Here is a 288,358-nt window from a genome sequence, read left to right as displayed (position 1 = left end):
AACCCATCATGGCTCCCTCCCATATTAGTGTTCCTAGCATGATAACCTTCTCATTTATGGTACCAAGCATTCCGGTTTCCATCATGGCTCCTTCTCACATTACTGATTCCTAGCATGGTTCCACGTTCATTCCCAGCTCTCAGCATGACTCCTCCTCTCGTTTCTGGTTTCCAATCATTACCCTTTTAAAAAGCTAACCAATTTAAACTTCTTTTTTACATGTTGCTATACATCATGGAACTTGCACAGAACCTCCACCAGGAGGTTTTTACTGATTTTTTGTAGAGGTGGTTCATAGAGTCTTCCTTTACTTCAGCATGTATATACTGCCCTTGTGGTACTTAAAAAGGTCTAATCACATCACAGATATCCAGTGCAAATGTACTTTTTTGTTATCTGGACAGGTACATGTTTTCTTTCTCATTACCTTGAAAGCTTATTCTCACAGCGGGAGTACAAACACCTGTGAATTGGTTTCAGAGCTAATATTTGTTCATTATGCATATAAGCTTTATACATCAGGAAGATTTCCAAAGGATGCTTCAAATTTAAAGGGATTCTACCATTAAACTACTTTTTTTTCTAATTACCACGTCGGAATAGCCTTAAGAAAGGCTATTCGTCTCCTACCTTTAGACGTGGTCTCCGCCGCGCCGTTCCGTAGAAATACCGGTTTTAACTGGTATGCAAATGAGCTCCTCGCAGCAATGAGGGCGGGCCCCAGCCCTGAAAGGCCAATGAGCACATCCCCATTGCTGCCCGAGAGCTCTTTCCTGCGCCGCCTCCTTCTTCTGCAGCAACTCCGCCTCTTCTGGCTTCTCTTGCTCTTGTAGTTCGAAACAGGAGCATAGAGAGGCCACCCCAAAATGGCCGCCGGTCGGCTCCTGTATTGAACTGCAAGAGCGGCTACCCAAAAATGGCCGCCGGCAGATGGAGGGGGAGAACGGCATGGCACTGGGACAGATAGAGGGGGAGAGACCAGCATGACACTGGGGCAGATGGAGGGGGGAGAACGGCATGACACTGGGGCAGATGAAGGGGGGAGAATGGCATGACACTGGGGCAGATGGAGGGGGGAGAACGGCATGACACTGGGGCAGATGGAGGGGGGAGAACGGCATGACACTGGGGCAGATGAAGGGGGGAGAATGGCATGACACTGGGGCAGATGAAGGGGGGAGAATGGCATGACACTGGGGCAGATGAAGGGGAGAACGGCATGACACTGGGGCAGATGGAGGGGGGGAGAACGGCATGACACTGGGGCAGATGGAGGGGGAGAACGGCATGGCACTGGGACAGATAGAGGGGGAGAACGGCATGGCACTGGGACAGATAGAGGGAGAGAGAACAGCATGACACTGGGGCAGATGGAGGGGGACATGAAACTAGGGGTAGATGAAGGGTGTATATGAAAATGGGGGGAGATATAATTTACGGGTGACTGTAGGAGGATTATACTTTGTGGAATCACATGAAAATTGAATGAGAATGGGTGGAGTCAACATAAAAGTGGGCGGGGCCTAATTTGCCGCACGTTTTGTTCCCTCTTTCTAGTCTTCAACAGTTGGGAAGTACAGGTTAGAAGTGCAAGACCCCCAGTAAGTAGGGCCCCACCAAAGTCAATTGCCCAGGGCCCCGTAAACCCTGGATCCGCCACTGGACTGGGATTTCTAAGGCCTACCAGTGGCTTTGTTTCTAGAGTCCACCACTACGGCCTGTGCAGATCAGCTGTACTAACACAGTGTGGCAGGTAATAACAATGCCATGCTTCTCACCTGCCATAAGATATGTACCACTACACTACCTAAACCCACCTCTACATGGCTCCTGGAATTGGTAACGTTAACATGGCCCATACAACTATAATACCTCAACTGTGGTTATCAAAGAATATGGTAAGTGAGCAAAGTAGTGCCCAGTGTGTAAACAATACTGGGAGCTGTGTGTTATACTACACAGCTGATCTGGGGGGAGGGGGGGTGTCCTAATACTGTAAGAAATCTAATAAATCAGTTGAGCTCTAGCACCCAGGTCCCCTGCTGATCAATTCTTTGAAGGGACTGTGGTGCTTTTACAGGTGAATAGGGATGCAGTGATAGCTCCAATGCTATTTGAATGTAGTGTCCCAACCTGTCTTTCTCAGTATAATGATGGACTTCACAAATGATCACTTGAAATTAAAGGGGTATTCCCATAACTCTTGTTCTCTTCACTTCCTGGATTTCTCGGAACATTGGTGAGCGGGGTTTCACTTGCTCTGCTATTTGCTATGTTTGCAGTCAGTAATGAGGGATTGGTTGTAAATGCATTACCACAGTATGAAGCTGATGTGGAAACTGATGTATCAGAGCTGGATTTGAGTCAGCTTGCATTACATACAGAGGTAACAGACTCCTTATCTCAGCTCTTATCAGCCGAATTCAATTAAACCAGCTGATAAGTGGTAAAGCTGAAGATAGACAGTAATCCTGGAGCTTTCACCTACCCCTCCCCTATCTGAGGGGCTTGTCAGCCCCTCCCTCCCCCCCTGAAAGCAGGCAGCTATGTCACTTGGGAAATGCACAGATAAGCCCCGTGGCCATAGAAGCTGAGTGTAAACAATGAAATGAATAAATTAAGATAGCGGCCAAACAAAACAGTTTTGATAAAGCAATGTATTTAGGAAAAGTCTTAAATCCACATAAACTAGCAGTATAGATAGGATGTTTTTCATGGGACAACCCCTTTAAGTTTCCCAATTATTGATCACAATAATACAGTACTCCACTATATGCACAATTGTGATTAATAAATGGAAAACTTAATTTCACGTGACTGTGTGTGAAGTCCATCATTATACAGTGGTGCTTTTGCAAGCACCTGAACCTTTCGCTATTTCACTACATTGTACAGATCTGTGTTATAGTGACCGTGCAATGTTATTACAACCACAATAACAACCACATGTTATAAAATGCTCCACAGTGGCCCCCATACACTGTATAACAGTGGCCCCCACACAGTATAATATGCTCCACAGTGGCCCCAACACAGTACAATATTCTCTTCAGTGGCCCCCACACAGTGTAATATGTTGTACAAGGGCCCCCACACAGTGTAATATGATACACAGTGACCTCCACATAGTATAAAATGCTGCACAGTGCCCCACACACAGTACAATATATATCACAATGGCCCCCACACAGTATAATGTGCTTCACAGTGGTCCCAACACAGTATGTTGTGCTCCATAGTGGACTCTATACAGTATAACATGCTCCACAGTGGCCCTTAATAGTATAAAATGCTCCCAAGTTGATTCCCTTAAGCCACTTCAGGACACCGCCACGAAATTCAATTAATATTCATGAGGTTTGGCAACCCGATTAGTTTTAGCGCTATTATTATACACTGCGGTCGCCTCAAAATCCAGAGTATTCTAATCGGTGGCCCAAGGAAGGTGATGGAAAATAACAAACACTTATACTCACCTCTCCTTATACTCACCCTCCTGGGCATCCTCGCTTCAACTGGCTGTCTTCGCTGTTCCAGCCTGTGACTGAGGTCACATGCCCCAAGCATCACTGTTGGAGCCTGTGATTGAGCCTCAGCAGTCATGTGTGGTGTGCTGACGGGTGACCTCAATCACTGGCTGGAAGAGCCGTTATAAAGATGCTGGGAGCTGTCAGAGTCCCAGGAGAGATGAGTATAAGTATTTGTTATATTTAATTAACTCCGCTAGGCTGGCTACTATTGCAAAGGTACCCAGCACGTACAGACATCACAATGCCCAGCCCCTTTTCATTAATAATATCTATAGCGGTCAGAGAACCAGGCTTTCCCCAATCATTATCATGGTGCTGTGCGGCTATGGCCATCTTCAGTGAGCCCTGTACCACTCTGGTCACGGTTGTTCCCCCTGTGACCGCAATCATTACACCACCCATTACCAGTCATCCACTGTTTATTAAAAATCAGTGGGGGTCTGGTAGGGCACAGTGGAAGACCACTGTATTTTTTTGTATGCACCCAGATGTTACTTTGAAGTAGTGCTAGGCAATTAATCACATTAATTTTATTCATTCAACATTTCGAAAAAGATCAATTCTGATTTTCATCAAAATTATGCAATCAAGTCTAAAATATTTCATGCAGACTCTCTCCTTCTGCCACAAATTATAGTCAACAGTTTCTTCACTGTAGGAAAACAAAGCCTAAATTAGATATTCTAACTCTTTCCCAATGTGCCAGGCCACTGAATGTTTTTTTGTTTCTTTAATCAAAAACATAAAAATTGAGATTAACCTTCCTCCCCCTGTGATCCTTCTTTGTTCCCTAACAGCCGGACGGAACGGGGACCCAAACGACGGAGCGCCCATCCACTAAAACTGCAGTTAACTGCAGACCGTATACAATATAATGGGGTCTGCTTGGTGTCTGTCGGGTTTTGGCCATTTTTAAACTGAAACGCCGATTTAGCTCGGGTTCCGACAGGATGTAAACGCCGCGATTTGCCCGCAGCGGAGACGCTGTGGGAAAAATCGTGGCGTTGTACAGTGCAGGCAAAGTGGATGGGATTCATGCGAATCCCTTCCCCACTTTGCGGAAAAGATCGCAGCGCAGACACACTACGATTTGCAAAGCCGTTGCGGCTTTGCAAATCGCAGCTTGTCAATTATTTCTACAGAAACACCGGCGGCTTTCCCGTAGATATAATGTTAAGAGAAAGTCCGCAGAGGAAAACTCTGCCTAATACTGGATTCCACGGCAAAGACTCAGCCTAAAGCTGTTAGCAGAAAGTTGCGGGGAAAGGCACACTGCCACCGAAGTGTATGAGTCTATGGTGCAGGTTGTATGCCCCTGCCTCATCTTCTCGTACTTCTTTCAGAAATCTCACAACGTCTCCTAGTATCTATTATCCCCCTTCACTAGCTTACTGACTGATACAGTGAAGGAAATAAGTATTTGATCCCTTGCTGATTTTGTAAGTTTGCCCACTGATAAAGACATGAACAGTCTATAATTTTAAGGGTAGGTTAATTTTAACAGTGATAGATAGAATATCAAAAATAAAATCCAGAAAATCACATTGAATAAATTTTATAAATGTATTTGCATAGATAAATAAGTATTTGATCCTTCTGGCAAACAAGACTAAATACTTGTTGGCGAAATCCTTGTTGGCGCGCACACCAGTCAGACGTTTTATGTAGTTGATGATGAGGTTTGCGCATGTCAGGAGGAATTTTGGTCCACTCCTCTTTGCAGGTCATCCCTAAATCATTAAGATTTTGAGGTTGTCGCTTGGGAACTTGGAGCTCCTTCTATAAGTTTTCTATGGTATTAAAGTCTGGAGACTGGCTAGGCCACTCCATGATCTTAATGTGCTTCTTTTTGAGCCACTCTTTTGTTGCCTTGGCTGTATGTTTTGGGTCATTGTCCTGCTGAAAGACCAGCCACAACCCATTTTTAATGTCCTCGCAGAGGGAAGGAGGTTATCACTCAGGATTTTACGGGACATTGCTCCATCCATTTTCCGATTGATGCAGTGAAGTAGTCCTGTGCCCTTAGCAGAGAAACACCCCCTAAACATAATGTTTCCACCTCCATGCTTGACAGTGGGTCAGTGTTCTTTGGGTCATAGGCAGAATTTCTCTTCTTCCAAACATGGCGAGTTGAGATAATGCCAAAGTGCTCAATTTTTGTCTTATCTGACCAATCTGGATTATTCTGAGAGTGATTGGGAGAAGGTGCTGTAGTCAGATGAGAAAAAAATTGAGCTCTTAGGCATTAACTCAAATAGCTGTGTTTGTCATCTAGCTATCTAACATTATCTTTTGGATTGTAGCTGATGTCAAGTGTTCCAGTCGTCACTACTGAGCCCTTTGATTGGGCCTCAGTGGTTACGTTGGGCATGCTAATATCATAACGTCTGTGTGACCCATGTGACCAATGAGGCCCAATCACAGGCCTCACCATTGATGTCCAGAAAGTGTGACTTCAGTCACAGACCCGAAGAAGAAGCCGGTGGAGACAGCGGAGCAAAATTAGCATGCCCAGGAGAAGTAAGGCAAGGTGAGAATAACAGTTTGTTATTTTCGCCCACCTTCCCTGGGCCTCCAATTGTTATACTCTGGGGTCTGAAGAGGCCCAAGAGTATAATAATAGCACTGAAACGAATGGGAAACCTCATGAATAGTTGCCTGAAGCGGCTTGAGTCTCTGCGGAGTATATGATACTGTGTGGGGCCTCTGTTGGAGCATTATACTCAGGGGGGCCACTGTGGAGAGCATATTATATTGTGTGGACCCCCTTTGGAGCATTATACTAGGGGGGCCCCTCTGGGTTGTATATGACACTGTGTGGGGCCACTGTGGAGTATATTATGTTGCGGGGGGCATATTATATTGTGTGGGACCACTGTCAAGCATTTTCCTTGGGGGACTTCTGGGGAGCATATTATACTGTGTGGAGCCACTGTGGGGAGCATATTATACTAAGGAAGGGCCTCTGGGTAGCATATTATAATGTGTGGGACCTCTGAGGAGCATAATATATTGTTTGGAGCCATTGTGGAGCATATATTGAGGGGAGAATTTTGGAACATTATACTAGAAGGCCCCTCTGCGGAGTATATTATAATGTGTGGAGTATATTATACCTTAGGGAGCATATTATATTGTGTGGGTTCCCTGTGGAGTGTTATACTAGGAGGGCCCTTTGGGTAGTATATTACACTGTGCGGGGACACTGTGGAGCATATTATACTGTGGACAGCATTTTATATTGTGTGGGGCCACTGTGAAGTACTATACTGGGGGGACCTCTGGCTGGAGAGCATATTATACTGTGCAAGGCCACTGTTGATCATAGTGGGTTAGCAGATGTTAATTTACTGGGTGCTACTTCCCTACAATCTACAGAACAAGCATGTGGATGAGAGTTAGTCTATATCATCTACATGTTGCACCCACAAAGTAACCAACAAAGTAACCTGCACTGTGGGTTGTAAACTAGCAGTTAAATAATTGCTGCAGATTTTACTTTGTGCCATATAGAATAATGGTACATTTATGTGCCAGAAGAACCTTTTTGGGCCCCCTATGGGTCCAAGGTCTGGTAGTGACTACGACAGCTGCATCCCCTATAACTACAGCACTCCAATCCACAATCCTGACCATGCGCTTGAGAAAGTGGAAGTCCCCCAAAACATTGCTGGTTGTGCTCATTCACAAAGACATTCTGCCACACGTAACATCTGTTCAGCATTGCTGCTGCACTGCTCTGGGAATTATTTAAATAGACTATACATGACGTCTACTACATAACTTCACAGGTTCTTATGGCTACACGAGAATGTTTTGTAATACAAGTTATAAATATGTGTTAGGGTTAGTTCACACGTAAATAACATGTGGCTTATTTTGGCACCGGAAAAAAAAAGCTTCCTAATTAGGAAGCTTTTTTTTTTACCTTGCCAAGCCTCTTTTGGAGATTTTTTTTTTGTAAAAACAGAAAAAAGCCAGGCTGTTTACCCCTCCTGTAAAGTGAATAGGCTGAAAAAACAACTAGTGTTTTTTTTCCGTGCGTTTTTTTTTGCCTCCCATTCACTTATGAAATGTTCTTGGAGATCAAGGATGATGCTTTTTTTCTGCTAGGTGAAAAAATCTGCTAGAGGAGAAATCAGCTAGAGGAAAAATCAGCAGATTGAAATGAATGCAGGCTGGTTTCAGGTGGAATTTGGAGCTGATTTTGAAGCAAAGCCAATCTCGAATTTAGCGCCAAATTCCTCCATGTGAACATAAACCTTTATGGTTAGTTCACACGAATAACGTGTGGCTTATTTTGGCACCGGAAAAAAAAGAAAAAAAGTTTCCTAATTAGGACTTCCATTGACGAGCAATCATAGATCGGGCTGCCAGCACTATTTGTCCCAACACTACCTGCGTGCCCGAAGGAAAAAGGCCACTGTCTAGAAAACAAAGAGCTAGGCTTGGGAAAGGATGTATGGCAAGGCCAACAATGGAGGACATGAAGCGAAACACCACCACCCAAAATGCTAAGATCGGAGGACAGTCCCACCATAAATGCATAAACAAACCCACGCCACAACATCCTCTCAGCAGAACCTCGAAAAAGAAGGGTGTACATGCGCCAGTTGACTAGGAGTCCTGTACCAGCGCAGCATTATCTTTAGGGCCGTCTCCCAATGCAACGCCCCACGGGAGACACGTTTGACAAACCCACTAGCCTCATACCATTCTGTCAAGGTGATGGGTCTGGCAAGATCCGTTTCCCAGCGGAGCAGGTGAAAGGGCTTGACCTGCTCAGTGGGGACAGAGAGAAAATTATAGAATGCGGAGGTCCCACCTTTTACAGGTGAAGTCCGATTCCACAGTCTCAAGGCTAGTCTAGAAAAAATAAGTGTTGAGGGTGCGTGGGTCTAAAGAAGGTGTCGCAATTGCAAATATTTGAAAAAGTCGGTTTTAGGGAGGTGGAATTCATCCTGTAACATGGAAAAGGATTTAATACCCTCTTCAGAGTACAAGTGGGCGATTTTACGAATGCCCTTAGAATCCCAACCACGGAGTCTCAGCTGGGGGAGAAAAGCGGTCGCGTAGAGTAGCAGTAACTTGCCAGGTCTTCCCTAGAAGTATGGGACAGAAAATAGCGCCATGCCACCATGGAGGCCTTAATACTAAGCAGGGGGGTTGTACGGGTGAGGGACCAAGGTCCGTAGGACGCAGAATACTTAGGAGTGGGGCATCTAACAAACATTGTTCTAATTCAGCCCAGCGCCATTTGGAAGTCTCATCCCAACCCACCTTAAGCTGTTCCAAGACCGACGCCAAAAAATATTTCTTAACATCCGGGATGCCCGCACCCCCGCTAGCCCATGGCCTAGACACAGCGTTGAAGCGGACCCTAGATCTCTTACCTTCCCATATAAAATTAGAAAGAACGCACTGGAGCTTAGACAAGTACGAATCAGGGAGGGGAATAGCAACTGTGCAAAACAAATACAGAAACAAGGGCAAAGCCATCATTTTAACGATTGAAATTCTGCTCGCCCAGGACAACATAGGCTTAGAAAAAGCAGTTAGGAGTTTGGATATTGGTCAGAAGAGGGATATAATTAGCAAAAAACAGATCAGAACTCGGGGCCGTCAAGGAGATGCCAAGGTAAGTGATACTGGATTCAGTCCATTGATAAGGAAATCTAAGGCTAAGATCACGCCGCAGAGAAGGCGCGATAATTATGGGCAAAATTTGGGACTTGGAAGGATTAACTCTATATATAGTAGGAGACCCTACCAAAGTTCTCAAGAGCGGCAGTAGCCGCACTTAGGGAGGAGCTAGGGGAAGACAGGGCCAAAATAACGTTGTCTGCATACAGACCAATTTTGTGTTGCTGAAGGCCCACAACAATACCCTCGATATCAAAGTCCACTTGAATGGACTCCGCCAGGGGCTCCATCACCAAGGTAAATATAATGGGGGACAGGGGGCAGCCCTGACAGTTCCCATTCGAGATCAGGAAGGGATCGGATAGGAAACCTGAGGAGAGCACACGGGCCGAAAAACAGGAGTAAAGAGCAAGGATAGCAGACTTAAAGACAGGGTCCACACCGAATCAAGATAGCTCTAGTTTTTAGGCCTTAACTGCCGGATCAATAATATTAGATATAACCTGTGTACCGTATATCTCCCTAATCGCTCACAGGCGCAATATTGGAAGTCCGTGTTAGCTAAAATTAAGACTTTTGCCACTGGGATACTAATCATTGGTGGAGATTTTAATTGTTTATTTGATAACTCTTTAGATTCTTCCAACCCCCAGAGACGCTCTCCAATTTTAACCCCCTCCTTGCTAGATCAGGGCTTGTATGATATCTGGCGTTGTCAACATGGCAGTGAGAGGGATTATAGTTTTTTTTCCTCTTCTTCCTCTTCTTACTCCAGAATAGATTATTTTCTTATCGACAAAGTTGGTCTGATGCAGGAAGAGTCGTCCACTATTGGGCTGATCACTTGGACGGACCACACTCCGGTATCCTTGGCCTTGCATGAAAAGTTCTCTGCCGCCCTGCCTTCTCACTGGTGATTGAATGAATATATATTAGACCACCCCTCTTATAGCAAGCGCCTTCGTGAAGCTTTGGTGGAATACTTTTCCCTTAATGCCCCCTCTATGTCAGATACTCATGTCCTTTGGAACGCCCATAAGGCTTACATTCGTGGCGTCCTCATTCAAGTCTGTGCGAGGGCCAAAAAGGAGCGCTCTAGAGATATTGACTTGGTGCTTAATTCTTTATCCTCCCTCTCTGCACTTAATAAACTTAACCCCAGCCCTGTTGTTTCTACGGAGATTAGGCAGTGTCAGCTCCGCCTGTAGGGACTTCTGGCCTGCCAACAAGACCTGGCTTTCAAATTTTTCCAATGCCAGGCATAGGTCCATAACAACAAGGCTAGCGCCTTCTTAGCTAGAAATATTAAACAATCCCAGCCCAAATCCCGTATCACTTAGTTGTAGTATAGTAGATACCAACAGTATTAGGTAGAGTTGTAGTATAGTAAATTGTGTATGCAAGTGTCTGCAAATATACAAAAGGCCTCACTGTAATAATGATGGAATAATGACCAAACACACCATTATAAGTTATAAACTATTAAAGTGCAAGAAAAATATAAAATGTACATGGAGCTTGCTCTGCAATAGTAAGGTTTAGTCACAAGGTGTACAACACGTCATATACATATTGAAAGGTAAAGCTTACCCATCATAAAAGCAGCGTGAGAATAAATTATAGGGCATTAAGAGGACACGCCGGCTCTCACCCGATGCGCGCATTTCGGCACACCTGCCTTTGACACACAGAAGGCTCAACTAGCAGGGATATACCACGGGGAAAGAATCCAAATGGGAGTCAGGTGAGGAACCCCTTTTGGTGGTAGCGCAGGGGCTCAACCCTCCTTTGTCTCCCCACCACTGACTGCCAGGAAGGGTTGCCAGAGGGACACAGGGGAGTCTGTAGAATCAGTCCCAGTTGCTAGATACAGAGGCCAGGAGAGGCATACAGTCACTTACACATAAGATAAGATAAGATATTCCCATTTAATAGTCCCACAATGGGGAAATTTCAGTGATACAGTTTCATAGATGGTACAGTAGTATATAACAGGAGAGAAACACATACAAGCTCATGGCAGAGAAATCCTAGGAATCAGAGCAACTAAAAAAGAAAGAAACACAGACACACTGCAGGATCATTTAGTTCTCTGTGCGGATTGATGTTAATAATAATAATAATAATAATAATAATACAGCCGACCTGGTTGTAGGACACGAGGAGGGGGGTCACAGCATGTAGATATAACAAGCAGAAATTTTTGCAGAGGTGGGGGACATAGTCAGCTATCATGATAACATGTGGTAGTTCTTGGTAGGTAGTGAGATCTCCTGCTCACAGCTGATAGTTTGGTATCTTGTATCAGCACTATTTCCTTTTAACCACAAAAAAATGCCCCAAATGTCCTTCATCACAAGCCCTCCTCCTTCCTCCTTACCACTGTGTTCTACTTCCCCAAAGAAGTCTGAAGCCATCCAGGTATACATGGTGCTGTTCTCTTGCCATGCTTCCATAACTCCTGGGGTAGGTGGATGATGGTAGGTTTCCAGGCTGTAGCAGAGTCCCACGTGTCCACAGTAATAGAAAGAAATACCAGTCAGCTGTAGGCATCTTCACACATCAGCAATAGACGCCAAAAAATCATCTCCTTGAAGAAGAAGTCCACACTTCCATGTAGGTTTTCCTCCATGCCGCATGGTGAGCCATGCTGTCCTAGCTGGGGGGATGGTAACAGGCACATGTGGAAACCAGCTGAACCAGGTCTTGTCATTGTCCATGCTTTACAATGGAAACAAAAGGAACAAAATACTCCACAGGGTCTTCCATTCGATTTATAGTTGCTAATTCATAGTGCTAGATTGCTTGGTTACAGGATTCTTGAAGATACAGAGAAAAAAGAGTGAAAAAGGAAAGAAAAGTTTGCTCCCAGCTTGGAGCACTGCATCAAGGCAGCCAAGCCTCTCAGGGGGGCGGCGCCAAAAACCACAGGGATGGAGAGCAGGGGCCCCAGGCATTAGGGAGGTACACAGCAGATCACAGAAGAAGGTGATGAATCCTCCACCGGTGGATATGATGCAAAGTCCCTGGGCAGAGATGGCAGGCTGCAGAGGTCCAGACAGCACACTGAGAAGCCGGGCAGAGAGAAGTAGCAGGGCCCATGTTTCCCAAGATGGCCGCTGCCCTTGTGTAGCACTAGGCCTCAGGCCTCTGTCCAGGTGTCCGGGCGGCAAGGAGGCCAGAGCATCGCTCCACAGGCGATACATGGGGCCGGGAAAGCAGCACTCACCGCCCGGGGAGCTAGATGCAGCCGGAGAAGAGAGTACAGCTCCCGAACTCCGCAGGTCCCAGAGGCAGGGAAGGCCCGGCAGACAAGATGGCGGAGCGCCGCACAGAAGAAGGCCGCAGCTATCCAAGGGGCCGGTGACCAGGTAAGTGTGGAGGATAACACCTCAAAGTTGTCCACCAGGGTCCGGAGAAGACCACTGGGCGACTTCAGTAGGTGGTCGGTCCAAGATAACGCAGATGCCAAGGAGATTTGGAATACAGTGCGAAGAGCTCTGGAGAGCACGTCCTATCTCCTCGCAGATCTCCACGCCCCCTCAATTTGATGCAGATTTTGAGGCAGAATTTCAAGTGGAATTTGGACAAGCAGAAAAATTCCTGAAGCTAAATTTTTTAGCTGGGAAAATTTCCTCTGTCTGAACTGTCTCCAAGAGCAAGTTGATAAATATTTTGTCCTTGTGAATTGGAAGTATGAGTATAGGATAAGAAAGCCCTAGAAGTGGCTTATGGAGAGAGCAGAGCACAATCTTGGTCATTCTTTTTTATTGTCTTGAGCTACGAAAAAAATAGATAAAGGACTTGGACACTTTTTTTTTAATTGATGGCCTATCTTTAAGATCCAACCGTTAGAGTCCAACTATTGGGAACACCTACTGATCAGCTGTTTTCACAAGGCACCATCTCCAAACATTATATGCTGGGAGCTGCAGCGCTCACAACACTGTCTTTTTTGTAGTTTTTCTTTCTAGTGAGAGCCACAGTCCTGTGAAAACAGATGACTAGTGGGAGTCTTATTGACATTCCTCCACCATAAGGGTTCCTGTACATGGTGTACTGCTGATTTCCAAACATACTTAACATTGTTTCAAACAGCTAGCACAAGTTGTGCACGTGTTAACCGCAGCTCAGGTGCACCATGTACAAGCACCCCAACACTGACCAATTATCATTACACCTGCTCAGAAAAGAGGGGATCTTGGTCATTTTTGAGCCAAGGTCAGGAGTGGCTTCAACAGGAATGAAAAATATAAAGGAAGCTCTTAGACGTTTCCCTTATGTTAAATCTACTCCTGACTTTCAATGAAAAAAACAAACACAGCAAAATCTGCAACAAAAAATGCTGTGCTTCTGCAACGTGGGGCAGTAGCCTTAACATGACAGTTTTGTTGGTATGATATGGATCACACTTTAAGTTTTGCTCATGGTCACATTTTGCCTAAAACTGGCCCTGCCTTGGCCTCTTATGTCTAGTGAAGACAAATCTTTTAATGTTTCAGCATACTAAGACATTTTTGACTATTTCATGCTTCTCATTTTGTGGGTACAGTTTGAGGAAGTCCCTTTGGGTGAGTTTGGTGTGGAAAAACTTGGCTGGCCTGGCCGGCACAGAACTCTAACTCAACCATCTAGAACAACTTTGTCCAACATAGTTTTCTAATCTCAGAAGTGCTCTTCTGGATAAATGGGTAGATATTGCCATAGACATATACTGTACAGTACATAATTTTGCAGAAAGTCTTCCCAGAGGAGTGGGAGCTGTTTGAGCTGCAAATGTAGAACCAACTACATATTTATGCCCATGGATTGTGAATGGGATGTCAAAAAAACTCCTGTAGATGGAATGTGTGGGTGCCCCAATTATTTTGTCTATATAGAGTGTATATACAATACTAATTCTCTATACTAGTAATATAGAGAATAAGAATAAAAGGGAGAGTAAAGGATAAGAGAAAAGAAAAGGGAGAGTAAGCATGAGTTGTTGTTTTTTTAAAAAAAAAAAAGGGGGGGAGGAGAAATAATCTACAAATATAAAAATAGTACATATTAACTCATCGGTTACTCAGTTTTTATATTTATAAATTCCTATCTATGTTTGCAGAGCATCAAGGCCACAAACATACTAAGATCCAAACTGAACTTTGTGCCTTTAAACAAATTTGATTCAATTCAGTTACGTTGAACATCCATTGTTGTCACTGAATAACTTTGAGAAAATAAATCAGTAACCACCTGACTTGTAATATCAGATGATGATTATTAGAATTATTTTTTTTTGTACTTTATTATGTAACATTAGCCCAGGATCACCATACCCTCTCATTCTGTCTGCTAAACAAAGACATCATAAAATCATTATAAGGCTCCGTTCCCACAGAATAACGCGCCGCGCATTTAGACACATATACACGTGTCAGAGTGTGAGCGCTCAAAACAGATCCCATTCACTTCAATGTGTGCTGGCTTACGGGCGCTACACATTGAAATGAATGGGAGGCTTTTTAACCCATTGATTTCAATGTGTAGGGCACGGAAGCCGGCACACATTGAAGTGAATGGGATCTGTTTTGAGTGCTCACACTCTGACATGTGTATATGTGTCTGAATGCGCGGCGCGTTACTCCGTGGGAGTCTTAAATCATAAACTAGATGTTTCTTGCCAGGCAGAGAGCACTCCACATCTGATCCCTCCTCTTTGTACACCTACATACCACTGAGGTAGATTGATAACAAACATAAACAAAATAGGCACTAAAGACATATATATAATCAAGTAACAATACGTACACAGTACTACATAGCTTCTTCTCTAATATCTAAACTAAAGGGGTCTGACTACCAAACATTATGACATCCCACATTGTAACCAACAGGACCAACATGACATTCTCTTGTGAAGACCTCTTAAAGGGATTATCTGGTTTCTAACATTGATGAACTATCCTATCCTATCCCGAGACAGTTCAGCTCGCAGTATAATTTACATACCACGAGCAGCATGGTGTAGGTACCAGTGATCTGCAGGGGTCCAGGGTGTCCTGGCTATCATGACATCTGAGACTAAGGCAGGACTCTTTGTTAAGAGGATAAACCACCAATTGCAGTCTTGTTGTGTACCATGATATGCTTTGAGAGTGGTGGTATGAGGTCAATGGAACACTGGACATCTGGCTCGTAGCCCATTGTGGTGCAAACACCTTCTAATGGTTTCTATAGACAATAATGCTACCCATCCAATTTCACTTGCAGTACAGAATGGATCACTATGTATCAGTCTTCCAATCAGATGATCCATCAATGCAGAAGATTGCACTTTCTCATCATTGTTCTCCCAACCACCAGAACATGCAACGTTGAACAGTGCTGAAATCTCGGCCTAGGCACAAAATGATCTTCTGGAGTGATAAACCAAGGTGTCTCAGTTCAAGGTTTGTTCCCCTCTCAGTTTGCTACCAGAACCAATAACTACCACTTCAACGAACATGATGAATCGCACAATCATCCTACAACACTTGTTCTGATTTTTGAAGTTTCTTGTGGCTCCCACATATAACAGATTGAAGCTTGAAAATTAGTTCATTTGCAGATCTTAGCAATTCCTGCTACTTCCTAGATTTGCATAACCTTTACGGCCTGTTCTTTGTGTTACAATTTCAATGATGAGGAGTATATAATCTATAGTAGCTAAGCACTGCAGAGACAGAATGGAAAATGGAATGTAAAGGTCATTGTGTATAAGAGCCTGTTCTGAAATCTGGATAAGCACTGAGGAATGTACACTGTGTCATGGAAACTTTGGATTTAGAATTGTAAGTAATGTCTTAGCATAAACAAATTAGGTTAGTATAAGAAACATTCCAGTTGGGAGTTTCATATATCATAAAATCATGCAATACTTGATACTTTTGTGTCAAAAAGATAACATTATTGTAGGTATGATACCTTTATTGGCTATCCAGAAAAATTACATTTCCAAGCTATCAAAGCAAAAAGGCTCCTTCTTCAGGCTTTCCAAATGAACGACTGAGAACACCGCAAACATTAACAAGATGCTACATAAAGGCAATTAGTTCATGAGGTAACCTTAGAGAGATAAGGTAGGGCCATAAAATTGAGGCTATGGAGGTAAAGAATTGGGGGTGGTTTGGAGTCATTGGGAGTCAGTCTGATGTTGAATTGTGTCCATGTAAGGGCTCATAAATCCAAGTGTCAGATTTAGTCCTTTTGTTAATTATCTGTATTTTATCATGAGACTGATTTTCCAATTTTATTTCTCTCTCTTTCATTCTTGAAGAGAACTTTTAGAATCAAGAATTTTAAGTTTGAAAAGCTGCGGTCTGACCCAGAGAAGTGTTTTCTCACTGAGGTATCCAGTTGAAACTTTATTATGTGTATCTGCACTTTTCGGTTTTTTTCGCCCATGTAAATTCCTTCATTTGGGGCACTTTGTGCTCAGCATTATGTACACATTGGAGGATGTACCTGAAAATGTTCCAGAAATATTATATGTACATGGCACTTTCCCCGCACACTCTTGACTATTATGGTCCTTGTGAAAGGGTTCTGCAACCCACTGAGCTCTTGTAAAGAATCACAGCACACACCTTTATATGGAAGTGTTGCTTTTTATTATTGAAGTATAAGTAGTAGAAAGATGGCTACATCACAATGCCATATACCATATTACACTACAATTCTGAAAAGGCAAATAACAGGTAAATTGCGTATTAGTGGTGACATTTCAGTCTGGTATCGAGCTTCCTCCGGCCTGATCTGTTCAAGGAAACATGATATGCATAAGACAATAAATAAACTTTTGATGTATATCCAATACTAACAAAACATGATGAACTTACATGATAAATGATATGTACAAACATCATAAATAAAATACCAACATAATATAAGGAGAGATACAAATCATTCTGATTTTGGAGGTCGAGAGAGAAAAAAGGAAGGAGAGGTGAAGAAGGTAAAAGAACATAATTGGGAGAATGTGTGCATGTATCCAGGCCATGACAGAACAGCACCGATGTGCCTTCAGTGTCCTATTCACTGATCTCAGTGAACCCAAGCCGCAAAAAAGACAGGTATAGAATCTGTACACCGGACTCATTGCATCACTCTATTTGATATATTTGGTGAAGTTGAACCTTATTATATATATATATATATATATATATATATATATATATATATATATATACACACATATATATACCCTGGTCATTTAAAATTCCTGAAAACAGCACCAGTATTTCACATCTTTCATGTTTTTAGTTATTGATTTATTTGGGTCAAATCATAAGACAGGGCCTAACACGACAATTGTGAATAGGAGCAGGTTCCGGTCGGGGGCACAGTAGTTTAGGGCTGTACGGCTAAGGTAAGGTCACTAGGGCATAAACGTTTATGTAGTGCAGGGATAGTTAGTACATCCCAATTGCCACAACTCATGTTTTTGGTTTTAGGCGTGTTTGACCATCCACGGAAGATACCCCAGCGGACATTTGACAAACATTTGGAAAGATCATTCCTTTACAGTTATGATTATATGGTTGTGGTTAGAGATGAACGAGTAGTGAAATATTCGATATTCGTTTCAAGTAGACCCTCAATATTCGACTATTCGACCGAATATCGAATCCCATTATAGTCTATGGGGAAAAAATGCTTGTTTCATGGGAAACCACAATTTGACTAAAGTCACCAAATCCACAATGACACCCCAGGAAATGATGCCAACACTTCTGGAATGCAACTGGGACAGCAAGGGAAGCATGCCTGGGTGCATCTAACATGCCCAAGTCCCAGTATTACCCCACTATCACAGCCTATCAACTAGACACTTTCCACACTCAATAGAACCTCTATGAAAGTGGAAAAATACTTGGAAACCTCCTTTCCTCTGCAATAGTATGGACAGAAACACAAATTTTAAGCTATAGTAACATTAGCACAGATGGCATAGGCAATGGGAAATCCATCAGCCTCCACCCTTAACTGTCACTGTTTATGTGTGTGTGATGTGGTGAGACGTCCAAAAATTACTTTTCTGGCCCTTCATGTGAGCCTTTCCAAATTAAGTTAGAGGCCCTTCAGCTGAGCCATACATAAATTTACTTTTCAGGCCCTTGGGGTGAGCCCTCCCAAACTTAGCTTCAGGCCCTTGGGGTAAGTTGAGCCTTGTACCAGCAGAGTATTAGGCCCTTGAAGTCAGTTGAGCCTTGCACCAGCAGAGTTTTAGGCCCTTGAGATGAGTTCAGCCTTTAACCAGCTGTGTTTTAGTTTTTGGCCCTTGTGGTGAGTTGAGCCTTTAACCAGAAGTGTTTTTGGCCCATGAGGTGAATTGAGCCTTTAACCAGCAGTGTTTTTGGCCCTTGAGGTGAATTGAGCCTTTAACCAGCAGTGTTTTTGGTCATTGAGGTGAGTTGAGCCTTGCACCAGCAGTGTTTTTGGCCCATGAGGTGAATTGAGCCTTTAACCAGCAGTGTTTTTGGCCCTTGAGGTGAATTGAGCCTTTAACCAGCAGTGTTTTTGGCCATTGAGGTGAGTTGAGCCTTGCACCAGCAGTGTTTTAGCTTTTGGCCCTTGGGTTGAGTTGAGCCTTGTACCAGCAGCGTTTTTGGGCCTTGGGGTGAGTTCAGCCTTTAACCAGCAGTGTTTTGGGCCCTTGGGGTGAATTGAGCCTCGTACCAGCAGCGTTTTAGTTTTTGGCCCTTGGGGTGAATTGAGACTTTAACCAGCAGTGTTTTTGGCCCTTGGGGTGAGTTCAGCCTTTAACCAGCAGTGTTTTTGGCCCTTGGGGTGAATTGAGCCTTGTACCAGCAGTGTTTTCGTTTTTGGGCCTTGGGGTGAGTTCAGCCTTTAACCAGCAGTGTTTTGGGCCCTTGGGGTGAATTGAGCCTTGTACCAGCAGCGTTTTAGTTTTTGGCCCTTGGGGTGAGTTGAGCCTTTAACTAGCAGTGTTTTTGGCCCTTGGGGTGAATTGAGCCTTTAACCAGCAGTGTTTTAGTTTTTGTCCCTTGGGGTGAGTTGAGCCTTTAACCATCACAGTTTCAGTTTTTGGCCTTTGGGGCGAGCCATAAAAATAAATATTTTTCAGGCCCTTGGGGTGAGAAATAAAAAATTATTTTTAAGGCCCTTGAGGTGAGCCTTAATGGGGTGGTTTTAAATGTTTTTCGATGGTGGTGGTGAAGGAGGAGGAGGAGGAACGTGTGAGCTGGAACAGAAACACAGAACTGTGTCTCGTCATTAGCTCTGAGGACGGGACATGCTGGTTGCAAGTCCACAACCACTAAATTGCCAGGAGAGGCAGACTCTTGTGTAGTAACACGCCTGGAGGTAGCGGCTGACTAGCTGATGGAAATGCCGCTGGAAGCAATATCCGCTATCCATTGTAACACCAGTTCCTGGTGCTCGGGCCTCGTCAGCATTGTACCCTGCACCCTGCTTGATGTTGTGGATGAGCGCACTGCTGGCTGCCCCTCTACAGTAGCCATTGGATCCGCAGTAGCTTGACCGTGGCCTGGATCCCCAGCTGGATTTCCACGCCTCTGTCCCCATCCATTTGTGCTACCCTGACGCATTTTCAGATGTATACAAGTGTTTTTCCTTAAAGTATACACTTGGAGGGTAGATATATTGAGCGTGTATCCACTACCTTATATACCGGATGACAGTATACAGGTTTCTTCTCACCCCCTATGGGACAGGTATATAGTGTATACAAGTGGTAGGGAATTTGAGCCCTAAAAAGGGCTTTTGTGAAATTTTGGCAGGTTGAGTCTAATTACTGGAGGTGTATATATCCTCTTCCTGCAGTGTAGCTCTGAAAAGAGCTGTTGATTTTCAGTTTTCCTGCCTAGCAGAAGCTAAAATCTCTCTCTGACCCTGATCACGATGTCTCTCCCTATCTCACCAAACCGCATCTGACACGAATATGGCTGACACTATTCTTATAAATCCGAGGTCACCTGATTTATCTGACTTTTTGCAATTTTTTTTCCATGCCTAGGTTTTCTTTCGATGTGCCAGGGAAGGTGGGAGGGGATACGAATTTTTACTGCATTTACTGCGTGGTATTCGATCGGAATTGAATATGTCGAATACTGTAATATTCAATGAAATACCTACTCGATCGAACGGTATTTGCTCATCTCTAGTTGTGGTCCTTCTGTTGACATATGAAGTATTTTGATGTTAGTGGTGCTGGTGCACTTTTCTGCTTATTATCAAGCTTCAAGAATATGGGTAGTATCACACTTGCTCACTATTTGTTGTGTCTTTGGAGCAGTGTGCACATACTTTTTACTCATTTTATATGTAATTATTAAGTCATGCTTTAGCATTTTTTTGTGGATTTTCTTTATTTTGCTTGATTTGTTTAGCAAAGACGAATGACACTTTTCAACTCTGAATCATTTAAAAATCCCAGGAACTGAGCCTATTGAAATTCATTAAATTAGACAAACCTATGTAAATTTTAATTTAGGGTAAAGGTACTGAACAAGCAAAGTCACAACTTTAGTATTTTAGTCCATATGAATTTCACAGCCATCTAGCCATTTCACTCTCTGTAATGAATAGCTTGTCTGGGTAATTCACTGGAAAGTTACACTAGAACTTAGAAGATGTACTTACATTCACTCTGTCAGCAAAACATGAGCCAAGACACGCTGTAACATCAATGCTTGCTTCTGTCGCAATCTATGACACCAACAAACATTCACTCCAGTGGAGAGAGATACTTGTGCAAATGTATCTGTATGCTCTTATTTACAAGCCAAAGTAACAAATGGGGAGATCCATATAAATCATTTTGAAAAAAAAAAAAAAAATAGCAGTAATACTATCTTTAGAAAGTTTTTAGCCAAAATAATTTTACCTTCTTGCCCATTGTAGGTCTGACAATAGCTGGTTTCTAAAGATATACCTATAAGTTTCTGTCACCAACCCGACTTGTCTATTTTACTAAATAGTTGTACTCTTAATGAATAGTTTTGGAACATCTTTTCCTAGAATGGTACATTGTGTTGTTCTTCTGCTATATCTTCTAGAAATATATGAATAAGCTCCATGCTGGAGAACAACTCTCATCCCATGTAGGAGATCGTGACAGCACTGGGCAGAACTGTCAGTGACCGAATGCTTCACCCCAAGTGTGAGAAGAAGTGCTATCGCAGGTCCTTCCTCCCAACCGCGGTCAGGCTGTATAATCAACATCAGGCTAAGTGGAGATCACTCTGCACAGAGAACTAAATTATCCTGAGTCTTTCTTTTTCTTCTTATTTGCTATGACTCCTAGTATCTTTTCTATCTGCTAAGAGTTTGTATGTGTTCTTTCTTGAATATGTTACGGTCTCATCCATGCTGTAACACAATGAATTTTCCCATAGTGGGACTATTAAAGGATTATATTATCTTATAAACTGACAGCAGGGTGTTACCAGCTAGGGTTACGCAGTCTGAACAGACAAGGGTCATTCAGAAATATTTAGGAGTAACCTGGAACATCACAATTCAGAGTTATAAAAAAAATACTACAAAAATATTATTTTCAGAAAACTATAAGTATTTACTAAAAAGTACTAGAAATGGGCAAACCTCTCAAGATTTGCTTTGTTCTGGGCTCAGGTGGTTTGGTCCAAAGATTTATTTTAGGTTAAATGAATTCTGTACAAACTACTGTTTAAATTGGCATATAACATGGAGTATGACACTGCCAGGGCTCCTAGGAACCTATCTATCCAATTTCTAGCTCTCGAAGATAAACACAGTTGAAGTTAAGTCAAAGTGTCTATGGAAATAAAAAGGTAAGCAATGGACGCAAACTCAATGGTTATATATAAAGTTTAGCCTGTTTTGATGACTTATTACTTCGGAGACAAATTTGTGACTGTGTGTCTAGTTGGAAAGTGATGAAGAATTAACTTTTCATAAATAAAAGCAACCCAAAATAATGGGAACAAAATGCTGCATCAATATTGCAGTGATTTTGGAAGTAACAGTGGGGTTGTTTTATTTTCTTGTTATAATGCCACAAGTTTGGCAGTGGCAACTACAGAATAGTGTGGAACACTGTCAGCATGCCTGCCAAAATGCAGTAGAATCCACTAAGTGGCATAGCAGAGACCGGACTGCCAATAACTAGGCCAGGTGCGAGTTAAACTTGCAGACCAGCTAGATGACTGGCTTCAGATTTCAGTTTACTGGACACGTATTCCTTTATGGCTAATGACTGATGTTGGCATGGAGGAGAAGAACAAGCAGATGGAGATGATAATGTGCTAGGTGTGGATGTGGCCTGCCGGCAAAGAATATAATGGGGAGAAGGAATAGAACAGTCTTGGTAAGTATGTGCCACTGCCAATTCTATTTTGCCAAATGAGCTGGTGATGCCATTTCATGTGAGTACAGAAAAAAATAGTGTCTATATGTGTGCCTGCCCACGGGACTAATATAATGCTTGCAGATTTTGCCATGCATGTGTCATTTGTTAATGTACAAAAAAAATTCCATATGAGAGATAACCAAACATAGCTACTGCAGCCAATACCAGCAGCAGTGGAAATGTGTCTACCAGGGCTACCACTACCTGAGTTTGCTTTAGACCTACCCCAGGTCGGTGTTTTGGATGTTGAGAGGCTGCACATCAAATAGAATTCTTACTATTGCAGTTGCTACGACCCTCTTCCTGTGATGTCACTCTGACCCTGGTGCCAAGTCTTATCTGCAATAGAATCATCATCTGATTCAGTTATTTCATCATCTTCCCCACTTTTTTGTGACATCGTGGCAATGGGATTCCTCTATGCCCTCACAGCAGTAACACCTTTGTCACTACTACCTCCACCAACACTCATGTCTTCCACCTCTATCTCCTCTACATCTAAAAAACACTGTCTGTTCTCATGCAACTCATCAATAAGAGGAAGAAGAGGAAGTCTTGGGGCCCCTTCACACGGCGTAAGCGCGCCGCTCATTTACACACGTAGACACGTGTTCGAGCGTGGCGCTTGAAAACAGAGCCCACTGATTTCAATAGAAAGCGCGCGTATATGCAGATATACGCACGCTTCCCATTGAAATCAATGGGCTCTGTTTTGAAGCGCCACGCTCGGACACGTGTATACGTGTGTAAATGAGCTGCGCACTTACGCCGTGTGAAGGGGCCCTCAGGTTATAAGAAATATCTCTTTCAGCAGATGCCACATGACTAAAGAAAGGAATCTCTGCTAGTATAGATAAAGAAGACAACATGGTTAAAAGTACAGAGGGACAGCATGGTAAATTACCTATTACAACAGAGGAGGAGGAACACACATAACCCTGACTTAAAGGGGTTTTCCCGTCTCCCTGCATCAGCATCTTTGCCTGCTTCTGCTTCATATCAGTTCCTGTATTCTTCAACAAACTGGGGGGAGGGCTTTGACTGTTTGATGAACAGGACACTATGAAGTATCAAAATAGAGACTTTACTTTTACAATGAGAGATTATTTATTATGATTACTAGAAATCTAATAGAAATGCGGGTCAAATAATATGCACAGCAAATGTATATTACATCACACAGGGATGTGTAGAACACCTACCATGCTTTTATAGAAAATGGACTCAGTGTTATCTTTGTGTTTATATAGAGATAAAAGGCACATTCCCGCAGCTTTTATCTGCAAATTACAAGTAACCTCAGTATAACACAAAAATGTGTGTTATAACCACACAGCAAAAGGCATTATAACCAATAGCAGAGAGGGAGGAAAGCAACTGGGGGGGAAGGGAGAGAAAAAGAAACTTAAAGGGGGTGTCTAGGTAAAAATGGACAACCCTTTTAATGTTTAAATCAGCAAAGGGCAATGAATAAAATAAAATAAAAAATGCATACCCACTTGTCCTTGATCCTCTGGTGTCCAATCAGCTGCTTCAGTGTAACTTCAGAAGAAACCTGCTGGAGCAAAAGAACCAGGATGCACGGAAGGAAACTGGCACAGGTGAGTATGCATATTTTTTTTTATTTTATTCAACCCCTTTAAGTAGAAAAAAAAGAAAACATGAGGGGGCTGCAAATGTCCCTCATACTGTAGATGGACAATGGTCCCAGAGATGGATAGAAATTCTCACTTTAATTCAATATCCGAATTACTATACTATATCGGCACTCAGTGTCTCTCCCCTTTTTTGTATTCTAGTGGGAGGTATGTCCTGGCTTCAACTTATTTGCTTCCAGAGGATACAGATGAATTTCATCCAATGGTGCCCCTGTGAGCTCTGGCCCCAGGAGCTGTAGGAGCGATGTGATGATATCATTCACTTTGCACCTGAAGCCTCCAGGAGCAGAGACTGCTGACAGAGCAGCAAGGGAACGAGGAGAGCTGAGTATCAGTGTTTTTTTATGTAAAACTTTGGGGGGAAATGTAGGGGGGACATTAAAATCGGTGGCAGATGGAGAGGAACATTAAACTGGGGGGCAGATGGATGTAGGGACATTAAACAGGGGGCAGATGAAGAGGTAGATTAAACTGGGAGCAGATGGAAGGAGGACATTAAACTAGGGGGGCAGATGAGTGACATTAAACTGGGGAGCAGATGGAGAGGGACATTAAACTGGGAATAACTTGAGAGGGCATTAAACTGGAGGTTTAGGGTTAAGCTGGGGCAACTGGAGTGGGACAATAAACTGGGGGAAGCTGGAGGAGGACATTAAACTGAGGGCAACTGTAAGGGGACATTAAAGGGGTTGTCGCATCACAAGGATCCTATCTATACTGCTAGTTTATGTGGATTTATGTGCTTTTCCTAAATGCATTGCTTTATCAAAACTGCTTTGTTTGGCCACTATCTTAATTTATTCACTTCATTGTTGACACCCTGTTTCTATGGCCCCTTATCTGCTCACTTGTCAAGTGATGTAGCTGCCTGCTCTCAGGGGGGAGGGAGGGGCTGGGAGCAGCTCTGAGCTGTTTGAGAAGCTCTGCTACTTAAATGACCCAGATAGGGGACGTGAGAGCTAAGGGATTTCCGAGCTCTTATCAGTTGGTTTAATTGAATTTGGCTGATAAGGGCTGAGATAGGGAGTCTGTTACCTCTGTATGTAATGTACACGGACTCAAATCCAGCTCTGCTACATCAGCTTCACACTGTGGTAATTTATTTACAACCAATCCCGTGCAAGTGAAACCCCGCCCACCTATGTGCCGAGAAAAGCAGGAAGTGAAGAGAGCACAACAGCCTGCAGGTTAGTGTTAGGATTGGGTCCCACAGGGTTCTCTCTCAGCACACAGTGCCACCTCCGGGTCAATCTAACTCTGCCCCTCGGCCTCGGGTAGTGAGGTGTCTGGAGTGCAAGTCCAGCTTGCGGCCTACTAAGCATGCTCAGACTTTTTGGAGCCACTCACAAGCTAAGTGCCATTTCTTCCCTATTGAGCATGATCGGTGAGGTCATGGCCACCGCCCCTATTGGGCGGGGACTTCCCTTTAAATAGTGTGAGCCGAAGCCCGCCCGGCGCTCACACTTTAACTGAAGTTTGCTAATGACAGTAGTTCAGGGCTAGGCTCCAGTATCCAGGCAGGTGTTCAGAATAGGCCTCTGTGTGGGGTTTCTTTAGCCTCTATCTGCTCTGTAGTTAGTACCTATAAATCCTGAACTGTCAACCCTACACTAGGCTAGGAGCAGTGGTCTCTGTTTCAGCCTGAGGCGTTGACAGCAGGTGTGGTCTCTGAGTTAGCCTCTTTATACTGTCAAACTTCCTTTGTACTCCTAGCTGTTGCAGGAGCATGTTTTGTTGCTGACCAGGGGTGACGGTTAACCCTTGGCAGCCTTGCTGTTTCAGCTGTACTGTGCACCTGTCCAGTGAGGTTATCTGGCAGGGTGTTGTTGCAGCTTGTTCACATTTTGTATCACGCCACATGACTGCCAGTGCAGTTTAACTGGTAGCACGCTGTTCAGACTTACAGCCACCCATCTGGGCCTGTGGACCTCGCTGCAGTGTCTGCAGACTAGCGGTTCTGTAGTTAGTTTATTATTTTTTTATATATATATACACAGAACCGAAACAGTTAGTGAACAAGCGTCATGGGAATACCCCTTTAACCGGTTAAGGACCGCCGTACGTAAATTTACGGCCTGCGGTCCAGGTACCTAAAGACCGGACTATTGTTAAAATACGTCCTGTCTTTAGGTACCTATTTCGCGGGGGATAGGGTGCGGGGAGGACGGGGGTTAGGTGTTACTAACACCTAACCCCTTCCTCAATAACGTCCAGTCGGAACTGAGTCCGACTGGACGTTTTAACCCTTTCGATCGCGCCGTGAAACATCACGGCGCGATCGAAAGGCATCCGCCGACAATTGAAGCTGATCGGCACCCCCCGCGGCGAGATCGGAGGGTGCCGATAGCAGTAAAAGGTAGTCTGGGGTCTGGCCAGTGACCCCAGACTGCCCGGAGCCCCCACATACCTGATGATCCTGCCAGGACCTTCTGATGTCAGGCTGTGCGTCTACACAGCCTGATATCCTGCTACGGAATGCCATGTGGGACACCTGCATGCTGTGTCTCACATGGCATTCTATATCAGCAAAGTATTGCTGATTGAAGTGTCCTAAATGGACACATGAAAAAGTAAAAAAAATGAAAAAATAAAATAAAATGAAGTGTATGAAAAAAATTAATAAAGCTATAAAGCCCAAAAATCCCTTTTTCTCTATAGAAAATGAATTATATAAAAAAAGAACTAAAAAGTAATAAAAACAATGCATATTTGGTATTGTCGCGTCCATAACAATCTGTACAATAAAACTGAAATAATATTTAATGTACACGGCGAAGGCCGGAAAAAAAAAACGGAAAAAACTCGCCGGAAGTAATGATTTTTCGCCATCTCACCATACAAAATATGCTATAAAAAGTGATCAAAAAGTCATATGCATCCGACAGCAGTACCAATAAAAAGCGCAGGTTGTTCCGCAAAAAATAAGCCCTCAACCAACACTGTCAACCGAAAAATAAAAATGTTACGCCTCTTAGAAGATGCGATGCAAAAAACATTGATTTATGTCCCCAAATGTGTTTTTCCTCTGCAGAACTAGTAACACATAAAAAAATAATATAAATGAGGTATCTCCGTAACCGTACCGACCCGCAGAATAAAGGGAACATGTTACTTATACTGTACGCTGCATGGTGTAAAATTAAAAAAATAAAACTCAATGCCAGGATTGATTTTTTTTTTTCTAAATCCAGCAAAAAAGGGTTAATAAAATGTATTCAATAAGATGTAGACACCCAAAAACGGTGTCATTACAAAATGCATCTTATCCCGCAAACAACAAGCCCTTATATGGCCGCGTCACCAGAAAAATAAAGAAAATATAGCATCTAGCAATGTGAAGACAAAAACCCGCAAAAATCGCCAAATTATTTGAACACAACTGGCTGCGTCAGGAAGGGAATATATAAGCTGTGCGAGCGAATATCAGCAGACACCCCAGATTTACAGCTTATGAGGGAACAGACACCAGAAGTGACCCCTAAAGTGACCCCCAGAGTGACTCCCCCAATCATAGGAGCTACGGGGACATAGTAGGGAATTTGGTGTCTGCAATGTCCTCCGCACTGCTTATATATTCCCTCTTTTCGCCATCCGCTGTGCAGTCACGTCCGGGATACTAATACTCACTACACCCCCTGATAAATTCTTTGAGGGGTGCAGTTTTCAAAATGGGGTCACTCCTTTGGGGAATCCACTTTTCTGGTACCTTACAGGCTCTACAAACATGACATGGCGCCCAGATACCAAACATCTGAATCTGTACTCCAAAAGCCGCATAGCGCTCCTTCCCTTCTGCGCCCTGCTGTACGTCCAAACTGCAGTTTATGACACATGTATGACACATGTATGACACTGGTGTACCCTGGATAATGCACGTAATGTCATATGTGGGTATAAACTGATATTAGGGCACAGCCGGACACAGAAGGGGAGAAGGGTCATTTGGTTTTTGGAGCACAGACGGTTTGGTTTTTGGATGTCATGACACTTTTGCAGAGCTGAAACGCCAGTAAAGTGGAATCCCCAGATATGAGACGTTATTTTGGAAACTACACCCCTGAAGGATTTATCCAGGGGTACAGAGAGCATTTTTAACCCCCAAGTGTTGCTATAACTTATTATCCATAAATGAATACGCAGCTGATTGTGAGAGGTGAAAATGACCATTTTTCCAGGAATATGTCATTTCAGTGCGTAATATGTTGTGCCCGACTTGTATCCGAGATGAACGCTCTAAAAGCTGTTGTGCCCAGGATACCCATTTCACAGTTTTTGGAGTGTCTCTGCTGACATAAGTCGGGCACAACATGTTGCACACTGAAATGGCAAACCTGTAAAATTTTCATTTTTAACTTCTCTATCAGTTGCGATTTCATTTCTGGAAACTAAATAAATGCAACACTCAAGGGTTAAAAATGCTCGCTACACCACTTGATAAATCCCATCAGTGGGGTAGTGTCCAAAATAGGGTGACATGTCTGCGGATTCCACTTTATTGGCAATTCAGGGGATTTGCAAAAGTGGCATGACGTCCAAAAACCAAACTGTGCTCCAAAAACCAAAATAGCGCTCCTTCCCTTCTGTGCCCGGCTGTGCCCAAACAGCCATTTCTACCCACATATGGTATTAAGTCCGTTATCCGGGGTACACCAGTGTCATACATGTGGGCATACACTGCTATTTGGGTACCCAGCAGGGTGCAGATGTGAAGGAGCAATATGTGCTTTTGGAGTGCAGATTTAGATTCTTCGTTTTTGGACACCATGTCACATTTGCAGAGACCCTAAAATTGCCCCTACAAAATGGGGTCACTTCTTGGTGAATTCCAGTTTACTGGCACCTCCAGGGCTCTGCAAAAACAACATGGTGCCCAGAAAGTCCCTCTAAATCTGTACCCTAAAAGCTAAAACGCACAGTGGTCCTTCCCTTCTGAGCCCTGCTGTGTGCCCAAGCAGCAGTTTACACCCACATATATAATTTTTTGACCCCCGGGATGGCCCACTTAATAGTTTTAGGAGTGCAGGTCTCTGACAACACAAAGTGGGTGCAACGTATTGGGCACCGAAATGGCATATTTTAAAAAATTTTAATTTTCATTTTGTACATTAATTTTTGGGAAGCATTTTAGGCTCAAAATGATAATACCCCTTGATACATTCCTTGACAGGTGTAGTTTCTAAAATGGGGTCACTTTTGAGGGGTTTCCATTGTATTGATACTTTAGGGGCTCTGCAAATGCGACATGGCCCCTGAAAACTATTCCAGCAACATATGCCCTCCAAAATCCAAATAGCGCTCTTTCCATTCTGAGCCCCACCATGTACCCATACAGCAGATTTTGGCCACATATGGGGTATTGCCGTGTTCAGAAGAAATTGTGTAACAAACTGTGGGGGGCTTTTAATTCTTAAACTATTTGCAAAATTAAAACTATGGCGCTAAATGGACGATTTATTGGGAAAAAAAGTAATTTTTCATTTTCACGTCCCAATGTTAATAAAATCTGTGAAACACCTGTGAGGCCAAAATACTCACTCTACCCCTAGATAAATTCTATGAGGGGTGTAGTTTCCAAAATGGGGTCACTTATAGGGGGTTTCCACTGTATTGGTACTTTAGGGGCTCTGCAAATGCGACATGGGACCTGAAAAATATTCCAGCAAAATCTGCCCTTCAAAAGCCAAATAGCGATCTTTCCATTCTGAGCCCCGCCATGTTCCCATACAGCAGATTATGACCACATATGGGGCATTTCTGTTTTCAGGAGAAATTGTGTAATGAACTTTAGGGAGCTTTTTCTCCTTTATCCTCTTGTGAAAATCTTGTAAATTGACAGTTTGTTGGAAAAAAAGTAATTTTTCATTTTCATGGCCCAATGTTAATAAAATCTGTGAAACGGCTGTAGGGTCAAAATGCTCACTCTACCCTTTAATATGTTCTGTGGGGGGTGTAGTTTCCCAAATGGGGTCACTTTTAGGGGGTTTCCACTGTATTGGTTCTCTAGGGGCTCTGCTAATGCGACATGGCACCTAAAAATAATTCCAGCAAAATCTGCCATCCAAAAGCAAAATAGCGCTCCTTCCATTCTGAGCCCCGCCATGTTCCCATACAGCAGATTATAGCCACATATGGGGTATTGCCGTGTTCAGGAGAAATTGTTTAACAAACTGTGGGGGGCTTTTACTCCTTTAACCCCTTGTGAAAATGAAAACTTTGGGGATAAAGTGACATTTTAGTAATTTTTCATTTACACATCCCAATGTTAGTAAAATCTGTGAAACAACTGTAGGGTCTAAATGCTGACTATACCACTTGATGAATTCTGTGAGGGGTGTGGATTCTAAAATGGGGTCACTTTTGGGGGGTTTCCATTGTTTTGGTACTCTAGGGTCTCTGCAAATAAGGCATGGCGCTGAAAATTATTCCAGCAAAATCTGCTGTTCAAACACCCAGTGTCGCTCCTTCCCTTCCATGCACTGCTGTGTGCCCAAAAATCAGTTTACACCCAAATGTGGGGTATTTCTGTGCACGGGAGAAATTGCACAATAAACTGTCAGATGCATTTTCTCCTTTAACCCTTTGTGAATGTGTTAATTTTAGGTCTAAATGAATGTATTAGTGAAAAAAAATGAAATGTCTAAATTTCACTGCCATATTATTTTTATTCTTATGAAATGCTTAAAGGGTTAACAAACATCCCAAATGCTGTTTTGAATAATTTGAGGGGTGCAGTTTTGAAAATGGGGTAATTTATGGGGGTTTCTATTATACAGGCCTTTATAATTACTTTCAGAACTGAAATGGTCCCTAAAAAATTGGTTTGGAGAATTTTCTTGTAAATCTGGAAAATTGCTGTTACACTTGTAAGCCTTGTGACGTCCAAAATAAATTAAAAGACAATCAAAATATGATGCCAATATAAAGCAGAGATATGGGAGATAATATTTATTCATGTATTTGGATGGTATGACTATCTGCCTGAAAAGCAGAGAATTTCACATTTTGAAAATTGCAATTTTTTATCATCAAATTTCCTAGTTTTTTTATAAATAAATGCAAAAATATTGATTAGTGTTTACCACCAACATGAAGTATAATGTATTACGAAAAAAACAATCTCAAAATCATTTGTGTAAGTTAAAGCGTCTCAAAGTTATTGCCATTTAAAGTGACACATGTCAGTTTTGAAAAAAGAGGCCTGGTCTTTAACATACTTTTGGGCCTGGTCCTTAACCGGTTAAATTGGGGGCAACTGGAAGGGGACATTAAAATGGGGGCAGCTGAGGAAGACATTAAACTGGGGGCAACAGTTTAAACTAGGGCACCAGGAGATGGACTTCTCTCAGCACTCCCTGTCCCCTTGTTAGGAGTAGGGCGGGAGCCTCAGCAACACTGTAAGGAGGTTGCCAGCCCTCTCCTTTCTGCGCTCCTGAGACTCGGAAGCAGGCCAGAACCGCTATCGCGATGTACGGGGATTGCTGGTCTCCTCTTGAGCCGGACAGAGGACTTCCATTTTTTTAGGCACAGTGGCGGGCTGGAGCCTATTTAAGGATGGGCTCTTGCTCTGGACCGCCACTGTCTGTTCAGTGTACATCCTAGCTCCTGATAGTAAACGTTTCTCCTGTTATCAGTTTACCTGTGTTTCTGACCCCTTGCCATGACCTCCGACTTTGCCTCCTAATTTGTGTACTGTGCCTGCTCCTGTTGATGACCCTGACTTGCCTTTAGACCTCTACTTACTGAGCCAGTTTTTGTACTGTTCTGCTTTTCCTGTTACCAACCCTGCCTGTCTGACCTGCCCTTTCGATTACCCTCTATATTGCACTGCCCCCTTTTTGGCGACTTGGAATGTACGACTATGCTTTGACTCTCTGCTGCCACCTGCTAAGCACCACCTGCCAATGCCTTCTGGTTTCTTGAACCTGCGCCACACCCTGAAGATCTACTGGTAAGAGTTCCCAATTTCTGGTTGTGCTGTTATTTGTGGTGCGTTGTGTGCGCTGTTTGTCTGGCGTTTCTCGACCGATGCTGTTCTGCCTAGCAGTGCCGCCAAGTCCATCCCCGCAATCTGGGGCTCTGATGAACACCACTATGGGATTGGAGTTAGTGTGGCCCGGTGTCGACATTCAGCACTGTATTTACCATTTTGATCAGTGTTTCTAGTACTGGTTCTCACTATTGGCTCAGAAATGCATCTGCTATCCTAACAATTACGCTGCAGAAAGTCATGTTAAACAGCGCTACAGCGGTACACCCACTAGATGGCAGAATGCTCTCACACATTATTTGAATATTGTACATTTCTTTACAGAAGACATGTCATGTTTATAGAGCTACTGAATAAAACCTTCACTCAATACTGCTAGCTCATTCCTCACTAGACAAGCAGCTATCACTCAGATCAATTACAGTATATCTTTACTATTGTCCATTTCTACCTTCTGAAAGATAATTCTTATGTTATAGTTGCTTACAAGCCTCACCCTTTGTTCACATCTGCGTTGGTATTCTGTCCAGGAGAGTCCGCATGCGGACCCCCCTAACAGAATACAAAACACAATTACAAACGCTGTGCAATAAAAGCACACGGACCCCATAGACTATAATGGGGTCCGTGTGCATGCCGCACGCTGCCCGCACGAATCATGCGGACAGGAAAGTAGATTTTGAACTACTTTCCTGTCCACATGTTGTGTGCGGAGATCTGGCGGCAAGCACATGGACCCCATTATAGTCTATGGGGATGCATGGGCTTTTACTGTACACTGGTTGTAATTGCGTTTGGTATTCCGTTTGGGGGGGGGGGGGGGGCATGCGGACTTCCCAGGTTGGAATACCAGCACAGATGTGAGACAACTCTTACTGGCAGATCCTGCACTAGGTGCTGACTTCCACAGGGAACAGTCCCTGTCCTCAGATACAGTGAAGGAGTGCGCCCAAGTAATATATCACTGCAGTATCCACATGTATGTGAACCACACGGTGAAAGCAAAGGAGGGCAGAAAAAGTTGCAGCGTAAAGGTTTTGCAACTTTTGAACTTATTTTCCCAAACGTTTTGAAACCCTATTCATTTTTCCTTCACTCACTACATTTTTGAGAAGTAGGAGGGAAAACTAGGATCTCCATAGGAGACTTCACCACAGATTCCGGTGAAAATAGGCGGAGAGAAAAGTCCTGCACAAAGAACTTCTCTCTGCCAGTTTCAGTATAAAAATGGCGTATTCCAGGACTCCATTATAGTCTATGCATTCCACAGGTTTCTGCAGGTAACCACTGTTTTAGTGGACGGGCTCTCTGTCGTTCGGGAACCTAGCCTCAGCCTGTTTAGCTGTCTGTACGCCACATTTATCAAATGAGACTTTTTAAAAATGAGCAAAACTTGTTTCAATCTCCATCCAGTGGAGGGAGCGCAGAGAAAGTGGAGTAACAGCTCAGGAATTAGACTTACAGATGGGCCTGATTTATGAAACTATGTGCAACATTTGATAAATTTGGTGCAAAATACATGAACACAGACTACAGAAAAACTGAATTTTAACATTGTAATAAATCTCCTTCAATACGTTTATTTAAAATGTATAGAACATTTTGTTTTGTGCAACACAGTGCATGTCTGCATAGTCACATTTCGTAGAAGAGATAATCTTCTGAGGTCCAATGTATATATTTTCCACTGTACAATATTACATTATATATTATATATCAATGAAAAGAGGAGACATTTATCTTATGTTAGGTGAACAATTGATTCACAGCAGGATGACGGCTTAAATGATATATGGTAGAGGTGTAAGATACAACCTCCACTCATACACATCTAAAATCCATGAGGGTAGGAGTGGATGTTTTAGCAGTATTTCACACCTCTGTAGCAGCCATCATATTCCATTTGGGCCTGTCTGAATCCTAAGAACCGTTGCGTTATCCAACATCAGGTTAATGCGGCCTCTTTTCAGTGATATGATCTATAATGATGTCCTTTTCAGTGAATTGTGTTTGCTTTAATCATAGGGGCTCGCGAGACATGGGGACCTTTGATGTGGGTTGTGAGCTTGCTTATTTTGGGTCTGGTCTCGGTCTCCATTTGCAGCAGAGATGTGAGCTCACCTTCCATTAGGGTCCATGCGCCCAAACATGATTGCATTCTACTGTGAGTCAATGATAAGGATGGAGGTGTATCCGACAACACCTGTAAGTACACTAGATAAGTCGTAGTCACAGATCACAGCTACGAAGATAAATCCAGGAACTCCTTGTTTTTGCAAAGGTGAAAAATATCTTACATGCAATTAAGCCATAGTAAATCTGCAGCATCCCAGAGTGACACTACTTTAATGTTTTGTATTTTATGTTGTGTTATTTTATGGTGCCTTTGGTTATGTGTATATTATTTTGTTTTATAAATATTTGCAGCTTTCCCTAGTGTGCTTTCTCCATGATTTACCTTTCTGTTGGTCACCCATTCACTTGGTTCAGCCCTGGTCAATCACAGGTCATTGTGCAGGATTATGGAGATGAAAGTCTTGGCAGAACCCTTAGAGAAGGGGTGCCCAATACGTCGATCGCGATCTACCGGTCGATTGCAAAGGACGTATGGGTGGATCGCGGGATGCAGCCAGGGATCCCCGGTGTCTGCTTGTTCACAGTGCAGGCGGAGAGTCGACTCTCAGCCTGTGCTGTGAACAAGCACTCCGGACACTTGCAGGCCGGGCAGCAGCAGCTCCGGGGGATGACGCGCTCCCGGCTCTTAGGGATGGAGGGAGCCGGGGTGCTGCTTGTTCACAGCGCAGGCTGAGAGTCATTTCCGGACACTGGCAGGCAGGGCTGCCGCAGCCCCAGCCTGCCAGTGTCCAGAGATAACTCTCAGCCTGCGCTGTGAACAAGCAGACACCGGGGATCCCTGGGCGGCCACAGAACGCCGCTGTCTCCTGCTCTCATGCTCCGCCTGACCCCGCCCACATGCCCATCCCCGCCCACAAGAAGTGGGTAGTAGATCTTTTGCCTTGGTCAGTTTATAAAGTAGCTCACATGCTGTAATTGTGAGCACCCCTGCCTTAGAGCCTCAGTTAATGGTTAGTGTGCAGTGAGTGTTGGTACTGTTACTATGCATCGCTACTATGTTCTAGTCAGCCCCTGAGAGAGAAGATTTCAGCCCAAATCTATGCCAGAGACAGCTCTGAAACAAGGATCATCACCCTGTCTGCTTTACAGATCGTGTGCCAGGAAGAGGAAAGGAGTCCCATTTTCCAGGATCTGTATTACATACCTCCCAACTTTTGAAGAACCGAAAGAGGGACAAAATGTGCGGCGCAAATTTAGCCCCACCCACTTTTGTGTTGACTCCGCCCACTCGTTAATTTTTCATGTGCCCGCACACAGTATAATCCTCCTACAGTCACCCGTAAATTATATGTCCCCCCTCTATCTCTCCCCCAGTTTCATATACACCCTTCATCTGCCCCCAGTTTCATGTCCCTCTTCCATCTCTGCCCCCAGATTCATGTCCCTCCATCTCTGCCCCCAGATTCATGTCCCCTCCATCTCTGCCCCCAGATTCATGTTCCTCCATCTCTGCCCCCAGATTCATGTCCCCTCCATCTCTGCCCCCAGATTCATGTCCCTCTTCCATCTCTGCCCCCAGATTCATGTCCCCTCCATCTCTGCCCCCAGATTCATGTCCCTCCATCTCTGCCCCCAGATTCATGTCCCCTCCATCTCTGCCCCCAGATTCATGTCCCACATCTCTGCCCCCAGATTCATGTCCCTCCATCTCTGCCCCCAGATTCATGTCCCCTCCATCTCTGCCCCCAGATTCATGTCCTCTCCATCTCTGCCCCCAGATTCATGTCCCCCCATCTATGCCCCCAGATTCATGTCCCCTCCATTTCTGCCCCCAGATTCATGTCCCCTCCATTTCTGCCCCCAGATTCATGTCCCACATCTCTGCCCCCAGATTCATGTCCCTCCATCTCTGCCCCCAGATTCATGTCCCTCCATCTCTGCCCCCAGATTCATATCCTCTCCATCTCTGCCCCCAGATTCATGTCCCCCCATCTATGCCCTCAGATTCATGTCCCCCCATCTCCGCCCCAGATTCATGTCCCACATCTCTGCCCCCAGATTCCTGTCCCTCCATCTCTGCCCCCAGATTCATGTCCCCCATCTCTGCCCCCAGATTCATGTCCCTCCATCTCTGCCCCCAGATTCATGTCCCCACATCTCTGCCCCCAGATTCATGTCCCACATCTCTGCCCCCAGATTCCTGTCCCTCCATCTCTGCCCCCAGATTCATGTCCCCCATCTCTGCCCCCAGATTCATGTCCCTCCATCTCTGCCCCCAGATTCATGTCCTCTCCATCTCTGCCCCCAGATTCATGTCCCCACATCTCTGCCCCCAGATTCATGTCCCTCCATCTCTGCCCCCAGATTCATGTCCCCTCCATCTCTGCCCCCAGATTCATGTCCTCTCCATCTCTGCCCCCAGATTCATGTCCCCCCATCTATGCCCTCAGATTCATGTCCCCCCATCTCTGCCCCCAGATTCATGTCCCACATCTCTGCCCCCAGATTCCTGTCCCTCCATCTCTGCCCCCAGATTCATGTCCCCCATCTCTGCCCCCAGATTCATGTCCCTCCATCTCTGCCCCCAGATTCATGTCCCCACATCTCTGCCCCCAGATTCATGTCCCTCCATCTCTGCCCCCAGATTCATGTCCCCTCCATCTCTGCCCCCAGATTCATGTCCCACATCTCTGCCCCCAGATTCATGTCCCTCCATCTCTGCCCCCAGATTCATGTCCCTCCATCTCTGCCCCCAAATTCATGTCCTCTCCATCTCTGCCCCCAGATTCATGTCCCCCATCTCTGCCCCCAGATTCATGTCCCCCATCTCTGCCCCAATGTCATGCCGTCCTCTCCTTCATCTGCCCCCAGATTCACGTTCCACCTCCACATTAAACTTACCTTCTCCTCCGCTCCCTCGCCGCCTCTCTCGCTGACACATGCGGCTGAAGGAAGGAGCTGACACAGGTCAGCTCCTCGCTTCGCCGCTGCCCGCCTCTCTCCCTGACACACGCGGCTGAAGCTGCTCGCGTGCTCACTTCGCCGCTGCGTCTCTCTCTCTCGCTGACACATGCGGCTGAAGCGAGGAGCTGACCTGTGTCAGCTCCTCACTTGCTGCTGCCGCCGGCTCCTGGCGTGTACATCGCGTCTACAAGCCACAAGACACAGGTCAGCTCCTCGCTTCAGCCGCATGTGTCAGCGAGAGAGAGAGACGCAGCGGCGAAGCGAGCACGCGAGCAGCTTCAGCCGCGTGTGTCAGGGAGAGAGGCGGGCAGCGGCGAAGCGAGGAGCTGACCTGTGTCAGCTCCTTCCTTCAGCCGCATGTGTGTTCAACTCAGATCTGCGTCCTCTGGATGCAGATCTGAGTTGAAATCGGGACATACCTCCTTCCAACCGGGACCGCGGGACATGTCACCCAAATCGGGACTGTCCCGCGGAAATCGGGACGGTTGGGAGGTATGGTATTAGAAGACCTTTTGACCATAATCATAGTTCAGAACCATCTACTGGCTGTTAGAGTTTTTAGAGTTACAGAGTGTAGTATAAGGAACTTTTCTACCATTTGGTCTGAGCATCCCTCATCCCCAATCTTGGGTGAACCCAACAGTTGGGAGACTACTACCCCATTTGGGAATTTGCACCTATTTGCAGTTATACAGTTTGCCCCAGATAATTTTGATCTGTTTCAGCTGTGTCACTGTCTCTGGAGTCATTCCTGCATTCACCAACTGGGCCCTTCCAAACACCATCACACAGCTCAGGGTAAAGAGAGGACCCTTTTCCAAATGGAAGCACCCCAGGGGAATTACTATCACCAACATCCAGTAACATGCATGCCGCAGTAGTCAGTGTCTGGCCTAGGAGGGCAGTTTGGTTGAGGGCACTCGGCCTACCGACTGACACCGCTACCACCACTACTACTCCCTTTCTGTGGTTCCCTCAATTCTTAATATTACAACCGGCCAAATACTTACCTTTCGTGCCTACTTGATCCACATAAAATTTACTCTATTGTCTATTACTTGCAGTGACTGAACTGAGATTCACTTTATACAGTATTTCCTGCCAGATCCGGTTGTGCCTGAAAGCACTGCTAGCCTCAACCAGTGCTAATTATACAGAAGTGCTGCTGCAATGGATATGTAATCCATATCTAGCCATGAGTATGATAGTCATAGCTTTTTATATCCGCAAAGTGATATCATCGAGAAAGCATTATCCATTACACTTAAGACACCTGCTATTCCATTTCTAAGTCAACCACTTCATATGTACTGTAATATAACTAGGAGATGACCAAGCTTTATACTGCTTCAGAAAATAATTTATCTCCACAGATCAGTTATCATATAACATAGGTATTGTACAGGGACGTATATTTATCTCTAGTAGTAGTAGGTTTGGAGTTTTATTTCTACTTACACATAAAGGGAGGTTATCAGGAAAGCGGTTCCCTTTCTATTGTTGCTCCTCTGTAATCTTTCTGTTGCAGAAAAGTGAAGTTATAAATATGTGAAAGCATAAAATTCATATGCACATTAACCTATGTAGTCATGGTGGGCGGGGGGCATCTTCAGCCTAGTCATGCTGTCTGCTGACATGACAGACATCTACCTCATGACAACAGGGATATAGGGGACTGTGAGGGAAAGATCAGTCATAAATGTCAGGAAAAATGTTAAGCAAGCAGACAACAGGACTAGGATGAAGTTGCCCCCCACCCTCCATGACTACTTAGAGTAATTTACATATCACTTTTTATTCTTTCATACACTCATAACGTCACCTTCCTGTGACTGAAGGAGTACTTCATCCTAGACATGATGGGGCCAGTTTATGGTGGAAAAACCACCTTAAAGGATCTGATCCTTTTAAAATAAATGTATTCGCTGCTGCATTTGTGCCTTACTGTGTAGCTTCAATCTAAGCAATTATAGAACAGTCCAGACTACAAGAAAGCTGTGTGACAAAAACTCAACATAAACAAAAGAAATGATTCGGGTGATGTGTTGGTCAAAACATGCTGACCCCCAATGGGGCAAATTTATTAAGAATGGCAAATAGCGCAACAGTCTTTAAAGGGGTTGTCCCATCACAAGGATCCTATCTATACTGCTTGTTAATGTGGATGTAAGACTTTTCCTAAATACACTGCTTCAGCAAAACTGCTTTGTTTGTCCACTATCTTACTTTATTCAATTCATTGTTGACACAGCCCTTGACTTATCTGCTCAAAAGTCAAGTGATGTATCTGCCTGCTCTCAGGGGGGAGGGAGGAGGGGCTAAGTGCAGGGAGCGAGCCTGTGTTTCTAGCTATTCCTGTTTCTACACCACGTGACCTACCTCCCTGCTCTCAGATAGGGAAGAAGAGCTGCTTTCATTTCTTCTGTTATCCCAGTTATCAGGCTAGCTAATTCAATTGTGTTCATTATGGCAGAGACAGGCAGTCTCTGTATGTAACACAGAATTGAGTTGCTCCTGCCTGTACTTCATAGTCCAATATTGTGCATATAGTGTTTTTTGAGGACCTTTGATGACATCACAGGCCCTTCAGCTGCCCCATAGGATCACGCTATGTGGTGGGCGGAGCTAAATGCTAATTTAGGGGTGGAGCTAAATGGCAGGTTGCATATGAAACCCCGCCCACCAAATGACGCAAGAAACTAGGAAGAAAGAAGATTTTACAGCAGTGAAGACTGGTGAGTATGCGACGTGGGAATACCCCTTTAAATAAACACCTGACTGGTGCAGGGGCCAGGCGGAGACTTCCATTGTAACTCATGCCAGAAAACTGATTGAGACTAAGTCACAGGTGTTATGTCAGTCCAGGTAGCTGCAACGGGGCTAAGGAATAGCAGTAGGAAATCTCGCCCTGCACTACTCCCACTAGCTATCCCGGTCCCTGACTCACGGGTGTGGGTCGGCTGTACTCAGGCTAAGCCTGACCCCGACGGCTCCTCTCTCACTGATACCGTAGGCCTAGAGGGAAGTGGGAGAAGGAATGCCCTATAAGACCTCTAGGGACTGGAGACTAAAGGGGGTCACCCCTAACGAACAAGTGAAGCTGCTACTGACAGGGACTGACAAGGGTGTGCACTGACTAACAACACAAGCAGCACACAGGAAAAATGTGGGAAAGGATTCCCCCAAACCAATATGGGAAGGAACCATACACTAGGAAACAAACACAGGGAAACTGAGTAGAAATCAAAGGATAAGGCAATTCACTCACACAGTCAATTATACACAAAGGTAGGATTGGTGAACACAGAAGGGAAAACTCACACACCAACTAGTTCACCCAAACCTCCAAAAAACCAACCACGGAACTTCCTCTATCCCAGATCACCACCTACTCCTCCTGCTAAGGCCTAGCACTGTAAAAGCGACACTCAGCACAGAACCATGGGAGGCATGGGTTTAAATACAGAGTAGAGACCACTCCTCCCAGGTGCAAATGGGAGGACAGACTAATCAACCAGGAAATAAAGCTGCCTACCAACAGTGCGCACGTGCAAGTCAGAAGGTGTGCACCAATACCCACGACAGGACAACCCCGCAGCGCCAGGATGCCACCCCAGACACTGCGCAGCCAAAAACTCCCCAGGTAAGAAAAATAGAAAGCAATGAACCAAAATACTCCTAACAACAGGTGCTTTTGCCCTCCCCAGTGCCCACTCTGGGGGGCCCCTTATCATTCGCATAATATGGTGGAAAAGGCAGAGATCTGGGCTTGAAGTGCACGTTTAGGGCAAGAAAGAGCCTTGCGCCTCAATATCATCCCTCAACTCCAGCTCTCTGGCATACAAGGAGTAATGAATTTTCCCCAATGTGTTTTATATCCATCACTGTCATATATTCTCCAGGAAATACAGCATTTTACCTATAGACTATTCTAGATATCTAAGCAAGCAGAAGTAATAAAATACAAGAACAGAAATAGCCACACTCACCAAAGTTCCATTATACCTTTATCTTTATCCCGTAGAAGGCAGTAACACAATAAGAATAAAAATAAAGTCAATGGCAATTTGTGTGTATTTGTGCTTTCTCATGATCATGGGGTCTCCCAGGGGCTTTGCCTATCTGTCATTTTATATGTGGTCAGAAATATACATTTTTGCTCCCAGAACGGTAATGATATTTTGACCTAAAGAAACACTTGACAGAAGTATTGCAGATTTCAATCAGGAATATATTATCTTATATATAGGGAGTGCAGGAGTGCAGGGGGGGGATGGTTGGTCGGGGTCTTTGTCGGTTGGGGGGGCCCTCATGTCAAAAGTTCACCACTGGGCCCCGCCGTTCCTAGTTATGCCACTGAGGAGAATGATGCATTTTACCTAAAATCTCTATGTTGGTCTCATCTGTCCACAAGTCCACAGGTTTTCCCAGAAGGATTTTGGCTTACTCACGTACATTTTTTGCAAATGGTCAAATGTAAATGGATAGTTTCTGCTGCCACTGATGCACTCTGAACCTGCAGGACAGGTTGGAATTCTTTGGAACTTGACTGGGGCTGCTTATCCACTATCCGGCCTATCCTGCATTTTGACCTTTCATCAATTTTTCTGTTATGTCAACATCCAGGGAGATTATCTAAAGTGCCATGGGTTGTAAACTTCTTCATTGTGTTGCGCACTGTGGACAAAGCAGCATCAAGATCTATGGAGATGAGTGAGATTGCTGACAATTTTGGTTCTCAAGTCCTCAGACAGTTCTCTTCTCTTTCTGTTCTCCTTGTGTGGCACACACAGGCACACAATACCTGTGAAGAATGAGTCAACTTCTCTTCTTTTTATCTGTTTTCAGGTGTGATTTTTATATTGCCCACACCTGTTACTTGCCACAGATGCGTTTGACAAGGATCACATGCTTGACACAAAGTTCTTTACCCACAATTTTGTCCGGCCCATTTTTGGATTTTTGTGTGAAATTATGTCCAATTTGCCTTTTTATGGTTAGATGCAGATGCAAGGCCATAATAAAAGCAATATCCGGAGATTATTTGATAACTGCAAGCAGTAGACACAGATATTTAATACTTGCATAGTTCTACAAGCCAATCCCAATCCCCAGACACCTTCACCAGAGCTCATCGCAAGCCAAGATGGACTTGTGCTTAATATGGGAATCTGAATTGTCACTAGCCATAGAGATATGTACCAGTAATAAATGCACCGCCGCAGAAACCATAACAAATTCCAAACTAACCTGGTAGCATGAAGAAAAGAGAAGTCATATCAGCAAAGTCAAAGCCAGAAGAGAATGTAATATACAGAATCGGGAAACGAAAGCAGTATCTAGGAAAACAAGCCAAGGGTCACAAATCCAACCAGGAACATAAAAAGCAGAATCAGGGGGCAAATGGGAATCAAGGGAGCAAACCAAAGGTCAGTAATCAAACAAGTATTCCCAGGATAAAGGGAGAGCCAAACTAGGAGGCAAACTAATTAGTTGCCACTAGTGTCAGGAAGGCAGGGTTTTATACAGGCCTCCTCAGCTGCTAATTGGACCAAGACAGGAAACCTCTGCAACTGTAAAAGCTTCCCAAGTTGGCATGGTGATATTAAAGGTGCAGCAGCTTGACAGAGAATTCTGAAGGAACTAAACATTTGTATGACAAAACATGCATTTGCAATAATTTTCTAGGCAAACTACTTAATTTTCTGGAAAAATTTCAGCAGTGCCAGCACTTACAGCTATGTCTGTATATGTATGGTTAGTAATATATCTTTTCATTTGTCTGAACCCAGTGGGTAGATACATTACCTTACTGTGTTCTATGACATTAAGAATACTGGCCAGCTTTAGCAATTTTTTTTTTCTATTTCTGTGACCCCCCCTTAATCACTCTTATGGTTTTATCTCATAGTATTTTAACATATATTGGTATAATAAAGTTGCAATAAAAATTGTACTTGAAGTTTTATGTGGATATTTGGCGTTGACTTTGAGGTTCTCTTTACACACACACACACACACACACACACACACACATATATATATATATATATATATATATATATATATATATATATATATATAGATATATATATATATATATATATATATATATATAGTACAGACCAAATTTTGGACACACCTTCTCATTCAAAGAGTTTTCTGTATTTTCATGACTATGAAAATTGTAGATTCACACTGAAGGCGTCAAAACTATGAATTAACACATGTGGAATTATATACTTAACAAAAAAGTGCGGAACAACTCAAAATATGTCTTATATTCTAGGTTCTTCAAAGTAGCCACCTTTTGCTTTGATTACTGCTTTGCACACTCTTGGTATTCTCTTGATGAGCTACAAGAGGTAGTCACCTGAAATGGTCTTCCAACAGTCTTGAAGGAGTTCCCAGAGATGCTTAGCACTTGTTGGCCCTTTTGCCTTCACTCAAATGTCCAGCTCACCCCAAACCATCTCGATTGGGTTCAGGTCTAGTGACTGTGGAGGCCAGGTCATTTGGCGTAGCACTCCATCACTCTCCTTCTTGGTCAAATAGCCCTTACACAACCTGGAGGTGTGTTTGGGGTCATTGCCTTGTTGAAAAATAAATGATGATACAACCAATCGCAAATCGGATGGAGTAGCATGCCGCTGCAAGATGCTGTGGTAGCCATGCTGGTTCAGTATGCCTTCGATTTTGAATAAATCCCCAACAGTGTCACCAGCAAAGCACCCCCACGCCATCACACCTCCTCCTCCATGCTTCACGGTGGGAAACAGACATGTAGAGTCCATCTATTCACCTTTTCTGCATCGTACAAAGACACAGTACTTGGAACTAAAGATCTCAAATTTGGACGTCAGACCAAAGCACAGATTTCCACTGGTCAAATGTCCATTCCTTGTGTTCTTTAGCCTAAACAAGTCTCTTCTGCTTGTTGTCTGTCCTTAGCAGTGGTTTTCTAGCAGCTATTTTAGCATGAAGGCCTGCTGAACAGTCTCATATTAACAGTTGTAGAGATGTGTCTGCTGCTAGAACTCTGTGTGGCAGTGACCTGGTCTCTAATCTGAGCTGCTGTTAACCTGCGATTTCTGAGGCTGGTGACTCGGATGAACTTATCCTCCGCAGCAGAGGTGACTCTCGGTCTTCCTTTCCTGGGGCGGTCCTCATGTGAGCCAGTTTCTTTGTAGCGCTTGAAGGTTTTTGCAACTGCACTTGGGGACACTTTCAAAGTTTTCCCAGTTTTTTGGATTGACTGACCTTCATTTCTTAAAGTAATGATGGCCATTCGTTTTTCTTTACTTAGCTGCTTTTTAATGCAAATTCTAACAGTCTATTCAGTAGGACTATCAGCTGTGTATCCACTTGACGTCTGCACAACACAACTGATGGTCCCAACCCCATTTATAAGGCAAGAAATTCCACTTATTAAACCTGACAGGGCACACCTATGAAGTGAAAACCATTTCCAGTGACTACTTCTTGAAGCTCATCAAGAGAATGCCAAGAGTGTGCAAAGCAGGAATCAAAGCAAAAGGTGGCTACTTTGAAGAACTGAGAATATAAGACATATTTTCAGTTGTTTCACACTTTTTTGTTAAGTATATAATTCCACATGTGTTAATTCATAGTTTTCATGCCTTCAGTGTGAATCTACAATTTTCATAGTCATGAAAATACAGAAATGTCTTTGAATGAGAAGGTGTGTCCAAACTTTTGGTCTCTACTGTATATAAATATATATTGGCATGCCACTGTTTTTAGCAGAACGTTCCATTTGGCCAGTTTCGCCGGATCAGGAGAAATTGCACTAGAAATACTGATTATGAAATACAGAGTTTGGTTTTAAAGCTGAGATTATGAAAGATAATCTGTTTTCCCTTAGTCATAACAGCAGCACAAGTGGGGTATTCTGCCCCTGTGCGCTGGTAGGACAGATGGAATTTTTAATTCATTAACCAGCCACAACCTGGCCCTATAAGAGGGCACAAGGACCTCCCACCTGCGTGTTAATACAAGAGTACATAATCTATACAACACACATAACAATAATTTACAAAAAGTAATAGGGAGGGAGCCTTGTGTTGCTGTTATGACTAAGGGAAAACAGATTAGCCTTTATAATCTAAGCTTCCCTGTCGTCAAACAGCAGCACAAGTGGGGAGTTAGCAAGTAATCCCCCCACTCAGGGAGGGTTTCCACGGCCCATAGAGGTCAGGATTGACTGCCCAAAGCCGTCGCGACAGACGCCCGGGAGTTTAGGCGGTAATGCCTTACAAAGGTTAGGGGAGAGGACCAAGAGGCGGCCGCACAGATGTGCTCTAATGGAACTGCCGACCTCTCCACCCAGGATGAAGAAACCGCCCGGGTCGAATGCGCCGTTAGGCACTCAGGAGGGGACAAACTCCGAGTTGATAAGGCCATCTTGATGGCCCCCCTCACCCAACAGAAAATAGAGGCCTTTGAGGCCTTCTGACCTCTAAACCTCCCGGCTAGATTGATCAGGAGGTGTTCTGACCTCCTAAAAGGCAGGGTCCGGTCGAGGTAGATCCGGAGACATCTGCCCAGGTCTAAGGATTGCAGCCTAACTTCCTCCGGGGAGGAAGGCTCCAGTACAACCACAGTAATAGATATTAGTGCAAGCTGCACTAAAACAAAAGGAAAAGCTGAAAGAGGATTTAGCTTACCTTACTGCTGGCAATGAATCAAACTGCTGCACTGAAAATATAACTGCAATATAATCCTCAATCTTTCTCTGAAAGAAAGAAAAAAGGAAAGGAAGAGGTTTGCAAACACCTTCTTTCCAAACCTTACAGGAGACCACACAGGCCTCCTCCACCTGTCCCACCATCACAGGACAGAAAAAAACACGTAGGTGGGAGGTCCTTGTGCCCTCTTATAGGGCCAGGTTGTGCTGATTAATGAATTAAAAATTCCATCTGTCCTACCAGCACACAGGGGCAGAATACCCCACTTGTGCTGCTGTTTGACGACAGGGAAGAAAAGATTTCGGGACAAAGGATACCCGAAGGAGATAATTCAAGATGCATGTCAAAAAGCCAGGGTTCTTAACCAAACTAACTGCCTTATTCCCCGAAAAAAAGCACAACCAAAAAATTTCGACTTTAATTTTGTAACGACATACAGCTCTTTTTGCCATTATATACGAAAGATTATATCGAAACACTGGTCAATATTACAAAACGATCCCTTTTTAGGAAAGATTATTCCCGATAAACCTAGTTTTACTTTCCGAAGATCAAGGACCTTGAAAAGAATGGTGGCCCCTAGTAATCTACGAGCCCCCAAAAAAGAAAAGTCCAGTAATATTGTAAAAAATAAAGGTAGTTTTTCCTGTAAACATAGTAGGTGCAAATGCTGTAAAACAATAAGAAATAAAACTGAAGTGATAACCAGTTTTTCCACTGGGGAATCCTTCAGATTACAACACCATTTAGATTGCACTTCCACTTATATTATTTATGTACTGGAGTGCCCATGTGTCCTTCAGTATGTGGGGAGGACCATTAGGCAGCTCAATGAGTGGCTAAACAAGCACCGATCCAATGTTGTCAACGGTTTTGAAAGACACAATGTGTTGCGTCATACGGCACAATATCGCAATAAAGATTTTAGTGGTTTCCGAGTGACACCCATAGACTGGGTACCATCTGACACGACTGATAGGATCTCTACCATGAATAAAAGGGAGATGTTCTGGATGTACAAATTAAATACATTACACCCAGCAGGTTTAAATCTAGCGTCAGAAGATGTTAATAAGTAGCTTTTTATTGTACGATCCATCGGAGGTTTTTTTTGTCGTTCATGGTATTCCTTTGCCCCCATCCCCTCTGTTCCTTTATATATATATAGGAGGGGGGGAGGTTATCAATTTATTTGTAAATGTGGTATTGTTTCAACATGATGATTTTTAAATGATAATTTAATAATTTATTTAAATATTAGGGATTGCATGCATATTTATTATCATATGTACATATACGTGCTTGAGGTTTGTCTAAACTACCATTTCTAGTTACATGGCAAATATGTGAAACATTTAACAAAATGCACTAGTCCATTTGTACTATTTATAAGAGTATGGGGTCCATTTCTCTCGCATTTCCCCCTTCCCCTTTTCTTCATTTTGCTATATTTTACTTTTACTTTAGCTTTGTTTTAAAGCCTAGTACACAGAGACTGCTGTTTATAGCTCCTTACATACGAGTCCGCATGCACGGGGCGCTTTTGTGCTCCACGGTGGAACGCAGCCGGAAACAGACAAGTGTGGTTTGGCTTGCGTTCCACGTTGGAGCACAGAGTGGGGAGCGCTCTGCAGGAAGGAGGAAGCGGAAGCTCCTTCCAGTGGGCTTGTTACTTCTGAGCAGCACCTTTAAAAAAGATTGATTATCTACGCATTCCTATCATATGTATGCCGATATTTCCTGGCAAAAAGCTAAGATTCGGATCTCTGTTCTAATTATGTACACCTCTCTCCGTTTTTTTCCCTATATATATATATCCCTATATTATAAAAATGAATTTCTGTCTGTCTGTCTGTCTGTCTGTCCGTGCTCTAATGCGAACCAAACGACTGGCCCGATCTTCACCAAATTTGGTACAGAGATACTTCAGGTATCTGGGAAGGTTTAAGACGAGACTCCAACTCGCTCGGACGTACCGTTGCTGAGATACAGCATTCCAAACACAGTGCCCCCCCCCCCAGCCAATACAAACCTGCAAGACTTTCACTCATATTCCAACTGCAATACACACGGTCACTCCACATGCACAATACAACACTGATATCCAAACTGAGATACACGCATCAGAGGATTAGATACACAGATCAGCACACAGTATCAAACTCCAGAGGATTAGATACACGGGTCTGCACACAGTCCCACAAACCAGAGAATTAAATACGCGCTTCTGCACACAGTTCCACACACTGAAGGATTTGATACGTACGTCTGCACACGGTTCCACATACCGAAGGATTAGATACAGGCGTCTACACACAGTTCCACACTCCAGAGGATTAAATACGCGCGTCTGCACACATTTGTACACGCCATAGGATTAGATACACGCGTCTTCACACAGTACCACATGCAGTAGGATTAGATACGTGCGTCTACACACAGTTCCACACGCCGAAGGATTAGATACGCGCCTCTTCACACAATACCACACAGGGGAAGATTAGATACGTGTGTGTGCACACAGTACCACACTTTGGAGGATTAGATACATGCCTCTGCACACAGTACCACAAGCCAGAGAATTAGATACGCGTCTCAGCACACAGTACCACATGGGGGAGGATTAGATACGCGCGTCTACACACAGTACCACATGCGATAGGATTATATATGCGCGTCTGCACACAGTACCACATGCTGGAGGATTGGATACATGCGTCTACACACAGTTCCACACACTGTAGGATTAGATACGCACCTCTTCACACAATACCACACAGGGGAGGATTAGATACACGTGTCTTCACACAGTTGTACACGCCATAGGATTAGATACATGCGTCTTCACACAGCACCACATGCAGTAGGATTAGATACGCGCATCTACACACAGTTCCACACGCCGAAGGATTAGATACGCGTCTCTTCACACAATACCACACAGGGGAGGATTAGATGTGTGTGTGTGCACACAGTTGTACACGCCATAGAATTAGATACGCGCGTCTACACACAGTACCACATGGGGGAGGATTAGATACGCGCGTCTGCACACAGTTGTACACGCCATAGAATTAGATACACGCGTCTGCACACAGTACCACATGCAGTAGGATTAGATACGCGCCTCTTCACACAGTACCACACGGGGAGGATTAGATACGTGTGTGAACACAGTATCACACTTTGGAGGATTAGATACATGCCTCTGCACACAGTACCACAAGCCAGAGAATTAGATACGCGTCTCAGCACACAGTATCACACGGGGGAGGATTAGATACGCGCGTCTGCACACAGTACTACACGGGGGAGGATTAGATATGCGCGTCTTCACACAGTACCACATGCCGGGGGATTGGACACGCGCGTCTACACACAGTTCCACACGCCGTAGGATTAGATACGCGCCTCTTCACACAATACCACACAGGGGAGGATTAGATACGTGCATCTGAACACAGTACCACACAGGGGAGGATTAGATACAGGCCTCTGCATACAGTACCACATGCCAGAGAATTAGATACGCGTCTCAGCACACAGTTCCACATGGGGGAGGATTAGATATGCGCATCTGCACACAGTACCACACGCCAGAGTCATTAGATACGCGCGTCTGCACACAGTTTCACTTACTGGAGGATTAGATACGCGCCTCTTCACACAATATCACATGGGGAGGATTAGATATGTGCATCTGCACAAAGTACCACACCAACAAGGATTAGACACGTGCATCTAAACACAGTACTACACGGGGAAGGATTAGATACAGCTTTACTCCAGGTATCCATAACAACTGATCACAGGTTTTTCACTGACATCCAAAATGAGATACACATAATCACATTACGCTTATGGACATACACAGAAACAACACACAAAATACACCAGTGCAAAATTGGACAATTCTTATGGGGTCAGTACACAAACATAAATTGTAATATACCCATGCGAAGCCACGTCCTCCCTCTAGTATATATATATTTACAATGTGGCCCTCTTTTCTCCCTCTCTTTTTTAAGGGGATACATACAAAAAAATAAAAGATCTTTCAGATTTTAAGGGGGTTGTATCATAAATTCTGTGATATTTCACAGTTTTATCTTTCAAACAAAATCATGCATGTTAATGTTATGTGGACCACATAGAGATTTGTAGAAATATACAAGGCATGTGGAATATGTGGTTAGATATTTATCATTATTGCTAATGTGACTGTTTTTTATTCTTTGTTTTTAAAAATTGCCTTTTTGTTTGGTTATTAGTTGAGGCACTTGAGAAAGGGCAAAGCGGAGCCCGAAACGCAGTGGTTTTATTAGCGCTGTGCCTATCATTCTTTAATAAATTCACCTTACCCTGACCAGAGAGCGCCGTCATTATTTGCTTCGTCTTCCTCAATTTTGTTCCCAGATTTTTCGTATTGGATAACCGGTGTAGGCAAGACGCACTGCTCCCTCCACCTGTTTACCTTGTTAAAGCTTTATACACGGTCGTGGACGGTTTTCGCAACCATAGCAGGTGAGAGGCCACCTGGTCTACTAAACCTACCCTACATGCTAATTTGGTTTGTAAACTATTACACTATTATTGGTTTTGCTCGGTGTCTCCTGTGTTCTCTTTGACTGTTTTTAGATCGGTTCTCTTCTACAAAAGAATAAAGTACAAGACTGAAATAAAATCAAATACATTTTATTTCAAACAAAAATACAAAATAAACGCAATATATTTATATCAATAACAGTCATCTAGATGGCGGAGAATAGATACAGATGTTTACATTTGTAAATTATAAAAACAAAGGCTTATCTTAGATTTATGTAAAGGTAGAAAACAATCAGTGAATCCTAAATTTTGTAAAACTAGTATGGAGAAATCGAAAGTATCTGTGGGACTATTAACTTTTATTAAATGAAGAACATACATAAAGTATGTCTATCCTCAGATACCTTGTGGAGATGTCAGACAAATATATTACAAAACTCCCCTCCCCTATCTGTAAGGAACGAATACCAGAACAACATGGGAATTTACAAGTAAAAAGAGACATCATGCTATACATAGCCAGCCGATGCAGTGTATGATACAGCTTAAATAAGAACGCCTGCAATGTAAAATCTCCGACATGGCTTATAGATAACTAAAGAGTTTTCAACTCAACCAGGAAAAAAGCATTGTTTTGAATGGACTATGTCCAGATTTAAAGAGAAGGCAAGGCACATTCCTGTTTTCCTACAGACTGTTAATCTACCAGGGTTAACAATAGGCCAAATTTGTAATCCCAACTATGAGTATGGATCTCACCTGATCTGAAATGCACAAGATGTTTTGTTTGGAGGAGTGAACATCCTGTTTTTATCTATGACTTACTGAAGATTATGTTTTTACTTAAGGCTAGAGCAACTTTTCACCTTGGATTCTTACATGCCTGGACACCGAACCAGTACTTGGATTCTGCCCTTCAGATGTTACCCTACATGTGAACCACCAGGGAGCAGTGAGCTGATATCCACTGTTTGTTTTCTGCTCAATCTTGTTGCAATTTCTAATACCATATCTAGCACTGAAAATAGGACATTCCGAACCAATCACAAGTCATCCAACTAATATATCTGGAAGTGTCTGGTCCCACTTTAGTACTTTGCTGAAAAAAAACTATGGTTGTCTGTAGGAAAATTGTTCTAGCTAAAGCCCGGTTCACATCTGCGTTCGGTATTCCGTTCGGGGAGTCCGCATGGGGACCACCTGAATGGAATACCGAACGCATTGACAACCGGTGAGCAATGAAAGCACACGGACCCCATAGACTATAAAGGAGTCCGTGTGTTTTCTGTGCGGTGTTCGCACGAGTCATACAGAGAGGAAAGTAGTTCATGAAGCACTTTTCTCTCCACATGACTTGTGCGGAAAACACACAAACCCCATTATAGTCTATAGGGTCCGTGTGCTTTCATTGCTCACCACTTGTCAATGCGTTTGGTATTCTGTTCAGGGTGTCCCCATGCGGACTCTCTGAACGGAACAACGAACACAGATGTGAACCAGGAATAAACTCATTTAAATTTATATTAACACTGCAAATTTTCACTAGGAACATGGACAGTGGTAACAAAGACTGTGCCTTACGACCTATGACCTTACAACCTACTGTATACTCTAAATCTGGCTCATTTGCAACTTAAAATAAAAAACCACTAAAGAAATGGTTCAAAGACAAACTACACCCAAAAATGAATACACTGGAAAGTACAAACTACAGTAAAGTATCTACGGTATGAATTAGAAAAATTATTTTCAACAGACTTTAAAAATGACATGTTTAATACATTTTAGTGTCTAAACAAGACAATTTATTGTAAAAAATTAAATAGTATTAATTTATTACTAAATATTCAGGCGATAACAGTGCATTAACTTTAACTTCTTTACATTGTAATACATATCATTCGTATTAAATTATATATAACCATATATACAATGACGGCTGAGACAATTGCTTCTTATGTGTCCCTACTATGAACTACAGAACTAGCTATATAAGTTTATGTTGTGACCATTATAGACATCAAGCATCTTGGAAGGTAGATAGAAAATGCAGTATGACCCTTATTATTTATGGAGGATAGACACATTTAATACAACAATGTGCGCAAAAAAAATAATTGTAAGCCTTGTCAACCAATAGACTACAAGGTGAAAAATAAAGACTTGCAGCACAATCTTGCTCAAATAAACAATGTGCTATAACATAATGCCCAATAAATATGTTTATGGAATATAAAACCTGCAAATAATCATCAAAGTACTGAATCATATGGGAAATTGCCTGTTCTTCAGCATGAAATGTGTCGCCCATCAACACAGAGTTGGCAAGTTTATTACCATACTTTACTGGAAATAACATAGTGGCAGCTGTTATAAAAACGTACATAACAAATTGGTACACACATTTGTCACATCACCAGGAATGTTCTGAAACCCACATGACCTGCAATAGCACAATATTGCCACTACACACTGTGTGGCGCCACCTGCTTCTGGTTTGATACACTGTGCAGAGAATAGCTGACTGATGTTGAGGCGACCCCTACGGGTCTCAAATCAATAACCTATCCTAAGAACTTAACTAGAGATGACCTGTAATAACTTCGATGGAAATGTACGAATAAATATTTACCTGGAGACTGTTTATATTGGTTCTAGGAACAGATACTTTTAGTTTGTTTCTTTGCATAATGTTCTGAAAGCCTTTATAGGATACTTATTTTGGCCCAGTCAGTAATGCAAATAAATACCCTGGCATTTTAGATAACAATTTCATAATTTTTTGCTGACAGGAGAGAAAAGTGTAATGAAGAAGATACCAATACTTCCAAGTATTACAAGACAATGCTCATTATGTTTGCTGGAATTGTAAAGCAAAATAAATGAGTAACCCCTGGGGTGTCATAGATTCTAGTTCCCAGCAGGCTGACATTGATGATGTACAATATACTAGAGCAAGGAAACACATCAACAGATCAGAGTCTGAATGTCTGCCATAGCTAAAAGATTGGAATTGTGGATGTATTAGCAGGTAAGGCCAGGAAAGAGAGAACTGTTAGGCCGGACAATATTCTCTGACTATTGAATAACATTGATGTAGAAAAATCTAAGAAGAATGAAGCAGCAGTAACTTCACATAGCAGTTATTTTGTAATACAAAGGTAGCATTAGTAATATTTCCAGAAATAGTGAACAGAATGGGGCCGATTTATCGTACCTTGTATGACAGTTTTCTGGTGAACAGGGTATAAAAAAGTTGCAATTTTTGATGTGTATGTGCTTGGTTGTTGGATTAAAATTGCAACTTTTTCCATTTTGCACCACACTTGCTGCTTTTCAAAAAACTAGGTGGAATGAGACAAGGATAAAGGTGGCCTGATCCTTTATTATAACTTATGCAAGTTATGGCTGAAAGCTATGCAAGAATCACAATAATGTCATTTTAATTCTGGTGCATGAGGCATCACGCTTTGCACCTGAATTATTAAAAGAGGACCTTTCACCACTTCAATCAATTCTAGTCCTTAGCATCTATTAATAGCTGATGCTCCACTGCTTCCAGCACAGTTGGAATTTTTTTCTCCAGCCCCCACCATTCCAGAGTAACAACCACAGCCTGATGTGCTATTTATATCAGAAGATCAATGTCATGCAGGGGGTGTGACTCAGAGCTCCAATCAGAGGTAGCCAGTGTTAGGGCTCAGAATCACACCCCTTGCCTGCTCTTGCCTGACACCGCCCTCCCTCCTGGCAGTACAGAGCCTACATAGCTTATCAGGCACCAAAACTAACAGCATTGATTGCTCCTGAAAGACAGGGGCTAGAGAGAGAATTCCAACTGTGCCAGAATCAGTGGAGCAGCAGCTATTAATTGATGTATTGAGCTGGACTTGTTGGAGGTGGTGAAAGGGCCTCTTTAAGAGGTCACAACCTCCTCAGTGCTAGTCTTAATAAATCGGGCCCAATGTGTTTCCATTTCAGAGTCCTCTTTTAAATCCTTGACATTAGTCAGGTTGATCTCGCCATATGAGAGGCAGCAATTACAACTGTTTGAAAAAAATATGTACACTATAATACAGTGCTTCACTACAAAACTTCTGTCAAGATTTGGTCAGTAATATATACTTCTTTTTTGGCAGGTAAGTTTAAAACTAGACAAAAAATATTTACATAAATATATGTACTTGCCAGCTATACAAAGAAAAAAGCTGACAATGGGGTCCAGTTCTTATGACATCGATACTATGTTTTGCATAAATTAATAGTACCTTAGCCACATGTAATGTGAAAGTAATGTTGTGAGGATACAGTTAGCACAATGCATGCAGATCCAAGCTGATACACATTTGCTGTATTATATAAAAACATAAGACACCTGAGAAGCATTTCAATGTTGTACATAATAGGGAAATTTGATGCTTAGCATAAATTAAATGAAATCCTAGTCATCAGTAATGCATGAATTTTTACATTTCCAATATGGAAAATATAATGAAAAACACTTATCCATGCAGAAGCTTCCTAATAGGGGCTGAATCCGAGTGCTGGTCTCAAAGGCTGTGGTTGCAGTCATTACAATGTAACTATCCCCAGCAAAACCAAACCTTGCGATAGAATCCACAAGATCAATGCTTGAAGAACAACTTTGAGTGATGTAAATTTAAAGAAATATAGCTGCTCTGGCGAATGGAAGAACAATATAACGTATTCTATAAGCTGCAATGACCAAAAGAAAGTGACAATAGATGAGCAGTGGCATTCATAAGGCTGGAAGCATTTACAACAACCTCAAATCAAAACAGACAAAACTATCGATATTTTGTGCAAAATAACAGAAACAATAGATTTTGCTAAACAATTTTACACTTTTCTACTTTTCTGCACTTTAGCTCTGCAAGTAAAGCTACTGTGGTCATTCAAACACAATATACAATAGATCAAATCTAATTGTTCTGATCCAGCATAAGATCAGAGCAATAGACTAAAAAGCTTAAGTGTAAAAAATTAAGGTAAGTTGGCGTTAACACTAGGGACTCGATCTCAGTGTGTTGTACGTCATGCAGTGTTACCGTCTGAGATAAAAAGACAGAAATCCTTGGAGGACCTTTTAAAAGTGAAACTTTAAGACTTTTTTTTTTTGGTGGAAAGATGATTGCGTTCAGTCAACTGTCAACATCTGACACCCATCTTTGAGTTATCTGCTCTCTTCAGCATATATAAAACTACCACTACAAGAAGATGATAATGCAGACAGAAATGGCTATAGGTGAACTTGTCATTACTTTTATGCATAAACGGAAAACGCCAGCATTTCCGTAGGTAAAATTGCCATTTTCCTATTTTCAAAAACATGGCCGTTTTTGAAATTGCGACTTTTTCTGCTGTAGATTTTTTTCTGCAATGTGTGGATGGGATTAGCCAGAATCCCATTCACTTTGCAGGTACTATAAGACGCAGCATTTTCGCAACATGGGGCTTCTGCCTAATAGGGTTTATATAATTGGGATGGCTGACAGGATTTGGATAACCGTGCCTCATGACATGGGGACTTATGGGAGTCTTCAGCAGATGCAGGTCACAAGAGGATTTCATACATTCTAAAAGTGATGTGAATTGGTCACTACAATATGGAACACAAAGAAACTTTTCAGAACACGGTCTCCATGTCCATTCATAATTCAAAGGATAACTTCAAGTTCTATTGGTTCCTGCCTTCTGGCTACCCATTAGGTCTGTGCCAGCTTACAAAATCACTTATAATAACTTTATTGTGGTCGTCCCACTTCTCTCATTCTCTTTGAATACAGCCTATTGACTGGACAGCAAACAGCTAATATGCTGACGGGACATTTGGTTTTTGGAATGGCTGAGATAAAAGGACAGCAATCCTTAGAGAAAAATGAAAAATCTTTTCATATTTAAAAATGAATAAAGAATTATTTATTTATTTTTGGGTGGAAAGATGATTGCGTGCAGACAACTGCCAACATCTGACACCCATCTTTGAGTTATCTGCTATCTTCGGAAGATGATAATACAGACAGAAATGGATATAGGGAATAGAAGTGTCAGCAGGTACAAAAATTTCACAATGGAAATCTGCAAAGCATGTAGTCAGTTTCATCTACTGACATTCGTTCAATCATTGTAATCTACTTTAACATGGGGGAGGGGAGTTACTAAGTAGACTTTGCTTTTTTTTTTGTCTATATAAACTTTGAAAGTAAAAGGGACCCGCTGTATTGCTGTAAATGTTAAGCAGCTATTTACAGTACTATACCTCCATTCTTCAGGAGCAAAGAAACTCTTGTCACTAGTGATTGCCAATACTGATGGATACTCACAATCCGTAATATGTAAAGTGCAGCCTAAAGCCGTGAGCTAACATTTCATGGCATTCATAGTAAGTTATCATGGGGTCTGCAAACTTTGGCTCTCCAGTTGTTGTAAAATTACAATTCCCAGCATGGGAGATTATGCAAATCTGTCTCCCAAGATGTAAACAGGGAGACAGTGCCTCTGTTTGCTGACCTCTATAGCAAGCAACCCTGAACAACATGCCCGACTTCCCAGAAGCCTTTGCTGCATGATGCGAGGTTATAACCAAATCAGTTTCTCAGCTGCAGACGGCACTGTTTCTGTCTCTTTGGACGTCATCAGCGCAGCACAGAGAGAACTGATTTGGTTTAAGTGAGAGGCTGTGAGACCAGATTGTGGGGATAACGTCACTCCTTAGGGAGAGACCACCTTCTCAGGTGTGTGGAGACTTATGCAGCAAAGGCTTCTGGGAAGTCGGGCATGTTGTTCAGGGTTGCTTGCTATAGAGGGAAGCAAACAGAGGCACTGTCTCACTGTTTACATGTTGGGACACAGATTTGCATATTCTCCCATGTTCCTTTGCAGTGGAGCAACTATGGCTATAAGTCTCCACACACCTGAGAAGGTGGTCTCTCCCTAAGGAGTGACGTTATCCCCACAATCCAATTCCCAGCATGCATACTTGCTCTGCTGTTCTTGGAACTCCCATGGAAGTGAATAGAGTATGTTGGGAGTTGTAGTTTCACACCAGCTGGAGTGCCAAAGATTACCGACCCCTGATCTAGACTATGGTACTAAGAGTATGTGGCTTGTAGGATATGCTCTGCTGACATGTAACAATCACCATCCAGTTACAGACCTATATAAATATCCAGAGCTTTTTCCATGTAACATAGATGAAGAGATCTTCAATAACCTATAAGAATAGTTGATGAATAGCAAAAGTAATTCACCAGAGGGAAAACAATTTCATCAAGCATTTTGTACAGCAGCATCACATAAATGTTGGGAGAAAACCAAAGCACATAACATACAAATGCAAATATAATAATAAATCAAAGACCAAAACTGATCAATTTTAGAGCCACTTTGGTACTAAGGGAGTGCATGTGTGGCCTTAGTGAAGAGATAGTGCCTATTACAACAACAAGCTGCGGTAATGCCCTAGAGACATATCCAGCCCACCGAGAAAATGACCTCTAAATACTTGAGGCTCAGGGAAATAAAGGCTTTGTTATACACATGGTGATTATCATTCCAAATATCAGGAAGATGTCTTCCTAGGAATGCTGATTCCCAATACCTAGACTGGTGTAAATGTGCTGCCGATCAGCTGACACTTGAGCAAATGTGTCTTTCATGCAGCATTATACGGTTATCTGGTCTTTAGTACTTATATCTTATCCTTAGAAAAGAACATCAATATTAGATCTGCGAGGGTCTAACACCTGGGATCCCCCTGAACCAAGACAGCGCTCCTCAGTATTATTTACAATCCGGGAGCCGTGCTGCTCACTTGCTGAACAAACTGTAATGCTACCCCCTTGAAGTCTATGGGATAATGCTACAGTACTCTACATCTGCCTCTAATGTTTGTATGACAAGTGAGCAGTGAGGCTCCCAGAATGAAAACAATACCAAGAGCCGTACTGTCTCAGGACCCCGCCGATCTAATATTAACAGTGTTTCCTAAGAATAGGCCATCAATACTAGAATCCGAATCACTCCTTTAAGGATTTAAGACTGGAAGAAGAAACTTGTTTTGTGCAGGTCAGGTTCATTGAGTGACATAAGATTGCAAGAAGATTAAATATAGCTAAAACTAAGATTACAAACATTAATGGTACAGTCCACAACCTATATTAATGTGTCTTAAAACTGAAGTTAAACGTACAAATAAAGTTTGGCACACAAAATAAAAATATACCTTTCTGATCATGTCCTTTTTACAATGAGACTGTACTTATAGTTTTTCTATAAATAATGCAAACCAAATGTCAATATAATCCTATTGAATCAAAGGGGCAATTCACATCGAGGAAATTTTCCTAGCTGAAAATTCAGTTTCAGTAATTTGTAGTTGATTTTTTCACTTGGCCAAATTCCACTTTAAAGGGATCCTATCATTCACACACTATTTTTTCTAAGTACCACGTCAGAAAAGCCTTAAGAAAGGCTATTTGTCTCCTACCTATTGTTGTCTTCTCCGTGCCGCCATTTGCCTTCAATTCCGGTTCTTGTCGGTATGCAAATTAGCTCTCTCGCAGCATTTGGGGGTGAGCCCCAGCATTCAAACAGCACCAGGGGCGTCCCCAATGCTGCAAGAAAACGCTCTCCAGCGCTGCCTCCATCTTCGCCAGGAGCGTCCTCTTCATCCTCTTCTTCCGGCGGTGGCTTGGAACTTCTAAGGCCTTGAGCAGAGCAGACTGCGCATGCCCACAGGCCACAAGAATATTGCCGCTTACAATACTGTGCAAGTGGCCATTTTCTCGTGGCCTGTGGGCATGCGCAGTCTGCTCTGCCCAAGGCCGAGGCCTAGAAGTTACAAGCCACCGCTGGAAGAAGAGGCTGGAGGACGCTCCTGACGAAGATGGAGGCGGCGTTGGAGTGAGTTCTCCTGCAGCATTGGGGACGCCCCCAGTGCTGCTTGAGCGCTGGGGCCCGCCCTCAGTGCTGCAAGAGAGCTAATTTGCATACAGACAAGAATCGGGATTGTAGGTGAACGGCGGCATGGAGAAGACAACGAAAGGTAGAAGAAGAATAGCCTTCCTTAAGGCTATTCCAACGTGTTACCTAGAAAAAATAGTGTGTGAATGATAGGATCCCTTTAAAAATCTGCATCAAATTCTGCAGCATGTGGTATTTTCTGTTACCCATTCACTTCAGTGAAAGTTATCAGGTGGATTCTTCCTGAAGATCAAGCATGAACTTTATTTTTCCACTAACTTAAAAAAATTTGATAGAGGAAAAATCTGCATCTGATTCCCATTGAAATGAATGGAGGTTGATTTCAGGTGGAATTTGGAGCTGATTTTGAGGTGGAATTTCCCTTAGATTCAGTGCCAAATTCCTCCATGTGAACATACCAAAGGTTCACATGGCATGAAGGAGAATTAATAAACTACACCTATACAGCCGTGTAACATCAGTGCATTTCCCATTCTGTTGTTTAGAAACAGGTTTCGAAATACATGTGCTATACACATACTGATCACATTTATGTAACATGTATCCTATAGGTTACCCAAGAAGTCTAACTACCTCAAAATAAGCTAAATAAATATGAAACATAAATATGTGTAGAAGTTTCCAACCACAGATGGGTGGAATCCAAAGACCCAAGATCTCAGTGTTGTGCCTTGGCAGGACTTACTGAATGACTGGCTGTAGGACACCAGTGAAGACATTGATATCTAAACAATGAATGATGCATTTGTGCTAGTGAAATGATAATCGTCAGCTGTATCATCGATCTTCGGTGTTGAATCAAGATGTACAGTAGCCATGATGTATTTTCATCAAGGCAAACTAATGAATTAAATATTATCCATCATCTCCACAGGTATCGATGGACATCTAAAGCTATATTGAAAGGCCCATATACATGTGAAAATTATCAGACTGATTCGCATACTGACTGAAATGATGATAAGCAATGCTAAAACCTTTTAATGGGTTTTTCTGACCACAAATCAGTTATTCCTACTGATGACCTACCCTCGGGATAGGTCATCAGTATGTGATCTGTGAGGGTCCGACACCTATACCACACACAGCACTGGAAACTGTAGCAGTAGACAATGAGCACATGAAGGCTACTCTAGTAATAAGAGTGGCACAGAAGCCCTGTCCACTATATAGCAGTGGTTCTGGGGAAGTGCAGCACCTTTCATGCCCAGATGATGCAGAAACAGCTGATCTATGTGCGGGGTATGGTTGTTGGAATCCCACACATCATATGCTGATGACCTATCCTGTAGATAGTGCTGAAGGGAACTTAACTTATTGTTTGTCTATGTATCACTATGTTCGGTTTTGGAAGAATAGGTAGTCCTTTTTTTCAGTGATGACTGTGACATGCCTTAGGTATATAATTGCTGTTGTGAAAACACACAAACATACATAAAATAGACAGTTTGATAAAAATCCATGTGATGGTTGAATTGTCACTTTATGTATAGGACCATCTGTAAAACCTGGATAGTTCCTGTTAAGTGCTCTTCTGCAAAGTGCCTCATACATGAGATATAAACTAACATGACAGATTAAAGAACTCCCACTCATTTGATTTCTATTTTCACTGAAGCCTTGTTCATGTTAGGTCAATTGAATTTTAGGAAGCAGGACAAGACCAGAATAAATGTTAACCACTACTTTTCCAGCATTATGTAAGTAAACTTTGACAACTGTCAAGTGAAATCTTATGCGACATTCTAAAGTACCTTGTGTTTGTTACAATGCATCAGTCAAGACAATACTCTATGATCTAAACATAATAGCAGCTGCATTCTCTCCTGTCTCAGAGTGTAGGCAAAATGTTCATAGACATAACACTTTCTAGTATTTTCAGGTTCCCATTAATCTTTGATGGCCATAATAGTGCAGCATGCTGCACTATTTGTGCTATTTTTTCATGATGGCAGTTTTAGCTAAACTGATACATTGTATCAATCTGCATCTCTGAGACAGCAGGGTAAGATCGATAGCAGTGACTGAAACCCAAAGTACAGGAAAGTTGCATAACTTCATTATAAAATTAAAGATTTATTTATACACTCATTGACAAAAAAAAATAATGCTCCCAGACCGAAATGTCAGATTGCTATATAACATGGGCACGCAGTTATATCTTAGGCCCAATTCACAGATATGTTTGGTCTTCCGTTTGGGGAATCTACTTGGGAGACAAAAGTAGTTCAAGCAGTACTTTTGTCTCCTCATGATTCGTGCGGATACTGTGTGGAAAACACATAGACCCCATTATAGTCTATGGGGTCCGTGTGATTTCTTTGCTATCCACTTTTTAATGCATATATTTTTCCATTTGGGAGGTGCCCAAGGTACCTGAACAGAATACCGAATAAAGATGTGAACCGGGTCTTAGGAAGACATGTAAACATATGTGGTCTGATTAGACACAGTACACAATGAGCAGTCTTGTCTTCTCACAAGAGGATGTGAAAGTGATTCTCCCACATTAAAAGATTCTCAGAGGCTATTTTTTGGTAATGTACTTCTTGTGAGAAATCATGACTATTAGACATGCCTCTACAATGCACTCAAAGACATTCTATCCAGTTGACACACTTTCATAAGGGGCACATCACTAGACTAAGAGAAGCAGGATGGACATTTCAATGAATTGCATGCCAACTAGACTGTCCAGATCTAGCTATGAAGAAGTGATGGGAGCAGTTGTTACATGAAGGAATGCACACATGACAACCAGGCTCCAGACAGGCCAAAAGTAGTGAAGTTCATTTGATCAACTGACAAGGACAAAAGTTCCCAAACTTGTCTTGTGTACCATGAAATGGCACCTTTATTAGACTTCCCTGTCAATACCTGGACCACTTCCAGGCACTTAGCAGCCAGCCATCATTGCCTGTGTTTGAAGTGGTGTTGTGAACAAGAAATCTGGACTGATACAGACTGGAACCATATCGTCCTTAGCAACTAATCCAGGTTCTGTTTGGAATATGGCAATGGTCAAGTTTGAGTATGGAGGCTTTGTGTTGAGCGTTTCACTCCTGCCTTTGCTATGGTGTGAGAAACTGCCCCACTGCTGGTGTGATAATCCATCGCATACAACAGTCAGTCAATCCTAGCAGTGATACGAGGGGCAATAACAGCTCAGTGATATGTGCAGGTCATCCAATGGCCACAAGTCTTGTCTCTCATGGCAAAGCCTCCAACTAACATTTTCAGTAGGATAACGCTTGTCCACACACAGTAAAGATTTCCAAGGAATGTCTCTACCACATTTGCAACACTTCCTTGGCTTGTACGGCTGCTTGTCACAAATCAAACATCTACGGTACTTTTTTACCTCCATGGACAAATGTATTTTATCTTGTAATCATCCTGGAGGTGGCCCAACAGGGCGATAGAGCCTCCTGGCCATTGTACAGTTTTCCCCAATGAACTTATCCTTCCACTTTAATATTGTAATCATTTACAACTGTCATATAAAGTGTTATTTAATTCTAACAACTTCTTTTTGCATTTTTTTTTTATCAATGAGTTTATAAAACTGGAATCTACTTTTAAGTGGAAAGCCACATATTGCGGAAAAAGCTGTGTTTTTTGGTTGTTGATTTTGCGGTTTTTGAGCTAAAACCAGGGGTGGCTTCAAAAGGAAAGGTAAATATAAAGGAAGCTCTTATACTTTTTACTTCTGCTAAGTCCACACCTGGCTTTGACTCACAGTGAAATCTGGAATCATTTATTAATACCTTATATAAGCATTAGAGTGATTCCACACGGTGAAGCACAAGATTGGGCGGCATTGTCTTCAATTACACTTATTGATTACTGCTTGTTCTGTTATTGGACGACAGTTTTTCAAAATTACCTACAAAACCAAGCAGGTAGTAACAAGTTAACAAGCAATAATCAATAAATGTAACTGAAAAGGCAGGCTGCATGGCCCGCTGCTGGGTTGCGTGGCAGAAAAACTTTCAGTAAACATTAACAAACTAAGGGAATTTCTTCTTTAGGCTATGGCCCCACGTTGCAGAAACACAACTTTTTTGTTGCAGATTTTGCTACAGTTTTTTGAGTCAAAGCCAAGAATAGCTACAAAAGGAATGGGAAATATGTAGGAAGTTCTTATACTTCTACCTTCTGTTCCTGGCTTTGGCTCAAAAAAAAAAACCACTACAAAATCTGCAACAAAAAAAAGCAGCGTTTCGGCAACATGGGGTCTCAGCCTTACAGAAGATTGTGACTGTGTTGCCACTTTTCCCATGCCTAAATGATACCTTAATTCTAGTGAATTAAAATTGTTACCATGCATTGGTCATCCAAATATGTAGGTTGTTTGTACACTTGGCAGGTATCAACATACTCATGCATCTGTTGGCGTATCCAGTCTTCTATGTATATGGAGAAAAAAAAAGCAGAATAAAAAACAAACTATAATATGTTGAAAAAAACTGAACTGCAGAACTTCGCTACATCCTGCAACAGCAGTTTAACTCTTTGGATGATGCACTGGAAAGACGTCTGGCCATCAAATGTTGAAATATCACAAGAGTGAATGAAGAGCTGGCAAAGCTGAGGTTCAGGTCTACATTATGTATGACTATGTTAAAGGTTGACTTGACTTGTACAGATAAATTGTACTACAGTTTAATGTACTCCAGCCACTCCTGAGTTGGATCTTGCATTTATATCATCTTTCCTGATGCAGGCTCATTGATATTTATTTTTTTATAATTCTGTTAATTAAAAAAAATAAAAGCAAGATAGGAAACTTGGAACAGCAAAAGTTCCTGTTCTTGACATCCATATGCAAAACTGCAATGTTCTGTGAACAGAACACAGTGCTTAAAAGGTGCATTTGTGTTTTGTTTTGTCTAGATTTTACATATACAAAACTATACACAGCTAGAAAGCTTGCGTTTTTGTTTTTTGTTTTTTTCTTTTTTTACACAACATAAAAGTTCAATTCGGCAGCCTGATAAAAACACTTTCACACAGATACGGTATGGAAAAGCTGCACAACAAATATATCCTTAAGAAAAAAAAACAACAAAAGGACATCCCATCAAGATAAGTGCTGGCGTGAGGTCACATTTTCTCACCAGTGTGACTGCAACAACTAACAGAAGAAGGAGTAAGAAGATCGTGAATGATGGACATTCTCCAAACTCTTCCTGAAGGTTCAAGACAAGGTGCACTTTTGTACTTCTTAACAGCATACAAAAGCATCCCAAGATTAAAGTATTCCTGTTCATCCAATTGGTGCATCTGCTATGGGTTGTCTTCTTACAGCTCACTTCCCTAGTACCTGTGAGGCTGGTGGTATTGTGAACTCTGTTGAGATGTTGTAGAATAACCCAATGTGTTCTGGGGCTGAGAACTTCCCTGAACATTGCTTTGGTAACCCAGACGTGAAGATGAGTGCTTTGGGAAATAAAGAAAAAGAAAAATATTACTAAGCAATACTGTCAATATTGATACAGTAAAGTTATGTTAACAATAATAGTAACCAATTAGATTATCCTTATCAAGGGATAAACAGCATTAACACCAAAATTATATGGTACCAATTAATCCATACAAATCACTGAATCTTAAGGCTCCAGTTTTGCTTGGAAAAAAGTTCCCACTGGTCAATATGTCAGTCCTCGATAAACTCATAAAATATGGAAATAAAATATATCTTAACAGAGCCCACTAACTTAAGGGATCACTAAGGTTACGTTCACAATACCGTTATTAATGTCCGTTGTTATCATCCTTAATAGGATGAAAGCAACAGACATTAACTGTAACAGCGTAACAGAGACAGATGGAGCCCCCTCCATCCATGTCCATTCCCATTGACTCTAATGTAAACAACAGGATGGAATGCTTTTTTAAACTCCCCCTACCTCCTTCTTAACCTCTTCACTCACTCTGCTATCTCTGCAAATTTATTCTCGGTCTCCCAAAATGTACTGCCAGCTCACTCAAGTACCAAATATCTGATTCCTGTGGAATTCTAAGGAGGACAGAAGATAAAGGAGGTGACTAGTGAAATACAAGCATAAGGCTGGTACTTCTCTATAATGTCCTGTACGGTACTGCTGCTTTTTAATGAATGACAAAGTCATGGAGGAGAATTTCCTATTTTCTCCATGTGCTGTCTATGGGAGACATCATAGCATCTAGTCTCCACAAAATGTCTAAAAAAAATTGGAAATGGATTCTACAGAGGGGAAAAAAATGCTAGAAAATCTAGAATTCAAGTCATATAATGCCATAAATTCCTTTTCATCTCATGTACACACCCACATGGAAGTTTATCCTGAAAAATAAGCTTTAGGCAGCATTCACACTGAGTAACGCTGGTGTTTTTTGTGCTTATTTTGGCACGTAGCGTCGCGTAAACGCCGCGTAGATGCCGTGTTTGCGCCACGCTATTTTGCGGTCGCGTTTACGCGGCACTACGTGCCAAAATAAGCACAAAAAACGCCAGCGTTACTCAGTGTGAATGCTGCCTTAAATGGGGCTTTTTTGCCAGTTTTAAACTGGGTATAATAGTGTCGGTGTAAACAGAATATAGTTTCAAACTGTAACAATGCATTCTTTTGATGTATGTTTTCTATACAGATAAATAAAATTAAGCATCGTATGTCCATTTTACATAACGATAATTCTAGGTAACTCACTGAGCACTCAATGTCTTCAACATATGACAGCCTTCACGCACAGCAACTAAATATCTCAAGTGACATCCCCACTATGACATGGGGCTTGATGAAATTTCAGCAATGGCTATTTATTGCTCCAGGTAAGAGAGGTTTAGTGTTACATGGAAAACATGTTGCAGTGCTCTGCCAAGACTCCTTATCTGACAATGAAGAATGGAAAGACTCTATCATAGAACAACTTATGAGGACTGGTAACAAAGAGTCAGCTTTGAAAAGTGCACTGACTAGTATATCCTGCAGCTTCTGTCGCCTTTCCATTCACAGCTGTGCAAAGTGAACTGTGTGCACGGCATACAAACATGCAACTATATGCTACTGTATTCTTGCAATTACTATGAAATAATATACTCTGATATACCAGCTTAAAAGTAAATTTATAACCACATGATCCATTGCTGCAGACAAAGGATAACCATACAATGCTGTTATATCTCTACAAAAACTATATCTCATCCAAGAATCCCTGAACGATCAAACTGAATAGAGCTTTATTTTCCAATTGCAGAAATTCATGCACATAGCAGATATTAGTCTGCATCGTTCACATCACATTTCCTGGTCTATGCTGAGTGTAACAAACAAAATGTATTCAACATATTGCTTTTATCCCGGCATGCATAATAATGTAGACTTCTATGATATTGTGCCCTGCAAAATAGACAGTATGAGGAAAGCAAATATTTTACAGCAATGTCTCTGAAATCTTAAAATGGTCACCAGAGGTTGATATTTTCTGCAAACCTGCGTTATGCAAAAGGTAAAATCCACAGAAAACAAGTATGGTATATATGTGAAAATCTATAGCACGTCTTAGATTACATGCAGATTTTACCAATTACATGTGGATGGCGTTTAAAGAAAAATTTCATCCACATATATCAGACTATAAATTGCAGTGGATTTTCACTTGACTCCCTATTATCATGTATCACTGACCTCTGACTTACTATGACTGTAACAATTGCCATAAACATTAGAAACTAGTTAACCTGAATACAACCATTGTACACCAGGGCTGTCAATACAACACTGGAGTGAGCAGAAATGTAAAAACGTATTATTAGTAATAACTACTTTTAGAGAAATTTTGGACAGTTTAGAAACTACAATCATATACATGTCAAATGCTATCACTCTAAGCCCGATACCATACTACCCGTTACTATAGTGAATTTGCCATTACATATACATGAGTCACTTATGGAAGCAGAAGCTGAATGATAGAAGTATATTGACTCCACAGTCTTACTGCACACAAGCCCTTAAAGTGTATCTAAACTTTCAGAAAACTTCTGACAGCCTTTGCAAGATTAATATTTTCTTACTATACTTTATTAACAAAATTTGCATTATATGTGAAATACTGCACCAAAATCCTCTTTTTGTCCTGTATTTATTCTTTCCTCGTTACCCTATTGCCTGCAAAACTCTTCTCACCGATTGTCACTGTGAATATGGATGGGAAGTCTCCTATGTAATACAGAGAAGCGGAGGCTTAAGGGGTTCCACGTTTTATATCTCAGTCATTATAAAAGCTATAACAGGCAATCTACCTCTTTATGTGTAGCTTCAATGAATTGTGCCATCATTCTATAAACTCATGTAAAAAGAAATCCTATTTTTTTGTTGCCATTAACTCCATAAAGGATTATGGGTTTGAGCTAGATGAGCTACTGAAAATGTCCATTATTTATGAGGACAGCAGGAAATTTCTTCCTGTACTCTGAAGCGATCTTGCCTTTACGTATCTGTTCAGTCTATGACTGCAGTAATTACAACAGTGGATGCAGTAAATGCGTGCTAAACTCAGGGGAACTGAACGTGAACAAGTCTACCATGACAACAGAAGGCACACATCCAAGAAGCCAAGCTGAGAGTATTCATGTACAAATTCTGACTGTGAGTGACAGCATTTATAAGATATATAGATCTGACAAAATACTTAAGCATTTCGCTGTATATGTTAATCTTATATCCAATATGCAGTATTGTCATATGTCTTTAAAAAAAAACAACAAAACAAATAAATAATGCACACACCATTTGAAGTTGGTTTTCCATGTGCAAAGATGCAACAGCCATGTCAGTAAATGCAATTGAGGTAAATTGAGGTGGAACAGCAGATCCTGGGAGGAGGTCAGACTGCTGGGGAAGAGGCCAAGGAGTGTCCACCCTCAGGCTGTAACTCCCATTGCTTTAAGCTTCTTGAGGGAGTAGGGGCAGAGGAGGGAAAGTCCGACCAGGAATGGACAAGGACAATGGAAGCAAGGGCGGATGTAGGAATGGACTGCTCCCCACCTACAGAGGCTAGCGTCGATGATATAATAATATATATTACTTGCCAAGGAAGGGGAAGAAAGAACTTCTCATGGGACATGTATGTGGAGGAGAGCCACCAGAGAAGTTCCTGGCAAGCCAGAAAAGAAGGACCAAAGATCTAGGGGGGACGAGGATTACCAGCTGAAGGGAGCTACGGTGGAATTCAGCATATGAAATGGCCATGAAGATAGATATCATTGGACTGTACAGGCAGACATGATGCCTGACCGAGGGCGCAAATCTTGGAATTCGGAAAGGAAACCCTGCCCAAATGAATGCCAAGGAACATGCCCAGGAATTCTGTACACTAAGAAAGCACAAGGCAAGAACTGTCCTCGCTAACAATATATCTGAACATGCAAAAAAGAACCAAGGCGATCCGAAGGCTGGTCAGATTGTCCTGGAAGATGCCTTTACCAAGACGGTGTCTAGATAGAGAAACAGAGCAACTGCTAAGATTGGGGGGGATCGCCATGAAAGATGTAAAGATTTATGTAGAGACTTTGAGGCAGAAACCAGCACAAAGAGGAACATTACATTACGCAAACCCACCATGAAGTGGAGGAACCACAGTGATGTGAATGTGGAAACACTGCAAATGTCAATAGAGGACAGGAACTCACCAGCCTCCAGGGACACCACCAACCACAGGCATTCCACATAGAATGTGTGGACACAGAAAAACCCCTCTACCTCATAGATTGTAAGCTCTTGTGAGCAGGGCTCTCAGTCCCATTGTGTGAAATGACTTTCTTTGTAATGCATCTTTCTGTCTGTATTTGAACCCTACAAATTGTACAGCACTGCGGAATATGTTGGCACTATATAAATACAATTTTTTATTATTATTATTATTTAGATCCAAAGATGGACAGAGGGAACTGGCCGTCTTGGGGACAGTAAAGAGGTTGTGGTAGAACCCCTGGAAATGCTCTGAAACAGAAACAGGAACATTTACATTCCCGATGATGATGGAGGACATGGATAGTTTGAGAGAAGGTGGACATTGAACAGGGGAAAGAAGGTAAAGTTGGGGGAAAAGGCAAAATTGGAAAGTGCTGTGACTGCCTTTATAGGGGGTATATTCCATATTCCAGGACTGAGTTCACTTGCTACAGCAGATGGCTACTGTGTCAGTTGCAGTTTAGGCTTACTAGTGAGCTGCTCCCAGGAAAACATCCCAGAGGTATCTTGAGGTGTGAAGAATCTGAGAAACAAAAGACTAAGTGTCCTAGGAGGTGGCTCCACATGGGAGAGGCCTTTCTGAAGCTGTTTGGCCCAGGCAATGCAGGCCTTTGTAACCCAGGAGGCAGCAAAAGGAGGCCAAACACAGGAACAGGCTGCAACAAAGGCAGTCTTGGAAAATGATTCCACTTTCTTGACAAAACAATTGCTTAGGGATGCTGTGTCTGCCACAGCATTGTCATGAACTCCGGGTTTCACTGCAGGAGGTTCAGACTACCTGGAGACACACTGGTCTAGAAAAGGAAAAAAGCCATCCTTCTTAGTGCAAGACTAGGTGCAGTCTAGGTGGAGACATTCCTTCTTCATTATCTGATAAAATGTCTCATAGTTTGGAAAGACCAGAGAGGGTGGCAACTGTGCATAAGAAAACATCTTCCTGAGAAGCAGGTCAAGGTTTTCAATAACGTGCAAGGTATCTCTGACTGCACAGGTAATGAGTGGAGGCAGATAGACAACTGCCTTGTTCAGAATCTGAGTCAGAAGAGGTAGAAGGAGCTGTGTTTCCACCTGTTGGAGTAGAAACTGTAGAACTATCTGGAGAGAAACCAGAAGAAAAGGAGAGCACAGCGCAAGGAAAGAGTTCAACAGCAGGCCAGCTTGACAACTGCCGAAATGCCAAAGCAGGTGGATCATCGATTCCAACAATATGCTCATTATATGGCGTCCCAGCAAGCTGCTGACATGCAGGAACAATCACAGGCACGGCGTGAGGAACAAGTTCAGCAGCAGGACAGCTTAAGATCTGCCGAAACTCCAGCAGCAATTTGCTGAATATAGGAGGATCATCGATGCCAACAACAACACGCAGACGAAGTTGTGGGCAGAGGCTAGTGATCTATAAGAGGACTACCTAACCTAATTAAGAGACTGCTTCTGGAACAGAATCAGGATCTCTCCTACAGAGGGGCCCTGGAAGGCGCTACCTGAGCAGCAAATTAGGAGTCCTAGCACTCCAAGATTTCTACCACACACTTGTTATGTCTGGCAAGGTCGACTGTGGCTCAGGTGAGAAAGGTTGCTTGGTCTCAGAGAGGATGCATGGGATGGGCCAGAAGGTTGCTGCTGCTGAAGAGGATTCTGCATGGAAAGAAGAGGGGTGATGACCCTTCCACCAAGTATTGATGACCCTGCCAGAGGAGAAAGGGGAAAAGACAGCCAATCCAAGGTCCAGGAAGGCAGGTGGAGGAGTTTGGCCTAGTCCCTGTTAGTAGTCCAGGAGGTGTTGGTCACACAGCACCATATCTACCATTTTGATCAGTGTATCTAGTACTGTTTTTCACTATTGGCTCAGAGCTGTATCTGTTATCCTAACAGTCCCAGCAATAGCCAATTATTAAATTAGAAAGCCACATTTGAAGAGGTGGCACCGCCAGTGCAACAAAGTGCCAAACATGAACATCATCATTGACATTTGTTGTTTCCTAGTGTTGGGTTCTGAGTAGTGAGGCCTAAACCCATAATTGGGGGGGGGGGGACCTAATATAGGCAGGTGTAGCAGTCTCTACTGGGCCCTGAAACCTCAAGGAGTCCAAAGGTCTCTCTAGAACATAAGAAGGCCACCAGTACTATAGATAGCACATGATAAGTTTGGGCCCCATTACATATTTGCATAGAAACCCAGGAACTTCAAATTATGCCTATGTCCATTCTGGTGTGTCCTCCAATAATACTAACAAGAAAAGGAAAATAAGGTGTTGCAAGGACTCAGTGCAGACCTCAATCCAGTTGAAATATTGCGGCCAGTCCTTGAGAGAGCTGTGCATAAACTAATGCCCACAAACCTCAATGAAATGAAGCAACACTGTAAAATCCCTCCAGAACGATATATGAGACTGATAAAGTGATAAAGAAAAGGATTACGCCAAGTTATTGATGCTACTAGGTTTTGATTCATGAAGTGTTTTCACACATGACTTTGTTAATGAAATCACACAGTGAAATCTGCTGTTCTTGTTCACCTGAGGTCGTGTCTACCTTCCAAGTACCAGATGATTTATTATTTACTGATGTGTATATATATATATATATATATATATATATATATATATATATTACCATGACTGTACATGCATGGCAGATGCAAGGGCTAGGGGTTCAGCACAAAAAAGAAGACACATCCAAGTGGACCCCAAAAGTTTTTTTTGCTCAGAGTCTCTTCATTAACTGTTTAGCACCGAAGTACATATATTCGTATATGTAATTTATTGGATACATACAGCATTGTGTATGATCGAGCACAGACCAGAGAAATGGCCTAGAAACCATATCTTAAAGGGAGTCTATCAGTAGTAAATTTGTAAACCTAATTCTTGAAGTGGTGTTTTTAATATTTGCAAGTATGCCTTTGTTACTAGGCTTTTGATCTTTGCACATAAATCACCATTTTATTCACATACAAATGCAGGAAAAAGTGCTTTGCCCAGTAATCTAGACCTGAGACCAATCCCCGGCAAGTTAAGGTACACACCCAAAGGAGATTCCCCTCATGCACATATGAATACAATGAACATTTACATGAAAATGAGGTTCCAAGATGAACAATAGGGACATATTTGAAAACTGTAGTATCACCTCTACAAGGTACTAGAATTATTTCTATAACCAGTACCATATGTACAATAGTTTGTAATGTACTGGCTTCTGGTGGACAAGGGCTATACAATTGAGACAGCTTTCATAAAAACATACAGTTAGAGTAAAGAAAAAAATAAAGTATTTTTTTTTGTGCAATACACCAAAGAAAATTATTTAAAGAGATTATAAGAATTGTAAAAATCTAGGGATTTTAAAAATCTACAGCTAGAGTTAAATAAAAAAAAAAGTTTTATGAGCAATACACAAAAAAAAAAATAAAAAAAATAATATATATATATATATATATATATATATATATATATATATATATATATATATTTAAAGGGATTGTAGCACTGGTCATACCAATAAATCTGTACCTGATAATCGGAAGGCATTAGAGAGGGACCACCAGAATTAGCCGCTGAAGGCCCCATGCGTGGTTTCTTGCTTGGAGGTCCTGGGTTAAGACTGGAGTCTTGGCTGTGTTGTAGTGCTGCTGCTGTTCCTCCTCCTGCTCCCCCTGTACCATTGGTTTGCCCACTATTCTGTTGTTGAACCTGTTGTTGCTGAGCTGCTGTCTGCTGTTGGTTTGCTGCTTGTTGCTGGTGCTGATTTTGTGCCTGTTGATTCTGAATATAAATAAGTCATATAAATACACATGTATGAAGTGTGCAAGCACAGACTGGCATAGTTTCCCAATAGTTATGAACATAAGCTCAGTGAACCCACCGCCATATAAATCAGTTTTCTAGCCCTGTGCACTGTACCTAGCAGGAAGCTATTCCATTGCACCTGGGGTTTTATGGCGTTTCTGCAATGAAGTTCTCTATATGAGAAAGACATTAATAAAAGAGTCTAGCTCTGTATATGTCTGAAGAATCATACCACTACTCAATGACGTATGACTGACCATGCATGCAGTAGAGACAAATACACACCTTGTCAGCTTTTTCTTCTGGTTCATCTTCATTTAAAAATTCCCGTTTTGGATATGGTATTTGACACCCTGCAAATACACTGATGAAAGAAAATGAGTAAGAAAAAAATGTGACAATTTGATCACCAGTAGTGACTGACTGTCAGGAACGCCCTTCTGACTGTAAAGAGCTACGATACCGGGACCGAAAGCTCTTTACCTGGGGCACAGATCGGGAAAGCACACAGTGCGCTGAATTCAGCGCACTGTCGGCTTTCCAGCAGTATATAGAACTGCCTGTGCCCCAAACCATGAAAGGTCCTCTTTAAGGAAAAAACATATGCATTTTACCAATGTACCATGTTACCAATGTGTTAAACATCTTTAAAGGTTTTGTGGCACAGAATAGTAGAGGACTCGTCTTTGCAGCTTTTAGTTGTTCTGCTATTTTCGTAAAACAAAAACTTTAGTATATAGTTCATATATAATAATTAGATAATATCTGTAGATGTCAGCAGAACCCTAGGAGCACGGGATTCCTAGCAACTAGAATTTTGAGCGATGACCATTGGAGCTTTTTTTCCCTCCATTATACTTATGGCACATGGCTTCTTAGCCTGTCAACCTTAGGGAGCACTACATACAAAATATTCCAGCTATATAAATAACTGTAATATAAGGTTTCCAAATACAAAACCTAAGGGTCTGCATATAAAGCTGCAAATTTTCCACAAGGCTTCTTAAAAATAAAAAAGTCCTCTTCCAATGTGCACTCACATTATTCTCAACACAATCCTGAATGTTCTTGTCCTATCGTTTTTCTGTATCAGCTCTCTGATAGCACTTCCTATGCAAGAGCAGATTGCTTCAATGTCATCCTGAAAGTCAATGACACAGTTCTATATTCTGTGGCCAGATGACGTAGGAGTAAGTGCAGAGACTGTTGGCTCCACAGGACATAAAACACTGGCACATGACAAAATGCGTAGGCAGAACATTATATGAAGCACTATTGTGAAACATTACACATGATTTAGTACGTATGATGTGATAGATATAAAGAATACATACTCAGATGTAGGCAGAGGATCCTCTTGGAAATAGAGATCCTGCAAAGCTTGCTCTGATGTGATCCTTTTTGTGGGGTCCATGGTTAGAAGCTTTTGAAGCTGAAATTAAATATTGTTTTAAAATGCTTATAATGCATACAAAATCACAACCATACAGCACACGAAAGCTGCATAAAGCACAAGTCGAATTAACTAGAAGACACTGATGAATACAAATCAAGATCTCTAGGAAGAGTTGTTTGCTTTTTCTTAAAGGTGGCTTTTTAGTTGTCTACTATTGGTGTCATTATGGAAATCAGCTCTCTAAACATAATCTTCTGTGTATAGCCTGAACAGGCAGAACTGCAAAGCAAAGCATGAAGGACAGACAGAGCTAAAAAAACAATATATTTGAAAACCAAAATGCAGATAGAGACTATCTGCTGGTGGTGATTTGCATAGAGATATTTATATAGCAGATGGTAAAGTGTTACTCTAAAAGCTGTTAATACTGTGTTTTGTAACTTCTGGAAAAATGGATGTTTGATTCTTTAGACTGTCTTCTTCGCATTGGCCTGCTGGGGGAGTAGCATATCAGCCAGGGACAGAAATAGACTTGACCGGCTGGTTAGAGGGGCCAGCTTTGTCCTGCAGTGTCCCCTGGACCCAGTACAGGTGGTGGGTGACAGAAGGATACTGTCCGTGGTGAGCTCCATGCTGAAGAATAACTCCCATCCCATGTATGAGACTGTGACAGCACTGGGCTGTACTGTCAGTGAGCGACTGCTTCACCCCAAGTGTGAGAAGGAGCGCTGTCGGAGATCCTTTCTCCCAACCGCGGTCAGACTATATAATCAATATCAGGCTAAGCGAAGATCACTACGCACAGAGAGATTATCTTAGAGCCCTTTGTGTTATCTGTCTGCCTATTTTCATAGAGTACTGTCACCACATGCAAAATAGAAAATGCCATACACCATTTGGTTCTCACTGCACTTCTAATCGATTTGGCATTTTACTTTTAAAATATGTCCACCCTTTCAAAAGAGATGGCCCATGGAAGGTTCTAAGTAAATTATCTCTCATTCATCAAGTGGTCAGTAACCTTTAACAAAAAGTTACCACCCATTGTTGAATAAGAGATAATTTAAATATACTCTTCCAGGGGCCATATGTTTTGAAAGGGTAGATGGATTTTAATAATAAAAACACAGGAACACAGTGACAATCAAATGATGTATGCATTTAATATTAGGTACTTGGTGGCAGAGCAGCTACACCCACAATACTTCATAATGGTTTCATAGTGAATTCAAAGCAGATTATACAGTCCTATGAAAAAGTTTGGGCACCCCTATTAATCTTAATCATTTTTAGTTCTAAACATTTTGGTGTTTGCAAAAGCCATTTCAGTTTGATATATCTAATAACTGATGAACACAGTAATATTTCAGGATTGAAATGAGGTTTATTGTACTAACAGAAAATGTACAATATGCATTAATCCAAAATTTGACCGGTGCAAAAGTATGGGCACCTCAACAGAAAAGTGACATTAATATTTAGTAGATCCTCCTTTTACAAAGATAACAGCCTCTAGTCGCTTCCTGGAGCTTTTCATCAGTTCCTGGATCCTGGATGAAGGTATTTTGGACCATTCCTCTTTACAAAACAATTCAAGTTCAGTTAAGTTTGATGGTCGCTGAGCATGGACAGCCTGCTCTCAAATGATCTGAAAATAAAGATTGTTCAACATAGTTGTTCAGGGGAAGGATACAAAAAGTTGTCTCAGAGATTTAACCTTTCAGTTTCCACTGTGAGGAACATAGTAAGGAAATGGAAGACCACAGGGACAGTTCTTGTTAAGCCCAGAAGTGGCAGGCCAAGAAAAATATCAGAAAGGCAGAGAAGAAGAATGGTAAGAACAGTCAAGGACAATCCACAGACCACCTCCAAAGAGCTGCAGCATCATCTTGCTGCAGATGGTGTCACTGTGCATCAGTCAACAATACAGCGCACTTTGCACAAGGAGAAGCTGTATGGGAGAGTGATGAGAAAGAAGCCGTTTCTGCAAGCACGCCACAAACAGAGTCGCCTGAGGTATGCAAAAGCACATTTGGACAAGCCAGCTTCATTTTGGAAGAAGGTCCTGTGGACTGATGAAACAAAGATTGAGTTGTTTGGTCATACAAAAAGGTGTTATGCATGGTGTTCAAAAAAAACAGCATTCCAAGAAAAACACTTGCTACCCACTGTAAAATTTGGTGGAGGTTCCATCATGCTTTGGGGCTGTGTGGCCAATGCCGGCACCGGGAATCTTGTTAAAGTTGAGAGTCGCATGGATTCCACTCAGTATCAGCAGATTCTTGAGAATAATGTTCAAAAATCAGTGACGAAGTTGAAGTTACGCCGGGGATGGATATTTCAGCAAGACAATGATCCAAAACACCGCTCCAAATCGACTCTGCATTCATGCAGAGGAACAATTACAATGTTCTGGAATGGCCATCCCAGTCCCCAGACCTAAATATCATTGAACATCTGTGGGATGATTTGAAGCGGGCTGTCCATGCTCGGCGACCATCAAACTTTACTAAACTTGAATTGTTTTGTAAAGAGGAATGGTCCAAAATACCTTCATCCAGGATCCAGGAACTGATGAAAAGCTACAGGAAGCGACTAGAGGCTGTTATCTTTGCAAAAGCAGGATCTACTAAATATTAATGTCACTTTTCTGTTGAGGTGCCCATACTTTTGCACCGGTCAAATTTTGGATTAATGCATATTGCACATTTTCTGTTAGTACAATAAACCTCATTTCAATCCTGAAATATTACTGTGTCCATCAGTTATTATATATATCAAACTGAAATGGCTGTTGCAAACACCAAAATATTTAGAACTAAAAATGATTAAGATTAATAGGGGTGCCCAAACTTTTTCATAGGACTGTATAACCCTGACTGTTAATGTTGTGCAAGCAGCACTTTTCTCTCCACATTTTTCACCCTTTTCGAACCGAAACCAAACCGAAATAGACCCCATTATAGTCTAAAACTCGTAGACAGATATAAACCTGTGTGCAGATGTGAACCAAGCCTTAGTGATGCTGCAATTTCTAACTGGATCAATATTCATTCATACTCACTTTTCAGATTTCTAAGTGAAGGGTTGAATAATTAATTGATGCATAATATACACTGCTAAGTTCTCTGTATAGAGGTTACAATATGCATATGTTGACTGGAAAAAGTACTAGGTTTGTGGGAAATGCTTGGAAGTGGAATAGTGGTTTACAAATACGTGTACACTTAGATTCAGAACATGCGTATGTAAGCACATTTTATAAAAGACAAGGTAAATCATGAAGAGCCTTAATGGCACTGACACAGCAATAGTTCAATACCAAAGCTGTTCTCAGCAAATATACCGTTCCCTTACTAATACAAGTCATATATAATGAAGGCAGACGCTTGTTTTAGTCCTAGCAAAACAACTCTTCGATAATTCAAGGTATAACACGAGCAATAAAGAAGCAGATTCCAGCAAACAATACCTGGAAAAGTCAGCCATGTGTCGTTATTAAATAATCGGCCTAATGTCTGTATCTCTTTTTGCAAAAATCTTGCAAAAATCTTTTTTTTTTTTTTTTTTTTAGTTCTGTTGGTAGCCTTTTTAAATTGTTTTGTCACATTTATCCCCACTTCATTTGCACAAAAAAATTTAAAAAAAATGAAACAAGCTGCACAATTTTTGCATAAAAAGAAAAAAAATCAATTCATTATGCAATTCATTATTTTCTTTGCTAATGGATACGAACTGAAAATGTTCTATTTGTGTCCAATTTGACGGTTTTATTGTGCATTGCTTTGATCTGATGATAGGTTGGAACAAAGGACATTACAATGATAGTGTACGTTTTACATCCCCCCAAAATAGAGCCATTCAAAAATAAACTTACCCTGCGAAGAACAAACCCTCATATGTCTCTGGATATGTGAAAAAATTAAAAAAACAACTGACATTAAGGTTAAGGCCCCACATAGAGCACAGAAAAAAAGATAAGATAGCACTCAAAATAAACAAAATTTTGTTTGAGTGCTATCTTATCTTTTTACTGTGTTCTATTGTATATCATTGCTTTAATATAGGGCCTTTTTTTTTTTTTTTTTTTTACAGGGGTTAATACTTAGTTATGGAGGAAGCAGTATAGCCTCTGATCAGTAACATGGTGTGTTTTTTAAGGCCCCACATAGCAGGCTGCAGCCAAAAAGCATTGCGGGGGGAAAAAATGTGGCTTTTTGCTTCAATTATACCTATAGGGAAACCCACTCTCACAGATCTTCAATTGATAACCTATCTTGAAGGACAGGTCTTCAACTGATATGATCGTAAAACCCTGAAGCTGAGGGCTCAAGAATGGCTATAAGAGGAATGTAAAATATATAGGAAGTCCTTATACTTTTACCTTTTTCTCAATTCACTCCTAGAACGTTAAGAATCTGAATGAGGCTGGGGAACCATGTTGTGGAAACGCAGGGTTTTTTTGTTGCAGATTTTGGTATTGTTTTTTGAGCCAAAGTATTTAGTAGTATCCTACTAATATCCTATTAATATTATAAATGTGAAAGTTTGTGAGTTTGTGGGTTTGTGTGTTTGGATGTTTGCATTTTCGGATGTTTGTTCCTCAATCACGGAAAAACCGCTCCACCGATTTGGCTGAAATTTTCCACAAACATAGTTAATACACCCGATTAAACAATAGGCTACTTTTCGTCACAATAGCACACATACATTTTTGCCAGGACCCCCACAAAACCCAAACTCACACCACCATCTCTGCAATCTCACACACTTTGGACCATAGCAAGCCACAAAATTCCTATTGCCCTCTGCAGCCTCGCCCCTAACCCCACACAATCACATATACATATACTTTACCACTTTGCCTCTCACCTTAACGATACTCCAGGAGGCTCTCTTTAACGCTCCGGAGCAGCCATGTTTGCCGACCCCCACCGCTCTGACAATCCGTGACACCGCCCACCCATGTCAATACCCCTAGGCGGTCTAATAAATGCAAAAAAAAAAAAGTTTAAAAAAAGTAAAAAAAATATAAAAAAATAAATAAAAAGGATTAAAAATTCAAATCACCCCCCTTTCCCTAGAACACATATAAAAGTAGTTAAAAACTGTGAAAAACATACATGTTAGGTATCCCCGCGTCCAAAATCGCCCGGTCTACAAAGCTACACAAATATTTTTCCTGTTCGGTAAACGCCGTAGCGGGAAATATGGTCAAAAGTGCCAAACCGCCGTTTTTTCACTGTTTTGATTCTGATAAAAATTTGAATAAAAAGTGATCAAAGCAATAACATTTCCCGAAAATGGTAGAACTACAAATTACACCCGGTCCTGCAAAAAAAGACGCCCTATACATCCCCGTACACGCACGTTTAAAAAAGTTACGGCTGTCGGAATATGGCGACTTTTCAAAAAATAATTTTTTAACACAGTTTTGGATTTTTTTTAAGGGGTCAAAATGTAAATAAAACCATATAAATTTGGTATCCCCGGAATCGTAACCAAACACAGAATACAGGGGACATGTCATTTTGGTTGCACAGTGAACGCCGTAAAACCAAAGCCCGTAAGAAAGTCGCAGAAATGCATTTTTTCTTCAAATCCACCCCATTCTGAATTTTTTCCCTGCTTCCCAGTACATTATATAGAATAAATAATGGTGGCATCATGAAGAAAAATTTGTCCCAGGAAAAATTAAGACCTCACATGGCTCTGGGAGCGGAGAAATAAAAAAGTTATGGGGTTTAGAAGGAGGGGAGTCAAAAACGAAAATCAAAAAATACCATCGGCGGGAAAGGGTTAACTTCAAATACTTCTGTCCCAAAGTCACTATGTAAAGTTTCTCACAACACCGTATAGCAGCTCAAATACAAATTAACTTCAACACAAAAGTCTCATGTATTGTCTGAATTACAGCAAAAACAAGATACAAAGTTACATTTCATATCCCATACCTTATACACAGTACGAAAACCTTACCCATGCCTGTCTATACCCACTTCTACAGTCACCGCAGACGAAGTCGCGGGTATCAGCTAGTAATATTATAAATGTGAAAGTTTGTATGTTTGTGTGTTTGTTCCTTAATCACACAAAAACGGCTGAACGGATATGAATGAAATTCATAGATAGTTTGTAACCTCAATTAAAACATAGGCTGCTTTTTATCCTGGTAAATGACATGGCTTCACAACTGTTATGAATTTATGTTCACCTACTATATTACACTGCTCCTGCAGCAGCTTATCTCAGGTCACAGGGGTGTTATCTCTCTGTGTAAACACATGCTAACCCTCAGTCTATTGTGTACAAGCATTTGCATATTATCTGATTTGCTCCAGGCAGTGCAGACAAACTGACGTGGGCAAACACCTTTAATCCAAATTGGTAGTTTGTCAATTTTAAACATGCCTGGAAAAAGAGAATCTAATTTGTCGCAAACAACGAGAGCTATGATGGTAGCCAGAAGTCACAGAGTTCTCCTCAAGCGGAGCTGACGGGGATCATCGACCCCAACAACACATGCATTATATAGCGTCACAGTGAGCTGCTGAGATGCCGGAACAATTACAGGCTCGGTGGGAGAACAACTTGAGTGCCAGGCCAACTTGAGAGCTGCCGAAACGCCGGAGCAGGTGGATCATCAATGCCAACAACAAGCTCATTATATGGTGTCCCAGTGAGCTGCTGAGATGCTGTAACAATCACATTCAAAGCGCGAGTAACGGGTTCAGCAGCAGGCCAGCTTGAGAGTTGCTGAAACGCTGGAGCATGTGGATCATCAACGCCAACAACACGCTCATTATATGGCTTTCCAGCGAGCTGCTGAGATGCCGGAACAATCCCAGGTACAGCGCGAGGTATGAATTCAGCGACAGACCAGCTTGACAGCTGTCGAAACGCCGGAGCATGCGGATCATCAACACCAACAACACGCTCATTATATGGCATCCCAGCTAGCTTCTGAGATGCCGGAACAATCACAGGCACGCTCCGAGGAACAAGTTCAGCAGCAGGACAACTGAAGAACTGGCAAAACACCGGAGCAGGCAAACCATAGACGGCAGCAATATACTGAATATAGGCGGATCATCCACTCCAACAACCCGCAGACGAAGTCGCGGGCAGAGGCTAGTAAAGTATAAATACTTCCTAAACAGTCTATATTCCTTTTGTAGACATTCTTGGCTTTGGCTGAAAAAAGCAGTGTTTCCACAATGTGGGGCCTCAGCTTGAAGAAGTAAATCAATTAACAATCTTCCCCTAGTCTCTCTATAGACTTCTGTGTATGATCAGAGAGAAAGATTCTATACAGAAAAATAGCCTGAGTGAAGATGAAAAAGAGTAGAGCAGCCTAAAAAGTGGAAGAGAAAACATATTTATCTAATAAGATATATTAAAGTTTCTTATATGCGCATGTACTGTTCAATTATAAGAGTTGTTATACAAAATTTCATTGAATTTTTGGTGCATTTTAAAAAAATTTCTATGTTATCTTTAGTTTAAAAAAATTCTAAAAACCAATTGAGTCGGGTTAAAAAACTGATTTTATGCAGAGAGTCAAATACAGATGTGACCCAGGCTTAGGTAATGAGGTATACATATACACTGATGGGCAAAAGGGTAACAATGTTTTGAACTTTTGACTTTCAGGTGCTATATCACGCCATCCACTACAGCTTAGAACGTGAAACTACCATCATTTTATAGACAATCAATTTGTCTCTCTCGTACACAAATTTGACTTTCAACAATTTAGCATATGATTAGTTATACAGATTCTTGCATTGCTTTGTTACTGTTTTGCTCCTGGTGGTGGAAAAATACTACGAATTACAACCTCATCTCACATTCTCTAATACAGGGGTCAGTGACCTTCAGTGCTCCAGCTGCTGTGAAACTAGAACTCTCAACATGCTCCATTCACTTCCATGGGAGTTCCAAGAACAGCAGAGCAAGTATACATGCTGGGAGTTGTAGTTTTACAACAGCTGGAGTGCCGAAGGTTGCCTACCCCTGCTCTAATAGCTCAGTGTGTTATTAGGTTGATTCCTAGGCGAAATGTCACTATGTAAAGTTTCTCACAACACCGTATAGCAGCTCAAATACAAATTAACTTCAACACAAAAGTCTCATGTATTGTCTGAATTACAGCAAAAACAAGATACAAAGTTACATTTCATATCCCATACCTTATACACAGTACGAAAACCTTACCCATGCCTGTCTATACCCACTTCTACAGTCACCGCAGACGAAGTCGCGGGTACCAGCTAGTTTGTATATAAAACACTTATCAAAGAAAATTACAGAAACTGGAGTTCTCTCATCATCACAAGTCCTTTCATTATTTTTTGTATTTATGATATTCGCTATACTTTTAGAATGACATGGCAATTTATACCAGTGTTTCATTATGGTTTTATAATTTTTTTGCTAAATTAAACACCATTTTACAAAAATTAGCAATTCACCTGAGGACACTGTATTGTTACATCCATAACTTTTTTACTTCTTTGTTGATGGAGAGAGATCTTTTTTGCTGGGTAAGTAGTTTGTATTGGTACCATATTCTGGTATGTACAATTTCTTTGTTATCATCTTCTATTGTATTTTTTTTTGAGGATGGGTGTTGAGGTATTGAATAGGTGGACAGACTTAAAAAAAGAAAAATGGCAGATTGAACAGCAAGAATCATGTATGTATATTATTTAGCATTTTCTACTTGGTGACAGGTCCTCTTTAATTTGTTAGATAGTTTGGAGTTACACTAATGAGCAAAAAGGTAACAATGTTTTTTACTTTCAGGCTCCAAATCTCACCATCCACTACAGCGTCAAATTTGAGACTACCACCATTTTAAAGACAACCATCTTGGCTATCTCATGTATAAATTTAACTTGGGCAACTATTTAGCATATGATTAGTTATGCAGGTTCTTGTCAGGTAACTACATTTTGTTTTGCTTATAAAAATCTAAATTTTAATTTTTACTATTTTTGTAAATCCACCTTTTGCTTTCAACACTGCCTGAATCCTTCTGGGCATGCGCTTGATTTGATTCCAGCAGGTCTAATCCCAAGTTTCTTTTACACATTCCCAATGTTGGTGCATACTGGACGGCTCACTTGGGTATGACTACAACTTACTCTTCAGCAGTACCCACAAGTATTTGATTGGGTTGGGTTGAGGTTTGGGGACTGTGGGGACCAATCCAGTACCTCTACTTCGTTGTCATTGAACCATTTCTTCACTAATCTCGATGTATGCCTTGGGTTGTTGTCCTGCTGGAACACTATGTCGTCTTTTTTTTTTCTACCCATACTACTCAAGTGTACAAAATAACTCATCATGTAGGATACTCACATGTAGCTCATCATTGAGAGCAGCATCGATCTTGGTAAATTATCCAACGCCTTTGACTGAAATAACCCCATATTATCATGTTTCCTCCACCAAACTTGACAGCTCCCTCAATTTCTTGACCCATTAGCCCCCTTTTACATTGTTTCTTCCAGACCCATTTGCACCCATCAGACCCCAGTCTTTCGTCTCATCGCTCTAAATCACCCATTTCTAATCTTATACTGTCCATTTATTGTACTTTTTTTTCTTCTTAAGATGATATTGAAGTCGGGACTTCAACTTTTTTCAGGCCACCATTCCAGACCTGTGCAACACACATCACATGGTTCTTCTATGGACATCTGTGATCTCATTTTTATGACGTATACGAGCCCCTTCCACCGAGTTTTTCGCACCAGAACTGATAGACCTTGTGATGGGCTGGCTTGTTGACTCTCATATTTTGTCTGAGCGTCCACCCCTTGGCTTTTGAATGGATGGACAGACTTCATTTCCTATTCTTCCAACTGTCATGTCTCTCATATGATGTAGTTTGTCAATTTTCTTGGCCAAAAGACCTTTATTTATTAACCGGATGATGCTGTTTCTCTTTTTTTGGGAAATCTTCATGGCTGATCCTCAATTTGAACCAGTGACATTTCGCCTAGGAATCAACCTAATAACACACTGAGCTATTAGAGCAGGGGTAGGCAACCTTCGGCACTCCAGCTGTTGTAAAACTACAACTCCCAGCATGTATACTTGCTCTGCTGTTCTTGGAACTCCCATGGAAGTGAATGGAGCATGTTGAGAGTTCTAGTTTCACAGCAGCTGGAGCACTGAAGGTCACTGACCCCTGTATTAGAGAATGTGAGATGAGGTTGTAATTCGTAGTATTTTTCCACCACCAGGAGCAAAACAGTAACAAAGCAATGCAAGAATCTGTATAACTAATCATATGCTAAATTGTTGAAAGTCAAATTTGTGTACGAGAGAGACAAATTGATTGTCTATAAAATGATGGTAGTTTCACGTTCTAAGCTGTAGTGGATGGCGTGATATAGCACCTGAAAGTCAAAAGTTCAAAACATTGTTACCCTTTTGCCCATCAGTGTATATGTATACCTCATTACCTAAGCCTGGGTCACATCTGTATTTGACTCTCTGCATAAAATCAGTTTTTTAACCCGACTCAATTGGTTTTTAGAATTTTTTTAAACTAAAGATAACATAGAAATTTTTTTAAAATGCACCAAAAATTCAATGAAATTTTGTATAACAACTCTTATAATTGAACAGTACATGCGCATATAAGAAACTTTAATATATCTTATTAGATAAATATGTTTTCTCTTCCACTTTTTAGGCTGCTCTACTCTTTTTCATCTTCACTCAGGCTATTTTTCTGTATAGAATCTTTCTCTCTGATCATACACAGAAGTCTATAGAGAGACTAGGGGAAGATTGTTAATTGATTTACTTCTTCAAGCTGAGGCCCCACATTGTGGAAACACTGCTTTTTTCAGCCAAAGCCAAGAATGTCTACAAAAGGAATATAGACTGTTTAGGAAGTATTTATACTTTACTAGCCTCTGCCCGCGACTTCGTCTGCGGGTTGTTGGAGTGGATGATCCGCCTATATTCAGTATATTGCTGCCGTCTATGGTTTGCCTGCTCCGGTGTTTTGCCAGTTCTTCAGTTGTCCTGCTGCTGAACTTGTTCCTCGGAGCGTGCCTGTGATTGTTCCGGCATCTCAGAAGCTAGCTGGGATGCCATATAATGAGCGTGTTGTTGGTGTTGATGATCCGCATGCTCCGGCGTTTCGACAGCTGTCAAGCTGGTCTGTCGCTGAATTCATACCTCGCGCTGTACCTGGGATTGTTCCGGCATCTCAGCAGCTCGCTGGAAAGCCATATAATGAGCGTGTTGTTGGCGTTGATGATCCACATGCTCCAGCGTTTCAGCAACTCTCAAGCTGGCCTGCTGCTGAACCCGTTACTCGCGCTTTGAACGTGATTGTTACAGCATCTCAGCAGCTCACTGGGACACCATATAATGAGCTTGTTGTTGGCATTGATGATCCACCTGCTCCGGCGTTTCGGCAGCTCTCAAGTTGGCCTGGCACTCAAGTTGTTCTCCGCACCGAGCCTGTAATTGTTCCGGCATCTCAGCAGCTCACTGTGACGCTATATAATGCATGTGTTGTTGGGGTCGATGATCCCCGTCAGCTCCGCTTGAGGAGAACTCTGTGACTTCTGGCTACCATCATAGCTCTCGTTGTTTGCGACAAATTAGATTCTCTTTTTCCAGGCATGTTTAAAATTGACAAACTACCAATTTGGATTAAAGGTGTTTGCCCACGTCAGTTTGTCTGCACTGCCTGGAGCAAATCAGATAATATGCAAATGCTTGTACACAATAGACTGAGGGTTAGCATGTGTTTACACAGAGAGATAACACCCCTGTGACCTGAGATAAGCTGCTGCAGGAGCAGTGTAATATAGTAGGTGAACATAAATTCATAACAGTTGTGAAGCCATGTCATTTACCAGGATAAAAAGCAGCCTATGTTTTAATTGAGGTTACAAACTATCTATGAATTTCATTCATATCCGTTCAGCCGTTTTTGTGTGATTAAGGAACAAACACACAAACATACAAACTTTCACATTTATAATATTACTAGCTGGTACCCGCGACTTCGTCTGCGGTGACTGTAGAAGTGGGTATAGACAGGCATGGGTAAGGTTTTCGTACTGTGTATAAGGTATGGGATATGAAATGTAACTTTGTATCTTGTTTTTGCTGTAATTCAGACAATACATGAGACTTTTGTGTTGAAGTTAATTTGTATTTGAGCTGCTATACGGTGTTGTGAGAAACTTTACATAGTGACTTTGGGACAGAAGTATTTGAAGTTAACCCTTTCCCGCCGATGGCATTTTTTGATTTTCGTTTTTGACTCCCCTCCTTCTAAACCCCATAACTTTTTTATTTCTCCGCTCCCAGAGCCATGTGAGGTCTTGATTTTTCCTGGGACAAATTTTTCTTCATGATGCCACCATTATTTATTCTATATAATGTACTGGGAAGCAGGGAAAAAATTCAGAATGGGGTGGATTTGAAGAAAAAATGCATTTCTGCGACTTTCTTACGGGCTTTGGTTTTACGGCGTTCACTGTGCAACCAAAATGACATGTCCCCTGTATTCTGTGTTTGGTTACGATTCCGGGGATACCAAATTTATATGGTTTTATTTACATTTTGACCCCTTAAAAAAAATCCAAAACTGTGTTAAAAAATTATTTTTTGAAAAGTCGCCATATTCCGACAGCCGTAACTTTTTTAAACGTGCGTGTACGGGGATGTATAGGGCGTCTTTCTTTGCAGGACCGGGTGTACTTTGTAGTTCTACCATTTTCGGGAAATGTTATTGCTTTGATCACTTTTTATTGAAATTTTTATCAGAATCAAAACAGTGAAAAAACGGCGGTTTGGCACTTTTGACCATTTTTCCCGCTACGGCGTTTACCGAACAGGAAAAATATTTGTGTAGCTTTGTAGACCGGGCGATTTTGGACGCGGGGATACCCAACATGTATGTTTTTCACAGTTTTTAACTACTTTTATATGTGTTCTAGGGAAAGGGGGGTGATTTGAATTTTTAATCCTTTTTATTTATTTTTTTATATTTTTTTTACTTTTTTTAAACTTTTTTTTTTTGCATTTATTAGACCGCCTAGGGGTATTGACATGGGTGGGTGGTGTCGCGGATTGCCAGAGCGGTGGGGGTCGGCAAACATGGCTGCTCCGGAGCGTTAAAGAGAGCCTCCTGGAGTATCGTTAAGGTGAGAGGCAAAGTGGTAAAGTATATGTATATGTGATTGTGTGGGGTTAGGGGCGAGGCTGCAGAGGGCAATAGGAATTTTGTGGCTTGCTATGGTCCAAAGTGTGTGAGATTGCAGAGATGGTGGTGTGAGTTTGGGTTTTGTGGGGGTCCTGGCACAAATGTATGTGTGCTATTGTGACGAATAGTAGCCTATTGTTTAATCGGGTGTATTAACTATGTTTGTGGAAAATTTCAGCCAAATCGGTGGAGCGGTTTTTCCGTGATTGAGGAACAAACATCCGAAAATGCAAACATCCAAACACACAAACCCACAAACTCACAAACTTTCACATTTATAACATTAATAGGATTACCTAGGGTTCGGGGGATATTGTCACTCCTTAGGGAGAGACCACCATATAGGTGTGTGGAGACTTGTTAAGCCTTTAGCACTCCACTTTGCAAGGAACTATGGGAAGAATATGCAAATCCGCCTTCCATGATGTAATTAGGAAGACAGTTGCTGCCTCATTGTTGCAAACCAATAGAGGGCGCTCACTGGAATGTGCAAGCCTGTCTTAAGACAGGATTGCAGTGAAATAACCCAATAATGGCTGCTCCCTTTAGCCTCATGCCCGACCTTCCAAGAGGCCTTTGTTTAGCAATGACGCTGGGATTATTACCAGGTTATAGTCTCTCAATCGAGGACAGCTGTTTCGATCTGGTTGGATCTCATCAGCCCGATGTAGAGAGGACTATAACCTGGTAGAGGTGAGAGGCTTAGACAGGGTTCGGGGGATATTGTCACTCCTTAGGGAGAGACCACCATATAGGTGTGTGGAGACTTGTTAAGCCTTTAGCACTCCACTTTGCAAGGAACTATGGGAAGAATATGCAAATCCGCCTTCCATGATGTAATTAGGAAGACAGTTGCTGCCTCATTGTTATAGTCCTCTCTACATCGGGCTGATGAGATCCAACCAGATCGAAACAGCTGTCCTCGATTGAGAGACTATAACCTGGTAATAATCCCAGCGTCATTGCTAAACAAAGGCCTCTTGGAAGGTCGGGCATGAGGCTAAAGGGAGCAGCCATTATTGGGTTATTTCACTGGAATCCTGTCTTAAGACAGGCTTGCACATTCCAGTGAGCGCCCTCTATTGGTTTGCAACAATGAGGCAGCAACTGTCTTCCTAATTACATCATGGAAGGCGGATTTGCATATTCTTCCCATAGTTCCTTGCAAAGTGGAGTGCTAAAGGCTTAACAAGTCTCCACACACCTAATGGTGGTCTCTCCCTAAGGAGTGACAATATCCCCCGAACCCTGTCTAAGCCTCTCACCTCTACCAGGTTATAGTCCTCTCTACATCGGGCTGATGAGATCCAACCAGATCGAAACAGCTGTCCTCGATTGAGAGACTATAACCTGGTAATAATCCCAGCGTCATTGCTAAACAAAGGCCTCTTGGAAGGTCGGGCATGAGGCTAAAGGGAGCAGCCATTATTGGGTTATTTCACTGGAATCCTGTCTTAAGACAGGCTTGCACATTCCAGTGAGCGCCCTCTATTGGTTTGCAACAATGAGGCAGCAACTGTCTTCCTAATTACATCATGGAAGGCGGATTTGCATATTCTTCCCATAGGATTACCTAATCCTGTTGGTCTGATGCTGTGTTTGTTGCAGGTCAATTGGCTTCAGTGGTTTTATGTGTATACAAGGGGAGATTGCCTTTTCTGGCACCAGCCAAGCAGTTTTATTACCCCTAGACAAACAAATGTCAAAGGAGGAAGGAAAGCTACTGACCTTGAGCTCAACCCCACACTGCTTTCCCCACAGCCAGGAAGACATTTTGCTTTCTTAGGATCTTGCATTGGGGAAAAAGAGGAGGGGGCACCTGGCAGGGAGGGAGGTGTGGTTGGACACGTGCCTTAATTGAGATTGAGACCTAGATTTCTTGTCACATCTGAGAGCAAGTAAGGAGAGCTGGGATGTGTCCATTCTGCAACCAAGACTCTCATGCATCCTCCAAGAGCAAAGAAACCTGGGTATTATTTGTTTTTATTTCCTTTCATTTTCAAAGCTGTCTTCTTTAAGTGTCCTTGTTATAATGTTTTGTATGTATATAGCACTGAACCCTTTTGGTATTATAGCGTTTACTTTAAGGTTATTTTGTGTTGCTCTATGAACCCTTTATCTTTTTGAGGTGTGTCTGAGACACCTGCATATGTGCATGAGATTGCTGCTGGATCTAAATCAGTAGTAATGGCAGCGTGTATTTGAGATGTGTGGACTGTGTTGGGGTGCAACTTACACTCAATTTTCAGCCTGAATGAAAGATGAGTGCAAGATTTAGTGATTGTAGTGAGTTGACTCCTGACAGACGCACCCACGTCACGTGCTAGGACGGCCCGTACATGACAGGACTGCACATTTTTTTCATGCAACCCCCCAAAACATTCATAAAAGCCAAACAAAACATTATTTGTACCACAAAATAGTGCCAACTAAAATTAGGATTCTTCACACAAATAACAAGCCCTTACATCACTAAGTCAACAGAAAAATAAAAAGTTCTGAACTTTGGAAGGCAGAGATGGAAAATATGAAAAAAGTTGCTGAGCCTTTAACAAGCAAACTACCCAACATTCTTAACGCGTTGAGTGAAGTTTTTATGTTAAGCACATTTTATGTGATTCATTATGTACCTTACATTAACTCTCTAATGTTGCCATTATGTGAGGGAAAAGATAAAGCCACTTTCACTTATTATTCATGAAGTTACTAATTTATTAACATAGATAAAAGAACAAATGTGTGTATCAACGACACCACCTTGTAGAGAATAGTTGTACCGTATTTTGCGGACTATAAGGCGCATTACCCATGAGCGCCTTATAGTCCTGTCTAGGTTCATATATAAGGCGCACCGGACTATAAGGCGCAGCGTTGTCCGGTGCGCCTTATATGTGAATGAAAGCAGCGGCATGCAGACTTTGCCGGTAGCCGCTTAACCCCCCGCGTGCCAGCCGCTTCTATTCATTTCAATGGCACTCTTCCATTGAAATGAATGGAAGCGCTCGGCACGCGAGGAGTTAAGCGGCGGCCACCGGCAAAGTCTGCGTGCCGCTTCCATACATTGCAATGGGAGAGTGCTATTCAATTGTAAGAAGTTACAATTGAAGTTAGAGATGAGCGAATACTATTCGAATAGCACGCTCCCATAGAATAGGTTACCTCACCTAGAATAACAGAAAACCAAAAAGCCAGTAGAATCATTCAGGACACAGCTCCAAAAATATGACCTCTCTGTCAGCTCTCCAGCCAAGCTCTGTCAAAGTGTTGCTGCTGGAGCTGACTTCTTAAGCCTCCTTGACGAGGAGACTCTCTGCAGCTGAGTCGCTGCCAGAACATCCCCAAAGTGTGGACTGGAGAGGGATGGAATGACAGGTCCCACTACCAATCTGTCCTGTCATTCCTAAAAATCCAGCCCAGTACTTAGCACTCACCAAAATGCTCAGCAAACGAAAGTTGTCTGTTGAGAACAAACATTCCTGGAGTTTTCTCATCTCACCCAGATGTACACCCCCTCCATTACCTGACCAGCCATCGGCTTACAACAGCCATATACAGTTATACCTGAGCAAGGGAAAATGCTATCAGCTTATTATACACCAAAGAAACAGAACTGAATACACCAAATTAATAAATAATATACATCATAAATTCTATACAAACTGTTAATACGGATACAGTAAATCCACCCTAATAATTAGACCCTTAGGGGCTCCAGGTTCAAGATCCAGAATGCTTCCCTCATAAAAAGTGGCCTGGAGGTCCAGAGACCTAGTAACCTTTGCAATCCTAAATACTCTGATGCTAAGGACCCATGTTGCAGAAACGCAGAATTTTTTTACCTGCAGATTTTGTTGTGTTGTTTTTAGCCAAACTCAGGAGTAGATTTTACAGAAGGGAAACATCTATGATCTTACTTTACATTACTTTCCATTCCTTTTGAAACAAAAAACGCAGCATTTCCGCAACGAGGGGACTTAGCTTTAGGCACCCAATAGATCTTTTCATGTGAACTACTGCCCTCATAGAAGAAGGAAGAGTAAAGATGGTATTAAGAGGCAACAGCCAAAAACGCCTGCACAGGGCAGAAAGAAAATATATACAGAAGGTTTTATCTGATTTAGAATTACAAATAGACAGTGAACCCACACAACAATGTGTTATCAAAAGGCTTAAACTTTGTACCAACACTCATGTTTAATTTATACCAAAAACTTAAAGTGGTCAATAAGAAGACATTTCTTCAGCTAGATTGAGAATTTAGCAACTAAGGATGCTATTAATGATATTACATTTGTAAATCAGGATACTATCCCTTTAAATTTAACCAGGAAGGGGCCAGTATTACCAACACTAGAACGAAGACACTCAAATGTGTCCCATGTTTCATACTTAACCGAAAACCCACAAAGAACAATTTCCCCCTCCCCCCTCATATTCCTCTATTGTAGCTAGCACAGGGTCAGTGAAAGAAAGTGTCTGCCTGGTTGGTGAATCTCCTAAAGCCAGGGGTGTAACTAGCAAACTTTTGATTTGTGCACCCCACCTTCACACAGCATAGTGCCCCCTTTTCTGCCTCCCCCATGGTATAACACCATCTTTGCACACAGTATAATGTTCCACAGTGACTCTCCTCACAATATAATGTCTCATAGTGGCCTCCATACCAGACAATGTCCCACAGTGGCTTCCATGCAATATAATCTGCCACAGTGGCCACTCCATACAATATAATCTCCCACAATGGTTCCTCCATACAGTATAATGTCTCATGGTATCATTTCCACACAATATATTATCCCATATGTCCCATAGAGGCCCCTACAGTACTTATTACAAATATTGCAAAATTTAGGGTTCAGCCAGGGGCGTAACTACCATAGAGGCAGCGGAGGCGGCTGCCACAGGGCACGGGCCATTAGGGGGCCCGGTGACAGCCGCTACCGCTGCGTTTTTTTTTTTTTAAATAGGCCGTTAGGGCCCCTATTCACTTGCCGATCCTGGCTGGAAAGCCAGAATGTTGGGTTTTGAAGCCTGCAAAAGTGTATGAAGTTCTATCCAGTAATCAGTAATACCATTTTATATGCATTTACCTCCACACAGTGTTAACAATGAAGTACCGTATTTTTCGGACTATAAGACGCACTTTTTTCCCCAAAAATTTCGGAGGAAAATGAGGGTGCGTCTTATAGTCTGAATGTGGGTGGAGGAGTGGGTTTGCAGCATGGCCGCGCTACTGCCACCGCTGGTTTTCTTCAGCGGCAGGAGTGTGACAATCTGCAGGCCCCGGCAGCTAAGACAGTCCCCGGCATCTGCTGTAATAGACCGGCGGATGCCGGGGAGTGTCTTAGCTGCCGGGGCCTGCAGATTGCCGCGCTACTGCCACCTGCCGGGGAGTGTCTTAGCTGCCGGGGCCTGCAGATTGCCGCGCTACTGCCACCGCTGGTTTTCTTCAGCGGCAGGAGCGTGACAATCTGCAGGCCCCGGCAGCTAAGACACTCCCCGGCATCCGCCGGTCTATTACAGCAGATGCCGGGGACTGTCTTAGCTGCCGGGGCCTGCAGATTGCCAGCGGTGGCAGTAGCGCGACCATGCTGCAAATCCGCTCCTCCTCCACAGGTCCCGGCAGTCAGTTAGCCCCGGGGCCGGTCCCCACCGGCCCCATACCTTTAGTGATGCAGGCCGGCTCCTGCACGGCGAGGCCGCAGGAGCCGACCTGTTCCGATGACAGCCGGGAGCCTAATGAAGGCTCCCAGGCCTGTCATAGATATATCTTACTATCGCTGCTGGTCTATGACCCTCCGCGATAGTAATGTATAGAATCTCCCATAGACGGCAATACACTTGTATTGCCATCTATGGGACTTGCAATCAAATGATTGCAGGTTCAAGCCCCCTAGGCGGGGGATAATAAAATAGTAAAAAAAAAAAACACAAAAAAAATATAATAAAAAATAAAATAAATAAAAGTTCACCTCCTTTCCCTAGAATACATATAAAAGTATAACATTACTGTGAAACATACACATTAGGTATCCCTGTGTCTGAAAATGCCCGGTCTACTAATATTTTTATGTACAGTGAACGTCAAAATCAAAAGTGCTAAACTGCCGGGTTTTTCTCTCTGTTTTGCCTCTGAATTAAATAAAAGGTGATCTAAGCAATAAACATTTCCCAAAATGGTATAACTAAAAAGTACACCTGGCCCCACAAAAAAAACGCCCTATACATCCCCGTACAGCTGCAGGGTCACCTGTCAATGTGGCCTTGCAGCTGTTCCAAAACTACAACTCCCATATATTAAATATTTTACCATTTTTTGCCTGAAAATTTTTTTTCCCTATTTTTCTCCTCTAAAACCTGGGTGCGTCTTATAGTCCAGTGCGTCTTATAGTCCGAAAAATACGGTACTTAAAAGAGTTATCCAGTTTTAAAAAAAAATATATAACAGCCAAATAAAGGATGCACCAATACAAAACACTTCCTAATATATATCCTGTTTAACCCCTTCCAGCTGCAGGCATTTTTGAATTTTCATTTTTGAGCAGTGTTTTGAGTGATTTCTAGCTGTCTGTGGGAGTTCCTGAAATCTTCTGCTTTTGTTTACATGCTTTCGAAAACCTAATAAAGTTCTTTTTACTTTTCCGTTCACAGAGCCATATGAGGGCTTAAAGGGGTTTTCCGGGCACAAAAACTTTTTTGTTTAAAAGGTCTGTTAATGCTCTTAATGGGTTAAAAGTACACCCATATACTTTTACCAGGTTTTTTAGTGGTTTCTAGGTGTCTGTAGGAGCTCCTGGTATCTTCTGCATTTGTTTACTTGGTGTTAGCTTTCTACTATGTAACTTCCTGTGTGCCACAGTACCTCTCTGTCACGGCTCTCCCCCCTCCTCTCTCACTCCGTTACACCCCCTCCCTGTCTCCCTTGCTAACCTACACTAAGCTATCCCGCCCACTACTATTCCTTCTCAAGTAACTAAATAAGCCCACCCCTGCTGGCCCATCGCATCATACTTACCTAGCTTCAGATCTGGGAGACGGCTCCTCCTTTCCTCTTCTCTGTGCGCAGTTGCCATCTCTACTGAGCATGTCTTGCAGTCACCTCCAGGCACTTCAAGAGAGGAAGAGAGGAGGAGCCGTCCCGGACACAGGAAGACACGTAAGTATTGATGGGGCTGGGGAAGGAGATTACTGGTGAAATTCCGTTTCAGTAGCGGTGAAACGAATTGTCACCGGTTTATCAGAAAGTGTCCCTAACTGTGTACAGTGTACAGACTTTGGTGGGTAATGCAGAAAAAATACAGGTGTATAAAGAGTAAAAACTTGTTTCTGGTGTTGTATGAAAGAAGAAATTTAAGAGAGGAGACTGCAATTCTACCTATATTATTTTCAGAGATATCACTAGTTGAAAACACAGTTGGAATTGGGAGATGCTCCCGATGCCAAATATACCAAACGTGTTTTCAGTTGTGTGTATATATATATATATATATATATATATATATATATATATATATATGTATACACACACATGTGTATCTCAATCCCAATTACATTTTCAAACTGTGATAACTCTAGAAATAGTACAGGTAAAATTGTAGTGTTATATGAAAGATGAAATTTATAAAATATCAGAATCTTCCCTTGCATAGGACACCAGAAGCAAGTTTGTATGTTTATAATGCTTAAGATATAACTGAAGTGATCCTTCCCAAGCCCATACACTATACACAGTTATAGTTCTCAATAGAGAAGCAAGCAAAAGACTAAAGTAATGCAGGATTTGACAGAAAGCCAAAATGTGTTAATAAAGGATACTACAGACTTTAATAATGTCACAAATGCTGCCGGAGTTACACTTTAAACAATCTGCTTACTGTAATTTATTAATCTAGTCACTTACCAGAAGAAAAACTTTACTATCAGGCTTCACCTTGTGCTTTTCCATGTATTTGATCAAGCTACTGTTAGCATACCTGTAAAATAAATTTGGGCAGACACATAAAGAGACAGTTTACTGGCCATAAAATGTCCAGAGCACTTAGGAAACAATTTAACAAACATCACCAAATACTGGAGACAGCCAAGTACAATATTTAACGTGCCTGCTGGCAGCAAAGATGCTTGTCCCAAGCTAAACACTACAATCAAAATAGGCATATTCCGACAAGGTCTTTGAAGTGAGCTCTTGGCATCTATTCTTTTCACTTCAATCGATACTCTGTGAGTTTTGGCAGCAACAGTATACTGCTGTTATGACTCCATTACGGCTCCTTATGCCACACACACACTGAGTGAATGTTGTTGCAGCCTGTATAAAGTGCTCTGGATATCCAGGACAGTCAATAACAGTTTGATTGATCAGCCTCTTTAGATGACTTATTAGCAATGCATTGTGGACATAATGCTCTATTCACATGTAGAATTTTCACACAGTTTTGCCATTTATTTAGAATTTATCACATGAGGATGGTCTATATGCAGGTACCCATAAAAGCTCACAGGGTTGCAAATTTGTAGAGATTATGTGCCTCGCAACAATGCACATCTGTTTGTCTTTTCCTTAGGGTGATTGCTTCTTCAAGACAAGTCCTTTTCATATGCGCTGATGGCACTCTCATCAGTCCTAGCCTATTCTTTTTTTTTTTTTTGTTTGTTTTTTTTTGTTTTATCAACTGAACTTTTTATTAAAGATATTTTCAGTACAAAATCCAAGAACAGAAACATAGGAACAGGACGGAGGGGCAGATACCGATAACTAAAAGCACAAAGTGAAATGCGATCATATAATCAAAGCCCAAGGGCCAACTAAAGAGAGAAAAAAAGAAAAGAAAAATTGGGGGGGGGGGGGCAGATGACAAACATAAGACAAAAGACATGGGAGAAGAGCAGGGGTAGAAAGGAGGAGGGAATGGGGGAGGGAGGTCCAGGATCAAAAGCCCTGCGGGATGCAGTAAGTGTCCCAGGGAGCCCAAATAGACTGGAAGGCATCAAGGGTATTATTAAGACTGCAATCAGATACTCAAGGCTCCGCATATCCTTCCTCTTGGCCAGTAATTAAGGACCTGTGGGGGGCTACACTCTTCCAATGTTTAGCTAGGAGAGTCTTAGCCACAGTGCTAAGGTATAGGAAAAGCCTGGACGCCTTCCTACCCAGGTGTCTAGGAGGAAGGCCAAGGAGGTAATCAAGGGGGACCCCCTGAATGAAGACAGCAACTGTCAGAGCCTTAATCTCTCTTCAGAAGCCCAGAATAAGAGGACACGTCCAAAAAATGTGGTGAAGGGTACCCACTGCAATTTAGCAACGCCAACACCCTGGGGGAATCGCAGTGTTCAAAGTATGAAGAAGAGCAGGGGTATGATACCAGTGCATCATCCTGGCCTACTCTTGTATTACGTGTATAGGCATTCACTTTAACGGCCACCAAATAATACTATATTTCTGATTTTGTGGCTGAAAATGTATACCTGGCAACAACTTCTTTTGACAACAGAATAGTTGTATCCATAGTGATCAGTTGACCTTTAAACTTGCTTCATTGGTAAAAGAAGCTGTCAAGGTGGGACAACCCCTTTAAAGCAAAGCTGTATAATATGCGGATAGGGACATAAATTAAATGCCAAGAGAAATGCAATGCATCTAATGCATTGCAGTTCCACAATATTCTTCATGAAGTTAGAATATTTTGGGTTTTTTTTAAACTGTAATATTTTTTGAAATTTATTTATTTTTTTACAAAGAGAGGTACTAAATAATTACAACGAAGGAGGCAAGGGTTACAGCCAAGTACATGCAGAATGCCTGGAGAAAAACATGAACAATGCAGTGTACAAGTCAGAGATAAGAACAAGGGGGGACAAGGGCAAGGGGGGACAATGGACAAGGGGAAAGACAAAAAGGTATGAGGGGGTAAGGACAGAAGGAGAGACAGGATACTTGATCATAAATCTTGCAGAGTGCAATAGGTGTCCCAATGGCTTGGATCACCTCAACAGTGTTATTGAGACTGGCTGTCAAATACTCAAGGCTACAAATACCCTTCATTTGGGTCAGGAGGTTGGAGCTGGGAGTGGGGGACTCTTCAGTTATGAGGATTTTCGCTGCAGTACAGAGGTAGAGGAAAAGTAGAAGTTTTCTTGTCCAGGTGGTAAATAGTTGCAACAGTGTGTTTAAAGCTCATTTGCAAACTTTTTCCCAAGTTAAATTTACTACATCTGTAATGTATTGCATAATAACACATGGGGTATTCTTGTGTCATTGTTCTGCACAGACAAAAAACCCCTAAATATGTATTTTTATTTATTTATTTTTATTTTTTTAAAAAAAGGAAATACAATAAACTTACGTAGTTCTTCTGAAGTCTTTCTGAAGAGTAGGGTATTCTGGCATCTTTCTAATATCTTCCCAGTCTTTATCTGAAGAGACGGTAATGTTTTATTATTTTGCTCAGGCCGATTGAAACAATTCATAACAAAAATAAGTATGAGATCATTTATATAGACACGTTATATATAGAAAGAAACTAAGTAGCTGATGTAGATAATGTCATATAAAACATGACTGCAGAATGCTGCATGACCAAGCATCTGCTCCTTCAAGTACTTTCATTGTCATCTCATCATACGACCCATAAAAAGGGCGATAATGGTGTTGATGATCATCTGCCAACTGTCCAGACACCTTTGAGAATAGAAAATATGAATGCTTGTGGGAAGATTACCTACATCAAAACAGCTATTTGTTCAGTGAACACAATGTTCTTAGTCGGGATATAGAAAGCATCCACACTTAATTTTAAACATCAGACTTAAAGGGGTTGTCCAGGCAACAAAAATATATTTTTTTAATCAGTCTGGGGAGATGGAAAAAAAAATAAAATTCATACTCACCTTTCCCCAGTGCTTTCCAGTGCAGTCCTCCTGGTCTATTGTTGTCTTCCGATGGAAGTCCCCCACACATGTGACCAAAGAGGCTAATCAGCGGCCTCAGTGAAGGGCAAGTAACATCACTACCTGTGACGTACCAGCGCCTCCCCTGAGGCCACTGATTGACCGCAGTAGTCACGTGACCACTGAGGCCAATCAGCAGCTTCAGCGGAAGGGATTTGGGATGTCAAAGCCGGCGAACAGTAGCACTTTGAGAAGACACCGGGGCAGCAGGACCAGACCACGCTGGGAGGACACAGGAGCACCGTGGACAGGCGAGTATGATTTTTTTTTTTTTTTTACCTCCATTGGCCTGTTTTAAAAATTAGGTTTTTTTTGTCTAGACAACCTCTTGAAGGCTAAGACCCCAGATTGCAGAAAAGCTGCTTTTTTGGTGGCTGTTTTTGCTGAGGCTTTTAAGCCAAAGCCAGGAGTGGATTGAGTGGAACGAGTTTACGTTCAGAAATAGCGGAGCGTAAACTCCGTGTGAAGGCTCCCTTAGTCGCGATTTACCTGCAGGAAATCCCATCACACTAAATATACGATCCAGCTGGTCATGATGGAATGGGTTACTTGTCTTGATATCTTCTTGACGACAATGAAAAATGGGTTCTGATGTCAATAATTCTGCAAAAATGCAGCCAATAGCCCAGATATCTGTTAAAATAATGAGTTACTAAATTAGAGTATTATACTGTAACGATTAAAATTTAATTAACAAGTTTAAATGAAAAACCTAATATTCATTCTTACAACGAAAACATTGCTGGAGTCAGAGGAAAAGCAGATAAAGTTAAAAGCATAGGTTATACTTATGCCCTGTGATGACACAACTCCATTTGTTCATATCCCTAGTAAATTATATTGTGTATTATAGTGATATATGTCTGGGGCTGGTAAGTAGTGGTGCATTTCTTTCCTGTGATCACAGGATCAGATTCCCTGACTCTTTATGATCCGGACTAGCAGCATACTCTGAAATAATATCAGATAGGCCAACTTAACAACCAGAATTGACCTCAGAAGCCTCCAAGTACTCATCTTTCCAAGGTGGAAATGAGGATAAAGCTGCTAATCCCCCATCTCAAGGAAGAAAGAGGAGGGGGCACACCTGGCAAGGGGCGTGGCTGAGTATGAAGGGGGCTCATCTTTATAAAAACAGTGAACTCTTGGGGCTCTAGGGTATGCTCTATATACCCATTAACTTTTTATAGTATGTTTGTCTGAGAGAAATTTGTGATTATGTGAGTGAGATTGCTGCTGAGCCTAGTAAGTCAGTAGTAGTGGCAGTAATTTGGACTGTATTGGGGTGCAATTTATGTTCAATTTGCAGTCTGAGTGAAAGACTTGAGGGGAGTGAAATAATCCCTGAAAGCCGCAGGGTTCTAGGACAGTCCATACATGTCAATGATAATGGTTGATACTGAGATAAAACTATTTATCAAACGGCATGTGCCTTTGGGCTATAGACCCATTATTGCTATTTCACACTGGCAAGGACTGGACTAGCTAATGTGGTCTTATATTAAAATAGCACCCCTAAGCTCATTAACATATGAATAAAAACGGACTTATTCAAAATCTGCTGAGGCAATTTACATACAAAAGGTATATGTGAAATAGCCTTTCTAAAGGCTATGCAAGGATGTGTTTATCTAAAAATGTATTTTCCCAATGATAGAGCCCCTTTAAACTATAATGGATGTCGAGTGTCCAAATGCCCATAGTCTGTACAGAAAGACAGAACAGAAAATACTGACTTAACTAGTAGATTAATTTGACACTTGTAGATGAATCCAAGGGTCATCACATCTAGAAATCCAGCACTCTGCCTGCTTTTAATCTTGAATCTTGCATGTAGTCAATTTACATTTAAATACTAAGAACCATTTCTCTATTGTTTTTGCCTATAGTATTCTGTATTTTTTTCATATTTTTCAATTGCAAAGGGCAGGAGACAGGTATGGGTTTTAGTAGAAAAAATACTGCCTCTGGCATCCATAATGTTTACACACCTATAACACTGAGGATTTGTAGTATAAGTAAAGTGGAGAAGTGAAAAATAATCTTCTCGTTCTATTGCAAGTAACTGGAGCCTTCTAAACAAATAGTATTCAGGCATAAAAGTAATCATACAGTGCACACCAGCATACAGCATAAACACACAGCACCATATCATATGAAATATAATCATTTTATTGTATTCAAATTGTTAAAAAAACCTAAATAGGCTATAATAGTTCCACAGAAACAAGCCACATGCTCAAAAGTATAATAATAATGCATTGAAACATAAGAGCAGATGTAATAACGTGTTGCTGGCACACGTTTCCCTTTACGACAGATTTCTAGCATAAATGACGATAAATTTAGTGGAGTTGATGGCCCCACCTCTTGCACTTTCACCATGAAGCCTTTTGGGGGAAGTGAAAAAGGTGGCGCAGAGCTAATGAAAACTGCAATTTTTATGCCTTGTACACTAAAAAAACTAGTGTACAACACATAATAAATCTTCCCCATAGTATCCATGATAGCATTAAGGCTATAAGTTAGGCAGGGTTCACGCTACCATTGGATTCCGTTATGAAGGCGTGCATTTAAAAAAAAAAAAAAATACGGACACCTATCATAACAGACACAAACGGACGCTAACTGTCTATTATCCAAGTCCGTTACCCATAGACTTCAATTTAATAAAATAAATAACTGATTCTTGCCGTCTGTTTTTTTCTAATGGACAGAAAAGTTCTGCATGTAGGATTTTTTTGTCTGCTGGAAAAAAACAAGATTTGAGTGTAAACGGACACAAGATAAAATCCCATTGAAATGAATGAAAATTCTGACGGTTCATCTAGTGTACATTGCTAAAATCTTGTAACAGGCAATAGGCACGGACACTGCTGTCGGTCACCAACGGTAGTGTGAACGCCCCCTTATACATTAAATTGTAGACTTTATGCCATCATGGATATGTTTCAATGGATTATGAACTTTTGACCGTGGTCTGTTTCTGTGATATTGTTACATAGTTATATAGTTGACTATGTAACAATATCACAGAAACAGACCACGGTCAAAAGTTCATAATCCATTGAAACATATTATCCGTGATGGCATAAAGTCTACAATTTAATGTATAATGGGGCGTTCACACTACCGTTAGTGACCGGCAGCAGTGTCCGTGCCTATTGCCTGTTACAAGATTTTAGCAATGTACACTAGCTGAACTGTGACCAATTGTGACCAATCTATTTTTTTTTATTAACTCTTTAATACAATAAAGACGATGATTTTTTTTTTATATATGATATGGTGATGTGTTTTGTCTATCAGTGCTATTGACTGATACACAGTATAAGGATTGCGTTAAACATAGAGCCTTCTTTTTTGTCTACAACACAAAAGGAGTGTTAAAATGTATATAAACATAAAGCCATATGAGAGATACTTTGCTACAAAATAACTTCTCACTAGACATAAATAAGTCTGTTTATATGTTATATATAGTACACTCCTGAATATACATCCCAAGGAATCCCAGACACCAGGACTACATGAACATGCTTTTTATTAATATCACATTTCTAATTCAATGAAGCACGTCTAGTCATAGTAACAAGAATAACACAAAAAAGCATATCTACTTTAGGAAAGTTCCTGTATAGAACAATTCACTGGTCAAGAAAGAATTTCCTCTACTTATTCCTAACATAACAGCAGGAGTCAGTCTCAGCATCAAGTAAATGATTGGAAGACACAACACTCAAGACAACAATGAAGTGACCCAACATTGACACTTGTCAATGTGTTTATAGCACTTAATATGCTAACAACAGTATATATAATAATGGCAGATTCTTAAAGGAAGTCTGTCACCAGTAACACAGATAGGTCAAACTCACCTGAATGTATTACGCTTTTCCCTGTGAAAATTCATGTTTTCATTGGCGAGATATTCATTCATTTCACAATATGCAAATGAAAAATCTGGAGGACTGAGTGTGGCTTTGTTGCTTCACACTGACAAGGAGCTATGCTGAAATCTCACCTGGCCCTGTGTTCTCGCATTTGCGCTTTTATATTAGAGCAGTGTGGTGACAGACTCTTTTTAAAAACTATGTTGGCAAGTGTTAGAAATCGGGGCTCACACCCAGATATATCCACTCACTGTATACCAATTCTGTGGGGTACCCAAACACCATACTCGCCACAAACACACATGCAATCATAAAATGTGGTTCTCTGTTTCCACACTCACTTCCAGATCACCTGTCACAATAGGCTCATCTACACACAGAGCTGCCACCACTTGTCACTTAAGAGTAGACGAGACGACAATATACCCATAACACGTATTATTAGCACACAAATGTGTAACACGACAGTTAAAGGGATCCTATCTTTAAAACTCAATTTTTTCTGCCTACCATGTAGGAATACCCTTAACAAAAAGACTATTCTTCTCCTACCTTTAGATGTCTTCTCGGTTAAAATCCCGTTTTTTGCCGGTGTGCAAATGAGTTCTCTCACAGCACTGGGGGGCAGGCCTCAGCCCTCAAACAGCACTGGGGGCACCCCCAATGCTGCGAGAGAACTCTCCAGCGCCGTCTTTATCTTCTTCAGGAACAGGTCTTCTTTGCGTCTTCTTCCGGCGGTGGCTTCAAACTTCTAGGCCTCGGGCAAAGCCGACTGCGCTTGCCTGCCGGCCACAAGAAAATGGCCGCTTACAGAGTATTATAAGCGTCCATTTTCTTGTGGCCGGCAGGCATGCGCAGTCGGCTGCCCGAGGCCTAGAAGTTTGAAGCCACCGCCGGTGAAGACCCGTTCTTGAAGAAGATGGAGGCAGTGCTGAAGAGTTCTCTCGCAGCATTTGGGAGGCCCCCAGTGCTGTTTGAGCGCTGGGGCCCGCCCCCCAGTGCTGTGAGAGAATTCATTTGCATACCGACAAAAACCGGATTGTATACCGAACGGCAGGCGCGGAGAGGACATCTAAAGGTAGGAGAACAATAGCCTTTCTTAAGGCTATTCCTATGTAGTAGGCAGAAAAAAATTAAGTTTTAATGATAGGATCCCTTTAAGTTGTTCTGAATTGTGGGGACTTTAGAGGCAAAAGACACCGACTTGTGATTGAAAATGCAATCAGTTGTCTACAAGCATAAAATGTTCTGCAACGCAGCGCAGACTGAGCCACAGTACATAATATATAATGACCTTTGTCACACATAATATATGTATATATACAGTACAAGTTACCCTACACTATACCTCATACACTATACTATAGCTCGTACTGCATGCAACACTAACATCCCTCACTGTTCAAACATATATATATATATATATATATATATATATATATATATATATACACACATATATATATATATAGACACTCAACAAAGCATATAGGCAAGGAATAGAGGAAGGGGGGTGGGAAGGACTGGGAAAATCACAGACCCAAAGCTTTATTAAGACAACACTCAAGAGAAGAAAGGGGTAGGAGTGGGGACTAGTCCAAGCAATCTTAGATGGAATGAAAATGGAGCAATCCCACACTAGATGTGGCTCCAAAGAATCTGATAAACAGATCCTACACCTCATGGAATTTTTATGGACCCCTGACCCCCAAGCTACTTCTTTAAACCTTCCACCTGTAACAGAGCTGTCAATAATTTCAGATCATCCGGTGTCATAATGTCTGCTGGGACTTAATAACTACCTGTCTTCTGGCTTGTGGATTGAAATTTCCATACAAAGGCCCAATCTCCTAACTATACCCATGAATGAAGAAACCCATATCTATACGGAAATTTCTAAATAGATACATAACTCATAACACAATATATGCATATTTCATCACAGCAGGTGTGAGGAATGAACACTGTAAATGGTAAAGTTCAGTTTTAGGACATTCTGCTTTAGTCTTGTCAAATGAGTTATTCCAAGTACTTTGTGTATATTATATAATTTTGTCAAAAGAAATATAAGGCTATAAAGCAGGCTTCAGCAACCTTAGGTAAGCAAGCTTCTTTAGAACTGCAACTCTAAACATACATTCACTTCTTTGGATTTTCCAAGAACAACAGAACAATTATACATGCTGGGAGTTGTAGTTTCACAACAACTGATGTGCCGAAGGTTGTTGACCCTTGCTATAGAGCAGGGGTAGGGAACCTTTGGCTCTCCAGCTGCTGTGAAACTACAACTCCCAGCATGCTCCATTCACTTCCATGGGAGTTCCCAGAACAGCAGAGCCAGTATGCATGCTGGGAGTTGTAGTTTTGCAACAGCTGGAGAGCTGTACGTTCCCTACCCCTGCTATAGAGCCTCAAGTTTGATGAGAATTAAGCCACACAAGGTTTGTTACCACTAAATGCATTAAATATTAAGACTCACTCTGCATTATGTCTATCAATCATCTACGATGCAGTCACATGGAGATCAGGCCATGCAGCCAAAAGCTACTGACTCATTATGGTGTGACTGGCAGATAACCAAGCACATTTTTGATACAGTATTTCTGGACGCGCTTGCTATTTCAGATATTTGTTACCTGAAGTGACTTACTGAAAACAGCGGCATATTACAGGTGAATGTAAGTACAAATTGTGACCTCAGCCTTGGTACTTAGTGACCAGATATTTGTATAATTAAATTTCCTTTTCCTTCAATAGAACAAACATATTCCAGACCTGTACATGATATTATATCTTTATAGTAAGCAAGCACACACAAGCACTATTAGTACACTGGTGTTTCTTAGGCCAGCGTTAAATCTCTCGCTGGTGCAAGAAGTGCTAAAATTATTAAGAGGCTCTAGCCTCTTAATAATTCTGTTGCATAAGGGGAAGGTCATGTGCCCCAATAATGAAATCTACAGCAGACAAACAGCTGTAGACTGCAGGTATAATTCACACTAGCCCAGCTCACCGTGATCTTCACCTCAATCCAACCACATTTGTAAAAAGTGGCAAGTAGGGCACAGATCCAACAATTTAAATGTAACAATCAAAAACACCTATATCCAGGAGCACGTCCACAATAAAAATTAATATTTGATTTCACAAAAAAAAACAAAAATACAAAAGCGACATACATATTAAAACAATTAAAAACCCTGCAGGCCAAGGGCCATTGGAATACCAGAAGTTCACCCATAGGCACAAGTAAATTATACAGAACTGTGCAGCCTGCACTTCAGGGCAGATCCTGGGAGCAAGAGGAGGCACCTGGGCCTGTTCTGAAATACTGGATGTCTGGTGATAACATACTGTGCTATTTTGTTTGTTCGTGTGGTTGGTAGTAAGCCACACATATAGTTAGGTTTTTTGCTGTTTAGTTAGTGCTTGGACGAGAAGGGTTTTCTTTGACTTTTTTGACTGAAGTTAAGGCTGTATTTTATTTTGTTTATTTTGTACCAGAAGATTTTATTTTATTTTAATTTTTTTCCAAATAAACCTGTTTGCGCCAGACATTGTGTCCCTGTCTCTAACTGGTTGGGTCTACACCATTAGCAGAAAAAGGAACCCATTGGAGTCAATGGGAGGCTTTTTTTTTTCAGCGCTGAAATTCCACACCAAATTCCACACGCGTATTTACACGGGTATTGCTGCAATATTAACTTCATCAGGGAACCTATAATTCGGGGCAAAAAGGGCCATGAATCTATACCCATCTATGCCAAAAACTGTTGTGGACAGATTAGGAAATGCACACATTACATTTTTGAAGTGAGGGAGGAAACCCATGCAAATATAGGGAGAACATATAAATTCCATGCAGATGTGGTCTTACATTGTTGTCTTTCACTCCTCTATTTTAAATTTATGCCATCCTATGAGACCATGCTGTTATTTTTTTTTTCCTCTTAAAGAGGACCTTTCACCATTTTGCCCACAGGCAGTTCTATATACTGCCGGAAAGCTGACAGTGCGCTGAGTTCAGCGCACTGCCTGTGGGCAAAATGGTGAAAGGTCCTCTTTAAATCCAGAAGCACATTCAATATTTTGTTCAGTATTTTTTCCGTTTGGCAGCTCTCTTGCTTGGCAGTTTAATTTTAGGTTGTTTTATTAATTTGGAATATGGTATTATATGTATAGGGATTTGGTAGAACATGCACCACAGGAATGCTGTCAAACTTTATTCTCAGTTTAAACAAAATATTTGGTGTTATAAAATTCATCATTATAAGAATTTTTATGAAAGTGTCAAGATTACAAATTCCCTCTAATTTAGTATATCCATTATACCGAGCAAATGCTTGTCCTGCACATAACTGCTGAGATGCCAACACAGCATTGACTACATTGTTTTTGTTGGATAACGGGATCTTCAGAACAATTCATCGTAATAAGTGGTGATGACAAAAATATCATTAAAAAGAATATAAATGACTGCACCTGACCAAACTCCACATTCTTCTAATTTCTAAAACCACTTGGTCATCATCAAAGAACAAGAGAGAACTGGTCTGTGCCTCGCTCTTATAAAGTATTCAACACCTGGAGCTGTCACATCTAAGAATTCACATTGCTAAAGGACACAGCTGGCATCCCCTGCTTAACCAACATGTTATTTTTTTCGTGAGCATGGAATGAAGTGTCAGCTAATATGTGGCTATGACATGGATTAGAATGATGTACAGAAATTATCCTTAAATTAGCAATCAAGAAAAGTAATTTTGGCAGAATTCACCATATTTTGCTCCTTTAGTAGCTCTTATGCACACATACAACTTCATTTAGCAAGCATATTTTCCTAAACTTCACTCTCAACAAACCATCAAACTATACGTCAGAAAGAAAAGTCCTGTAAGGTGCCTTCTTCCCGACACTGCCTGATCTTCGGATGCAACTCTCCTGAGAAGCAAAGGTTTGGGGGGGGGGGGGGTGGTTATGTGAAATACAGACAGTTTGCCTCTGCGTGCTTCTGCTCCTCCATTTACAGCCTCCCCTTCTTAAACTAGACCTCCAGGTATATGGGTCCATCACCCCGACACCATAACCTCCTCAGGTGGATAGCCCCCTCTGTGGTCTTCATTCTGCCAAAGGGTCAATTGCAACATTTATCAACCAGATTATCCGCTGGGAGGGTCTGCTGCGCAGGAGCTGCAGCAGCCTATGGCAACACCCTCTAAGCGCTAACCTGAGTGCCATGCCTGCATGGGCTGATATGAAAGCTTATGTCACCAGACTGGAGTAGTCCTATAACACAGAATTATCAGCTATGTATGCTAATGCTTTACAGTTGGAGAACAGAGTCAACAATCTAGAGATTTCTTTTAATACCTTATCTGACAGACTATCGGCTCAAGCTTCTACCCATGCTTTTTTAATTGCATTATCTGGCTGACCTCCTGGATGACCAAGAGAAAAGCAACAGACAGAATAATATTCGTATTCAGGAACTTCCGGAAACAGTCGAGCCTCAACATTTGGATGTTATATTGAGCACTTCTTCAATGGCCTACTGGGAGCACCCCAGCCGTTCCTTGAACTGGACCAGGCACACAGATCCTTAGGCCCCTGCCTGCCTGACCCGAACAATCCCAGGGATGTTATATGCTGGGTCTATAGATGCCAACAAAAGGAAGCCATCATGTGCAAGGCCTGTGACAAGGACACTCTATTCTCCTCCTGTCCTGGCTTACCCTAGCAAAATGGTGAGCACAAAAGCCTCTCCTGGACTTGTTAATCCAGAACAGAGTCACTTACACCTGGGGACTTCCTTTACGCCTGCAGCTTTGCCAAGAAGGTTACCTCCTCACCTTGACACATGCAATTGTTTATTTTTTATCATTACTTAGTTGGTCTGAGGAAGATCAAAACTTGTTGCCTGTAACCCAATTCTTGAGTGTCCAAGATGGAACCAATAAAAAACTCTTATTAACTACAATCTGTTGTACATATAGTTTTTTTTTTTCCATTAAGCAGTGCTTATTCAGAATCCAAGTTTTTTTTGTAAGCTTTTATCTGTGATTCCCACACATTGGTACAGTACTTCTTCTCACACCTTGGTGGATTTGCTCCAGGATCTTATCCATATACAGAGGATGGAAGCACTTGTGGCGGAAAACTCCTCTGACAGGGAATCAGATACATTTGCTAAGCTCTTTTCCTGATGTTCTCTATGAGGATTGCACTCTGAAATATACCCAAACCACTTCCTACCCCTAGTCCTTAACTTATTTTTTCCTTTTCTCCACGTTTTGTTTTCTCCTATTGTTTAGATGTCATTGTCTATCTTCCCCTCTGTTAAGTTCCTGTCTTTAATCTCTGACAGAAGCTAGGGTATCAGCCTAAACCCTAGCTCACCACTCCTTCCACTGATTCAATTATCGTTGACCCTTTATCTAGGTTTGGCCTGGTTTGTGCCAAACACCGCACTGCCACGAAGCTGCACTTATTCTAACAGTCTCATATAAGTCCCTGCTTCGTTTCCATTCAATATTTATCAGTTATTCTAATTTATTGTTGGTTGTTAACCTGAAAAATTTTGCATTCATGAAGTTTGATTTAACATAAATTTTCCCTATTGTAATGATCGCCTAACTCTCTACCAAAGAGGTTTGCCTTAAAGTATGATCCCAAGTGCTACACTTAGCTTCTCCAACTTACATTATCTTTCCAATTTTAACATACTTTTATATATTTTTTATTATCTATCTGTAGATATGCTATTTTGACCATCCAAAACAATGGAAACTGATGGAGGCTTCCTACCTGTAATTTATTGAACATTATTATTGCCCAGTTTATTATTTATTGATGGAAACAGCCATGAACGTTATCTTAGAAGCCTTTTTACGTTGCAGTTACTGCTTACTAAATGGCAATGTTTATGGCAGTTAATGTCACTAAAGAATGTCATATTTCAGTTGTTTCCTTTTTCAAAAAATAACTGTACAAGAACAAAAAAACGAACGATGAAATTAAAAACAGATTAGAGGACTCTCAGAAAGGAAACACCTGTGCCATGAGTCCAGCAAGTCCATGGCTTCTTTTCTGGAACGGTCTGTACTGAAAGCCTTAAACTAAACACTAATCTCACAAAATATTTCCCACCTGCTCAAACAAAAAGCATATTATATCATTCCTGGCAGAAAGATGCAGAGGTCTGGATGCTAAGCACATTCATGCTTCATCTCCTCTTTTTATTTCCTGTTGTTTTTGACATCTGAGCCTTAGATAACACCATACAAATACAAGACTAAAATGTGTCAGAATCAATTTCAATCTGTTGTCCCTTTCAAAAAGTTCATCAGTTTTAAGTAAATGTTTTATACTTATCTATGGATGTCTTAAGGGTTTCTCATTCTTCCTAAGCCACATACCCTCTGCTAAAATAAACTGAATGAGGGTACCCTCAAGGCTTTTTCATTCACTGTGCTGCAAGACTGTGCCCGATATTAAATGTATCGCCTAAAGAACACATACTGCTTTCTCAGTATTCTATGTAATGATGTACAGGGTGTCTTTTTTTGCTGGGTCAGGTGTACTTTTTAGTTATACCATTTTGGGGAATGTCTTGGAATAAGTGTTTATAACCTAACCATGATTTAAACTTGTCCACAACTTTATCACTGACCTGTCTGGTAAGTTCCTTTGTCTTCTTGATGCTGTTTGTTCACTAGTGTTCCCTAACAAACCACTGAGGCCTTCACAGAACAGGTGTATTTATACTGAAACTAAATTACACACAGCTGGACTCTATTAACTAATTAAGTGACTTCTGAAGGCAATGGACTGCATTGGATTTTATTTAGGAGTATCAGAGTACAGGGAGCTGAATACTTTTGTGCATCACACTTTTCAGATTTTTATTTGATTAAAATTTAGAAAACCATGTATCATTTTCCTTCCACTTCACAATTATCTGCTACTTTGTGTTGGTCTATCACTTAAAATCTCAATAAAATACATTTAAGTTCATGGTTGTGGGGTGACAAAATGTGAAAAAGTTCAATGGTTATGAATACTTTTTCAAGCCACTGTAGAAAAATACCTCGTTGCACCACTTGTCTCAGAACTACATTTAACATACAGCTGCCTTAAACAGCACACAATCTGCTCTTCTACTTAGCTCAGAAAATCTTTAATGAACTGTATTATGGTTCATATATCCAAACAGGAACCAAAATGAATACTTACAGATAAACCTATTAGAAAGTATGTTTTTTTTCTATTCCATCTTCTAAAATACTTACCAATAGCTTTAGTATAATGTCTTGCACCGAGCAGCAACTCTGGGGCTCTGTACCAAAACGTAACCACAACTGGATCCAGGTCTGCTAGTGGTTTCAAAGGAGAATTGAATAATCGAGCAAAGCCCATGTCAGCTACAAAAGAAGAGCAAAACAGAAAAACAAACAAATCCAATGTTACTATATAACCAATCCAAATGCTTCACTCATTCCAGCAAAGTTTGAATTTTTTTCTTTGGTCCCCACCATTCCTAAGTAATAAGTATTGTTAGTGTTGGCCTCTGATATGCTATTTAGACTATGTATAGGAGGGTGGTGTAAGGCAGAAGCCAACAAGGCAGGCGATTCTGAGCTATGTCCACCTCTGATTGGAGCTCTGAATCACACTCTCTATCCTGCTCCAGACTGTCATCTCCCACTTGACAGTGCTGAACCTAAGTAGCATATCAGGCATCAGAACTAGCCATTGCTTGGGAACAGTGGGGGCTAGAGAGAAAATTCCAACTGTGCCAGAATCAGTGGGGCATCATCTATTCATAGATTCTAACAGCTGGCGTTAGTGCACGTAGTGAAAGTTCCTCTTTAACTTTAAAGAAAGTTCTCAACAACAAAGAACCTATAATCTGTGTAACTAATGTACATGATAAATCACTGTAGACTCCAGACTGATTGCATCTTCACGTGGTATGGATGGGGTCACACCTTGTGGTTTTGTTACATTTTGAATGCATAAAAAACACATTGAAAATTGTAATTTTGATCATATGTTTTGTGTTAGAAACTGGTGTAAAATGTATGATAAATTTCCCTTACTTTAAACAGGAATGCAGTGAAACTATACGTGGAGAGAATAGGGATTATTCCTCTCCATGTAGTGCATTGGCTATTGTGACAAGAAAAAGCAAACAAGCACAAGCACAATGTGTTATATTGTCAATTGCCACATCCATCCAAGCATTAGGCAATGTTAATGGGCCAAATCTATAGCTGTTTTATAATCTGATACCAGCAGCTAAATTTTATGTTTAATTCATTTTTATTGAAAGTTTTCAAAATAGAGTAGAACACAGACTATAAAAGAAAGACAGTAGGCATAACCAACAAAACAGTACAAACATCAAGATTGGGTCCTTAAACAAACAAACAAACCAATTTTAAGGCATTGCGGGAATGGAAGGATACAGGAAAAACTAGGGTAAACTAAGGTCCAAGTCTAGTCTCACACGCAGGGGAAGAGGCCACAACCAGTAGCAAAATTATAAGCATATCAATGATCCAGCTGCTGGGATCTGTCCAACCTTGTTAAGAGCTTTGCCAGATCTATAGTAAATCATAGATTCTTTGGATCACTGTATATCAGAATGCTCAAGAATGGGAACATGGTAACTAACTATCACTCTCTTATCAAATCCAAATAAATATACTGCTCAAAAAAATAAAGGGAATAGAGATGAGCGAACACTAAAATGTTCGAGGTTCGAAATCCGATTGAACAGCCGCACACTGTTCTACTGTTCAAACGGATTTCGAACCCCATTATAGTCTATGGGGGGAAATGCTCGTTTCAGGGGTAGGCAACATTCGATCAAATTCTACTTACCAAGTCCATGAGTGAGGGTCGGGCTGGATTCTTCTCCTTGCGCAGTGTCCCCGCGTCCTCTTCCGGCCTTGAATTCACTCTGATGAGTGGGCATGCGCAGTCGGCTCTGCCCAGGCCCGATGCCTAAGCAGAGTGAATTCAGAGCCGGAAGAGGACACGGGAACGCTGGGCAGGGAGAAGACTTCTAAAGAAAAGAGAAGAACCAGCGTTGATTGGCAATGTATAGCATTCTGCCAATCAACGCTGGTTCTGCATCGAATCCTAACTTCGAACAGCTAGTAGTGTTCGATCGAGTACGAGTATTTCGAATACCGTCGTATTCGATCGAATACCTACTCGCTCATCTCTAAAAGGGAACACTCAAATAACACATTCTAGATCTGAATGAATGAATGAAATATTCTCATTGAATACTTTATTCTGTACAAAGTTGAATGTGATGAGAACAAAATCACACAAAAATCATCAATGGAAACCAAATTTATTAACCAATGGAGGCCTGGATTTGAAGTCCCCCCCAAAATTAAAGAAAAAAACACACTAAAGGCTGATCCAACTTTGATGTAATGTCCTTAAAACATGTCAAAATGAGGCTCAGTAGTGTGTATGGCCTCCACGTGCCTGTATGACCTCCCTACAACGCCTGGGCATGCTCCTGATGAGGTTACAGGTGGTCTCCTGAGGGATCTTATCCCAGACCTGGAGTAAAGCATCTGCCAACTCCTGAACAGTCTGTTGGTGCAACTTAAAGTTGGTGGATGGAGCGAGACATGATGTCCCAGATGTGCTCAATCGGATTCAGGTCTGGAAAATGGGCGGGCCAATCCATAGCTTCAATACCATTTATGATTTCAGCCAGAAAGCACACATCCTCACTTTTTTTGTTCTGGTTGAGGGGGTGAGTTTGGCGTTTTTGTTTAGGACAAGCCTGAGACAAGTTGTCCTCTATTTTTTTCCCCCTCAAAATTTGCATGCAATTGCTGATATCTTGGCAGTCCGTGGAGACACAATTGAGCACTCACAATTCAACAATTGAGATTTTTTTTAAAATTTTTTTATAATAAAAGTGAAGTTTTATTAAAGTACTGTATTAGTGCTTCCCAATTGGAGTTTTTCCCCTATCTGTGAATTTCTTGTAACGCATTGGGTGCTATATGATCAGTGTAATTCTCAGTGATTTCTTTAGAGTTAAAGAGGACCTTTCACCATCTGGGGCACATGTGGTGTAATACACCGATAGAAAGCAGACACTGCGCTGAATTCCCGTTCTGTGGCCCCAGTGAAGAGCTATCAGTACCGTAGCTCTTCACTGTCAGAAGGGCGTTTCTGACAGTCAGTCAGGAACACCCATCCCCACAGCAGCGTACACAGCACTGTACTGTGAGAAGGGGCGTTTCTTACAGGACGGGAGGGAGGTGTTCCACACCGCTCTCACAGTACAGGGCGATAGGCGCTACTGTGAGGAAGGGCGTTCCTGAGTGACTGTCAGAAACGCCCTTCTGATGGTTAAGAGCTACGGTATCGCCACCGATAGCTCTTCACCAGGGGCACAGAACATGAAAGCCGATAGTGCGCTGTTGGCTTTCTAGTGGTATATTAAACCACATGTAACCCAGATGGTGAAAGGTCCTCTTTAATTAAATGTCAAAAGTATAATAATGCTAATTTTCCTAGGAGAGTGATGTTGATTGTAAGAAGACACTCTGATGTCTGGTTGCCAGAAATTTGGTAAAAGATTCTTGTTTTGGCACATATTTGAGACTTATCTGCACTATCAGAGAAATCCATATCTACATCTTTTTGTTTAGTTTATGATCTCTATCTCTAATGCTATTTTTGCTTTAACCTCACTTCTAAATAAACTTTAATCTGCTTTTATTCACCTGAGAGATGATTTATCTCTTGGTTTTGTATAAAAGTTTGCATAACAACAGCCATGTTTAAAGCAGAAATCATATGCATTTATGTTCTTTTTAGTTACCTATTTTGACTCTTCCTCTCTCAGGACCTTCCCCCATTACCAGGATGTTTGCTGGTTTCTGCAAAACATAAGATTTAATTACATTTTGTTTTAGCCCTTTATTACCTTAAACCCAGATCGGATGTGAGTTATTTTCTGTTTATAACATATTTAATAAGTTAATTTAATAAACATGATATATAAATAAATTAGGGGCTTCCAATGGTGGAATATGCACATTTGCCCTATTTCCATAGATTTTTAACCCTACTAAATAACAAAACAAACAAAATTAAAAAAAATAGTTTACACTAGGTTCACACTAGCGCCCGGAGTCCATTCTCAGCTTTCAGTCTTCTGCATGCAGAAGACGGAAAGCTGTCAGACCGGGTCTGGCCGTGAGCGCAGGTGAGCGTTTTATGATTTTCTTGACATGAGCATCATGTAATGCACAGCATAACATTATTGGAAATGTGCAGCTGCCACTAACCATGCAACAGAAATGTAGCGCTTTGTCGCCAGTTTTTAGAAATTCAAAGGGGCATATTTATCAATAATGTTGAACTACACTACAAATCCAGTTATAGGTTTAGATATATTTATGAATCTGTCATTCGGACCTTCATGAATATGAATTGTATCTAGAAGTGCCAAAATTCTGACTTAAATATCATCCAACCAAAAGTGTCGAGATTCAACATGATACAAATATCTGGAAAAGCAACAAACATATACACACATACACGGACAAAATTGTGGGCACCCCTCATTTAATGAAGGAAAAACACACAATGGTCACAGAAATACCTTGAAACTTTGTGGGTTTGTCAACATGTAGTTTCTCAAATTCCAATTTGCCTTTTTTATCATTTGTTTTCAACAATGGTGTTTTAGCTACTAAAACAGAACATAGTACCATAGTCCCAAGACTTCTCCAATTATGTTTCATAGGTGTCAGCATCTGCAAATAGCTTTTAATTGATATGTATTAGTAAACTATCTGTATAAAGTTATTGGAGCAGATACCTAGCACTAAAAGTTAAAGTAAATCTGCGCTGATTGTTCTCCTTGACTGTGAATGAGCCTGTCCAGCCTCTCTGACATTCAGAGAGCATGCAAAATGTACAATTATTTTGGGCACATGCGCACTGAAGCTGGAAATGTGTACCAGGCTTCTGGTCATTACAGTGCATGTACCAGAGTTACGTCATTGACACTAGTGCATGGACTGTGATGCCCTAAACCCAAGATCATACTCACGGCTGCAGTGCACATGAACCCATGAGATGCTCTGCTGGGTACTATGTTTGGTTTTAGTGCCTAAACTCTGCTGACAGGCTCTCTTTGGTCGTACTTGGTAATGTCATCCTCAAGTGCTCCCATACTTTTTTTTCTCATTTTTGAAGTTCCTAAAATCCCCCCACTGTTCTGCCCGATTTGTTTACTGCCCGTATGCACTTTTGACAACTCTGAACTACATTTCCAGGTTTACTTACACTGGCTCAAAAGCCAGTGCAAACAAATACCCTGAGGCCGGCGAGAGTCACATCTCCTCCAACGCTCTGACTGACTGCTTCCCTCCATTGAGGTAATGTCATTATTTTTACTGTAGATGGAGACTGAAAGTAAATATCCGCTGAAGAAGAGAATTGTTAATGATAGGGACTAGGTGCCAGCAAGATAATCAAGGCTGATCCCAGAAACCCCCCCCCTTTTTTCCCTTAAAAAAAAAGGGTTTACCCATGAAAGTAACCATATTTGTAGACAAATAATAAATATTTTTGCAAACAAACAATTAAAAATGTTTCACAATTTCAAAAAAAATTCTCTAACCAACTCAGTGGTGACAATTTCTCAAAAATCCAGCCATGATTTATTTATTTTGGCCATGTGATCTTCTCATGCAGGAACACAGAAGCAGGCAGGGACAGCTCATACATAACACTACAACCTGGCTACAATAAGGAAATCATAGCTAGTATTCTAACATGTGCAAGCCCAAAAATTTCCTGCATTCAGGCTGAGGCCCCAGGTAGCGTAAACGCCTTGATTTGGTACAAACTGCTGCATTTTATAGTAGCAGTAAAGTGGATGGGATTCTGGCTAATCCCATCCTCACAATGGAGAAAAATATCCACAGTGGAAATGCTGTGATTTCAAAAACCCTTGTGGTTTTGTAAATCGCAGCATTTCAATTATACCTACAGAAATGTTGTCGCTTTCCGTATAGGTATTAAGAGGGACAGAAATTTCTTCTCTTTGTGTGAAAAGCACTATTGAAGAAACGCAATGCGTTTCTGCCACGGTCTTTTCCACAGCCGTTTATCTGTTGTCGCTCGCTACGTGGGGCCTTAGCCTTCGGTAGTATCATCTGACAACCTATCAAGTCAAAAGACTGTCACCACTAAAATGCTTATAGAAAAGCTTCAATAGTACAGTATGTTGACACTGATAACCTACTGGTGAAACTCATCAAGACATTATTAGTATGTATACAGAAACGTTAGCAAACAAAATCCTGGTTGATACAATTCTACATACTGCAGATAGCAATAGGGATGACTCAACAGGAAATGTTGCACTCCATTAATTATTGACTTTATAACTTCATAATGACTCACAAAATTGCTGTCAGTAAGCAATTCATAGATAATATAGTCAGTTTACAAAGCAAGATTTATTTATGATCTACTGTGCCTATAATCGCTCTATATTTCCCATTTGCTGTCCAGTAGCATAGCATGAAATGCCTACATGACTATACCTGCAGAAGAAATGCTTGCACTTTGTCATGCAAAATACAGTGCATAAAGTGTTCTGTATAAGCTTCCCTGGTCACTACTTCCTGCACATATGAAGATAAAACCTGGGCAGGTATGGCCAAGAAATGTGGTCAAATAAGGGCCATGTTATTGGCATCAATGAAGGCTGGCCTTGGTGGAAGACAAGGTCATTCTTTTCAGTTTTGAACTGCAGAGCTTCCAGATTTTAAAGGAGTCAAAATTGCTATTGTTATTTTCCACTCTAAAGATGAGGCAGGGAGAATTCGCAGGAAGGTAGCTGCGGTGGAATCACCAGAAGCTGGCCTGTTGCAGACAAATCTAAACTAATCTCATTCACACTCTATAGCAAAACCCACAACACAAAGTGCTCTGTGCTGCAGGTTTTGGAGAAGGTGCATGTCACTTAATGTTTCATTTTCAGGAGCAGTTATCAACCTCTGCAATACGAAGGGTGAAAGCCAGACTAGCTGCCTAGTAAAAAAGATAACCGCCAATATCCAGCTGGATTTTACTGCAGGACCTTAGTCCTTACATGTGACTTTAGTTTAAAATAGCTTTCATATCATGAACCACAGCTTAGCAACCAGCTTATGTTTGTCAAAGATTAATGTGTGGAAGTGTTTTACACATTTAGTAAATGTGATAGAAATAATTTGTAAGCCCTCGTTCACATCTGCATTGGTATTCCTTCCGGGGGAATCCTCATGAGGACCCCTCCACTGAATGGAATACCAAACGCAACTGCAAGCGGTGTGCCAGTGAAAGCACACGGACCCCATAGACCAGTGATGGCGAACCTTTTTGAGACCGAGTGCCTAAACTGCAACCCAAAACCAAATAAATTATCACGGAGTGCCAACACGGCAATTTAACCTTAAAACTCTGTGGGTCCACAATTGCGGACCCACAAATTACAGTCATGTGACTGGGGCTTTACAGATCTTGTACTGAAAGGTAAAGGTCTCTGCATTCTGTACTTTTAAACAATTAATTTTCACTATTTACATCGCACAGGATCTGTTTTATAGTTACCGTGCAATGTTATTACATCCTGTACTAATTTCACGTCTGCTATAAAACAAATACTGTGTGATATACATAGTGAGGGGACCCCACACAGTACAATCTGCCCCTCAGTGGCCCCCCCACACAGTACAATCTGCCCCTCAGTGGCCCCCCACACAGTACAATCTGGCCCACAGTGGCCCCCACACAGGATTATACCTGTATACTCCACAGTAGCCCCCTCCCACACAGCATGAACTGGTCCACAGTAGCCCCCTCCCACACAGCATGAACTGGTCCACAGTAGCCCCCTCCCACACAGCATGAACTGGTCCACAGTAGCCCCCTCCCACACAACATGAACTGGTCCACAGTAGCCCCCTCCCACACAACATGAACTGGTCCACAGTAGCCCCCTCCCACACAACATGAAATGGTCCACAATAGCCCCCTCCCACACAACATGAAATGGTCCACAGTAGCCCCCTCCCACAGAGCATGAAAGATCCACAGTAGCCCCCTCCTACACAACATGAAATGGTCCACAGTAGCCCCCTCCCACACAACATGAAATGGTCCACAGTAGCCCCCTCCCACACAGCATGAAATGGTCCAGAGTAGCCTCCTCCCACACAACATGAACTGGTCCACAGTAGCCCCCTCCCACAGAGCATGAAAGATCCACAGTAGCAGCATAAAATGGTCCACAGTAGCCCCCTACCCGCACAGCATGAAAGTCTACAGTAGCCCCCTCCCACACAACATGAAAGGTCCACAGTAGCCCCCTCCCATACAGCATAAAATGGTCCACAGTAGCCCCCTACCCACACAGCATGAAAGTCTACAGTAGCCCCCTCCTACACAACATGAAATGTCTACCGTTGCCCCCCTCCCCTGACAGTGCAAACAAACACAATATAGTTACCTGAAGAGCTGCCGGGTGTTCTCTCTTCTGTTCACTGCGCGCGCTGATGACTTACGTCATCACGCCCGCGCTTGTTCAGAGGTCACACTCTGTAGTCAGTGTAGGCCGCGTAGTACGCGTGGCCTACACTGAGCTACACTGACAGCTTTCAGCTGGATGCGCATTTGCACAACCAGCTGAAGGCAGCGATCGCTCACTAACGGGGAATCCTGCATCGGATTCGCCGTTAGTGAGCGATCAGGGCGACAGCACGCGTGCCAGCAGAGGGGGCTCTGCGTGCCCTCTCTGGCACGCGTGCCATAGGTTCGCCATCACTGCCATAGACTATAATGTTTCACATTTAACCTGTGTTGCTACCTGAATGTTTATGAGAAAAAAACAATGCAAACAAACAAAGGCACAAATACTTAATTTCAACTATAAAGTACAAAAAATATTGTCAAAAAGACAGAAATTCATAAATGAATAAACTTTATTAGAAATAATTAATAAAAATAAGAAAACAAAGTAACAAAATGAATACAAATAAGTTATATATAAGACAGAGGAACCAAAACTATCAGAGAAACAATGTGGAAGGTGCATGGATCATATTGGTGCAGGTGTACACAGTAAGGTCCCATTATGTACATGCGTGTTCATTTGTGGTAAGGTCCCATTATGATTTACTAAAGGTGCTTTTTTCCTGCGGGTCTACTTTGGTGATGTTTGGAACTTGACTAGGTTTTCTTGTGTTTAAGGCTGGTCTTACACGACAGTAGTGGTTTTTACGGTCCACAATTTGCAGATCCGCAGCACCAAATTCACTAAAAATAAGACACATTCCGCAGATGACCGTGCTCAACCGCAAAGTGGATCTGTTTTTGTGTGGATCTGCAAAAAACAACACACACCGCCTGCCAAAAAAAAAAAAGAAGAAATCACTGCATAGTTACAACCCATGCTCAATTCTTGTGTGTTGCTATGACAGTTCGGCGATGCAGTTCTGCTCTTGTTCAGCGGTCTGGCAACTTCTGTGTATGATGGATCCATTTATGGTGGACGCTCAGGTAAATAACCCTTTGATTTTTGCTCATATCACCCCAGGTACCTTTGTTTTGTTCCCATTTTCGTTTGTCATTTTCAACCCATATGCCATAGCTTGTATCGATATGTTATGTATTTGCATGCACTTTAACATTTCAACCATACTAGCGTAGGTGTATGTTTATGGCACCCAATGCTGTGTGTCACCTTATCATTCTTGCCCACACTGTACACAGTTGCATCTATTGACATGTCATTTAATTTAGCCTACATGCGGTGCCAGTTGACTGTCCCTCAGATCACTGGAGTCATTTCTGATATTTTTTTTTTTTTTTTCAGATTGCAATCCTGGCTTCCAAGAATTTGGACATTTCGCGTGTGTAAAAAACATTCAGGACTCATGGCTGGGTTTATCAAGTTTTTTTATTAACAAAAAACTCAACACAGTAAAATACTTTACTTTGTTAAATAACTGTTATAAAATATTATTAAAATATTATTAATATAAAATATTTTTTTGCAAAGATAAAAACTTTTTAGAACTTTTTTACACAATAAGAACAGTTCTTGGGTATAGGAGCCAGTTGTATGACTACTGGATGCCCGAGTATCAGCTGGTTGTCTTTCCCCTGATGAGAAGGCTGGTATTATACACCTTGCTGTTGCTGTGGATACTGACCCTGACTGCAGTACAACCCACCTTCCTGGGAATACTGGCGCTGTGGCTCAAATGGCCTAAACTGTTGTTGGGGTGGCATGGGACCGGACTGTATAAGACTGGCAAGATGTTTCGGATCCTGCTCACCCTGGAACTGGTTTACAATGCTTATGATGGTTGACTGGCACAAGAGCTGCTGTTCAGGAGGGATCTTCTCCATGTGCCTTGCCACCATCATGCCGAAATGTTCATTGGCACTCCATTCATTTCGTCTTTGCATGAAAGACAGCACTTGTGCATCCAGCATGGAACGTGGATCCATGCCTGTCCCTTCAAGTTGTTTTCTTTTCTTGCCACGTCCGGTAATTCTTTTTGGACTTGGGAGCTCTACCAGACTTGGCGATGAAGGGGTTTGCGATGGTGAAGAAACGTGAGAACATTCGAGTGCGCTTTGGTCCTCAGGCTCCTCATCATCACCTTCCAGATTGTCAAGAGTTCTGCAAAAACACAAAGAATGTTTTAGTATTTTTTACTGCCAGACTAAACAATTTCAATGTACTCTATATATCAAATATATACTCACTCTCCAATGTCCATCACTTCTTTTAAAAACATCAGTAGTTGGGTGTACATGTACGTTTTTTTAGTCCGGTGACCAGATCCACTCTTCCCCTTTTGGGAATTTAACTCACGCTGAAATTAGTCTCTGCATGTGTTCAGAGTTTTGATATCATCAACTGAAATAAATATTTTAAAAAAATTTAATCACCCTGTATGAAATGTAAATAGTTTGTTGATTTTGTAGTGTTTTCCCTTTTGTACTTACATAATTTTTTGCGTTTCACAGTAGATGCTGTATCCCATTCATCAGGGTGCAGTGTTTTCCATATTTCCTCCCAGGCGCGTTCTTTTCCGATTTTGTCAAGATAACTCTCGCACCTTTTATCCCATAGTAATGGGCGTTCCTGTAAAATATTGTACATATTGTGCAAATAATTTTTTTTGATTATGACCAATAAAACATGATAAAATATTACAGTATTGTGTTACCCTGTGGCTCATTCCCTACTAGCCACAACTAACCCCCCCCCCTTGTAATTGTCCCTAGTAGCCATAATTAACCTCCCCCCCTTTCAATAGTCCCTAATAGCCAACCATAACTAACCATCCCGTGGCTATAGTCCCTAGTAGCCAACCATAACTAACCATCCCGTGGCAATAGTCCCTAGTAGCCATAAATAACCCCCCCCTTGCAATAGTCCCTAGTAGCCATAACTAACCCCCCCTTGCAATAGTCCCTAGTAGCCATAACTAACCCCCCCTTGCAATAGTCCCTAGTAGCCATAACTAAAACCCCCCCCCCCCCGGCAATAGTCATTCCTCCCCCTGTAACTTACCTGTACCATGATCAGGAGCTGTTCCACGAACTGACACGCCATCTTCTCTTCTTGATGTCTGGAAGCTAATGGCTCCTCGGCTGTCGTCTTCTTCTTTTCACTCTCCTGCGCGCTGACGTAGTTCCGGCGTCCAGTCTTGACATCCGCAATTAAGTATACACACTGAACATGTGTTGTGTATATCCGCAAAAATACATGCGCCCATAGACTACTATTGGACCTTCCGTGCCATAAAAGCACGGCCATTACGGACATGCGGTATACTGTCCGGACCACGGTTGCGGCGCGGCGCGCCACACCACGGACAAAATCTACGGTGGTGTATGAGGCCTCATAGAAAACTATGGGACTGTAAACGGTTCGCAATTTTAAACCCGCAATTGCGGACCATTTGCGGTGTAAAACTACGGTCGTGTAAGACCAGCCTTACTATTAGACTCTGCCTTGTTCATTATTATGCACACACTTGGTCACTTTTCTTTACTGCTATCTTTTTCAGAAAGGTTGATGCTCTATATATCCACTATATATCTACCTGTTACATTGTAGATCCTGCACCCCAATTATATGGTTTTGGTTGAGGGATTTATGGTTTATATTTTTACAATCATGCTCTATTGAGCCATTGTCTCTAGAATAATTTAGAGCAGCACTGTATGTTTATTTATACCCTGCACCAATATGATTCAAGTACCTTCCACATTGTTTCTCTGGTAGTTTTGGTTTCCCTGTCTTATATGTAATTTATTTGTATTCATTTTGTTTTCTTATTTTTATTAATTATTTCTAATAAACTTTATTCATTTATGAATTTCTGTCTTTCTGAATGTTTATGAGGGTCATAAAACTAACACAATGGGACAGATCTAAAAGTAAGACAAAGTGTACACAGTTTTAAACTACACCAGCTCTATCACACTTGGGTGAGTGCTGTGGACCTTTTGAGAGTGGTCCATTGATATTCTATGTCCTCCACAAACCCCCATATATGAACAAGGAATGTCTGACATATTCACTATAGTTTTAATCAAAGCTTTCTGAAAATTTAGAGCATTTTTAGAACATGATGCCACATTTTAAGTCCCCCCATTCCAGCAGTCCTGTCACTTGTATGATAAGCCCTTCCCCTTGTTGACAAGGCACAGAAATGATCAAAAAGCATCTAAAATCATTAATAAATGTGGTATTAGGTATGTTACATTTTCTAGAAAAACATTGTTTCAGGATTCTGGCACATTTTCAATAGTAACCCTACCCCAGTGTTTATTCCTGTTTAGTTGGCCCAAAGACAAAACACACAGGGCTGGTCAATGGCCAATACTACACTGTCTACCAATAACTATTTGGACACCCAGTAAAGTTTGGCGGAGGTGAGGTTATGGTTTGGTGGAGTTTCTCCTGGTATGGACTGCTACCCTTGGTCCCAGTACATGGTAAACTCAGCGCCGAGCCCGTTGCACTATTTTAGATAACAGTGTGCTTCCTACATTATGGCGGTTCTATGGGTCGATCCAATGTTATTTCAAGGATGACAACGCCAGCTGTCATGTAGCGAGGGCTACCATGGCTTGGTATAGTGACAATCAGGTTAACCGACTGGACTGACCTGCCCAGAGCCCAGACTTGAACCCTATCGAGCACCTCCAGGACGACTTGGATCGTCGAACTAAGGGGTGCAACAGCCGTCAAAAATCAGTGAAAGAACTTACCTGTTTTCTCCAAGCCAAATGGAATATAATACCGCTAGCCGTCATACAAGGATTTGAGTAAAGCATGCCCTGGAGGGTTGAGGCTCTTTGCCGTGCTGCTTGGACCACGTGTCCAAATACTTAGAATACAGTGTATTCTACTGTACAGTCACGGGTTAACATCAACAATATAATAGATATGTAAGCAGAAAATACCCTTTTAACCATTTAGTCTATGAATGGTCTTATGGTTCCGGATAAAAAGTGGACCTTTCACCTCCTCCACAGTTCTAGTTCTTAGTTCTAAATCTTCTGATTCCAGTGCAGTTTCTAGCCCCTACCATTCCTGAGCAACAAGCACAGCTAGTTATGATTCCTGGTGTGCTATCTAAGCTCTGTAAGATCAAAACAGACAGGGGGCGTAATTCAGAACTCCAATCTGACAGTGTCTGCTCCTGCCTGACAGCAACCTCCTAACAGTACAGAGTCTAAATAGCATATTAGACACCAAAGCTAACAGCATTGATTGCTCAGGAATGGTGAGGGCTAGAGAAAAAAATCTAACTGTTCCAGAATCAGAAGCAGCTATTAATTGCTTTAAAAATCTGGATTTTGTTTAGGAGATGAAAAGTTCTCTTTAGAGTAATTTTAGTCTTTTACATGCTTGTTTTCTGTTAAATGATAATGCTTTGGTATCAAATACGGCAGATTCAAATATACTGTTAAAGTAGTTTGATTTATTTTTGCACAACAGCTTTTCCTACTGTGAAGTCTCAGTGGTGCAGAGCTCACATTCTCATGATACTGCCTAGAATTAGGAACCTGGGTCGCCATGGGAACAAAGGCAGCTACAAGGAGTCCTCATGTATAAGTTATCATTATCCACATGTTGTAATGCAGCTGCCATGCAGAGAAACCGCTCTCAGGATTTCTTTCTATTTTATACAAGAAAGAAGGAAAGACTCCAGCAGTGGGAAATAATAACAGAACACAACAATGTTATCTTATATTGCACAGATGCAGAGTGTAAACGGTCTTAGTTGCACTAAAATCTAAACACTATGGGAAAGTGTAACTGACATTTCAGATTTTTAGGGAGAAGTGATATGAAATATTTCTGCCGCAGCTGTCAGATGAATGGGCATAATAAGCGAGAAACCTTAATCAGCTGCAGAAATAAGCAGGTTTTTTCAGTGTAGTGCTCCGATCACTGCTTCCCTTTACAAAACAATTCACTGATTTTGGGGTGGAATCCAAATGAAAATCTAAGGAAGATTCCACCGTGTAAACAGGTTCTTATTCTTCAAGTTAGTAAAATGATAGCAATGCTAAATACGCATTTTTTTTTTCAATATTTGTACAGTAAAAAAAACAAAAAAACTTTCTGAAGCTAAGTCCCCACGTAGTCTGCAGCTGAAAAACACTGCCGAAAAGTGCGCAGGAAAGGCATTGTGTCTTTTTCCATAGTGTTTTCACAGAAAGTTCACAGAATTTTCCTCTGGGGCCTGCTTCTATTATATGTATATGGAAAACACCAGGGTTTCCATAGGTATAACTGTCTTGCTGTGATTTGCAAAAACACTTGCGTTTTTTTAAATCGCAAATTTAAATTTAAATTTCCGCTGCTCGTCTTTCTTCTGCAGTGTATGGATGGGATTAGTCAGAATACCATCCACATTGCAGGTACTATAAATCACAGACCGCAGCATTTCAGCTGCAACCAAAATGCTGTATTTTTTGACACTTCACCTTGCAAACAAACTGTTCTTCATAAAGGTACATCAGAATTGGATGAAATGGGAGAAAAAAAAGGGCATTTGTGCGACTTTCTTAAGAGTTTCTTTTTTACAGCATTCACTCTGCAACCAAAATGACATGTCACCTGTATTCTAGGTTTTGGTTTGATTCTGGGGATACCAAATTTACATAGTTTTATTTACATTTTAATCCTTTAACAAAAATCTAAAACTTTGCAAAAAATAAATAAAAATCTTTTTAGAAAAGTCATCATATTCTGGCAACCGTAACTTTTTTTATATTTCTGTGTATGAAGATGCATAGGGAGTCTTTTTTTGCAGGGCTTGTTTTACTTTTTAGTTATGCTATTTTGGAGAATGCCTATTACTTTGATCACTTGTTAAAATTTTAATGAAAAGGCAAGAAACATTGGTTTGGCACTTTTGATTTTTTTTTTCTGCTACAGTGTTCACCATACAGGAAAAATATTTTTGAAGTTTTTAGTTTATTACATTTGTTAAACCCCCTAGGGGTCTTGAACCCCAGCGGTTCTAATTGCTAATGAAATGAATTATAATGCTAACACATTGCAAAACATTGGCATTTGTATGACAAGCTGCATAACGCAGCCTGACACACAAATGTATAGCAGACAAGCCTGGGAGCCTTCAATAGGCTCCTGGCTGTCATAACAACTATCATTGACATAATGGTGAAAGCTGATTGAGGCGCCAGGGGCCGGCACTGACAGCAGGCATTAGCACCGGGTCTCTGCTGCATAATACATTATAGATTTGAAGTACATTAGACTTATTGTTGGTTGGTACATTTGTAGCACTGATGGAGAAGCAAAGGGAGCCCCCTGCTTCACTAAATTCTTAGATGTTGTGGGCAGCATTGAACATGGTATCAATGGTCTTATATAGCCAAGATCAGCGTTATCCCGATCTCAGCTGTGAGTCAATGCTGGCTCCTATGGTGACTGAGCAGGCACAGTTTCTGAGTGTCAAGATGCACTAAATTACTGCACACCTCTACATACATTACATTGCAGTAATGTTCTTTATATCATGTTTTATTTATTTTGGGATGACATTAGGAGGGTTGCAAAGCAAATTACTATTCTTACATAGAGTTAAGCTACAAAAGTTTCAACTTCCAATTAAAGAATACATTGACATTACCACTCAAAGGGTTACTATATTATCACTGGGCTTGTGTGCCACTATGATATAGACTGGATTCCTACCATTCTCCATCCTGCATATTTTGTAAACACTTCAGTGAATGCCTTCCCTATCTACTAGGAATCTCTACAATGGTGCAAGAAACTATATGACGCAATTGACCCAAAATCAGTTTGGCTGGAGTCTCCATTGCTTTAATTTGCTCTCAAGTTACAAAAAAAAATCACAATGTTGGCGCATCATATTTAATTTTATTTTGTATTATTCAACTTTCAACAGAAAAAAGTACAAATGTGTAAATAAACTTTTCAGTACCATAAAAGTAAAGACAGTAGGCAACAATCAGACATGAGAATACAACTAACCAAGGAACAACACAAAAAGGAAAAAAAGGTTCAAGGTGTGTGTGTGTGTGTGTGAGGGGGGGGGGGGGTTGGGGTTGGAAGAGAGCCTATCAGAGACCTCAAAACATTCAATTCTGGTATCCCATGGAGTCCATATAAACGCAAAGTCCTCCACCATGTCAATCAAAATTGCTATCAGGTTTACTAGGCTGTGAACATCTTTCATATGAGCAATGAGATCAGTACCAGATGGAAGGTTAACACATTTCTAGTGTAAGGCTATAAGAGTCTTGGCTGCTGTACACAAGTAGAGAAACCATCTGGCAGACTTTTTGCCAAGCTGTGTACGAAGTAGATTAAGCAAAGAATCTAGCAGGGCACCTTGTAGGAAAAGTGCATTAGTAATTTCCTACACCTCCGCCCAGAAGCCCAATATGAAAAGGACAATCCCATAAAATGTGAGTGTGAACACTGCAGAACGATATCGCCAACATTCGGAAGGAATGCAAGTGGGCAGGGGTATGATACCAATGCATTAGGAGCTTAGATTGTGTCTTTGAGGCTCATGACCATATGATCTGCCACTGGTCAGATAAGATCGTCCATCCAAGAGATTCTTCCCATCTGGTCATTTATCTGCCGATCGGGGGGAAATGGAGGTTCCTCTGGAGAGGAGCCAATAAACAGTAGTAATCAAACCTCAGTTTTGTTTTTTTTAATCAATGCTCAGTTTTTTTAAAGTCAGCTGGGAGAGAACCTTCAAAGGTCCCAGGAAGGTTCAAATGGAAGAGAAATAGTGGAAGTGTTGGAGCTCCAGGGTCAATTACATCAGTTAATCGAAACAAGCCCACCCTGGACCAAGTTAAGTCACTTGGGAAAAGCGGATTGCTCAGGAAGGATCCTATAGAGAAATTCTATTGAGGCAAAGGGAAAACGTTTACTGCAAGTAGTCCAGATCACTTTAGTAAAGCGAATAGGACTCAAGAGGCATAAATGGAGGGAGCAGGTTCACAGAAAAGCATTCGGAGGTATAGGAGCAAGCTACAGCTTTTCAATCATCACCAACTTCATGTATGTCTGCAGTGCCGCCCAAAACTGGATATATCTCAGGAGTTTGTCCCAATAATAGTGAAGAACATGTGGGACCGCCAGAGCATAATCATCCCTCCCTCTCCCGCCAGCATCACTGATCCAGGAATGTGGTAGCACCCCGCATTCCAAATAAAGGGAGATATGGCTTCCTGGAAAGTACCTTTTTCTGAACAGGAGAAAGTCACTGGGAGAGACTCAAAATAGTATAGGAGTTTTGGGAGAAGGGTCATTTTCACTATTGATATTTGTCCAATAAGGGATATGTGTAGGGGACGCCTTTTGTCCAATAATATCTTCAGGTCATGAAACAGTTGGGGCTATTTTTTTGAGTATAGTGTACTATAAGTGGGGATAAAATTAATCCTCAAATAAAAGTCAAAAATACTGCACTGCAACTGTACAGATAACTTACATACATTCATTAGAAGGGCCTCTTGGTCTTTGAGGGACTAAAATTATATCCCGATAGCTAGCCTTAGACATGGGAGGGTTCACTGATCATCAGAGGATTTTATGGAAAATGATGAGCTGGAAGCATGGTAGATGCTTAGGGAGAGAGAAAGAGAAAGGCAAAATGTGGAAAGGATGTGAATGCTTTATCATTAGTAGAGATAAGCAAACAGTGAAATATTCAATATTCGATTCGAATAGCCCCTCAATGTTCGACTATTCGAATGAATATCGAATCCCATTATAGTCTATGGGGAAAAAAAAAATGTTCGTTTCAGGGGAAACCACTATTAGCCTAAGGAGGGTCACCAAATCCACTATGACACCTCAGCAAATGATGACAACACCTCTGGAATGCAACTTGGACAGCAGGGGAAGCATGCCTGGGGGCATCTAACATACCCAAGTCACTGTATTACCCCAACATCACAGCCTATCAACTAGACACTTTCCACACTCAAAAAAACCTCTATGAAAGTGGCAAAATACCTGAAACCTTCTTTCCTCCCCAATTGGATGGACAGAAACCCAAATTTTAAGCTAAACAAACATTAACAAGCACCCATGACAACCACAGATGGACTAGGCAATGGGAAATCCAACAGTACCCACCCTGAACTGCCATTGTGGGTGTGTGTGTGGAGTTCATCACAAGGCTGACAGACTCAACTCCAAATGCTGAAGCACAAGCAACCAGCAGTCAGCCCAAGATTGTTTTTTCTTCAAGTAAGGCACAAGATTCTTTGGAACCAGAACAGGAAAACCCAGTGATTGCCATTGCAGAAGTGCCTAGGCCATCTTTCAGAGGAGTTCAGAGATTGAACTGGAGAAAAATAAGAACATTTACTGTAATCGAGTCTTCATGCACATTAGTGGGCATGGACAATATAACGTAGAAGATCCTCATGCTGAGCTGGCCTCATTACTGAACAAGATCAAACAGAATAATCAGTGCTGGAAACAGCCATCACATCTTACCGAAAGGAATCACCCTCGGTTTGGAAAGAAGCCATCTAAACGTTGCACCTTTAATTGAGTTGAGCCTTGCACCAGCAGAATGTTAGGCCCTTGGGGTGAGTTGAGCCTTGCACCAGCAGTGTTTTTGGCCCTTGGGGTGAGTTGAGCCTTAGATTTAGATTTCAGGCCCTTGGGAGGGGGGGGCTGAAAACATTAATTTTCAGGCCCTTAGGGGGGGGGACTCTGAAACATTAATGTTTTTTTTTTAAGTATTACTACTTTAAAAAAAAGTATCACTACACCCTGCACCCCGCTTGATGTTGTGGCACTGCTGGCTGCCCATCATGCCTGGAAAACTGCATGCTCTGAAAAACATGTATGGGTTTCCAAAACCACATCCATTTTATATAAAATGCATTTGGTTTTATAATAAAAACACCTGATTTTTTGAGTAAAACTGCACCACGTGAACAGTCTTAATGACGCTAGGTTCACACTAGCGTTCAGCAGTCCGTTCTGTGGTTTCCATCTTCTGCATGCCAGAAGACGGAAACCACAGACCGGGTCCGGCTGTGAGCGGCAGTGAGCATTTTACTGCATGTCCGACTCTGTGTCTGGATTATAAAACCCGGTTTCGCGGCGGAGAGCATAAAACGCTCACCGCCGCTCACGGCCGGACATCTTTCTCACCCATTCAAATGAATGGGTGAGAAAGACTCACCCACACATATTTCCTGCAGGTTTCAGTCTCTTGCTCTGTTTTATGCAGGAAACGGAAACCTGAAGTACGGAGTGCCGGGCGCAGATGTGAACTAGCCCTTGGAAGTATTGTATCGTGGGACCCAATTGTGTGATTGTGGAATTTCAGAAATCTTTAATATATTAGCTTGTACGTGAGACAAAACTACCTTCCTTTCACGCCACTCACTTTTCAAAAAGTAGGAAATAACTATGTTGTGACTTTTTGACACTATAATTTTGGACAGCATGACAATAAATTCCCCTTTATACATAACTGTATATTGTGTTTCTTTGGCATCTTAGAGTGGATTTGCTAGACTAGGAGTATTCTACAATATTTTAGTACAATCAAAAGTAGATTTTTACCTAAAATTAATGTTCTATAATTCCAAAGACATATCAAAAAGTTAACTTAATGGAGTCTAATCCCATGTAACTTCTGAGTTAAAAAAATAAGTAAATAGATTATAAAGTACCTGAACCTCTTTACTACCACACATATTTCCAAAATCAATCTGTGCTGGAATCAGTGGAGCAGCAGCTATTAACAGATGCTAAGAATTTGAATTGGTGGAGGTGACAAAAGGTCCTCTATAAAGGTGAAGTTAAAAAAATAAAATGTTTAAGAGATACAACATTGCAACTGGTACCTTGATCCTGTATACTTCACATCATGGCTTAGGTACAGATGTGAAAACTGCAGAATTGAGTTCTGGGAGCAAATGACGTTTTATTACAAGACGGTTAACAGAAAAACAAAGGCTTGTTATCTCACCGGAGCATATTCTGTGGTTGTAACAATGTAATGGCTTAATTTCAATGGAGGGAAGTCTATCCATTAAAATAAAAATATATACTCTGTGTTTTTTCATAAACAGGAAAGTGATGGGTGATGTTTTTAGCAAATGAAAGAACTTTAACTAGTGTAGTTGTGTTAAACTGTGAACATAGCTGTACTTTGTAAAACAAAAAGCTCAAAGTTGTGCAGATGATATAATTAACCTATTTAAATACACTAATATGTTGCTATTCCAGCATGTAGCCTGGTGTCTGATTAATACATTTTACTGATGTGTCAATGTTTTTAGCTTTCAATCTAAAGCTAAGAAAAATGTGAAAAATCAGGGGACCAAAAAACTAAAGAGGAATGAATGTATCTTGTGTAATAGGTTTCTGGCAGAAAGTTACAGTCCATTAAAAACCTCACCTTGCAGGATCGTGAGTGTGCATATAGCCCACTAATGGGTGAGTGAAGTGACTGCTGTGCCAGATGTGTATGCCTCAGTTTCTCAACATTTGCTGGCATAAATTAACAGGATAAAAAGTGGTGCTATCTCCTTCAATATAAAGGAGTGGACCATTGATAAACAATGTCTCTCTTCTGATGCTAGGTTCAGACCTGCGTTCAGGTTACTGTTCAGGGTTTAAAAAAAAAACAAAAAAAAAAAAACTGTTTCCCACAGAAATCCATTAACCACATAGACTAAAATGGGGTCTCAATGGAAAACTGCAAATGGTGTCTCCCAGCACGAGTACAGACTCCGAAGTTGTTCTTAATAAAACTTAGCTTTTATTATTTTTTAGCATACAGCTGGTTAAAATTACATGAGTGGCGGTGGGGTCGGTAGACCAAAGCCTACGCGTTTTGGAGCATTGGCTCCTTATTCATGGGGTCTGCCAGGTATCCACCCAAAAAGGGTGAAAATGCATAGAGGAAAACACTGCTTGCAGGACTTTTCTCCTTGCATTTTTAAAGCAGAATGGGGAATGGAATCCCCCAACAGAGAGTTGTATTGTATACCCTGAAAGATGTTATCCGGTTTTAATCTTCACTATGCACTTGGTCTACTATCTTTATTTATACCAAAAAAGATGACTACAGCTCACTATTTAAGACGAAAAATCTTCGGGGGCACGACTGAGCTTCTGGAGTTGGGAAGCACTCAATTGATTCTAAATGTAAAATACAGATCAAACTCTATTGTTTCCATGCAATAAACAAAGCTAATATTCAAAAAGCCATCAATCAGAAAAAAAAAACGTCTTAACCACTTCCGGACCGCCCATAGACTATATACGTCCGGGAAGTGGTTGTCTAGTTCTGCCAGGACGTACCTGTACGTCCACCAGAACACAGTAGCTGCACGGAGATCGTGTAGCTGCTTTCACTAGGAGCCGGCTGTAACTTCAGCCGGAGCTCCCAGAGAGAAGACAGGGCAGATTTATTACCTCCCCTGCCTTCTCAATCGCTGTGTATACAGCACTCAATGAGTGCTGTATACACGGCTATGAACGCAGCCATAAATCAGCTGCCCTCTGACCCGGCGGACACGTGATCCGCTGGGCTCAGTGTCCTGCCAGAGCTGCTGGGTCCTACAGGACTCAGATCAGCTCTGCATACTGTGTATACAGTGTGCAGGAGTCTGTATTCCTCCTGTAACTGAGGTTAAATGTAGCAGCCCCAGTTATAGGAGAAATCAGCCTCAAGTACCAAAAAAAAAGTGATCAGATGTCCCCAAAGGTCTCTTATCACCTTATGGGGACACAATCTGGAAAAAAAATAAAATAAAAATATAATAAAAAAGTTTTTAAAAAAATGTAAATAAAATAATAATAAAAAATAAATAAATAATACGCTAATAAAACGCCGTTATTAAAGGTTATAGCCCCGCCCCCGACGACACCATACAAAATAAAAATTACCGTAAGGGAGAGGAAAAACTATTTTATAAAGTTTTTCAGTGACACTTTGTGTTATTAAATTTAAAAAAAAAAAAAAAATTATAAATTGAAAACCAGACACAATTTCCCTCCTATTTTGTTTATATTTTCCAGGATATAAAAAAAATTAAAACACATTTGAAAATAAAAATAACAAAAATAAAGCCCTATGTGTCCCCGAAAAAAGACGCAAAAATTAGTTGACTAAGACATACGAGAAAAATTTTACAGACCTCAAAACCGCACATACATAATAAACCTAAAATGTGTCTGGTTCTGGACCACAAATTGGCCCGGTACTGAAGTGGTTAAATGCTTAAAGAGGACCTTTCACCGATTTGAGCACAGGCAGTTCTATATACTGCTAGAAAACTGACAGTGCGCTGAATTCAGCGCACTGTCGGCTTTCCCGATCTGTGCCCCGGGTAAAGAGCTATCGGTCCCAGTACCGTAGCTCTTTACAGTCAGAAGGGCGTTCCTGACAGTCAGCCAGGTACTTCCTTCTCCACAGTGGCGCCTATAGCGCTGCACAGTGTGAGTGGGGAGGAGCTCCCCCTCCCTCTGCTCACAGTGCTTGTCCATAAACAAATATCATCAGGAGGGGAGGGGGCGTTTCTCCCCGCTCACACTGTACAGCGCTATTGGCACTACTTGTACAGAAGGACGTACCTGACTGACTGTCAGGAACGCCCTTCTGACTGTAAAGAGCTACGGTACCGGCACGGCTAGCTCTTTACCCAGGGCACAGATCGGGAAAGCCGACATTGCGCTGAATTCAGCACACTGTCAGCTTTCAGCAGTATATAGAACTGCCTGTGCCCAAATCGGTGAAAGGTCCTCTTTAAGCGTTTCGGAACTGATAGTTCTTTACTCATAGCATACCATTGAATATCATCACATTGTTTAAAAACAATATATATATTTGCACAACCAGAAAATGTTTTTTTCTGATTGATGGCTTTTTGAATATTATCTTCATTTATTGTATGGAAACAATAAAAGCTAAGTTTTAATCATACAGTCGGGACACTAGTGGATTGTTTCTCGTGCTGCTATGACATCACCCATCCTACTTGAGCAGTGCTCTCCGGCCTGAAGGTTTGCTCCCAGTGCTCTACCGGTAACCGTCTCATTTGCATAACATTCCAAAGTCGTTTTTCACAAATCAACAAATGTTACATAACTAACAAAAGGTATATTGTTTGTAATGTGCTTTGTAAAGCAATAGAAACAGTTGATTATGCAAGGAGAAGATGATAGGATCCCTTTATAACGTAGCTATAGTGTATGTACACGGACAATTCAGAAATACGATGCATTATCGTTTCTTGACTTGCTTTTGGTTACAATCTGCCTTACAGTTCAGAGGTGCCCTCACAATTCTGTAGGTCTTCAGTTCAAACAGTAGACTATTTCATCAGATATATCCTTACATACTGTACATCTACTTTGCACCAGTCATGCATCTATGGTGTTTACTGAGAATATGGTATAAATTTTCAAGACAGGAATACCCCGTTACCAGTTTAGCTGACCTCTTATAATGGAGAGGACAGTTGTTTTTTCTTATAACAGATCACTGTGTACTGTTTGACATTAATTCTATATATAAGCTGTAGATTTGTATTCAAAGGTGTAAAAGTATGAATAGAAAACTAAACACCTTGTAATTTGTTACATAAACTGTTATTGACCCCATAATGTCATGGTATTAAACAATGTCGTTTACGTGCTAAGAATAGCCTCCGAACTAAATTCCCGTGGGAATAATTCCCAAGTTACTTGCTGCTTCCTCAGTCCATTATTCATTGTTCTACCTTACAGACAGATGACAAAAATCTGATAGCACACATCATAAACAGTCTAAACTAATCCGTTCAGATTTTCATAAATGTAATGGAAATATTGCCCTTTCCAAAAATCTGTCACTCTGTAAAATTAAAAACATGAAAATATTACCCAACTCTAGAAGAAAGTAGCAAATGTCTTCTTAATAAGAAAAGTTTGTTAATAACAAGAGACTACTCAAGTTGTTTAATTTTAAGTAGCTTTCATGAGATTTAGAAAAATGGATAAATAGTCGAACATAATAATGTTGTTTGAATTATAATTGGAAGGTATTTCGAATGATTTAAATGAATTTATACATTACTAGCATCTGCCCGCGACTTTGTCCGCAGGTCGGTGTTGTGGCTGAGCCGCTGTTATGTAGCTCAATGCTGCTGTGGATTATATGCCCGCTTGCGTGTGTTGGCTCTGTTTCATATATCTGTCACTGCGTTGTATACCTAGGTGTGCCCCGGAACCCCCTAAACTCATCTGGGATGACGCCTCACCTTCCCATGCGCAACTACCCCCCCCCCCCCCCAAACACACACACACCCACACACACCCCTGGACACGAGAGAGCCGATGGACGCCGCGTGTCCCCAAAGGCAAGGAGCATGCTCGCTCGTTCTTCACTCCGCTCTTTGCCGGGCTGCATCCTCCCACACCACAGCGCGCTCCAATCGGCGAGTGCTTCAAGGGCCTGTGATAACGTCACGTCAGGTCCTCAAACTTACTCCCAACTGAACTTCGGTGCTCGCGGTCATGACGCCCGGCCACCCACGGGTATGGTAAGTAGCCTATATTCTATTCTGGCCAGGATTCTATGTCTGTGTGAAATTTGTGGACAATCTTTATGTTCTCCGCAAGTTTGCGTGGATTTCCTCCCATTCTACAAAGACATACTGCTAGGGGAAAAAAAATGTACATTGTGATTCCTATATGGGGCTCACAATCTACATTTAAAAAAAAAAAAAAAAAAAAAAAAAATTTGAGGACAATCCATGCGGCGGTGTAGGCGTGATTGAGGAACAAACATCCGAACACACAAACTTTCACATTTATAATAAAAGAACACCTATCATACAACATTGATTGTCTCTCTCTAGATATTGAGAGAGAGAGAGAGAGAGATCCAGTATCTATACTGCATGCTGTTCTTAAATATGACGAGAGGAAAGAAAAGGGCAGACGGTCTCTCAGCACGCAGTACATTAGCACCTGTTGCAAAGTTTATTCTTACTAATAGGCGTCACAAAGCTGAAGACTAAAGACTAAACAGTTGTTCCCGATAACTGGCCTATGTTAAATTTACCAACGATCAGCTGCAAAATAAATATTTCTTTGGGTGATCAACTAAGATTACCATCTGCTGGCAGTACATTGACTCATGTAAGTAGGGCAATGTGCTGCTGACAAATGCAATATATGGGGATGAATGATTTTATTTTCATCCAGTTACAATAGTGATAATAAAGCCAACAAGCAGATCAAGATCGGAAACAAACCTTGCAAGAAACATCCAATTTCCATCATTATCCTGCTAATCTGCTGTGTAAAAAGGACAGTTCTATATTTTATAAGTCAGCAAGTTCTCTTATTGGGATAAATCACACACAGATACTAGTCCACTACAGTAGGCACTTAGCACCACAATTTTATGATTCTAAATGGTTCAGGGTAGGTGGCAATACCAATTTCTACATTTTGGTCCCTCAGATCTTTAAGCATATGTAATTGTAGCCCCATGTAGCTTTAGCTTAGAGTTCCATCCCTTTCCATATAAGAGAGGGATGCAATTGCTATAAATCCCAGATTACTGAAATTACATTATACAAAGAAATACGTTCAACCCATTTATCAAACAAAATGACATTTTTAGGACAACAAGTACATATTTTTGTATGAGAATAAATCTCACCTGACCCACATCTGACTATGTCCATAGCTAAACCTGCACACAATATGTATTATATTGTCTACATGTTTCTCGGCATTCCACTTCATTTACACATTATAATTTGTAGGTACAGATAAAAAGATAAAGGTAAAAAAAAAAAAATAGGGTTATCACAACTTAAGGATCTTTCAGTTCTCTGTATGGAATGATCTCTGCTTAGCTTGGTATTTTTGTGGTTAATGGACAATAGCGTTGATGCAAGATACCGAACTATCAGCTGTGAGCAGGAGATCTCACTACCTACCAAAGAAACTGCCACGTTATGATGCATATGCTGCATATGTCCCCCTATCTCTGCAAAAAAAACAAAAACGTTTTTTGCCTGTTATATCTACATGCTGTGACCCCTCCTCATGTCCTCCAACCACGGTCGGGCTGTATTATTAACATCACTCCACACAGAGAACTAAATGATCCTGCAGTGTGTCTGTGTTTCTTTCTTTTTAGTTGCTATGATTCCTAGGATTTCTCTATCTGCCATGAGTTTGTATGTGTTTCTCTCTTGTTATATACTACTGTACCATCTATTAAACTGTATCGCTGAAATTTCCCCATTGTGGGACTATTAAAGCATTATCTTATCTTATCTTATTGGCTGTACAGCCTAACCGAAGCGGGGAGGAAAGACTTCCAATAGCACTCCTTCTCACACTTAGGGTGCATTCACACGGAGTTTTGTAGCGCTGATTTTGCCCCAATAACTTGAGTAAAGAATCAGAGCTGATAAAAAAATAAAAAAAAAGACACCCATTGACTTCAATGAGTTCCACTTTACGCGCGTAAAATGGAACCCATTGAAGTCAATGGGAGTCTTTTTTCAGCGCTGATTCTTTACTCGAGTTATTGTGGCAAAATCAATGCCACAAAGCTCCGTGTGAATGCACCCTTAGTGTGAAGCAGTCGGTCACTGACAGTACTGCCCAGTGCTATCATGTTCTCATATAAGGGATGGGAGTTGCAAAAAGTTGTAGTTTTGACTTGTACCAATTTTTAATATATACAGCTTTTTGATCACTTTTTGTTGCTATTTTGGGGGATGCAAGTTAACCAAAATATATTAATTTATGCATTGCACTTTTGTTTTTTTCTTACAGGGTACCCATACGGCATACTGTAAATAAAATATTATTTTTGTATAGTGTGGGCTTATGGCCCACACAGGTATATATTCTAATATGTTTGTTTATTTTGCCATGGCAACCCCTCTGATCTTATTACAGGGGACCAAGGGGTTAAAGGGGAGGGCAATCTCATCCCCTAATCACCCAGATGCAGCAATCACTATCACTTATGTCATCTGAGAAGTTAAGCAGCGGGAGTCGGAGCATTTTCCGACTACCGCAGATAGTGCCAGGTCCCAACTGTGTAATACAGCTGGGACCCAGAAATTCTGTAACACACACTGCCCCGAAGCATTAACTACACGCTCAGTGCAACATAATAGTACACTACAGAGTGTCCAGGTTAAAGTGGATTTTTTTCATGTTACATTTTTAACACATGGTATTTCAATCTCAACATTTACAGCAATATCCATAGGATGGCCATATAGATCTGAGAAATACAGGTCTGTCCTCTGTAAATGGTGGCAAGTGAATTGAGAGGGGTCACATCTGTGCACTCTTTCCATTCATTGGTACATAAGTTCCAAAAATAGCGGAGAATGTGGCCTGCCATAACCTAGCACTAGTTCAACCTGCCATTTCTCTTAACTGGGACTGAAAGTGTTGCTGACACATATGAAGACTTCAACTTATCCAGAGTGACATCATACTAATACAAGACTGTGGGAATCTTGTCACTCCCAAAGGTTGCTTAATGAAAAATGCTCTAGAACTAGTCATGAATATTAATTGGCACATGACCTGAACTTCAAGAATCCAGAACTGCCAAGAGAAATTTCTATATTTTCCAATTAAACTGTTATCTGATGTGATCTGTTATCAGAATGTGCTGTTCTGTATAAGGGTATCTTATTATAATGAAAAGTTTGCTACGTCCATCTTCAACACTGTCCTCTCTCGTCCACTAAACACGGAAATCCAGATTGACAGAGTGCATTGTGTGCTTGGCCCCAGGCGCGCTACCTCCACAGATCCCCGCAATGTCCTTTGCAGAGTCCACTTCTATAAAGAGAAAGAGGAGATCCTTCAAGTGGCTTGCCGACATGGCCCAGTTCCCTTTCTGGACAGCCAGGTGTCTCTTCTCCCTGATGTTTCCCGCCGCACCCTGGCCATGCGGCGGCTTCTGAAGCCACTTCTAAAGCTCATTCTGGACTCAGGAGCCACCCCTTCCACCTCCAGGTCCGCCACAATGGAGCAGTATTCACCCTTCACTCGCCGAACCAGGCAGTCTCCTTGGCACAATTCTTGGACTTACCCGATCTGTCCCTTCCGGATTGGCTTGAACACCCATTGCAGTCTTCTCCACCAGCTGACCACTCCCCCCCTTCCTCCTTATCCCACCGGCAGCACTCTCGGCCTACTCCGTTGTAATGTTGCATTATTGGTTACACCTTGGGATGTGCCCTTACTGTTGGACTTTTTTGGTGCCTTATCTTCTTCATAACCTAGATTGATGCTCAGTCTTTCATTAGTTGTGTCATTGTTAAGTATCTGATGCCCCGGTGGCGGCCGCTGCGGACTTTGTTCTGCGCCGCCCTCCTTCGGTGAATCTTGCCTCCCCGGGTTCTGGCCCCATTTCTTGATTCTTCCTTTACATTCAGTTATGCCACTTGGGGAAGGGTTAGCTTTGCGTTTCTGAACTACCACGCCCCCGTTAGTTAGGCTTCGCTGCTCTCGGAGCGCATACTGCGGTTTGCCTTCGTGACCTGCTTTAGTGGGTTTCCCCACTGTTTGTTGTCTGATCGCGGACTAGCTGGGTTTGGAACTGTTTAATTGGTTTGTTTGCCTCCTGCCCTTTTTTGTTTCTCTCCCTTCCTCTCCTTCTTCCTTCCCTTTTTCCCCCAGGGTTCCTGTCGCCCGCCTTGGATGCCCTCGTCTTCTCCTCCATCAGTGTTAACTACCCCAAAGCTCCTGAAAAGAGACCCCCATTGCTCCGCCTACTCTGGGGTGAGAGGCCCTATGTTGCTTTTATCCAGAAAACACTTTTCCGTGCAGGAGCGGCTCTCACCTTTTCGTCCCTTAGGTTTCCCGACACACATTGTAGTTGTTACTTGGAGTCTAAGTCGGACTTCCCTCTACGTACCTACCATAAATCCTCCCCATGACACACGTTTTATGCGGTCAGGGCCTGCTTTCCTGCTTTGTGAAAATCTTCTAACACCCCTTCCCTTTGTCGATGGAGCAGTACACTGGAGGACTTCAGGACTACGGGGGAATATCACTGCCTCTTTTACTCTTAAGAGACGCTTACGTGGCCTATGTAGATGCCTAGTTGCATTGGCTTCTCTTTCAGGGTACTCAGATGTATAGTGACCTTATTGGCTGAGGCCCGGAGCTGATCGAGGGGTCTGGTGCTGGCGTTCTGTTTTTTTTTTTTTTCTTTTTCTCTTATCTCCCCCCCCCCCCCTTCCTTTTCTCTCCTTTCACCCTCTCGATTGTTGTCTAATTTTTTTGTGTCTGACTGTAAAGCCTTGCTTTTTATTGTCTTCTTGTTATGTCTGGGGGCATGCTGGGCCATGTGTTCTGGTCCTGCCTTGCCTCGCTTTTGTATTTTGTTATTGTTCATATATAAATAAAGAATTTATTAAAAAAAAATAACTCGCTATCCTAATAAATTTCCTGTAACTCCATAGCCACACCACTCATGTGGTACCCAGGTCTTTGGTTATCTGTCCTTCAGTGGTACTGCCACATACATACACATAACTGTAACAGCCAATCACTGGTCTCAGTTGGCTCATGCTATACATGCATATATCACCACTAAGGCCAGTGATTGGCTGCAGCAGTCATATTCATGTTTGGCAGGTCATCACTGCAGGAGTAGGAGATCAATATGCCTACATGAGCTTTGTGCACCGGGCCCCACTCACTGAGCATATAACCCTTTAATAGGCAAAGACCTACTATAGCGCTAGGCACAGCAATAATGCTCAAAGCTGTGCCCCATTAAATGACCGCCTTTAAAAAGAGCTTAGGCAGCAGATATGAAGCCAGCTTGCATAACGCTACACAAGCTTTTCACAGTATATTTGGGGTGTGACAAGCGAACACTTGTTATATCCATGGCAATTTATTCTAAGCCTTGGCATTAAATAGAACTCAGGAAATTCTACAAAGTATGAATTACTTATTCAAGCCTGAACTTACCATAAGTTTACCAATGCCAACCTTTTATCATTCTTATACTGTAATTGTACTTCAGTGTTTTTAGATCTTTTAGGCAAATGTTTGTTATAGTGAAGCAGCAAACTTTGTGAAAACCAAATTTTGTGTCAGTCTCAAAACTTTGCCCACAACAGTAGATAATACAACTACAATTCCAATGAAGTTGGGACGTTGTGTAAAAAAAAGATAAAAACAGAATACAAATCCTAATACAAATCCTAACAAATACAAATCCTTTTCCACCAATATTCAATTGAATACACTACTAAGACATTACCGTATTTTTCGGACTATAAGACGCACTTTTTTTCCTCCCAATATGGGAGGAAAATGTGTGTGCGTCTTATAGTCCGAATGCAGCGTGCGCAGCGTCTGTGTCCCGTCTGTGCGAATGAAAAGAAGAGCAGCACGGTGCCTGCCTGCTCTGCCCCTCCTTCCCTGTCTGTGTCGCGTGTTTGCAGGAGCGAGATCTGAGAGGCAGGGAAGTAGGGGCGGGCCAGACAGGTGAAGGAAGCGTGGTTTCAAGCTTGCCGAGAAAACCACGCCTCTTTCACCCGTCTGGCTCGTCCCTCCTTCACTGCCTCTCAGATCTGGCTCCGGCAATGAAACCACACAGACAGGGAAGGAGGGGCGGGCCAAACGGGAGGAGGAGGCGTGGTTTTCTCGGCAAGCTTGAAACCACGCCTCCTTCACCCGTCTGGCCCGCCCCTATTTCCCTCCCTGCCTGTGTGGCATCATTGCAGAAGCGACATCTGAGAGGCAGTGAAGGAGGGACGAGCCAGACAGGTGAAAGAGGTGTGTTTTCAAGTTTGCTTAGAAAACCACACCTCCTTCACCCGTCTGGCCCGCCCCTTTTTCTCTTCTTACATAGCTTCACTGCAAGGTGTCTCTTTCCATCCATGGATGAGATTAGATAGAATAGATAGAATAGATAGACAGACAGACAGACAGACAGACAGACAGATAGATAGGATAGATTAGATAGATAGATATGTTCAAATCACCCCCATAGCCCTACAATACATATAAAACAAAAACATTACTGTGAAACACATACACATTTGGTATCCCTGTGTCCGAAAGCCCCCGGTTCTATTTACATTGGTGAAATATTATATTATTAGGTTATTAAATATTTCACCAATTTTTTTTCCTTAAAATTTTTTTTTTCCCTATTTTCCTCCTCTAAAACCTTAGTGCGTCTTATGGTCCGGTGCGTCTTATAGTCCGAAAAATACGGTATATCTAATGTTCAAATGGATAAACTTTAATTTGTTTTTTTGCAAACAAACATTCAGTCATTTTGATTTTTTTTAATTCTGGGTGTTGTTGATATACGTACGACTTTGGCTTTGCATGGTTAAGTTTTAACTTGCACTTGCAGATGTAGCGACAAACTGTGTTCACTAATAGAGATGAGCGAACACTGTTCGGATCAGCCAATCCGAACAGCACGCTCCCATAGAAATGAATGGAAGCACCTGGCACGCAGACTTTGCCGGCGGCCGGCCGCTTAACCCCCCACGTGTCGGCCGCTTCCATTCATTTCTATGGGAGCGTGCTGTTCGGAACGGCTGTTCCGAACATTGTTTGCTCATCTCTATTCACTAGCAATGGTTTTCTGAAGTGTTCATGAGTCCATGTGGTAATATTCATTACAAAATGATGTCGGTTTTTAATGCAAAGATCTTGGGCATTCAATGTTGGTTTTCGGCCTTGCTGCTTACTTGCAGAGATGTGTCCAGATTCTCTGAATCTTTTGATCTTCTGGACTGTAGATGATGAAATCCCTAAATTCCTTGCAACTGTACGTTGAGAAACATTGTTCTTAAATTGTTGGACTATTTTCTCACGCAGTTGTTCACAAATGGTGAACCTCGCCCCATCCTTGCTTGTGAAGGACTGAGCCTTTCGGGGCTGCTCCCTTTATACCCAATCATGACACTCACCTGTTTCCAATTAACCTGTTCACCTCTGGAATGCTCCAAACAGGGGGTTTTGAGCATTGCTCAACTTTCCGGGTCTTTTGTTACCCCTGTCCCATCTTTTTTGTAATGTGCTGCAGGCATCAAATTCAAAATGAGTGAATATTTGAAAAACAAACAAACAAAAAAAAAAAAACAAAAAAAACCAAACAATAAAACTTATTCGTTTCAACATTAAATATTTTGTCTTTGTAGTGCATTCAACTGAATATAGATTGAAAAGGATTTGCAAATCATGGTATTCGGTTTTTATTTATGTTTTACACAACTTCCCAACTTCATTGGAATTGGGGTTGTAGAAATCAGGCATATACACCTAGATGTCACAGGGGTCTGTGAGTGAAAGTTAAACCAAAATCAAGAAACTCACAAGACAAAATGTCAATATAAAACACCGATTTATTAAGTTAAAAATAAAATGTGAAAGGAGGAAATGCATAGACGATAACCACACATGAACAACATTGTGGATGGAAGGTAAATAGAAATAAAATCAATACATCGTAGTATATGAAAAGGAATGCACCAATATATATCACCAGTCTTTCAATAGTATAAAGCTCCCAAACAAGGCCTGAAATATGTAGTTGAAACACGTAGAGAAAGCACACCAAACCATAATAACTTACTGTATTTTTTGTACTATAAGAAGCACAGGTTTTTTCCCCCAAATGTGAAAGAAAAATAGGGAGTTCGTCTTATAGTTTGAATGTGGGTGTTGGGGGAGGATTTCTGTAGTGGAAGGAGTGGGACAATGTGCGGGCCCTGGGTTTGGATGTCCTAGGGAACCCATCCCAACATCTGCTGTGCTGTTAAGGCGGATGCCAGACCTGTAAAGATGATGGCGCCGTTCTGCTGCAGAGCGGTCGTCATAGCTACTGGATCTCCACTGTAATGTACAGACCCAGAGCTAATATCCACGACCAGAGCCCACTACTACTGCATTACTACCTGAAAACTAGCCCGTAAGGTACCTTTTTCGTTGCAGGCTGGCTCCTGTGCAGCAAGATTGCAGGGGCCGACCTGTTCTTGTGACAGTCGGGAGCCTTGTGAAGGCTCCCAGGCCTATCATAGGAATATTACTGTATTATAATAGTATTATACTGTATTAGAACAGTAATGTACAGAATGTCCCATAGACTACAATACAGTTGTATTGCAGTCTATGGGACTTGCAATCAAATAACTACAGGTTCAAGCCCCCTAGGGGGAGGGAGGTTAATAAAATAGTAAAAATAAACAAATAAAATAAATATATATTTTCTAAATCATCCCCTTTCCCTAGAATACATATAAAAGTAGAAAATGACTGTGAAACACATACACATTAGCTATCCCGGTGTCCAAAAATGCCGATCTACAAAAATGATTAAATATTTTTCCCGTATGGTGAGCATTGCAGCAGGAAAAAAAAAAAATCTAAAATGACAAACTGACATTTTTTTTTGTGCTTTTTTGCGGTGTCACCTGATTTGAATAAAACGTGATCAAAGCAATAGACATTCCCCAATATGATATAACTAAAAAGTACATCTGGCCCCGCAAAAAAAAGATGCCCTACGCATCCCCGTACAGCTACAGGACCACCTGTCAATGTGGCCTTGCAGCTGTTGCAAAACTACAACTCCCATATTAAATATTTTACCATTTTTTGCTTCAAAATTTTTTTCCATTTCTTCCTCTAAAACCTAGGCGCATCTTATAGTACGGTGCATCTTATAGTCCAAAAAATACAATAGTCTGACAAAGAATATAAGATAATATCAACCATAAACGATATGCATGCCCCAATACATACTAAGCAAATCCTTAAAGGGGCTCTATAATTGGGAAAAGTAATTTTTAGATAAGCACATACCGTGTTTCCCCGAAAATAAGACAGTGTCTTATATTAAATTGTCACTCTAAATATAGGATCTGTCTTATTTTCGGGGGGTGCCTTATTACAACCGGCAGTCATGCCGGCACTTCCTTAGTGGAGCGTCAGCATGACTGCCGGTTGTAGATAGTGTAGTGTAGGGGAGGGGGGGGAAGGTATCATACTTACCTTTCCCTTGTTCCTAGCAGCGCTGGTGCTGCTGTTCGTCCTGGAAGTGGTGAGCGGGGCTTAGCTAGGCTTTGGGGGGGCGGGGCTTAGCGAGGCTTCGGGGCGGGGCTTAGCTGAGCTTTACAAGCTCCACTTCACTGACACAGCAGCCGTGCTCTGTGCTCCGTGTGCACAGGAAAGCCGGCTGCTGCCTCTTCTGTATGGCAGCTGCTGTCTCTGCTTCTGGGATGAGCTGGGAGAGCTCATCCTACAACAGCAGAGGCAGCAGCCGACTTTGCTGTGCACACGGAGCACAGAGCATGGCTGCTGTGTCAGTGAAGTGGAGCTCGCCAAGCCCCGCCCACGAAAGCTTCGCTAAGCCCCGCCCTGAAACCTCTGCTAAGCCCCACCCCCCAAAACCCCGCACACCACTGCTGGGCAAGCCTTTTTTTCGGGGGATGCCTTATATTAGGCAATTCAACAGAAACCCCCGCATGCCTTACTTTCAGGGGGTGTCATACTTTCGGGGAAACACGGTACTTGTATAGGCTTTAGAAAGGCTATTCCACACCTACCTTTAGTATGTAAATTACCTCAGTGGTTTCTGAATAAGTCCGTTTTTATGCATATGCTAATGAGCTTCCAGCCAGGACAGGAAGTTCACAACAGCACTCGTCTCTGCTATTATCTCCTATGTGTGTGTGTGTGCAAGCAGGAAGTCATCAGCAGCAGCCTGTGCTATACACACGCATAGGAAACAACAGCAAAGAGGAGTGCACGATGCATCGTGCACCCAGTCTAATTAGCATATGAATAAAAACTGACTTATTCAAAAACCACGGATGCAATTTACATACTAAAGGTAGGTGTGGAATAGCCTTTCTAAAGGCTATGCAAGGATGTGATTAGTTAAAAATGACTTTTCCCAATGATAGAGCCACTTTAACGTCCAATGGAGTCCTTCATTGAAGACATTCTACTGCTGGGCCATCAACAGTAACACAAAATTTAACTTCAAAGATAAAGTATTTTTTACATTATATTCTGAACATTCACAAAGAACAACATATCATTCAACAACATAATGTGATTGCCTACCAGGTCACGATGAAGTACCCAATTTGCATGCAGATAATGAATTCCATCAAGAATCTGGTAAAGCAACGATTTCACCATCGATCGAGGTAGCTGCATGGGCTTCTTATTTGCTTTTGAGGCACGATGAAACTTAATGATATGCTAAAAAAAAATAATATTATAGTATTTAAACTTGGAATTTATTGGCAATTTAATTTATTTATTAAAATTAAGGAGTGGAAGTAGATTAGCTGTGACATCTATTGACAGTAGCAGAAGCAGTGATGGTTCAGTGATGGTGCTATCTATAGAGAGGTTATCTTCTGCTGTGATGCTTATAATGTAAATGAAGTAACTTTAGCAAAGAAAACCCTAGATACCCCGTGGCAGAAAAGCATTGTGTTTTCTCACAGAAAGTCCGCATAGTTTTCCTCTGCAGACCTTCTGCTTCTATTATACCTATACTAAAAAACTCCAATGTTCCCGTAGCGGTAATTGACATGCTGCGATTTGCAAAAACACTTGCATTTTTTAAATCACAGCAGTTCCACTGCAGATTTTTTTCTGCAATGTGTGGATGGGATAAGCCAGAATCCCATCCAATTTGCAGGTAGTGTAAAACACAGCATTTTGTGCTGCAAGTTTTCCTCCGCTGCCAAAACACTGCATTTTCGTAACGTGGGGCCCTGGCCTAAGCGTCAGTCAGTTATTAGTTGCCAAATTGAACATAGCAGGTTTTAATCCTTTTATTTAATATACTTAGGGTCTTGGAAACTTAAAAATTAAACCAGTAAAAATTCTTTAAACATAAAAACTTGTTAAACAAAAAAAACAACAACAACACAATTTTCAGTAATATGTTCCCTTTAAGGCCTGAATCCAAACAATATTGAAGAAAATCAAAATGGTAATCAAAAACATACACTGGCACCATAAAAACAATTGTTGTTGGTTTTATTTTTATTAATTTTTATTCATTCTTATTTGGGGTGTGCAATTTATACTGTGTTGCTTCATGATTTTGAATGTTGTATGAATCACAAATATAATCTAAATGTACAAGGTGTGTGTTCACAATATCTATACATCAAATTAGCAAAACACCGCAAAATAAATAAAATAAAATAAATAAAAAAAGCAACAAACGCATTGTGTTTTTTTCCACAGCATTTCTCATTGCATTTTTGCAGCATTTTCCTTTGCAGACTATCTGCCCCTAGCATACCTATACAGAAAATGACAGCATTTTCGCAGTTAGAATTGCCTGCTGCGATTTTCAAAAACTTTTGAAAACGCAGCTTTTTTTTTTCTGCAATGTGTGGATGGGATTAGCCAGAAACCCATCCACTTTGCAGGTACTGTAAAAAGCAGCATTTTCGCAAAATGGGGCCCCGGACATATACTCTAAAATGGGACTATTAGCCAACTATCCCTATTTTGATCAGACACACCACTCAAGGACTAGATGGGCCAGTATCCATCAATTTTAATCTTAATGCTGGATCCCTGTATATTATGTGCTTGAGGTTACATGCCCATTAGCCTAGAGTGCAATATGAAATAAAAACAAACAAAAAAAAAACACCTAATACTGTACATTTTCCCCCTGTATATAGAGCAACAAGTGATCATCAGAGGTGCACTAATTTGGGGCCTAGAATCTCGTAAGTGTAGCAGAATTGACTATTAATTCCCCCATCCCATGTATTCATAAATTGGTACTAGTACATGGGTTGCTCTTGTCTTCCTGTTGAATAACTGTAGCATCCCTGCCCGTTCGGGCTTCGGTGCTATCCTCTGGCCGCATGCTACAGCACAGGAGGCGTGTCCGGCTAGGATCCCTTGTTTTAGATTCTTCTTGTACTGTTTGAACACTGCCCTAGTCACTTACCTCTGTAATTCATTTTCCACCACACCCATCAGTTTCACCTTGGTTTTCCAACAGCGTATCTTCCTATCAAGTCTAGGGCAATTTATTCCTTTCTATTGCTTTGCTTCCTTTGCTATTGCCTTTTTTGCATGGCAGCTTTTTCTGTTTGCTATCTCTATTCATATTTCTGGCCTCTGTTTTTTTTAATGACTATTTTCTCTGATTTTGATTCTGTACTGCGCTTCTCGATTGGTTTCGACCCCTTGGCTAGCTGACCTCCCCTTTGTTGTTGTTTCTCTTGTCTATGTTCTGTATCATCACTTATATCATAAGAAGAGACTGCCGCCCAGTTGTCTTCTGTCGCCTAGGGCAGTGAGGCAAGTAGGCAGGGACAGGGGACGGATTCAGCTTAGGACTCACTGTCTTGTCGTTCCCTTCCTCCCAGGGTTCACCAGCAGCTACTGGAGAATTGCTCTTCTAGCAATTCCCTTACAACACTGCAAGATAATAGATTAAATTAAATGGATTTAAAGGATCTGTAGGCAATCCTGACATGTCCTTTTAAAAGAATATTTTTTACCATGAAATAATAATTTAAAACTATTCTTATAATTATGTATTGTGCTGTTCCTTTGATATTTGCACTATTAATGTATGAATAAATTTATGACTAGGTGTACTGTGTTAATGATGGTTCCTATATAATATAACACCATCCACTCAGTGCTATCAGACCATTTAGGGACACACTACTTTGACATGGGAGGAAAGGGTTTATAAGTTTTTATGAGGCTTAAAAGAGGAATTGCAAAATTCAGGTGTGTAAGATAAGATACCTCAGCACTGTTATTTTATGGTGAATGTGAGTAATTACCAAAAACAGATATATCAGGGGTGTTGACAGGTCCTCATTTCCAACCCTTCCACAGTTGACTATGTTTAGGCTACATCACACTAAGTATTTATGCTAGATTCACACCTTGCGTTTAGGTTTCTGTTTGAACTGAAACTTAAAGAGGACCTTTCACCATATCCGGGCACAGGCAGTGTTATATACTGCCAGAAAGCTGACAGTGCGCTGAATTCAGAGCACTGTCGGCTTTCCCGATCCGTGCCCGGTGTAAAGCGCTATCGGTCCCGGTACCGTAGCGCTTTACAGTCAGAAGGGCGTTTCTGACCATTAGCCAGAGACGTCCTTCTGCCTCGCGGCGCCAATCACGCTGTACTGTGGAGCCGGGAGGAACGCCCCCTCCCGCTCCTGATAATGCTCGTCTACGGACAAGCTGTGTGAGCAGAGGGAGGGGGCGTTCCTCCCCGCTCCACAGCACAGCGCGATTGGCGCCGCGAGGCAGAAGGACGTCTCTGGCTAATGGTCAGAAACGCCCTTCTGACCATAGAAGAGCTACGGTACCGGGCCGTAAGCTCTTCACACCAGGCACAGATCGGGAAAGCCGACAGTGCGCTGAATTCAGTGCACTGTCAGCTTTCTGGCAGTATATAGAACTGCCTGTGCCCGGATATGGTGAAAGGTCCTCTTTAAAGGAGTTTTCTGAGATAACTAGAAAATCAATCCCTAAACTAAACCCCCTCCCTCATCCAACTTCTAATTGACTATAAAAAAAAATAAAATAAATAATAATCTATACTTAACTATATACTTGAAGTACAGGTACATTTTTTGATGACCCAGTGACGTTCCGTTTCCGCATTTCCAGAAGCAAAGCATCACCAATACTCCCCCCGCCCCTTACATACTTATACATCTTCATTCTTCTGGTACCAAACAGCACTTCCTGTACTTTTGCCAGTGCCTGTGTAATAGAGCTTTATTGTACAGTCCCCGGCAGAAGCGAAGAGCACATACCAAGCATGCACAAGAAGACCACAGAAGAAGATGCCAACAGGACCAAAGACGCTGATCTCCAGGACACAGAAGACAGATAAGTATGATTGGGGAGGGGGGTTATTGGGGCTGAGTGAGGTAGGTAGGTAGGTAGAGAGATAGGGCAAGTAGTCCACAGGCTAGCTAGGAAAACAGGGAGGGGTGTAAGAGAGGGGGATCATAGGAGTTGTAGGCTAGGACAGCAGGATGCTATGGAAGCATGGAAACAAATGCAGAGGCTGTCAGGAGGTCCCAGAGAAAGCCAGAAATCACCCAAAACACTATTAAAGGTATTTTGGTGCAATTATTAACCCATTTCCGACTTCAGTATATGAGAGCCCGGGGCTGAGTGTCACACTGTGATTTGGAGTACGGGGGCACAACAAGGTACAGTTCTTGCCCCATTTCTCTTCACACTGTATACTGCTGACTTTAGGTGCAACTCTTCTAGCTGTTACTTGCAAAAGTACTCCGATGACTCTGCAAGAGTAGGTCTCATCATGGAGACGACAGGGAGTACAAAGACTTAAACTAGGATTTTGTGGAATGGTGTCAGCAGAACCACCTCATTTAATGCTGGGAAGACCAAGGAGTTGGTAGTGGACTTTAGTAAGCAGAGGAGAATCCAGAGGACAGGCATTGAGATAGTCAAGAACTATAAGTACTTGGGTGTGCTCCTCAATAATAAGCTGGATTGGGCTGATCACCTGGATGTGCTGCACAGAAAGAGTCACAGCAGATTCTACCTGCTCAGGTGGCTGAGGGCCTTTGGAGTCTAGGGGACACTTCTTAGGGCCTTTTTAAACTCTGTATTAGCCTCAGCCATCTTCTTTGGAGTGGCTTGCTGGTGTAGTAGCATACCAGCCAGGGACAGAAATAGACTTGACAGGCTGATTAGAAGGGACAGCTCTGTCCTGGGGAGCCCCCTGGACCCAGTACAGGTGGTGGGTGACAGAAGGATACTGTCCGTGGTGAGCTCCATGCTGGAGAACAACTCCCATCCCATGCTTGAGACCATAACATCACTGGGCAGTACTGTCAGTGACCATCTGCTTCAAACCAAGTGTGAGAAGGAGCGCTATCGGAGAGCCTTCCTCCCAACCGTGGTCAGGCTGTATAATCAACATCAGGCTAACTAAATGATCTGGAGTCTTTCTTTTCTTCTTAGTTGCTATGACTCCTAGTATCTTTTTTTTCTATCTACTATGAGCTCATATGTGTTCTTTTTTGTAATATATTACTGTATTATCCATGCTGCTGTAACACACTGAATTTCCCCATGGTGGGACTAATAAAGTATTATTGTATCTTATTAATAGCACTAAAATACCTCTTTTTTTCAAGTTTTTTCCCCCGGAAACCCCCTTTAATCCACTTAAAAAAGTTGTTATCCATGGAAACCTGCAGACTGCATAGATTATATTAAGGTCCGCCAGGTTTATGCTCAAAAAAAAAAAAAAAAAAAAAAAAAAGAGCAAAAAAAATGCATTTTTTTAAAGGGATTCTATCATTGGGAAAACTCATTTTTAACTTATCTTTGCATGGCCTTTAGATAGGCTATTCCAGATATACGACTTGTTTAGTAATCCTCTTAGCCGTTTTTGAATTGGCCCGCTTTTATTGATATGCTAATTAGCCAGCAAGGTGCACTCCGGACGTTCAGTGAGCACTGTCTTCTGTGTGTACAAAGGGGGAGTTGAGAGCAGGGAGGCTGCTGCTGCTGATGACTCCTCAGCCTTCCCTGCTCTCACCTCCCCGTGTACACACAGAAGAGTGCTCACTGAACCTCCACTTGGACCTTGCTGGCTAATTAGCATATCAATAAAAGCAGGCTAAATCAAAAACGGCTGAGAGGATTATTAAACAAAAGGTATGCCTGGAATAGCCTATCTAAAGGCTATGAAATTACATACTTAGTTAAAAATCAGTTTTCCCAATGATCAAATCCTTTTAAGTGGATTCAGGGATGGAAACTTCGAACAGAAGCAGGGCGTAGGTGTGAATCTAGCCTGACTCATTTTATTAATCCTATAGGATGTATAATAAACCCAAGTGCATTGTTCTTCAAAAGTTGCATGAACTTTTGATTTACAAGATCCATCGATACACATTCTGTTCTGTCCATTGCATATAAGTGAAATGTAAACTTACCCATAGATCATGTTCTGCATAATCAAACAGCAGCCAAACTTTTCTGTCACTGTGAGACAGGAACACTTTCTGTAAAGCAATCACATTTGGATGCTTCAACTCGCGTAACAGCTAAATGAAAAAGGAAAACAGAAAACATAGTGGTCAGCAATGGCCTGCCAGTCTGAATTGTGCTGTAATCGGCACATACTTTTGGAAGCTTGGGTGCAGTGTACAGGCACTCTAAAGACTAGTTCACATGGGGTCTTTTGGGAGCCGCTCGCTTCAGGTTTTCCACTAGCTAGTAGCGGACAAAAAGAAGCGAGCTGCCCTATCTTGCGGTGGATTCTGTGGCTGAAACAGCCGCGGCGTACGTGGGGCGAGGCTCCGGCCCATTCATCTGGGTCTAACTCGGAACGGAATGCCGCAATTGGGATTCTGGTGCACTGCAATGTGTACACGCGGAACTCCGTGTGAACTAGCCCAAAATGTACTCGTTATTTACAATAACATTTCTTTTAAAATTGTACACAACAAAAAAATTTCCATAATCGCCATAATACATTTTACATTTGGGTTCAATGATCAATTTTCAACTTGTAGTTAAATAACATATTTCTATGGAATAAAACCAAAACTAGTTTTTTGGAAATATCCAGAATATAAATATCAGCCAAGGCTGACACTGAGCCTGTTAATAATTCAGACTGCATTTTAACTTTGCAGCAGCTGCATCTGGACGAAACCCAGCCCATATGTGGCAAACTGGAGGGATTTCATCTGTATGCAGCTGTCGTTCTGTTAGTACACAGCCTCGTATGTCAGAGATACTGGGTCTGTATGTATTTTGTTCAATAAGCAAATACAATTAACAAAGCAACCACAATGAAACAAACTATTATTGGGGTATGTTCACACTACCATTATTACAATATTTAATGTCCGTTACTCTTATCTGTCACAGGAGGACAGAACTGGACATTAACAGTAGAAGATACAGACTGAGCCCCTTCCGTCGGTATGCACTTTCTTGGAATATAACATGACAGACATTTTCTCCAGCCATGCTTATTTACTTATGTAAACCCCAGGAAAGTTTAAAAAAAAAAAAAAACACAATACAGAAGAAAAATATCCTGAGACGGATGAGAGCAACGGACATTAAATAATGGTAATCGGAACCCATTCTTACATAGTTGAAGGAATTTCTATTACACAGAAATTAAGCTTTATACTGTTCATTTTATGGAAGGGAAATTAATTTTCAATATATTTTTATGGAGTACATGGCAAGTCACCTTCTATAAATATGTATGGCAGCAACAATTTCATGTGATTACTCATATGTTAGACAGACTGGAAATCATATGAACAACAGTTGTTTAGCTGGAAGGGGTAAGCGCACTGCTAAGTCCTTCTTACACAAAGCAACACTTGTGTGTACACATTACACATATTTCAAAGCAGTTTTAGCAGTTAAACTATTTTTATACTAGATAAAATAGAACTTTTACTACTGTACAAATTAACATTTCCGAAAGTACATTCATTTATTTTGTACATTTTGATCCAGAATTCAGAGTTGAAACAAAGTTTTTCTTTATTCGCTCCAGGTTTGGTCCACACAGTCCAGTATGCAGCAGCAGATGGAGGCCACTTTGGCATATGTCACAGTGAAGACCTTATCAGGGCGCTATATAACACCTGGTTATCAAATGATCATGTATATATGTATTCAGCGAGTAAGACTTGAAACCCCAATCATTACCAAAGTCCTATTTCTGTAAGCACAAAACATATCAAAATGATGAATTCACTGTTAATCTATTTCCACACTAGCGGAAAACATGCTATTTGCAGTGGATTTTCTAAAGCAGCTTTGCTGGGCATAGTTGGCACTACTTCATGTCTCTTTTGATTATATAACGGAACATCTGGGCATCTAACAATAAAACAATGTCCAGTCATGTGGAAATACTCAACAGATAAAGTGAGTACATGCAGCCTTGTAATCAGGGCAGCTTTATGAATGGCACGTACAGTAAGTTATCCTTTCAACACTATTTAATCCTAAAAAAGTTTTGTAAGGCTGCAAACACATTGCATTAACTCCTTCCCCTGGAAGCCTTTTTTTTTTTTTGTCCCATTCGATGAGCCATGACATTTTTAGTTTTGTTGACATAGTTGCATGAAAGCTTATATTTTGCAGGCTTTGTTGTATTTTTAATAGAACCATTTTGAGGTACATAGAATTTATATTTTATGATTTTTTAAAAAAATTTTTACAGTATGCATTGCATAATATACATAGATTTCAACCTTTGAGATGAAGAAAGTCTATTCTATTAACTTGGTCAATAAAGGGAAAATTGGTACATTATAATAATACCAAAGATGGAAGTCCACTTTAGCTCTGAAGGGCTTTACTTCCAAAACTAGCATTTGCATTAGGCTCCGTTCCCACGGAGTAACGCGCCGTACATTCAGACACGTATACATGTGTCAGAGTGTGAGCGCTCAAAACAGATCCCATTCACTTCAATGTGTGCCGGCTCAGGGCTCGTTCACATCTGCACCCGATCTCCGTTCTGCAGGTTTCCGTTTCCTGCACAAAACAGAGGCAGGAGACGGAAACCTGCAGGACTCTTTCATACCCATTCATTTGAATGGGTTTGAAAGATGTCCGGCTGTGAGCGGCGGTGAGCGTTTTATGCTCTCCGCCGCAAAACCTTTTTTTTTTTTTTTAAAATCAGACACAGAGTCGGACATGCAGTACTCTGTGTCCGATTTAAAAAAAAAATGGTTTTGCAGCGGAGAGCATAAAACGCTCACCGCCGCTCACAGCCGGACCCGCTCTGACAGTTTTCTGTCTTCTGCATGCAGAAGACGGAAACCACAGAACGGAGACCCGAACGCTAATGTGAACCTAGCGTCACGCGCGCTACTCATTGAAATTAATTAGAGATGAGCGAACAGTGTTCTATCGAACACATGTTCGATCGGATATCAGGGTGTTCGCCATGTTCGAATCGAACACCGCGTGGTAAAGTGCGCCAAAATTCGATTCCCCTCCCACCTTCCCTGGCGCCTTTTTTGAACCAATAACAGCGCAGGGGAGGTGGGACAGGAACTACGACACCGGGGTCATTGAAAAAAATTGGAAAAAGTCATTGGCTGCCGAAATCAGGTGACCTCCATTTTAGACGAATAGTGGATTTCAAATCCGGGTCATATGAGAATGTGAACTTTGTGACTATGAGACAGGGATAGCTGTACAGGCAGGGATAGCTAGGGATAACCTTTATTTAGGGGGGAATGTTATTAAAAATAACTTTTTGGGGCTCTATCGGGTGTGTAATTGTGATTTTTGTGAGATAAACTTTTTCCCATAGGGATGCATTGGCCAGCGCTGATTGGCCGAATTCCGTACTCTGGCCAATCAGTGCTGGCCAATGCATTCTATTAGCTTGATGAAGCAGAGTGTGCACAAGGGTTCAAGCGCACCCTCGGCTCTGATGTAGCAGAGCCGAGGCTGCACAAGGGTTCAAGCGCACCCTCGGCTCTGATGTAGGAGAGCCGAAGGTGCACTTGAACCCTTGTGCACCCTCGGCTCTGCTACATCAGAGCCGAGGGTGCGCTTGAACCCTTGTGCACACTCTGCTTCATCAAGCTAATAGAATGCATTGGCCAGCTGATTGGCCAATGCATTCTATTAGCCCGATGAAGTAGAGCTGAATGTGTGTGCTAAGCACACACATTCAGCTCTACTTCATCGGGCTAATAGAATGCATTGGCCAGCGCTGATTGGCCAGAGTACGGAATTCGGCCAATCAGCGCTGGCTCTGCTGGAGGAGGCGGAGTCTAAGATCGCTCCACACCAGTCTCCATTCAGGTCCGACCTTAGACTCCGCCTCCTCCAGCAGAGCCAGCGCTGATTGGCCGAATTCCGTACTCTGGCCAATCAGCACTGGCTAATGCATTGCATTGGCGTGATGAAGCAGTGCTGAATGTGTGTGCTTAGCACACACATTCAGCTCTACTTCATCGGGCTAATAGAATGCATTGGCCAATCAGCGCTGGCCAATGCATTCTATTAGCGTGAACTGAGTTTGCACAGGGGTTCTAGTGCACCCTCGGCTCTGCTACATCAGATTGCTACATCTGATGTAGCAGTGCCGAGTGTGCATCAGATGTGTAGTTGAGCAAAACTGACTCAGCACTGCTAAGTCTCTGAATTCGCATAGGAATGCATTGGCCAGCCTTCGGCCAATCAGCGCTGGCTCTGCCGGAGGAGGCGGAGTCTAAGGTCGGACCTGAATGGAGACTGGTGTGGAGCGATCTTAGACTCCGCCTCCTCCAGCAGAGCCAGCGCTGATTGGTCGAGTTCCGTACTCTGGCCAATCAGCACTGGCCAATGCATTTCTATGGGGAAAAGTTAGCTTGCGAAAATCGCAAACTGACAGGGATTTCCATGAAATAAAGTGACTTTTATGCCCCCAGACATGCTTCCCCTGCTGTCCCAGTGTCATTCCAGGGTGTTGGTATCATTTCCTGGGGTGTCATAGTGGACTTGGTGACCCTCCAGACACGAATTTGGGTTTCCCCCTTAACGAGTTTATGTTCCCCATAGACTATAATGGGGTTCGAAACCCATTCGAACACTCGAACAGTGAGCGGCTGTTCGAATCGAATTTCGAACCTCGAACATTTTAGTGTTCGCTCATCTCTAAAATTAATGTGTTAAAAAGCCTCCCATTGATTTCAATGAGTAGCGCCCGTAAGCCGGCACACATTGAAGTGAATGGGATCTGTTTTGAGCGCTTACACTGTGACACGTGTCTGAATGCGTGGCGCGTTACTCCTTGGGAAAGGAGCCTTAAGCGAGAACGTCCAGTGTTTAATGTTTGTAGAAAATGTGACTCAATGTCAGTAGATGCCGGACAGACCTTGTCCATAGAGGATTTTCTCCTTTCAGCCCAGGGAGCTGCACCTGCTCTTGTAGCGTGAACCTTGATACCCATTGGAGGAGACTGATTTAGCAACCTTGTTTGATCCCCCTATAAGAATGAAAAGGTTCATATCTTGGAGCCAAGGTAAAGTTATTTTGGGGTAATTCAGTTCTGCTCTCCTGACATCTAGAGAATAGAACTTTTTGGGCTCAGGGCAGAAGTTGGTAGGATGATTTCTTGGTTCCTGTGAAAAGAATAGACCACTTTTGGAACAAACGCTGAATGTAATTTGAGGATAATTTTATCCTCTTGAGTGCTGAGGAAAGAGGAGATAAGAGACTGGATTTCTCCTATCCTGCTTGCTGAAGTAAGAATGACCAGGTAGAATAGTTTTTAGTGTAGAGAATTGATATCTGATGAAGAAAAGGGTTCAAAAGGAGGAAAACATAACTACTTCAGAACTAAATTTAGGTCCCATGGAGATACCAATTTCAAAGAGGACCTTTCACTACCTTCAACAATTCAAGTGCTTAGCATCTGGTAATAGGTGCTGCTCCATGGATTCCAGTACAGTTGGAATTTTCTCTCTAGCCCCCACCTTTCCAGAGCATCACGCACAGGTAGTCTTGATGCCTGATGTGCTATTTAAATTCAAACTTTCTAATGTCAGAAGGGCAGTGTCAGACAGGGGGGCTGAATCAAAGCTCCAATCAGAGATAGCCAGTGTCAGAGTTCATAACGCATAATCACAAATAATAATAATATAAATACATTTTATCAGAATAGCCAGGTCTGAGGAGACCCCAGAGTATGATAATATCAGTTTTGTTTTGTACGTTTTTTTGGTCCAATTGGGCTGACAGTGCCAGGAAAATGAGCACATGCCCGGGGTTGCTGACCCTGTTCTACAATTTTGGGGAATGTCTGGTGTTTTGACTGCTTCAAATTTTATTTTGGGAGGTGGCATGGTGTAAAAAAAAAAAAAAAAAAAAAAAAAAAAAAGGCAGTCTGGACATTTTGATTTTATTAACCCCAAACCCCCCCCCCCCCAAAAAAAATATCCTATTAATATTATGTTTGGATGTTTGTTCCTCAATCACAGCCAAACGGCTGAATGGATTTTGGGGAAATTTCACACACACCTACATATTTCCCACGAAAGTGCAATAGGCTACTTTAAATGTGGGTCACTCACCCCAAATCGCCACCGTCGCCCTCCAAACACCCCTCCGGGCTCGGCTGTAGAAGCTGGCATTCTGCCAGCGCTGCTCTGTCCACGTTCCTCCTATTGGTGCATGGCAGGGTATGGGCGGGCTATAGAGCCAGGACTGTGGCACCATAGGAACTGGGGGCACATGAAGTGAACTGGGGGTAGAGAAGGGGGGATATGAAGCTGGGGGCAGAGATGGGGGTGAAGATACTGGGGGCAGAGATGGGGGGGACAAGATACTGGGGGCAGAGATGGGGGGGACATGAATCTGTGGGAAGAGATGGGGGGACATGAAGCTGGGGGCAGAGATGGGGGGGAAGAAACTGGGGGAAGAGATGGGGGGGCAACATATTGGGGGCAGAGATGGGGGGACAACATACTGGGGGCAGAGATGGGGGGGACAAGATACTGGGGGCAGGCCCGCTCTGGCCACAAGTAGAGGGGCGTTGGGGCCCACGGCCCGCACTGCAGGTGGTTTGCACAGGCATCAGGGGGCCGCCGAGGAAGTCGCGGGTTATAGCTAGTATACTTATATTTCAGGGATTTTCAGACAGGGAAACCTAAGTTTTATATTTTTTACTTTTATTTTTCGATCCCCTATATATAACCACAGTCTTACTGTCCTGCAAAATACAGATAAATCAATTTTATTGCACTTTGAAGGCTCTTAAAAAGAAACCCATAAGAAAATGGAGCATTTGCGTTTGTTTTTTTGTTTTTTCAAATTCTACCCCGTTCTGAATTATTCTCAAACACCATAGTCTATTATATGGAATATAACAAATCGTGCCATTATGAAGTATTATGTAGGCAAAGAATAAAAACTGGAACACAAAAAGAATAAAATAATTTTGTAGCAAAATGGTTAATGTAGTTTAAGAGCAGAAGATTACTGGCTTTCCTGTTGGTGGCACTGTTGTAGTTGAGGACCACACAAAGTTCTAAAAAAATTTCTAGAAATGTTGCTATCCTGTGCAAATAGTTTTACAGTTATTACAGATGTGCACACAAAAATATAACAGATTACATCATGCATACAGGTTCATTTCTAAAATGTATGTACAGTTAACAGATTTCAGATAATCAGAACAGTACACGTCATCTCACAGGTTAGATATTTTGTAAACAACACTGTTCCTGTCTCCATGACCATCCTCTAGGTATAGTTCGCACTAGTATAGATACAGATATGCTCCTGAAGATAAATAAAGCTATTCTGCTGATTGCTTTGCAGAATAGAGATTTTTCCCTAATCCCTTGTACTGTAATTATAGATGCAAAGCACATTACAAGATTGTGTGTTATGGGGAAAGTCATTTATCGGAGTCATTTCACTAGGCACGGGACTGATTATTGGCTGCAGCTTGCTGTTGCTAGCCTGCCTTTCCAATCTAATCACAGGCATTTGTGGCCAGAATCACTGCAGCCAATAGACTCACAGTGCAGAGCAAAGGATTCCAGTATGCCGTCTGTCAACAGGAATAGGTTTTCACAGCACGTTACCTCACATTCTTATTTTATTCTAATTTTGTTATACAAAAAGAGCTCATGTTAACTCAGGAATTATTCTGTACATGGGTACAGATAACTTCTAAAACCATTAATACAATCATACATGGTTATGTCTATATAACTAGGTATATTAATATTATACACACACACAATGTGGCAGATTTGTGTGCCAATCTCACTCATGCCCATCCTATCGGAATCTATTTACTTGTTTTGGGGCAATTTAAGGTATAACACTGGAATATATTAAGATTATTACTAACATGATGTTCTATACAACAATTACATCTTGTATGTTCATGTCATAATTACAGGATATAATATATATATATATATATATATATATATATATATATATATTATCCATGCACATTCCTGGGATGTATACACCCACGAGTATGGACAATGTGGCTGCAGAAGCTATTGTGTCATTGTACTGCAGAGAATAACAATCCTCATAGCTATTTTTAGACCTTTATTGCTCTGCTTCTAACCTATCTTCCGTTAGGCTATTAATCTTCTCTTGATTCTTTGTCTAGGGAATATGTAGCAAAAGCTAACACTGCTCACTGTAGAAGCAGAAAATAGAAATATGCCTGCAGAGCATGCTCAGGTTCTGTTTTTTTATTGCAAGTCAAAATTTACAGATTATACTACATAATGGATATATTGTATATAAATCTTCTAAATTACCGTATGTTTCTCTAGAGATTTCAACTTAACACCTTGCTGAAGAAAAAAAAAAAAAAAAAAAAAAAAAAAAAGAAAAACACATACACCAGTCTTATTTATCATAGCATAAAAAATAAAATGCATTATAATTTTGCTTTCTTCTCTAGTCATGTCTGAAGATGGACATACCCCTAAAGTCAATCAAATATGACAATCTCGTACATGCAATGTTGTAGGCTGGGGTCTTCCAAATTTCTTGACAGATAAGATGCTGGAAAGGGATACATACAGGGGATATAAGCCTCTAGCAGAGGTTGTTGGAAACCGCTTCCTTTGAGAACCCATACATAGTAGGCCAAACCAAGCATGCATTTGAATGGGGAGTGATCATATACTTTCAATACCCATAGGATAAACACTCATTCAAGCAACACCTATCTTTACACATGCATGTATAATCAATTGGGAGTAGTGTTATATATTAGGGCTCGTTCACACGGGGCAAGAGGGGGCGGATTTTAGTCGCTGAATCCTCCTCAAAATCCGCCCCCTCACAATATAGGTCTATGCAGACCGTTAGCGTTCTTTTTTACGCTAGCAGTTTGTTCCCGCTAGCAGAAAAAAGAAATGAGCTGCCCTTTCTTCAGGCAGATTCTGCGGCTGATCCAGCCGTGGCGTCGGAAGCTGCGACAGTTGCATTTTGGTCCTATTCTAACGTGGCTTCCTGCATCAAAATCAGTACCAAAATACGCTGTCCTGTGCCCCATGTGAAAGGGGCATTAGGGGCCACAAAAGATAGCCTGCTCTGGGAAAGAAAGGCTGCTGCCTTCTTCCACTGTAACAATGCTCAGGTATGCATGTGCTGATTCACATCAGTTACACTTCAGTGCAATCTAAAAAGGACTTCAAGGGGTATTCCCATTTCCAGGATATATATTTAAACTTGTAGATTAGGCTAACTGAAGTGTTTTACTCAATATATTGCTTCATCTATCTTGCTACATTTATCTAACATTGTTCATCATGCCCCCTGAATGTATTCAGCTCATTCCCTAGGTTGCGGACCACCTCTCTGGTTGGGCTGATGACTCAGTCTCCATTTTGGCCACCCGTATTCTCTCTTTCTCAGCTGATAAGGATTAGAGCAGTGCTTGATCAGTACCGCTGTAATTGCTGTATGTAGATCCAGAGATAATTGTGCCATTTAGAACAAGCACACTGTTCATCTCACAAGTACACTACTGGCCTGAGCTGATAATCAGAGAGCAGAGAAGTTGAACAATGATATGAAAAAATTCTTTAACCCCTTCCCGCCGATGGCATTTTTTGATTTTCGTTTTTGACTCCCCTCCTTCTAAACCCCATAACTTTTTTATTTCTCCGCTCCCAGAGTCATATGAGGTCTTAATTTTTGCGGGACAATTTTTTCTTCATGATGCCACCATTAATTATTCTATATAATGTACTGGGAAGCAGGAAAAAAATTCAGAATGGGGTGGATTTGAAGAAAAAATGCATTTCTGCGACTTTCTTACGGGCTTTGGTTTTACGGCGTTCACTGTGCAGCCAAAATGACATGTCCCCTATATTCTGTGTTTCGGTACGGTTCCAGGGATACCAAATTTATATGGTTTTATTTACATTTTGACCCCTAAAAAAAATTCCAAAACGGTGTTAAAAAATTTTTTTTCTAAAAGTCGCCATATTCCGACGGCCGTAACTTTTTTATACATAGGTGTACGGGGATGCATAGGGCGTTTTTTTTTGCGGGGCCGGGTGTACTTTTTAGTTCTACCATTTTTGGGAAATGTTATTGCTTTGATCACTTTTTATTCAAATTTTTATCAGAATTAAAACAGTGAAAAAACGGCGGTTTGGCACTTTTGACTATTTTTCCTGCTACAGCGTTTACCGAACAGGAAAAATATTTGTATAGATTTGTAGAGCGGGCGATTTTGGACGCGGGGATACCTAACATGTATATGTTTCACAGTTTTTAACTACTTTTATATCTGTTCTAGGGAAAGGGGGGTGATTTGAACTTTTAATACTTTTTATATTTTTTTATATTTTTTTTTACTTTTTTTTTTATTTTTTTTTGCATTTATTAGACCCCCTAGGGTTGTTGAACCCCAGGGGGTCTGATCACTAATGCAATGCATTACAATGCTAATGCATTGCAATGCATTGCAAAAAAGCATCATCTCTTTTGCAGGCTGTATACACCAGCCTGCAAAAGAGAGAATTTGCAGACCGGCTGGGAGCCTTTAACAAGGCTCCCGGCTGTCATGGCAACGGGGGGTCGGCCCTGGATCATGCTCCAGGAGCCGGCGATCCCTGCCAAAATGGCGGCGCCCATGCGCCGCCGGGAAAATGGCGCCTCCGGCGCCTTTGACAGCAGCGCCGGAGGGGTTAATGCCTCCGATCGGTCCGGGGACCGATCGGAGGCATTAGAGCCGGTTGTCTACTGCTTGAAGCAGTAGACACCCGGCGGCTATGACGGCCGCCCGGCTCCCGGGCGGTCGCCATAGTTACAGACCCGACACGCGCCGTACTATTACGGCGCATGTCGGGAAGGGGTTAAGGCTGAGGTTGTGGAAATGCATGGATTGAGCAGCAAGTACGTCCTTTGTATTTTCTATTCCTTTTATAGCCACCCTTGGCACATTTGGTAAAAAAGACAGTATTCTGGTTTTGTTTAGTATACATTTAACAGATGATCTATAATGACGCAATGTGATTTATGTAGTTAGCACTAGGTGGCAATGCTGACTTCTTCGTTCCCAGCTCAAGACAACATTCCAATAGTGCTTCCTTTTAATGTTCAGTCTCCTGAAGCTCAATCAAGTACATTCCTTAAGTGTTCTTCATAGCCAACTGCCTACTAGTAGCACTTAAAGGGAATGTGTCAGAAGAAGAACATATTTTTTTCCAAGCTTTTATGTAAAACAGATTTTTTTTTAAGGGGTTTTGCCATCTCCCTATATCAAAAGCTTTGCTTGCTGACTCTTCTTCCAGTTCCTGTATTTTTCCACAAACTGGTGGGCGGGTTTTAATGGTTTGATGAACAGGACACTAAGAAGTATCACAATAGATACAAACTTTGCCTTTACAATGAGAGATTTATTATGATTACTATAAATCTAAAATAAATACATACTCAAATACTATGCACAGTAAATGTATATTACATTACACAGGGTTCGAGAGAAAAACAAACCTATATGTTGCAGTAGAGAACAGACTCAATGCTATCTTTGTGTTTACATAGAGGGATAACACTGTCTGAACCCTTATCAGCAAACTGCAATCAGCTGAACTGATTGTCCTGACCACAGAGCTGTACATAACAGCCAAAGAACTAAGCCCCTTCCCCTAGAGAGCAGTGACTCATCCTCCATTCTGCCTTATCAGATACAGATATATGCATGTCCGACTTTGTATCTGGTTGAAAAAAAAAAAAAAAAAAAAAAAAAAAAAAACACCTTTCGCCGAGCAGACCAGAAGACGCTCAAGGGCACTCACTTTGCAAACCCATTCAAATGAATGGGTTTGAAACCTTACTGCGGGTTTCAGTCTCTTGTTCAGTTTCTCGGGCAGAAGACAGAAATCTGCAAAGCAGAGACTGGGCGCAGGTGTGAACCCGCCCTAAAGGAAATAAATATCCTGAAAACACAAGTTTGAATGTTTTGTTGGGTAAACATTGTTGCATGACCCATCTGTGTTACTGGTTTAATATAATTTACCCTTGTTAGAAACTCCATTTAAAGAATACACCAAACAAACAGTTTATGAGACTTGTACATAAATGAGGAGAGCACTACCTCACTACCCCAGGTTGCTGTTTATGTACATATACATCGCAGCCTATCAATCACCTTCATGAGGGATAGGAAGAGTGTGCATTTCATGAATATACCAGGCTCAAATTGTATGTCTGTTTTGGCACTAAATTCAAAACAACCAAATTATAGCAGACAGTCTCACACTGATTTATCCCTGTACTCTGACAATGATGTCAAAGTAAGTACAGTAAGTAAATAATTGTGGATAATTCAGCCATTTGAATTTTGTGATAAAACACACTGGTAAAGATTTAGTTAGCAAGATGCACCAAAAAATTGTAACATGCTGTGTGCCAAATTTATCCCAAAAAAAAAAAAAAAAAAAAAAAAGTTTTTTGCCACTTTTTAAACACTTTTATAACTTGTATGAAAAGGGGGCATGCTTAACTTTGGTGGTGTTTAGGATGTGAGGCTGTCACCATAATTATGTAGCCAAATAAGTAATGTAATGTTAGACTAGACAGTCTACCAAAATGACAAATTTATCAAACAATATCACGTCTACATTTACGCTGTCTAAAATCTGCCCCAGTCTTCTGCTACTAAATTTCAATGATTTAATCAATGAAGACCTGCAATAAAGATCAATAGCTGCATTAGCTGTTCTATGGTCGGCCCTTAAGGTCACCTGGAGGTGCTGCACAGAAAGGGCCACAGCAGGCTCTACCTGCTAAGGAGGCTGAGGGCCTTCGAAGTCCAGGGGCCACTTCTTAGGGCCTTCTTCAACTCTGTGGTTGCTTCAGCCATCTTTTTCAGTGTAGCCTGCTGGGGGAGCAGTATATCAACCAGGGACAGAAATAGACTTGACAGGCTGATCAGGAGGGCCAGCTCTGTCCTGGGGAGACCCTTAGACTCAGTACAGGTGGTGGGTGACAGAAGGATACTGTCTGTGGTGACCTCCACGCGGGAGAACAAATCCCACCCCATGTATGGGACCTTGATGGGACTTGACAGCACTGTAAGTGACCGTCTGCTTCACCCCAAGTGTGAGAAGGAGTGCTATCGCAAGTCCTTTTTCCAACCGTGACCAGGCTGTATAATCTACATCAGACCAAGCGAAGATCACTCCGCACAGAGAACTAATGATTATTATTGTGAAGTCTTCCTTCTTTCTTCTTCTGTTCCTTAGCTGCTATGGACTCCTAGAATATCTTCTCTTCTCAGCTTATGTGTGTCTACGTCTATAATATATTACTGTGTTATTATCCTGTATCTGTATTACTATGCTGCTGTAACATACTCAAATTTCCCCACTGTGGGACTATTAAAGGATTATCTTATCTTAAACCCTTAAATTTAGTCAGATTGGATGAAGAGTGTTTTTGAACAGCAATTTTTAGGTCTTGCCACAGGTGCTCAATGGGATTTAGGTTGGGATTTAAGACTGGACCATGTTAACACGAATATTCTTGACCTAAAGCATTCCACTGGCTGTAAGTTTAGGGTCATTGTCTTGCTGGAAGGTGAATCTCCTTCCCAGTCAAGTCTTTGCAGCCACCAACAAGTTTTCTTCCAGGACAGCCCTGTATTTAGCTCCAACAATCCAACTTCAACAATGGATTTTCCTCTTTCCACTCATAAAGGCCAAATTTGTGGAGTGCACAACTTATAGTTGTCCTGTGGACAAATTCTGCAGGTCATCTAGAGTAACTATGAGCCTTGACTGCTTCTCTGATCAGTGCTCTCCTTGCTCAATCTGTTATTTATCCTCCATGCACTACACACAGCAATTAGATTAGAATCTGCGGCCTCAGCAAAGGGCCTGAGATGTCACTACCTGTGACATTACGGGTCTCTTTCTGAGGCCTGCTGAGGCTGATGATTGGGATCCGTGACTTAACAACCAATGAACAGTTTCACATTGAGAAGACACTGGAGCAGAAGGACTGGAATGTGCCAAGAGGACACGGGAGAATTGGGGACAGGCGAGTATGATTTTTTTTTTTTTTTTCCACCTGCCCCAGTTGTCCAGGCATTAAAAAACAAATGCCAGGACAACCTCTTTAACTTAACACAGTTTATAAGTTCTATAATAGCTGATAGTTGAGCTAAGCCCTACCTCTTACCCGAACTTCTAGTTACAGTGAGGTCATCCTGGGTTGATCTCCAGCCCAAGAAGAAAGGTAAGAGATTCCTCTGTGTCTTCGATTTCAGCAAAAACTGCCGGGCTGCATGCTTTTCTATAAGGCACACCTATGTTACATGTATTCGTTTTTACATATTTTTTCTTATATTTTAGACACACACAGCCACATAACAAGTGTGGGTTTACAATGCTTTTTTTGGAGTTGATTTGAGGTTTTTCTCCCTCAAAAACAACTCCAAAAAACATCTGAAATAGTCTATTGATCTCAATGGAAGTCAGCTTTTTCAACACTTTTCTTCAGTTAGCTGAAAGATGAAGGGCCCTGGCCTATCTTGAGACAGAAAAATGATGTGAATGCCACTTAAATCAATGGGATGCCTAAAAAAAAAGCATATAAAAAATGTCTTAGAAACAACAAAGCTACTTTAAGAGGCTCTTTTTTCAGCTTGACAAAAGAAACGGCCTTAACCCACTCTTAGTCTTGTCACCCTGTTCCCTCAAAAAGTTTCTATTTCAGACCTGTTCAATACAGAAATAGACATTGTCCCTATTATTAAAGCAGTGTGTCAAATTTACAGTAGCAGTTCTTTCTTGCAAAACGTTAAAGACTCTCAATACCAGGATAAGTTTATGTTAAAGTTAATAGTGGCTGTGAAAGACTACAAAGCTAGAAAACTTTTCAGGTTGCCTGAACAGCTTAACTGCAAACATGAAAAAAAAAATCCATATGATCCATCAGTAATAGTATATAGAAGCAAGAAAACTAGATCATCATAAGCATTTTCATTGTTTTATTGTAACTGGCTAACTTTTCTGAGCGCCAATGTAAAACATATGGAAACACTTAAGAGAAACCCATGCCAGCAGTCATAATTTTATTGGGGTGGTGCCATTGCATAAACACACTTGCTTTTAAACAGAGGTTCCTTGTTTCCTTCAGCCTGTTCAGCAAACTGCAAGAGAACAGTGATCTGTTACTGCACCTCAATAAGACTTTAGAGCTATTTGCATGTAGCCTAGTTATGACATAAACCTGTCCCATCCGTGTCTTTCTGGCCACCTGCTCCTGCTTAATTCTGACACTGCAGTTGTTCCAACCAGAACGTGCAATAATTTACCAAGTGAATCACTGCAGAAACAAACTGCCGATTGTTATTACAGATGGGTTACAATGTAATGAAAGTGACATGCATTGAAACGCATACATTTTGTTGCCACTGTCCCCACACTCCTCCAAATGGTGATGACTGCCAAGCTACTTACTCCATCTGCTGAACTCTGCCCAGCGCCAGGGTTGTGCAGGCCCCTTTTGGAGTAACTCATTCACACTACAGCCAAAAAACAATCAAAATTGGGTGTTTATTGCTGAGGTAGACGTATGGAAAGGACTATATTACAGTCCACTCCAGGAGAAGTAGGTACAACCTGTTTGGACATCGAAAAGTAAAGAAGAATTTGAGGCGGACATTTGCCCTGGATTCTTCTTTATTTTGTGTCCCCGGCTCACAGTGCGAGGTATCAGCTTTCTGTTGCGGCTTTCCAATGGGGAGTCTCAAGCCGTGTTCTCCAAATTAGCTGCAGAATCTGTGGCAAGATCCAGCAAGACATTTTTGTTGTATTTTTTTTTTCAGCTTCAGAATGAGGGAAGAACCAGCTACTGATTTAGATGCAAAATCTGCTGCAAAATCAGTGTCAGATTCCACTGTGTGAACAGGGCCTGATACTGTTACTAGTGCCATTCCACAGTCGCTTCCACACAGCATTATATGCCCACAGTAGCCCCTATACAAGGTTATCTGTTCACAGTGGTCCCCACACAGTATTATATGCTCACTATGGCCCCCAAGCAGTATTCTATGCCCACAGTGGTCCTCGCACAGTATTATTTGCGTCCAGAGCTAGTGCTATTATTATTATTACTAGCCTCTGTCTGCATGTTGTTGGCGTCGATGATCCGCCTATATTAAGCAAATTGATGCTGTTGATGGTTTGCCTGCTCCAGCGTTTCGGCAGCTCTTAAGCCATCCTGCTGTTGAACTTGTTCTTCACGCTGAACCTGTGATTGTTCCGGCATCTCAGCAGCTCGCTGGGACGCCATATATTGAGCGTGTTGGCATCGATGATCCACATGCTCTGGCATTTCAGCAGCTTTAAAGCTGGCCTGTCGCTAAACTTGTTCCTCGCACCGTGACTATGATTGTTCCGGCATCTAAGCAGCTTGTTGGGATGCCATATAATGAGTGTGTTGTTGGCGTTGATGATCCCCCTCAGCTCCGCTTGAGGAGAACTCAGTTGACTTCTGGCTACCTTCATAGTTCGTTTTAGAATTTTGCGACAAATTAGATTTTCTTTTTCCCGGCATGTTTAAAAGTAGCAAACTGCCAATTTGGATTAAAGCTGTTTTCCCATCCAGTGTGTCAACACACTGCCTGGAGCAGATCAGATAATATGCAAATGCATATACAGAATGTACTGAGGGTTATCTGAGTGTTTACATAGTGAGATAACAGACCTGGCTTTATCAGCCTGCTGCCAGGAGCAGTTTAATATAGCATGTGAACATAAATTCATAACGGTTGTGAAACCATGTCATTTACCGCGATAAATGGTACCCTATGTGTTAGTCGAAGTTACAAACTATGTGCCAAGTTTCATTCAAATCCGTTCAGCCGTTTTTGCGTGATTGAGGAACAAAACACACAAACCTCAAATCACACAAACTTTCACATTTATAATTTTAGTAGGAAGTTGGATAGGATAACAAAAAAGCACTTCACGCCCTGGTCCCAATATCATAGGTACGTGTTAAATACTATGCATGGTTTGGGCATTGGGGCATCAATGATGCCCCAATGCTCAAACCAAATTTAGCAATTTTATTTGCAAGGCTTTACACAGCAATATCTTTTTAATGGCTTTGCATATTCCAGCTATTTTTACAAATGTTTTTTTCAGGACATATAGGGCTTGAAATAACTAGCCTTATTTTTTAAATACGTTGAATATCTTTTTCGCTAAAAGTAAAAGAATGGTATAAAATGTAAAAAAAAAAAAAAAAGTTAATTTTGCTTCTATTACTAGAGACGAGCGAGTACTAATATCGAAACTCCCATTTCGAATAGCACGCACCCATAGGAATGAATGGACGCAGACGGCACACAGGGGGTTAAGCGGCCAGAGGTGAAGTCTGCGTGCCGGCCGCTTCCATTCATTCCTATGGGTGCGTGCTATTCGAAACGGCCGTCTCGAATAGTACTCGCTCATCTCTATCTATTACCTAAAACAAAATAGTTTTTATATATATACTATTACGCATAAACATATTAAAATGTGCTTTCCTAGTTCTTCTGATCACACGGGCTATGCAATTATATAGTTTTTCAACAAAAATGAGGTTTCATATGGTTTTGTATTCAGTATGGCTTATTTTCTTGTTGATATGTAAATTAGTCTAAACTAGTAGTTTAGTATAGTAGAGGGCTGTAAACTGCTTGTGTTCTCTCTAACTAGGCTCCCTGCTGAGACAGAGTAACTATGCAGGAAGTAGGTGATGGGAGGAGGTAGCAGAGGACCTAGTTCTGCTAGTACAAATATGAATGAAAAGTCTCTTTCACTTTAAAGATTACTATAAAGAGTTAAATTTTATCCTAAACGCTTCCCTAATCACAGTGTAACTCCTGGACAGTAATTTCAGCATGGAGACACCGCTCTTATCACTTATAGAGGAGCAGTTGTAAATCACAGCTGTTTGACGTTAATTAAAGTGACTGCAATACCGGGCATCAGATAAAGTGACGTAAATAGCCAGATAAGGGCGGGTTCACATCTGCACCTGGACTCCGGTTTAGTCAATCCAGCCGTTTTCCCTCTTCTGCCCCACAAAACTGGACAGGAGACGGAAACCCGTCGCTCAGCTTTCAAACACATTCACTTGAATGGGTTTGCAAAGGTGACCACCTGTGTGAGTCTTCTGCCTGTCCGCGGGGGAACCATTTTTTTTTTAACCGGACATAAAGTCGGACATGAAGGACTTTGTGTCCAGTTAAAAAAAAAAAAAAAAAAACACACACCTTTCACCATGGACAGGCAGAAGACGCACACGGGCGGTCACCTTTGCGAATCTATTCAAGTGAATGGGTTTGAAAGCTGACCGCTGGTTTTCCATTTTCTGCCCCGTGAAATTGGACAGGAGACTGAAACCCAGCTGGATTGGCTAAACCGGAGATCAGGCGCAGATGTGAACCCGCCCTTAGCAACGTTTAGGGGTCAAGACAACCCTTCACTGGTATTGAAGGGCTTAGACAAATCCATGAAAAACAACCCCTTATCCCTCCATCAAACTTTACAGTCTTGATATCTTCCATTCAGGCTTTCTTCTCCCTCACAAGTCAAGTTTCTTTATTTTAGTCACTGGGTTGTAGGATGAGAAAGACTGCATCAGATAAATCCAAGTTTATTTGCCATGTCACTTTACATGTATACAGAGTTTTTTGTTTTTTTTTTCAAATGAGAATCACCCCATAGCTTCAAACAAATCTACATATCTTTTTAGGCAGAATCATCCAACTTGAATATAAAAAGTGTGTCATTAGGTAGTGTAGAGCAATTCTAAAATATTATAATATACAGAAAAATTACATTTTTTACACTTACTGCAATTTCTCTACAAGCCGACATGGATATCCCTGTACCTTCAATTTGCTTCAATGCATATTCTTTTTCATCTTTTCTGAAAAAGTCAGAAATGTTATGGTAAATAATAATAATAATAATAATAATAAAAAAAAGTCTATGATATTTAAATTTGGTAAAATGACATCAAGTTGGTTATCCACAGCATTTTAAGGGCTAGTTCACATGTAGTTATTTGGTCTGGATTTTGAAGCGGAATCTGCATCAAAATCCTGGTCAAAAAACCGCCTCACATTGAATTTAATGGGAGCTGGTCATTTCCTTTTTCCGCGAGCAATATTTTACCGCCCGTGAAAAAAAAGAAGCGACTTGCCTTACTTTGATGCAGATTCTGCGGTGGAAACCGCCGCGGTATTCACGTCAAGACAATCCCTCTGGACTAGGCCTCATCAAATGCTTGCATGCTTGGGCCTAATCCGGAGTGGAAAGTCATGACTGTCAGAAGCTGCGACAGTCGCATTTTGGTCTGGATTCTGATGCAGCTTCCTGCGTCAAAATCCGGACCAAATAACTACGTGCAAACTAGCCCTAACAAGAGAACTACTTGTACCATAAATAGATTTTAGGTGATCTAACAGAAACAATACAAAATGTAAAATTATGAATCATTCAAGAACAATGCTTCCATGTCTAGATATTATTATATACCTGTTATCACACCTCATTGTGTTCTTTTCATATCCTTATAATCCCTTATGTGTTAGACCTGGTAGTCACATGCTCAGTAGCTTAGTCCCATTGCCAAAATCCTCTTGCACATGGGGACACTGCGATTCCTGCCGATTCCTCAGTGGCCCCTAGAACCTAATAATGCTCAACATTGGCCCCGTGACACCTAATAATGCTTCTCAATGGCCCCCAGACACTTAATAATGCTGCCCAGTAACCCCAGACAATTAATAAAGTCTTCCAGTGGCCCCAGAAAAGTGATAATATCCCCTCAGTGACCCCCACACAAGTAATAAATCGATGCAGCAGGTCTTCAGCAGGCATAAATATACCTGAGCAATAGAGCAGGAAGCTAAAGCCTTCCTGCTGCACCTTTCTATTCAACTACATTGGCATCGTAAGGATGTATGTAAACAATAAGACCCAAAATGCTCATTTTAAGACATATTAAAAAAAAAAAAAAAAAAGTAGTTTCAGAACTGTGAAACTTTAGAATAAAGGATCAGGCATGCTGAAAACCCATAGCTGCGATCCTTCTTTACTCCAACTTCCTCTTCAGGAGACCACTCATATACACAGAAGATAATGGACTGGTTCTGCCAAAAACATTGGAAGAAGTGACTAATACTCCAACAATGAAATATCAGATATGATAAATGCATGAGGAGAATACAAACACACACCTATTAGACATTAGATGCAGTGACACTGCGATATTTTATATCATGCAACCCTAACAACATTTCTGTGTAATACAAAAGCAATGTACCTCAGCAAAATGTACAGTTATACCTTCTACAGAGGTTGAGGAGGACCTTTATTTTCTCTCAATGTATAATTATATATATATATATATATATATATATATATATATATATACACACACACACACACACACACACACACACACACACATTATCCTAATGGAACCTGAACCTAGAACATGTGTACATGCCATTGCTCTCAAACCAATTTTAATTTATTTATTTTTGTTGGTTTTTATACTAGCACAGAAGACTTGCCACAGGCGTAAAATGCACTCACTTCAAGTCACCTCTCAAGTGACTTTTATGCTTCAAATAACTGATACTTCAAGATGCATTCATGTCATATTCGCTTCTGGCTTGCATAATTTGACAAACTATGCTCAACAGGGAAAGTGTAGAAATTTTTAAATAAATAATATATATAACAGTATATGTAAAAGAGTATTTTTATATACATAGTATTTTTGTACTTTACAGAATTGACAAGTATTCCTAAAGCCCAAAGATTAAAGGGGTTGTCCAGGAAGTTTTTAGTGTTACTTGCTCTGGAAATTGGAACCAGCAATCACCACTTAAAGGGATTCTAATATTGGAGTCAGTGGTTTTGAGATGAAGACATGCCTGGATAGCCTTTTAAAACGCTATTCTACTACTACCTCCTTTTTCTTCGATATTCCTTGCCATTCCATTGTAACCCTGGTTAATTTATGTAAATGAGCCCACCAAGGACCCTGGGCGTTCTCCAGGGCCTCCTAGAACCCCCCCCACCCCCACTTCATACCTTTATTCATGCCCCTCCATTGTGCCCTGTCTGCTCTCCTCCTCCTTGGTTGTTCTTCCAACCAGATCGCGCTGCTGCATTTGAATTCTCAGGCATGTACAGTTCTGCTCCATTCACAGCGGTACTGCACATGTCCAAGCGCCATTTTGTAGTAGCTCGCTTTATAACTCAGTATACTGAGCAGTATCTCCCTTGTGTGAGAAAAGAACATTACAAATATGTCATTTATGGGGGGGGGGGGGGGGGGTTCTAATACACTGACCTACCACATGAAGTGACACGTCAGATTTGGAAAGTTAGATCTGTTAAGAACTGTCTCATGGCAAAGGGTTCAAAACAAGGAGGTTTATTAACATCACAATTATACATAAGGGGAGGGAGAAAATCTAGAGATTCTGGGAGTGCTTACACTCACACCTGGTCTAATTGACTGAAAAGGTGATGGAGAATTGCTCTGACCTATTCTGTTACATCAGGGGTAGGGAACCTTTGTCTCTCCAGCTGCTGTGAAACTACAACTCCCAACATGCTCCATTCACTTCCATGGGAGTTCCAAAAGCAGCAGAGCAAGTATGCATGCTGGGAGTTGTAGTTTTGCAACAGCTGGAGAGCCATACGTTCCCTACCCCTGTGTTACATGGATGCAATGGGAAGGCATATAGCATTTCAAAGAAGGAGGGGGGGGGGGACTTTTATGAAAAAGGGGCAGAAGTCACTAGTTCTTGATATGATGTTGCCACACAAATGATTATCCAAATAGGTCGCTAGAGACATTGGTATTAGGTGGGGTTTCATCATTCCCTATATTGGGTTTTCGATTATGACATCACATCCAAATTTAAAGTCAGGCAGTGTGGGGTTTGCGGCATCCTGTCATGGGAATTACTGTGTAGGTTCATGGCCTGTGCAGTGGCGCAAGGCTGGATGGGTTAGGAAACTATCATTACTTGGAGTTATTCCACATTGTGGCTTCATTGTCTATTTAGTTAGATCTGCTTTCTTTGCAACAATTTGGTAGTTTCTTTTTTTTGGTAGTTAATCGGTCATCAGGTTTCACTATAGTGACCCGGCGTTTGCAAAAGCGGGTGCTTTTCTGTCATTAAATGCCTATATAGTGGCCCTGAAGGTGTGGCCCAGAAGTTCAAAAATGCATTGCTGATGCCTTGTCTCGTTTATAGTGGGAGCGATTTTGTGACATGGCGCAGCGGAGGAGGGAAAAAAAAAAAAAAAAAAAGACTTTCCCATGGACCTCTTGTTTGTGCCCTACGAAAAGCTAACAAATTAGTGCTAGCCTCCTTGGCTCAGGTACATTGTTTGCATACAACAGAGCTTGCAACTATAGGTGGGGTGGCAAAGAGTTTATGGTTTGGACTGGGTGATTGTGACCTAAATTAACATAATGATTAATTAAACACTTTACCTCGATTACGATTAATGAATGATTTTAGGACATTCCCATTTTTACATGCCACCACCCCTATTAATATGAACATGACAAAAATATTGGCTGCCCCGTGGTACTGTTCAAGGTCCCCGATTCTCTGATGTGTCTTGTTTGGTACATGCCAGACTTTAGGTCAGTCCAGGGTGGGTTGGCTGCACCACAATGGTTCTTGCTTACCACGTTTTCAATTCCTTAAAGTTTTTTTTTTTTTTTTTTTAGAAGCATTTGATGCATTGTGGGGCTGATGCAGTTCAGTCCAGTCATTTATTTGTGTTTTGGGGCATGGAGAGTGGCGGTGCATCCGGACAGCATGCTAATGGGCTTTTCCAAGAGTTTAGTTGACAGTGCAATGATTTTGTTTCAGAGATATGATTTGGTCTGGGGTGCTGACAAAATTTCATTGTTTCTCAAGGTTAGATAAGTCTCCAGATGAGTTTGTGTTACACATGGGTAATGATCTACGAGCTCCCTCCTTTTAGGAGTTCAGACAGGATATTAAATTTGCTCAGTTTGTGGGCTGGTGAGCGGCTGTGTCAATGGACAGGATTAATAAAGGAAGGATCAAGGGGTATAGGGTGGTTGAGTTGGAGACATGACAGGGTTCACGGCACACAGCTGGAACAGATTTGTGGTGCATAATGATAAAAGGGGATTGAAGTGGCATTAGGGGTGTCGAGGGACACGAATGCTCAAGGAGGTTAAGAATTTGTGTCAGTTGTCTGGGGGTGGGGTCCTCCAAAATGAATTACTGAGTGGTATGTTTTAGAAGCTGGGGGAGAATCCAGGAAGGCTAAGTACTCCCCAAATGAGATGCAGTTAAAAGGGGTTTAGTCTGGAAGGGTATTGGATAGCGGATAATTGGTCAAGTCTCTGTTAGCCCAAGCTGGATGAATTGGTGCTCCAAACAGTGAAAACTGCTAGAGGCAAATAGTGAAAATAAAAGGCGTTATACCTGGTTTCCCAGAAAATAGGTTATTAATAATATAAGGCACCCCCCGAAAGCAAGACATCCCCCAATAATAATTATCTTTCAGCGCAAAGATTGTATGAAGAAAAACATTACAGCTGGCTGAACACTGCACAATATTCCATGTGCACAGATATGCCAGCTGCTGCGATACGTTGTATCCACTGTCCCTGCTGCTGTAGGTTGAGCTGGGAGATGCCCGCTGTGCATACGCTAAGCATCGTATGCGGCAAGGGATCCACTCTCCTAGCTCATCCCACAGCAGCAGGAACAGTGGATACAATGTACAGTATGACAACAGCAGCAGCAGGCTTTCCTGTGCACACAGCACCGCACACAGCGTTCAGCCGGCTTCAATGTTTTTCTTCATACAGTGTTTGCGCAGCAAGCACATCTCAGCATAGTGCAGTGGTGGCAGCAGCACACAAAAATAAAACATCCCCTTAAAATAGGACAGTGTCTTATATTAAATTCTGGCCCTAAAGATACGCTATCTTATTTTCGGGGAAACACCGTAGGCCAGATATGGCGATTCAGAACCTCATCACTGAATTTATACTGGTGATTTATAAAAGTTATTGAGAGTTGGTATGAATGTAAACTTAAGTTCAATAAACTTGGCTGCTGTAGCTAAATCATTCCACTTAAGCATTCTGTGCCTTCATTTTAATAGGGTGATGTGAAATATGAAGAATGTAGGGCGATGACAATCCCTCTGTCATGAAAAACATTCAGATCTGAAAGAGCAAAGATGTGCCATAAAATGATTAAAGCAGGTGTGTAAGCAACCAGTATAAGGGAGTAGGTTTGTCTACAAAACAGAAGCGTGAGATGTAGGATTCTGGTGAGAAGTCAGGGCTTGTAAGAATAATTAATGTGGGTGTGGTATGAGGAAGTAGACACAGAACCAGCCCAAGAAAATTCACTGAGTCAAGATGTATATATTTTATTACAGCATCAGTACAGACATAAAGATAGTAGGTCAGGGGTAAAAGTAGAACAATACACCAATTATAATGAGTAACTAGTGACTGGCTCATAATCAACATAGAATGTAACCTCAAGCAAATAAAACATTGACTGTATTAGAAAGTACTGTACCAGCAACTGGTGAAACGCAGAATCGCAGCCAAACAATAATGGCCATACATAGTGTAGCAAGAAAGAGGTGTGGCTATGAAAAGTGGTGTGCCTTGTGATGTACCAAAACTCTGGCATAAAGACAACCAATAGGTTGCATCAACCTTTTGCTATGACAAATCTGGTGCAGTTTAAAGAGAACTTTTCACCAACTTGAGCCTGCTCCTGCCAACCTGGCAGAGAACCTAAATAGCACATCAGGCACCAAAACATCAATGGTTAGGAATGAATGTAGAGGGCTACAGTGAAAATGCCAGCTGTGCTGGAATCAGTGGTACAGGACTTATTAAGAGGGTGCTGAGAGCTTGTGGAGTTGGCAAAAGGTCCTCCTTAAGGCTCCGTTCTCACTTAGCCCCTCCCCTCCTCCCAGATAAGTCAAGGGATGTGTAAAAAAAAAAAAAGAATAAAGTAATATAGTGGACAAACAACACAGTTTTGCTGAATCAATGTATTTAGGAAAAGTCTTACATTCACATTAACAAGCAGTATAGATAGGATCCTTGTGATGGGACAACCCCTTTAACCTCTCACTGGGTCTAGGCCTCTAAATTAATTCAGGGGAAATATAATTCAGCCATATTATGCTCCAATTAAAACAACCAAACAAAATACCTCAAACCATATAACATGGAAAGTGTCAAACTCATCCTACTAATATTATAAGTGTGAAAGTTTGTGTGTTTGGATGTTTGTGAGTTTGGATGTTTGTTCCTCAATCACGCTAAAACGCCTGGACGGATTTGCATGCAATTTTCCACAAACATAGTTTTCCCTTAGGATTGAGTCACAGGCTACTTTTGGTGCCACTAAACAACATGGCTTCCTAGCAGGAGACTCACAAAAGCAGGACTCCTAGCCCCAGCTATAGACTCACACACACTACCTGGCATTTCCTGCCTCAACCTGCCTGCACACTCCTTACTGTCACCTCAGGAGTAGCCCTCACTCTACTCACTCACATTTACATATAGCTTTCCACTATATAACACATCACATTGTCTGTATCACTACATACACAATACAACACATCACATTGTCTGACACAATACAACACATCACATTGTCTGTATCACGACATACACAATACAACACATCACATTGTCTGTATCACTAGATACACAATATAACACATCACATCACATTTGCTAGCCCACCAAACTTTTTAAAGCACTTTTACAGTTTCACACGTCTGTGTCCGCCCAATTCTCAAATCACCGCAGACGAAGTCGCAGGTAAAAGCTAGTAAATATTAAACCAAAAAACATTGAGACAAACACAAAAATACTAATAAAAATAGAAAAATATTTTATTAAATGTCAATAAATAAAAAACAAACATACACATGACACAGGGGAACAACAAAGGACGGTCTACCACATAGTGGCAAACTAATACAAGAACCCTCTCACTAATGAGTGAGCAGAAAAAGACCCCCCGGTGATACCATAAATATGTATAAAGGGAATGTTATATATATCAAAGTACAAGTCAAAAAGAATCACATGTTAGTAAATAAGTAACACATACCCAGAGTCATATTGAAGTGTAAATGGTCACCAATCGGGGGGGGGGGGGGGGGATGCTGCACACCAGAAGTGAGGTTAAAGTTAGAACGCCTGACGTTTCGCCTGGTTGGCTTCATCAAGAGGCGTGCAATTAAAAGTCATCCTTGAAAAGATAGAGGGGTATCAATTTGTCATTAAAAGATGGGCTCTTACACTTTGATTTACATACAAAACTTTTTTTTTTGCACTCAATCCGATAGGTTCATCTGAAAATCACTTTGTATGCATGGGTGCTGCTATACTATTCCTAACAGGACAATGTATACTTTATGTACTTCTCATAAGGATGTAGCTATAGGGCTGTGGAGTCAGAGACAGGATCAGTTTTGAGTGGGGAGGGAACTCGTTACATAATTATTGAAATTGTATTATTAGATGTATAGTTTGTTGAACATTTACTACAATACACTATAATAGAAACTCAATCACTGTGCTTTAAAGGGGTTGTCCCATCTCAAGGATCCTATCTATACTGGTAGCTTATGTAAATTGAAGACTTTTCCTAAGTACATTGCTTTAGAAATGCTGCTTTGTTTTCCTGCTATGTGTTACCATAACCACAGACCTGTGAGATAGGACAAGTGACGTCACTCACTGCTCTGCCAACAGGACAATCGATTCAGCTAATTGCAGTTTGCTGATAAAGCTGAGTCTTTTATTTCTCTATGTAACCACACAGCTAACACCGAGTCATTCTCTACAAGAATGTGCATATTATCTGATTTGCATAAGTATTATGATACTTCGGCAAGGACGGGGGAGGGTGTGAATACAAGAAGTGAGAAGAAGAGAACAGGCAAACTGCTGAAACAGTGAGATGGGAAAACCTCTTTAACTAAATAAGAGGAGCTTTAACCCTTTCACTGCCAAGGGTCTCTGGAAATTATGCACCTCCGGTAGCCTGAGCAATTTTCACGTTTTTGAGATGGACAAATCAAACCTAAATTGCAACATTAGGGAGCCTTCACACAGAGTTACGCTCCGCTCATTCTGAACGTAAAACTCGTTCAGAATGAGCACGTAATACGCGCGTAATACATTGAAAGCAATAGGAGAAAAAAAGCCTCCCATTGATTTCAATAGGTAGTGCTCGTATACCGGCAACCCGTTCAAGTCAATGGGAGCCGGTTTTTACGTGCTCATTCCGAACGAGTTTTACATTCGTAACTCCGTGTGAAGGCTCCCTTTAAAAAAAAAATATATATATATATATATATATATGTATCTCTCTCTATCTCCAACCCCCCCCCCCCATGCCTATATATTTTCTAAAAGCAGACACCTGCAGCATTGTCAGAACGCCACTTGGTACTGTATACAAACAGGCACTTCATGCAATTTCGATTTAAAGTGAATATTTATTTATTTTTTTAATATAAATTCTTTATTTTTGAATAAATAAAAAAAAGGAACACAATGAAACAATCACAAAAAAGTAAAACAGGACCCGCGGACCGAGTCCACAAGAAGTGCCCTCTAAGTTACACAGGTTTTTCCCGTCTTCTTCTCCCACCTGTTGGCGCTGTGGCTTGGAGGAGGGAACACTCTTGCATATCTTTCGGAGTTGACCAGTACTGAGAGATTTTTGGGATGGTGTTCACAGGACCCTTGGTCAGATTTTCCAGACCCCTGTCCCAAAACCCCACCCCAAAAAATACAAAGACAATGTTAGGAAAATCGAGGGCAAACAGCAAAGAAAGAAGGGAGTAGAAGAGAGGAAGGGAAAAAAAAAAAAAAAAAAAAAGGGAGAGGGAGCAGCAGGGAAAGCAGGCACCCTCAGCCAACGGAGACAGGGACATGACCGGCAGCACTGCCTCAGCCAGGCAGTCCATGAAGGCTCCCCGGGCGTCCCGAAGAGACACCGCGAGGACCACCATACTCTGGGTGCCCTCCACCTTGCGGCTCCAATGGCGAAGAGAAGGGGGGTGAAGCGACTTCCAAAGAGCTGGGATACAGGCTCTGGCAGCATTAACAAAGTGTTGTAAAGAGGACTTACGGTAGGCGTGGAGTGGGAACTCTGAGAGGTGGAGCAGGAAGAAGGCTGGCGTACAAGGGACAGGGGTCTGGAAAATCTGACCAAGGGTCCTGTGAACACCATCCCAAAAATCTCTCAGTACTGGTCAACTCCGAAAGATATGCAAGAGTGTTCCCTCCTCCAAGCCACAGCACCAACAGGTGGGAGAAGAAGACGGGAAAAACCTGTGTAACTTAGAGGGCACGATACCACCTAGTCAAAAGTTTATAGCCCACCTCCTAGTACCACCGAGCTCTTGTGAGCAAACTCAAGGATCCTGATGCACTGCAAATCCTTGAAGGACAGAGCCAGGTCCGCCTCCCATTTAGCCAGGTTAAAGTGAATGTTTTATTTGAAAAAAAAAAAGCAAATAAATGTATATTAGTTGCTAAAAGCAGAAACCAAACAAAAATTTATATGCACCAAAGCTCCTAAAAATAAGAGTTCAACATGTGCAGAGTTCATTCATATCACTAAAGCCTACACCCGCATGCACTAGAACTGGAAGGAACAAAAATTTGCTTTGAAGCTGGAAATGTTAAAAAAGTATCATCCTATAAAATGTACTGAACCTTATATATTTTTTGAAAGTAGACAACCTGAAGATTAAAAATGTCACAATAGGTCATCGATAGCCACATACACCTTCATGCAACTTTGTGACAAATAATTTTTTGAAAAAAATGGACTAAAACACATTTGAACCTAAAACTCAAACTTCCTTAGACAGGAGGGGGGACAGTTTAGAGCCCTATATCTCAGGACTGGATGGAGCTATCATGATGGTTTAAGATTCATTTTAAAGATAAGAATCTCTTCTTTAAGGTCTTCATGATAGCACTTAAAGTTCCGAAGTCATTCACTGTTGAAAACGCTGTAGAGGAATTGATATCTGCAATTGGATCTCAATGCCAAATAGCGTTTTCAACAGTGAATCGCTCCATAACTATAAGTACTATTATGAAGACCTTGGTCTCATTTTAAAGATGAGATTCTTATCTTTAAAATTAATCTTAAACTATCAAGATAGCCACATCCAGTCCTGAGATATTGGCATTAGTAGGAAGGACGTATTAGCTACATCCTCCGCTACAGAAGTGCTACCCTGGGAGGACGTAGAGCTTCGTTAAAGGGAGTCTATCATTGTCCCAGGTTTCCCATAGTGCTGTAAATGCTCTTAGCAGAACAGAAATTATACTTTTCCTATGTTTCATAGCTCCAGGGATGCAGATTTTTATTCAAATGTGGATCTTTGAGTAAAGAGGGAGTTTTCTTCTATTACAGTGTTACTGCCCTGGCCAGGGGCTGTAGAGAAGAGCATCGCCACTGAGTGCTGTGTCAGTCAGTGTTAGGATTCTTTTTGTTCTGCCCCCAACTTGGTAACTGTACCCACTAAAAACCTGTCTGTGGTGTGTTTGGCTCATGCGGTGTGCAGTGCAGCATGAAATTGACTGGGTCTAAAGATCAGCGCACGTGCCATAGATTCACCAACACAGCCATATCTCCTTATAGAATGTAAGCTCTTGTGAACAGAGCCTTCACTCCTACTGTTTGATATGTTTATTTCTTTGTCACATTGTGATGGCTCATACTGATTGTTCAAGTGTCCTCTGATTTATAAAGTGCTACAGAATATGTTGGCGCTATATAAATAAAATATTATTGAGAAAGATGTGAGTGTAGCTTTGAAGTTATCACTCAATGTTATGTGTGATATCAAAGGGCCCAAGCTCAACCCAATTCAAGCACTGAATATGTTAGGGGTATCGCCCACCCTCAAGTCACAAGGCTGTCAGATTAATGGAAATCGGTGTCAAGCACTCCATGGCATGCTTTCCCCCTCCTCCCCACCACAATTTAAAGTTATTAAAGAGAACCTTCCAGGTCAATTTGAGACACTAAACCACTCCTAGACCCTTATGGACCGGGGATTTAGTGTCCCAAATCACCCTGTAATAAAGCCATTCGTGCTCAAAATAAAAATATAAAAGCTTTATATGTACCCTGATGCTGTACTCCCCGCACCAGCACAGTTCTTCACTGAAGTCAGAGGTGTATGCATCAGCTCTGTACCTCCAGCACTAGCAAATTTAAAGGGGTTTTCCGGGCAAAAATATATTTATTTTTTTTTTAAAAAAAAGGTTTGTTAGTGCTATTAATGAGTGCACTCAAATAGCTTTAGCGGTGTTTTCAGTTGATTTCTATGTTTCACTGGGAGCGCCTGGCATCTTCTGCATTTGTTTACAAGGTGTAGTTTCATGTGCTTCTAGCCTACAACTTCCATAATGCTTTGCTTCCTTCCCTCTCTCACTCACTACACATATTACTGAAAAACTATAGAAGATAGTAAAATTAAAAAAAAAAAAATTTTTTATATATATATATATATATATATATATATATATATATATATATATATATATATAAGATATATTAGAAAGTTGGAGGCATGGGGGACTTAATTATAAATTGTTGATTTATCCTGCACAAAACCTTTAAGCCAGGTTGTATGTCCTTGGCTTCAATGAAGAACTACAAGCACACCGGGAGCACCAGAGAGGAGCACGATGAGAGTCAGACTCATCTCATGGTAAGTATAAGGGTGCATGCACACTACGTAACGCCGGGCGTGTATGAGAGCCGTACACGCCGGCATTACGGCAGACTGCCGAACACTTCCCATTCACTTCAATGGGAGCGCTCGTAACAGCGGCGTTTACGAGCGCTCCCATTGAAGTGAATGGGAAGTGTTCGGCAGCCCTGCTGTAACGCCGGCGTGTACGGCTCTCATACACGCCCGGCGTTACGTAGTGTGCATGCACCCTAAAGGTCATGGATGGATTTAAAACAGACCGATTGTGAGACACTAAAACCCAGGTCTATAAGGACCTGTGGGTGGTTTAGTGTCCCAAATCAACCTGACAGGTTCTCTTTAAGGGAACTCTTCATATCACTCATAAGGTTAGGTCTACATGACAAATTTGGCTGCTTCTTCTTTTGTGCAAACAAACATTGCCGTGTCACCCTGCATTGCCTGAGGGTGTTGAGACTTCCAGTGACAAAACAAAATAAAAAATTTAAGCAGTGTTCAATCTTTTTGTGACTAGAAATCACAACACACTTGGGGTCACAATGCAACTCCATTCACTTATTTTAGTGATCAAGTCATAGGGTGACACTCTTTAGTTGTGCATCAGGAGTCATGGCCAAAGTTGATGTGGAGCCTTAGTCTTGCTGACTAGGAGCCAGGCCCCCCTCCCCCACTACTAGGGCTGGGTGATTAATCAACTTAACTCTCCCTGAAATGGCTTGTTTGACTCATACAGTCCTATGAAAAAGTTTGGGCACCCCTATTAATCTTAATCATTTTTAGTTCTAAATATTTTGGTGTTTGCAACAGCCATTTCAGTTTGATATATCTAATAACTGATGGACACAGTAATATTTCAGGATTGAAATGAAGTTTATTGTACTAACAGAAAATGCGCAATATGCATTAAACCAAAATTTGACCGGTGCAAAAATATGGGCACCTCAACAGAAAAGTGACATTAATATTTAGTAGATCCTCCTTTTGCAAAGATAACAGCCTCTAGTTGCTTCCTGTAGCTTTTAATCAGTTCCTGGATCCTGGATGAAGGTATTTTGGACCATTTCTTTCTACAAAACAATTCAAGTTCAGTTAAGTTTGATGGTCGCCGAACATGGACAGCCCGCTCTCAAATGATCTGAAAACAAAGATTGTTCAACATAGTTGTTCAGGGGAAGGATACAAAACGTTGTCTCAGAGATTTAACCTGTCAGTTTCCACTGTGAGGAACATAGTAAGGAAATGGAAGACCACAGGGACAGTTCTTGTTAAGCCCAGAAGTGGCAGGCCAAGAAAAATATCAGAAAGGCAGAGAAGAAGAATGGTGAGAACAGTCAAGCACAATCCACAGACCACCTCCAAAGAGCTGCAGCATCATCTTGCTGCAGATGGTGTCACTGTGCATCGGTCAACTATACAGCGCACTTTGCACAAATAGAAGCTGTATGGGAGAGTGATGAGAAAGAAGCCGTTTCTGCACGTACGCCACAAATAGAGTTGCCTGAGGTATGAAAAAGCACATTTGGACAAGGCAGCTTCATTTTGGAAACAAAAATTGAGTTGTTTGGTTATAAAAAAAGGCGTTATGCATGTCGTCCAAAAAGAAACAGCATTCCAAGAAAAACACATGCTACCCACTGTAAAATTTGGTGGAGGTTCCATCATGCTTTGGGGCTGTGTGGCCAATGCCGGCATCGGGAATCTTGTTAAAGTTGAGGGTCGCATGGATTCCACTCAGTATCAGCAGATTCTTGAGAATAATGTTCAAGAATCAGTGACGAAGTTGAAGTTACGCCGGGGATGGATATTTCAGCAAGACAATGATCCAAAACACCGCTCCAAATCCTCAGGCATTCATGCAGAGGAACAATTACAATGTTCTGGAATGGCCATCCCAGTCCCCAGACCTGAATATCATTGAACATCTGTGGGATGATTTGAAGCGGGCAGTCCATGCTCGGCGACCATCTAACTTAACTGAACTTGAATTGTTTGTCCAAAATACCTTTATCCAGGATCCAGGAACTGATTAAAAGCTACAGGAAGCGACTAGAGGCTGTTATCTTTGCAAAAGGAGGATGTACTAAATATTAATGGTCACTTTTCTGTTGAGGTGCCCATACTTTTGCACCGGTCAAATTTTGGTTTAATGCATATTGCGCATTTTCTGTTAGTACAATAAACCTCATTTCAATCCTGAAATATTACTGTGTCCATCAGTTATTAGATATATCAAACTGAAATGGCTGTTGCAAATACCAAAATATTTAGAACTAAAAATGATTAAGATTAATAGGGGTGCCCAAACTTTTTCATAGGACTGTATTTCTATTATTTAGTAGTGCTGCTTAGGGGCCATTAAATAGAACAAACCATTAGTCACCTCTCCCTGGTCCTCAGTTTCCAGAAATCTGTTTGTCTGTATACAGGTTCTCTGACATCACCAGTGACATCCAATTTATGTTGGGTGACTTTGCAGCCAATTACAGGCCTCAGCAGTGACCTCTTCACAAATGCCATGTGACTACTGTGACGTGCTTTATGTCAAGAGATAACTGCTGAGGCCTATAATTTACTGAGCAGACTTAGACCATTACAACTTGAGTGAGCAAATGCTTTAGTACCTGAGTTGAAAAACAGTAAAAAAAAAAAAAAAAAAAAGCAACATAGATTTGCCCCAATTTGTATTTATTAAATGTTTTATAACACAATATGGGCATATATGCACCTACGTGTTTAGGTAACCTTCTGCAGTCTGTCCACCCCAGGTGCCATCATATATATATATATATACTAGAGGGAGGACCCGGCTTCGCACGGGTATATTACATTTTATGTTTGTGTAGTGGCCCCATAAGAATTGTCCAATTTTGCACTGGTGTATTTTGTATGTGGTTTGTGTGTATGTCCATAAGCGTCATGTGATTATGTGTATCTCATTTTGGATGTCAGTGAAAAACCTGTGATCAGTTGTTATGGATACCTGGAGTAAAGCTGTATCTAATCCTTCCCCATGTAGTACTGTGTTTAGATGCAAGTATCCAATCCTTGTTGGTGTGGTACTGTTTGCAGATGCACATATCTAATCCTCCCCGTGCGGTATTGTGTGAAGAGGCGTGTATCTAATCCTCCAGTAAGTGAAACTGTGTACAGACGCGCATATCTAATGACTCTGGCGTGCGGTACTGTGTGCAGATGCGCGTATCTAATACTCTGGCATGTGGTACTGTGTGCAGATGCACGTATCTAATCCTCCTCTGTGTGGTATTGTGTGAAGAGGCGCGTATCTAATCCTACGGCATGTGGAACTGTGTGTAGATGTGGGTATCTAATCCTACGGCATGTGGTACTGTGTGCAGACGTGCGTATCTTATCCTACGGAATTTGGTACTGTGTGCAGACGCGCTTATCTTATCCTCTGGCGTGTGGTACTGTGTGCAGATGCACGTATTTAATCCTCCCCTGTGTGGTATTGTGTGAAGAGGCGCGTATCTAATCCTACGGCATCTGGAACTGTGTGTAGACACGTGTATCTAATCCTACGGCATGTGGTATTGTGTGTAGACGCACGTATCTAATCCTACGGCATGTGGTACTGCGTGCAGACGCATGTATCTAATCCTATGGCGTGTACAACTGTGTGAAGACACGTGTATCTAATCCTCCCGTGTGGTATTGTGTGAAGAGGCGCGTATGTAATCCTACGGCGTGTGGAACTGTGTGTAGAGGCGTGTATCCAATCCCCTGGCATGTGGTACTGTGTGTAGATGCGCGTATCTAATCCTCCCCTGTGTGATACTGTGTGCTGAGACGCGTATCTAATTCTCTGGCTTGTGGTATTGTGTGAAGAGGCGCGTATCTAATCCTTTGGCGTGTGGAACTATGTGTAGACGCGCGTATCTAATCCTACTGCATGTGGTACTGTCTGCAGACACGTGTATCTAATCCTATGGCGTGTACAACTGTGTGCAGACGCGCGTATCTAATCCTCTGGAATGTGGAACTGTGTGTAGACGCGTGTATCTAATCCTACGGCATGTGGTACTCTGTGCAGACGCGTGTATCTAATCCTATGGCGTGTACAAATGTGTGCAGACGCACGTATCTAATGCTCTGGAGTGTGGAACTGTGTGTAGACGCCTGTATCTAATCCTTCGGCATGTGGAACCGTGTGCAGACGCGTGTATCAAATCCTTCAGTCTGTGGAACTGTGTGCAAAAATGCGTATTTAATCCTCTGGTGTGTGGGACTGTGTGGAGACCCGAGTATCTAATCCTCTGGCGTGTGATACTGTGTGCTGATCTGTGTATCTAATCCTCTGGAGTGTGGAACTGTGTGTAGACGCCTGTATCTAATGCTTCGGCATGTGGAACCGTGTGCAGGCGCACGTATCTAATCCTATGGCATGTGGTACTGTGTGCAGAAGTGCGTATTTAATCCTCTGGTGTGTGGGACTGTGTGCAGACCCGTGTATCTAATCCTATGGCATGTACAACTGTGTGAAGACACGTGTATCTAATCCTCCCCTGTATGGTATTGTGTGAAGAGGCGCGTATCTAATCCTACGGCGTGTGGAACTGTGTGTAGACGCGTGTATCCAATCCCCCGGCATGTGGTACTGTGTGCAGATGTGCGTATCTAATCCTATGGCATGTGGTACTGTGTGTAGATGCGCGTATCTAATCCTCCCCCATGTGGTACTGTGTGCAGACGTGCATATCTAATCCTTTGGCGTGTGGAACTATGTGTAGACGTGCGTATCTAATCCTACTGCATGTGGTACTGTGTGCAGACGCGTGTATCTAATCCTATGGCATGTACAACTGTGTGCAGATGCGCGTATCTAATCCTCTGGAATGTGGAACTGTGTGCAGACGCGCATGTCTAATCCTCTGGAATGTGGAACTGTGTGCAGACGCGTTTATCTAATCCTATGGCGTGTACAAATGTGTGCAGACGCACGTATCTAATCCTCTGGAGTGTGGAACTGTGTGTAGACGCCTGTATCTAATCCTTCGGCATGTGAAACCGTGTGCAAATGCACGTATCAAATCCTTCAGTGTGTGGAACTGTGTATTTAATCCTCTGGTGTGTGGGACTGTGTGCAGACCCGTGTATCTAATCCTCTGGCATGTGATACTGTGTGCTGATCTGTGTATCTAATCCTCTGATGCGTGTATCTCAGTTTGGATATCAGTGTTGTATTGTGCATGTGGAGTGACCGTGTGTATTGCAGTTGGAATATGAGTGAAAAACTTGCAGGTTTGTATTGGCTAAGGGGGGGGCACTGTGTTGACCTAAGACCTTCCCATACACCTAATGTACCTGTGTGCCAAATTTGGTGAAGATCGGTCCAGTCGTTTGGTTCGCATTAGAGTACAGACAGACAGACAGACAGACAAGAATTCATTTTTATAAGATAGGGAGAGATATATATATATATATATATATATATATATATATATATATATATATATATATATATAGAGTTTCTATCTGTCTGTTCTTTTTGTGCGACCAAACAACTAGACTGATCTTCACCAAATTTGGCACACAGGTACATTAGGTGTATGGGAAGGTCTTAGCTGTCTAGGACGTATCATTCCTCAAATACAGGATTCCCCCCAAAAAAATGACCAGCATTAGCCAATAGAAGCCTGAAAGTCTTTCACTCATATTCAAACTGCCATATACATGGTCACATGTCACTTTATCAGCCAATAGAAGCTCGCAGGTCCTTAGACCTAGTTCACATCTGCGTCGGTAATCCGTTTGGGGGAGTCCACATGGGGACCCCCCCCAGAACAGACTACCTAACGCATTGGCAAGTGGTGTGCAGTGAAAGCACACGAATCCTATAGACTATAATGGGGTCTGTGTGCTTTCCACACAGAACATGTGGAAAGAAAAGTAGTTCACAATCTACTTTCCTGTCCGCATGACTCGTGCGGAAAGCACACAGACCCCATTAGTGTCTATGGGGTCCGTGTGCTTTCACTGCACACCGCTTGCCAATACGTTCAGTAGTCCGTTCGGGGGAGGGGTCCACATGCACACAGCTTTACCCAGCCATTTTTCTTCACTGCTGTAGGTCAGTTTTAAAGGGGCAAGGGGCTGTGGATTACACTGTTACACAAGGGTCACATACACATAGCTTTACTCCAGGCTTCCATAACAACCGATCGCTGGTTTTTCAATGATATCCAAAGATCTCAGATATCCAATGATATGATATCTGAGATACATATGATCAGATCATGCTTATGTACCAATGTATACTTGCAGGTTCTTCAATGTTGACATACACACAGCTTTATACCAGGCTGTTTTTTTCCCCATAGCAACCAAGCAAATTAGGACCTGTATTAGTCAATAGCAGTTTGCAGGTCCTTAAATATTCAGTAGTATGAAGTGTATCAGCCAATACCACTTCACATTTCATTTACCAGGTTTCCATAATAACACACATATATAGACTGTACCTACTGTATCCTGACTGCCATACTGGATGTCAGCATTCTAAGAAATTGAAACGTATTTAAACTACTCATGCCTCCAAAAAAGAAAACTGCAGTTGGATGCAGGATTCTTGCAGCAAAACACAGGGCTGCTGCTCAAGCTAATGAAAACCCTCACCAGTCCCAAGCACATCTTCAATTTGACAAGGCATGTTACAGACAACAGCGACAAAATAGACCAGTACAAAACTGGCCGATTCTTATGGGGCCACTACACAAACAAAAATGAAATATTCCCGTGCGAAGCTGGGTCCTCCAGCTAGTAGCTAACATAACTCTACTAACGTGAAAAAGTAGCTGTAGGGGATTTTCCATGCTGACCTGATTAATACTATGTATGTGTTAGAACACTAATATTGCATCAGCAAATGAATACATCTTTATCAATCAACACAGTTCATTACATTACATAATTACTGTTATCCCAGTTACCATATCACTCTGTGATCGTTATTCAATGGTTTGTTTTCTGGCAAGGGATCTACTAAAGTCAAAGCTCAAAGTCTGTGAGAACAGTCACTTACAAACTCTATACTTAGCATGTAGTACTGTACTTTTGCATTTTTTAAACTAAGTTTATTAACCTTTAATGTTTTAAAGGTTATGAGATTTCTACTTAATCCTGTTTACATAGCAGTATGTTATTGAGAGAGTTGAAAAGATAAAAAAAAAAAAAAAAAAAAAGAAAGAAAAAGGCACAAGCCGACGAAGTGACAATCCGGAGGAAAGCTAACCCCCTCTAAATTGGATATCAATTGCCCCAGAATTGGGGAATAGGGTGGGGAACTGTGCCAGATTCCAATTATGACATTCAGAATAAATCCTTGGATAAATGCCCCAGTAATATACCGTATATATGGCTTCTGGTGGCTACATCAGCTGATCGTCGTGCGGGCCAAGTGTCGGACACCAACTGGTTGGATAACAATGACCTATCTTGAGAATAAATCATCAACATGAAATATATTCAGATCCGGAACAACCCCTTTAATTCCATTTACAGCAAGTGGAAAACAAAGGTATTTATTGCCAATAATATATACACTCACCGGCCACTTTATTAGGTACACCTGTCCAACTGCTCGTTAACACTTAATTTCTAATCAGCCAATCACATGGTGGCAACTCAGTGCATTTAGGCATGTAGACATGGTCAAGACAATCTCCTGCAGTTCAAACCGAGCATCAGTATGGGGAAGAAAGGTGATTTAAGTGCCTTTGAACGTGGCATGGTTGTTGGTGCCAGAAGGGCTGGTCTGAGTATTTCAGAAACTGCTGATCTACTGGGATTTTCACGCACAACCATCTCTAGGGTTTACAGAGAATGGTCCGAAAAAGAAAAAACATCCAGTGAGCGGCAGTTCTGTGGGCGGAAATGCGTTGTTGATGCCAGAAGTCAGAGGAGAATGGCCAGACTGGTTCGAGCTGATAGAAAGGCAAAAGTGACTCAAATAGCCACCCGTTACAACCAAGGTAGCCAGAAGAGCATCTCTGAACGCACAGTACGTCGAACTTTGAGGCAGATGGGCTACAGCAGCAGAAGACCACACCGGGTGCCACTCCTTTCAGCTAAGAACAGGAAACTGAGGCTACAATTTGCACAAGCTCATCGAAATTGGACAATTGAAGATTGGAAAAACGTTGCCTGGTCTGATGAGTCTCGATTTCTGCTGCGACATTCGGATGGTAGGGTCAGAATTTGGCGTCAACAACATGAAAGCATGGATCCATCCTGCCTTGTATCAACGGTTCAGGCTGGTGGTGGTGGTGTCATGGTGTGGGGAATATTTTCTTGGCACTCTTTGGGCCCCTTGGTACCAATTGAGCATCGTTGCAACGCCAAAGCCTACCTGAGTATTGTTGCTGACCATGTCCATCCCTTTATGACCACAATGTACCCAACATCTGATGGCTACTTTCAGCAGGATAATGCGCCATGTCATAAAGCTGGAATCATCTCAGACTGGTTTCTTGAACATGGCAATGAGTTCACTGTACTCCAATGGCCTCCACAGTCACCAGATCTCAATCCAATAGAGCATCTTTGGGATGTGGTGGAACGGGAGATTCGCATCATGGATGTGCAGCCGACAAATTGCGGCAACTGTGTGATGCCATCATGTCAATATGGACCAAAATCTCTGAGGAATGCTTCCAGAACCTTGTTGAATCTATGCCACAAAGAATTGAGGCAGTTCTGAAGGCAAAAGGGGGTCCAACCCGTTACTAGCATGGTGTACCTAATAAAGTGGCCGGTGAGTGTAATTGTATATTTTTTACTTTTTTGATGAATTTAAAGTTACATTTTAGCTAACTTCAGAGAGATGCTGGCTTTTTTCTCTTCGTGAAAAAATTTAGGGGGCATTCACATGATGTAACGCGGCATTGATTCTGACACGTAAACTCGTGTCAGAATCAGCGCTGCAAAACAGAATCCCATTGACTTCAATGGGTTCCGTTTAGCGAGCGTAACACATTGAAATCAATGGGTTAAAAAGCCTCCCATTGGAGGGCATTCACACGTTACAGCGTGTGAATGCCCCTTTATTGCTAATAGGCAGTCATTTGTCAAGGGAATTTATGCTGCAGGTTTTTCGGTTTCTACTTCTGAAATGTGGAAAACGCAAAATTAATTTTCTTGCAAAAAAAAAAAAAATTAAGAAAAAAAACCCCAAAACTCGATTTCTGGCAATTTTTAACATGCTGGCGTTTAAGGAAATCAGCAGCAGACATGTCCAATGTTGACATGCCATGCAAAGGCTAGGTCAACAGTCTAAAATCCGTGGGGGTCCTAACTGAAGCAGAACTGCAGCCCCATCCTATGGATAGGTGATCAGTATGAAGAATAAAGTCCAAACGCTCTCTGCACAGATTAAATTTTGTAGCAAACTCCATGCTCCGTTCAAGTAAGGCTAGGTTCACACCTGCGCCTGATCTCTGCTCAGGAATTCCAATTCCGCAATCAGGACTTTTCACGCTGCATTTTTCAGGCGGAAACTGGACTGAAACCCAGTGGACCCCATTATAGTCTATAGCAGTGATGGCGAACCTTTTAGAGACCGAGTGCCCAAACTGCAACCCAAAACCCACAAAATTTTTGCGGAGTGCCAACACGACAATATAGACTTAATACTATGCGGATCCACAATTGCGGACAGTTACTGACCAAAAATTACAGTCATGTGGGGCTTTACAGAGCTTTCAATAATACAAACAACGTTGTACTGAAATGTAAAGGTCTCGGCATTTGGTACTTTGAACAATTAATTTTCACTATTTACATCGCACAGGATCTGTTTTATAGTTACCGTGTAATATTCTTACATCCTGTACTAATATCACGTCTGCTATAAAACAGATACTGTGTGATATAAATAGTGAGGGGACCCCAGACAGTATTATATGCCCTGCAGTGGGCCCACCACACAATATTATATTCTCCACAGTACCACAGTAGCCCCCCAGTGTTATATGCTCCGCAGTAGGTGTCCCCCCCCCCACAGGATTATATGCTCCACAGTGGCATCCACACACAGTATTGTGTGCTTATAAATAGCCCCCCCCCCCCCCCCAGTATTATATGCTCTTTAGTACACCCCCCAGTATTATAAGCCACCCCAGTATTATAAGCCCCCCCAGTATTATAAGCCCCCCCCAGTATTATACACTCCCCCCAGTATTATACACCCCACCCAGTTTTATAAGCCCCCCCAGTATTATACACTCCCCCCCCAGTATCATACACCCCACCAAGTATTATAAGCGCTCCCCCCAACATCATATACACAGTGAGCCACTCTCATACTCACCCCTGAAGAGCCGCCGGCATCCACCTTCTTGTCACTGGCGGCGCTGATGACGTCATCGCGCCGCGTCGGGGCAGAGGTCAAACTCTGCAGCCAGTGTAGGCCGCGGTCGCGCGATCCGCGGCCTACCCTGACAGCTTTCAGCTGTATGTGCATTTGCACATACAACTGAAGGCAGTGATCGCTCATCAACGGGGAATCCTGTACCGGATTCCCTGTTGGTGAGCGATCCGGGCGACCGCACGCGTGCCAGCATGGAGGGCTCTGCGTGCCCTCTCTGGCACGCGTGCCATAGGTTCGCCATCACTGGTCTATAGGGTCCACAAGTAACTGTTTTTTTTTTAATGGAATAGGTTTCCATTCTTCTGGTCCCTAAGCAGACCCAAAGAATGGAAACCCAGGCCTAGTGTAATAGCGCTTGCGCTGTAGATTCCCAGAAGTGTGCAATGAATTGGGCCGCTGCCATTCAGCAATACAGTGGTGGCTGCTATCTGACTGTAACTTAGGGAAACACTACACCTATACATTTTACCATACAAGTATAACAGCCATGAGATGAATTGCGCAGAAGTAACTATTTGTTTTCTTCCTTTATGAAGTGCCATTCTACGAATAAATGCAACCTTATGACCAGAATAGTGGCCCAGTGGCTAGCACTGTTGCCTTGCAGCACTGGAGTCCTAGGTTTGAATCCAGCCAAGGGGTTTGCAGGTTCTCCCCGAGTTTGCTTGGGTTTCTTCCCACACTCCAAAGACGTACTGTAAGCCCAATATGGGATGGTGTCGGCAATACCTCTGTAAGCGCTATGGAATATACAGACACTATATAAATAAATGCTATGATGTATCAGCTCTGGAGCCTATAGATTTGTGTAGGCAGCTTATATAGAGCATTCCCTCACTCACAGCCAATCCCAGTAATGTACTTATAAAGTTACTAGTTTTTTGCAGTATATTTTCCATTGACAAATGCCAAAACAGCAATTCACTTGTACCACTGACTAGACTGAACAAGGCTATGCAATCCACACTGTATGCAGCAAGCCAACTACAAAGAGAAGCGCTCCAATGTCTAGGAGTGTCTGTATGGCGTCCCCAGGTGTGTCAGGCTCTGAGCTTCCATGACACGACCCCACCAATACTACTGAGGAGAGGCTGCGGTCACACGAATACTACCGAGCTGTGGAGGTATTTCAAGGAGGGAGAAGGGGAGGGAGGACCAAGGAGGCGGCCCACAAGGCTGGCTTACCCCAACATAAACATTTGTAGCTTAGCCTCCCCCCTCCCCCAACACAAGTTCAGCAGCATCCCGGGCGTGTGCAGAGGAGGAGAAGGAGGAGGGAGCTACAAAACAGTGAACACACAAGTACAGCTGCACAACATCCCCATCAATAAGCTGACAGCAGCAGCCGCCCCCCGCATACATACATGTCTGTACCCCCACACACAAAGAGCACGGATGTCTGAGTGTACACTGAGGAGGACACGTCCTGTCCCCCACACACTCACTTGTGCTGACAATGTATACACACGCCCCTCTGCCCTGCCTCCCACCCGTGTGCCACTTACCCATCTTTCCTCTTGGCTTTGTAAACATGCCCGTAGGTACCACGACCCACTTTGCAACCTTCATATTCAAAGAGATCCTCCACCCGCTCCCGCTCTGCAGACAGCTTGCTCTTAAACTCGTAATCCATCCTCCTCGGCCGAGCAGTGTTTAACCCATCAATGCGCGGCCGCCGGGGCTAGCATGGAATCACTAGGCAGCTCTCCCTCCACCATTTCCTTGTTTTCCTTCTTCTCCTGCACACATAGACGCATGCCATGTACTTTTGCAGGCACAGCGCCCCCTGTCTTTACTTTCTCTTTCAGTGAACTAGGCTCTCGGATACAATGGGTTACTGCCCGCCCACAGCCTTGGCGTCTTGTATGTTGGGCGGGAACGGCGGGTCACCGTGTGTGCCAGGGCGAGCACCTGCGTGACTAGCAGAGAATAGCACCTCTCTGGCCTCAGCAGCCTAAGCTAGGACCTAGCTAGTAATAATGGCAGTAATGTCACAAGCACTAGAAGGAGTACATAAACAAAAATACAAAGTGGGTCCAATAAGGTTAGAAAGTGCTTGGCTACTCCATAGTCATTAGACCCCAAACAAATGCTAAGAATGAAGACACTGAAGCAACGCAGCCGTTACCACACCATCTTTCTGTGTCCCCATCACCTATTTGAAGCCATAGCCTGTCAGATAACCTGGAAGCTGTACAATTATATGGTAGCCATACAGATCAATGGCTGTTCTCCATCTGCCTCCTAGACAGAGGTCCCAAAAAAAGGGCTCTATCTTTATGAAGTCCATGTGTCATGAAAGATCACGTGGACAGGTATACTCAAACAGTGGAACCGCACACTCATATGTTGGACTGAGGTGCAAGCAGTAAATGGGTCCTCCGACCCTGTCAATATCCAAAAAAGAAATTATCTGCTGCACATTCTTGATTCAGTGATGAATAATCAAATATATTTATTGTGAAGTTAACATATGTTGATGCGCCATGGAAAAAACGGTATTTAGGTATAAATGAAAAATTGATCCAGTGTTAAGCAGGGACGTTTCGGTCACACATTGATCGGTTCATGCCAGATCAATGTGTGAAGTACAAGGAGCCTCCATGGCGTGGTATTCTCTTGATGTGAAAACTCCTTTTTAATATACAGTCATGGCCAAAAGTTTTGAGAATGACACAAATATTATATTTTCACATGATCTGCTGCCCTCTGGTTTTTATGTGTGTTTGTCAGATGTTTTTATCAAATACAGAAATATAATTGCAATCATATTATAAGTAACAAAAGCTTATATTGACAGTTAGAATGAGTTACTGTAGCAAGTTAATATTTGCAGTGTTGACCCTTCTTCTGCAGGACCTCTGCAATTCTCCCTGGCATGCTCTCAATCAACTTCTGGACCAAATCCTGACTGATAGCAGTCCATTCTTGCACAATCAATGCTTGAATTTTGTCAGAATTTGTAGGTTTTTGTTTGTCCACCCGTTTCTTGATGATTGACCACAAGTTTTCAATGGGATTAAGATCTGGGGAGTTTCCAGGCCATGGACCCAAAATCTCTATGTTTTGTTCCCTGAGCCATTTAGTTATCATCTTTGCTTTATGGCAAGGTGCTCCATCATGCTGGAAAAGGCATTGTTGATCGCCAAACTGCTCTTGGACGGTTGGGAGAAGTTGATCTTGGAGGACATTCTGGTACCATTCTTTATTCATGGCTGTGTTTTTATCCCCTTCCCGACATGCGCCGTAATAGTACGGTGCTGCAGGGAAGGGCTTCCCGCAAACCGCCGTACTATTACTGCGGATGCATGGTGCGCACACAGAAACTGTGTGCGCACCATGCACAGCGGGTGTCAGCCGTAATACACGGCTGACAATGCCCCGTAACACCCGTGGTCGGAACCGGGTCCGATCGCGGGTGTTAACCCCTGAGATGCCGGCGGTCAACATGACCACCGGCACCTCCGGGGTTTCAACACAATATGGTGGCGATCGGCACCCCCCGCGCCGGTTTCGGGGGGTGCCGGTGTTCGTAGGGGGCAGCCCGGGGTCTGATCAGTGACCCCGGGTCTTCCCCATCACTTACCCCGTCCTCGCACCTGGCTGATCCTGCCGTAAATGAAGCTGTCAGCCTGTGCGTCTACACAGGCTGACAGCTTCCTATACAATGCAATACACGTGTAACACGTGTATTGCAGCGTATCTCTATTGAAGCAGTGATCAGCCGATCACTGCTTCAATCCCCCAAGGGGACAGAAAAAAAAAGTGGAAAAAAAGTAAAAATAAAAAAGTTTAAAATAAATTAGAAATAAATAAAGCCCCAAAAATCCTTTTTTCCCCATATAAAATGTTTTATTATGTAAAATAAAGAAAAAGAGAAAAAAACATTACATATTTGGTATTGCCGCGTCCGTAATAACCTGAACAATAAAATTATAACATTATTTAACCCGAACGGCGTAAAAAAAAACGTAGAAAACCGCACAAAATAATGATTATTCACCACCTTTCCCTTACAAAATGTTCAATAAAAAGTAATCAAATGGTCAGATGAAAACCAAAATGGTACCAATAAAAAGCAGAGGTCTTCCCGCAAAAAATAAGCCCTCAACCAGCTCTGTCTAGCGAAAAATAAAAATGTTATGCCTTTCAGAAGATGGCGATGCAAAAATAGTAGATTTTTTTCCCTAAATTGAATCTTATTCTGCACAAATAGCAACGCATTAAAAAAAATCATATAAATGAGGTATCCCCGTAACCGTACCGACCCGCAGAATAAAGGTAACACGTTACTTATGCTGTACGCTGCACGGGAAAAAAAATAAATGCTAAAAAGTAATGCCAGAATTGATGTTTATTTTACATCCCACCCAGAAAGAGTTAATAAAATGTAGTCAATAAGTTTCAGGCCTCAAAATGGTGGCATTGAAAAGCAGATCTAATACCGCAAACACCAAGCCCTCATATGGCCACATTGCCAGAAGATAAAAATAAAAATCTAGCTTGTACAATGTGAAGACAAAAACCCCAAAAGTCGCCAAATCTTTAGGACATAAGTGGCTGCGACTAGAAGGAAATGTATAAGCTGTGCGAGCGTTTTCAGGGGACAGCCCATATTTAGAGCTTATGAGGAATAATACACCAGCGCTGATCCCCCAGAATGCCCCTCTTCCCCGTCCGTGTCATAGGAGCTAGTGGGAAAATAGAATGGGATTTGGTGTACCCAATTTACTCCGCACAACTTACACATTCACTTCGGGGTTACTAATGCTCACTACATCACTTGATAAATTCTTTGAGGGGTGCGGTTTTCAAAATGGGGTCACTTTCTAGAGGTTTCCACTGTTTTGACACCTCAAGGGCTTTGTAAAAGCGACATGGTGCCTGAAACTGATCTCAGCCAGATCTGCCCTCTAAAAGGTCTTTGGCGCGCCTTCCCTGCTGCATCTCGCTGTGCGTCCATATATTAGTTTACACCCACAAGTGGGGTACTATGGTAGTCGGGAGAAGTTGCATAACAAATTGTGGGATGCGTGTTCTCCTTTAACCCCTTGTGAATGTGAAAATTCTAGGGCTAAACGAAAATATTAGTAAAATAAAATCAAATTTGAAAATTTCACCTCCATTTTGTATTAATTCCTGTTAAGCACTTATAGGGTTAAATTACTAGGTATATGTTGTTTTGGCTTATTTAAGGGGTACAGTTTTGAAAATGGGGTGATTTATGGGGGGCTTTAATACAAGGGTCTTTCAAAACCCCTTCATAACTGGATTAGTCCCTTTAAAAAATGAGTTTTGGAAATTTCTTGAAAATTTTGAATATTGTTGTTTCACTTGTAAACCTTATAATGTTCGTAAAAAATAAAAGGGCGCCTAAAGTTTGATGCCGACATAAAGCAGAGATCTGGGACATGAGGTTTAGGATATAATTTTGGCGGTCTGACTTTCTGTATGCAATGCACATCATTTCAAACTTTATAAAATGCATATTTTTCAAAATTTCCACCAAATTTCCTATTTTTCATAATTAAACACAAAACATATCAACCAAAATTTACCACTAACATGAAGTACAATGTGTTACGAAAAAACAATCTCAAAATTACTTTGGTAAGTTAAAGCGTTCCAAAGTTATTGCCACATAAAGTGACACTTGTCCGTTTTGAAAAATCGAGCTTGGTCAGGAAGTCAAAAAGTGCCATCGGCGGGAAGGGGTTAAGCAAGACTGTGATAGAGCCGATTCCCTTGGCTGAGAAGCAACCCCAGACATGAATGGTTTCAGGATGCTTTACAGTTGGCATGAGACAAAACTGGTGGTAGCGCTCACCTCGTCTTCTCCGAATAAGCTGTTTTCCAGATGTCCCAAACAATCGAAAAGGGGATTCATCAGAGAAAATGACTTTACCCCAGTCCTCAGCAGTCCACTCCCTGTACCTTTTGCAGAATATCAGTCTGTCCCTGATGTTTTTTCTGGAGAGAAGTGGCTTCTTTGCTGCCCTCCTTGAGACCAGGCCTTGATCCAAGAGTCTCCGCCTCACAGTGCGTGCAGATGCACTCACACCTGCCTGCTGCCATTCCTGAGCAAGCTCTGCACTGCTGGTAGCCTGATCCCGCAGCTGAAACACTTTTAAGAGACGGTCCTGGCGCTTGCTGGTCTTTCTTGGGCACCCTGGAGCCTTTTTGCCAACAATGGAACCTCTTGAAGTTCTTGATGATGCGATAGATTGTTGACTGAGGTGCAATCTTTCTAGCTGCGATACTCTTCCCTGTTAGGCCATTTTTGTGCAGTGCAATGATGACTGCACGTATTTCTTTAGAGATAACCATGGTTAACAAAAGAGGAACTATGATGCCAAGCACCAGCCTCTTTTTAAAGTGTCCAGTGGTGTCATTCTTACTTAGTCATGACAGATTGATCTCCAGCCCTGTCCTCATCAACACCCACACCTGTGTTAATGGAGCAATCACTGAAACGATGTTAGCTGGTCCTTTTAGGGCAGGGCTGCAATGATGTTGAAATGTGTTTTGGGGGATAAAGTTCATTTTCTAGACAAATATTGACTTTGCAAGTAATTGCTGTTAAGCTGATCACTCTTTATAACATTCTGGAGTATATGCAAATTGCCATTAGAAAAACTGAAGCAGTAGACTTTGTAAAAATTTATATTTGTATCATTTTCAAAACTTTTGGCCATGACTGTACAGTTTCTGGCAAATTATGGGTTAAATGCCTGTTATAATAATTAGGGGCCTATTAAGGACCAGAAGCCCTGGACGTGCCTATATTACTACTATGGGTTGCCATACACTGCCCCTGCAGCTAGCAATGCTGTGACCTAGGCCCCTCTACCAGTTCAGTAACTATAATATGTAACGTTGCCCTAGCTCAGCCTGTTACACAATGCAGCTATGAAACCACTGGCATGTACACACGTGGACAAAATTGTTGGTACCCCTCGTTTAATGAAAGAAAACTCACAATGGTCAGGGCAGGTTCACACCTGCGCTCGGTCTCCGCTTTGCAGGTTTCCGTTTTTTGACCGAGAAAAACTGGACAGGAGATGGAAACCTGGCAGTCAGTGTCCACCCTTGAGTGTCTTCTAGTTTCCGCGGCAAAACCGTTTTTTTTTTTTTTTAACTGGACACAAAGTCCTGCATGTCCGACTTTGTGTCCGGATAAAAAATACGGTTTCGCCGCAGAGTGGAAGAAGATGCTCAAGGGTGGACACTTTGCAAACCAATTCAAGTGAATGGGTTTGAAAACTGCCAGTTTCCTTCTCCTGTCCAGTTTCTCGGGTAGGAAACGGAAACCTGGAAAGCAGAGACTGGGCGCAGGTGTGAACCCAGAAATAACTTGAATCTGACAAAAGTAATAATGAATAAAAATTGTTGACAAGCCACAAAGCTTCTGGGAGAATGTCCTATGGACAGATGAGACAAAAATTCGAACTTTTTGGCAAGGCACATCAGCTCTATGTTCACAGATGGAAAAATGAAACATCTTGAAAAGAACACTGTCCCTCCTGTGAAACATGGAGAAGGCTCTGCTATGTTCTGAGGCTGCTTTGCTGCATCTGGCACAGTGTGTCTTGAATCTGTGCAGGGTACAATGAAATCTCAAGACTATCAAGGGATTCTAGAGAGAAATGTGCTCCCCAGTGTCAGAAAGCTTGGTTTCAGTCGCAGGTCATGGGTCTTGCAACAGGATAATGACCCAAAACACACAGCTAGAAACACCCAAGAATGGCTAAGAGGAAAACATTGGACTATTCTGAAGTGGCCTTCTATGAGCCCTGACCCAAATCCTATTGTTTTGCTAGTTATGCCCATGAGCTGCAAGCATATGGTTCCATTTTCTGTGTAATGGCCAAGTTGAGATACTGCAGCTCAGCTCTTATTTAAGTGAATGAAAGCTAATCTGCAACAAAGCTGTCTTCTGGCTGCATCCTATCCTACTAATATTATAAATGTCCTATTATAAATGTGAAAGTTTGGATGTTTGTTACTCAGTCACGCAAAAAACATTTGAACGGATTTGGATGAAATTTGGCACATAGATAGTTTGTAACCTGGATTAACACATAGGCTATTTGTATCCTGGTAGATGACATGGCTTCACGACTGTTATGAATTTATACTAATATACTATGTTAAACTGCAGGACAATTCAGCTAATTGCTCTTTGCTGATAAAGTCTGGCCTGTTATCTCTCTATGTAAACAGATAACACTGAGTTCATTCTGTACAAGCATGTGCATATTATCTGATCTGCATAAGTGTTCTGTGTCCTGTTCAGCCAGAGGGGGGAAACAATCTAGGCAGCGTACTGATACACTGAGATGGGAAAACCCCTTTAATCCAAATTGGCAGTTTCCCAATTTTAAACCTGTTGGGAAAACGAAAAGCTAATGTGTCTCAAAATTCTCAAAAAAACAGAGCTATGAAGGTAGCCAGAAACACTTGGCAAGTTTGCCGTCAAGCGGCTCTTAGAGCAGCTGAAATGCTGGCGCAGACGGATCATCGATGCCAACAAAACGCTCATTATATGGTGTCCCAGTGAGCTGCTGATATGCCGGAACAATCACAGGCACCGCGCGAGGAACAAGTTCAGCAGCAGGCCAGCTTGAGAACTGCTGAAACGCCGGAGCAGGCAGATCATCGACGCCAAAAACATGCTCATTATATGGCGTCCCACTGAGTTGCAGAGATGCCAGAACAATCACAGACACGGCATGAGAAACAAGTTCACCGGCGGGCCAGCTTGGGAGCTGACGGAGCAGATGGATCATTGATGCCAACAACACGCTCATTATATGGCGTCCCAGAGAGCTGCTGTGAGGTGAAACCAATCACAGGCACGGTGCAAGGAACAAGTTCAGCGGCAGGCCAGCTGGAGAGCTACCAAAACGCTGGAGTAGGCAATTTTTTTTTTTCACTTACACATTTTTCTTTTCTCTCTGGAACCAATTCTGAAGTTCACGCAGACGAAGTCGGGGGCAGAAGCTAGTTCTCTATATATTTACACTGATGCCAGCTACTGCCGTACAGATCCCCGCCACTCTGATGTTGATAACCTTTTGTTTATATCTTCAGCCCAGAAAACTCTTTTAATGCTAAGTATAAGATCCTACCCAGTCAAAACAAAGCAGGGAAGCCTTTCCCAGGCCTTTCTGCTTCACCCTCTTCTCCACAGAGAGTATTGTACTATTGTTCACAAAAGTTGCTTTTCTACTATGTGAATTAAATTTGATGCTTATCTAGAAAGAGGGTGGATTGTCTGTGTTTCCAATCTTAAAATGTCTCATAAAGTTCTGCACTGCGTATTTTTTGTATTTTTCTATCACAATTTTTTTTTCTCCAAGGTTTATAGTAATGCATACTAAAAACTTATTTATAGTAGACCCATAGTTCTACTGTTCCTATTTTTCAGTAGCACTGAAGGTACCGTATATTGTAAAGTAAACAATGGTGATCAAGATGGTGATCAACAATGGTGAGCCTCAGCTTCCTGACTTTTTGGGCAGGTCAGGAATAAGAATTGAGACTGAAAGCTTTAAAGAATTTTTTTTTTTTCCAAAGTCTTTTTCTCTTATGAGTTTATACATTTTATGGTGACCCAAATAAATTTGTATGCCCAATAATTAATGGAACAAAATGCCACTTCTTCATATGCTAGGACGCTGAGGTGGCCACCAGTAAATGCAGCAGAGTTGAAGATTTTCTGGAGTCTTGTTCTGCATATGGGCATAGTATAATAATTAAATCAGACGTCTTGCATAACACTCCAATCCATGACTTGCTTTGAAGCAATCTTCAAATTTCTGAATTTTAACGGTAATACACAGTGGCCGCCCGGAGATTCCCCAGACTTTGACCATCTATTTAAAGTCAGGCCACTCATTGATCACTTTAGTGCCAAATTTGTAGTGTCACACATCCCTAATCAGAACATTTCTATAGATGAGTCTCTGATCAGTTTCAAAGGGAGGCTGAAAATCCGCCAATACCTACCCAGTAAGAGGGCACGGTACGGCATTAAAATGTACAAACTGTGCAAGAGCAATTTAGGGTACACCTACAAGTTTAGGGTTTATGAAGGAAGGGGCACAAGAACTGAGCCCCCAGAATGCCCCCTATCCTAGAAGTTAGTGGGAAAATAGTGTGGGATTTGCTGCAACCACTGCTAAGCCATGTGGATAACATCTACACCAGCATCTCACTCTTTAGGTGCCTCAGTTCCAGAGGAACTGTAAATTGTGGGACATTGTGCAGAAATCAGAAAGGCCCCCCTAGGGCACAGGTTACCTAGCACCTTAAAAGGTGTGGGAATAGGGCAGTTGCAATGAGAATATTCTGTTTTCTGTTGGTTAAGTATAAGGAGAAGAGGGATGTCCTTGTTCTGACCAGAATTAATGGCAATGCCAGCATGCCTGTCCCTCTGTGTGGTACCGGTACCTTTACCTCAAAGCCAGACTGTATCCTGTATATAATAAGTACATGGGAGGAGTTGATCTATATGAAGCTTTACAGTGCCATGTGCAAAATAAGAGTGTGGCACAAAAAACTGGCAGATTGCACTACATAATGCTTTTGTAATATCATGATCTGCAGGCAGGGCAGGAACAATTCTTCATTTTCAGGAGGAAGTTATGAAGACCTTGATATTTGGGAACCAAGTAGTTCTAGAGCCCAGTACTTCTGGAACTGAAGGTGCCTGTATTGTAATAGAGCAGCATTTTCCAAGTGAAGTCCCAGTGTCCGTTTTTTGTTGTTGTTTTTTTTTAACACAGAGGTCTATGGGCAACAGACATATAACGGACAGTAACTGGAAGCCATCAGTTACTGTCTGTTTGTGTCCGTTATGATAGGTGTCTGTTTTTTTGTTTTTTTTTTAAATGGACACCTTCTGAGCGAACACCAACGGTAGTGTGAACCCTACTTTACTTTTCAACCTATGTTGTCCATAAATTTCTGGAAAAAAATTTAACCTGGGGGGTCCAAATGTTACCAAATGTCTTTAGCATTTTGTTGAGTGATTTCGGTGTTTCTCTGGGAACTCCTGTTATCTTCTGCATTTGTTTACATGGCATAGCTTCCTGTTCTTCTATCTTACAACTATCATAATGCTTTGCCCCCTACCCCTTCCTCTCTCACTCCCTGTCTCCCTAGCTAACCCGCCCACTACTAGCCATTACCAACTAACTAACACAGCCCCACCTCTCCCACCTACTGACCTGTCTTCCTGTCTCCTCCTCTTCTCAACGTGTCCTGGAGCACTACTGGAAGTGACATCATGGCTCAGTTCCTGACCGGAAGCAAGAGAAGTTAAATAAGTATTGTGTGCCAGCTTCCCAGGCACTATTGCACGTGCGTGGGGAGCTGGCACACAGAAGAGGAGGAGGCAGCCTTCCCTGGATGACGTGGTGGGCCTGGATCCAGAGGAGATGGTAAGTAAAATGGGGCTGGGAGGGGGCATGGCCTTTACAATGACATAACGGGTCAGGATCTGGATTAGACCAAAAACTCATTACATCAGTGGAAAGATAACAGGTGTAATATATGTAGGTCACTGCTCTGTCCTAGACCCCTCCTTCAAGAGCTTCTTGACTGTCTGATAGTATTGGTTGATACATCTTATTTGCCTATTTGGTGGTGGCTCTGACACATTTAGTCCCAGTTTGTTTGTTTTTTTGTGATTTCGAACCTCTTCCAGGTATGATGTTTTGGTTGTGTTCTCTTGGTTTGTTTATATGTTCATTTGTCCTATCCCTGCCTTTTTTTTCTTTTTTTTTTTCTCTCTCACTTTTTCCCTCCCTTCTTTTTCTCCCCTCCCTTCTTACTTTTGTCTTTCTTTTTCTTGACTCTTTCTTCTAGGTTCGTGTCATTATGCAAATTGTTTCTTGTATGTGTTTTATTGCTGTCCATGCTTTGTGATGTGGGGAGCTGTTTTTCTCGCTCCCTTATCTTTGCTTAGTGTGTTATTGGTATCCTTTGCCTTTCTGAATATATTGTAAAATCTCTTTTTCTCTCAATAAAAATCAAATTTAAAATAAAGTAATATATGTAGGTCACATACCTACATATATTACTAAAAAGCTAAACAATATAGAAAAAAAAGATATATTAGAGAGTTCGAAGGGGAAGGGGGGCATGGGGACTTAGCCAGGAATTGTTAATTTATCCTGGAGAATGACCCTTTTCTAAGGCCTTTGATCCCCATTACACCCGGCATGACTTAGAAGAGCAAGAACCATCAAAAGTATACACGCACCTAGTAAACTCCATACTGTAACAAGAATCCAGCAAGAGTCTATATCTAAAGCATACACCGGAGTTTAAAAATTCCAGAAAAAGGGATGTAAATGTTGCCAGTCCATATTACATAAAGCCACAAAATTCAAAAGTAAAGTAACGGAGGAAACTTTCACTATTCTAAAGAACTTAACCTGTGAAGTAGCCTTTGTTATTTACCTAATCGAGTGTAAATTTAATTTGCCACACTCCCTCTACATATCAGGGTGAATAAACACAGATCCAACTAACGGTAAACACCAAACACAATGTGTCAAGGCAAGCTTCAATCCACCACAACTACAACTTTAAGGAATTCATTGTCTGCCCTATTGACCAAATTTCTGAAAATTAACTCAACAGATTCAATAACCTAAGACGTAGAGAAATGTACTGGATCTACAAATTAAATTCACTATCCCCATTAGGCTTAAATGAAGCCAAGGAAATGGTCACTTAATTTCCTCTCCTGTTCATGAATTTATATATGTACTGGCATTTTCTTTCCCTTTATTGATATTAAGACTGATTTATAATGTACTATTATCATGTTGCAGTTACATCCTCTTTTATTAGTTGTTTTTATATTGAACTGTCATAATTACTTTTATACTTTAATGTTGACTTGCTTTCTACTATATATGATATGCACCTACACCATCAGTCAGGCTAGTACTATAGTATGATATGCGACCACTAGAGATGAGCAAGTAGTATTCGATCGAATACTACGGTATTCGAAATACTCGTACTCGATCAAGTACCACTCGCTATTCGAATGGAAAAGTTCGATGCAGAACCAGCATTGATTGGCCGAATGCTATACAGTCGGCCAATCAACGCTGGTTCTTCTCCTACCTTTAGAAGTCTTCTCCGTGCAGCTTCCCCGCGGTGTCTTCCAGCTCTGAATTCACTCTGCCAGGCATCGGGCCTGGGCAAAGCCGACTGTGCATGCCCGCTTGTAGTGCGGGCATGCGCAGTCGGCTCTGCCCAGGCCCGATGCCTGGCAGAGAGAATTCAGAGCCGAAAGATGCCGCGGCGACGCTGCACGAGAAGACTTCTCGGGGGATCCAACCCGACCCTCACTCGTGGACTTGGTAAGTATAATTTGATCGAATGTTTCCTAGCCCTGAAACGAGCATTTTCCCCTCATAGAGTATAATAGGGTTCGATATTCGATTCGAGTAGTCGAATATTGAGGGGCTACTCGAAACGAATATCGAATCTCGAACATTTTACTGTTCGCGCATCTCTAGCGACCACCTTTATCGTGTATTTTACTATATAATACTATGTACTCACTAAGTATTTCATTTACCATTATATTATCCCATATTATTTTCTTGCAATATAACATCAGCTACCTATTAGTAACATGTTTTGTTATCATATAGGCTTCATCCATTTTGCATCCAATATCTTTATGACATTCCACTTATCTCTTTGTATCTTCCTTTTCCATAACCCACTAAGGGTGTGTTCAAATATGTCAGTTGTGAACATCATTTTCCCTCCGGCGTGATCCACACATGCCAGAGGGAAACCAATGCTAGAACGGATACCATAGTTTTCTATGCGATCTGTTCTTGTGCAAGACGCTTCAGTATTTGCGCTGTATAGTGCTGGATCTCTGCTGGAGCCAGATCGCAAAACGTTCCCTGCAGCATTTTTCTATCCAGCTCCCACAGAGGACCAGCAACAGTGAAATCATGTGCAGCCGTATCCATTTTTCTGCAGCACCCGGTGGCAATAAATGTGAAAGTAATACAGATGCCATGTATGCCATTGACAGGCTGTTCTCCCTGCTTGGGATGAACATGGCAATCCTGGGGAATGAACCCTGAAGCCATGTTCACTTGGCTGCGGCACAGTCTGTGTGTACTGTCTATTCCTACTCTTTAAAACCGCAGGAGCCAGATGAGCAAACACAAGTTGTGCCCCAGCAGCTCCCAAGTCTACAGCACACTGCATCAAGGTCTCTATTCTCAGGTAAGGGTTAAGAAAGTTGTACTGTAGAGCTATAGATCACACTGGTGCCCGAGATATCAGTGCTGTTAGTTTTGGCATGTGCATCCCTCCACTGTCAGAAGGCCGAGCCTTATATTTCTGGGCAGTGAGGAACGCCACCCCTGACAGTACAAGGTTATTGAAGAGTGTACTGTTCATGGGGGCGTACCTCACCGCCCAGCGATGACACGTGGATCACTTCTGATAGTGGAGGGATGTCAGAGCCTAAACTAAAGGCACCATTGTCCCCAGCACCTGGGTGCATACTGGCAAAGTTGACAGTGCGCTGAATTCAGCACACTGTTACCACCGTTAGTTGTATATAATGCTGCCGGTGTCAGAGGACATGCCAGGTCCAGGGGAGGTGGGACAGGAAGTACAACAACAGGGACATTGAAAAAAATACTAAAATCCCATTGGCTGCCGAAAACATGTGACCTCTGATTCAGAAGAACAGCGGCGGCCATCTTCGAGTCAGAGAGAGCTTGCAATTCACCGGGGACGGAGGTCTCCGTCCATTTAGCTAGGGATTAGATTCTGGTAGGCAGGGATAGAATAGGATAGGAAGGAGAAGAGAACCAACAGCTCTTTTAAGAGCTAAATTCCAGGGAGAAGCTTGTCAGTGTAACGTGGCATTGACGGGCTCAATCTGCGCAACCCAGCTTTCCACAGTGTTGAGGATCCTGAATGGAATAAACTGAAAGTGTATTCCCATATACCCTATATACCCCCGATCCACGTTCCAACAGTGTGCACCCCCACCTCCACCCCAATAAGTAACTTGAATACACTGTAATTCCCCTAACAATAGAATTGGGGCTACATACACTCTCAATTCTTGCTACTGCCATATAGTGCCAGGGTCTGACTGGGAATTCAAAGAATATATTGGGGCTACATACACCCTCAATTCTTGCTACTGCCATATAGTGCCAGGGTCTGACTGGGAATTCAAAGAATATATTGGGGCTACATACACCCTCAATTCTTGCTACTGCCATATAGTGCCAGGGTCTGACTGGGAATTCAAAGAATATATTGGGGCTACATACACCCTCAATTCTTGCTACTGCCATATAGTGCCAGGGTCTGACTGAGAATTCAAAGAATATATTGGGGCTACATACACCCTCAATTCTTGCTATTGGCATATAGTGCCAGGGTCTGACTGGGAATTGAAAAAATATATTGGGGCTTTCATGCCACCCTCAATTCTTGCTATTGGCATATAGTGCCAGCTTCTGACTGGTAATTCCCCAAATAATTTGGGGATACATTCACCCTACATCTCAGGCTCTTGCCATACTCACCCAGGTTGTCAGTGCTGCACCAGCTCGTTCCCAGACAGCTCGGCCCAAAAAACCCATTACCTATATAGAGGATTCTGACAATGAAGACAACATGTTCTAAATCTAATCTGTCTGCACCTTCTCCTTAATTAAAATGAAGGCAGCTATTAACTTTCAAATAGCACTGCACAAAGGAAGATCTTATCAGCTTGTCTCATGACATGCTCCTAAAAAGTGTCATTTGTGTATCTTAATGTAAATATAGTTGTAAGCTTGTTGGGTTTTAGGCACTGCCAAGTTATTCATTACCACCCGCTCCCTTATAAGGATGATGACGCCAAAGTCACTGTGGGTGTTCAGAGCTCACAGCTTTTGTTGACATTTGTCTTGCTCTCTGTCAGTACCAGCTGTCTTTTTGGATACTGTAAAGTTATGTTGACTTTATTAACAGCTATAGAAGCTTTAGCCAGGTTGTGACGGTGTGTAACCCCAACAACACTAAGTGGGATACACATTAATAGTCAGTCTACTGTATGTACGCTAAATGCATCACTTTAGCATTTTTTTTCCTCTCCCCTAACAAAGGAACAGACATTAGACCTATACCGGGGTTCAAGGCTTGCAAAAATCCAGTATTATTTGCTCTCCATGATGTGAAATATGCGTTTGACTCTTGAGAAGCAACCAGACATCAAGTCAGCCATGTGTGCCAGTGTGTTACTTGGCATGCCTTTGCTGGCCCCAACTGTAAGGGTCACTCTCCATTTCCTCCATTTTCCACTCCCCTTCACACCATCTGTGGTGAAGCAATGGGATGCACTCAGTGGCGTAACTACCATAGAGGCAGCGGAGGCGGCTGCCACAGAGCCCAGGACATTAGGGGGCCCGGTGACAGCGGCTACCGCTGCGGGTTTTTTTGTTTTTTTAAATAGTCCATTACGGGCCCCATTCACTTGCCGATCCTGGCTGGGCCGGGATCGGCAAGTGATACCGCGGGCCCCACAAACACTATCATTATACTCGGAGGTCTTTGCAGACCCCCGAGTATAATGATCGGCGGACCGGAGAGGTAAGGGAACATAACAAACAGTGTTACTTACCTCTCCACGATCCTGCCAGGCCTCCGTCATTCGTGTCTGACGTCACATGACCCAGGCCTACTTCCCGGGTCATGTGACGTCCAACGTCATTAAAGCAGGACAAGAGCGGCAGCCGACAGGAACAGGTAAGCAACTGTTTCTGTTCTTTTAATGGTTTTAATCCACCGGGTCTCCGATTATTATATTATACTCTGGGGTCTTTTCAGACCCCAGAGTATAATAAATGTTTATAGGTGTCCACAGTGGGACATATGGGGACACTATAGGGGTTAATACTGTGTGTGCAGGGGACACTATAGGGGTTAATACTGTGTGCATTGGACACTATTGGGATAATACTGTGTGCAGGGGACACTATTGGGATAATACTGTGTGCATTGGACACTATAGGGGTTAATACTGTGTGTGCAGGGGACACTATAGGGGTTAATACTGTGTGTGCAGGGGACACTATAGGGGTTAATACTGTGTGCATTGGACACTATAGGGGTTAATACTGTGTGCAGGGGACACTATTGGGATAATACTGTGTGCATTGGACACTATAGGGGTTAATACTGTGTGCAGGGGACACTATTGGGATAATACTGTGTGCATTGGACACTATAGGGGTTAATACTGTGTGCAGGGGACACTATTGGGATAATACTGTGTGCATTGGACACTATAGGGGTTAATACTGTGTGTGCAGGGGACACTATTGGGGTTAATACTGTGTGTGCAGGGGACACTATGGGGGATAATACTGTGTGTGCAGGGGACACTATTGGGGTTAATACTGTGTGCAGGGGACACTATTGGGGATAATACTGTGTGCAGGGGACACTATTGGGGATAATACTGTGTGCAGGGGCCACTAACGGACATAATACTGTGTGCAGGGGCCACTAAGGGACATAATACTGAGTGCAGGGGCCACTAAGGGACATAATACTGTGTGCAGGGGCCACTAAGGGACATAATACTGTGTGCAGGGGCCACTAATGGACATAATACTGTATGCAGGGCTTACTAAGGGACATAATACTGTGTGCAGGGCTTACTAAGGGACATAATAGAGTGCGTAGGAGGGGGTCGGTCGAGGTCTTCGGCATCGGTTTGGGGAGAGGGGGCCCCATGTCAAAAGTTCGCCACGGGGCCCCGCCATTCCTAGTTACGCCACTGGATGCACTGAAGTGCACCCTCTAGCCTTGTGTGGGACAGGGACATCAGATGCCACTCCATCCCCCTCGTCTTCCTCCGCCAGCCAACGGTGCGAAGATGAGAGGAGTGTGCTCTGAATGTTTTCTGCCTAGCAGAGGCTAGTTCTCACTTACGAAAATGGCCACACTTTGACCTGTATATCAGGCACAATGGTGTAGGTTTCAAAGAAACATGGCACCAACAAGTTGAAAACATGGGCCATGTGTGGACCGTGTTTGAGTCTGGCAAGCTCCAGATGTGCTACCAGGTTCTGGCCATTATCACTGCTAGGCCCCAGGTGTAGCAGGGAAAAAAACATTGCCATCTCAGCCAGAATGGCATCCCTGACCTCGGAGGCACTGTGCTGTCTATACCCCAAGCTGATGAGCTTGAGCACGTCCTGCTGACATCTCCCCACGCCAGTGTTTTAGCTTTTGCCGCTAGTAGATGGGGTGGAGGTTGCAGCGTTGTAGGGTTTCAGTCTACTCCTGCCATGAATTTTGGCGTGGGAGAGGAGATAGGCCACCCCAGTTTGCACCCCAGGCCCAGACTCCACTACATTCACCCTGCCTGACATTAAAGATAAGCAGCATCCCTGACCACAGGCGCTTGTCCATGTGTCGGTGGTCAAGTGGACCTTGCAACAAAGCGCGGAGCTCTGTGCCCGACTGATGTTATGGAACACATGCAGGTGCATGCCTCCTGAGGAAGCCTACACGGCGAAACGCGTTGAGGCTGTACCAGGGACACTGGGCTCTGTTCCATACACCATGTCTACAGGTATATCACTTTAACTTAACTTTATGGTGGCTATCTCTCTGGCTGTGTATATGTATACAACCTTGGGCCTTCTATGTCATTCTATTCAATAGCCAGTCTTCATAATTATTTCTTTTTGACTAATATATGAATACCTGTTATTCATTAGGCCCTTACCATGGTGTTATGGTTTAATTGCGGTTTGTTTCACCTTGTGTATGATATGTCAGAATCACTATTGTAGTGTTTATTATGACACATATAATCTGTTCCCTGATACTTTTTCAGTGTTTCACAATTGCTTTATTGCTCTAATGTCGTTAGTTAGTCCATGTTTGTAATCAATTTTGATGTTATTTAATAAATATTTATTGATTTTTATATATTTGTTCTTTATTGTTCAGCTGAGATGTGTTGTAGTTTGGTGTTTGCTATTAATTATTCTCAGCTTGCGAGGTATGTGGTGGTGTGGTAGTTAAACACATGCAGGTGCAAGGCAGGGACAGCACACCAAGAGAAGTAGTAACGGCTAGGCCCAGCATAGGGAGGTGCCCCAGCTGCCATCTGCTGACGGAAGGCCTGGGTATCCAGAAGCCTAAACGCCAACATCTAAAGGGCCAGCAGTTTTTCGATGAGGCTGTTAAAGGCTTGGGCATGGGGGTGGGTTGTGCTGTACTTCTGCCTGCAATGAAAAGCCTGGGAGATGTGGAGTTGCTCGGAAGAGGCGCATGATGGTGCAGGCCAAAAGGGCGCATAAGGGTGAACTCCCCAATGTGTCAGAGACAGATGTGTAGGTGTCCTTGCATCATATCCTTGCACCATACTTGGCTTTGGACTTTAATTTTGTGCCAAAAAGTGATTAAGACAGCGATCCCTCAGCTAATCCCGTTACACTGTCCATTGACAACTCCAGCACTGACGTTACCATGCATGTAAGTGGTACACATTTTTGCCATGCATTTAGCCATGCTGGATGCTATGGTCACTTAATACAGCCCCAGGGTTCTCTTACAGCACATTGCCAAGGGAACTCATATGTGTTTTTCAGCACTGAGGCCACATCCTCTGAGATCCCAAGGGAACTTGACAGGAGTTGTGTATTGCCGAAAAAGTTATGAGAAAATAAGTGTAGGGCACAGAGGGATCGGAGAGGACAGAGCTGGGGTCGGCCAGGTACTCCCACAACATGCGCCTATACTTGTCCCTCCTGGTGACACTAGACCCCTCAGTGGTGGTAATTTGGCCAGGGGAGGCCAGTAACGTGTCCCTCCTGGTGACAGTAGGCCCCTGAGTGGCGGTAATTTGTCCAGGGGGGCCATTAACGTGTCCCACACCTAGTAATAAGTCTTCCAACAGGCTAGAGTTTTGCAAGCCTTTGTCTCTACCCACTGTTTTTGCTGCTTAGCTTCCCTCCTCATCTACACTGATTTTGCCCCTACACATCACCCCAGTTTATGTCTCTGCTTCTACCCAGTATTTTGGTTGATTTAGCTTCCCTCCACATCAACAATGCTTTCGCCCCTAAACATCACCCCAGTTTATGCCTCTGCTTTTACCCAGCTTTTTTTGTAGATTTAGCTTCCCTCCACATCTACACTGCTTTTGCCCCTAAACATCACCCCAGTTTATGCCTCAGCTTCTACCCTGTTTTTTAGTTGACTTAGCTTCCCTCCACATCTACACTGCTTTAGCCCCTAAACATCACCCCAGTTTATGCCTCTGCTTCTACCCAGGTTTTTTGTTGATTTAGCTTCCCTCCACATCTACACTGCTTTAGCCCCTAGACATCACCCCTGTCCATGTGGAGTCGGTGGCCTCGTCATCCACTAACTCCTCTTCCAATTGCGCACTGTCCCCTTACTGCAAACCGCATATGACCACAGCTTGCCCTGATGGCAACTGTGTCTCATCATCCTCACTGAGGTCCAGAAACGTCGGTGGTGGGTCCACAACTCCAAAATTGGAAGGAAATGGCGGATGCTGCAGTATTTCTAACACCTGTTCCTGGTGCTCGGGCCTGGTCTGTGTTGTACCCTGCACCCTGCTTAACGCAGCTGCCATATCCGGAGTTGTGATGAGTGCATGCTAATGTTTCATGTCCAGTGCAATAGATGGGATGGGATTTCACATAAGTCTGCCACCCATGGCCACTCATGGTTGAGCAACTGAGGGAGCTGACTTTGACGAACCCGAGGGTTTTGGAGTTGGAACTCCATCAAAGGTCTGTGCTGCTCACACACTCTGCTCAACAGATGATATGTTTAGTTCCAGCAGTGTGGAGACGTCGCACAACAACCGTTGTTCGGCAGATACAGGCGTTGTAGGAGTGCATAGAGGCTAGCAGCGGCTACTATAGACTTTCAAAACTATCCGCACAAGCGCCGCACTTTCACCAGTAGCTCAGGAACATTGGGGTACTTTTTTAAAAAGCTGAGCAGCACTGAGTTAAAAATGTGGCCCAGGCATGGAACATGTTGCAGGCTGCCAAGATACAGAGCCGATCCCAGGTTATGGCCATTATCACACCTAACAACATGCCTGGGCCCAGGTGCAGTGGCAAAAACCACACTCAGTTTGTCCTCGACCTATACATTAAAAAATGATCTTCCCCATCGAGGAACGTGGCCTCCATGAGGGAATTTTTCTAAGGAGGCTAGAAAAGACAGCATCTTGGGCCTTGCTGGCTCAGGCCTAGCTTCTGTCATGCAGCTGTCTTGTGACTCTGGACATACCTCTGCCTCTAGCCACCTTTTTCCCTGCTTAGCTTGCCTCCACATCCACACTGCTTTTGCCCCTAGACATCACCCCTATCCATGCCTCTGCCTCTAGCCATAACTGCCACCCATGGAAACTCATGGTGCAGAAACTGAGGGAGCTGACTTTGAGGAACCCTTGGGTTTTGTAGATGGAACTCCATCAAAGGTCTCTGCTGCTCACACACCCTGCTCAACATACGGTATCTAGGGTTTGAGCGTGTGGTGATCTCGCACAACAGTAGGTGCTTCAGGCAGATGTAGGCCTTGCTGGAGTGTATTGCGGCTAGCTCCAGGTACTGCAGACTTGGGAAAGTGGGTGTCCAAGTGCCGCACTTTCACCCTTAGCTCCGCTAATTTGGGGTATGATTTTAAAAATCGTTGCACCACTACATTGAACATGTGGGCAAGGCATGGAACGTGTTGGAGGCTGGCAAGCTCCAGAGCCCTCCAACAAGACAAAAAAGCCTGGCCCCTGGGGCAGCGGGGAAAAACAAATTGCCATCTCATCCAGGATGGCATCCCTGACCTCAGAGGCAGTGTGCTGTCTGTCCCCCAAGCTGATGAGCTTCAGCACGGCCTGCTGACGTCTCCCCACACCAGTGTTGCAGCGTTTCCAGCTCGTAGCTGGGGTCCACTTGACGGCGGAGGAGGAGGAGGGTGGTGTTTCAGCCCTCCTCCAAGGAATGTTGTGTGGGGAGACAAGTCAGTCCACCACATTTTGCGACCCGGTCCCCACCTCAAGTACATTCAACCACTGTGCCAAGATTGAAAGGTAGCGTCCCTGTCCGCATGCACTTGTTCATGCGTAGCTGGTCACGTGGAACGTTTGGGCTAAGCGCTGAACTTAGGGACCGCCTCATGTTTAGGGAAAAGTGCTGGTGTGGATGGCACAGTGAGGTGGCGCAGTAGCCAGCAGGCCCAAAAAGGGCAGAATGTCCACAAGCCGGGACCCCAACATCTCCTGGGCCAGAATTTTTGAGATGAGGCCGTTGAAGCCTTGGGCATGTGGGTGGGTTGCGCTGTACTTTAACCTGGAATGAAAGGCCTGGGAGATGGGAGTCGCATTGCAAAGTGTGTAAACCACACTCAGTTTGTCCTCGACCTATTCATTTAGAAATTATCTCCCCCCATCGAGGAACGTGGCCTCGATGGGGGAATTTTTCTAAGGAGGCTAGAAAAGAGAGCATCTTGGGCCTTGCTGGCTCAGGCCTAGCTTCTGTCATGCAGCTGTCCTGTGACTCTGGACATGTCTCTGACTCTAGCCACCTTTTTCCCCGCTTAGCTTGCCTCCACATCCACACTGCTTTTGCTCCTAGACATCACCCCAGTCCATGCCTCAGCCTCTAGCCATAACTCTGCCACAACTGGGGCAAAATAATGTACAGAAGTATCAAATAATGGCAAAACTTGGGGGAGAAAGAAGGGGGGTGGAGAAGGGGGAGGTGAAAGGTGGGAAATGAGCAAGAAACAAGTAAATGCTCTGGCGCAGCAGAGCTGAGAAGCAAAACATGCAAAAACCTCAGAACATATGAATATCAATTGTCAGAGGAAATAAAGGAAAAATTGAACAGACAAACCGCACAGGGGGACATTACACAGGGGACACAGAAGGGAAGAGGGAACGGAAGTCGGCAGAGTAATAAAAATGATTCCAAAGGAGCCAAGTCTGTTGATGCTTGGAATCATCCTGGCGGAGCTCAGCTACCGGGGTCTCCATAGTTCGCAAGGCAAGAACCTCATTCAGCCAACAAATGAGCGAGGGAGGGGTCGTGGACTTCCATAGCCTGGGAATGACAGAGCGAGCTGCCACCAATAAAAATCCAAGAAGTCTACGGGTGGGTTTACGGAACGTCCGGGAGAACAGGGAAAGAAGTAGCGGGGCCAAGTCAATCCCTGTCACCTGCCGAATAACCTGTCTGACCCCAGTCCAAAAGGGGCGTAGGAGAGGACATCCTCACCAGATGTGGGCCATCGTGCCGTGGTCGGAGAGACATCTCCAGCATCTATCAGAGGTGGAGGGGTAAATAACATGTAGGAGGGCCGGAACCCTATACCATCTGGAAAGTATCTTAAAGTTGGTCTCCTGCGCCCTACAAGATATGGAGAAAGTATGACACGCACAAAAGGCCGATGACCACACACCAGGAGGGAAAAAGATCCCCAATTCCCTCTCCCACCCACTAGTAAATGACGGAAGCGAATCCTCATCCCCATCCATTAAAAGACCATACAGAAGGGAGACAGTGTGGGAGGGAGGGGAGGAAGAAATACAGACGTTCGAATGGCAGCAGGGGTCTATGAAGGTCCCGAGAAGACCATAAAGAGGAGTAAAAATGGGAAAGTTGGGAGTATTGCCAAGAAAAGAGTGGCATATCTGAACATGAGGTTTGGGTCAGAATCTCAGAGCAGGAGAGAAGCGAGGAAGCTGAAGTGACCTGCTTAAAGCGGAGGGGGGGAGAACCCACACGGTGAGATAAAAAGGGAGAGCCCAGCGCTGCAGGAAAGTCCGGGTTACCCGATACGGGAGTCATGGGGCCATCATTCGTGTAGAGAAGGCGCATGGCACTATACCTGCGACACACTCCCATAGTCTGGCGTGCTACGTAGGGAAGCAGATACCGTTTATCGTCGGTCCAGTATTTCTCATGGAACCAGGGAAGTGCAGTGAGGGGGACGGGGCTCAACGAGTCCTCAAGGGAAACCCAGAGCTTAGTCTGAGCCGAGTGGTGCCAGTCAAGAATGCGCGTAGCGACCGCTGCCAAATAGTATTTCGCGCAGTCCGGGGCCTTCAGGCCTCCTCTCCGTTTGGATCGGGCCAATGTGTTGCGAGCAATACGAGGGGGTTTCGAAGCCCAGACAAATGTGGTAAAGGTTTTGTTAACCACCGAGAAAAAACACGAAGGCAGGATCACCGGGACAGTTTGAAAGAGATACAGCAACCTAGGAAGAACATTCATTTTCAATAAATTGATAAGTCCCAGCCACGAAAGGCCCTTGGTGTCCCAGCGCTCAAGATCAGACCGCAAGGTGCGTAGTATTGGGAGAAAATTCAGAGTATACGTGTCACTCAAGTTATGGGGTAGTTGCACTCCAAGATGCTTAATAGATCTAGGAGACCACGAAAATGGAAAGGAAGAACGCAAGGAACCAAGGGTCGATGGCAGCAGTGAAACATCTAGGGCTGTGCTTTTCGTCAGATTGATCTTATAATTACTAAAAAAGCTGTAAGCGCTAATCTCCTTAAGAATAGATGGGAGTGAAGTAAGCGGGGTAGTGATAAACAGGAAAACGTCATCTGCAAAAGCAGACACCTTTAGATGACGATTGCGGATCTGCAAGCCTCGGATGTCAGGGTTATTCCTAATAGCGATTAAGAAATGCTCCATCACTAGTGCATATAAGAGGGGGGAGAGCGGGCAGCCCTGTCTAGTGCCATTATAAATAGTGAAGGGGGAGGAGAGCGAGCCATTGACCCGGACCCGAGCCATAGGAGAGCTGTAGAGAGCCTGAATACGCATAAGCATGAACTTCCAATCCACCCTGTCAAAAGCCTTCTCCGCGTCAAGAGATAACAGCATCATGGGAGTTTGCGAGTGCTGTGCATGATGGATCGCAGAGAAGGCTCTCAGGGTGTTATCCCGGGCCTCCCTACAAGGGATAAACCCCACTTGGTCAGGATGTACAAGCTCTCCCATGAAAGGGCTCAGACGATTGGCAATCAACTTAGCATACAGCTTAGCGTCCGTATTCAGGAGCGAGATTGGTCTGTAATTAGCACAGAGCAGATGAACCCTCCCTTCTTTGGGTATAACAGTAATATGAGCCTGAAGAAAGGCTGGAGTGAAGGGGGCCCCGGAAGTGGAAGAATTAAATGCGCGCAAAAGCGGCTGCGTCAGATCAGCCTTAAGCACCTTAAAAAATCGCGCCGTATAGCCATCAGGGCCTGGGCTCTTGCCCCTCGGAAGGGAGGCAATGCCCAATTCCAGCTCACTCTCAGAGAAGGGAGCTTCAAGCACAGCCACATCTTCTGGGCACAGAGATAGGAGAGCAGTTTTAGCGATATAGTGTGGGAGGGAGGTTCCTGTGGCAGGAGCCGGATGAACCAGTCCCGGCGGGGATAAATGATAGAGAGAACTGTAATAGTCCTGAAAGGCCGAGGCAATCGCAGACGTGGTGTGAGTGATCGAGCCCGAGGGCGTTTTAAGGGCCATGACATGTTGGGCTGCATGCCGCTCTCGCACTGCCCGTGCCAGCAGGCGGCCCGCCTTGTTACCCCACTCATAAAACGAGCGCTGACCTAACAGGCGAAGCCGCTGATGTTTCCTCTCAAGAAGGGACTTAATCTCCTGACAAGTGGCAGTCAGAGATGCCAGGGTCGTCTGCTGGAGCGTACGCTTATGTTGAGCTTCCAAGGTCGCCAGATCGCTCAGGAGGAAACGAAGTTTCCGACCCGCCTCTCTCTTCAGATGAGCACCGTGTTTCATCAGCACTCCGCGGAGAACACACTTTAGGGCCTCCCACTGTATCGATGGAGTGGTGACGTCACAAGAATGATCCTGAAGAAAGTGCAAGGTAGAAAGTTTCAGTTCTGCCAGACATTGTGGATCAAGAAGGAGCGATTCATTCAATCTCCAAGATAGAGGTTTTTTTGAATGTGGAAAGTGTGTAGTTGTTAGGCTGTGATGTTAGGGTAATAGAGGGTCTTTAGTGTGTTAGATGCCCCCAGGCATGCTTCCCCTGCTGTCCCAGTTGCATTCCAGAGGTGTTGGCATCATTTCCTGAGGTGTCATAGTGGACTTGGTGACCCTCCAGACATGGATTTGGGTTTCCCCCTTAACGAGTATATGTTCCCCATAGACTATAATGGGGTTCGAAACCCGTTCGAACACTCGAACAGTGAGCGGCTGTTCAAATCGGATTTTGAACCTCGAACATTTTAGTGTTCGCTCATCTGTAGTAATCACTTTTGGTGATAGTTTGTGTCATTTTAAATCACTACTCTGCACTCTTTTAACACAAGTTCTGACATCTTAATTTTAGTATAAACCATTAAAAGTTATGTTTTAATTTTGAGGGCACCCTTGAGTGTGTTTAAAGAAAATTTTGGTGAACCCATGTCCAGTGATATAGTGTATAAATACTTACTGGTAGACAGTGTATTGTTACTCCCTGGGGATAGTAAGCAGGTTGGTGCAAGACTATTTATTGTTATAATATGTACTGTGAAATGTTGGTATTGTATCATGTCTTATGTTATATGTTTATGTCACATTAAATGGTACAGGTTAAAAATACAATGTTCTAGTGTATTTATGGAAACCACATTGCGTGCTTACTCCTTAGAGGAGGAATGAAGTTGTACCTGTGGGTTCCACCACAGGAGAACTTGTTTATTGCCCTGAGATGAGACTCGTTGTTAGAAATTGCCCAGGTTACACCAGGCAGGAATGGCACTGTATTTAAGGGCCCATTCCTGCACTTTCAGCGAATGTGCTAGCTTGGAATTCAGCTGGAGAGGAGCTTGGAAAGTGACTACCCTGGTAGCTTGTTGTACAACCTGAGGATTTAAGTCATCTCACAGCCAGAAAGACACCAATCCGTTCAGTGAGTGGATACGTCTCAGAGGTAGGTTGTCTAGTATATTGGAAAATTGTATATCTTTTCATTGTACATTTGTTTGTAAATATTGGTCTGAAAGTGGCCAACCCCTTTAACAACCTAGTGTTTTCCTAGTTATAATAGAGTTTATAATAGTAGTAGAGCTTTTAGGTGAGGAACCATACAATAGGTAATGGACTACAAGGTCCTTGACAATCAGTTGCTTGTAGCTGGCAAGTGGTCAAAGCTTCATAATACAGGGCCTATCCTGAATTCATGAATGTGTGAAAAGTACATAGAGTCATTTTATGGAGTACTTTCCAGAGATACTGCTGTTATACTTCAGTAGTGAGGTTTTACAACTTGTGTTAACAGAGTTTTATTGTTCGTTCACCCTTTTCTTTATTCTTTTATTGCTGATTCTTTACAGAGGAAACAATCTTAGAATTTTAACCTTGACTACCAGACTGTCCCCTTAGATAACAGAATCATGAGTCACATATATGTTACAGCGACTGTAATGTACAGTGTGCAGCAGTTTGTTCACCACTGTTCAACTGCAAAACTACATTGCACTGATAATGTATAGCAATTCTGCAGCCTACATAATATTTGCTGTATCTCTGGACATTTATCTTGCCAGATAGTAAGGGCTCTAACTACTGTTGTACAGTAACAGCACACACCAATTGATAACAAATGAACAATACGGTACTACAGTGCAGGACAGACGTTCAACTTCTATATTATTATTACAAAACTATTCAAATCAGTCTATTTTGACCTTTTTCAAGTTTTAATCTACACTAAATTTCATGTTCTATGACAACTGAATAAGACTATTTTTAAGTGATTACACAATTTACACAGCAATTGACATCTTTACTCATAATAATTCAGTGTGTAACTTGTCAACCCATTTCAATCAATGCTTAGTAAACACACCCTTGGCAGCAGGCACAGTCTGTTTTTAACAGCTATGAGCTGTAGACTTAATGCACACCATCGGTATATGTGATCTGTATGGGAAATATCCTAAAGTTGCAGCCATACACATACAAGGTTTATAAGACAGCTACAATTTATCCCTGATCCTAATAAATATAGTTAGATTAGCAACTTGAAGGTTAATTTCAATGGGAAGGGTAAATAAGTCACTTCCAGACAATTCTCACAACACATCAATAAGTCCAATACCCAAGGCAACACGGTGGCTCAGTGGTTAGCACTGCAGCCTTGCAGTGATGGAGTCCTGGGTTTGAATCCTGCCAAGGACAACATCTGCAAGGAGTTTGTATGTTGTCCCTATGTTTGCGTGGATTTCCTCCCATTCTACAAAGACATAGGGGAAAAAAAGTACATTGTGATCCCTATCTACACACAATCTACATAAAAAATATCCACCACTCCCAAGAAATTAGTGCAGTTAGTTTTGATGCCTGATATGCTACTTAAACTCTTTACTGTCAGATGGGCAGTGTCAGACAGGAGCAGGAAAGGAACATGGTTTAGAGCGCCAAACAGAAACAGCCAGTGTCAGATCTCAGAATCATACCCCTTGCCTACTTCTGCCTGACACCGCCCTCCTGAAAGTACAGAGCGTAAATAGCATATGAGGCACCAAAATTAAATGATAGCTTGGAACGGTGGGGACTACAGAAAATTTCTAACTGCGCTGGAATGAGTGGAGCAATACTTATTAAATTATGTGAAGAGCTGGTGGAGGTTGTGGAAGTCCTCTAAGTAGTTGCTCTCTTTGGGCTTTTCATTATTTGTTAGTAGGATCCTTTGAAAATAAGTAGTTATCAACATGTTCCCCTGATTGGAACCACAGGAACCAGCCATAAGCTAAAGGGAAAGCGGGCAGTAAATGTTTAGCTTCCCTACAGTAATACCACAGGGGAAATTGATCATTACACAGCGCCTATTGAGATCTCCCTTTCCTGTAGAGTGTTTCTAAACAAATTATTTACTCTAATTGCATCAGCAGATTTTTTTTTTTTCTAGAACCTCCTCACATATCTGTATATATACAGTAGCTGTTCTATATGTGGTTCATGTACAATAAATGTGGAAGGTTTGCAAGCTGGTTGTGGCAGGTACCCCATATATCAGTCAAAGAAAGCTATATGTTATGTCCTCACCCATTCGAACTTCTGCGGCATCCTCTGGTCACATTGTATGGCGCAGGAGACTGTTTGCCTCTCTCGTTTGACCTCGGCTGACTCTTATTCTGTGTTGTTTTGTCCTGTTCTGTGTACACTTATCTAGGGAAGGGAGTGTCAACCAGTTGTCCTCTACCACCTAGGGTAGACGAGGTAAGTAGGTAGGGACAGAGGATGGGTCGAGTTTAGGACGTACTGTCTATCTAATTCCCTTCCTTCCAGGTTTCAGCAGCAGCCACTGAGAAATTGCTCAACAGGCAATTCCTTAACACTATATTTGACTTAATATAATTATCCAATAAGTTTTTGTTGTAGTTTTCATAAATAGAATATTTGTGTAGCAGGACAGAGCATCTTAAATTGGCATACAGCCATGGTATTAAGGCCTAACATAATATAGTTGTAAATACCCTTAAGGCTAAGGCCCCATGCAGTGAATCGCTGCAAAAAAACAATACAGAAAACAGAAGCGGAAATGCATCAGATTTTTTTTACAAAGTGTATCATTTATATAGTGTTCCTATTATTTATTAAAGTGTTAATGAGGTAATATTTTACTTTTTCTGGTCTGCATGATGTCCTGATTAACTGTAAGGTATTATTTTTTACAGGCTCTATGAAAAAATTATGCAGTCGTATGTTCACTTTATTCAGTCACAGTCTGGCAATATCTTACTGCTTACTGCTAAGTAACATTATGCAGTCACTGTATAGTAGTAGTATTTGTTCATTCTGTGACTGTAGTATTCAGTCTCTTTGGCTATGATGGTCAGTCATGGAAATGAAGTCATAAATCTATTAAAACATATTATGATGGCATTATTCAGTCACTGGAGGAAGCAGTGGACATGGAGCTTGTCACAGGCATCTGTGCAGTCTGGCCAAGAACTGCATTATCTAGGAGTCTAAGTATAAAAAGTGTAGGCAATGAGTTTATGCCATATATTTGTTGCTGTTATTGTCAGCAGTATGTAATTATTTAATCCATAAGTCATAACTATTTACGATACAGAATATTTAAGTTGCATGCTGCTTCAAACACATTTGTTCAGGTCATATAGAGTTTTTATTTTCTAAAGTTAAAATTAAGGTTTAAAGGGGTTGTCTGGCTACGTGGTTATTTCCTATGGTATTTTCATGGTAAAATTGATAAGATCTGTCAGGAAATAACTTCCCAATCCCCAGGTGGCATTGATTCCCACACCTACCATATTACTGATCCCCTCACCAACCGCACTTTGGACTGTCCATTCTCATCTTTTGAACCTGTTACAGAAGAGGAAGTCTCTCAGCTACTTTCTTCATCTTGCCCTACAACCTGCAGTAGTGACCCCTTCCCCTCACACCTTCTCCAATCTCTGTTGCCTACTGTCACAACTTACCTTACTAAAATATTTAACCTTTGTCTCTCTTCTGGAATTTTCCCATCCTCCTTCAAGCATGCTGTTGTAACCCCGCTATTGAAAAAACCCTCCCTGGACCCATCCTGTTCTGCTAAATATCGACCCATCTCTAACCTCTCCTTCATCTCTAAAATCTTAGAACGCCTGGTCTATTCTCATTTGATCCGCTATCACTCTGCTAACTCTCTGCTTGACCCCTTACAATCTGGTTTCTGCGCTCTGCACTCTACTGAAATGGCCCTCACAAAATTCTCCAATGATCTCCTGACGGCTAAATCTAATGGTGACTTCTCTCTTCTTATTCTTATGGACCTCTCTGCAGCTTTTGACACTGTTGACCATCAACTCCTCCTCACTATGCTCCACTCAGTCGGCCTCAAGGACACTGCGCTCTCCTGGTTCTCCTCTTATCTCTCAGACCGCACTTTCAGTGTATCATTTGCAGGCTCTGTTTCTTCCCCTCTTTCCCTTTCTGTTCGGGTTCCTTAGGGCTCAGTCCTAGCCCCCCTACTCTTTTCTCTCTACACAGCCCCCATTGGACAAACCATCAGATTTGGCTTCTGGTACCATCTTTATGCTGATGTCACCTAATTATACACATCTTCCCGTGACATCACCCCTACACTTATACAGAACACCAGTGACTGTCTCTTTGCTGTCTCAAATATCATGTCTTCGTTTTATCTGAAACTAAATCTGTCTAAGACTGAACTACTACTGTTTCCACCATCTAATAGATCTGTTCCTGATATATCCATTGCAGTCTCAGGCCTTACTATAACTCCTAGGCAGCATGCTCGCTGCCTCGGGGTTATGTTTGACTCAGACCTTTCCTTCACCCCTCATATTGAATCACTCGCATGCTCATATCACCTCCACCTCAAAAACATCTCCAGAATAAGCCCTTTCCTTACCAGAGATACATTAAAGACACTTATTGTCTCTCTGATTCATTCTCGCCTTGACTACTGTAACTCCTTACTAATCGGTCTTCCCCTCACTAAACTCTCCCCTCTACAATCTATTCTGAATGCAGCGGCCAGACTCATCTATCAGGCTAGACGCTACAGTGATGCTTCTGGTCTGTGCCAGTCGTTACATTGGCTGCCTATTCATTATAGAATAAAATATAAAGTTATCACTCTCATCCACAAGGCTCTCCACAATGCCGCACCTCCCTACATTTCCTCCCTCATCTCTGTCTACCTCCCAACCCGTACTGTCCATTCACTCAATGACCTAACACTTACATCCTCTATTATCAGAACCTCCCACGCTCGTATACAAGACTTCTCCCAAGCTGCACCACTTCTCTGGAATGCTCTATCCGGACAGTCAGATTAACTCCCAATTTCTACAGCTTCAATCGCAAACTAAAGACACATCTTTTCAGACAGGCCTATCACAATTCCTAATGTAAACCCTTCCGTACCGTAATTAGTATCCTCAAAATTTAACCCTCCTCTGTTCCAGCTCCCACATTACCCCACATGATATGATGCCATTTCAGGCTAACTTTATATGTCCAAGCTCCATCCACATGTTAAAGGACAGCACTGGTGACGGCTCATAAAGTTTTATGTTTGTGTAACGGCAGTAACCTCTATTACAAAAATTGTCTGACCTCTGTATAAGCAATGCCACCCCTGCTACCTCTTGTGTCACCCCCTCTACCTCATAGATTGTTAGCTCTTGCGAGCAGGGCCCTCGCTCCCATTGTGTGAAATGACTTTCTTTGTAATGTATCATTTGTCTGGATTTGAACCCTACAAATTGTACAGTGCTGCGGAATATGTTGGCGCTATATAAATAAAATTTTTTATTATTATTATTATTATTATTATTATTATATTATGGCTGAGTGATCATTTCTTTAGGCTTCCTTAAAAAACACAACATGGCAGACTCTTCCCATCTCCAACTGCCATTGGGGGAAAGTGTGAGAGTGTCAGCGTTTTTCCAGGCAGCCCCTCTGAGTATCCACCCACTGCACATCCTAACATTTTTTATTCACGTCTAGTCCACTTGATAACTCATGTATTTACCTATATATATGCAAATGTGTATATATATATATATATATATATATATATACACACATTGTAAACAGGCAGATGGTAAAGTGGTAGAGGGCAGGTACATTCCACTGAGGTGGCTGGTATCCACGTGGTGACTGGCTGAAGTATGGGACCAGGAGTTAGGTATTGTTGTAAACTCAGGCCGATACTCCAGTCCTGGTTTTTCTGGCTGACCCAAGTGGTCAGCTATTAAAGCACTGAGGTTGCACAAGGGAGAGGGTGTGGTCATCTCTTGTAGGAGAACCTGGTTAGACACACTGCCTTATGTGTCTGGAGGAACAGCTTAAACAAATCCCCTGGTGTGTGGGTGAGGAAAACCTTGGAAATTTACTTACTTGTACCTGAAGTAAGGACTGCTTATATTATTTGAATTTATCCTTTGTGCTGGAGCAAGCTATTTTGAGTTATCCGTTTTGCTGAAGAAAGCCAATTTGTTTTATTTACTGCTGGACTGTCTGAACTGTTACCAATAAATCTACACGTGTGAGCTGAACACCTTTGCCTCCGTCTGATTGTCCCAGCAACTTACCTTCTCTGAAGGTCCCGCATTTTCAACATATATACACTGTAATGGGATTAGCTCAGAGGTCGTCATCTGCTCAGATAGATGAGCACTTTTTGGCACAAGAATGAAAGTCCAATCCAGCCAAGTATGGTGCAACTGGCCGCAAGCAGTTTTATTAGGAATTTCCAAGACAAAACAAGATAGAAACAATACAAAATAAAGTCTTAGCCATCCAACTTCTACCTTCAACACAGGTATCCTAGCTATGAGAACTGGGCCTTCTGCACAGCTCACTAAACACAAAATACAGCAGTATTACTCAAAAGTGGTTTCCCAGGAGCAGAGAGAGCCATATACCTGTGGGCTGACTGCCCTTTTATACACATCCTGAAGGAACAAAGGAATTAACCCCACGCATCTCAAAACCTGGAGTGGCTGAGTGGAGTAGAGACACACCCAATTCTCCCATCTCCAACATCTAGACTTTTTTTACCAGGGTTTTGGTCAAACCCACCAGCAAGGAGCGCAGCTTTTCTCAGCTGCAATAGAACGTATATGACAGGAACTTAAGGAGGACCTTTCACCATTTTGCCCACAGGCAGTTCTATATACTGCCAGAAAGCTGACAGTGCGCTGAGTTCAGCACACTGTCGGCTTTCCCGATGTGGGCCCGGTGTGAAGAGCTTACGGTCCCGGTACCGTAGCTCTTCTATGGTCAGAAGGGCGTTCCTGACAGTTAGCCAGAGACGTCCTTCTGCACAGCACAGCCAATCGCACTGTGCTGTGAGAGCCGGGAGGAACGCCCCCTCCATCTGCTCAGAGTCCTCCCGGCTCTCACAGCACAGCGTGATTGGCTGTGCTGTGCAGAAGGACGTCTCTGGCTAACTGTCAGAAACGCCCTTCTGACCATAGAAGAGCTACGGTACCGGGACCGTAAGCTCTTCACACCGGGCCCACATCGGGAAAGCCGACAGTACGCTGAACTCAGCTTTCTGGCAGTATATAGAACTGCCTATGGGCAAAATGGTGAAAGGTCCTCTTTAAGAGAAATGTGTACTCCTTCTACCACTTTGCCCCTGGTCCTGTCACAATACATACATGTGTATACATGACAATGTCTGGAAAGCACAATAGAACATAATACACCACTTCCTGGTAAGCCAGTGTTCACATGGTGCAGTTTTTTTCAAAAAAGAATGTGGCTTTTTTTTGCATTAGAAAACCAAAAGATAAAATAGAATTCTTGCAGTTTTTGAAATCCACACGTGCTTTATTAAAAACGAGTATACATTGCTCATTGTTCCCTGCATGATGCTAATGATAAAGCATTCCTATCTATTGCACATGTTGCTCGTGCCTTTCACTCTCCCTACATGCATCTACCATGTTGTCAGCCCATCAGAGTCATAAAACCCTCTGACCACTGACAGAAGAATACTTGTCCGATGGAGACAGAGGAGGGGGTTGACTAAAAAATCTCAGATTTGTAAAATATATTTAGGTTTGTAATCTTCTTCAATAATACTATAATAATTGAAATAAACTTTTGGGCAGCTTTTGATTTTCTGGCAGTATTTGTGTCATTAATAAGTGTTGTGATATACAGTATTTTGTTAATAAATGTGTCTTGCTGTGAAATCCTGCATCTCTTTATACTTTCCCATGATTCTGTATTGAGCGTTGTTCCTGCCTCTCCCTGACTGTTACTTTCTATGGAGTATAGACTTGGAGTATGGGGCTGTGTAAAATGAGGGGACGGTCACTTCGAACATTTATATCTTTTTGTTTCATGTGGAAGAGGAGACTGTCTTCTTTCATACGACATTAAGGCTGCATTCACACTAACATTGGAGTCTCCTTAAGAGACTCTACTGCAGAATTCACCTAAAATCATCTCATTATAAAACCGGTGGAAACTGGACAGACCCCATTATAGTCTATGGGGTCTGCAAGTTTCCACATGTAACCACTTTTTAAGCGGATAGGGTCTCTGTCTTTCAGGTTCACATGCAGACCTGAAGGACAGAAAGCCAAATGCTAGTGTCAACCTAGTGTAAGGTTGCAGGGTAAATAATTTCCAGAGATCTCATTGATTGAATACACGGTTGGGCTTAGGATATTTATATCCAGCTGCACAATATGTAATAGAAATATCCCAATCCCAACTGTACGTTTTATAAAAGATAAAGATAAGATAGAACTGTTTGAAGTAACCCACCTGCACCCTCATTCTTTCTACATTTTACACAGCCACCCATACTCCATACTCAGTAACATTCAATGAGAGGCAGGAACATCTCTCAATGCAGAAGCAAGGAGAAGAATAAAGAGGTCCAGGATTTCATAGAAAGGAGACATGTGTTACTAAAATATATTATAAAATTTATTAATGACAAAAATACCGCCAGAAAATCAAAAATTGTCCAATATTTTAGTTATGTTTTAAACAGGAGCAGCATAATTTAGCCAAAGGCATGAAAGGAACCCAGTAAGGTGATCTGTTACATTTAGCATTCATTCTGATATTATCAAGGAAAGATCATAGCACGATTGATTATTTACAAAAATAACTCACAGCATACTGGAATGCAGTGATTCATGTCTAGAGAGTTATACAGCTAGAAACAATGACCTAGGTTGACTTCTATGGTTAAACTGACATAAGCATGGCGCATCTTTGCCGCATCTAATTTGGATCAAAAAATTTGATATTGGGATGTGGATTCTCAGAAAAGGGGCATGGATTAAATGTGCGATGAGGCAACAAAAATATTCCAAAGTTGTTAAATATATTGTTAAATATAATGAATATATATTCAATATATGTGAAGGTTAATCTATATACAGTGGCATAACTAAAGTCTTTTAGGCCCCAGTGCAATCCTTTGTCCGGGGCCGCCTACCTCATCCCTACAGTGAATTCTTGATAGTGATGGTTACGGGTGCTAAGGAGTTTAATCAGCCTTAGGGCTAGTTCACACGTGAACTGCCCGCGCGGGTTTTGACATCGAGAGAGACGCGGCGAGCCGCGTCTCTCTCTGGTCAAAACCCGCCTGCCGCGACCATCGCGGTCGCGGCTTTCCCCTTCGCTGTCGGCTCAAATGAATGAGCCGACATAGGAGGGTTCTGCCGGGGGCGGAAGCCGCGCGGCTGAGCCCGCGTGGCTTCCGCCTGAAGATAGGGCAGGTCGCTTCTTTTCTCCGCTAGCAACAGCCCGCCACTAGCGGAGAAAAGAAGCCTGGCAGTCTGCATAGACCACCATTGTAAAGGGGCGGATTTTGAAGTGAAATCCGCTGTCAAAATCCGCCCCTTTGCCCACGTGTGAACTAGCCCTTAGTGTGGTTAGGGTAATCTGTGGGTTTCCTTGGTTTATGGGCCAGATGGAAGCTGCAATCTCAATACTGATGCCAGTGCTTATGGGCCCCCTAAGGCTCCTGGGCCTGGTGTGACTGCACCCTCTGCACCCCCTCAAGTTATGCCCCTGTCTATATACTGCTTACAACATGTGTATTGTTCTATCTTACACATTGGCATGTCAAGGGTTATATTGATTATATCCATATAAAGTGTCAAAGATTTTGTACGGTGCTAAGACACATGGGTGTAAATGATTGATAGACACACTTAGGGTATGTTCATATGGAAAAAAATTAAGAGGAATTCCTCTTCATTTTCCGCCTCCAGCATTTTCGCCGTGGTCTAGCTGCGATGGGATGCCAATGCAGTGCATCAGCATTCCATTGCGGCATCCCACTCCTGATTAGGCCCAGATAAATGGGCCTAATCAGGAGGGAGTCTTAAGCCGCGGACCCAGTGGCTGAATCAGCTGCAGAATCCATTTCGAGATCGAGCAGAACGCTTCTTTTTTCCACATCCTGCTGTAATCTCTGCTTCACATTGAAAACAATGGGAGGCAGATTCCGGGAAGAATCTGCTCTGGATTCGGGGGCGAAATCCACACCCAAATCTGCAGCAAATTCTTCCATGTGAACACAGCCTTATGAAGGTCTAATACTTACAAGCTGATAGGGTTGAGACACATTGTGTGAAGAGGTACTGATGAACATCCAAAGGCCAAATGAAGTTCCAGGCTTATAAACTGTATACTACAATGAAGAGCTGACTATGGACATCTTCAACTATGTAAGACTAATATAATTAACAGATAAATCTATGAGCGTAAGTTCACACAGAGTTTTTTGCAAGGCGATTTTGAGGCCTCAAAAAAAATCATCCCAACTCTGCTATTCATTTCAATAGGAGAGAGGAACAGAATTTTTTCTTCTAGCTGATTTTTCTTCTAGAGGAAAAAAAAAGTGTCATGACCTATCTTCAGGCAGATTCCACCTTGCACAGCCCATTGAAATTAATGGGAGGTAGAAAAACCTCTACCATTTGTCAGGGTCTGGAGTTGCTAGGTGGGGTGGCATAGACACAAAAATCCAGTTTCTTTAGTCCAAAACAAAGGTAGAGTTTATTTTCACTCAAAAATATAGTGCAGCACCAAAAGGAAACAATACAAAAATAAACACCTGCCCGGCTAGGCTCTAACTAAACATAGAATAGGTTATCTCACCTAGAATAACAGCAATCCAAAAGCCAGTAGAATCATTCAGGACACAGCTCCAAAAATTTGACCTCTCTCTTTGGCTCTCCAGCCAAACTCTGCCCAAGTCTTCTGCCGGAGTTGACTTCTTAAGCCTCCCTTGATGAGCAGACTCTCTGCAGCTGAGTCGCTGCTGAAACATCCCCAAAGTGTGGACTGGAGGGGGGTGGAATGACAGGTCCCACTTACCAACCTACCTGTAGGGGTGAACCTGCCCCTTTCGCTGCCCGAGGCGAACGACAGAAAGCCGCCCCCCCCACGGGAGGAGGGGGCGGAGCGGAGGGGGGCGTGACAGAGCGGAGGAGTGGGGCTAAGCGAAGGGGGGTGGGGCTTAGCGGCATTCGCAGGCAGAGAGCAGGCACGGAGAGGACCTGCTCTCTGCCTGAGCGTGAGGGGAGGCTGCTGGAGCAGCGCTGCTCCAGTGGCCTCCCCAATACACCGCTCGGTGCTAAGCCAGTCCAGGACAGCTTGTCCTGGACTGGCTTAGGTAAGCAAAAATGCCGCCCTCCCTGGGGCCCTGGCATAGCGCCGCCTGAAGCGGTTGCTTCAGGTCACCTCATGGGAGGTGCAGCGCTGGCTGGGACCTCCACCAAGTTACCCAATATAACTCCCAGGACTGCTATCAATAGCTAGAACATTATAATACCCCATTTTGAATGGAGTTGATCATCAGACATGTATGTTGCTGCTCCTTTCATCTCAATAAGACTACTGGAGACAGCAGAGCACTATACTTTGGCTATAGTAGTACTACAAAGTACATTTTGGCCTTTTGAAGAAATGTTTGTGTGTCACAGTATATTAGCAGAGCTTTGGTTCTGCCAAGTTTGTGCTCAGCATTATTTGTATTGTTCTTTAATTTCAAGAACAAGATGTATGATACCGGCGTTAAACAAATTCTGTATCCTTCTTCAACAGTTCTGAAGTTCAGATTCACTCCTTTCTCATTGACATTTGAAAATTTCTGAAATTTAAATAAGCTTAGGAATTTAGTCATTAATGGAGTCATTGGCCCACATTTTCTGGCCCACTAAAAACTGTTCCATAAAAATGTGTAAGCCGATGGCTGGTCAGGTAATGGAGGGGGTGTACATCTCACCCAGACTACTAAGGTGGGTGAGATGGGAAAACTCCAGAAAGAATGTTTCTCAGCAGATAACTATTGTCTGCTGAGGGTTATTTCAGAGTTCCGTTTACTGGGCTGTATTTTTAGGAATGGCAGGTAGGCAGCGCCGCACCTCCCATGAGGCAACCTGAAGCGACTGCTTCAGGCGGCGCTATGCCAGGGCCCCAGGGAGGGTGGCATTTTTGCTTACCTAAGCCAGTCCAGGACAAGCTGTCCTGGACTGGCTTAGCACCAAGCGGTGGATTGGGGAGGCCACTGGAGCAGCGCTGCTCCAGCAGCTTCCCCTCACACTCAGGCAGAGAGCAGGTCCTCTCCGTGCCTGCTCTCTGCCTGCGAACGCCGCTAAGCCCCGCCCCCTTTGCTTAGCCCCACTCCTCCGCTCTGTCACGCCCCTCTCCGCTCCGCCCCCTCCTCCCGTGGGGGGGCGGCTTTCTGTCATTCGCCTCGGGCGGCGAAAGGGGCAGGTTCACCCCTGGTCCCAGCACTCAGGATATCAATAGGAGACACCTTTTTTTTGACCAGAGAACCTCTTTCAATGTCTGTCTTCACAGTCTTTTTTTTATTGCTCCAATGTAAAACATAATTTTGTATGATTATTTCCGTTTTTTTTTAACTTCCACAGCTGATTCTACAGGCATACTGTGTTTGTCTTTGTCTGTCCCCTGTGTTTCTCTCCCTTAGAATATGTTCACGCGTTGATTTCGGGGAAGATTCCATATGAGTGTCTGGATGAACGTAGAGCTACCATTGCTGTTTCAAGTGAGACCCATTGTGCCTGATCGGTAGTATGGTGGATTGAAACATTTTTTTGCGGTAATGTAAGGGATGCCAAATGAGTGGAGTGGGCAAAGCTCAAAAGTAGTATAAGATCCTTAGTAGCGTCACTATTTTGACAATATGAGTCCATGTGAGCCATAGTAATGGTGGGTCATTCTTCATTTTTAATTTTAGATGCATTTGAACAATAAATATGATGCTGAGGCCGGGGCCCTAAGTTTCAAAAATTCTGTGATTTAAAAAAACATTGTGTTCTTGTGAATAGCAACATGTCAATTGTACCTATGGGGATACTGGCAGTTGTCATCTAAGTATAATAGGGAAAGAAGGTTCGCAGAGATCTTTTTTGCAATGTTTTTTTGGCTGTGGCTCGCTACGTGGTGCCTTAGCCTAAAGGTGGACTTTTGAAGAATATTTTCCATGCATATTTTTTTAAAGTGTGTCATACATTACAATTTATATATTATATCTTACCACATTTGGTTAGAGTATTACATTTAGCAAATTTGTCTTTTTTTGCAAAACATTTTAGTTGTCATTAAGAAAAATTGCTATAGTTGAATTTAATACTGTGCTAAATAATAAGTAGTTGAGGCGATAAAAATTTATATGCTTGTGAACCTCATTTAGAGCTATAAACTATTATGTACTTATGTATGTGCAGGTCTCAACATGCCAGTATTACATTAGCTGCATTCATTAGTTTCAGCAATGACATATTTGTAGAGAAAATCAAAGTACCCACAATAATTCAGGAATCAGCCTCTTTTTAATGGGACCTGCAAACTCATGAAGCTAGCTAAAGGTATGAGAAACTTTTGTGGCTTGCAAATAGTCTTACAAACATCAACTCTGTTTCCATTACCAAGCTTGTACTGTATGGCTTGATTTAATGTGAATGTTATTCTATGAATGATGAAGGTTTCTGAAGGAGATAAAAGAGAATTAAGAAAAAAAAATTCAAAGCAGAAGCTGTTTTTATCTAGTAACAAATTTCAAGCAATATTCTAGTGGCACCCACAGGTATTAGAGTTTCAGGATTTCTTTCTCTGTATACAGTATACTCAGGGTCGGACCGGGGTGTCTAGGGCCCACCAGTGGAATTGTTTCTAGGGGCCCACCACCAGGACCCTGCAGACCAGCGATACCGAGACAGGGCAGCTAAAGGTAATACCATCTCGGGAGCTATGCTGCTCACCTGCCATACAATGTGCAACAACACACTACCTAAACCTATTGCTACATACTGTATGGAAAGTGAACAGCATGGCTCCTAGAAATGTTACCATTACCTGTAGCCGCACTGTCCTGGAATAGCTGATCTGCAGAGGTCCTGGCTGTTGTATTATCACAGATGTAATATTGACGGCCTATCCTAAGGACAGACCATCAATATTATAAAGTTGGATAAATCCTTTAAAGATTTGTCCAGGAATTGGATCAACCCATTTGCCTGGCGGGAGGTGTAAAATAAAAAAATAAAAAGTGCCTTCACCTGTCCCCATTGCTCCATTGTTCGCCGCCAGTGTCCATTTAGTCTTGTGCCGGCACCTCCATGCTGGGAGTCCTGCACCTCATGGGACCGCTGAGACCAATTAGATACAGGATTTCCAGAAATAAGGCCATGAGACAGAACAGACACAGGCAGGAGCATAACAGGGTGCTGGGGACCAAAAGCTCAATGAAAAAAACTGCGTCTCACTGTTGTGCCTAATCCATAAAGAGGACCTTTCACCATTTGGGGCACATGCGGTTTAATACACCGCTAGAAAGCCGACAGTGCGCTGAATTCAGTGCAGCTTTCACGTTCTGTGCCCCGGGTGAAGAGCTATCGGTGCCGGTACCATAGCTCTTCACTGTCAGAAGGCGTGTCTGACAGTCAATCAGTAACGCCCTTCCTCGCAGTAGTGTCTATTGCGCTGTACTGTGTGAGGGGGCTTTGCTTACCGCCTAGTGATGACGTTGAGTGGTGAGGAACGCTACCTCCCCCCAGTACACGTCTATGGACGAGCATTATCAGGAGGGGAGGGGGCGTTCCTCCCCGATCTCATAGTACAGCACAATAGGCACTGCTGGGAAGAAGGACGTTCCTGACTGACTGTAAGACACGCCCTTCTGACAGTGAAGAGCTACAGTACCGGGACCAATAGCTCTTCACCGGGGGCACAGAATGGGAAAGCTGCACTGAATTCAGCGCACTGTCGGCTTTCTAGCGGTATATAAAACTGCATGTGCCCCAGGTGGTAAGAGCTCCTCCTTAACATCTCAATATACTGTACATTATACTATAAGGATAAGACCTAGCACAGCGTCCCACAGCAAAAAAGCGCTGCAGGAAAACCCCCGGCGGCAACACATCAGTTTTCCTGCAGCGCTTTTTGCAGAAACTTCACAGAGGTTTGCTCTGAGGACTTTCTGCTTCCATTATACCTATAGGGACACTGTAGGTGTTTCCATAGGTATAAGTACTGCGATTTCCAAAAACTGCAACAGTTACCTACACACTCATACATATACATTCATATATACTCACACACACACACACACATATATATATATATAGATATCTATCTATATATAGATATACAGTCCTATGAAAACGTTTGGGCACCCCTATTAATCTTAATCATTTTTTGTTCTAAATATTTTGGTGTTTGCAGCAGCCATTTCAGTTTGATATATCTAATAACTGATGGACACAGTAATATTTCAGGATTGAAATGAGGTTTATTGTACTAACAGAAAATGCGCAATATGCATTAAACCAAAATTTGACCGGTGCAAAAGTATGGGCACCCTTATCATTTTATTGATTTGAATTCCCCTAACTACTTTTTACTGACTTACTGAAGCACAAAATTGGTTTTGTAACCTCAGTGAGCTTTGAACTTCATAGCCAGATGTATCCAATCATAAGAAAAGGTATTTAAGGTGGCCAATTGCAAGTTGATCTCCTATTTGAATCTCCTCTGAAGAGTGGCATCATGGGCTACTCAAAACAACTCTCAAATGATCTGAAAACAAAGATTGTTCAACATAGTTGTTCAGGGGAAGGATACAAAAAGTTGTCTCAGAGATTTAACCTGTCAGTTTCCACTGTGAGGAACATAGTAAGGAAATGGAAGAGCACAGGGACAGTTCTTGTTAAGCCCAGAAGTGGCAGGCCAAGAAAAATATCAGAAAGACAGAGAAGAAGAATGGTGAGAACAGTCAAGGACAATCCACAGACCACCTCCAAAGAGCTGCAGCATCATCTTGCTGCAGATGGTGTCACTGTGCATCGGTCAACTATACAGCGCACTTTGCACAAATAGAAGCTGTATGGGAGAGTGATGAGAAAGAAGCCGTTTCTGCACGTACGCCACAAATAGAGTTGCCTGAGGTATGAAAAAGCACATTTGGACAAGGCAGCTTCATTTTGGAAACAAAAATTGAGTTGTTTGGTTATAAAAAAAGGCGTTATGCATGGCGTCCAAAAAGAAACAGCATTCCAAGAAAAACACATGCTACCCACTGTAAAATTTGGTGGAGGTTCCTTCATGCTTTGGGGCTGTGTGGCCAATGCCGGCATCGGGAATCTTGTTAAAGTTGAGAGTCGCATGGATTCCACTCAGTATCAGCAGATTCTTGAGAATAATGTTCAAGAATCAGTGACGAAGTTGAAGTTACGCCGGGGATGGATTTTTCAGCAAGACAATGATCCAAAACACCGCTCCAAATCCTCAGGCATTCATGCAGAGGAACAATTACAATGTTCTGGAATGGCCATCCCAGTCCCCAGACCTGAATATCATTGAACATCTGTGGGATGATTTGAAGCGGGCTGTCCATGCTCGGCGACCATCTAACTTAACTGAACTTGAATTGTTTGTCCAAAATACCTTTATCCAGGATCCAGGAACTGATTAAAAGCTACAGGAAGCGACTAGAGGCTGTTATCTTTGCAAAAGGAGGATCTACTAAATATTAATGTCACTTTTCTGTTAAGGTGCCCATACTTTTGCACCGGTCAAATTTTGGTTTAATGCATATTGCACATTTTCTGTTAGTACAATAAACCTCATTTCAATCCTGAAATATTACTGTGTCCATCAGTTATTAGATATATCAAACTGAAATGGCTGTTGCAAACACCAAAATATTTACAACAAAAAATGATTAAGATTAATAGGGGTGCCCAAACTTTTTCATAGGACTGTATATATCTAGTATATACACATTTATATACATTCATATACCATATATACCATATATACTAACATATATACATACACTCACACATTATTATAGAATGCTGTATATACACACACACATACCTGTATACAAACATACAGTCCTCACACAGTATACAAGACACATGCTTTAACCCTTAAGTACTATCATGGTGTCTATCATAGTGATATGTGTATGGTAGTGGTGTATGATAGACACCATGATAGGACTTAAGGGTTAAACAAATGTACACATATACATATTAAATATTACATTTTACCAAAAAAAAGAAAAAAATATACTCACATTTGTGAAGCAGCAGCAGCAGCAGACTCCTCTGTCCCCACACGGGCCGATGTAAACGATGACTCACTGCTGGGAGGGGGAGGGGAAGGAAGTCCCGGCTTGCAGAGAGATCGCTTCCTAAGATTGCACTGGCAGGAGGCCTCTGTGTGTAAGTGTCGGGGCCCTGGGAAACTGGCGGCAGCTGTGATTCTTTATTCATTACAGCGCTGCCAGCAGCCTGGGGCCCTGAGCTTACTGTTCCAGCCCCTGCCACTAGCAGCATCGCTCAGTTTATCAATGTAAATGCACTGGACAGGGGCCCGAACCAGTCCCTGACATCCCGATCGGGCCCCTGACCAGTGCTTCTATATAGTCAGGGCCTGGGGCCCACAGGGGGATTCCCCGGTGCTCCGGCGGGCCAGTCCGACCCTGAGTATACTACATTGTCAGACCTATGTGGACATGGAAGCATCATCTGGACACATGTTCTCCAAAGATGTAAATATTCTTTCATTACCTGACAGTGTGAAGGACAAATCTGGGAATGGATGATGCCTCCAGAATGCTAACTCCTGGAATGTATAGTACAGCATTGAAGTATACGATTTGTTGGAGGAGGGTTTATGCTAGGCCACGTATTTCAAGTAAGGAGCAACATTAATGCTAAAGCATGCAAAATGATCAAACTTTGTGGTAACAGTTAGGGGAAGAGCCTTTTATGTTATTTCATGATTGCCCTTGTGCAAAGAATGCAATCTATAAGGGCATGGTTTATTGACTTTGGTGTACAGAAAGACAAAAGATCTATGCAGGTTCCTGATCTTAACCTGATTGATTGCAATTTGGGGAAAGTGGAATGTCATTTTACAAGCCAGACCTTCCCATCCAACTTCAGTGCCTAACCTCATAATAGCATATCGACATCAGCGCGCCCCAATCACAGGCCCCAGCAGTGATGTCTGGGTTGTGTGACATTATTCACAGGCTATCAGAGCCCCAAAGCGTTTGCTGGGAGCTCCAGCATGTACAGGCATCACATAACGCCGCGCCCCTTGCCATTAACTATGTATAGCGGCCGGGGAGCCAGGCTTTTCCCGATCGCTATCATGGTGCTGTTGGGCCCCAGCCATCTCCAGCAGGCCCCATACCGCTCCCAGCCCAGATCATTACGTTGCCTAATAACAGACATCCACTGCCTATTAATAAAAACAGTGGAGTCCGGTAGGAACCACTAAAGGGGCCCAACTGAGGATTCACCAGTAACCCATTAGGCCTGTTCAAGCCTGATTAGACCCATCAAAATTGGGGGATTCATTTGATATACATCTAAAGAAACTCATCAGACAGGTCAGAGATAAAGTTGTGGAGAAGTTTAAAGCAGAGTTAGGTTATAAAAACATATCCTAAGTTTTGAGCATCCCAAAGAGCACTGTTCAATGCATCATGCAAAAATGGGAAAATTATTGTACAGCTGCAAACCTAGCAAAACATGGCTATCCACCTAAACTACTACTACTACTCGAGCAGGTAGAGTTCTGGTCAGAGAAGCAGTCAAGAAGCCCACAGTCCTTTTGGAGAAGCTGCAGAAATCCACAGCTCAGGTGGTAGAATCTGTCCACCGGACAACTATAAGTTGTGCACACTACAAATCTGGCCTTTACGGAAGAGTGGCAAGTTAAAATCCAGACCTAAATCCCATAGAGCAAAAGATTTGCAGCTATAATTGCAGCCAAAGGTGGCTTTATGAAGTATTGATATAGAGAAGCTGAACACTTTTGCACGTCACACTTTTCAGATATTTATTTGATTAAAATTTTGAAAACCATGTAGCAGTTCATTCCACTTCACAATTATCTGCTACTTTGTGTTGGTCTATCACTTAAAATCTCAGTAAAATACGTTTAGGTTTGTGGTTGTAAGGTGACAAAATGTGAAAAAGTTCAAGGGATATGAATACTTTTGTAAGCCACTGTAAGGCTAGCTTTGTTTGCTGAGGCTGTGAAAATAACAAAGTGAGAAAACTAAGGTTAGTCATGCAACCCAATATTTTTGTCATTTTGGTAAATGGGCTGTAAAAACCATTAAGAGATCCGTTCTGAGCTGTCAGACACATGCAGTGAAGTGTGTGCAGAAGACTACACATGACCATCTATGAAAAAATTGCATACAAAATGAGTGGTACATGATGGTAGAGCTATATATCATATTTCTGAATTGCAATAATAAATATAATAGAGGCTTTTTTTTACCATGACTCTTTCTGCATGGACTACTTTGGTTGCAATCAATTTGGCTAAAATCATCTAGGTGCAGGAGGGCATAGAGAGAAAAGTAGTTTCCCACTGTGAAATGACTTGTCGTGTCACAAATGCTGTGCAACAGAAACAGTTTACTCTATTATAACAGAATGTCGCAGTATATTTGCAGGAAATTAGAGAGCTGTTTTAATATGGTTTTTTTTTTGTCCAGCTAGGGGGCTAGAAACAGATTGCTTGATTTATGGTGTAATAGTTTAAAATACTTATTGTTCTGAATATAAAAAAAAAAAACAAAAAACTTGAAAGTCTTCAGTAGATGATACCTTTTTTAATGGCTAACTCATAATGATGACAGATTATAACGTTTCGAAGCTCTCGGCTTCTTCTTCAGATATAACTAAAAACAATTTCTGAAGGCTTCATATTTATGTACAACAGGACACATAGGGATAGAATTTTAGGAGGGAGGGGGGAAGGGGGAAGAGGCATATTGGTATGTATACATAAACAAATCCCCAGTTCCCAGGCTCTTATCAGTTCAGAGTGTCTTGATGGCTGTCTAAGGTCAGTGATTTCTGTAGGATGCCATGAACCCATGTGAAAGGTTCATTCCATTCTCCAGAGTGTTAAATAGGGTCATGCACTTGTACTCATAAATCCGTTTGTTCTTCTTGGATTTAAAATTCCCTCTTAAAATCAAAATTTTCATGTCATTGGTGATATTATGATCTTCATTCTCGGGGTTGGTTGGGGTCTCAGAGTTTGGAGCCCATGATCAGCAACTTATGCGATCGCATTTAAGGCTTGAAAAAGCGTTCTGAGGAACGCAATACAGCTGTTGCCTCTATCTCTCACCTCGAATGTCATTCCTCCCTCCCAAAAGGCTGTTTTTATAAAAAATGTACCTAATAAAAGGATTTGAATTATAAGAAGAAACATCAATTGGTGAGTGCCCTTCTTTTATCTTTTTTCTACCAACAAATAGCGGTTATATTGCAAAAAACAATGGTTTATACAAAAATTAGCTCATTTTCTTATTTGGGACACAAATTTGTCACTGTGTGCCTAGTTGCTTTTTTTTTTTTATACCAACACTGTAGCAAAACAGTGTGGTATAGTGGCATGTGATGAACCATGCAGGACATGTCTGGCTGAGTGGTGGCAGTGGTGGTAGCTGTGGGAACATGAGTGGCAGTGCAGCATGGAATGATATGATGGACCTGTCCTTTCTGTCTCTAAATTAAGCCTGAAATCTAAGCTGGCTACAAGATGGTATAGATTTCAGTGTAGGCACACGACCCACGACTGAAGTTTTTTATGTCATTATTTGAGCCAAATTCAGAGGAAGAAGTATAAGACCTTCCCATATACTTCCCATTCCTTTTGAGCCCACTTCCACTTTCGCTAAAAACTGCATCATTATCTGCTCCACTGCCTATAGTTGTCAGCTGATGTATGATTCACTGGTTAAACACACAAATCAGTAAAAATCACCAATCAGAAAATGACAAGGAGAACTGTCAGATGTGGCTACACAGTCTATCATAGGTCCTTTAGTGGTCTAAATGGTAAAAAAGTTTATTTGTTTTCTCTAATAAGATTCTGACATGGGCCATAACTCAATGCAGAGAAATAAATTCAATTTTAGGATTATGAAGAGTTTCTTTCTTTCAATGTAGTAGTTTTTAATATTCTATATAAATGTGTTTTTAAATGAATGACCTGCTGGTACATAATGCGTAGCTTAGACTTACTAATATGATTTGTATAGTACATACGGAGACTAAGCGTGGCAGCTGGACAAACAGTGGAGTCAAACATCAGTTTGGAAATGTAAACTAGCACTTGTGACAGTGCAGCATATTTATACCACACAATGGAAGAGATCTTATTCATGAGAAGACACAAAAGCGGTCATATATGAGTATCATACATTATGTTGTACATCTTCTCTTCACAGAACTGAGCATGATAGAGCACACAGTAGTAAAATCTAGACTGGTTAAATGCCTGGTGGCCACTTCTATATATAATCTCACTTTCAGCTGTTCATGTAGAACATGATTCATGGCCCGTCACTGAAGTGCGAGGTGACGAATACACATTGCTAAATGCTAATCACATAAGAGCACACCCATCATAAAGTACACTCTATTGCTCCCTTGCTATGTATTTCTCCAAATGCCAAGTTAAGGCTGGTCTTACTTGACCGTAGTGTTTTTTGCGGTCCACAATTTGCGGATCCGCAACACAAATTTCCCTCTAAAAACTCATTCCGCAGATGTCCGTGCCCAACCGCAAAGTGCATTTGCAACGTTCTGTGTGTATCAGTATTATGCGGATCCGTAAAAAACAAAACACACCACAAAACACACATGTTAACATCCGCAATAACGGATACACACTGAACATGTGTGTATCCGAAAAAATGCACGCGTCCATAGACTTCTATTGGACCTTCCGTGCCGTGCCGTAAAAACACGGCCATTACGGACATGTGGTATACTGTCCGGAGAACGGTTGCGGCGCGCCACACCACTGACAAAATCTACGGTCGTGTAAGAGGCCTCATAGTAAACTATGGGACCGTAAATGGTCCGCAATTTTAAACCCGCAATTGCGGACCATTTGCGGTGTAAAACTACGGTCGTGTAAGACCAGCCTAAGGTACACGCTTCACCTAACCATAAAATAATAATCTTATATGAAAAATCTAAAGCAACCTAAGAACTAAAAGTAAGGCTCCATGCACATGACTACATGCTTTGTGAGTGTGCTAGCCGTGTTTTTCAGAGCTGACCCATTTATTTCTGTGACCACATACACACACACACACGTGTATTATCACAGACCTGTGTATGCAGCTGTGAACCTGAGGCAAAACTTATAGGCAGGTCTTATAATTGTCTTTTTTGCAGCCCAGGTTCACTGACAGCACTGAATAGGGTTCTTGGAGGCATGGGCAGCACACAGATGTCACCCAAGTGTCCTCTGTGCCGTTTAATCACAGCCTGGCTACATGTACAAGGATGTGTGTATGTAGCTTTAGAGTAAGAAAGCTGCAAATTACTAGAAATGTTATAGACATCGAAGGGTAAACTCCGCATTTGTATATATGCAACCTAGCGTACCCTTAGATTTTCTACAAATTGCAAAATGTTTGATGAGTTGCTGTGTGTGTTAAAGCTTACCTCCAGTTATAAACAACTTTTCATAAATGAATTATTCATGCGAGTTCAAGAAACTTTGTAATATGTTTTATTAAGGAAATCTAATAATAATATATAATAATTTCCCACTTATTAGGCTGCTCTTCTCTTCCTTATAGGGGCTCTATCAGCAAAATTATGCAGTATGAACCCCACATATGCGTGAATAGCCTTTAAAAAGGCTATTCAGGCACCGCTAATGTTATTTTAAACCCCCACACACACACACACACGTTTTAAAATAAAACCCTATAAACATATGTGTAAATTATACTTATTGTGTGCGGTGGTGCACGATCCAATGTTATCTTCTGGCACGCCTTCCTCTTCTTTCGGCGACGCCCTCTGGTCCTGGCTCTTCCCCGGCTTCATCGTCGTCGTCTTCTTCCGGCGGTTCAAATCCAATTGATTCAAATCCGGAGCGTGCGCAGTAGCGCTCTCTCCAGAGCTACTGCACACGCACCGGCGCCATTTTTCTCATTAGCAGTGCGCACACACCGGATTTGAACCAATCGGATTTGAACCACCGGAAGTAGACAACAATGAAGCTGGGGAAGAGCCAGGCCGGAGGGCGTCGCCGAAAGTAGAAGAAAGAAGAGGAAGTGCCAGAAGATGACGTCGGAGCGTCATCACCGCCCTCTGTGCACGATAAGTATAATTTACATATGTTTTTAGGGTTTTACTTTAAAACGGGGGGGGGGGGGGAGTGTTTAAAATAACATTAGCGGTGCCTGAATAGCCTTTTTAAAGGCTATTCATGCATATGTGGGGCTCATACAGCATAATTTTGCTGATAGAGCCCTTTTATCTTTACTCAGAGTGCTTCTTTATGTAGAATCTGTATATCTGACTAGCTCACAGCACTATATGGAGAGGGGATGGGGAGGGTGTTAAAGAGGTTGTCTGGACAAAAAATTACTTTTAAAATAGGCTGGAGGAGGTGAAAAACAAAATCATACTCACCTTTCCTCGGTGCTTCCGTGTCCTCCCAGCACAATCCGTTCACACTGCCTGGTGTATTCTAGAAGTGAAACTGCTCGCTGTGACATCCCGGATCCCTTCCTCTGAAGTTGCTGATTGGCCTCAGCAGTCACGTGACTGGAAGTGACCCCGGGACATGACAGATAGTAACATCACATATCCTTCGCTGAGGCCGGTGACTGACTTCAGCGGTCATGTGCGTTGGGGACTTCCATCAGAAGACAACAATGGACCAGCAGGATCACACTTGGAAGCATCAGAGCACCAGGGAAAGGTGAGTATGATTTTTTTTCACCCTCCCCAGCCTATTTAAAATATAAAATTTTTGCCTGGACAACCCCTTTAGCTGATTTAAGTCCCTATATGATGGCCTGATATTCAGCGATATCAGTGCCCCGCATAGAGCATCTTTTTTGCGGGGCCAGATGTACTTTTTAGTTGTGCCAAAAACAGCGAAATAGAAAACAAACATAGACCAGCCTCAATGGTAATACACTGTCTACCAATAAGTATTTGGACACCCATGCGAATGAAGATATCTATGGTCGTGATGTACGTCACACCTTCCGCCGTTAAATGGGAAACAGCGTTGGCATTAGTCGCATTCAAGATGCCACAAAGTTCAGAGTTGTCTGATTTACGAGAAAGAGGTAATTGTGGGGTACCACTGAAATACGGTGCGGTAGAGGAAAAACGGGGAGGGGGGGAAGAACACACAGCTGCCTAATATGAAAATAATGAGAAAAATAAAGAAATGTTCATAAAAGTGAATGGGTACACGTATCACTCACCCAAACTCCAATTTCCCAAGGTATCGGACAAATCGCATGGACATGGCATTCCTCCGGCTTGGAATGTGTCAATCCATAGTAGGCGCAATAAAAACTTCTTCCTTTTATTAATTCCATAAAGTTAAAAAATTATGCAATGCTAATTGTTGATTGTTCGTCCATAAGACTAGCATTCATGTACCCATAGGTGACGAAAATAGAAAAATTGTAGCATCAATCACAGACACAGGATGGTATAACAGGAAAAAATGATAAATTCAAACATCCAGCTGACGCGTATCGAGAGGGAGACACTGTATTCCTAAAACAGGCCTGTGAACCTTCAGTAGGCTCCTGGCTATCATAAGAACAGGCCGACTTCTGCAATCTCATGACGCTGGAGCCGGCCTGCAATGCTAAAGGTATGGTCTGGTGGGACTTTACAAATCACAGGTTACATGAACAGACAATATCAAACATTACAGTGTAACAAAACAATCAACATATCAAACAATAGGAGTGAGAGCCCTGCTCACAGGAGTTTACCAGGAGTCTATCAGAAATCAGCAATGATACTATTGTATTGTATCTCCCAGATTTCAGAATTTCAGTCGCACAGGGCTGGAGTCTTCAACTTGTCAAGCTAAGCAGATAACCAAGTCTGCTATACTGATAGCGAGGAAACCCTCTGCACCCTGTGTAAAGATGCTCTTCAATGGCATTGTTACACCACTGTATTATGCACTAAGCAGCCGTCTTGAAAATATATTCATTAAGGGAAAACAATACTGTAACAACATGGATCCTGTATGTCATGATGTATTATTAGAAGGGTCATACTGACATTGCAGACTTTCCAAACATTAAAAGGGTTTGCCATCTCAGACATTTACGTACACAGGATACATGTCCTACCCAGCACCGCACCTCCCATGAGGCGACCTGAAGCGACCGCTTCAGACGGCGCTATGCCAGGGCCCCAGGGAGGGCGGTATTTTTGCTTACCTAAGCCAGTCCAGAACAAGCTGTCCTGGACTGGCTTAGCACCAAGCGGTGGATTGGGGAGGCCACTGGAGCAGCGCTGCTCCAGCAGCCTCCCCTCACGCTCAGGCAGAGAGCAGGTCCTCTCCGTGCCTGCTCTCTGCCTGTGAACGCAGCTAAGCCCCGCCCATTCACTTAGCCCTGCCCCTCCACCACGCCCCCTCCTCCCGGGGGGGGGGCGGCTTTCTGTCATCCGCCTCGGGCGGCGAAAGGGGCAGGTTCACCCCTGGTCCTACCTCTTGGACCTGCACCTGATTAAAGGGGCTCTATCAGCAAAATCATGCTGATAGAGCCCCACATATGCGTGAATAGCCTTTAAAAAGGCTATTCAGGCACCGCTAAAGTTATATTAAACTACCCCCGTTTTAAAATAATACCCTAAAACAGAATAAATACAACTTACCGAACGTGCACGCTGGGCAGGCATTCAGGGTCCGACGTCACCTTCAGCCAAGCCTCCTCTTCCAGCGATGTCCTCGGGTCCCGTCTAACTCGCGAACTGACATTGATAAAAAATGGCACATGCGCAGTAGTAGAAGCAGCATGCTACTGCGTATGCACCCCACACATGCGCATGCACTCCACACATCCCCATAACATAGTCTAGAAGTCTCTCACCTTTGCCAAGTCAGTGCTCCCTAGGCTGAACTGATGAGATCCAATCAGATCAAAGCAGCGCTGTCCGCAGCTGGGATACTAACTTGGCAAAATCCTGCATCATTGCAGCAAAGGCTTGTGGGAAAGTCGAGCATGATGTTCAAGAGAGCTTCCCCTAGAGGGCAGCATACAGAGGCACTGTTTCCCTATTTACATCCTGGGAAACAAATTTGCATGTTCTTCCCATAACCTCCCACAGTGGAGCTAAAATGGCTTTGTAAGACTCCACACACCTGACAAAGTGGTCTTTCCTCAAGGAGTGACATCATCCCCTTAACCCCAGACAACCCCTTTAAAATCCTGTCTTGACTGTGACTATGACTGTAGTGGAAGCATAGTATTAGTAGTGAGACACAATTTGGCCTAGTTGGCTTATTGCTACACTATATTGTGTTATAACATGTTTACCCCATGTTATTTATGTATTTTAATTGTTGCAGGTCATCAAGCAGTCAGTGTTCTCTGCTTAGAGGCAAAATGTAGTTGCAGCCTGTGAATTACACCGTGGGAGAAGTTGTCTGTTATGCTACACTAACACAACCGAGGTGCAACTGTGAAAACAGACAGAAATAGGATATGACCTATAGGTTAAGGGTCCGTGACAACGGACCCTCAAAATAATGGTGAAGTGAATAGCCCCCCATTTGCTGACATTCATTTTAATGCTGCCATTAACAACTGTCGTATGAATTTAGCTTTACTCTCTTCTGCTCTGACTCACTCACATCAGGTGTAGTCAGGCTACCCAGGGTGGGAGTGGGCTGGCTTGGAAGAAGGAGCAGAGGATAGCTTGGAGTTTCACCAACTTGGAAGAGTTTGTGAGCCTCCTTGACAGAAGAACTTCATCTGCTTCTACAGACCAGATAACTTAGGACACTTAATAGAAAGAGGGCAGGTCTTCCAGTGATGAGCAGTGCTTCCTTTAGACCAGTGGTCCCCAACCTTTTTTCCACCAGGGACCAGTTTCAGCAAGACAATTTTTCTATGGCCCGGTGGGGGTGGGAAGGGGTGTGAATGGGGGAAGGGAAGGAGTGTGGTTGGGGCAAGGTTAAGCATGGGGGTGTAGATTAGAATCATGTACATATGAAAACACAAGAGAAAGTGCAAACTGACAGACACTGTAGGTTATGAAGATGGCTGCTGATGACAGACACTGTTATGAAGATGAATACTGATAATGGATATCACTCCTAATGCTATTAACTTCACTACAGCCTCACTACAGCTGTATGTATGCTGCATGTTCTGCATAGTAATAGAATCCTGGACATACAGCGGGTCCTGGCTCAACCCCGTACTTTGCTCACCTTATCCCGATGAGCAACAACCAAGCATCAGTGTTGCGCTATGGACGAACACTTACCAGGGCCACTTGATGGTGGCAATATGGCCGTATACTTCATTGCTGGTGGGTGGCTTGGATGACCTGCAGGAGAGGTTTCTGGATGAAAGGTCAAGAGGAAAAGGCTGAATACAGCAGTGAATTGGTCAAGGGGGAGTGCAGATGCTGACTGTAGCCGAACAGCCATATTGCCACCATCAAGTGGCCCTGGTTAGTGTTCGCCCATGGCTCCCTTACACTTTCGAGACAGGTGCTGTTCTCGGAAGCCACAAATTGTTGGGATAGGAAACCCATTTCATACCATTATGTTAGGGAGAATCAGATTGTGTCCATTTATATAGGAGTATGGAAATTCAAATGTGGTCATCTTTGATTGTTAGCTAACTCTGTGGTTATAGGTAGGCTTGTAAACTATTTTTTCTACAACTGAATCTATGGAATATTGTGAGGCGGTGCCCCTTAGCTTTTTAATATCATATGGTATTCCTGAACTGTAGTTTACCCCTTTAATGTAGAAATGGCCAACATATAGTGTATAGTCCTTATTTTTTTCACAGCAGTCACGTGACTCGAGGCCAATCAGCGGTCGCAGGAAGAGACCTAAGGGGCGTCACAGGTAGCGACGTCACGTGCCCTTTGCTGAGGCTGTTAAAATAAATTATCAAAAAAACAGCATCGGACACTTTGATAAATCTGTTGCAGTAGTCTGCATTCATGCTAACACTGAAAAAAAAAACATTTGTCTGTTTTTTTCATGGCAGCTTTCAATCCATTTGAGAACTTTTTTTCACAGATCCCTTGTAGACTTCAATCTATTGAGGAATCTCAATCTATAAAAATGGGTAAAAATAGGACATGTATTGATTTCCCAACACACATATAGGAACTTGCACACTATCGACACCCAGCACCTCTCAGATACTCTACAGTCCTCTCTATCCCCATCTCCTCAATCTTCTGTCCCAATCTGGCCACCAGTCACTATAATGAAACCCTTAAAAATGCATTGGATGAGGTGGCTCCCCCCTCCACTCGTAAAGTCCCACATAGGAGGCAGCAACCCTGGTACACGCCACAGACACGATTTCTTCAGCGGTGCTCTAGGTGTGCCGAACGTCTCTGGAGAAAATCACGTTCACCTGCAGATTTCCTCCACTTCAAATTTATGCTTAAAACATATAGTTTTGCCCTTTACCTCGCCAAACAAGACTATTTCACCGCCCTCATCTCTTCTCTCTCCAGCAATCCTAAAAGGCTTTTTGAAACTTTTCACTCCTTACTCACACCCAAGGTGCAGACGCCATTCACAGACCTTAGTGCCGATGACCTTGCCACTTATTTCCATGATAAAATTGATAAGATCCGTCAAGAAATTACTGCCCAAGCGGCATTGATCCCACCACCTACCATAGCAATAATCCCCTCACCAACCGCACTTCACACTGTCCATTCTCATCTTTTGAACCTGTTACAGAAGAGGAAGTCTCCCAACTACTTTCTTCATCTCGCCATACAACCTGCAGTAGTGACCCCTTCCCCTCACACCTTCTCCAATCTCTGTCGCCTGCTGTCACGACTTACCTTACTAAAATATTTAACCTCTCTCTCTCTTCTGGAATCTTCCCATCCTCCTTCAAGCATGCTGTTATAACCCTGCTATTGAAAAAACCCTCCCTGGACCCATCCTGTGCTGCTAACTATCGACCCGTCTCTAACCTCCCCTTCATCTCTAAACTCTTGGAACGCCTGGTCTGTTCTCGTTTAATCCGCTATCTCTCTGCTAACTCTCTGCTTGACCCCTTACAATCTGGTTTCCGCGCTCTGCACTCTACTGAAACGGCTCTCACAAAAGTCTCCAATGATCTCCTAATGGCTAAATCCAATGGTGACTTCTCTCTTCTTATTCTTCTGGACCTCTCTGCAGCTTTTGACACTGTTGACCATCAACTCCTCCTCACTATGCTCTGCTCAGTTGACCTCAATGACATTGCGCTCTCCTGGTTCTCCTCTTATCTCTCAGACCACACTTTTAGTGTATCATTTGCGGGCTCTGTTTCTTTCCCTTGCTGTTGGGGTTCCTCAGGGCTCGGTCCTAGGCCCCCTGCTCTTTTCTCTCTACATAGCCCCCATTGGACAAACCATTGCCAGATTTGGCTTCAGGTACCATCTTTATGCTGATGACACCCAATTATACACATCTTCCCATGACATCACCCCTGCACTCATACAGAACACCAGCAACTGTCTCTCTGCTGTCTCAAATATCATGTCCTCACTCTATCTGAAACTAAATCTCTCCAAGACTGAACTACTTCTGTTTCCACCATCTAACAGATCTGTCCCTGATATATCCATTGCAGTCTCAGGCCTTACTATAACTCCTAGGCAGCAGGCCCGCTGCCTCGGGGTCATGTTTGACGCAGACCTTTCCTTCACCCCTCATGTTGAAGCACTCGCACGTTCATGTCACCTCCACCTCAGAAATCTCCAGAATACGCCCTTTCCTCACCAGAGATACACTAAAGACACTTATTGTCTCTCTGATTCATTCTCGCCTTGACTACTGTAACTCCTTACTAATCGGTCTTCCCCTCACTAAACTCTCTCCTCTACAATCTATTCTGAATGCAGCGGCCAGGCTCATCTATCAGTCTAGACGCTACAGCGATGCCTCTGGTCTGTGTCAGTCGCTACATTGGCTGCCTATTCAATATAGAATAAAATATAAAGTTATCACTCTCATCCACAAGGCTCTCCATAATGCCGCACCTCCATACAATTCCTCCCTCATCTCTGTCTACCGCCCAACCCATGTTCTCCGTTCACTCAATGACCTAACACTTACATCCTCTATTATCAGAACCTCCCACGCTCGTAAACAAGACTTTTCCCGAGCTGCACCACTTCTCTGGAATGCTCTACCCCGGACAATCAGATTAACTCCCAATTTCTACAGTTTCAAACGCAAACTAAAGACGCATCTTTTCAGACAAGCCTATCACAATTTTTAACGTAAACCCTTTACCCTCCTCTGTCCCCGCTCCCACATGATATGATGTCATCTCATGCTAACTTTATAGGTCCAAGCTCCATCCACATGTTAAAGGACACGACTGTTGACGGCTCATAAAGTCTTATGTTTATGTAATGACAGTCACCTCTATTACAAAAGTGTCTGACCTCTGCATAAGCAATACCGCCCCTGCTACCTCTTCTGTCACCCCCTCTACCTCATAGATTGTAAGCTCTTGCGAGCAGGGCCCTAAGTCCCATTGCGTGAAATGACTTTCTTTGTAATGTATCTTTCTGTCTGTATTTGAACCCTACAAATTGTACAGCGCTGCGGAATATGTTGGCGCTGTAGAAATAAAATTTATTATTATTATTGTTATAATGCAGCTATGTGACATTTTATATATATAAAAAATGTCATTACATGACCATTAACCCCTTAGCGACCCTTGACGTAACTGTACGTCATGGGTCGCATGGGGATGTATGGAGCGAGCTCACACGCTGAGCTCGCTCCATACACGGCAGATGCCGGCTGTATAATACAGCCAGGACCTGCCACTAACAGCAGCGGTCGGTGCCCGAGCCGATCGCTGCTGTTAACCCTTTACACACTGCGGTCAAACACGACCGCAGCGTGTAAACAGCGCAGGCGGCATGGGCGCCGCCATGTTTCCCCGATCGCCGCCCTCCTGAACGTCACAAGAGGGCGGTGATCGGTTGCTATGACAGCCGGAAGCCTATTGAAGGCTTCCAGGCTTGTCTCTGCACTAGATCTATTAGACGATGCCAGAGGCATCGTCTAATAGAAGTGCTGGGATTCTGCTATTCACTGCAGTACTGTAGTATTGCAGTGAATAGTATGAGCGATCAGACTCCCTAGGTTTCAAGGTACCTAAGGGGTCTGATCATAAATGTAACAGAAGAAAAAAAAAAGTTTTTAAAAGTATTAAAAAAATAAAAAAAATATAAAAGTTCAAATCACCCCCCTTTCCCTAGATCAGCTATAAAAGTAATTAAAGAACATTAAACATAAACATATTAGGTATCCCTGCGCTCCAAAATGCCTGAACTATTAGAATATTAAAACATTTATCCCGTACTGCGAACGGCGTAGCGGCAAAAAAAATAAAAACAGCCAAAAAGCGTTTTTTTCAACACTTTGCCTCCTATAAAAAATTGAATAAAAAGTGATCAAACCATCGGATCTTTCCCCAAATGGTATCAATAGAAACGTCATCTTGTCCCGCATAAAAAGACACCACAACCAGCTCCATACATGGAAATATGAAAAAGTTACAGGTGTTAGAACATGATGACACAAATTTTTTTTTCTATTTTGCAAAGTTTATCATTTTTTTAAAAGTATCAAAAAATTTCAAATACTATATAAATTTGGTATCACCGCGTTTGTACTGACACGTAGAACACAGGTAACATGTCATTTGTACCAAACAGTGAATGCTGTAAAAATTAAACCCATAAGAAAATGGCGCAAATGCATTTTTTCTCCAATTGCGCCTCATTCTGAATTTTTTTCCAGCTTCCCAGTACATTGCAGAGCATATTGAATGGTGCCATTACAAAGTACAATTTGTCCCGCAAACAATAAGCCATCATGTGACTCTGTGAACTGAAAAATGAAAAAGTTATGGCTCTTGAAATGTGAGGAGGGAAAAACGAAAATGCGAAACCAAAAAATGGCCTGGTCCTTAAGGGGTTAACATTGCTTGTGTAAGTAAGGCTTAAAACCTAAGGCACCATGCACACAACAGTGAAAAACTGACTTTTTAAAAATTGTTTTTCAACAGCTGCTAAACATCCATAACAATGGGAGTTGATGACCTTCCCTGGTGGTCTAGTGGTTAGGATTCAGCGCTCTCACCTCCGCGGCCTGGGTTCGATTCCTGGTCCGGGACTTACACTATCAGGGTCCACACGGTGGCTCTGTGGTTAGCACTGCAGCCTTGCAGCGCTGGATTTTGGGTGTTCAAATCCTGCCAAGGGAAAAAAAAACATCTGCAAGGAGTTTATATGTTCTCCCCGTGTTTGCATGGATTTCCATCCCATATACCAAAGACATACTGATAGGGTAAAAATGTACATTGTGAGCTCTATGTGGGGCTCACAATCTACATTTAAAAAAAAACAAAAACAATGGGAGTCGATGAATTCATACACATTGGTTAAAACATAGAACATGTCCTATCCTTGTTTGTTTTTCAAGCCTAACAGACCCCATACAAGTCTATGGGGTCTATTTTAAGGTCCGTATTTTGGGTAATGTATCCAATATATCCGTTTCAGTGACGTCAAAAACAGATGAGTAAGTTGGACGAAAAAAAAAAAAGACCAATGAAGTGTATCTGTTTTTTTTCACTGACAATTAAAAATCTATGTAAAATAGACATTAAAAACAGACACAAGACTAGAATAGTGATGTCTGTCACAGCCATAAAAAAACCTGACATACTCTAACTTTGAAACATTAAGGCAGAGGCCCCACGTAGCGAAAACGCAGCTTGCAGATTTTGTTCAGGTTTTTTGAGCCAAAGCCAGGAGTGGCTTGAACAGAAGGTAGAAGAGCTTCTTAGATATTTCCCATTCCTTTTGTAGCCACTCTGGGCTCAAAAAACCACAGCAAAATCTGTAACAAAAACAGCTGTTTTCACAATGTGGGTCTTCAGCCTAAGGCAGAGGCACCACGTTGCGGAAACGCAGTGTTTTTTTGTTGCAGATTTTGCTGTGTTTTTTTTTATCCAAAGCCAGGAGTGGATTGAACAGAAGGGAGAAGTTTGAGAGTTTCCTATATATTTCCCATTCCTTTTGTAGCCACTCTTGGCTTTGGCTCAAAAAACTGTGACAAAAACTGCAACAACAAAAAAAAGCTGTGTTTCCGCAACATGGGGCCTTAGCCTAAAGTAGACACATGAATATACCCATAGACATTCATGAGTTTTAGAATGTCTGTCAAATTGCCATCATTCACTTTTGTGTGAATAAGCCCCTTAAAGGGACCAACATGGCCATTTCTCATGGACTTTAGGTCGTGAGCAGGGCCGCCGATAGGCCAGTACTACTGCTACTGGCGTCAGGGGCCCGGCCAAATTTTAAAATGGGGGGGGAGGGGCCCGGGCCCCCTGGCGCCGGCAGCAGTCATTGTATGTCCTGTTTCAACGCAGATCTGCGTCCAGAGGACGCAGATCTGAGTTGAGCACATACGCGGCTGAAGCGAGGAGCTGACACAGGTCAGCTCCTCGCTTCGCCGCTGCCGCCTCTCTCGGTGACACGTATGCGGCTGAGCCGGAACCCGGCTCAGCCGCATACGTGTCAGCGAGAGAGGCGGCAGCGGCGAAGCGAGGAGCTGACACAGGTCAGCCCCCCGCTTCAGCCGCATACATGTCAGCGGCAGCGAGAGAGGCGGCAGCGCGCGAAGCGAGGAGCTGACCTGTGTCAGCTCCTCGCTTCAGCCGCATATGTGTCAGCGAGAGAGACACCCAGCGGCGAAGCGTGGAGCTGACACAGGTCAGCTCCTTCCTTCAGCCGCATGTGTCAGCGAGAGAGACACGCAGAGAGCGGCGAGGGAGCGGAGGAGAAGGTAAGTTTAATGTGGAGGTGGAACGTGAATCTGGGGGCAGATGAAAGAGAGGACGGCATGACACTGTGGGGACATGAATCTGGGGGCAGATGAAAGAGAGGACGGCATGACACTGGGGGCAGATGAAGGAGGGGACAGCATGACACTGTGGGGACATGAATCTGGGGGCAGAGATGGAGAGGACATGAATCTGGGGGCAGAGATGGGGGACATGAATCTGGGGGCAGAGATGGGGGACATGAATCTGGGGGCAGAGATGGGGGGACATGAATCTGGGGGCAGAGATAGGGGGACATGAATCTGGGGGCAGAGATGGGGGGACATGAATCTGGGGGCAGAGATGGGGACATGAATCTGGGGGCAGAGATGGGGGGACATGAATCTGGGGGCAGAGATGGGGGACATGAATCTGGGGGCAGAGATGGGGGACATGAATCTGGGGGCAGAGATGGGGGACATGAATCTGGGGGAAGAGATGGGGGGACATGAATCTGGGGGCAGAGATGGGGGACATGAATCTGGGGGCAGAGATGGAGGGGGGACATGAATCTGGAGGCAGAGATGGAGGGGACATGAAACTGGGGGCAGAGATGTGGGGACATGAATCTAGGGGCAGAGATGGAGGGACATGAATCTGGGGGCAGAGATGGAGGACATGAATCTGGGGGCAGAGATGGAGGGAGGACATGAATCTGGGGGGACATGAATCTAGGGGCAGAGATGGAAGGGGGACATGAAACTGGGGGCAGATGAAGGGTGTATATGAAACTGGAGGAGAGATAGAGGGGGGACATATAATTTACGGGTGACTGTAGGAGGATTATACTGTGTGCGGGCACATGAAAAATCAACGAGTGGGCGGAGTCAAAACAAAAGTGGGTGGGGCTAAATTTCCCGCGGCGCGCTACGTGCGCCGCACATTTTGTCCCTCTTTTAGTTCTTCAAAAGTTGGGAGGTATGGAGATGGGGGGACATGAATCTGGGGGCAGAGATGGAGGGGACATGAATCTGGGGGCAGATGAAGGGTGTATATGAAGCTGGGGGAGAGACGGAGGGGGGACATATAATTTACGGGTGACTGTAGGAGGATTATACAGTGTGCGGGCAAATGGAAAATTAATGAGTGGGCGGAGTCAACATAACAGTGGGTGGGGCTAAATTTCCCGCGGCGCTCAAAGCAAAAATGGCGGGGGAGGGGGGGGCCCAGACACTTAGGCTGTATGGGGCCCCAAAATTCCTGATGGCGGCCCTGGTCGTGAGCATGAGCACATCGGCCCCATTATGTTTACACATGGCCGTGTGACAACCATTACAAGAAGACTAGGTGAAAAACAGCTGTCCATCTTTCACGGCCATTTTGCACCCATGGGGTGGCTATTTTAATGGATCTTCCCACATTTCAATGTATTGAGGGATCCGTGAACACAGACAAAAACAGGCCATGTTCCATTTTTTTTAACAGTCAAAATATCACTCGTGTGAATAGCCCCTATTCTCAAGCATTGAATTTAGTGCAGTTAAAAAAAACCGAAAAACGTGCGTATGGCAGATTTACGGTCCTGAACATGACAGTATGCCAGGAGGGGGACTCCTAAGATAAGAGTTATTTGTGTTACTAGGAGCCCGTGACTCCCAAGCATTATACTTTCTTCTACCGATTATTGTAATGTCACTGTAGATGGGGCTATTCACATGATCAGTATTTTGACAGTCCATTGGAACACATCATCATACCGGTAACAGTTCATGCTCTATTTTTGTCCGTTTCCTCAGATCCCAGCATACACTGCAATGGCCATTTTTATGGTCGTGTGTAAAGTTTTATCGTGACTCATAGATATGGTTAGTCACGTGAGAGTTGGGGGCGATATGTGACGTCCTCTGCTCTGACCTCTGACACCGTATCTGCAGTGACCGCTGCTACCAGGACTAGGGCCCCGCCCCCCGTTACACGGCCGTTAAGCTCGTCTTCCTAGAATGAGTAATAAGACACCAGCTAAGCCCAAGGAGATCCTGGAGGCGGGGCTTACGTGACTGACGGGCCCATCGACCAGTCTTTTGCAGCTGATAGGCTGTTGAGTCGCCCGAGGCGGTTACGTCACAGTGTCGCCACCCCAGCTATATAAGCGAGCGCTCGCCCCTTTCTTGCCGCTCTACACAGTATGGCCGGCGATATTAGCTAGCGCTCGCTCAACCGCGTTCTCTGTAACAGGGGAATCGATTCATAACGGGAAATAAGAGACTGTACCGGAGAAACTCACACTATCCATCACATACAGAACCCCCCAACATCTACTACAAACCTCATAGAACCTTCCGATCGCCAAGGAATAAGACAAACACTAAGTGAAGATTATTCTAGAAACATTTAATTCCAAACCGTTTTACCAAAAAAGATCACCTAGTCGGACGTGGGAGGAGAGTTCTAGAAACAGATTTCTATTTTCCGTTTCTCGTTATTTTCTGCGTTGTTGGTGGGTCTCCGGGGGAGATGGAGGAGAACGGCGCGCACTTCTTTGAAGGTACCGAGAAGCTGCTGGAGGTCTGGTTCAGCCAGCAGGATGAGAGCAAGGGATCCGGAGACCTTCGGGACATCCCAAGGTGAGCATGACACCGGTTTGTGGGGGCGGTGGGGATTGTACGGCCTGGATGTCATCTACCCGCTGCTTATCTGTGGTGAAGGTGACACCGGCATGGCTTAGCACGTAATGTCTGCAGCACTGAGCCGGTGGAAGGCTGCAGGAGACGGACACCCATGTGCTCCGGCCGCCTGGCTATGGGGGAGGGGATGATGGCTTCTCTGCCTGGCGGGGAGTATGAGGGAGGCAAGCCGACCTGCCATTTTGTTTCTGCCTTGCCCTCTTGTGAGGGTGCGGAGCTGCATGTGAGAGGAGACGCTAGTGTGTGGCGGAGGAGGTGACTCCCTGTCTTCACACCGCACTTTCATTCATTTAGTGGCGCAGTTCTGCCTCCCCTTATACTGTGGAGGAGACCGGTAACATATGGCTGCCCCTCACCGGGCACCTGTTCCTTCACATCACATATAGGAGAGCTCGCCCTTCCCTAGACTAGGATGGAATAGAAGCCATCGGTGGGGCGAGGTAGTGGCCGCACTGGAGGTCGGTGTGAGAGGAGGAGGAGGGTGGGGCTGCAGCTCCTGTGCTCGCCACTGATTCCCAAGCTCCGAGCATGTGCTTCATTTGCACACGTTGCCAAATGGCTTCCCTCTCACACATTGCCCTTATAAGGGGAGGCCACACAATATGGTGCTACCTTGTCTCCCCGAGCAATGACACAACATGGAAAGTCAGATCCTTTGGTGATGTGCTTGTATCCCTGATATAGGTTTCATTCATACAGTGTAGTGTGGTGCAGTGCTCCTGGCGGTAGACATGGCGATATATTGCCTCTGCAGTACCTGGTACACATGACTATTGATCTCTTAGTATCCGTCCTGCCGCTTCTGCAGGCCGTATAAGATCACGTGGCCATTTTGGCTCCAACAAACAAATTTTCTGGCTACCGAAAACAAAAGCTTATCGTGGTAACGTTTAGATTGTATTCCCCCTAATAAAATCTTACTGTTGTACTATGTCAATTTATTGCTCATGTAGTCACTATGGTGGTCGGAAAGTGGCTCTTAACTTGCTCCAAAGCTAGCCGCACGTCACTATCATGCTGTACAAGGAATAGAGGTCTCACGGTTACACATGCTCTAATTATTATAATAGAATAAAGGCAGATTTTGTTTGCAAGCCTGAAGATGGCCAACCCACCATTGATTGAACAGAACAGCCTGGAAGAAGGAGCAGCCTGTTATATTTCTGTGTAGGAGCGGTTCCCAGTCTTATCATCTGTCTATAGTAATAATTCATCCCCTTAACTGAGGATTCTTATAAACCTATGCATTTCGAGTTTTCTTCACTGTCAGTGATACGTTGCAGGCCAGTGTAGGGTTTGACCTGAGAAGCAGAGTTGTTAGATATGAGACATGCCATGGGGGTTAGATATTGAGGAAGCCTGTTTAGCATGATTCACTGAAATGGCAAGTCTGCTGCAGCTACACGTGAGTTTCTGTGCGGGCCCACCTCCTCACCATGGTAAAGCCAACCGCAGCCAATCAGGGGGATGGGTTTGATCTATGGAAGAATGTGCTGTAGCAGATACTGCTGCTCTTATACAAGCTCACACCCTCACACCAGCTCTCCCCCAACCTCAGCCGCTTATCTTTTATCAATTCTTACCATAAATGAAGCGCATTACAGTTATGGGGTTTCTTGTATAAGTATTGTATATCTGTTAGGTCTGGGTAAAATGATTTTTATTTTTTTAATTTAGAATTGTTTAATGTTAACTTGCGGCTTTAGAACAGGATATGATGTAGAGAAGCTGAGATTTGTATCTCGGGTATTTATGATTTTAGAAAAAAATCCGAGTATATCTTAATAGGACACATATGAGGGACAGAATCCTGCTTACCCCACCCATAGCATTCGATAGCCTTCTGTGTACAGATAATGGAGTAGAGCCCTTAATCTCTGTAAAGTCTATTATAACCTCTTTTAGGGTTTATAATTTTTTTTTTTCTGAAATTCTTCCAAATGTCTTAAACATAAACTCAACATTAAATTTGCAACACCAGGAAGGAAGTCTTGGAGGTTTGGAAATCACTGGATGGATATACATGTTAATGATATGCAAATGATTAAAAACAAAGTATTCAAAGCATCATAAATGGTCACTAACTTTTCAGACAATCTAGTGTCACTTCATTGTGCATGTGATTCAGAAACTTAATAGGGGAGTTGCTGCCTATAATAGGATGTATTAAAAAATAAAAATAGTAGTAGTATTGAATATAGTTAATGGATTAGGGTACAGATAACACTGAAAACCACTAAAATCTCCCACAGGAGAAAGTCAGGAAATTTAGGTTATATAGACATAAGTACGAAGATATGTCCACTAAGGAAAGGTGCCAAGATAGTCGGGCACCTGTCCTCAATGTAGTTACAAGATACCTCTAAATCCCACTATATTCCAGAGTCCTGGTAATGAACTGTCATGTCACAGTAAACTCATTTTAATTACAAGAACCAATGTGTCTTGATAGTAAACGGGTAAATAGGTTAGCTCATATATTCAATGAACTCGAGAGCTTGCTATAGTTCTGATATGGAATACAACCTCTAACCACTATAACCCACAGCTAGGGCAATAACTGGGTGTAAGGAGGTCCACACACCATCAGTACAGTTTCCTGGTCAGTTCCCTGACCACTAACAGCTGGAGGTTGCCTACTAGCAATGTAACACTCCATATAATGGCCAAGTAAATCTCGTCTGATTAATACTGATATAAGATGTAAGCGCAGAATAAAATCAGGCATAAGCCCAAATGATAGCACTGCCGTTACTTGCAGCACCAGAGATGACTTGCGCTCTGCAAGTGCTTTTTGGACACATCAATGTTAACAAATGGATCCCCCATCTGCCTGTGTTCAATGCAGACGCAGACTAAATACAGGGATATTCCACAATGTTTAGCTGAAGCATCAGAGACGACCAGTACTCTTTAGGCACACCTATCATGTTTCTAGATTGGTAAATTCTATAAGCTCCAACATATCAGTAGAGGAAAGTGTGAAGAACTAAGAGGCCTGCGGTAAGTAATTTGCAGTTAAGCTTCAAAACATGGACCCCCGATCCATGTATCAGCTAAGTATCAGCACTGATACTTAGCTGTATGGAGGAGTGGAGGTCCCGGTCTACCGTAGTTAAGACCACGGTTCCTAAAGCGGACACCTTCCAACCAGGGTCACAATGTTGACCAGCTCATCAAGAACAAGCCCACAGCTGAATGTGTGTTCCCTCCTATGGAGTGGCGTAGTAGGTGTGAAGTAAACAAAAGCTCCAGCATCCTGAAAGCGATGCCCGCTGGATACATGTGAACGTAGGTAAGCATGCCACGATCAGAACCTCCGAAACACACTTGTCTGTTGGCAAATATAGAACCCACTAGGTTTTCACAAGAGGGCAAATGAATATAGGGATTAAAAGCTAGGAAGAAAAATAAATAAAAGACTATTTTGAGGGGACATAATAGACTGGAGTGAAATAAACAAGGCTGTAAGGCCAATGAGCAGTATATGAACTCAAAGCATAATAATGAGGATATCAAATTAGAGATCAAGCCTAACCAAACTGGTCAGTACTAATATATATAATGCCGTTGGGAAAATAAGATATCAAACAGATGGTAAAAAAAAAAAAAAAGATATTTTACCAGGGATCAGAATACAAATAGGGGCGGAGTATAAACAATGCCCCTCCCTAGGCGCTAAGAGAGCAGGTAAATGGAACAATCTCCCTATATAGGAGGAATAATATGTTGCCTAAATGAAGTACGTGTATGGTATCCCTTCCTTAAGACCCCATGGTTTTACTGTTTGAAGCATAAAGGTTCATCAGGCTTCTCGTAATAACTTTTGGTCAGTGTCACTCCTTTCTAGCCAAGCTCTGCCGATAGATACATTGGAAGAGCAAGATGTCTTCACAGCGAGTGGAGGGGGAGGTTCTGTCTTAATGCAGTGACTAGAGAGGTGAGGGCTCCTCAGCCTCTGCACTTAAATTGCTTGCTCTGCGCAAAGGACTGAACATTTTACAAATCTTTCAGCTTACAGTGTGAGAAAAGTCTTCTATGTACCTATATAAACTTGTGGCTGCTTGTGTTTGAGGATATTCAGAATTCAAGCAGATGCTTGTGTGTATTTTGCAGTCCAGTGTTCCTGGACTGCCTACATTATGGGTCACTGTGGCTTTTCTCAACTATTTGTTTGCTGTTGGACAGTTACTCCTGGCAGAATTACATGTAATTAACTAGTAGTAGTTATAATGGATAGGTGAGGGGACATACTGCTCTTTACGGTGCACACCTGCCACCTCAGACAAATGTGAATGTGCTGCAGCCATAATGTGATTATTAGCATCTGAAAAACTCATAGGGAACAATATATGAAGCAATATACAATCTTAGAACAGACTACCCAGCAAGACTTCACACTTTTCAACTTGGGTTATTAATGGTTGCCTGAGTACTCAAGATAGGCAGAGGGCTCCATCTGAGCTCCTGACTATTGGTACTGACACACTGGGTTTATTTGTGCTTTGCAGTGTCTATCAAATAGTATAGTTTTTATTTACTGAATACAGTATGGAATAACACCATTCCACTGGCTCAGCAGGGGACTAAAAGGTCGTGTTAAACTAGCCTCTGCCCGCGACTTCGTCTGTGTTTTGGCATCGATAATCCACTTATATTCAGAAAATTACTGCTGTCGATGGTTCTCATGCTCTGGCGTTTCAGCAGCTCTCAAGCTGGCCTGCCGCTGAACTTGTTCCTCGCACTGTGCCTGTGATTTGTTCCAGCAGCTCGCTGGGATGCCGTATAATGAGCGTGTTATTGGTGCCGATGATCTGCCTGCTCTGGCATTTCGGCTGCACTAAGAGCCACTTGACACCTAGCTTGCTCAATCTTCCTCAGCTCTGCTTGAGGGGAACTCTGTTGATTTCTGGCTACCTTCATAGCTCTCGTTTTTTGAGAATTTAGCGGCAAATTAGATTTTTCTTTTTCCTGGCATGTTTAAAATTTGGAAACTGCCAATTTAGATTAAAGGTGGTTTTCCCATCTGAGTGTTGGCCTGGAGCAGATCAGATAATAAGCAAATGCATGTACACAATGGACTCATTGTTATGTGTGTTTACATAGATAGATAACAGATCTGGCTTTATCAGTAAACTCCAATGAGCTGAGCTGCTGGTAAGAGCAGTGTAATATAGTATATGAACATAAATTCATAAGTCAAGAAGCCATGTCAAATTTCATGCAAATCCGGCAAGCCAAACGTTCACATTTATAATATTAGTAGGAGGATAGGATAGGGCAGCTCAATTAAAAAGAACCTGTCAGAACAATTTGTGACACTAAGCCACAAAAAAATTAAACCTTTATATTTGCCTAGATATCACTCTTGTCAGACTACTTGTCTGGTGCTCTCGGTGTCTGCACCGTTCTTCAGTGAAGCAAAGGATGTTCAACCTGGCTTCACCGCGCAAGTTCCGGGGGTATGGGGCATATGCACTGAAGGTGAGGTGAATTCTCTGGCTTCAGTGAAGAACTCGCGCCATTCTGGGGAGGAATACATTTTATTTATATAGCGCCAACATATTCCACAGCACTGTACAATTTGTAGGTTTAAAGTATAGACAAAAAAAATAGATTTCAAATAGTCACTTCACACAATGGGACTGAGGGCCCTGCTTACAAGAGCTTACAATCTGAGACAACGCCAGAGGGAGTATAAAGCAGTTTTTAAACCTTACCTTGCAGACACGGATGGCTTTATTACAGTTACACTGAATCCTCAGTCCATATGGGCCTGAGGACGAATAAGTGTCCCAAATCCCCCACCCCTTCCTCACACACACAGATTCCCTTTAATCCAAATGAACTTTTCAAATCAATTAAAATGTTGCGTCTCTGCAATCCTGACTCACGCTGCCACTGGGTAATGGATATGTCGCAAACTGTAGGCTATCCAATCAGAATTGCTCATTTGTGAATAGCTAACCAAAACTCATCAGCATGGTGTTACATATAAAAGGAGCTGTGTCAGGTAAAAAAGAGCATCCTAAAATTAATGTAATTGTATTCATGGTGAAATATTCAATTAATTGATTTAGGTCATAATCTCTTCCCTACAAAGGGCACACACGATAGATGTGATTGGTACAGCAAAATATTGAAAATACAATGGTAGCCTTAGGTTGAATGTTCTGAGCAGGGCTGTGAAGTTGGGACAAATTCTGGTCATAGTTGGGGGGGGTGCACTGACTCTGGCTGCAGAATAAAACTATTTTTAACTATACAAATGCATAATTACATACATAATATGATGCATGTTTACTTTAATCACTAGACTTTTAATACATTTAAGGATTTTTACTGCTTATGACATGCCATGAAGGAGACTGAGTCAGGCCTAACAAATCCACAGCCCCAGTTCTGAGAGAGAATGTAACAGTAATTTCGGAACACAGCGTTGTTAGAAATTATTTTTTAAGGTTTGCCATGATTTAACAGAAATGTATTAGTGACTAGTCGGCTAGTACATATAAGTGGGCTATTATAAGGGAGAACCATTACAGTGATGGAGAATAATCAATAAAGGAGCCGTTTCACAGAAAGGTAAGTACATAATGTGTCAGGCCCTGGGCTGAGGTAAGGAAGGGCAGGATACCTAGGGAGCTAGGGATGGAGGGCTGGAGTAAGGTGAGGGGGGGTAGTGTGAAAGTTACATAGCAGGAAGCTGAAGCCCATAAACAAATGCAGGAGATACCAGGAGCTCTGAAAAATGAATCAGAGCATGGCTAAAGGTATATGGGTCCATCTATTAACCTATTAATAGTTAGTTACCCTACTAAATATAATTGACATCTGATCGAAAAGCTGCAGAAGACTTTACATACATGTAGTGTAATTGTAGTAACTGCTTATGTCCTGCTGCTGTACAATGTGCAGCAATCTAGGAAGTGGTTACACATAGTGTCTATTGGTGTCTGGGAAGACTACCTTGCTAATAGCACTTTTTTTCTGTAGTTATCCATTTACCCCTTAATGTCTGTAGTCAATTGTCTATGTATTGCTATGGGGAATTGAAATGTTTACTAAAACAGATACGACAGGTTCTCTGGTTCCATACGTGGCCGCATTTAGCTGCTCTGTCAGGGAAATACAGCGGGTGTTTCTGAATTCTGCACAAGGGAATAAAACTTCCAAATTAATTTGGTAATCGCAGTGAGTGTCCTCGCACTTTCAGCCTTTACATTGTAAAGGGTGAAGGCTTCAAAGAGTTCACAGCACAGGTCAGTTTTTGCACAGGATGTGGATGAGTTGGTTAAATCTCATCCGCTCTGCTGCTAACATACAGGTCTGTGGAGATTACCTTGCTACTAATATCACTTGTTCCTTTTCCTCTATTTACCATGTAATGTCTGTAGTTTAGTCTTCCCCCTGAGAGATAAATGTGTAAACTCTTGTAAGTGATCCAAGGTTAGCCAAACTGTTATTAGTGGCTTTATGACCTTGTGGAATGCTTTTAGACTTCAGGATACATGATCTAAGTAACTACTTGATAAACATGAGTCTAGAGCTTAGGAGCTGCTCAAGGAAAGGAACAGTAACTGCAGAATTGACTTGTAGAAAACTGGTTAAAAGGGTTGTCCCAGTAAAGTCACTTATCCCCCCATACACATGATAGGAGATGAGTGTCATTCAGCCCCGAGAAGGGCAGACAGACAACCAAAACACCCCCTCCCCTTCCCTAGCGTCTACTGCACCCAAAAACTCCCACCATTTTAATTTTTGAAATTTTCCAGTAGCTGCTGCATTTCCCCCCCTCGGCTTATACTCCAGTCAACAAGTTTTCCCAGTTTTTTTGTGGTAAAATTAGGGGCCTCGGCTTATATTCGGGTTGGCTTATACTTGAGTATATACGATATTTGTATGTGTTTTGGTTTTTTTTTCTGTGGCAAATGGTTAAAGCATGTGTATAATTTTCACCCTTCTCTTGTTTCAGGTTTGAGTGGGACAAACTTTTGGAGAATGTTCATTGTTTGATCATAAGTGTGACAAAAACTGACAAGCAGGAAGCTTATGTACTCAGGTAATGTGAATGGATACTCTTGTATCAAACCTGCCCTACTTCTCACCCTACACACAATGATGAATTACATCAGCACCCACTGAAATCAAAAGCCTATCTGCTATAATAGTGGTACAGCAGAGAACTCTTTACAGTGATCTGCCCAAATGGGTAGAAAGTACCAACTAGAAAACACATTTTATCTTAAAGAGGACCTTTCACCACTTTTGGGCACATGCAGTGTTATATACTGCTGGAAAGCTGACAGTGCGCTGAATTCAGCACACTGTCGGCTTTCCCGATCTGTGCCCGCTGTAAAGAGCTTACGGTGCCGGTACCGTAGTGCTCTATGGTCAGAAGGGCGTTTCTGACCATTAGCCAGAGATGTCCTTCTGCCTCGCGGCGCCTATCGCGCTGTGCTGTAGAGCGGGGAGGAACGCCCCCTCCCTCTGCTCACACAGCTCGTCCATAGACGAGTATTATCAGGAGCGGGAGGGGGGAGTTCCTCCCCGCTCCACAGCACAGCATGATAGGCGCCGCGAGGCAGAAGGACGTCTCTGGCTAATGGTCAGAAACGCCCTTCTGACCATAGAGCACTACGGTACCGGCACCGTAAGCTCTTTACACCGGGCACAGATCGGGAAAGCCGACTGCGCTGAATTCAGCGCACTGTCAGCTTTCCAGCAGTATATAACACTGCATGTGCCCAAAAGTGGTGAAAGGTCCTCTTTAAGATAACAAACGCCATTTGTAGAAGAAACCAGAGAAGAATAGATACTGCTAACATAAACTTCAGATTCTGATTGAAAAGGCCACAATCTTTAGTACAGCAGTGCCATATCAATGCTATTGGGTGCCCACAGATAGCAAGTGTCCCATACTAGTGAGACAGGCTAGGTTCACACATATGCCTTGTTTCTTCCATGATTCCATCCCTGAATCCACTTGAAAAATGTGAAGAGAGAAGTTCTTTAGGGTCCATGGGTAACCACTTTTTAACGTATTGGGTTTCCGTTTTTCAGGTCCCAAAGTGGACTCAAAGAATGGAAACCCGAAAGCAGGTGTGAACCCAGTGTCACAATTTCACTGCAAGTAAGGTTTCCTCCTCCCACCCCCACCCCCCTATAATTGTTGGACCTGACTGCTAGTCTACAGCATTTATCCTTAGAACATTGTTCATCAATTTTCGGCTCAACAGCGTTTATGCTTATGGTATCAGACTATCTGAAAGTACATAGCAGCTTTTGTAAGTCTTTCAATCCATTACCCTGTCAGCACGGCAAGGTTTTATGTGACATGTTTTATGGTTTCTTTACTCTTCAGAGGATCTGTAAAATGATCCCAATATGAATGACCACTTTGGCACAACTTTATGTATACAAAGTCTCAAAAGAACATGACATTTATACAGTATGGTACTTCTGGCGTTGTTGTTGTTTGGATGCTGTTGTGTCCAAGGTGTTCGCTTTCAAATTTTCTCTAGTTACGTATAAAAAATATATATATACTTATAATACTTATAATGATTTGGCTTTTTCACTGTTTACTTTTTCTTCATGGATGGTGTAAGTGTTTTTAAAGGGATTCTATCATTAAAACTCAATTTTTTCTCACTAACACGTCCATCTTCTTCAGGAACGTCCTTTTCACGTGTCTTCTTCCAGCGCAGGCTTAAAACGTCTAGGGCAACGCCAGCTGCACATGCCCGCCGGCCACAAGAAAATGGCTGTTTACAATACTGTGTAAGCGGCCATTTTCTTATGCCCGGTGGGCATGCACAGTTGACTTTGTCCAAGGACTAGAAGTTCCGACGTGTTAGTGAGAAAAAATTGAGTTTTAATGATCGGATCCCTTTAAACAAAAGACATAAACTTTTCACGTTTTTTTAAAGGCAAAGTAAAGAAGTCTAATACCTATGAATATTGGTAGTTGCAGCAAGCTAAATGTCTTGTAAGTTTTCTTCCCTAAACTATTCTTTTCTTTACACAGTGAGAGTAGCATGTTTGTCTCCAAGAGACGTTTCATTTTGAAGACATGTGGTACCACCCTCTTACTGCAAGCACTGGTTCCCCTGTTGGAGCTCGCTAGAGAGTACTGTGGGTTTGATGACATTCAGGTAAGTGAGGTTCATTTCACAAAATCTTAGGTGAGCCTCATACTCTTGCTTGTTCTTACCCAAGGTGGTTTTTTTTCCTCTTTGCAGAACTTCTTTTATTCACGAAAAAATTTTATGAAACCAGACCATCAGGAATACCCACACAGAAATTTCCAGGAAGAAGTTGAATTCCTAAATGAAATTTTTCCAAGTACGTGTGGGGTATTGAATAAGAATATATAATCCACTCCATATGTTTGTTTTCTTTCTACAGAGTTCTTAATATGTGCACTTTTCTGACTGACTTATCTGAAAAGTAATCACAGAGTTTTCACCGTTTTCACCCCCATTAGCTGGGTTCGTTCACATCTCTGTTGGAGTCTCCAAAAGATCTCTGAAAATCCTGATCTCTGACATAGCTTATCCAGTAGGCAATGTCATCTCTGTTTATAAAATTCTGTTCAACCATTCCATAGATAAAAGCCCTTATTGTGTTGATACAAATTAGATACTATTACAGAAGTGGGTGGCAATACTGCATGGCTCACAGCACACAGACTGTATCCAGACAATCCACTATGTGTTTGCCTACTTTACTAGTATACACTAACTTGAATCAACACAATAAGGGCTTATATCTTTGGAATGGCTGAACGGATTTGGATAAACCAAAATGCTCATGGTAACTACCAAATGTCATTGAGCTTTAACTCCTTTATTACCACGAATTTAATACTCCTCTCCAGTCTCAAGTCTTTTGCAGCCTCCAACAGGTTTTCTTCCAGGATTGTCTTGTACTTAGGTCCCTCCATTTCCCCATCAACTCTGAGCAGATTCCCTGTCCCAGTTGAAGAAAAGCCTCCCCCCAGCATGATGCTGCCACCACCGTGTGTCACAGTGGGGGTGGTGTGCTCAGGGTGATAAGCAGTGTTACTTGCTTTGCATTTACATCAATTTTGATCTTATGTGATCAGAGCACCTTCTTCCCACATGTTTGTTGTGTCCCCTATATGGCTTGGCTATATGGACTCTCTTGGCTAATTAAGTGACTTCTGAAGGCAATTGATTGTTAATATGCAACCTGAGTAAAACGTGTGTTAAATGTTTTTTTCCTTAATAGATGGTGCAGCTTATTGCATGGGACGCATGAATTCTGATTGCTGGTAAGTATGGAACCCTATGCAATTTGTTCTCATTTCATATCCTTTTAGTCGTGTGAATAAGCATAAGCTCTGCTCAAAGCCAAGAAGCTCGTCATAAAGCTGCTGGCAAAAAGTCCATTCAAGTGACTTGTTTTATATAGGGCTGTAGTTGCAGTGGGATAGCTGGTGCAAACACTGGCCAGTAACCCACTACAATGTGCAGTAGGAGCATGGTATGGAATATTTATGGCTGCAGATTTCACCTGCATATTGTAGCGTTTTGTAATGAAAGGGTCAAAATTTGTGGGAGACCCACAAAGATGGCTACAGCAAATCTTACCTGAACTTAAGTTCTTTTTGCCACAGTGACTTTCAGGGACACATTCTGCTAAGTTTCCTTGGGGGGATATTCAGCAGTGTGTGCATCCCATGCGGCCACAACCATACCATATATGAAAAGCATGCTTCATTTTTTTGCCTTGCAATATTATTTTGTTTGTAGGTACTTGTACACTCTGGATGTTCCAGATGGGTTTGTCATCAACCAGCCAGATCAGACTCTGGAAATTTTGATGAGTGAGCTTAACCCAGAGATCATGGACCAGTTCTACATGAAAGATGGTGTTACTGCAACTGATGTCACTCGTGTAAGTAAAATTAACTTCACCCTATTACTTCATTGCTAATGACTGTGAAAGGGTCATATTGCTGCCAGTAAATTGCTGAGAGCAGGAAGAGAAGTTGAGATCTAGGTTATAAACTCCTATAACTTAATTAACTTAATAGTTTTATCCTTGTGTATGCTTCTCTCAGATAGGGAACCTTAAGTCCATGGATAAACTGAGCCTATGGCCTAAAATGGTTGACAGTTTCTCTTTAGTGTGCAGTGTACAATGCACGCAGCACATCTCAAGTTAAACAACATTTCGTAAATGAATAGTACTGATATGAAACTTTATAATCTTGTTAAATAGAAGTTTTCTTCTCCACTTTTCAGGCAGTTTTTTTTCCCCTATATTAGTCTATGAGGAGGGGAGGGGGATGGAAAAAGACACTATGCTGTTCCTTGCATTAACACTGCTAGGTTGTAGATAAGAGCCTTTCACAGCACAAAATGAGGCGATAAATCAATTAACCATCTGGCAGAAGACTCAGCCCCTCCCTGTTCCATAGAGTTGTATGTGTGAGACTGAATAGGAAAGAATATCATTTAAACAAAGCAATCAGATTGAAGATAAGGAGTAGGAGAATGGCTAAGTAAGTGGAGAAGGAAACTTATCTTGTTAACATATATTACAGTGTGTATTATTTAAATGCACTATTCATTTGGAAAAAGTTGTTTACAACTGGAGGTACTTTACTTTAAATGGCTTTACTTAAGATTGATAAAGCAGGTATTCTTAAACATTAGGCCATTGATAAAGCATCTTGTTTTGTCAAGACTCATTGTCCAGTGTAATCTAGATGTTGTGAAAGCTAGGGGGTAGGAACAATAGGGAAAGAAGCTTCAGTAAGTTTAATTTTTCATACTGAGTCTTTATAGAGATGGTGGCTTCTCAGCTGCCGGGAGGTGTGGGAACTTCACTAGGGGGCTGTAGGTATAGAGGTGGCAGCAGGAGAGGGTGCAGGCTTGCACAGGAGCTGTACTAGAAAACTGCATTCTGGCTTCTGTCTCTTTAAGGTAGCTGAGTGTGGTGTATAGTGAGCCCTGAGACTGGCTATTTTCATTCCCCTTCACCACCTCCCTGCCTGGACACTCAGTCTAGAGGTGCACACTATGCAGCTGAAGAGCCCTATAAAAAGATTGACTTGGGCCCTGCATGACGTCAAACAAGGGCTTGTGTACACCATTCAAGTACAACATCATGCCCACTTATACACTCTGCCTATCTGTGCACCTTACACCCCTGTACTCAAACAGCCTATAAATGGAGTACAGATCTCAGTTAGCAACTGAAAGATGTGCCAAAGATAGAAGCAAAGGAAGAAAGACCAGAGGGTCAGCTTCATGCTTATACCATAAGGGTATACGCTAACGCTTATACCATAAGGTGGCAAATTTTGGTAACAAAATAATTTATAGACTTGATTTACTCTCCAAATGCTGAAAGAAAATAAAGTAGTTTAAAGGTTTAGCTACACTTTAACCCTTTTCCAACATCCGCCGTAATAGTACGGCGCATGCCGGGTGTATAACGATGGCGACCGCTCGGGAGACGAGCGGCCACCATAGCCGCCAGGTGTCTACTGCTTTACACAGTAGACAACCGACGCTAATGTCTCCGATCGGTCCCCGGACCGATCGGAGGCATTAACTCCTTCGGCGCCGCTGTCAGAGGGTTAGTGAGGGTAGACGCTCCGAGGCCGGCGTCACGTTACTATGAAAGCTTGTCGCCGGCTTGTGATTACATTACTTCTATTGCAGGCTATGCTAAATAGCCTGAAATAGAAGTGCCGGTATTTTGCAATGCATTAGCATTGTAATGCATTGCATTAGTGATCAGATCAAGATCAGATCTGATCAAGACCCCTAGGGGGGGTCTAATAAATGCAAAAAAAAAGTAAAAAAAAAAAATATATATTAATTTTTTTTTAAAGTATTAAAAATTCTAATCACCCCCCTTTCCCTAGAACACATATAAAAGTAGTTAAATACTGTGAAACACAGTAAAATATTTTTCCTGTACGGTAAACGCCGTAGCGGGAAAAATTAGTCAAAAGTGCCAAACAGCCGTTTTTTCACTGTTTTGATTCTGATTAAAAATTTGAATAAAAAGTGATCAAAGCAATAACATATCCCGAAAATGGTAGAACTAAAAAGTACACCGGGCCCCGCAAAAAAAAACCAACCCTATGCATCCCCGTACACGGACGTATAAAAAAGTTATGGCTGTCAGAATATGGTGACTTTTAGAAAAAAAAATTAACACCGTTTTGGATTGTATTTAAGGGGTTAAAATGTAAATAAAACCATATAAATTTGGTATCCCCGGAATCGTACCGAAACACAGAATACAGGGGAATGTCATTTTGGCTGCACAGTGAACGCCGTAAAACCGAAGCCCGTAAGAAAGTCGCAGAAATACTTTTTTTTTTTTTTTTTTTTTCTTCAAATCTACCCCATTCTGATTTTTTTTTTCCAGCTTCCCAGTACATTATACAGAATAATTAATGGCGGCATCAAGAAGAACAGTTTGTCCCGCAAAGACTAAGACCTCAAATGGCTCTGGGAGCGGAGAAATAAAAAAGTTATGGGGTTTAGAAGGAGGGGAGTCAAAAACGAAAATCAAAACATGCCATCGGCAGGAAGGGGTTAAGTGTATTGATGGTACATGGTTGTACAAAGACACATTGTTTACTGTGATTTTGCAAACTTAGTGGGAAAGCACAAGTTGGCCATATTTGTAAGAACAGGTGTTGAACTTAGTTAATTTTTGCGTTTGCAAAATTTTTACTTTTTTCTTTTAGATGAGTGGAATTCGTGACCTGATACCAGGTTCTGTCATTGATGCTACAATGTTCAGTCCTTGTGGCTATTCAATGAATGGGATGAAATCAGATGTAAGTATCTTTCATTATATAATAGTTTATGTTCAACTTGCAAGTGTTATCTCTAGGATTCTGAATTACTGTGTATAACTTTATTTTTCTTAGGGAACTTACTGGACCATTCACATCACTCCGGAGCCAGAATTTTCCTATGTTAGCTTTGAAACTAACGTGTCGCAAACTACTTATGATGACCTCATTAGTAAAGTTGTGGATGTTTTTAAGCCAAGGAAATTTGTGACCACCCTTTTTGTTAATCAGGTAAAGCAGTTAAAAGTTTTTTATCACCCTACCTGACACATCCACATGATGATGCCAGACCATGATCGAGACATGAAAAACCTTTTAAATATCTCTTAACTTGGGGCTATTTATTATTGTTCAATTTTAGAACGCCATTAATTCCATATTGCTTTAAATTTGAAGAGGGTTAACAGATAAAATATATAAAAACTAGCACAATAGACTAACACAGCAACACGGTGGCTCAGTGGTTAGCACTGCAGCCTTGCAGCGCTGAAGTCCTGGGTTCGAATCTCACCAGGAAAAACATCTGCAAGGAGTTTGTTCTCCCAGTGTTTGTATGGATTTCCTCCTGTTCTACAAAGACATACTGATAGGGAAAAAAAAAAACACACACAAAAAAAAATATTACAACTTGTTGACCATCAGGTACAATGGATTAGAAGACCCTACCCTCAAAGATGTAGTCGGGGAAGGAGGATAGAGACATTGTTAGTGAGGGTAGAAGTTCAAATAGCAATATTATTGAAGGCTATAGGCTTTCTGGAAGAGGCGAGTCTTCATGGTCCTCTTTAGGGTTGTGATGGATAGTCTTGTGTATTGTGCTACTAAGCTTCAGAGTAATTAGCACATGAGAAATTTTGGATCTAGTTGTGTGAAGACCAGATAAGAACAGAGCCAAGGTGGAGGTCTTGAGGGGATTGCAGATTATATGGAGGTCAGAGCTTTAAACTGTTCGCTCAGCCATGGGTAGCCAGTGACTGGAATTAAATGAACAGCAGAGATGAGGGTGGACTGGAAAGGAGGCTACAGAGAAGAGTATTGCAGTAGCCCAAATGGGAGATTGAGGGAAGAACTAGTGGTTTTGTAGTTTTGAGGAAAGGGAGATGAATGCTTGGATGTGAGGCTTGAAGGACATGGCAGAATCAATTTACCTCAGCTATGAGTTTGTGATAATGGGGTGTAAATGTAGTGTTATTAACTTTATTAGGTAATGGGGCTGTATGTGTTGATGGAGTAGATGATGAACTCCATATTGAGTTTGAGAGAGCAGAAGGAGAAAGGTTATGGCTTCTAGATACACTTAAACTATGAATAGTAGAGTGGTAATATCTGCCAGACAGTTGTGTGGTATACATATCAGTGGCATTGTAAGCCATGGCCTGAGGGTACAAATGGAGACCATTAGTGGTCCGTGGACGGAGCCTTGAGGGGTACACTCACAGAGAGCATGTGGTAAGGGATAAAGAGATCCACAAGATAGCAGTCTGTGGTGCCAATGAATGAAAGAGTTTGTAATGGGTAGTTAGTTGTGGTGAAGCAGAGAGAATGATCTAAAGCTTCTAAACTTTATGAAGGTAGAACCCAATAATAGCTGAGATTTTTTTTTCCAGGGACCCCCTCTACCATAATTGGCCATATGTCCCTGAATATTCTGCGTCATATTGTACTGTAATATTATTCTACTCTAGAAGAGTATAACTTGTGAATAATTCGCCTCCCTTGGGCTTACTGCTGAAGGCTGTGCAGTGCTCTGCTACCTATATACAGTTGCTGATCTTCAATATAGCTTTAATATACCAGATTGATGGCCATCGCAGCGATGTACAGGATTACCACAGGTTGTGACACCCTTCCAGAACTAATGGAATAACTGCAGTAACTAAGGGTGGTGTTTTGGGTGAGGGGTTTGGTGCTGGCTATTAGTTAATTTTAAGGTTTAATGTGTGTGTGTGTGTGTGTGTGTGTGTGTGTGTGTGTGTGTGTGTGTGTGTGTGTGTGTGGCATCATGCAGGTAAGTACCTTCCAATCTGTTCTCATTCAGTTCTGGTCTAATTCTGTATATTACACTTATGGTATGTTCGCAAGAACTCTTTGGGCTAGTTCACACAGGGATCTGCGTGTACACATTCCGTCGCGACTTTCTGCTTCAGATTAGGCCCAAATGAATGGGCTTAGTCCGGATGGTGGTGTCGTGAGGCAGACGTCCGCAGCTGAATCAGCCGCAGAATCCGCCTGAAAGTGCAGCTGGCTGCTTTTTTTCAATATCAATGGGAGGTGGTTTTTTGAGCAGGATTTTGACGGGGATTCCGCGTCAATATCCTGACCATTTTGCTTCGTGTGAACTAGCCCTTTTGCAGGTTGAAAAAATCTGGCTCAGGAATTAGGAAGTGTTCACATGAAGTGGTTTTTGTTGCATGTTTTGCTGCGTTTTCTTGCTCAAGCAATTGTATGGACCAGGAAACTTCCTTTTTAAAAAAAAAAAAAAAAAACTCATGGTTTTTGCAAAAAGTGTCAAAAAACCACAACAAATGTCACCTCTTTTTCTCCTCCCATTGACTTCAATGAGTTTTTAAAGGCGGAATCTGCCTGAAGATGTCGTGTTTTTTTTTTTTGTAGATTGTGAGCCTCATATAGCGCTTACAATGTACATTTTTCTCTATCAGTATGTCTTCGAAAGGAATGGGATGGAAATCCATGCAAACACGGGGAGAATATACAAACTCCTTGCAGATGGTTTTTTGCCCTTGGCAGGATTTGAACACCAGGACTCCAGCGCTGCAAGGCGGCAGTGCTAACCATTGTGCCACCATGTGGTCTGTTTTTTTTTTTTTTTGTTTGTTTGTTTTTTCTCCTGTAGCTGAAAAAAAATCAGCTAGAGGAAAACTGCTACTGATTCCTATTGAAATGAATGGGAGGCCTTTTTTGTGGCAGCTTCCTCCTTAAAATCAGCCTGCAAAAAATTCCATGTGAACAATCCCCTTAAGAGTTACAATTGGGAGATGTTACACAGAACTCACTACTAGGCTTTGTATATACTACTTGGTAATGCGGATTAACCATAAAAGACTTACAGGTGTGAGCTAATGGAGAACAAATCAATGACTAGGATGAATCAACTGAAAAAAATGGGGTAGACTAAGAGCTTCTGTGCACAGCAGAATAGAAAGTAAATGGAGACTGCCATCAAAAGCTGAACAAACATACTAATAATAGAAGTGACAAAGCTGTTAAACTCTGAAGCACTGTAGATCCCAGCTTTACGTGTGTGTGTGTGTGGGGGGGGGATAGCAAGAACAGAAAAATGACAATAAAGCGGTAGAACAGTTATGTGCTGGGGTCGGCAGAGATGCATGGCTGAATGGATATGTTGGCCTGTAATGTTTCTCCATGTCCTGTGGGTCATACATAGAGGGCTCATGCAGGACTCTGCTCTGCCTTGCTGTTCCTGTATACAGTTTTCACACTAAGTATTCACTGCCAACCCAGTAGATTTTGTTATTGTAATACTATATAAAGGATTTGGTCACTTAGATATGATAGCGATTATGGTATTTCTCAATGTGAAGCCGTTTTTGGCAGTATATGGAGCTGTAACCATTTCTACTTTTCAATCTATTTTCAGAGTTCCAAATGTCGCTCGACATTCAGTTGTGCTCAGAAGATTGAAGGCTTCAAGCGACTCGATCGCCAGTTCGCTCAGTTCAACGATTATAATTTTGTTTTCACCAGTTTTGCAAAGATCCAGCAGCAGAGTTGATTAGAAAACATGAAGAAAAAACGCAAAAAGAAATCAAATATGAGAGGTGGTGGGTGCTTGCTAGCCAATGTCTCCAGGGCCCATTGTTTCCATTGCCATCACCTTCTAGTTACAGAAAGCCCTGCATATAATCCTAGTATGAGTTTGAATTGTATTCATTATTATATCAAGGAGTTAGATAACTTGCATGAACGCTCTCTCCTGTGTGTAGATATTCAATGCCACTCTTGCTGTGAAATTGAAGTGCATGTAGAAAAGCGAAACACATACAGTACTAGAATCTCTAATTGTAAAAATGCACCTAGGTCAACCCACAGCATAGTTTTTCTACAGGTATCACCAAAAATTCCACACAGACAAGGTTTTCGTCCACACTAGCTCATGTCATAGGGCCATTGCAATGTTTTGTGAACTGCAGGATTTCATGTCATTTCATCACAGGACCATGTTTTATTTTTTTTTTTTTTGGATATGTGGAATTTGTTTTTCACAAATAAAGATTCTTTTGCGCATAGTTTACAAGCCTGCCTAATTTCCGGTTATGACGATAGTTGCCCTTTTTTCCATTTTTAATTTTTTTTTCTTATTCACTTTGGGACCTTTTTAAAATGTATTCTGTAAAAAAACAAAAAAAATCCTGTTCAGATGCGGACTTGATTTGTACTGTACATTGGTTTGCAGGTGCTTTGAAGCCTTTGTAGTTGAGTATATGAATATTTATTGGCCTGGATCTTTCTCTGTAAAGTCAGTGACTGCCAATTCTGGTGTGATAACAAAATGCTGTAAATCTACCACATCTCACCTCACATTCATCTTGTATCCCTGTGACCTTATGCATGTGACTACTATTCTGTATTTAGTAGTGCTGTGACCTCATCTGCATTCTCTTGTGTATATGTTGAGTGTTGCTGCTTTTTACCATATGTTACAACATGGAGAGTTGGTGAGAATCAGAACTGTACCGGTCTTATAAATAATAAATCATGCTATATAATGCAGACTTTCAAAAATTTTGGTTTAGATACCATTTTCAGCTATGAAATAACAATTGTTGCCATTATCTTTGTGTATCCTTTCTAGATATGTTGCTTGTACCTTTCATATTTATAAACCACACTTTTTATAGTGTTAGCTCCAACTTGGTGGATTGAGGAATCGTGTTCTTTAGAGCCCATTCCTTGTTTGCAGAGTTAACAAATAAGGGTCAGTGCACAGAGTTTAGGTGCTGATTTTGACACTGAATTTGCCTCAAAATCAGCCTCCAAAAAAGGCCTCCCAATAGAGTTCTATTGGGAGGCTTTTTCTGGAGGCTGATTTTGAGGCGGATTCAGCGTCAAAATCAGGACCAAAAAACTGCACTGACCCTTAGATATTCGATCCTCTGCATCTAATAAATTGAAATTTTAGATTTTGGCCATACAACGGTTATCCTATGAAATCCATATGAAGACCATAGATGAAGCCATTGCTGGCCATTAAGCACATACTCATGATGTTAGGCAAGAGTAATCCATACTGGGACATCATGAATGGTGTGTAGATCTTGTCCTCAGTCTCGTATTCAGTAGTCAACAGGGCACATAAAATCGCCAAACAAGGTATTTTGTATCTAGTTAGAAACACTTCAAGAAACCTGTACATGCTGTACTGTACTGTCAGTGTATTTCAGAATACATCTGCTTCATTGTATTACATGCGTAGACTGCATGGTCACCAGGGAATGTTGAGGGGATATGAGTGGAATCTACAGAGTAATTTGTAAATTAGTGATTTTTTTTTTAACTAAAACTTTTAAAGACACCTGTGACACCGGATATTTCAGAGCAACTATCGGAAAATTGAGTGGCAAGTGGAAAATATCAGCAAAAGTGAACTTAATGTGAAGTTTCATCCATGATGTTAAAGGGATTTCTCAAATCATTGATTTTTCCTTAACTGTATAACAATAAAAAGGTGTGTTTTTAGCAATTCCCTGCCACTCATGTCAGCTCCTTAAGGGCCATTCACATGTAGTGATTTGATGCTGATTATGCCCAGATTCTGCCTCCCATTGTTTTTAATTGGAGAGAGAGATTGTAGCGGGACACTGAGAGAAAAAAAAGTCCTGCTCAATCTTGCCATGGAGTCTGCGTTATGAGACGTCCTGCTGACTGGGCCCATCGGCATTCTGCCCCAGGTAACCAGCTGCTGGAAAATGAAGACTAATTCCTATTCATTTTCCCCTGTGTGAATGGGTCCCTAAGGGTGACTTCCCTGTGTCCCTTCCCACTGGTTTTGAAAACCCCTTTAACATTTCCTCACTTGAAACAGTGCTTGAGCACCTTCTCTATAAATCACCCTCAACTTTTAAGGACCAATCTTAGAAATGGTAACTGTCCACTTTTGCTTTAATATAACCTGATCTTCCAAAGCCATCCCCTAGGGGCTATACTTGCTGTGATTAGGAGGAGCAGGTCATGTTGGTCAATTGTAGACTACCTCTTATCTAAATTATGACTGAAAAAAAAACTTAAGATACATAATTAATATATATGGATGACCTGTTTGAAAACATTGGGAGAGTTAATTGCATTTTTTTAGGTTCTCTAGCTCACTGAAATGAGGAAAACATGATTTATTTTTCTCTACACTGTTAGACTTTGGTTAATTGAATTGTACTGAAAATTTCTGTACCTCAGACCTAAATGCTTCAATAAACATGCTTAAATGGTGTCTTTTGTCTGTTTAGTGTTGACAATGTTAATAAGCACAGTCTGCCAGGAAGAAAACTCATCTGCATCAGATGATTTGTCCTCTTAATTATTTTCCTGTTTATATAAAAGATGAGCAATAGAGAAATTGGACAATGTCCTCATCAATATTGTTTGGAAATGCTAAGTTTAGTAACTGGTGCAAAGGCTTGAAGTGTCCTTATACGAGCAATGTTAGACACAGTTAAGACCACGGTTTGTTCTCTGAACCTGTAAATGTACATAAAGTGGCATGCAAAAGTTTGGATACCACTGGTCACAATGATCTTAAAAAGGTTACACAGTAAAGATTTAACACATTTCCAGATTATTTATTTATTTATTTTGGGGGGGGGGGTGGCATCCATATTTGACACTTTCAAAGTAACAAAAAATTAAAATGGCCGATGCAAAAGTTTGGGCACCCCCCCCCCTTTGGCAAGTATCCCAGGTTTTGTGAACTGTTTTTGTAGCCAGCTTATGCTAGGTTCACACCTGCGTTCATCTGTCCATTCTGAGCTTTCCGTCTTCTGCATGTCCAGAAGTCGGAAAGCTCAGACCGGGTGCGGCGGTGAGCGTTTTAGGCTCTCCGCCGCGAAACCGGATTTTTTAATCCGGACACAGAGTACTGCATGTCCGACTCTGTGTCCGGATTATAAAACCCGGTTTCGCAGCGGAGAGCCTAAAACGCTCACCGCCGCACATCTTTCTCACCCATTCAAATGAATGGGTGAGAGACTCCTGCAGGTTTCCGTCTCCTGCCTCTGTTTTAGGCAGGAAACGGAAACCTGAACTACGGAGTGGACTATGCTGATGTGAACGAGCCCTAAGTCTTTCAGTGCTTGTTTAATTTTCATCCATTCTTCCTTGGAAAAGTCTTCCATTTCTTTGAGATTCCTGGTCCGTTGAGCATGAACTGCTCTTTCGAGGTCTAGCTACAAATTTTCAATGATCTTCATATCAGGGTACTGTTAGGGCCATTGTAAAACTTTCAGGTAGTCTATGATGGATTTTGTGTGTTTAGGATCATTATCCATTTGTAGAAGCCATCAGCTTTTCAATTTCAGCTTTTTACAGATGGTGGTGTGTTTTTCTTCAAGAACTTGCTGAAAGTTCATTGAATCCATTCCTCCTTATACCCATGAAATGTTCTCCGTGCCATTGGCTGCAACACGATCCCAAAGCATGATTAATCCTCCCCATGATTAATGTTCTTTTCCTGAAATTGACTTCCCTTTTTTTTTTACAAACATACCTTTTGATCAGTGTGGCCAAAGGAATTGTTTCCAAAAATGCATCAGTCTTGTTTAGATGTTATTTTGCAAACTTCTGACGCTGAATTTTATGGTGAGGACACAGAAAGAAAGATTATGAATGATAATGTTTTCCCTTAGCCCAAACAGCAGCACAACTGGGGTATTCCTGCCCCTATGAGCAGTTAGGACAGGTGGAATTTTTAATTACCTAACAGCTTTGACCCCTATAAGAGGCCGAAGACATGCTCCTCCCTTGTGTTAGTATCAAGTATGGCATACAGAGAGCAATTACAAAAGTGGTACACACACACATAAAATCTGTACAACAGTACCTCCTAGGGAGGGAGCCTTGTGCTGCTGTTTGGGCTAAGGGAAAACAGATTATCATTCATAATATTTCTTTCCCCCTACGCCCAACAGCAGCACAACTGGGGATTTAGCAAGTATCGCTTACCTTAGGGCTGGTCATCCTGGCAGGCAGATGCCAAGACAGAGTGCCCAAATGCTGTAGCATCGGCCGTACGCCAGTCCAGTCTGTAATGTTTGGCAAAAGTCAGCTGTGAGCTGCAGGAGGCTGCTGCACATATTTGCTCTAAAGAGAGGAACCGTGTCTCTGCCCATGATGTCGCCACTGCTCGGGTGGTATGGGCTCGTAAAAACTCTAGAACAGGAAGATCTTGGGCCCGTAGGGAACAACTAATGGCTTCTCTGATCCATCTTGACAGGGTTGTCTTTGATGCTTTAGAGCCTGTATTGTGGCCAAACACATTGACTAGAAGATTCTCTGATCTTCGGAACGGTGCTGTACGGTCTAGGTAAATACGTAGTGCTCTTACCAGATCCAGTGTGTGTAGCTTCTCCTCCTGCTCTGAAGCGGGAGAGGGAAAGAAGGCCAGCAAGGCAATTACCTGATTGGTATTCTGAAGCGTGGGTACCTTTGGCAAAAATCCTGGGACGAACCTCAGCTGCACACTGTCTGGAAAGAAGGTTATGAAGGGTTCGGAGGCCGCTAGGGCTTGTAGTTCGCCAACCCTCTTAGCGGAGGTTATTGCCAGCAGGAAAGTCACTTTGAATGACAGGTACTTCCAGTCCACTTCAGATAAGGGTTTGAAGGGGGGCGCACAGAGTCCTTGTAGAACCTCGGCCAGGTCCCACCTTGGGACAGGGGGCCGAGCCTGGTAGCCCCCCTAAGGAACTGTTTGACGAGAGGATCTTGTGATAACCGTGTCTCCAGGAGAGCAGATAGAGCTGACACTTGGACTTTGAGGGTGGCAGGTGCTAGTCCTCTCTCCAGGCCGTTCTGTAAGAACTCTAGGACTGCATCTCTGTCTGGATCGCGTTGGTTGCCTGTACACCAATATCGGAATATCCGGGCAATCCTCTAGTAGCTCTGATTGGTTGCTTCTGCTCTTGAATGGGCTAAGGTACTTAGCACTCCCTGGGACAATCCTCTGTCTGCGCGTATGGCGCGGTTAACCTCCAGGCAGTGAGGTTGAATTTGTCTAGGCCCAGGCAAGGCCGAATGTTCAGTGACACCAGGTTCCTGACTGGTGGAAGCCTCCAGTAGTTCCCCCGACTCATAAGGGTAAGGTCGGTGAACCATGCCCTCTTTGGCCAGAACAGCATGATCACTATTGCCGAGGTCTGGTCCTGCCTGAGTTTTGCCAATACCTTTGGGATCATCGGGATGGGAGGGAAAACGTATGCCAGTTTGAACCTCCATGGTATTGACAGGGCATCCACCGCCAAAGGGTTGTCTTCCCGATACAGGGAACAAAACCTTTCTACTTTGGCGTTGTATTGGGTGGCCATCAGATCCATCTCGGGGAGACCCCACCTCCTGGTCAGGTAGTGGAAGATGTCCTGATGTAAGGACCATTTGCCTGCGGTTGGGCGGCCTCTGCTGAGCTGATCTGCTAGGATGTTCAGGCGGCCCTGGGTGTGTACCTCGGCCAGCTGGGAGAGGTTCCGTTCTGCCCAAGAAAAGATCTGGTTGGTGACTTGCAGGAGCGAGGGGGACCTGGTTCCTCCCTGCTTGTTGATATAATGGACTGGCGTCAGATTGTCCGACCTTACCTTGAACGCTTTTCCCTGCAGAACCGATGCAAACGACAGAAGGGCTCAATGAACTGCGGTAAGCTCGCACCAATTGGATGAGCGTGTCCTCTCCCACTGATTCCATGTACCTTGTACCGGGGTCTCCCCCAGATGAGCTCCCCAGCCTGTGAGGGAGGCATCTGTAGTCAACAGGGTCCAGGCGGGCTGGACCGAGGACTTCCCATCTCACAGATGGGTCCACCAGGGCAGGGTTTGCCGGGTGCTGATGGTTAACTGGATAGGCTTCTGTAATCCTGTAGGACTGTGGTTCCAGACTCTCAAGATCTCGTTCTGTAGTGGGCGCATGTGCCATAGGGCCCAAGGAACTGCTTCTATGGTGACAGACATCAATCCTAGGACCTTCATGGCCATCCTGATTGTGACCCTCCGTGTAGTAGATAAGTGATGCACCACCCGAGTAATCTTCCTTTTGCGAGAGGAGGGTAGAGAGATCGTCATGTTGAGAGAGTCTAGAATAAGTCCCAGGAACTGAACTTGAGTTGATGGCACCCCCACTGACTTTTGCCAGTTTACCAGCCACCCCAACTTGTTTAGTAGAGCTACAACGGTCTGCACCTGCGTTGTAAGAACCTCCTTTGAATGAGCCTTGAGAAGCCAGTCGTCCAGATACGGGACTATGAATATGCCTTGAAGGCGCAGGGCGGCAGCGACCGGAGCTATGACCTTCGTGAAGGTGTGGGGGGGCGGAGGATATGCCGAACGGGAGGGCTGCAAACTGGAAGTGCGCCTCTTTCCCTTCTACGTATACGGCAATCCTTTTTCGGTGTGCCAGAAAGATGGGTACGTGGAGATAGGCGTCCTTCAGGTCCAGAGTGACGAAGTGATCTCCAGGCTGTAGAAATGGCAGCACTGACCTGATGGTTTCCATGCGGAAGCGCACCTTGCGGATGAAGCGATTCAGGTATCTGAGATCGATGATCATGCGCCACTCGCCTGATGACTTGGGAACCAAGAAGACTGGAGAATAGACGCCTGTGCCTTGATCTGCGCGGGGTACCACTTCCAGCGCGGCCTTGTCCACGTACTCTTGAATCAACTTCTCCAGATGAAGTTGTTTGGAGCCCTGAAGAGGGCGGGTTCTTACCATCTTCTCTGTCGGCTGGGAAATAAAATTGATTTTATAACCCTCCTGGATCGTTTGGATGACCCAGGGGTCCCGAATCTTTTGGCGCCAGGCATCCACATAGTGGGAAAGACGGCCACCCACCACAGGGAAGGGGGGCGGAGAGGTGGGGAAATTAGGAGACACGCTTACACCCACGAGAGGAGCCCCGACCTCTTCCTCTGCCGGACCGCCTCTGGATCCTCTTCTAGAGGCTCCCCGTCCCCGAAAGGAGAAAATCTGTCCTTCAATGGGCTGCCATAGATTTTTGCCCTCGGAGTCGGCCAATCCCTCCATGATGCGGTCGAGCCCCTTCCCGAACAGCCAGCCGCGTTCAAAGGGGAGGCTGCATAGGCTGTTCTTGGAGGTGAGGTCAGCTCTCCAGGGCTTCAGCCACAGGGGCCGGCGAGCGGCAGTGGATAATGCCATAGATTTGGCGGCCAATCTGGTCTGGAAGTGGGTGGCCTCAGTTAGGTGATCCACCAGCAAGGTGATGTCTGACATCGCCGCCAGGAGGTCATCCCGGTCCACTCTGGAGTCGATATCCTTGGAGACGAAAGCTCTGCCCGCAAGCCAGTGACTACCTCATTGGCAACAATGCCAAGAGAGGCTTGGGCAGAGGAGACCAAGTAAATTCGTCTAAGGGATCCTTCCACCCGTCGATCCATAGGATCCCTCAGGCTCGACCCGTCTTCAGTCGGGAGGACCGTGTGTCTGGATAAATTCGCCACTGCCACATCTACCTTGGGCGGAGGACCCCACGATTTTAACTGGGCTTCAGAGACGGGAAACAAAGCCTTAAACCGTCTGGAAGGGGCGAAAGGTTTCTCTGGGCGCCTCCACTCTCCTTCCATCAGGCGGAGCATCTCCGACGAGGGTTTAAAGGTGCGGGACCTGCGGCTTGAGCCTTCTCCGCCATCCCGGTCTCTGATCCTGAGTGTCTTAAACACCCTAGACATCTTCTCCATGGGGAAGATCTCTTTCTCATCCTCAGAATCATCCTCCAAAGACTCCACATCTCTGAGGCGTAGGTTCTCCAAGGGTGGAAGGGACAACTCACACGGGTCCAGGCGCGGTCTTTTGGCCAGGTGGGAGACGGTCGTTTCCATTCTACTCATGGAATCCTGGACAAATCCCTTCACCCAGGATACCATCTCTCGCATGGGGGTCGCCTCAGAGGAGGGGGCTCTACATTCCCGACAAAAGCGGTACTGGGAGTCATCAGGAAGCGGAATCTTGCAGGTGGCACACGCAAGGTGCTTCCTCTTTGACATCGCTTTTCTCAGTGGAGGGATAACAGAGGAGGAAGAAGACATTCTGAGGAAGAAAGGAGATACACAGCACTAAACAAAATTGCCCCCATGGTGGGGACACTCCCTCCCCCCCCCCCCCCCCTGGAAAACCCCTTTAAAGACTGAGACCTTGGTCAAAGCTATCAGCACACAAATCTACAAGGGTTATCAAAACTTTTGAATGATACTCATTTCCCTTTTTCACTCTAAAATTATACTCAAACATAATACACTGAAAATGCTTAAAATTACAGACAAATGTGTGCAATCTTTAACTTTATTCTTTTTAAAAATGATTTCCTCTTTAACTTAACTGTTCATTTTGTCCAGGAGTGTCCAATCGTTTTCATGCCACTGTATGCAGAACTACAAAAGGAAATAGAAGGTATAGCCAAAGCTCATCCAACACGTCAGCTTATGCTGGAAGAGATGTGGGTACATTAATGTGCACACGACTATCCAGGTGAGGCAGGACCATATAGTATATATTCTGAGTGTCTCTTCAGCTGGAGACATGGACAAACTCCTGAAATCCATTGTACCATGAACATAGAAAAAAAGTTGAGGGGGGGGAGGGGCTGTATTCCTGTTAAATCCTTGCCATGACAACACCCTTGCAAAACTAAAGTAGGGGCCAATAGTAAGGTAATAATGGTCTGCAGGACTTTCCTCCCAAAGGAGATATCAGAATCTAAAGGAAGGTTAAACCTGTAATGCTTGAAAAGCGTGTGAGGATCTCCACGTATTTGAGCTCAAGAGGCATCTGCCTTTTCTGCCTAGGGAGCCGTAATTGCTTTAATAGACTGGGCCCAAAAAACCCACAGGGGGTTGTTATGATTTAGGAGAAAACACCAGATGGATCACTATCTTGATCCACCTAGCGATTGCAGATGAACCTTTCTGGCCTCCTGAAACTAGATAGTTCTCATCTTTTCTCCAATCTGAGGAAACCTCAAGATATCTCAATAGACACCTCTTAACATACAAACAATGGAAACTCCTCTCCTTGTGATTGGGACACTCAGGATCTATAGAAATGCAAGACCACCTTGGAGACAAAGAAAGGCAAGGGTCTAATGATGACGCTTTCCTCCAGGATGGTGTTAAATGGAGGACAGAAATAGCCTGAAGCTGTGAAATTCTTGTGGCACATGTAATTACCAGAAGAAAAGATAGGATTCTTACCTTAAAATTAACAGGCAAATCCTCCAGGAGTTCAAACAGACTCTGGATTAGGGCAGAGAGTACATTAATTAAATCCCAGTGGGGGATATTCTAAAGTAGGTGTGGGCCTAAGGCAAGAGGCTGCACAAAGTAATCTCCTGATTTAGGGGTGCAGGCAAGGTCATATTCAAGGGCCATTCACCTGAACATAACTGAAGACGCCTGCTAGGTTGTTGTATTTCCCTTTCAATTGGACCACATATAAGCTGGAAAAACTGACTTCCACGCACTGAAAAATGGATGTTGCTATGCTCTAGAGGAAAAGAGATCTTGTGCCCCCCTGATGGTTTTTATAGGCAACAGTGTTTCTTGGCCTTTTGGCTAAGATCAAGTGTAGTATCAGTTCTTATCAGAAGCAGGAAGTAGGTGAAACCGCCTGAGGTCCATCCTTGGGGTGTAAAGGCGGGAGTAGACCGAACCCTGTGGAGGTGAGAATGGAGAACCACTTTGGGCATTTTGCCTGGGGATGCAGTCAGTAATCGGTTCCGCCAGTGGTTTTGGCTCCGGCCACTGTAGGGGACCGACAGAACGCTGCTGACGCTGGCAACACGACCACCTGGCGCCTCAGTGGCAGTGGATCTTGGCTGAGGAGCCGGGGAGCGCTCGAAGGCCTCATGTGTTGTGCCCTGGGGGCTGAGTGGACCCCGGGATGTCTTAGACCACTGGGCGTGGGAAACCCACTGGTTTTCGGCACATTGCGTGGCACAAGTTTACACCTTTTTTGAGCACCCCACTCCCTATGCCTGGTTTACCAGAGCGGGAGAATTTTTATAGATCCGGCGGGTAAACTGGGCCTTCAATGGCACTTTACCACATTCTTTAGATGTTTTTTCACCTTCTTTTGTCCACTTTTGTCACTTTTTTGTGTTCGACGAAGGGATGCTGTACCCTTTTGGGACGCCCCCGACAGTCGTCTGGAGGTGAAGTCTGTAATGGGCTTCCCTCCTGTCTCTTGTTGATCCTCCCTGGGTCGACTGGGGAGGATGCAGGTCCTTTGAGTCCAGGAGTATCCTAGGTGGTGGCAGCCCAGGGAGAAACTGGACGAAGGTCAGTCCGTAGTACCCTAGATGGTGGTAGCCCAATGGGAACAGGGCAGTTTGCGGGCTTTCGGCTTCGGCTGTTAGCCCACTGGTACTCGACTCCGCTCGGCACCTTTTGGGCCTTGTGGGGAAGAGTTAGTCGGGAACTCCCCTCTTCCCTTTTGGGGAGGGAAGGGTAAGTTTTTGATAGACAGCATCCTGGGCACATTTTTTTTAGTGGCACTCCCACTTTTTTCATGCACTGGGTGTTTAAGTTGGCACTGTTTGAGGCCTTCGATAAAAAAAAAAAAAAAAATCTGTTTTTATCAGAAGCAGTTAGTAATTGATACTGCTGGAGGGTCTGACAGGAGCCCAATGGCAGGAGTAGACAGAACGCTGTAGAGATGAGAACGGAGAACTACTTGAGGCATGTTGCTGGGAGTAGTTAGTAGCAGGATCCGCCAGTGGTTAGGTGGCCGCCACTGTAGGGGATCAGCGAAAGCTATGGATGCTGGCAACATGGCCACTAGGAGCTGTTGGCTCTTGGGGATCTTAGCTGGGGGCCGGGGAAGCATCTTGAAGGCTTCTAGTGTAGTGCCCTGGGGGTGCCAAGTGGCCCCCGAGGTGCCTTAGATCACTGGGGATGGGATCTCACTGAACTTTGGCACATTGCTATTGCACTATACACACCTTTGTGACACCCACTCCCTATGCCTGGTTTACCCAGTGCTTGGAAATTTTTATAGATCCAGCGGGTAGACCGGGCCTGGTGGGCACCCTACCACTTGTCTAGTCGTTTTTGTCACGTTTTGGTTTTGTCACTCGTTACGTTTTTTTGTGTGGATGAAGGGATGCGGTGCCCTTTTGGGACCTTCCCGACGTCTAGTGGAGGGGTTGCGAGTCTGTAATGGCCTCTCCCTTTCTTTTTGGAGACCTGCCTCTGCTTCAGTGGAGGTGGACAAGGGATCTGAGGCCAGGATGTAGGATCGGCTCTTAGTACCCTAGGTGGTGGCAGCCCAAGGGGAAAAGAGCAAGCTGGACCTTCTGCTTCGGCAATCCGTCCTATTGTGACTCTGGGCTGCTTGGTGCCCTTTGGCCCAGCAGCCTTGAGCAAGTCGGGAGCCTATTCCCTTTTGGGATGGGCACTTATAGCAGGTGGCTATTATAACATGGTTACTTATTTATAAAGGAGGGTATTTTTAAAGAAGTTATTATTTATAAGTGGGCTAACATTGATAACGTGGCCTATTATTTATAAAGTGAACTATTATTAATAAGGGGGGCTATTTATAAAGGATCACTATTATTTATGAGGGAAGCGATTACTAATAAATGGGAACTATTACTGATATGGGGCACTGTTTATAAGCAGGGACTATTATTTATAAGAAGGTGCTAAAATAACTGATGAGGGGATACAAAAATCTATTAGGTGGTACAAAGATGGTTATTTGAATTGTGTATGGGCATGAGGGGGTGGTTCTTAAAAGGGGGCGCTATTAAAGGGGCTGCCACTAGAAATATGTGGTGTTGTTTGTATATCAGCATTAGGGGCCCCACTTTTAATTTTCTACAGGGCCAAAGTTTGTCTAAAACCAGCCCTGCGTGTAACGTGTTCAAAACTTGTAACGCTAGACACTTTGCACTTTTTTTTCTGCAGTGTGTGGATAGGATTTTGTGTAAATCCCATCCCCTACAGTGTAACTATACCTTGCAACAGGTTAACCTCATGGAAGTACGCAATGTGTATCCCCAGCCTCAAGCAATTTTTGCAGGATATGGCTGACTGATCACGATTTCCCCCACGGTTTTTAACTTCATCAGCACCCTGAAGACATGGATACATGGAACTTTGGTATTCAGTTGCCCATTTCTGATGGTATGTGGACACGGGATGCAAAACATTAAATTT

At 42.5% G+C, this 288,358-nt stretch overlaps 2 protein-coding genes and 1 pseudogene across 2 annotated transcripts; 2 read left to right on the top strand and 1 right to left on the bottom strand.

Moving 5' to 3' along the window:
• Positions 1-64,500: 64,500 nt before the first annotated feature.
• Positions 64,501-195,193, bottom strand: CDK19 (cyclin dependent kinase 19). Its single transcript, XM_075268151.1, has 13 exons — positions 194,933-195,193; positions 171,065-171,140; positions 152,159-152,269; positions 146,277-146,417; positions 114,399-114,456; positions 110,821-110,952; positions 99,129-99,272; positions 98,036-98,105; positions 95,593-95,665; positions 74,379-74,476; positions 73,330-73,408; positions 72,769-73,020; positions 64,501-64,958 (listed from the first exon to the last, which is right to left on the bottom strand). The coding sequence occupies exons 1-13, from the start codon at positions 195,058-195,060 to the stop codon at positions 64,836-64,838; spliced, it is 1,485 nt and encodes a 494-aa protein (XP_075124252.1). The 5' UTR covers positions 195,061-195,193; the 3' UTR covers positions 64,501-64,835.
• A 61,387-nt stretch (positions 195,194-256,580) lies between these two features.
• On the top strand, positions 256,581-278,418 carry AMD1 (adenosylmethionine decarboxylase 1). Its single transcript, XM_075268111.1, has 9 exons — positions 256,581-257,035; positions 265,071-265,157; positions 267,126-267,252; positions 267,340-267,442; positions 268,352-268,394; positions 268,876-269,020; positions 271,842-271,934; positions 272,028-272,183; positions 275,572-278,418. The coding sequence occupies exons 1-9, from the start codon at positions 256,926-256,928 to the stop codon at positions 275,704-275,706; spliced, it is 999 nt and encodes a 332-aa protein (XP_075124212.1). The 5' UTR covers positions 256,581-256,925; the 3' UTR covers positions 275,707-278,418.
• Positions 278,419-285,728: 7,310 nt separating this feature from the next.
• On the top strand, positions 285,729-285,851 carry LOC142198743 (U2 spliceosomal RNA; annotated as a pseudogene).
• Positions 285,852-288,358: the final 2,507 nt, after the last annotated feature.

Source organism: Leptodactylus fuscus, chromosome 3 (assembly GCF_031893055.1).
Source record: "Leptodactylus fuscus isolate aLepFus1 chromosome 3, aLepFus1.hap2, whole genome shotgun sequence".
NCBI lineage: Eukaryota > Metazoa > Chordata > Amphibia > Anura > Leptodactylidae > Leptodactylus > Leptodactylus fuscus.
Note: the sequence above shows the minus strand (reverse complement) of the source record. Positions and strands in the feature narration are given on the sequence as shown.

What these genes read in the sequence shown, in the direction of transcription:
- CDK19 (XM_075268151.1), bottom strand. Translation starts at nt 195,060, where the DNA reads ATGGATTACGAGTTTAAGAGCAAGCTGTCTGCAGAGCGGGAGCGGGTG. An exon ending in CAGAAGAAAAAGCTGACAAG is followed by an intron (nt 73,021 to 73,329) that starts GTGTGTATTTGT and finishes ATTTATATTCAG; the next exon opens with AATCAACAGGCACAAAATCA. An exon ending in TAATGCCTTCCGATTATCAG is followed by an intron (nt 64,959 to 72,768) that starts GTACAGATTTAT and finishes TATTTCCCAAAG; the next exon opens with CACTCATCTTCACGTCTGGG.
- AMD1 (XM_075268111.1), top strand. Translation starts at nt 256,926, where the DNA reads ATGGAGGAGAACGGCGCGCACTTCTTTGAAGGTACCGAGAAGCTGCTG. An exon ending in GTGGGTTTGATGACATTCAG is followed by an intron (nt 267,253 to 267,339) that starts GTAAGTGAGGTT and finishes TCCTCTTTGCAG; the next exon opens with AACTTCTTTTATTCACGAAA. An exon ending in CTGCAACTGATGTCACTCGT is followed by an intron (nt 269,021 to 271,841) that starts GTAAGTAAAATT and finishes TTTTTCTTTTAG; the next exon opens with ATGAGTGGAATTCGTGACCT.